We start from the raw sequence: 280,313 nt of genomic DNA on the forward strand, positions 1-280,313 counted from the left end.
ACTGGGCATATACTCTGAGAAAACCATAATTCTAAAAGAGTCATGTACCACAATGTTCACTGCAGCTCTATTCACAATAGCCAGGACATGGAAGCAACCTAAGTGTCCATCGACAGATGAATGGATAAAGAAGATGTTGCACATATATACAATGGAATATTACTCAGCCATAAAAAGAAATGAAACTGAGTTATTTGTAATGAGGTGTATGGACATAGAGTGTGTCATACAGAGTGAAATAAGTCAGAAAGAGAAAAACAAATACCGTATGCTAACACATATATATGGAATCTAAAAAAAAAAAAAAATGGTCATGAAGAAACTAGGCGCAGGACAGGAATAAATACCCAGACCTACTGGAGAATGGACTTGAGGACATGGGGAGGGGGAAGGGTAAGCTGGGACAAAGTGAGAGAGTGGCATGGACATATATACACTACCAAATATAAAACTCATAGCTAGTGGGAACCAGCCGCATAGCACAGGGAGATCAGCTCGGTGCTTTGTGACCACTTAGAGGGGTGGGATAGGGAGGGTAGGAGGGAGGGAGATGCAAGAGGGAAGAGATATGGGGCTATATGTATATGTATAGCTGATTCACTTTGTTATAAAGCAGAAACTAACACACCATTGTAAAGCAATAATACTTCAATAAAGATGTTAAAAAAAAGTGGAAAGAAAAGTAATATAAATACAGACTGTCCTTCACCTCATGAGTTTTATAAATCATATCTGTTGATTGAAACAAAAATTGCAACACCAACTGATACTCAAGACAATGGTATTTAAATGTGGGGAAGGTGAGGGACCTATGGAGGTAAGGTTTCCATACTTCACTTGAAGTGGTGGTAAGGTGATGTGGTAACAAGGAGGTGAAAAGTGGTGTAAAAAGACAACAGGAAGAATCCTTGTGGTGTAACTGTTCTGTATCTTGACTGTGATGGTTGATACATGAACCTATGCATGGGATTAAATTGCACACACAAACAAATGAGTAGAAGACAGATGCAGGAATCTGAATAAGATTTGTGAATTGTATAAATACCACTATACTGGTTGTGATTTTATACTATAGTTTTGCAGGATGTTATCACTGGGGTAAAGGATACATGGGATCTCTGTGTTATCTCTTACAACTTTATGCTAATCTATAATTATCTCAAAATAAAAACTTAAATTTAAAAAATTAAATTAAACCAGACCTTACCCTAAAAATCCTATAAATACCGTTCCATAGCTTCCTCCTTTTTAGACACCACTAAAGCTCTCAACATAGAGTTCTCCTTGCTGCATTAAGTTTAAGAAACTCAGTTTTGCCCAATTAAAAAGAAAAGAGGGTGTCAGTGATATGTACATACATTTCCAAGTTTCCAGAACATGCTCAAATTCTTACTAAATTATTTCCGTATTTTCTACTAGTCACCAGCCACAGGAAGACTTTACATGTTCAACTCAGTAAACATTCTTTTGGAATAGTTGTATCACAAGCATTCTGGAACCTTGATTCGATCTCGGGGCTTTTACATCTGATTTGTTTTGACTGGTCTCTTTAAAAGTAGGTGCTTCTTGATCATCAAAGGAGTGCTTTCTTGAACCTCCTCATATAACAAAGTCTTTGGCTCTGCATCTACATGTAGAGTCACAAGAATGTAAAGGATACAGTGGATAATAAAAGAGTATGTAGCTTTAACAATTAAGCCAACAAATAGTCCTGAACATATACAAAACTTTTCATTCAGTTCTGCTTATTTTCCAAACCAAATGCAATCTGTTGGGTAGGAGAAGGATAGAGAAAGTCTGAAATTTCTCTTTGTTCTTTTAAACTTATGGTCCATTTTCTTAACATGTGAAGGTTCTTCAGTTTAGACTTGTTGACTGTACTGCGAGGCCATCTCTCTCATTAGAGTCACTGGAGAGCAGCCACTTCCCTTTTGGAACCTCTTTCTCTTCTATTTTCCTCCTGTGGTCTGTGTTTCTTTACCACCTTTGTGCCTCTCTATTTGGAAACACAGTTTTTATAGTAGGCCACCATCATAGGGAGGCTCTGACTTCCATGAGTAATGTGTCTATACACAGGTATTTTATATTGTGAAGGGGGGATCCTCCCTGTCTATCTCTTTTTATTAGCCTGCTAAATACATCTAACTCCTTCTTTGTCTTGACAAGGACATGATATTGCCATTGCCTTGGAATGTGCCTTCCTTAGGAAGGCAGGAGGAAACAGAGGAAAATTGTCACTCCCTAACTACATAAGTTGGCTTATTCATTGAATAGTCTACATTTGTCTGAAGAAAGTTTCATGATCAGATGAAACATCGAGTACATCTCACAGTCTTAATAGAAATTTACAAGATTATAATTATGAATTTTTAAGCAAATTCATAAACTTTGGATTTTACAACAAAAAAAAGAAAGACAAGTAATGATGAATTCTACTATTTATAACCTTGAGTTTGGGCACTAAATATAAATACAGCTCCATGAATTTCATGCTACAAATATAATGGAAAAGAAGCAAAACCTAACATGTTTATATTAAACTTACATACTTTTAACAATTTATATAGATAAAGACAATGAAACTTTGTGATACAAGAACTAGAATTGAGTGTTGCTCTAAGATATTAACTTAATTAAACAAGGAGACCATTAGATTGAGGTGCTTTCAATGCCTTAGTAACCTCCTTAAAGCAAACCAAAACCTAAGCCTGCAATGCCTCAAAGATAAGAAATCGAAGTCAAAGTACAGCCCATCACAAACTGCCAAATCAGCTTTCCCAAATAAGGCAACCCCCTAAGCAACAGCCAATCAAATAATTTCCTTACTTTACTTCCATCGCTTCCATATAAAAGTCTTTCTCTTAGCTCCCCTTGGTGGAATGCTCCCAAACTTTCAATTTGATACTGCCTGATTCCAATAGATTTTTGCACAAGTAAACTTAAAAAAAATTTTAATGTGCCTCAGTTTATCTTTTAACAGAGAGAACTGTTTGTAATCCTTTAAGTCCCTGAGAAATGTGACTAGCCTTTTTAGTGGCAACAGTGATAACTGCACACAGTAAACAAATTATAAAAATAGAATAAGGGCTTCCCTGGTGGCGCAGTGGTTGAGAGTCCACCTGCCGATGCAGGGGAAACGGGTTCGTGCCCCGGTCTGGGAAGATCCCACATGCCGCGGAGCGGCTGGGCCCGTGAGTCATGGCCGCTGAACCTGTGCGTCCGGAGCCTGTGCTCCACAACGGGAGAGGCCACAGCAGTGAGAGGCCCACATACCGCAAAAAATAAAAAATAAAAAATAGAATGAGCTCCAGTAATACTCAAATTCAAAGCAAGTTCTGTTCAACAGCTCAGTTTTGGAGTCAGGCAGGCCTGAATTTGAATCTAGCTTGGCCAGAGGCTCTGTGACCTTGGCCAAATTATATAACTTCTCAGAACCCCAGGTTCCTTATCTGTAAAATGGCATGATTATAGTATTCCCCCCAATAGGGTTGTGAACAATAAATGATTTAGTACATGCAGAGTACTTAATAAATTCCTAGCAGATAGTATTTTAAGTGTTAGGTCTTATATTGTTATGATTTTTAGTTTAACTTCCCTACTCCTATTTCTTCCCTTTCTTTCCGATAGAGTTACTAACACTTTACATATGGCTTTCATCCTTTCTACTGTCTCCATAAACCCTGATCTTCCACCTCTGTTACTGACACTAGTGCAGACCTGAGTGGGAGACACATCCCACTTTGTGCATGTCACAAGGTAGGTGGAGGCTGTCAGCCCCAGATAATCGACACATTCCCAGTAGACCACCGCCAACCAGCCCAGTGCTTACATGGCTGACTAACCTGGTCCTGCAGCCAAAACACATTACTCAGTGATGTCCCTTTCATAATATGGGGCAGTAACAGCTCATCGAACTTTGCCTTTAAAATCCTACCCCATTCTTCTACCTTGAATTTCATGCCAACAGCCTACCCGGACTTTGTGCTGGATCGAATTCGCTGCTTGGCAGGAAAAATTTTCACTCAGTGCTCAATGTTTAGTCTCTAATAGTTTTTATTTTTTCTTTAACAGTATGTGCAATAATAACAGATTCTTGATGTATTTATTTTTCTCCTTGAAAGCTGTATTAGATTGGTATTGCTACTACAACAAATTTCCACAAACTCAGTGGCTTAAAAAACACGAACATATCCTTACAGTTCTGGAGGTCAGAAGTCAGAAATCAGTTTCACTGGTCAAGATGTCTACAGGGCTGGCTCCTTCATGAGTCTCTGAGGGGAGAGTCCATTTTTTTGCATTTTTCAGCTTTTAGTGACTGCCTCTATTCCTTGTCTTGTGGCCCCTTCCTCCAACTTCAAAGTGCATCTCTCTGCTTCCATCATCACATTGTCTTCTCCTCTAACTCTGACTCCTGTGTGCCTCTTATAAGGACCATTATGATTACAATGTGCTAACTGGATAATCCAGGGTTATCTCTCCATCTCAAGAACCTTTATTCAATCACATCTGTAAAGTCTCTTTTACCACATAAGGAAATACTCACAGGTTCCAGGGATTATGAGATGGACATATTTAGGTGGTTATTATTCAACTTACCATAAAAGTATTTCACCTAAGAGAATAAAATAAAAAAGGAAAGGAAAGAGAGGGAAGGGAGGGAAGGAAAAGTGAGAGACAAGGGAATAATAAGGGAGATTTTGCATCATAGTATAAAATCAAATCATACACAGCTCTTCTTTGATGAAACATAGAAAGAAGCAACCTATCATCATAACCAGATGGATTTCATGTTTTAAAAAGGAGATGTGATTTGCTGACATAAAAGAATAAAAGGGGGGAAAGTAATACAGGTAACACAAAAGCTGTCCAATTTGAGAAGTGCCATGATCAAGAAGAGTGTGAATTGCTTAGGGAAGAATTTTGAAAAAGCCCCACTGCAGAGATTCAGAATGAAGGCAAAACTTTTTTAAAACCCTTGTTTTATTATAACTCAGGTGAAACCCTGAATGGCAACAGCCCTTCAAGTAATCCTTTTCCTGTCCATTCCTGCAGCTCACAAACATCCATCTGGTGTAAACCTGATTGATTCTATTGAGAGAGTTTAGTGGAGGAGAGTGCCACCATCTGCTTGATTTCAGTAATAACAAATCCAGCAGGATGCTACAGGGGAGGATCCTGTTGTGTTGTGTTCCAGCTCCGTCAACGCTGGATTGCTTGATAACAGCCAATTTTAAGAGATATAAAGGAGTATAAAAGCAGTGGGTAGATTCACATTCTGGGGATCATTTTCTTATAAAAGATTCATTCTTTCCTGTATTGTCAGGCAGAGAAAAACTTAAAGTTCAAAAAAAGTAATTACAGCATATTAATTTACTCATTGTAAATCCTGACTAGAAAATTTTTTTAATTAAACTTGTGCTTTTAATAGAGAACCAGTGTTAATTATTCATAATAAATAGGTATCTGATTGGAGCTATCTTGTCATGTTTTTAAAGTAATCATGAATATGTATTTGTGAAACATTTTCATCATATCTTATGATTTACAGATGCTTCTGCAAATGCCTATAATGCAGTCTTTCATTAACATTGCTGAGCTAAATGCATTTTCAAGAAAGATGTCTTTAAAATCACATGAGATGTAAGCAAAATAAACTGAATTTTAACATGGAAATTTGTTTAATAAGGATTATGAGAAAAATATTCATGAAGCACAAAATGAGAAGACTATTATTCAAATAAAACAGAAAGAGCTTCTATTTTTGAATGCAGGCAAATGCCAAAAAAGGAAAAATAAAACATTTGAAAAAGGAAATAAAGATGCTTCAGGTTTTTCCTCTCAATATAAGCAATAGTATAACTTCTAGAAAGTTAGGAGAGTTTTTCCCATTTAATTCAAGTGATAGTCACATTTGTTAATAGAATAAAAGTAGGAATTGGGTGACTATAATTCACACACACACGTACATACACACAGTGCTACAAATTTCAGTTAATACAATTTGAAAAATGGACAAGAATGAATTAGACTATATACTAATCTAACTCATTCTAGTTTTATTTATTTATTTGTTTGTTTATTTATTTTGCAAATGTGAGCTGTTACCATGAAGCAAGAGCCATGTGTGTGTGTGTGTGTGTGTGTGTGTGTGTGTGTGTATTGGGGGTGCGGATGTACTGGGTATGTGATGTATGTGTATGGGGTGGAGAGGTGAGGCTCTGAGAGAAAAGAACAGAGGTCAGGACACATTTGCTGATTTTTTTTTTTTATATAGCAGGTTCTTATCTACTTTATACACATCAGTGTATACATGTCAGTCCCAGTCTCCCAGTTCATCCCACCACCACCCCACCACCCCCACTTCCCCCCCTTGGTACTCACTCTACTTTAAAGCATTTGGTTTAGATAACATATCATTCATGTAAATCAATTTATTTCCAAGAACCAAAAAGAAAGGAAGGGGACAAAATAGAGATGACATTTTCCAAAATATTTTACTAATGAAAATCCAAAAGTATATGAGTTATATACCATTGCTTTCTTTATTCCTCAGTCAAGTACTTATCAAGAACCCATTCTATGAATAATGACTAGGTGAGATATTTTGTTAGGTCCTGCTTGGTGTAGTCTTACAGTGCACCAGGGGGAAACCATCTCCTCTGGAGTATTTTTAGGCAAAACTATAAAATACATTAAACTGAAATTCTACAAATAACTCTCACTACACAGTTACCTAAACCCTGGGGTTTCTTCAACCTTTCCCACACTCAGGTCAGGCCATAGTCTCAGGAACTTTCCTGAAGGTCTTTCCCAAGTCTAGCATTTGTAAATTTGTCCCATTTTCTCAGGGTGGGGGAGGCTTCCTATGTCACTGGCTAGTTAACTGAGATTAATTCCAGCCATGACAGATAATACTATGCTTGTTACATTACATTCTGGGCTGGGAAGGCAGCTAAAGCCACAGGACAAATATGGAACATTAACATTGATTTTAAGCAATTTCAAAATACTTTCATATACATAATCCCAATTTTTGCCCCATAAAAATCTGTTAAAAACTCTGATATCACTCCTTCTTGAAAACCTGAATTCAATTGTATTACCTTAAATATAATGCATTGATATTTGTCTTTGAAATATTCAGGTATTACAAGCTGAGAGCCAAAATTGTTTCAAGCAATTATAGAATTATTATTTAGTGTAAATTTCCTGTTTTTTAAAAAAATAAGAGGTTATGTGATAAGCTACCTATGAAATATGAGAAAAAGTTTTGTTTCTTCTAACAATATCTGCTTAGAAATAACTAAGAAATAACTCAGGAATAACTGCTGAATTTTATCCTATATTAAGCCATCAGTTGAGTGGTTAATCAAAATCCCAGTCAGAACAGCAACAAAAAAATACCAGAAAAGAATGTTCAATGAAGATTGATAAGTAATTGTAAAATAGAATAATTTCTATTTCATAAATATATTTGGAAGAAGTATTGTGCTCCAAGAGTACACATATTTTAAAGTTTTGCAAGAAAAAATAGATAACTAATTTTCCCCACATTTCAATGAGAAAAGACTTGAGATCCAAATTTGAACAACTTGGGGCTCTCTTAATGGCCATTCAATCACAGCATAGTCCATTAAGTAGATTGTGCCACGTTAAGATGGACTTAGAAGCTAAATCAACTGAAAAACAGCTGATTTGTTGGTATGACCAGGCATAGCTTTTGAATGTGTAGTAATTTCCCCAGACTTTTATAGGACTATTTCATCTAATAGAACTTTGCTAATCCACATATATGAAAATTTTACCAAAGCTCAGATTGTGCATTTTCTATGAAGAAAGGACAGACTAAGCAAATTCTTCACAGATGAAGAAGATCCTAGGACTGTTTAATCTATTTGCAACTGTCTTCAAATACTATGGTAGTAACCATTTGTACTACTAAATCAACTAACGTGCTAATTACAGATAGATGTGTCTTTATTCTATTCCTTAGAGTCAGCAAGCCCTCTGTTTGGCAGGACTTTTCACTTAGTTTGAGGAACTGAATGTACTCAGAAATAAGGTTGAGTTTTTTTTTTTTTAACAAACAAGAAAAACTCCAATTTCATATGGCTGGTTATTCCCCAGATCCTAGCATAAAGCTCTGTGGCAGAATAATTAATTTATAAAACAGGTATAACTCCTGCTTCTTCAATTCCTCAGTCCCACTGTTCAAAAAGAGGCTCGTATGCTCTGTAATTCAAATACTATGGCAATTCCCTAAGTGGTTAAATTTTACCAAGCTTTACTATGTGAGGGGGAAACTGGTCTATGGAATGTTTAAAAGTGATAAATTATTGATCTTTAATGTTAAACACACTCCCAAGCAGCATGGAATTGAAAGAAGAGTCCAGGAGGGACAGGAGTTTTTTGTTTGTTTTAATACTGCCTGCCATTTCCCTGTTTACTGTTTTTGGCAGTCTACATGGTTTTCTTCCAGTCATATGAGATTTTATTCTAAAAGTCATATTTGTACTGCCAACTACCATAGAACCCAGGTGCTTAGTAGTAATGGATTTAGATGAGCAAATAACATTACTGTGACTGTGGCATAAGTTTGCAGTATTTTCCTTCTGCCATAATAGTTCTGTACTTCAGTACCTATTCTCCTTTATACTGGCCAAAATTTGTTAAAAGTAATGGAAGAACATGTTTAGTAAACTTGTGGTAGCCAAGAATAAAGGAATACAGGGAGGGAGAAAGGAAAAGAAGAGAAAAAATAGGGAAAGAGGGAGGGAGGAGTAAAAAAAGACAGAGAGATGAAAAATAGAGAAAATAGAATTGGGAATAAACAAATGGGACCTAATTAAACTTAAAACCTTTTGCACAGCAAAGGAAACCGTAAACAAAACAAAAAGACAACCCACAGAATGGGGAGAAAATATTTGTAAATGATGTGACCAACAAGGGACTAATTTCCAAAATATACAAACAGCTCATACAACTCAGTGTCAAAAAAACAAACAATGCAATCAAAAAATAGGCAGAAGATCTAAATAGACATTTCTCCGAAGACATACAGATGGCCAACGGGCACATGAAAAAATTTTCAACGTTGCTAATTATTAGAGAAAGCCAAATCAAAACTACAGTGAGGTATCACCCCACACCAGTCAAAATGGCCATCATCAAAAAGTCTACAAGTAATAAGTCCTGGAGAGGGTGTAGAGAAAAAGGAACCCTCCTACACTGTTGATGGGAATGTAAATTGGAATAGCCACTGTGGAGAATGGTATGGAGGTTCCTAAAAAAACTAAAAACAGAGTTGCCACATGATCCTGCAATCCCACTCCTGGGCATATATCTGGAGAAAATTATAATTCGAAAAGATACATGAACCCCAGCGTTCATAACAGCATTAATTGCCATAGCCAAGACATGGAATCTAAAAAAGCCAAGCCAAGACATGTGGAATCTTAAAAAAAAAAGATACAAATAAACTTATTTACAAAGCAGAAATAGACCCACAGACATAGAAAACAAACCTATGGTTACCAAAGGGGATAGGGGTGAGGGGGTATAAATTAAGAAGACAGGATTAACATATACACACTACTATGTATGAAATAGATAACCAACAAGGACCTACTGTATAGCACAGGGAACTATACTCAATATTTTGTAATAACCTATAAGGGAAAAGACTCTGAAAAAGAATATATGTATTTATATACGTGTGGCTGTATATATATGTGTATAGCTGAATCACTGTGCTGTATACCTGAAACTAATACAACATTGTAAATCAACCACACTTCAATTTTTTTAATGTATAAAAAATAGAATTGGGTATTGTTGGTATTATAAGGGCTCCTGAGAGACACCTGTAGATGATCCAATATGAAAACAGATGTTACACTATGGGGAGAGAAGAGATTCATGACTGGAAGAGACTTTAAGAGGGCTTCTGGTGTGCTGATAATATACTGTTTCTGGATCTGCTTACTGGTTACGTAGGTAGATTCAATTTGTAACAATTCATCAAGCCTGCACATATGATATGTGCACTTTTGAGTGTGTATATTATATTTCACTAAAATACTTTAAAACATGTGCTACAGGGGAACATGTATTACTTTTCATCTGCGTTAAGTTTACCTGGACAAGGTGACGTTGGAAGTGACTTCAGGCCATCTATCAAGTTCATAATTAAATAAGATCTTTTCTTATTGAAGAAAACTGCTAAGCTTAGGTTTCAGTTAACTGGCTCTAGCTCTTTAATAGCTTAGTGGTCTTAGACAAGTGACCTTACCTCTCCCAAGTCTCAGTTTTCTATTTTGAAAAATCTTATAGGATCATTTAAAGAGATATTAATTCCAACATTGATTTTCCTGAGGTAGGATGGACAGTCAGTCTACCATGTTCTAGCCTTTCTAACCACCTTCTTTGGGTTTCAAGATCCATTCTTAAGAAACTTTAAGAACTGGTCCTTGTTTGAAAGAACCAAACAGGTATTTTTTGAAAGGAACCTGCAATTTCATCATAGTTGGGAGGAAGGAGAGAAGCTAGAGAATTTTGAGGGAGGAGGAAGATGTAGTTGGAACTCTGCATCTAAATTGGGTGGAGTCCTAGCGGGTTATGTGATCAATTGAGTTCTGGTCATACTCATTAGTTCTCAGTAAACAGCAAAATTCCCATGGTTCTGTCTACATTATCATTGGTAACCCTGAGAGCAGTTTCTCAACCTTGGCCCTATTTATATATTCGACTGGATAATTCTTTGTAGTCGGGAGCTGTCCTGGCATTGCAGGATGTTTAACAGCATCCTTGGTGTCTACCCACTAGATGCCATTAGCACCTCCCCTCTAAGTTGTGACAACCAAAAATGTCTCCTATCCTTGACAAATATTTCCTGGAGGGCCAAATCCCCCTCACCCCTATTGAGAACTACTGCCTTACAGCAGTGTTAGAGGCTGAATTTGGCATGGAAAGAATGGAGGGAGTTCATTCAGCTGCAAAGGCACCTGCCTTTAAATTGACCTCTAAAACTGAATAATAAGCATATAAAATGATATACATACAAAGTCCAACTTCTCTAAACTAAACCTAAAGCTCATATCAATTCCAAGGGTTGTGGGTGAGGACTAGTCAGATGATTTTTCAAAACCCTGACAGGTGGTGATTAAGCTAGATTTGATTTGATTTAGAAAACTAAAGAAATATAACAATTATTTTATGTAAGTGTCATGGTGCCGATTTGTACCTGTTACGTGTTTTTAAAAGAAAAAAAAGCCGTGTTCCCGGCATATTGCAAAAGGCCAAAAAATTAAATGTGTTATTATCATCCCTACTTTGTAAATGATGAAAATGAGTAACAAAGAAGGCAAACAACCCTTCAAAGAAACAGAGCTAATAAAATGGATACTGAAATGAATTACTTCCTGTGAACTTACTCTTTGTACTGTTGCCCATATTAATGGCTAATTTTTTTGGAGTGCCTAGAAAGTACCACTTTATTTCCTCTTAGTTCAACTTAGAACATACAGGCATCCATTATGATCCTAACACCCATTTTAGTGATTTTTACGATACATGACAAATATATAACCCAATTTATTTTTTTTTTGGATGGTCAAGACACCTAAAACAATATAAGAACCTGCCAGAAGGAAGGCACTTAAGTATTAAAATGATGTATATAGACTATAGGCACTAAAAACATTCTGAAAAACTCAAAATAGATTGAGGTAGATGGGGAAGGCATCATAGGATTTGGGCTAGAAACTTAATAGGTAGAACAAGTAGAAAATTTGGGGAAAGTCTTAGAGATCAAGAAAACAACATACGTATTTCTGCTGCAGAAAGGCCCCACAATCTGGCACCGATTTTTAATCTCCAGCCTCTGTTCTCTTTACAGCTCCCATGACCTTTCCCTCTGAATACACAGTCAAGCCAGCAAACGCTATCCTTCAAGCATGTCAGACCCTGTCTAGACTCACGTCTTTGGTACGGGCTGCTCCCCTGGCCTGCAATCACTCTGCTCACTCTGACTTCCTTCACTTAAAATTCTTCTTTTCCCTTCAAATTCAAAACTCAAATTTACCTCCTCGTATTTCCTAAGAGAATACCAGCAACTTCTTCTTCTCTATTCCCAACTCTCTCATAGCACTTACTACATGATTTGGTTGATTTATGCCTATAGGTGCCCCCAACCTTGTGTCAAAGGCAAATCTCTGTTAAGTATACCTGTATTAATTCAGCATGATGCAAAATTTTGTTCTACCTTTAACTGGGCACCATCAAAATGCACTTATACAATATTCACCAGACCATTTAAATTCATTTTTAATTGCACAACTAAGATATAATTCCAATTTCCTTTTACATTTTCAAAAAAGTTATATCTAAATCTAAAATCCTCTTTGACCTCCTCAATCCTAGTATCCTTTCCCATTCCTCTAGGTAATCAATATTATATCTTTGGTGCATATCTCCATTTTTTCTTTACCTTTAGCTAGTGTATATGTGTGCTGTTTCAAATTATTTTATCTATTTGTTTTTATTTAAGTGTTGTCATATTCCATGTATTGTACAATATATAACTTTTAGAGTAATGTGTGTTGATATCTATGGATTGTGTATTTTAATTCATAGACAGTATTCCATAAAATGTACATTCCATGTTTTACTTGAACTTCTTTTGGAAAGACATGATGTTTGTTTTCAATATTTTGATAATTCAAATAATGCTACAGCAAACATTCTTTTGCCCTCAGGCAGATATCTAGAAATAGAATTGCAAGGTCACAGGGTCAGAAAATTTATTTTTAATTTTACTTCCAAATTTCTGCCTAAAGTGGGTAAATCAATGTATTCATCCTCTAAGAATAACTTAGGAATGAACCTGTTTCCTACACTTTTACTGACACTTTTTATTACCAGACTTTTTTTTTTTAACTTTTGCATAAAATAATCTCATTTTGTTTTTATGTACATTTCTATGGCTAGACTAATTTGGGGAGGACTGATATTTTCATAATATTGAATATTTCCATTTATGAACATAGCATACTTCTCTGTTTATTTAAATCTATATGTATCATTGAATAGTTTTATTATTTTCTCCACAAACATCTTGCATTTTTTTTAGTTATTTTTTTTAAACCAGGCATCTTAGATTTCTTTTACTGTTGTACATAGCTTCTTATTCTACATTTTGATTTTTAATTTTTTACTGATGAAAAATAGGAAAAATTGATTTTTGCATGGGAAATTTTATCCAACCAACTTGCTAAGTTCTTTTATCAGTTCCACTGTTTATTAGTTGATTTTCTTAAATGTTCTAGGTAGACCATTATCTTTTTAATCTTTGAGCCATATTTTTGTTTTACTGTTTTAGTTTCACTCTCCAGCATAATGATCAATAATAGTAATGATAATGGCTATTCTGTTCTTATTTCTGACATTACTGAGCATGTTTTTAATATTTCATTATTAAATGTGACTTTGCATCAGTTTTTACCAGATAGCTTTAATGCATTAAGAAAGTTCATACTTCTCATTTTTTGAGTTGTTACCATGAATGCATGTTAGATTTTATAAAATTTTTAATCAGCATCCATTAAAATAATCATATAATTTTCTCCTTGAGTCTGTTAACAAAGAGATTTACCTTGATAGAATTTCTCACTTTGATCCATCTTTACAATACATGGCTAAACCTTCTTGGTCACTGTATCAGTTAGGGATTTCATTCAGCTGCTAGTAAGAGAGACCTGGCTATGGCGGTTTAAACACACGAAGGCCCATATTTCTGAAATAATCAGGTCTAGACTAAAGCAGTTGCTGGCATTGGTTCAGTAGTATAAGGATATAAGGGAGGAAGTCTTTGTCTTCTCTTGGTTTTTCCTCGTTGTCCCAAGATGACCACTAGAGATGTAGGCATCATGTCCTCATTAGAGGCAGGAAAAATGAAAAAAAAGAGATTTGGATAACAGTAGTTTCCAGAAGTCCTAACCCACAATTTCTCCTTGCATTTTGTTAGCCATCCAACCTCCAAAAGATTGAGAGGGAGAGGAGTATAATTTGTAATCTGGTTATATTAGTGACTGGATTAAAATTAAGGGTTACTAGGGAAGAAGGAATCTGAGTATTTAGTAGATAACTAATTATCCTCACCACAGTTGTGATACATTGTCCTTTTAACACGTTGCTTGATTTGAATGTGGTATTTTATTGGTAATTCTGCACTGTCATCATTGGTACAACCCATCGAGCTTTTTCAGATTTCACCAGTTATACATGCACTCATTTATGCATGGTGGGAAAGGGATATAGCTCTATGCAGTTCTATCACATGCATAGCTTTAAGTAACCACTACAACAATCAAGATACTTAATTGAACCATCATCACAAGACTCCTCTATTCTACTTCTTTACAGCCACACTCACTCCTGCCTCCTCATCTTAACCTTCAACAATCACTAACCTGTTTTGCATCTCTGTGGTTTTTATTTCACAAGTGTTGCATGAATGGAATCATGCAGTATATATCCCTTTGATATTAGCTTTTTCTCTCAACCTACTTTCTTTTACGTTCATGCAAGTTATTGCAGTTTTCAATAACAAGTTATTCCTGGGTAGTATTCTATGGCACAGATGAATCTTACTTCATTAACCATACAGTCACTGAAGGACATTTGGATAGTTTCTGGTTTGGGGCTACTTTATTAAAGCTGCTAAGAATATTCATGCACAAGTTTCTGCATGAAAAAAAGTTTTCATTACTTTGGCATATATACACCATAGTGCAATTTCTAGGTTGCATGGTAGTCCATTTTTAATTTTAAAGGGAACTACCAGACTCTTTTCCAGGGTGCCCACAACATTTAATGGTTTTCTACATCCTCACCAACATTTGGTATTATCACTATTTTTAACTTGGCTCTTCTGATAGTTGTTTAATGATACCCCACTATGGTTTTAATTTGCATTTATCTACTGGCTAATGATGTTGAACATATTTTTATATGCTTATTTTCCATTTTCATATTCTCTTTTGAAAAATGTCAGTTCAAGTCTTTCAGCCACTTTCTAATTTGATTGATGGTTTTTAAATATTGAAGTTTGAGAGTTCTTTATATATTCTAGATACAAGTCCTTTATCATACATGTGCTTTGCAAATATTTCTCTCACTATCTGATGTGTTTTATTATCCTTTTTTAAAAATAGATTTATTTATTTTTGGCTGCGTTGCGTCTTCATTGCTGTGTGTGGGCTTTCTCTAGTTGCGGCGAGCAGGGGCTACTCTTTGTTGGGGTGTGTGGGCTTCTCATTACCGTGGCTTCTTTTGTTGCGGAGCATGGGCTCTAGTTGCGCAGGCTTCAGTAGTTGTGGCTCACCGGCTGTAGAGCGCAGGCTCAGTAGTTGTTGCACACGGGCTTAGTTTCTCCGCAACATGTGAGATCTTCCCAGACAAAGGCTCGAACCCACGTCCCTTGCATTGGCAGGTGGATTCTTAACCACTGCACAACCAGGGAAGTCCCTATTATCCTTTTAACAGAGTCTTCCACAGAGAAAAGATTTAATTTTCACAAGGTTCAATTTATCAATTTTTTAAATTTTATGGATCATGCTTTTTGGTGTCAAATCTAAGAACTCGTTGGTGGATGTCAGCAAGAATGGTGCAGTAAGGACCTCCAACAATCCTTTCCTCCATAAAAGCAGTGATAACACTCAAAATTGTCATAATTAACATTTTCAGAAGTGTGGAAATTAGCCAAAGATATTCAGCAACCTGGAGACTGTTTATTTAAGAAAATTGGCTGAATCTTGGTAAGAACATGAGCTTTGTGTTACTTTTACTTTTCCTAGCCTTCATGACTCTTCATCAACCCCACAGTAGCCTTGAAAACCAATACTTCCACAAGCATGCTGAAAGCAGCAGCCTAACAGCCTAAGAGGTGAAATAACAGGGTGGGATTGCCTTTAAAGCCCAGTTCCCAGATAGGTGTCATTATCTGACCTGTCTGGCAGTTTCCTGGGCAATCCCACCAGCAAGGCTTGTCTTTTCTTTGGCCTGACACCGAGCTGGTCCAATGCAGACAGCCTTTTCTCTGGGGGTGTTTTTCAGAATCAATCAACCACAATCATTTAATATCCCAACCTCTTGAGGTAGCAATAACAATTGAGAGAAACATCAAACAGATTGAAATTCTTAAAATAGAAAGCTTTTGAATGAGATATGTGTAGGTGACTTTGAAAAGCTCTGAAATATTCCTAGAAATCTGGAAGGCCATGTGCATACACAAGGCTGTGGGCACAGCTATGAAAGAACTGAAAGAAATCTCTGCCCAATCATTAGCTAATCATTAAGCTAACTGAGCACAGACATCAGTGGCCACATTAAAAAGAATACAGACCGTAAAAGAATTTATCCAGGAAAGCTGCTAAACAAGAAAACAACAAAAAAAGACAATAACAACAACAAACAGCAATGACAAATTTTAATGTTTAATGTCCCATTTTCAAAAGAAATTAATTATAAAAACTGTAGATAAATGAGAAAATATGGCTCATACTTGGAGGAAAAAATCAATTGATAAAAATTTTCACTGAGGATACCCAGATATTGGATTTACTAGACAAAGACTTTAAATGAACTGTTTTAAATATGTTCAAAGAATAAAAGGAAACCATACCTGAAGAATTAAAGGAAAATATGCACCTGTGCTTGTCTCATAAATTTTTATTTTACTACAGATATTATACATTATGTAATGTATATTATATTATTATATATATAATATTATTTATATAATTTTATATATTATTTATATAAATATATAATCTTATGTATTATAAATAATATATAATATTTATATATTATAAATAATATATAAATATAATAATAATGTATTATTATATTATTTTCTTTTCCTTTTATGGAAAAGAAATGCCTCTCTTTGATCCTTTTAATGCTTTGTGCCTTGAATTCTGAATGTTGTTGATAGAGTTAAACTGTTTTCTCTTTGTTAGTATTTGCTAGAATCTTTTTTCTTATTTATTTATTTTCCATCATCCTGTGTCACTTTGTATTAGACATGTGTCTAGAAAATAAATTATAGCTTTATTTTTATTTATTTATTTATTTATTTATTTATTTATTTATTTATTTATTTTTTGTGGTACGCGGGCCTCTCCCGTTGCAGAGCACAGGCTCCGGATGCGCAGGCTCAGCAGCCATGGCTCACAGGCCCAGCCGCTCCGCGGCATATGGGATCCTCCTGGACCGGGGCACGAACCCGTATCCCCTGCATCGGCAGGCGGACTCTCAACCACTGCGCCACCAGGGAGGCCCTATAGCTTTATTTTTAATACAAAGAACTAATATTCTTTAAACAAACTCTATTTATTGTTATTGTTAATTTATTTGAACTTATTTCTGCCATCTTATTTCATGTTTCATATTTACAATACTCTCTTTTTCTTTCTCATTTTTAACATTTCTGTCTGTTATTGGCCTGATTACATTTTCTTTGTTCCATTTAATCCTCTATACATATAGAAGTTTTACAGTCTATTTCTAGAATGGTGGTTTGCTTTAAATTTTTAATACACATACAGGATTGGAATTTTTAATACATCAAGATTTAATCTGTTTTCAGTCTTCCTCTTATACTTAGCCTGCCATCTTGAAGCCAGATGTCTTTCCCAGATATGATACACTTCGCTGAACTTTTTGGGGAGATACATTTTATTCATATGTCAGCAATCATTTATGCCTTTAAAATCCTCTTCTTCAAATCTGCATTTCAGTTCCCAGTGCTTTGCTAAGTTTGTACTTTGGTTCCTGACCTAGTAAAAGTGGCAGTGAGATAAGAGGGAAATTTCTCCTCATCCTAATGAGATAGGTACTCAGAGCCAAAATTGTGGCAATTAATAAAAAGGAAAGAAAATGAGTAAGTAGGTTGTTTGACACACAAGTTTTTGGGTTAAGATAATTGCTTGCTACATACTTAAAATTCAGCAGGAAGATGTTTCAAGGAAAATATATCTTTCCTGCAGGTTGTATATAAGGATGAAAGTGAAACACCCCTAAAATTCTAGGAAGTAACCCAAAACTCAGAGATTCAATATACATTTACCAAGGACCTTTTATAGTTCAAGGACTGTGCTATGGCTGGTTGTATGAAGTAAACAAAGCAGGCATGGTCTAAAGACTTTAAACAATAATACAGAAACAAATACATTTGTAACAGGATGCCCCAGCATACATGAAATGTTTAGGGTTTTCTACTCTTTTCTGTAAAGAGAGATGCCAAAAACCACAATAGAATCATGGAAGAAAGCATTTTCTTTTCCTAAAGAATAAGTTTTGGGACCTTGTAAGCAATGAACTATCCAATTCAGTTTCCTGGGGAAAGTTAAAGTAATTTAACCTTTTGGTTCTAAGGCTTGAGAAAAAATAGTTGTCTTACCTCTAAAGAGAGAATTCCCCAGGGAGAATGTTAAAATATATATAATTCCACATTCTCCACTCCCCTCCCATAGCAAATGCATGTTCATCTGAGTTACTGAAGGTACTTCTTTTCAATAGTGGAATTGATGCCTGTGCGTACCTAGGCAGAACTTGCTAGATGTTAGTCCTTTGGAAATGTTTAGACTGAATAAAAGGCTGAGAACAGAAATGAATATAGCACTGTTTAGAGAGTATCAAATTAGCAAATCAGTGCAACATGAAATGGTGACAGGTGGGCCATGCCTTGCATTGATAAAAGATTTGCTTTCTGGGTGGGATTATGAAAAGCTGTGAAAACAGGAATCATGTATTTGTCGACATGAACAATTAATTAAACTAGTGTGGTTAGCAAATAATTAAACCAGGAAAACTAAAGCCAATTTCATTAATCATTTTAAATTAATTATGACAATGATGTTAATAACAATTTGTCATTCGCATTTGTATGAACATTTTAGAAAAGAAATATGTGTATATCAGAGACTTAGAAGTGGTGGCTCACAAGATGTAACATGGATCATAATCTCCTTGGGAGAGGAGACTTGTTAAAATGTAAATTATTGGGTCCCAAATCCAGAAATTTAAATTCATTAGTTGTGAAAAAGGCCCATGAACATGGATTTAACAACCTCTCCCCTCCCTGTACACACACACATACAGACACTCACACACAGAAATGATCATTCTGATGCAATTTGCTGGGTAGATGACACTTGGAAAACATTGCTCAAGAAGTAAAACATTGATAAAAATAAGAATTGTTATATTATCTATTGTGAGTTAGCGTTTGTTTGAATATTTACTTTATATATATTTTATTTTAAAATGGTTATTTCAGTGTTAGATAATGAGCTTTAATTATCTATAGATGGTAGTATGAGTAAATCAATAAACAACATTATTAAAAAAATAAACTAATATAATTAAGTTAAAGAGAGCTCTAGATCTGTTTTCTAGTAAGACATTAAAATGGCATCATAGTTGATTCCCTTCTCCCAAAGTAACCACAGAGAAACTAGACAGGGAAAATACCAAGAAAAGAAGAAAAGTATAAAGTTCCTCTAGGGTAATAGGGAGATTGTTGTAAAATGGTGGGTTTGGGGGGGTCAATTCTAGACTTTAACCAGGACAGGGTGGACAGCCTGGGGTTATTGTGAGAGGGAAAGTAGCAGTGGTAGAGCTAGAGTTCTGCTATTGCTTCCTCCCCACCATTGCCGTGGTAAAAAGAATGCCTGTCCACAACAGGGGTGATACAGAATTCTGGTGCAGGCGTCTGCAGGAGGCAGTTCCCATAAGGGAAATAGCAGGACTTTGGGTCATCAGATTAGCTGGAGTGCCAAAAGTGGAGACTAGAGGAGCCTCAATACATGGCACATTTGCTGAATTTTGAAGCTATGTGGGGTGGGAAGCAAACGAGCTGGAATGGAAACCAGAGACGAATTGTACACGATCTCAGGAAACAAAGACCTTTCAGAGGAAGTGACTCCAGTGAATATACCAAAACCACAGTAAACTGATGATCTGAAGCCAATTTTACCATGATGGTATTTTACTGATTTGGGGGAATTGGTGCTATAGATTGAGACTTCTGGCTTGGCAGGACAGAGGACCTCTGCAGAGGAAGCTGAGTTTTCAGCCAGCACACAGGATAGAGAGAAAGGTAGAAAACTCTGAAGTCACAAATGAAGACATTTTTTAAAAAAACATTTACATAATTCTAAAACACTTCAGTGTAGAAAACTAAAAAGGGAAGCCAAAAATCTATCAAAAGATCACAGTACTCATGTCATTCTGCTGAGAGGACAAAGACTAACTACAGGAAGGGCCCCAATTAACATAAGCATACTCTCATTGAAAAGCTTCAGGGCTTCCCTGGTGGCGCAGTGGTTGAGAGTCCGCCTGCCGATGCAGGGGATGCGGGTTTGTGCCCCGATCTGAGAAGATCCCACATGCCGCGGAGCAGCTAGGCCCATGAACCATGGCCACTGAACCTGTGCGTCCAGAGCCTGTGCTCTGCAATGGGAGAGGCCACAACAGTGAGAGGCCCATGTACAGCAAAAAAAAAAAAAGCTTCAGAAGGCTAAGCCCTAATGACAGAACAAACCAGCGGTAGACTAAGCCTTATTAAAATGTCAACCAAGCACTCAACTCCATCTGCCTAGCATAAAAAAGGGAAAATATTCTCAGGATGTGATAACATTATCAGAAAGATTCAATAAAATAGTAATTGTTATGCCAAGAAACAAGAGAATATGAGCAGGCTAAGGAGGAATAAATAGACAATAATAAAAGAATAAAATGCAGTCCAGATACTGAGGTTATCAAAAACTTTAAAACAATTATAATTAATCCATTCAGGAGAATAGAGAAAAAGTTATAGAAAACACATGAAAATATTGACTTTCACCAGACACTTGGACTACACAAGGAAAACATATATAACGGAGATTCTAGAATTTAAAATATAATATCTGAAACTAGAAATTTATCTAATAGGTTTAACAGCAAATCAGATGTAGCAGATGACAGGATTAGTAAACTGAAGGACAATGGAGACCCAAACATAAGCACAAAGAAAGCCTATCAAATATGTAATAAGAATCCCAGAAGAAGAAGAAAAAAAAAAGAATGGACCAGAAGAATCACTTGAAAAAGTCATAGCTGAGTATCTTCAAAAATCTTTAGGAATTCCTGGAAGGATCTATGAAAAGATAACCTATCCCAGGCATGTCACAGTAAAACTGCTGGACAGCAATGACAAAGAGAAAGTCCTAAAAGCAGTAAGAGGTGAGAAAAGACACATTACCTTCTAAGGAGGGATAATAAGACTAATGATGGAAGCTGGAACACAGTGCAATGATGCACAATTAAGGAACTGAAAAGAAAAACTGCCAACCTAGAATTCTTTACCCAGTAAAAATATTCCTTACCTCCATGAAGGTAAAATAAAGAGGTTTTTAGACAAGCAGAAACTGCAAGAATATGTTGCCTGTAAACCTGCACTAAAAATATAAAGCAATTAAAATTTTAGAGCTCTGCTATGTAAAAAGCTTGTAAGTCATCAGTCCTGTCCTTACAACAAGACAAAAGCTAAACATACTGAAAACCAAGAATTTTTCTTAGACTCATCAGAGAAATGGGGTCACAGAGTAAACTGCCACCCTGAAATCTGGAGAGAGTCACAGCTGAGACTGGTTTATCTGGAGCAGAAGCTGCTACAGCCACAATGTAATGGAAACACTTAAATGACAATTTTGATGAATTGTTGGAGGCTGAGAGTGCACTAGCTTCAGAGTGAGAAACACTTTGGGACCCCACATTTTCCTGGGTTCTCCCTCTAGGAACCCTGCCAAGTTCTAATGGTAAAGCAGAAAAATTCCCACTTGTTTCTGGCAGGAGATGAAGAAAAGTATCCATTTTAAAATATATCCAGAGCATTCTGCTTAAAAAAGAACTACTCTCTAAGAGAAAATATTTTACCAGAGCTTTATCTCACCTTAGGAAACAGAAATTATCCAATTCCAACCCCCTCTGGTTGTCCTGTCTCATGTCAGGGGTAGGTGGAGAGGGACTGAGAAACATTTTGAACATCATAGCCCCAAAACTCAGTCCCATAAAAAAACCAATTTTAATAAAAAGATTATAACAGACTTCCTCTCCTCACTTTACCACTACATCAACAAGCCTACAGTATAAGAACAACGAATTGCAGCTGAAAGAGCTGCAAGACTCAAATCTGATCCAGAAAGAGTTCTTAGAGAAATCCAAAGACAACAGGGAAGAAAAGGACACTAGAGAAAACTGAAGCCTCTTCACCTACCTGTACAACAAACATTAAACACAGCCCAATTTTGAGCCAAATTAACATAAATCCTCACCCTTAAGGCCTATTTATCTCAGATCCTATTATCCAATATACCACATACAGTTTTTAACAAAAAGTTACATGTATGCCAAAGAGAGGAAAAATAGTCTGAAAATGTAAAGCAAGCATCCAAACCAGACCCAAATATTACACAGATTTTGGAAATATTAGACATGGAATTTAAAATATCTATGATTAATATGTTAAGGGCTTTATGGAAAAAGTAGACAACATGCAAGAATAGATGGGTAATTTATGCAGAAAGATGGGAACACTGAGTCAAAAGGATATTCTAGAAATTAAAAATGCTGGAAAGAATGAAGAATGCCTTTCATGGGCTCATCAGTAGACTGAATAAGGAGGAAACCAGCAGTGACTTTGAAGATACATCACTAGAAACTTCCCAAAGTGAAATGCATAGAGAAGAAATGATTTAAAAAAGAATATCCAAGAATTATGAGATTGTGGGGTGTTTACAAAAGGTGTAACATATGTGTAAGTGGAATACCAGAAGAAAAAAACGAGACAGAAGAAATATTTGAAGTAATAATGGCTGTGAATTTTTCAAAATTAATGACAGACACCAAACTACACATCCAGGAATCTCAGAGAACACCAAGCAGGATGACTACCAAAAGATATAAAACTTATGCATATCATATTCAAACTTCAGAAAACCAAAGACAAAGAAAATCTTGAAAGCTGGGAGGAATGGGGGTACACCTTACCTACTGAGGAAAAAGGATAAGAATTACATCAGATTTTCTCATCAGAAACAATGAAAGGAGGAAGAGAATGGAGTGATATATTTAAAATGATTGGAAGAAAAAAAGAAATACCAAACTAAAATTCTATATCCTTCTGCAATGAAGAGAAATAATGACTTTCTCAGATAAATGAAAATAAGTGAATTCATTGCAGTAAAACTTCCTTGCAAGAAAGGTTAAAAGAAGTTTCTCTGAGAGAAGGGAAATTATGTAGGTCAAAAACCCAGATCTACATAAAGAAAGGAAATGTGTCACAGAAAGAATAAGTGAAAGTAAAATAAAGCCTTTTATTTCTCCTATTTTTGAATTATCTATTAAATAACTGTTCAAAGTAATAATATTTATGGTAACAATATACTAGGTGATTATAGTTTCTGGATAAGTGAAATGAATGGCAGAAATCTTACAAGGGACGGGAGGGAGGAATTGGGACTACTCTGTTATAGTAGAGTAGTGTATATATATATAGTATTATAGTATTCAAATGTCCTGGGATCTATTATAAAGTACCTGCACTACTCATGAAGTATTATGGTGTTATTTGAAAGTGGAATTAGATTAGTTTAAAATATATATTACAAAGCTTAGGGCATCATCTAAAAATTTTTTTGAAGTATAATTGATGTACTAAGAGAGGATAGAAAATGGAAACATGTAAAATACTCAGTTAAAACCAGAGAAGGAAGAAAATGACAGAAAGATTTTTAAAAGAACAGTTATAATGAATAGGAAATGCTTACAAACATGCTACTTATCAATCTAACTATATCAGTGATAACTTTAAATGTGAGTGGCCTAAATTTGCCATTATGGGGAGTGGAAAAAGAAACAAGACCCAACTATGTTGTCTACAAGCAAAAAAAAAAAAAACAAACCTGCTTTAACATAAAGACACAGGTTAAAGGTAAAGGAATGGAGAAAGATATTACATGCTAACACAATCAAATCAAAGTTGGAGTAGCTATGTTAATTACACAATGCAGACTTCCAGAACAAGGAAAAATTATTAAGGGTAATGAGAGGTATTGCACAATGATAAAGGGGTCAATTCTCCAAGAACACGTAAAAATCTTTAAAGTGTATGCACCTAACAACAGAATGTCAAAATACATAATTAAAAAACTGATAGAACTGCCAGGAGAAATAGAAAAATCCACTATTACAGTTGGAGACTTCAACACCTCTTTATCAGTACTTCCAACAGTGAAAAAAATCAGTAAGGATGTAGTTGAATTGAACAGCACCATCAATCACTTTATTCTAATTGACATTTATAGAATATTCCATCTGACAACAGCAGAGTACACATTCTCCTCAATCTCAAATGGAATAGACCACATTTCTGGGTTACAAAACACAGCTTGACAAATTTAATACAATAGTAATCACTCAAAGAATGTTCATAGACAACAATGGAATTAAACTGGAGATCAAGAACAGAAAAATAGCTGAAAAACAAACAGAAAAATAATGGAGAGTAAATAATACTCTTCTAAATAATGTGGGGGTCAAAGAAGTCTCAAGCAAAATTTTAAAATATTTTTAACTAAATGAAAGTGAAAATACACCTTATTAGAATTTGTGTCATGCAGCAAAAACAAAGCTTATAGGGAAGCTTATAGCATTGAATATATATATTAGAGAAGAAAAATATCTAAAATTTAAAAATCTAAGCTTCTATCTTAGGAAATTAGAGAAAGGAAAACAATTTAAGCCAAAAGAAAGCAGAAGAAAAGAAAAATTAGGCAAGAAATCAATGAAATTGAAAACAGGAAATCAATAGAATCAATAAACCAAAAGCTGGTTCTTTGAAAATATCAATAAAATATATTAACCTCTAGCCAGACTAACCAAGAAAAAATTATTCAGCAGAAGGAAAAGATTCCAAACAACTACTTGGAAACAGAGGAAGCAGTGAAAAGCAATGAATGGTAAATAGGTGGGTCCTTATAAAAGTATATTAACTGCATGAGATGATAATAATGTGTTGCAGAATACAAAATACATGCAGAATTGACATGCATGACAATAGTAGGGCAAAAAAGGAAAGGTAGGTAAATAGGATTCAACCATTCTAGGATCTAAGCATTATCAAGGAAATGATAAAGTTAATAATTTTATTAGATTCATTAAGCTATATATCTGTTCTCTAAAGTAGAGATCTTTAAAATGACCATTAAATAATAATGAAAGAATGTATAACCAATTAAAGATGGAAAATAAAATAATTTAACATATTAATTCAAAGAAAGACAAGAAGGGATAGAAAAGTGAACATAAGGAGATCAGTCACATATAAAGCAAATTGCAAGATGGTAGATATTGACCCAAGTATACCAATAATTAAATTTAAATGGAACAAATATTTCAATAAAAGAGTAAAATTATCAGACTCAGTATTAAGAAATAGCATGGTAATTAGAAGTAAATTCTATGACACAGAACGTTTGAGCCTAAAGGAATGAGAAGCATTACCAGAATTACGTGGAGACGTTTGGTAATGTTGTCTAATCCATCGGTTAGAAATAAAAACCCTAAGTCTATGTGTGCACAATTACATATTTGAAAATGTATCAGACAAAACCTGGCAAAAGTAAATAGTGACCTAAACAAATCTACAATCATATTGGGGATTTTATTTCATCTCTTTTAATAGCTAATAGGACAAGATAAGGAGTCATCCCTCTTAATTCAACTTATACCCAAAAGACAAAACTTGAAACTCTAGTGAGAAAAGTTTTCCCAAATGAAGAATGATTATTTGTGGTTTTTCTGGTCTCTAGACCTCTGTAATCAAAGACTGTATCCATTCTCCTCCCCTGGAACGTACAGGGCTTTATAATCTGAGATCTGACCTCCCATACTCATTATCTGACAGGATATCTGATACCCCCAGAGGAAATGTCCTCAAAGAATAAAATAACAATCTAGTTGAAGAGAATTATTTGCAAAGAAAAAGAACACACTGCATAAAAGTCCTTCAGAAATAGAATCATCAGAACAAAAAAAATCAAAAATTTTAAATTAATCTAATAAAGTATATTAAAATGTAAAAACATATTTTTAATGTGAAGTAGAGTAAGACAACATTAAAAGAACAAAAAATGATTTGAAAAATAAGATAGTCAACATAAAGAGCACAATGGTTATACAGATTTGAACTGATACAACTGTGGGAAAAAATTAGTAATTGGATGACCCACTTGAGTAACTATCCAGAAGGAAGAATTAAAAGATAAAGAATAAGAAAACATTAAATGTTAAGCTATCTGGAAAGTAGAATTAAAGTAGAATTAAAAAACACAGATAATAGGGCTTCCCTGGTGGTGCAGTAGTTGAGAGTCCGCCTGCCGATGCAGGGGACATGGGTTCGTGCCCCGGTCCGAGAAGATCGCACATGCCACGGAGTGGCTAGGCCCGTGAGACATGGCCGCTGAGCCTGCGCGTCCGGAGCCTGTGCCCCGCAACGGGAGAGGCCACAACAGTGAGAGGCCAGCTTACCGCAAAAAAAAAAAAAAATACAGATAATAGAACCTCAAGGAGACCATAATAGAAATTGAAAGAAGGAAATGTTTTCTTAAAATAATAGAGAAGTATTTCCTGGAATTAAAAAATAAATGAAAAAAGTCATATTGCAGGCATTCATAGATTGTTAAAAGTGACAAATTAGTGGGGAGAAACACCTGGGAATTAAAGAATGTATCAAAGACAACAAGAAACTTCTAAAACTTCAGAAAGAAGGAGCAGATCAAGGAAATCATCAGATCAGCAACACATTTTTCAACAACATTCCTGGAAGCAGTATGAAGATGGAACAATATTTTCAAGCTATTGAAAGAAAAAAATTTGGACATAGATGCTTAGACCCAACCAAACTAATTCACGTATTACAGCATGATAAAAAATATTCACATGAATTCAAAACTGTAGCTTTTTCCAAAAAACACTTGCACTGAAAATTGTTTTGGATAATATTTTTAAATAGCATTTTATATATTTTCTTTAAAGATTTTTTTGATGTGAACCATTTTTAAAGTCTTTATTGAATTTGTTACACTATTGCTTCTGTTTTATGTTTTGGTTTTTTGGCTAAGAGGCATGTGGGATCTTAGCTCCCCAACCAGGGATTGAACCCGCACCCCCTGCATTGGAAGGCAATATCTTAATCACTGGATGGCCAGGGAAGTCCCTAAATAGCATTTTAAATAATAACATTTTTATTTTTCAATAAATCTATGAGATGCTACAAGAAATATGAAGAAGAAATTAAATATGTCAGTAAAGTTTATTTTCTTTAAAATCACAGTGAGCATAATAGAAAGAAAATATATACATATTACCCCAGAATTAAAATCTAGATCACATCAAACTAAAAAGGAAAGAGGGAGGGTGTGGCAAAGGGATGAGAAAGTTAGTAAGTATACCATCCTGTTTTAAATGAGAGATAAGAGTTAAAGACAATAAGTAAAAATAAGTTTTTAATTAGACACAGAAAACATGGAAAGAGAATAAACCAAAATATTAGAATTACATACAAATATACGAAGAATTAATCTGAATGTAAATTTTCTAAACTCACTATTCAAGACACATTTTCAGATTGGATTTAAAAAAAGAACAAAATCAAGATATATGTTGTTTACAAGAAAAAGATCTAAAGCATAAAGACATATGAACACCTGAAACTTTTTAGTAAGTGAAAACATTCTATCAGACACATAGTAACCAAAACCGGTTTAGGTAAATAACTATTAGAAAAGTGTACTTAAAATCTACTACTGCATACAAACAAGGTATAATCTGTCTTGGTATGTGCTACCATCTTCCAGCTTTTTGCCTGGAAACATTTTTGACCTGTGACACAGGGAAGTGGAACCAAAACAGTGGAGAGCAGTCTTACTGAGAGGAGGAGAGAGAGCTCAGAGTTCTGGGAGGCAGAAGTAGCTGGAAATCTCCAAGGCATTGTAATGAAGAAGAGAGATCCATGCAGAAAAATGGCTCCAGAAATCTTCAAGTCTCTTCAAAGAATAACCAAGACGGTGTAAACTGCATACATCACAGAGCTCACACAGAGCTCACACAGAGCTGGACACGCGTGCATTCCAATCAGTCAAAATAGAGACTCCTTGGAGAACACCCTAGGAATTCAAAAGAGACCCTTGAAGGGTCATGTATTAGTAAACGGCTGAAATCCAGAGAAAAGCACTATAAATGCACCATAAGTCTGAGAAACAAGCTTTCAATGAAAAAATGGAAAATCTGAATAGCCCAATGTCTCCTTACAAAAATGGAATTTATACGTAAAAAGACTTTCACAAGGAGATTCCATCCCAGATGGCTTCAATAGTAAATTCTATGAAATGTTACATAAGGAATAATACCATTCTTATACGAAGTCTTTCAGAAAGTAGAGGAAAGGGGGACACATGCCAGCTCACCTAATGAGAAAGCGTTGCACTGATACCAAAACCAGAAAGCTATATTACAAAAAAAAATTTTAAGGGAGAAAGTTATAGTGCCCACTTCAGTAACACATATGCTAAAATTGGAAAGATACAGAGAAGATTAGCGTAGACCCTGCCCAAGGATGACACACAAATTCGTAAAGCGGTCCATAATTTTTCAACTCTACTTCAATAAATTTTTTTTTAAATAAAAAAAGTTACAAGCCAGTTGCATTCATTTATATTTAAAGGACACTTCCCTGAAACGCTATTTTATAATTGCCTCTTCGTTAAATATCCAGATTTGATGTCCTCAGGGCAATGCACCGTGTAAAATTATGGATGAGAAAAGAAGAATCAATGATTTTAGGAAACGGTATATACGGAAGTTTGTGGCCACGAAATTGATATCTTTAAAATTCTTGTTACCTCTGATGTCCTAATCTTGTAATCCTAAATTAGATTGCTAAGTAATGTACAGGTGTCTGCCCTGTTGCCTGAACAGTGTTCAAAGATTCTTTAGAAAGGAGATCTCGTCTCCAAGGACTCTCTTCTGCTCTGCCTTTTACTTAGCTTGCGATTGTGCTTTATTTACCTTTCATTTCAACTATATTGTTTTTATTCACCAACTTAATAAGCATAGAGATCAGTTCATTTTAAAAATCTCCATTATAATTTTATCTTGAAATATTTATTATAGTTGTTATTGTTAGTTCATTTAGGCATGAGAATTCTGTTCCCCATATGATTAAATGATTATCTGATCTTGTTGTTAGAACACTGGAGCATCTGCCTCCAATGAAAGTTCTGTGCAAAGTACTTATCACAGTTCCTTAAGGATAAAGTGGAATTTAAGCAAGTCGGAAAGAATAGGTTGTTTAGTATTTTTACGCTTGCCTGCTAATAAGTATTTAATTATGTCAAAATTTGTCTGAAAATTGCTTCTATTATAATATACAACCTAGTTTAATATTTGTGTGAGAAGTCCCTAAAGCTCTCACCTACCTCGGATTATTGAAGAATGCCATAACTATAGACGGACAGCTCAGGTGACAGCAATACCTCCTTAAAATCAGAAGTAAGAAATCTGATTGTTTTTTTTACTCCTTTCTTTCCTCTTCTTTGTATTCCTTCTCCTTTCTTCCAACAAGACAGATATTTCAAAGTATGCATAGAGATATTCCCATGTATGTAATCCCTACTAAATAGCTTCTTAATGACTTTTCTGGCTCTGAACAACCTCCTAAAAAATACAGCATTTTGGTCATTCATAGCTGGGCCATCTCTGCAGTGTTATAGTAGTCTAAAAATATGCCAATATTTTTATTAATTTAATTTAATTTTTAAAATATTTAAGCATTAGTAAAATCAGTTTTTATTTATTTATTTTTTTTTTTTTTTTTTTTTTTTTTTTTTTTTTTTTTCCGTACGCGGGCCTCTCACTGCTGTGGCCTCTCCCGTTGCGGAGCACAGGCTCCGGACGCGCAGGCTCAGCGGCCATGGCTCACGGGCCCAGCCGCTCCGCGGCACATGGGATCCTCCCAGACCGGGGCACGAACCCGTATCCCCTGCATCGACAGACGGACTCTCAACCACTGCGCCACCAGGGAGGCCCTAAAATCAGTTTTTAAATGTTGATTAGTTGCACTGATTTTTCAGTACCTCATGTGCAGTGATACTGCTCCTTCAAGTAGAAATCAAGAATATTTCTTTACATAAGAACACATGCCACATCTATTTCTTCTTTGAAAATGCACCCTTAGCTGCCAGCAGATGTTCCTCAGGGGTTTTAAAAACATCAATCAGTTTCACAGCTGGAGAGAAAGTACTTTCTTAGAGAAGTTTTACCTATAAGAAGAATAGGCTTTGTCATTTTCGAAGGCACACAATGAGTTAAATTTAAGAAATGCCAAGAAATAGCTTTTCCCTTCAACTGACTTTATTTGAAGAGAAAAAGAATAGAGTAGGCATAGTGACTAAACACTTTACATCCCAGGTACTCTCAGGAAGCACACAGTGAACTGTGGTGATAGCCACTGGACAGGCTGTCTCGGGGGGACACTGCTCCTCCAATCCTGCAGAAAAGCCCTGATATACCAGTGCTTAGACAAAAGCACTTTATGACTCCTTCTTCTCCCTGAGTAAAAAGGTATTTCAGTCTCAGGTCTGAGTCTTGACAGAAAAAGAAATCTAAAATCTCAAGTGAAGCATTGCCCTTTACTTATTTTATAACTTGTGTTTTATTTACCTTTCACTTAAACTAGATTGTTTTTACTCACAAATGTAATAAACACAGAGATAATTTTATAAAGAGACCTAGATTATAATTTTACCTTCAAATATTTGTTATAGTTATTACTAGTTTAAGCAGAACATGTAGTGAATTAATTATATCTTCTTGGAATTTAAAGGAAAATACAGTTTTTAAAAAATGGATGATTATTTGACATATCTAATAAAGCTTGGTTCAGAGTAACTTTGTTTTTACCAGTATTTTAAATAGGATAATTTCCTTCTCTATGTCATCGTCACAATATTTTGATCAATATGCAGAAGAATCAAGGGATACTTTTAGTCAATTAAGATAAATGTAAGAATGTACTGATGAATAAAGCTTGTTCATTTTATATTGGTTCATACTTATGAAAGACAACTATTGTGCCGTATAACAGTCGAGCTATTGCCTTTTTAGAAGTTTATAAATCTGTGTGCAAAAGTGCATTCATCTCTGTGGCTAAAACATGAAATAATAATTTGGTAATTAACATTTAATTTCACTCAAAGAATTGTTTTAAATAAACCCCAGAGATTTCCCTGAAAAAAAAATCTATCAAACTTGGAAGCCAAAAGAATGCTTTATTTCTTTTGTAACTTTAAATACCTTCTATGTCTGAAAATGGGATAAAATAGCACCAATTGTGAAGATGGATTAATGCTAATAAAATCTTTTGAAATCCTCATTTATGTTGATTGTATAAATATAAAGTTATGACTACTAAGAACTCAAGTGTACTCTGAAAGAACAACTTGAGACTTTCAGTTCCCTTATTGCAAATAATTGCTCATATTATTTGTCTTGTGTTATTTGTTCTGACTGGCTTTAGTCTTTGAAATGATCCATTTTATCCAGAATTTATTTGCCAGGATTCTCTTTAAAATTCAAATGTGCTATAATTGTCATCATTTATTTAAATAGTTTACTTTTCCCATTAACAAAGAAAATATGGACTGAATTGGAAATAAAATTGGCTGATGATGAGTGAGCAGCCAGTGGGGAAGGGCAGGAAGAACAGCGAGTGCTGTAAAGAAAGAGAAAGGCTTCATTAAGCATCTATATGAAATGATTCTGGCCACTTCATTTTTAACCCTCACAGACATGTTGTCAGATAATCATCAGCTTCCATTTTCAAAAATAATGGGGCTGGGGATGAAGATTAGGTAACTTGCCCCAGAGCTATGACATGTAAAGCCAGGTCCAGCTGACTCCAAGGCCTATGAGATGAGTAAACACAAGATTTTGACTTCTCTACAGAGTCCTACAGAGATGAGCAAGGACCATCTCCAATAAAATATGTGAAGTGGACAGCATTTTGATTCAGTATCTCAAGGCTTTTTAATACTTTATTTCCTGTACCATGCCCCAAATGTAAACATATCCGTTCTGACATTCACTCCAAGAGCCAGCAGAAATGCCTTCCCAGTCTTCCTATTTCTTCCTGCCCTGTCCTCCACTATTCATTCATCTAATTGTTCATTCATTTATGTGTTCATTCATTCACCAAATATTGAGTGTTTACGATGTGCTAAGGACTGTTTTGGCACTGAGGCTACAGATGTGAACTAAAAGAACCCCATCCTTGCCTTCATGGAATTACCTCCTAATAGGATCTGAGAACAACTTTATGGAGATACTCTAATTACACAAATAATAAATATTTAAATTACAATCACCCCATTCTCCCCATCTCCATCTTCAACCCAGTCAGTGTCATCTCTCAGGAAACAATCTGAAAACTCAAGTCAGATGTAAATCTCTAAATTTTATCCAACCACATTTTCATAAGAGTCTAGATACCACTTGAAAGTGCCAAGGGTAAGGGGCGGGGTGGGGAGTAGGGGAAGGAGAAGCACAGATGAGGAGGAGCCTCTAGAGTAGGGCAAGAAAGGCAGTACTAATCAAAGGAGCAAAAAGTGATAGAAAATGCACGGATAATTGGCCAGGGATGAAAGAGAAAGGCAGAAATAGAGATCACCTAGAGAAATGGATTAAGGAAGAGTCCTGATTGGCAAAGTGAGCTATGTAACATCTGTCTCTCTGCAAGACTCTAAGCCCCTTGAGGAAGGAACTAGGCCTTTTTACCATTTCCATGTGCATCATCGCCGTGTCACCTAGCATTCTGTCTTGCACACAGTCTGCATTCCATAATATTTGCTGAAATGAAGGAAGAAAGGAAGGGAGAAATCCAACATATTGGCCTAATCTGACTTATTAATTTTAAATACTACATGGTGATAACTGATAGGCAAGTTGTTAAGTGCATATAGCTCCATGCCTTCTGACCATGCCACAGCAGCAGTGACATGAGGGATCTGCTTGTGGCTTTTAGCTCTTTGGCCTATTTTCTGTGATAATGACAAAGTCCCTGAATTAGCCAGTGCTAAGATTTTTTAGCCATGGACTCAGCAGAGGAACATGAATGTCTATCATATGTAAATTTCATAAAGCCCATGTCGGACACAGGTACCTCTTGACTCTCTACACTGATTTCTCAGAACTTTCATATGCCCAGCTGGATACAGTGCATTTAAATCAGGCTGACCCACTCAAAGGCACACTAGCCTTGCTGGAAGTAATCCCTTTGGTACTCTGCCCTTTCCAACAACCTCTACTTCCCTGTGCCAGTCCAGTACACCCCTGAGTTTTGACCTTTTTACTTGGCCTCTTGTCTCAAGCCCCATGCTCAAGCATTGCACAGCACATAATTCAACTCTCATCCTTGGACTGTAGTACTCTCCTGAACTTGCCCTTCCATTCTTCCTGCTCTTGGTTGCTCTGGATAATCCAATAATGTATAACCCAGGGCCTATTCCTGGAACTGCATTTCAGCCATTGTGACCTGATATCCTGCTCAGACCTACTCTAACTCCTCAGGAAGAGGAAGTAAACTCTCACATGCCTAGGCCTCTTTGAATTTCCTGCCTATGTGGATGAATAGCTTGAATCTTGAATGTTGTTTGGATTCTACTGTTGGATTCTCTCACCATGTATTAAGCTCATCCTTGCCTTTGTGGTCAAACACTCACTTTTTCATCTTGCTCCCTTTATCTCCTCAGGTTTGGCTTAACTGTTAGGTCAGCTTGAGAACAGGTGTCTGGCTTTTCTCAGTCAGAATTTTTTGCCACCCTGGAGTCCCTCTGCTTCTTAAACTTTCTGCCTTCACACCTTATGAAAATATCTGGAAAACCAATTGACTCTCAAGTTGAGTAGAGTTGGCCAATAGGATTTCTTGTACCTAAGAATTTCAGACTTCCCTCATCTATCCAGAAGTATTTAAGAAAACTTCAAATCAACCAAAGCAACATCTTTAGAAAATCTCTTAGATCTTGAGGATTCAACCTAATCCTCCCAGGAAAAATTTAGCAAAATATACAGAGTAGTTTCTACTATTTTAGAAGAATATGAATATGAGGCTTTAGCCTTAGAAAAGTGCTTGATAACTAGAGGAAGAAAGAGAAGCCCTGTGCTGTCTCTTCTCTCAGATGGTATCTTGTGATCCTCAGATTAAAAAAAGATATAAGAGAAATACCAGAACTTACCTCTTTCATGACTTTCAGTGTTAGTGAGTCGAATGTTGGCCTGAATGTCTCTAACATCATTGTTGTCACTTCTCTCTCCGGGGATGCAGGAAATGGAAAAGAATTGACTCAGTGCAGCTGTTACTTATTTCAGTGAGGCTGGTACAAATTTATCAAGGTGCAAAAATGTCTTCTTGTCCTAACTGGCATCAGAATTAAGATGTCTAAATACTTACCTGATGGACTTTATCAATTAAGACATATTTGCTTTAAAAAAGAAAAAGAGGGCTTCCCTGGTGGCGCAGTGGTTGAGAGTCTGCCTGCCGATGCAGGGGACACGGGTTCGTGCCCCAGTCCGGGAAGATCCCACATGCCGCGGAGCGGCTGGGCCCGTGATCCATGGCTGCTGAGCTTGCGCGTCTGGAGCCTGTGCTCTGCAACGGGAGAGGCCACAACAGTGAGAGGCCCGCGTACCAGAAAAAAAAAAAGAAAGAAATGCAAATTTATCCAAAAAATCTTTTATTTTGAATTCCAGAGTATCATCATGCCAGTGGACAAGTTACCATTTCTTCAATATATATCCATATATATTTATATTTCTTTATTGCCTAAGGGGAATGTTATGTCTCCTTTTCCATTGAATAAATGCATATTTGGTTGTGTTTATATAAGAACAGAAGAACTTTGGGGCAGAAAAAAAGGAGGGACTCAAGGACAAGTGTGACTTTCTGACCTAAGATTTACAGTCTCTCCTTGATGTGGAGACAGTCATGCACGTAAATCTTTGAGCACTAAGAAGTGAATCTATTCCCTATGCTCTGTGTTGGGGAGGCGGGTAAGAGAGCTCAGCAAGAACAGATGTGGCCATTCGCTCAGTTACCCAGTGAAAACAAGTAATTGCCATGGCAACTGGAGGATATCATGGGGTACACAAACTGACCTCTAAGACTCAGCGTGCTTTATGCTATAGGAATTGCATATGTATACTTGCTTGTGATATAGATTTCCTTCCTACGTGAGAGTACTACATCGTTAAAATACTAATTTTTTCCTGCCTCTAATACCCTCTCGTTTTATTTTGATCTGAACCTAAACACACTGGAAAGAACATATAGTCCTTGATGTCGGAACTACAAAATATACTATTAAAAGATGTAAATAAATGGTGAACTACCATAAAAAGATGAAAGGACGCCTACTTACAAAGAACTCAGGGAATAAAAAGCTCAGGTTATGCTTGAGAGCATTTCAGCTCCCCTTTAAAATAGGTACACACCGATCCAAAGCTGTACTCTTAGTTATATTTGTTTAATCCCTGTACCAACCACAGGTTATTTCAGCTAGAAAAGCAACAACAAAACTGAATGGATAAATTGATTCCTGTAGCAAATGGATGTGTATGTATGGTGTAGATGCACTAAAGGTAAAAGTAAGTAGTTAAGCATATGCAATGTTTACTGCTCTTCCTTTTCTGGGAATTTGTTGTAAACATACGACAAACATAATTACACTGTAATTACTCTGTGGTCAACATGCTCCATATTATGAACAATATTTAAAACTTAACTTTTGCACATGGAAACCTGGGATTAGTTCAGCCTTACTAGAGAATTTCTCTAAATGACAGAACAATTTTCTAGGCGCTGAAATTGGTAACACTTCTGCCAGTTAGATTTATTTCCAGTCCCTGCCACCTGCTGAGTGGAGTTGCCAGGAAGAGCAATGATGTGGTGTGTGTGCCCTTCTCACTTGTTTAAAGAGCCTAATTGAATCACGTTCTTACCTTCCCCCATTACAAAGAAAGTTGATATTATCGAAAATCTGAGAACTGACTGTCCAATGTTACTCATTTCTGGAAGGAAAGGAAATATGCTAGTTAGGAATACCATTAACTTTAACTCTGAAAAGTGAAATTCATCTATTTGCTCTTGGAGCTGCTTTGACTGTGGTTCAGTGGAAACTACCCCAAACTAGTAATAAATAGGCATTTATTCTGGCTGCATGTCCCCATGGATACTGGGGTTTTGGTCACTACATTCTCTGGATTTTTTTCCAGCCTGTGTAAAGCAAGAAAAAGATGATCTCTAAGGGTCCTTTCAGTGCCAAAACATAGAAACTTTGGGAAACTAGTCCTTAATCAGTACCATATATAGTTCCATATCTTTTAAGAATTCAAAGCTCATTGATGTCATTGATCAAAGAAGCATAATAATTACAATTATTCCCAATAAGGTCAGTTTTCCAAATACATTTTTCCTAAAAGTTAAATATTACTTCTCAACTTAAATATTAAATTAGAGTTATAAGTCAAGGAGAATTGGAACACAAATTATTGATATTATACTTCTTGGTAAATCAGAAGAGACATTATAATTAACATTTTTAATAATTAACAAGTTATATATATATAATCAAAGTTAAAAGATAAACAACATACTAAAAGATATTTGCAACATATTAAATAATGATACTATTTAAATCTATAATACTTAAAGAACTCATGCAGATAAACAAGGAAAAGACAAAAGATGCCATAAAACATAAACAAAATATGAATAGGGAAGTCACAAAAGAGAAAATCTGAGTATCAGAAACAGTGCAACTAATACCATAAGAAAATCTCTCACTCATTATGCCGATAAATGTTATATGTCTACCATCATTATATATTGACTAATAAATAAGGAAACTGAAACTTCATTCAGAGCTTGTGGAAGTGTGCATTGGTATAACCACGTTGTTCTACACTTTAAGGGAATCTAGTCACGTTGGAAATATCCATACCCTACAACACAACAAGTGTCATGATGTCTATCCTATTAGAAAAATACCTCCAACAGGGTTATAAAGAGACATATACAAAGTTGTTCACTGAAAAATTGTCTATAACAGCAAAAAAAATGGCTGTCAATACAGAAATGGGTTTAAAAATGTAGAAGATTAGCAGAATGGAATAGTGTACAGTAGTCAATTAAATAAAACAAGTCTATACTTTGGCGATTAAATAATAGCCATTTTTATAAAATTTTTGAAACAGCTACAAATTGTATTTTATTCATTGATGCACGTATATATATGTTGAAATATAAAATAAGAACTGATAGAACATATATCAAATTTATAATAGTGAAGAGTGGAAGGAATGGGCATGGTGGACAATGGAAATTTTTTTGACAATGGAAATTTTAACTGTACTTATAATTTTTCTTTATTAAAATTTATGAAGCAAATAACACAAAATGCTAGTATTTATTAATTTCTATATGTAATTGTCTATGATATTTCTGTGTACTTTTCTCTATTTTTAATTTTTCAAAAATAATTTTGGAAATATGTGGTGTATAAGAACATCTAAGTACTTATATACTTTGAAGTAAGTATGAATATTTAGGAATTTAAAAATATACTTGATTGAATCAGTCATAGAATCTATGCTAAATTCTTATGTATTTGTTGACACTGTTAGTTTTTGACCATACAAGTGACAACAAAAACTAAATGAACACACTGCCCCTTTACTTAATTTAATGCAGGATAGAATGAGTTCATTCAACAAAATTAATGAGAATTAAGCATTAGCATGAGATACAAAATCTAAAGAGTGCCAGGATAGTGTCAGAATTCTCAACTGCACTGAGATGGCAGAGGAGGTATAGGATAATCTTCCACATATTTGCACATTAAAAAGAGCACCTACAACCTGAGGGACCAAAGAATTAGTGTTCTGATAAATGAATATTTCAGATTTTTATAGTATTTCAAACTTAAAGAAGTGATAGATGTGTGACATTTACATTGTCTAAGAAAATGTAGAGAGAAACATTGCGATCCTTTGTAGGGTATTCGGATATTAAAACAGCAAATGTTAAAGTTGTAATTTATATATTAAAACAGTGAAAATTACAGCATTTCTTGGATGTTATGCACGTCAAAATAATCTGAATAATGTACCTTTAAAAAGCAAGGAAACAATTACCTGTACTTTGTGAAGAATGATAAACAAAATGACAAGAGGTGGGTGGAAGCCCAGAAGATAGCTTTAAACCTTTCTGGCTTTAAGAACTTACCTTCAAAAAGTTATAAACCACTAAGTAAGCAAGGGTGGGGGGGAAGTCCAGCAGATCCTGTCAATAGGGCAAGGTTTTTACTTTCCTGATTATCTGAAACCAGAACCAATAATCTTATTTATAATGTCAGTAAGAGTTTCTCTGAATAAGAGGAAAGAATGTCAAGAAATAAAATTGCCTATATCTCCTTCTAGAATTTTATTCATTAAACCAGTAGGGGGAAAAAGTCCTTCCACGTTAAAGTTACTTGTTCTAAGACAGTGATTTTCTAACTTGAGCCTGCATCAACATCAACTGGAGAGCTTATTAAAACATAGATTCCTGGGTTCCACCCCTAGAATTTCTAATTCAGTAGATGCCGGGTGAGGTGGAGAATCTATTCCTATGTGCTGCTGCTTCTGCTCCAGGGATCTCACTTTGAAAACCATTGATGTATGAAATGCACATAGTTAAACATGGTCAATTTTGTAATGGAAATTCTAAGAATTTTACCTAGATATATTAACAGAATTTTGTTTTTTCTGTTTCTAGCCTTCTACTTTTTGGTGGTGATAGTGCAGGGAACCAGAGGGACACCTAGACAGAATATCTGAAGAGTAAGGTAATTCTCCTCATTGAAGGTTATTTCTCAATAATTTAACACAAAACATTTTACATTTCCCTGGTCTTAAACTGGTTATGGATTAGGTGAAAAATATCAGGTGATCCAGGTAAAATACAAAATCTAAATCCAAAAGTATATTCTCCACTACCCCTTCTCCAAATGCTACCCTTCAGACCCTTGGAAATTAATGGCGACTTTCAACCAGTAATGTGCTGGGGCTGAATCACATCGGCCCATGAGAGCTGATTGTGCACATCTCTTCCCAACTCTGAGTTCAGTGATAACCATGTCAGAAGTTTGAAACTGGCCATGGTGAGAATATCTACAAAACAGAGATGGCAAACCCTACAAATCAGGATTTCTGGTTTCCTAGAGAGCCAATTGTTAAACAGTTGCCAGCACAGGACTTCTTCCAACTCAACACAATAGTACAGCATGTGTTTGTGGCAAGTCAACAAGTTTCTGGACTGATTGTCCAGAGGGTGTCCCTGTTCCTTATCTGTGTTCAAAAGAGTTCATAATATTTGGCGAAAGTACATATGCACTCCAACTAATGCACTGCTGAGCCCTGCCCAGCGGTGCTAGAAATATCAGGAAAACTCTCCCCTGCAGCATTTGTCGATTCAGCAAAGGTATGGTAGACTATCTAAATTAAAGAAGCCAATGTCAGATGTTTGTTTTATGTGTGTAGCAACAATTTATCCCCAGACTATTTAATGAATCAATTTTATTTTATACAGAAGCACTTTAGTTTATAGGAAAAGCTCAGCAATATGATCTTATGTACTTAACCTCTTTTAGATCCTTTGTTTTCCTATCTTTAAAACAGAAAAGAAAATCCATTCTTTGTTTATCTTGAAGATTTGTTGTAGGAATCAAGTAATAATATACGTAAAATGTTATGTAAACTTTAAATCAATATGCAGATATTTAGTGTGAGAGGTATTTCTTAAAAGTAGGAAAGATAGCCATGCAATTCCTCTTAATTCTAATTGACATTTTGAAAACAACACAAGTATTCCTGTAGGTAATATAAGTAAAAAATATTGCTTTTTCTACTTTACTATTTGGATACATCCATTATTAAAGTTACATAGTAACATCAGGTACTAATTATATATGGTTTACGTGAAATCATCCTAGATCAAAATAGAAATAGATAAAATAAATTTATCAATCCAATATTCATGGAGATAAGACATAGAAGGAAGGGATTAATGACAGGAGTGACATTTTCAACTTGAAGGATTTCAAAATACTTTGTACAGAAAATACAGAAAATTACTCACACCTTACAGTATTTATTGTGTTTATTCTCTTCCAACTTGCCTCATTCAATGAAATAAGCCACTTACTTAACTTCCTAGTGCACTTCATTAAATTAACTCTAAAATATCTTGTTAGAGGTATTTTAGCCAACAAAAAAGCTCAATATTGTATTTATTAACAACCATTTAGTCAAAGAGACTGTGGTGGATTTACCCATAGGCTCGTCCAGAATGTGTAGCAAAACTTCAAAGACAGAGCAGTAAATTGATTAGGGCATGAGGGAAAGAAATTAGTTTTTAAAACCTGAATCACCTAGCCAATTAGCATAAAGTCAGGCTGTGGATATGACTTTTGCAGTCAAACGATTCTTAATTCAATTTGCCAAAAGACAATTTTGCCTAAGGCTCTGAATTTACAGCTATACTCTGTATTCTGAATTTACAGCTACACTCAAATATAATTCAAATAGTGGAAATGTATGTTTTCTTTTAAACTACCACATGAATGGCACAATTATGACAAGGAAGTTTCAGAAATAAAGTGAATAATTGCTCTGATACTTCTAGACACTCACTACGATGCTATCGACGGTTCTTTATATATTAGGGATACTAGTCTTTAGCTATGCTGTACATTTAAATTTTTCTCCAGTTTGTCGTTTTTTCTTTTTCTTTCTTTTTTTTTTTTTTTTACATTTGCTTTATTGTGTTTCCACCATCCAAAAGTTGGGCTTTTTCTAGTATAGTAGAATTCAACAATTTTTCAATATCACATCTGGATTTTGAGTCATATTTAGAAAGCCTTATCTACACCCAGGTTTTTGAGGAACTTACACATCTTGTCTTTTTCTATTTGTATGCATTTTTTATATGTAAGTTCCTGACCCATTTGGAGTTTTTTCTTACATATGGTGTCTGACATAGATCATCCATCCTTTTTTTTTTTTTTTTTTTTATTGTGGTACGCGGGCCTCTTACTGTTGTGGCCTTTCCCATTGCGGCGCACAGGCTCCGGACACGCAGGCTCAGTGGCCATGGCTCACGGGCCTAGCCGCTCCGTGGCATGTGGGATCTTCCCGGACCAGGGCACGAACCCGCGTCCCCCGCATTGGCAGGCAGACTCTCAACCACTGTGCCACCAGGGAAGCCCATCTCCATCCTTTTTAAAATGGCTAGCCAATGATCTCAGCACCATTTAAGAAAAAGCCTATCTTTGCCCAGTGATTTGTGATGCCGTCTTTATTATGTACTTAATTTCCATATGTAACTTGGTCTGTTTCTGAAATTCCTGTTATCCACTGATCTATATTTATGGGCCAATACTATACTGCTTTCATTATAGAGGCTGTTTTATGTTTTAATATTTTGTGAGTCTGTTATAGTTACTCTTTTTCTATTTTTTCCTAGTTATTCTTGCATGATTATTTTTTTGCATGAAATTTAATATCAAGTTTTCTAGCTGCGTAAACCTAGTTTATTGGTACTTTATTGAACTGTGTAAGATTTACAAATGACTTTTGGGAGAAATGAAATCTTTATAATGTTGACTTCTGTTGAAGAACAGGAATGTGTTTTCTTTGTACAAATCTACATTTGTGTTTTTTAGGAATATTTCAAGCTTTTCTTCATGTTGGTTTTGCTCATTTCCTAAGTTCATTTCCAAATATTTTAATTTTCTTTAATGATTGAAAATGAGGTAAATGAGGTGTTTGCTAACATTTTATTTTCTAATTGGTTATTAACATGTATGAAAATTACTGATTTTTGAATATCATTTGTATACCCTGCTACCTTACTTATTTTTTTTTGTTTGACAGTATTATAATTGATTCTCTCATGTTTTCTAGGTGTACTATTGTATCTTTTACTAATAGAGAATTATTACTTCTTTTCTAATTCAGATGTCTCTAACTGATTTATTTTATCAAATTGCCTTAGGTAATCCCTCCAGTACAGTGCTAAATAACTAAATAATAGAGAGGCAATAGAGGGGAGAGTGGGACTATTTCTCTTCTCCTAACATATATCTATATCTATATTTATATCTATATTTATATAAATAACCAATCTTGCATTCCTGAAATAAATATCACTTACTTTTCATTATATAGTGGATAATTAATATTCTATTTACTGGTTTGTAACTTTTTGTGCTATCTTTATTTGGTTTAATTATTGATTTTAAACTAGCTTCAAAAAAAAGTTGGGGCATTTTTCTTCATTTACTCCACTCAAAACATTTTATTTTGCATTGTGATTATCTGTTCTTTAGAGGTTTGTAGGTTTCTTTTGGCAAACTAACTGGGCCTGGTGCTTTATTGTAGAGTAGTTCCTTAGTAACTTTTAAGATTCCTTCTACAGAAATTAATGTTCTAAGCTTTTTGTCTCTAAAAGATCAGTTTTGGTAAAAGTTATTTTCCTAAATGTATTAACTTACACTGGGCTTTTAAATTTATTTGCATAGAGGTTTTTAAAATAGCCTCTTCAATTTTTTTTAAATAGTTCTTCTGTTTCAATGCTATTACCTTTATGCCATTTCTTACTTTGTATGTCTGTGTTTTCTTCACTTTCTTTATTAATTAGGTAGAAGTCTAGCACCATTAGGTAGAAGTTCATTAAATTAGGTAAATATTCTGTTGTTTTTTCAAAGAACCACTATATTTATTATAGTTAAAGCTATCACTTTTTGTGCTTTATCACATTAAGTTCTTTTTTAAAAATACACTTTATTAAGGTATGATTGACATACAAAAGGTGTACATATGGGCTTCCCCATATGTATATACGGACTTCCCCATATGTACCAAAAAAATAAAAGGTGTACATATTTAATACATACAAGTTAATGATTTGGAGATGCATATACACAATGAAACCATCACAATCTTTGTCATAACTGTATCCATCACCTGTATAAAGTTCCTCTTGCCCTCTTTATTTGTTGTTATTATTATTTTTGTGATAAAAGCACTTAACGTAAGGTATACCCTTTCAGCAAATTTTTAAGTTGTAAAAAATTAATAGAAACCTCAGTTAAATAGAGTTCAGATCAGAAGAGATCTGAAAGGGGAGATCAGAAAGGGGAGCTCTCACATCCTGTGCTGATAACAGAGCCCCACAGGAAGAAGAAAGACTCCTCCTCCTTCCTGGCAAGGATTCGGCCAATGAAAAGCCATGGACTCTTTATTTACTATTGTCATCCCAACTTCCTTTTACCCTCTGTAAAAGTGTTCTCCTTCTCTTGCTGTGTGGCAACTAACATGTAGCTTGTCATCATTGCAGATCCCAAACTGTATTCAATAATTCTCTGCTGATCCCAGATAAACTCATCTTTGCTAGAGAAATATCTGGCAGGCTATTTGTTTTAGGTCAACATTTGGTGGCCCCTGCAAGGATGGGAGAAGACCCCCAAGAACTCTGAGACCAGTGAGCAAACAGGTGTGGTACTCAAAATTGAGCCCACTGTTGCTCACCACTTTTCTCTTTGACCCTGGATTTTGAAGGTAGCTCTTTCTTTTGGATCCAAGCTCCACCCTCTTTGCTTCTGGAGCTCTCCAAGTTTTATTTGAGATCTATTTTAAGGTTTTATCTTTCTAGTTAAGGCCTTGTTCCATATGCAAGTATTCATTTGGCACTTTAGTCTGATTTTGAGATCAAACTGTTTCAACCAAAGCTGGCTGAAAATGCCTTTTTTGCTCTTTGCTTCTGGATCAGGGGCTGCTTCTCTGAATCTGTGCCAGTTTTTCAGCCTTTGGCCTATTCTTTTGGAAGGGGCTGTTCTCTGGAAACTGGCTAAAAAAGCCTTTGGCCTGACTTCTCCCCGACTAAGCTGTCTCTTTAGAACTGGCTGGGATTAGCTTGTTTGAATTGAGCTGTTTGAGCTGTAAACTGTTTGAGCTATTTGAAAATTGTTCTTTACTCTAGAGGAAAAACCTCTGAGAAAAGAGATCACAATTATATAAATATTTTAAGGGTGCCCCCCTACAGGGACTTGGCCGATATTCTTTTTAAAAGCCACAGTCCTTCCTGATGTGCATTTCTAACAAAATGGACCAAGGAGACCAAAGGCAATTTAGAATATCAATGGCCGTTATGGGAAACTTTTGAAATACCCAAACTTAATTTCCTTAAAACCAAATTGGACTACAGTAGCTCAAAAATTTCCAGAACTGAGTAGGATGCTTATTTCAATTGATATTTTGAGGCTTTCCAATCAGGAATCTAAAATTGCCTTGCTTCAAGAGAAGATTTTAAGGTTAACTGAGGCAAACATACTATTAGAGGAAGATAAAATGGATCCTGTAGGCACGGGCTCTTCTTCCTCAGCCTCTTGGTCTCAAGCTCTGCCTCCCCTGCTGTCTTGTCTCTCTTCCTCAGCTCCGTGACGTCAGAGTCACCTCTGGCACCATCTTTCTCCTTCCCTCTACGCTATCTACACCTTCTCTTTGCCCTCAGTTTCCCTAAACTATTTTCCTATAAACTTCCCCTTTTCTCTGAAACTCTTTCCACTCCCTTTTCCTCTGACCTTGTCAGAACCTGTCCCTTTAAAATTAAGCCTTATGAGAATCCAGGGGGGAAACCCTTAATGTCTTATATTCCCTGGACTAAAGTTGAACTGTGAGCCATAGTCAAAGATTTTCCCAAAGTAACTGAAGATCCTCACAGATTTGATGAGGATTTTCATATAGTCGTTCAAATTTATCAATCTTGTTTCTCTGACTTATATCAGCTAGTTCATATACTTGTGGATGAATGTCAGGCCCAACATTGGATGACAACTGCTAATTGGGAAAATCCTGAAAGGCCTCTAAAATTACTACCGGGAGACCAGCCCACAAATTATTATATGATCACACCAATATTGCTAGGCAACTTCATTGAGCAATTCCCAGGGCTTTTCAAAAGCCTGTTGATTGGAACAAAATTCAGGCTTGCATGCAAAAATCTGATGAACCTGTTCATGAATATTACAATCCACTTCAGACTGTTTTTAAAGAAAATTTTGGTCTTTCTGCAGATGTTGATTCCACCTGGGTAGCTTTTAATTCTTATGTTTATTAATGGGCTGAATCATGACCTTTCCCTTCTAGTAAAAAAGACCAGGATGAAATTGGAAACGGTGTGTACTCCAGATTTAGTTAATCTGGTGAGCTCTTGACCACTCTAGATGATTTATCTCAAAGGAAGACCACTAGAATACTTAATCAGCAACTCCAGCAAATGAAGGCTCCTAAACGAAATCAAAACCCTCCTAGTTTCTGCTATCATTGCAAAGAGCCAGGACATTGGAAAAGAGATTGTTACAAATTTAAGCACTTCAGTCACATTTAGCCCCCTAACCAGCCTTTCCAGCGTCCTCCCTATTCTCAATGATATGGCTCTGAAAAACTACAGGAGCTTTTCCCAACCTTCCTTCTTTTTTTTTTTTTTTTTTTTTTTTTTTGGTACGCAGGCCTCTCACTGTTGGGGCCTCGCCCGTTGAGGAGCACAGGCTTCGGTCGCGCAGGCTCAGTGACCATGGTTCACGGGCCCAGCCGCTCCGCGGCATGTGGGATCTTCCCAGACCCGGGCACGAACCCGTGTCCCCTGCATTGGCAGGCGGACTCTCAACCACTGCGCCACCAGGGAAGCCCTCAACCTTCCTTCTTAATACGTTTAGAGAAACATTCCTCCAGATTAGGGATGAATCTCTTTCAGTCCTAATGGACATCAGAACCACACTCTCGGTGCTCAACCCCACTGCTATAATGCAGCCCCTACCTCAGAGTACTGAAACAGTTCAAATAGTTCAAATGAACTTCAAGATCTTCCTGTCTCTGATCCTATTCCTATTTTTTTAGGCCCTTTGAGAGATACACATTCTTTTCTCCTTAGTTTCTCCACCCTTATCCATTTACTAGGCCAAGAATTCTTAGAGAATTATCATACTGGAATTTATCCCAAAAGGGGACAGTAATTCTAGAAATTGACAGTAGTCATCAAAGTAAGCAACCAAGTGAATGAAATGAACCTTTGACATATTTTATTTGTTCCATCTCTGATGATACTAGAACAGTTTCTGGAAACACTGATCATTTGTCCCTATTAAATTAGCTACCATTTTTCTTATGGGCAAAATATCTAACTGGTACTAGTGAAATTCACAGAGCATCTCACATCAAGATTCAAGTAGATCCCTCAAAACCTCTTCCCCAAATTAATCAATACCCTGTAAGTAAAGAAGCCCATTACAGAAGATTACAAGGGTCAAGGCCTCATTATCCCTTGTACTGGTCCTTGTAATTATCCTCTTTTACTGGTGAGAAAACCTAAAGGCTGAGGGTGGAGGTTTGTCCAGGACTTCTGAGCAATAACATTATTATCTTTCAACACCCTATCTTTCCTAAACCTCATACATTACTAACATCCATGGGAATTACCGGAAGTAAATTCTTTACTGTAATTGATTATGCAATGCATTCTTTAGTGTTCCAGTTGAGAAAGCTAACCGATACCTTTTTGCCTTCACTTAGGAAGAAAAACAATTCATCTAAACAGTAATGCTTCAAGGTTTCACCAAGAGTCCTTTTTATTTCCTGCAAATCCTGAAGGCTGATATGGATGATGTAAAGTTCCCTAGTATCTCTGCTTTCTTGCAACATGAGGATGATTTGGTTCTTTGCTTTCCTTCTCAAGGCTCCTCACAGGAAGACAGCATCCACTTGCTAAAGCTTTTAGCCTTAAAGGGACCTAAGGTCATCAAAGAAAAATTGCAGTTTGACCAAACCCAGTTTCGATATTTAGAGCACCTGTTATCAGAACAAGGGCTACACCTGGATCCAGGTAGACTTCATGGTGTCCTAAGTTTCCTAAAACTTAAAGCTAAGCACCAAGTGTGAGGTTTTCTCAGACTAGTTGGTTATTGCTGAAATTAGATTTCAAATTTTTCCCTTATGGCCAAACCTCTGTATGTGCTATTAAATAAAAACAACCCCGACCCAATTTTATGGGTTACTGTGTCTAACACCCTCAATCCTCTGGTTTAGTTGAATTCACCAAAAGCATTATTAAGACTCATTTGGCAAAATTTTTAGAGGCCCTCCAAATACCTCCAAAGCATTGTCACTGGTCCTTCTAAATCTCAAATCCACCCCTTTGGGAACTCCTAATCTCTCACCCTTTGAGACAGTCACAGGATGCCCAATGCACTTGGCTCCTGCCTCTTTTGAAATACAACCAACAGAAGGAGAGATAACTCCAATATTGCAAAGGCCTAATTGCTTCTACTAAAAATGACCACATTTTGGTAGAAAAATCTTTTCATAGTTTGCTCTCAGGAGATGAAGACCCTAAGCATCACACCTTTCAAATTAGAGATTTCATTTATTGGAAAAGCTACCTCCAGAAGAACACTACTCAACCTCACTGAAAATGTCCTTATTAGGTATTCCTAACCAACTATTGTGCCTCCAAACTCCAAAGTATAGGCTCTTGGATTCACGTGACATACCTAAAGAAGATGCTGAAGGCTGTCTGGACCTGCACATCATTGGGTGACCTGAAAATAAAGATTTCCCAGAATTAAAGCAGAGGACATCTGATGAGAAAGCTCTCTCAAGACAATCGGACCAGGCCTGTTGGAATTTTGTTGCCAAACCTTTGATGATGCCATAACACTTCAGGGGATATCCATTGTTTATGATCTTGATGACATGTAGAGTTTAGACCAAAAAATGCCTGAGTATTCTCCTTCCCACCCCTCCTTGTTACTCAAATGTGACATCACTAGGTTTCCAATCTGTGCACTTTCCCTCCAATGTGAGACACAACACGCAGGAAAGGTCTTTCCTGGTATTGGGATTAAAAAGTCACTGAAAATAGAAAACCTGACACTCTTGATGCTTTCAGGAAAAAGATCTTGATCAAAGGGGGGAAGAGGAAAAAATTAATAAACAGAAACTTCAATTAAATAGAGTTGGGAGACCAGAAGAGGGAGCTTTCATGCCCTGTAAAGATAACAGACCCCAACAGGAAGATAAAAAGTATTCTTACCTGACAAGGACTTAACCAATAAAAAGCCATGGATTAGAGGAGACCTTCAAGATGGCGAAGGAGTAAGACGCGGAGATCACCTTCCTCCCAACAAATACATCAGAAATACATCCACAGGTGGAACAACTCCTACAGAACACCTACTGAATGTTGGCAGAATACCTCAGACTTCCCAAAAGATTTTTTTCCTTTTTCTCTTTTTGTGAGTGTGTATGTGTATGCTTCTTTATGTGATTTTGTATAGCTTTGATTTTACAATTTGTCCTAGTGTTCTGTGTGTGTGTGTGTGTGTGTGTGTATAATTTTTAGCACTTGCTATCATTGGTGGATTTCTTTTTTGGTTTGGTTGCTCTCTTCTTTCTTTTTTATTACTTTTTAATTTTTAATAATTTTTTTTATTTTTTATTTTAATAACTTTTATTTTATTGTACTTTTTCCTTCTTTCTTTCTTTCTTTCTCCCTTGTTTTCTGAGCCATGTGGCTGACAGGACCTTGGTATTCTGGCCGCTTGAGTCCTGTGCCTCTGAGGAGGGAGAGCCAAGTTCAGGACATTGGTCCACTGGAAACATCCCAGCTCCACATAATATCAAATGGCGAAGGCTCTCCCAGAGATCACCATCTCAACTCTAAGACCCAGCTCCACTCAATGACCAGTGAGCTACACTGCTGGACACCCTATGCCAAACAACTAGCAAGACAGGAGCACAGCCCCACCCATTAGCAGAGAGGCTGCCTAAAATCATAATAAGGTCAGAGACACACCAAAACAAACCACTGGAGGTGGTCCTGCCCACCAGAAAGAAAAGATCCAGGCTCATCCACCAGAACACAGGCACCAGTCCCCTACACCAAGAAGCATACACAACCCACTGAACCAACCTTAACCACAGGGAGCAGATGCCAAAAACAAGGGGAACTATGAACCTGCAGCCTATGAAAAGGAGTCCCCAAACACAGTAAGTTAAGCAAAATGAGAAGACAAAGAAACACACAGCAGATGAAGGAGCCAGATAAAAACCCACCAGACCAAACAAATGAAGAGCAAATAGGCAGTCTACCTGAAAAAGAATTCAGAGTAATGATAGTAAAGATGATCAAAAGTCTTGGAAACTGAATGGAGAAAATAAAATAAACTTTGAACAAGTACCTAGAAGAACTAAAGAGCAAACAAAGAACGATGAACAACACAATAAATGAAATTAAAAATTCTCTAGAAGGAATCAATAGCAGAATAACTGAGGCAGAAGAACGGATAAGTGACCTGGAAGATTAAAAAGTGGAAATAACTACCACAGAGCAGAATAAAGAAAAAAGAATAAAAAAGAATTGAGGATGGTCTCAGAGACATCTGGAACAACATTCAATGTGCCAACATTTGAATTATAGGGGTCCCAGAAGAAGAAGAGAAAAAAAAGGGACTGAGAAAATATTTGAAGAGATTATGGTTGAAAACTTCCTTAATATGGGAAAGGAAATAGTTAATCAAGTCCATGAAGTGCAGAGAGTCCCATACAGGATAAATCCAAGGAGAAACATGCCAAGACACATATTAGTCAAACTACCAAAAACTAAATACAAAGAAAAAATATTAAAAGCAGCAAGGAAAAAACAACAATTAACATACAAGGGAATCCCCATAAGGTTAACAGCTGATCTTTCAGCAGAAACTCTGCAAGCCAGAAGGGAGCGGTATGACATATTTAAAGTGATGAAAGTGAAAAACCTACAACCAAGATTACTCTACCCAGCAAGGATCTCATTCAGATTTGATGGGGAAATTGACACCTTTACAGACAAGCAAAAGTTAAGAGAGTTCAGCACCACCAAACCAGCTTTACAACAAATGTTAAAGGAACTTCTCTAGACAGGAAACATAAGAGAAGGAAAAGGCCTACAATAACAAACCCAAAACGATAAAGAAAATGGTAATAGGAACATACATATCGGTAATTACCTTAAATGTAAATGGAATAAATGCTCCAACCAAAAGACATAGACTGGCTGAATGGATACAAAAACAAGACCCATATATATGCTGTCTACAAGAGACCCACTTCAGACCTAGGGAAACATACAGACTGAAAGTGAGGGGATGGAAAAAGATACTCCATGCAAATGGAAATCAAAAGAAAGCTGGAGTAGCAATTCTCATATCAGACAAAATAGACTTTAAAAACTGCTACAGGAGACAAAGAAGGACACTACATAATGATCAACAGATCAATCCAAGAAGAAGATATAACAATTGTAAATATTTATGCAGTCAACATAGGAGCACCTCAATACATAAGGCAAATGCTAATGGCCATAAAAGGGAAAATTGACAGTAACACAATCACAGTAGGGGACTTTAAGACCCCACTTTCACCAATGGACAGATCATCCAAAATGAAATAAGAAAACAAAAGCTTTAAATGATACATTAAACAAGATGGACTTAACTGAAATTTATCGGACATTCCATCCAAAAACAACAGAACACACTTTCTTCTCAAGTACTCATAGAACATTCTCCGGGATAGATCATATCTTGGGTCACAAATCAAGCCTTGGAAAGTTTAAGAAAATTGAAATCATACCAAGTATCTTTTCCGATCACAATGCTATGAGACTAGATATCAACTACAGGAAAAAAATCTGTAAAAAATGCAAACACATGGAGGCTAATCAATACACTACTAAGTAACCAAGAGACCAGTGAAGAAATCAAAGAGGAAATCAAAAAATACCTAGAAACAAATGACAATGAAAACATGATGACCCAAAACCTATGGGATGCAGCAAAAGCAGTTCTAAGAGGAAAGTTTATAGCATTACAATCCTACCTCAAGAAACAAGAAAGATCACAAATAAAAAACCTAACCTTATACCTAAAGCAATTAGAGAAAGGAGAACAAAAAAACCCCAAAGTTAGCTGAAGGAAGGAAATCATAAAGATCAGATCAGAAATAAATGAAAAACACATGAAGTAAACAAGAGCAAAGATCAATAAAACTAAAAGCTGTTTTTTTGAGAAGATAAAGCTGATAAACCATTAGCCAGACTCATCAAGAAAAAAAGGGAGTAGACTCAAATCAATAGAATTAGAAATGAAAAAGAAGAAGTAACAGCAGACATTGCAGAAATACAAAGGATCATGAGAGGTTACTACAAGCAACTCTATGCCAGTAAAATGGACAACCTGGAAGAAGTGGACAAATTCTTAGAAAAGCACAACCTTCTGAGACTGAACTAGCAAGAAATAGAAAATATAAACAGACCAATCACAAGCACTGAAATTGAGACTGTGATTAAAAATCTTCCAACAAACAAAAGCCCAGGACCAGATGGCTTCACAGGCAAATTCTATCAAACATTTAGAGAAGAGCTAACACCTATCCTTCTCAAACTCTTCCAAAATATAGCAGAGGGAGGAATACTCCAAAATTCGTTCTACAAGGCCACCAGCAGCCTGATATCAAAACCAGACAAAGATGTTACAAAGAAAGAAAACTACAGGCCAATGTCAATGATGAACATAGATGCAAAAATCCTCAACAAAATACTAGCAAACAGAATCCAACAGCACATTAAAAGGATCCTACACATGGTCAAGTGGGGTTTATCCCAGGAATGCAAAGATTCTGCAATATACACAACTCAATCAATGTGATAAACCATATTAACAAATTGAAGGATAAAAACCGTATGATAATCTCAAGAGATGCAGAAAAAGCTTTTGACAAAATTCAACACACATTTATGAAAAAAACCCTGCAGAGAGTAGGCATAGAGGGAACTTCCTCAACATAATAAAGGCCATATACGACAAACCCACAGCCAGCATCATTTTCAATGGTGAAAAACTGAAACCATTTCCTCTAAGATTGGGAACAAGACAAGGTTGTCCACACTCACCACTATTATTCAACATAGTTTTGGAAGTTTTAGCCACAGCAATTAGAGAAGAAAAAGGAATAAAAGCAATCCAAATCGGAAAAGAAGAAGTAAAACTGTCACTGTTTACAGATGACATGTTACTATACATAGAGAATCCTAAAGACTCTACCAGTAAACTACTAGAGCTAATCAATGAATTTGGTAAAGTAACAGGATACAAAATTAATTCACAGAAATCTCTTGCATTCCTATACACTAATGGTGAAAAATCTGCAAGAGAAATTAAGGAAGCACTCCCACTTACCATTGCAACAAAAAGAATGAAATACCTAGGAATAAACCTACCTAAGGAGACAAAAGACCTGTATGCAGAAAACTATAAGACACTGATGAAAGAAATTAGAGATGATACCAACAGATGGAGAGATATACCATGTTCTTTGATTGGAAGAATCAACATTGTGAAAATGACTCTACTACCCAAAGCAATCTACAGATTCAATGCAATCCCTATCAAACTACCAATGGCATTTTTCACAGGACGAGAACAAAAAATTTCACAATTTGTATGGAAACGCAAAAGACCCCAAATAGCCAAAGCAATCTTGAGAAAGAAAAACAGAGCTGGAGCAATCAGGCTCCCTGACTTCAGACTATACTACAAAGCTACAGTAATCAAGACAGTATGGTACTGGCACAAAAACAGAAATATAGATCAATGGAACAGGATAGAAAGCCCAGAGATAAACCCACGAACATATGGTCACCTTGTCTTTGATAAAGGAGGCAAGAATATACAATGGAGAAAAGACAGCCTCTTCAATAAGTGGTTCTGGGAAAACTGGACAGCTACATGTAAAAGAATGAAATTAGAACACTCCCTAATACCATACACAAAAATAAACTCAAAATGGATTAAATACCTAAATGTAAGGCCAGACAGTATCAAACTCTTAGAGGAAAACATAGGCAGAACACTCTATGACATAAATCACAGCAAGATCCTTTTTTTTTTTTTTTTTGCTGTATGCGGGCCTCTCACTGTTGTGGCCTCTCCCGTTGCGGAACACAGGCTCCCGATGCGCAGGCTCAGCGGCCATGGCTCACGGGCCCAGCCGCTCCACGGCATATGGGATCTTCCCAGACTGGGGCACGAACCCGCGTCCCCTGCATCGGCAGGCGGACTCTCAACCACTGTGCCACCAGGGAAGCCCACAGCAAGATCCTTTTTGACTCCCCTTCTAGAGAAATGGAAATCAAAACAAAAATAAAGAAATGGGACCTGATGAAACTTAAAAGCTTTTGCACAGCAAAGGAAAACATAAACAAGACTAAAAGACAGCCCTCAGAATAGGAGAAAATATTTGCAAATGAAGCAACTGACAAAAGATTAATCTGATTCCAGTTCTTTTGCCTTTCCATGTAAATTTTAGAAAAATTCTGTCTATGTCTACCAAAAATCTTATGTTTTTCATGCCTTCCTGTGCATATATGAAGAACTTTTAGTATTCTATTTTGATTTATTCATAGTGTTTTTTAGTGTCTCTGTATACCTTTTTTTGTAGTTGCTCTAGCTATTACATTAATATACATAACTTGTCACATAGTACTAGTGTTGAAATTTTGCCAATTCAAGTGAAGCTAGAAACTTCACCTCCCTTTATTTATAATACATTCACCTTCCCTCATTTATAATAAATTGTCTCTAATATATCTACATACTATGAGAATCACATTAGACATTGTTAAAATTTTTGCTTATAATGTAAACATAATTTAGAAAACTCAAGAGAAGGAAAATCTACTGTATTTATCCCTATTTTTGCTTATTATGTTCATCCTTCCTGCCTGATATTCAAAGACTCCATCTTTTATTATTTCCTTTTTGTCTAGAGAGTTTTTATTAGGTGTTCATTTTGGGTAGGTCTGTTGGCAACAAATTCTCTTACATCTCCTCTATCTGAAAATTGTCTTCATATGGATTTTTACCTGATATGGGATTCTGGGTTAACTGTCTTTTTCTTTCAGCACTTTAGAAATATGTGTCACTTCTCTCTGGCCTCCCTGGTTCTTAAGGAACTTTGCTGTTTATTCAAATTGGTGTTACATTATAAGTAATGCATTACTTCTCTGGCTACTTTCTAAAAAAAATTTTTTTGTCTTCAGTTTTCAGAAGTTTGACTATGGTGTATTTTAGCATGGACTTCTTTGGGTTTGGTGTTTACACACCTTCTTTAATTTGTAGATTTTTTTCTTTTGCCAAGTTTAGGAAATTTTCAACCATTATTTCATTGAGTACTTTTTGAGCTCCACCATATTTCTTCTCTCCTTCTGGAATTCCAATACTAAATGTTAGATCTTTTGTTAAAATCTTACAAACCCTGAGTCTCTGTTCATCTCATTTTAGTCTGTTCTTTCTGTTTTTAGATTGCATAATGTCTGTTGTTCTACCCTTGAATTCTGCTATTGAGCACATCCACTGAATTTTTTATTTCAGTTATTATATATTTTAGATGTAACATTTTCATTTGGTTATTATTTATATATTGTATTTCTTGCTTAGACTTTTTAGTTTTTCATTTGTTCCAAGTGTGTTTATAATTACTACTTGAAGCATTTTTATGATGACTGCTTTAAAATCTTTGCCAGATTATCCTGACACATGTGTCATCTCAGTGTTAGCATCTATTGATTGCATTTTCTTACTCAATTAAAATGTCCTTAGTCTTGGTATGAGTGATTTTTTATGCATATCTAAAAATTTTGGCTATTATGTTAGGAGACTCTGGATCTTATTTAACTCAGATCTCTCTGACTCCAGAGCAGCTTTTACTCAGTAGTTTGCTTACTTACTGAGTTTTTGGATCTTATTTAAATTTCATGTTTTAGCAGGTCTCTTCTGTCACAGCTTTCAAGGGGTAAATGAGGACTCAGCCTTCTCACTGCCAAATAGTAGTGGAAGGTATAGGTTCTCCACTTAGCCTCTTTAACACCTTGTGGAAGGAGGGGTTCCTTGTTACTTCTGGACAGGGTGGGGGTTCAGGCTTTCTCTCCATGTAGCCTCCATCACAAGAGTATGGCTATTATCCCTGAGCTCTGGCAAAAGTCCTGACTCTTTCTTAGGCCTCCTCTGACACCATCCCAGCAGGGGAGGAAAGGGATACCTTGGGAGTAAAGGTTCAGGCTCCCCAAGAGGTCTCCACTAACACCACAGAAATAGAAAATTTTTAACACCTGGCATGGATGAAAGTTCCAGATCTGCACTCAGTCTTTTCCGAAACAACACTGGCTTGAGGCACGGGAGGTAGGGGACAGGAGAACGTGGGGTATCTCATTATAATTAGGTGATAGGGGAAGTATAGGTTCCCCACATGGCCTTTTCTGGAATGGGTGGGGATGCAGTCACAGTTTTTTCCTGGTGGTATTTGGTTGCAATAGCATAATGATTGTCTAAAAGTGTTCTGTCTTACTAGAGTACCCCTTTCCTGTCCCTTTGGTGCGAGAGAGCAGGCCTTTGGTGGGGGGGTTTTCCTGCACTCTTTGGCATTTCTGGGTAGTCTACTTCTCCAATACCCTGTTTGGGATATGTGAGAAAAAAACAAACCCAGGGAATTCATCACTTTGGGACTTGTGTCCCAAAGTTTCTAGCCAATCTTCCTCCTTCTCTCCACATTTCAGAGTCTTCTTATGTTTGTTTATATATAATGTCCAAGGTTTTTAAACTGTACTTAGCATGAGGAATAGGAGAAAGTATGAATAATGTACTCTATCTTCCTTAAGTCTGCTGTCCTCAGAAAAAACCTCTTTATTTTATAAATAGTTTCAGTATAAGTCTAGATAGTTGGTTTTAAAAATATAAACATTTGAAATTAGATATACTTCTTCCTTTATTTACCAAATATTGAGACCTTAAAAGTAATAATGATAACTACCAGTTACTAAGTACTTAGAGTATGTTAAACACTGTGGTAAGAACTTTAAAAATAATCTATTTAATCCTCAGAGCAAATCTATGAGGTAAGGATTCAGGAAACTAAGACTCAAACTTGTTATACAACTTTCTTAGTTCACACAGGTTGTAAATGATGGAATTTGGTCAGAATCTGAAGTCTTGTTTATTCAGTAGCCCCTGTAATTCCTTTAGGAATCATAACTTAGTAGATAAAGATAAGCATGTAAAACAACTTGATAGTTACACTGAATATGAAGCTTGACTGAGTTGGTAGCTTTCATCATACTACCAATGGCTCACATTTATAATAATATCTTACAAAAGGTTAGTGCATTTATTTTCCATATTTTAATCGGCCTCTTGTTTCTTCTCTCACATGCTGCAGGCATAGTAATCTCCTTCAAATTTGGAACCAGTCTTGAGTGAGGAAACAAGTATATAGTACAGCCACTACTGCATCCTCCAATGGGTGTTGGAATAGTCACACTCATACTTGGGATATAATGGCCCGTCATGGCTACTGTGTTCCTTCATTCCCTCCCACTCCTCTCCCATCAGACTTCTCCATTATGAACTAAAACCTGATTAGGTATGCCAGGGCAAGCCCCACATGCACACTTGCCTCCTGGTTTTCAGCGTGGTCTATCTGATTGCGCTCATCTTGATTTCCAATCCATGAGTTTCGTGGTGCAATACTCTGTTGTAATATGAATGACAATTTCTTTGAATTGACTGTTCTTGATCTTTCTTGCCCAGTTCTCTTTCCAAAGGGCTGGATCTGCTGGGTTACTCTTAATCCTGGCAGATCTCCTGGAAAGATGCCTTCCTGAGCCCTGACCCAAAGTAAGACCTCCTGAGATAGATGTTCTTCTGGGCATATTGTATCCTGTTACTGAAGACTGCCTGAATCACACCCAAGTTTGAAAAGTCCTTTATATTTGTGGTCTCCAAAAAAAGGATGCACATGTCTCAAGGAGCATGTAAAATCACGTATTGAGGACCTGGAAACACAAATTAAATTGTCCATGTTTATAACTTTTTCTGATAAAAGAAAGAAAAAGAAATAATAAATGCATTCCTATTTCTAATACTTAGAGTGATAAGGTCATGAAGAGAATGTCAGGTATCCTGAGGGAAGAGAATAAATGAAATTATATGACATGAAGAGCCTGATAGTGGCCTTCTAAATCATTGATTCAGTTTCGAGTCATTCAGTCTACTGTGAAGTAAAAGACTGATGTAATAGAGTCATCCCTTGGTATCTGCAGGGGGATTGGTTCCAGGACCTCCACAGATACCAAATTCTGCAGATGCTCAAGTCCCTTATATAAAATGGCAAAGTACCATAGCTTACTGTATCCACATGGATGCAGAAGCCGTGGAGCAGAGGGCCAAGTGTACATGATTTTAAATAGCGGAATCTTGAGAACACCTTGTAAAGAAATCAGGAGTGACCATGAAAACCTTTTGTACGATACAGGAGTTTGAAGGTTATCCTAAAACAGACATTGAGCTTAAAGATGAGTTACACATTTCTTTTTTTTTTTTTACATCTTTATTGGAGTATAATTGCTTTACAATGGTGTGCTAGTTTCTGCTTTATAACAAAGTGAATCAGTTATACATATACATATGTTCCCATATCTCTTCCCTCTTGCATCTCCCTCCCTCCCACCCTCCCTATCCCACCCCTCTAGGTGGTCACAAAGCACTGAGCTGATCTCCCTGTGCTATGCGGCTGCTTCCCACTAGCTATCTATTTTATGTTTGGTAGTGTGTATATGTCCATGCCACTCTCTCGCTTTGTCACAGCTTACCCTTCCCCCTCCCCATATCCTCAAGTCCATTCTCTAGTAGGTCTGTGTCTTTATTCCTGTTTTACCCCTAGGTTCTTCATGACATTTTTTTCTTAAATTCCATATATATGTGTTAGCATACGGTATTTGTCTTTCTCTTTCTGACTTACTTCACTCTGTATGACAGACTCTAGGTCCATCCACCTCATTACAAATAGCTCAATTTCGTTTCTTTTTATGGCTGAGTAATATTCCATTGTATATATGTGCCACATCTTCTTTATCCATTCATCCGATGATGGCCACTTAGGTTGTTTCCATGTCCTGGCTATTGTAAATAGAGCTGCAATGAACATTTTGGTACATGACTCTTTTTGAATTAGGGTTTTCTCAGGGTATATGCTCAGTAGTGGGATTGCATTTGCTCTACTTTTGCAGGTCTTTTATGTGATATACATGGCTATGAACAGCTATAACTATATGTATATAGTTTATACATATATACATATAGTTATAGTTATTGTTTTAAGGGAGAGATATTTTTTAAAAAATAATTGAAAAAATAGCTGCTTTTCCAAAAGAATCTCATAGAATAAAAAAGATGTTGAAAATAGATGTTTGAAAATGTTCCTGTCATGAGGTGAATTTTGTTGCTGACATGATATTACGTATTTCGACTCTAAATAAAAGATTTTCATCCTTGGTCAAATTTTTAAAAAAAGAAACTTGGAAACATAATTTTCTAACCTGTTAATCTTCCAAATGAAGAATTTCAGGAATTTATTTTTAACCAATTTGCTAAAATGATTAAAATCCAGCATCTTCCAATTAGTTGGCTAAAGCAAATCATTGGCATTATATGGAAATACATTAGTTGAACTAACACAAAACTTTGCATTCATTATTGATGAATGTGGTTGAAAATGTGCATTATCTTGGGATTGACATGTACACACTGCTATACTTAAAATAGATAACCAACAAGGACCTACTGTATAGCACAGGGAATTGTGCTCAATGTTTTGTAATAACCTAAATGGGAAAAATATTTGAAAAAGAATGGATACATGTATATGTATAACTGAATCACTTTGCTCTACACCTGAAACTAACACAACATTGTTAATCAACTATACTCCAATATAAAATAAAAATTTAAAAAAACAAAATAAATAACAAAATGTACATTATCATTTAATAAGTGCAGCCAGTGAAACTCTTCTTCCATTAGTTTTATGTGTATTTGTGAAATACCTTTTTCAGTTCTATAGCCATTAGAAACAGGACTTGAAGTAAAGCTAATTTAGAACTCAATTAGCTTTATTTCTAATTTAGTTAATTCATAAATTTAATTCAGATTTAAACTATATTTTAAAAAATAATAAAATATTTTTAATTACATGCTGTCACTAAATCTAATACTGATTAGTTGATATTTCAATGAGAACAAAAATGTTTAGTATCCTTAATAAATTAACTAAATGAAAAAAGGACAAATATCTTATTTAATCTTTAGAACTTTCTTTTTATTTTGTGACTTGTGTATGTTTGATAATACATAAATCTGCTACTGTGCTGATATTCTAGACAGTACTATAGTATCACATGTAGTGAATTTCAAGATTTTTAAAAATTCTTTGGGGTGTGCACTTGGGAAAATATATTGTAAAACCACTGCATTTGAACTTGTAGATGCCCTCTAGGTGTCCCCTGAGGCTAACTGTACCTAGGACTCCACACCAATGTGAACAGGAGACCAAAAAATGCTCTTCCTCACAAACTCACAAATTTATAGCTAAAGCTATTTATACATAAAGACATAAACACACACACACAGAGCAAGTGCAAAAGTAACAATATAGCAACAATAATTATTAAATATAAGTGAACAATATTATGTGTTCATTCTTTCAACGTTTAGCTTTATTTAAACGTTTTAAGGTAAAAAGTTTGAAGAATAAAGCTCTCTATGTATACTTTATGAAAAATTAATTTTTCAATATTAAGTTATTTCCTAAATATCACTTCTAGTCAACAAGTAATTATTCGGCTCCTGTGATATGAAGACATACACTTGAAAGGAAATTTTTCTATTTGCCTTAATTTCTCACTTTAATCTGCATACATATATATACACGCATAGATATATATACATATGTGTATGTATATATATATTTCTAAGTTTCAACTACAGCTGGAGTGGAATCTTCACTGAGTAAGAAATGTCATAAAAAGAATTTTTCCCTATAAAATAGTTCTAATACATTAGCAATTCTAACAGGGATTTATTCTTGGCAGAATACATTCTACAGCTGCTATTTATATTCGTTCCATTTTAATATTTTCTTTATCAATTTGTAAACAGGAGGCCAGATAAAAAAGATGAAAAATTCAAGAGGGTTGATGTTGGCCGAAAAAAGGTGCTGAATACTCTTCACCATGGGAACCATCCAGAAAAGAAAAATGTACCCAGATTTCCAAAATAGCTTTCCAAACCTTCAATGGAATTAAAGTTGAATTTTATTGGTTTTCTTCCTTCTGCATATGTATAAACTGAGAATAGAAACTATTCCCTGTAAGGAAGCTTCTATACATATAGCAAAGGATCTTGATGACATTATAATAACCAGTAGAGTGAAGCTGGGGCAGTTTGTGATGATTTTGGAATCTCAAGACATTTACTTTCTGTTATAAAATATTAATGAAACAGCTGACAAGCCAACAAAATCCTAAAGGAGCACATCTCACAGGAGAGAAATTTGTTGACATTGATTTGGACTGTGAAGTGGGTTTTATGAACTCACTTATGGACGTGCCTATTACCTTTGTGTTAATTGTGTATTCAACGAAGAGATGCAGTGCTTTCAGAGGTAGACATCATCATAACCTCTTTCATTATTCAGTGCATTTCAAAGCTGTGAGGCAGGACGGTGCTTGGGCTGGTATTATTTTTATTTGCTTTTATATAGAAGTGACTTATCCTGCAAAATGAATGTGGATAGGTTATTGTTGTTTTAGTATTAAGCATTCGTGGTTTAATTTTTTTTTTTTTTTTTTTTTTTGCTGCAAGAATTGCAAGGCATGTGTTTTTTATTAGGAAGGAAAAACTAACCGATGATGATCAGAAATACTTTCATCTAGTAGTAGTATAAGTTGCTGTAACAACAAAGTTTAGGGCAAGAGGATGACTCCTAACTGCTGGGAAAAGTGCTGGCAAAAAAAGCAGAATATATATATATATATATATATATATATATATATATATATATATACACACATACATACATACATACACATATTTCTTATTCAGTTCTTCATGGCACCCTTTCCTCTAGCTCTAAGAGCTAGGATGGTGAGCTGAAGTATCAAAAGTAGCCTACAATTCTACTGAATACTGAGAAATAACAAGATGTCCAGAGTATTTAATATTTATTTGGCTACTAATCCAGCACATGTTTACGTATCTCCCAGGTATTTTTTGTTATGTTTTGTTTTCTATCAACAGGGCAATAAAGACTCACTATTTTATAATATTTTCTTTGTGGTGTTAGGTTTTACCTGAGTAAGCTATATAGAATATTTTATCACGTTATAAGCAAGTATGTGCATCTGCACATCAGCAGGCAGAGTTAGAGTAGAAAACTGGAGAACTCCCAGCATACAGAGGCACATGTACCCAAACATTTAGTTTGTATGAATCCAAATTATTTGTCTAAGATTTAACTTCAATATTGACCTCATTAGCACCATCTTTTCAACAATCGAGTTAACTACATACACATATTAAATAATTGTGTCTCAAATGATCTTTGACAAAGTTTCAAAGATATTTCAATGGAGAAGGAATAGTCTTTTCAACAATTGGGCATCCATATGCAAAAAAATGAACCTAGACATATTGATAGATCTTACACCTTTCACAAAAATTTCACAAAAATTAAGTCAAAATGGATCATAGATTGAAATGTAAAAGGCAATACTATAAAACTTCAGAAAAAAATAAGAGAAAAAGTCTATGTGACCTTGGATTTGGTGGTGAATTTTTAGCTACACACACACACACACACACACACACAACCTACAATACATGAAAGAACAAATTGGTTTGGATTTAATTAAAAATTTACAACTTATGTCCTGAGAAATACTCTATTAAGAGAGTAAAAAGACATGACACACACTGGGAAAAAATACCTGCAATTCATATCTGATAAAGGACATGCATCCAAAATAAACAAAGAACTCTTAAAACTCAACAATAAAATAATCAACAAAAATTGGGCAAAAGATATGCACAGACAATTCACCAAAGAAGGTATACAGATGCCAAATAAAAGCACTTAAAAGGATGCTGAATCATTTGTCATTAGAGGAATGCAAATGTAAACAACAATGAGATACCACTACATTCCTATTAGAATATCTAAAATCCAGGGGAAAAAATGACAACTGGTGAGGATGCAGAGCAACAAGGAACTCTCATTCATTGCTGGAGGGAATGAAAAATCTTACAGCCACTTTGTAGGAGAGTTTGGCTGTTTCTTACAAAATGAAATAGTAGTCTTACTGTATGATCCATCAGTTGCATTCCTAGGTGTTTACCCAAACGTGTTGACAACTTATGTCCGCACAAAACCTAAGTTTTTATGGATGTGTTCATAATTACTAAAAACTAGCAGCCACCAAGATTCCCTTTGATAATCAAACTATGGAACATCTGTATAATGGAATATTATTCAGCAATGAAAAAGGAATTAGTTATCAAACCAATAAAAGAGTTGGATGAAACTTAAACACACATTGCTAAGTGAAAAAAGCCAGTCTAAATAGGGCATATACTGTATGATTCCCCTTACATGACATTCTAGCAAAGGCAAAACTGTAGAGACAGTAAACTAATCAGTGTTTGCCAGTGGTTCAGAGGGGTTGGGTAAGAGAGGTTGGAATACATGAGGCACAGGGTATTTTTTTTAAGGCAGTGAAAATATTCAGTATGATACATAATGGTGGATACATGACATAGCATGACAAAACGGAATGTGAAATATGACAAAAGAATCTAACTTTATTACAAATGTGTGAAAGAATATCATTGAAGAGGCTGGATGGAAACATTGTTAACCTAACTAACTTTGGAGATGTGTGGAGTCTGTAAGAGTAAAGGAAAAAAGAATTGTACATGAGGATTGTAGTCTACTTGTTGAAGTTTTTTTTCGCCTGGGGGTGCTGGTTAACAATTCTAATATAGCTATGAATGTATACTGGAATTGAACAATTAAATAGATGGCAGATGGTGGGAGCTAGGTTTCTAACTGTTGCGCTGGAAGGTTATAAATAAGCAAGGAGAGGAGGCTAGAATTATTGATGTGGTAATGAATTAGTTGAAGACTAAGTGTATGAACTCGTGTTTAACTTAAATAGGTACAGATGAGTACATTTAGAAATATAGATAGTATTTATAAATAGTATATAGGTTAGTATTCACACATATATTTCCTTGCTCTTTCAGCTGAGAAGGGCTAGAAAAAAAGACCTCAGGAGCAACAAACACAGATAACACTCAGATCTTCGTTTTGGATACCCTTTTCCAATAAAAGAACCAGAGCTTCTTGGAGGAATGGCTGATTCCAAGGTTGGAGCAGGAAACATACAAGGTGAGCCTGGAGTATCTTGTAGTGTCAGAAGGAAGGGATGTAATTAAAAAAAAATAACCAACAAGAAAAAACAAAAAATACAGTAATAGGGACAAAAGGACACATAGGCCAACTGAAAGACTTCCCAGTGGCCAAAAGTGGAACAATTTGAGCACCAAAATAAACAAAATAAACAAATTTGTATTGATTTGTAACCCAAAGTATAAAATATCCATGACTCCATAATGATATTAATAATGATTGAATAAATAAAACATAAAGAATGTTTTGGAGAATGAAACAAACATTTCATGCAGAAGAATCCAGTAATGTATGCCCACCTTTCCTTAAGTGTGGGTTGCACATAGTAAAGACTTTCCAAAAAGTGCGATATGGAAAGGAGTGGGGAGAAAAGGAACTTTGCAGTAGAGAAATCTGACAAAAACTACCTCAGCCGGGTGATCAATCACGTTGATAGTGTATACTCTGGATACAGTGTGATGAAAATGGCAGTTTACCTCTGTGGTCTTAATCACAAAAACCATAACTCCAGTCTAGTCATGAGAAAAACATCAGACAAATTCCAATAGAGGGGCATCCTACAAAATACCTGAAAATATGTGTGACCGGAAGTCCTCAAGACTGTCAAGCTCATCAAAACCAAGGAAAGTCTGAGGAACTGTCACAGCCAAGAGGAGCCAAAGGAAATATGATGACTATGTGTGATATGCTATCCTTGATGGGATCCTGGAACAGAAAAAGAACATTAGGTAAAAACAATGGAAACATTTAAAAAGTATTTAGTTAATAACAATGTATCAATATTAATTCATCGATTGTCACAAATGTACCATAATGATAAAAGATACTAATAATATGGGAAACTGGGTGTGGGCTTAGGAGAACTCTTTGTAGATCTTTGCGATTTTTTTTTAAGTATAAAACTGTTCCAAAATACAAGGTTTATAAACAGGAACTTCTCAAAGGTGCTCAAGAAGTTAAGCACATGTTAGGTGTGCTTTTCTAAATAAACAGAGATATTCACACACAAACATGAAGAAAACAGGGAGCCACATGCTTCTTTTACAAATATACATGGAAAATTATGTCAATAATTTAACTGATTCTGTATCTTTATTTGTGGGATATATATTTCAGTGGAATCCTAGATACAATAAGGCATGTAGTCTTAGTTTCAGTTTTTAACAAAAGAAGGAATATTTTATACTAGAAAAAAAATGTACACCGTTGTGCTGAGGTGTGTTTAGTTGGAGTAGGTAAAAGTTAAGAAATTTTGACTCACATTGCCTCAAGTTTCATCTCAGCTCTGTTACTTGCAAGTTGTATGAACTTTTGCAATTTACTGGATCTCTCTGCAATCAAGCTCCCTCATCTGTAAAACAGGTATGATAATTGTACATAACTCATAATGTTCTTGAAGATAGTAAGACAAATTCTTATAACAAGCCCCTATGGCATAAGCAGTGCTCAATCTATGCTGCTGTTGTTATAATTGGCATAATGCCAAGAACCATCCATTTCCATATATGTATTGTCCTTAACATGGGCAACTATTTGACTATATTGATACATAAAAATAAGTCAATAAAATTTCTCTAAATATAGCCTTGTAGATGTGACAGTCAGACAATTCCATATTGATCATTAAGAGTTTGAAAGTGAGAATCCAAGTGGATCTCCTCTCTTCTCCCCCTCCACTCCTTTCTCTCTCACTCTTTTTTCTTTTCTTTTACTTGCTTCTTTCAAGGGTGCGAGTGACAGTGATTACAAAAGAAATATAAGGAAAAATGAAGAGGTCATAGTAGAGTGTCCTGGCCTGAGATGGTTGGACTTAATTGCACAAGCTTGAGAATTATATTTAATCCAAACTGGTGGATATAATCGCTTAATTATTCATAACTAATGCAGTGATATTTAGGGACACACTGCTTAATCAAAATGAGTCCAACATATGCTGTCTTTGTTGCTTGGAAGTTCATGCAATTAGTTCATTCATATGTTAGCTAACAACTAATATGTACTAAACCCTCGGCTAGTCATGGTGCTACAGTGCTGGCAAAAAAGCCATCGTTCCTTTCCTTGTAAAGAATCCAGTTAGACGGGAGAATGGCGAGGGTTAAATACTGAACAAAAAAGCCATTTGAATATATGGTTGAATTATTTCCAACTTTGGTGAAAACTATACATTCAGATGCAAGAAGTTCAATGAACATCACATACAAGAAATATGAAGCAAACTCCACCCAAAAAAATTTATAATAAAATTGCTTAAAACCCACTAATAGATTTATAAAAATTTTAAAACAGTCAAGGGAAAAAAGACTCCTTATGAACAGAAGAACAAGGATGAGGATTACTGCAGATTCCTCATCAAAAAATAATGCAAGTGAAAAGACAATGGAGGGATTTGATAGGGGTGGTGTACCAGTAGCTTCTTCCCAATCCTTTCTTGGCAGAAATTGACAAACTGATTCTAACATTTAGGTGAAATCTGAGGAATCTTGAATAGATTAAACAGCTTTTAAAAGGGGGAAGAAAATTGAAAATCTTACACTACCTGATTTCAAAATTTATAATACTGCAATAATTAAATCACTGTGATATTGGTATAAGGATATTGGTATGTGTCCTATTGGTATGTATGTGTGTTTATAAAATACCTACATAACTATGGTCAATTGATGTTCAACAAATGTGCCAAAATACTTCAGTGGGGGAAAGGACTTTTTTTTCAACAAATGGTACTAGAAAAATTGGGTATCCATATGCCAAAAATAATAAACAGATACCTTTACCTTATGCCATACCCAAAATCCACACCATAACTCAAAATTAATCATATACAAATATTTACAAGCTGCAACTAGAAAACTTCTAGAAGAAAACATGAGAAAAATATTTGTGATCTTAGGTAAGGCAGAATTCTTAGCCATGACACCATTAAGGATACCACCTTAAAAAATTGATATATTGGATTTTATCAAAATTGAAATATTTTGCTCTTCAAAATATACCAACAAGAAAATAAGAAGATAAGTCATAGACTGGGAGAAAATATCTGTGAATCATATATCCGATAAAGAACTCATATACAGATTATATGAAGAACTCTTAAAACTCAATAATAAGAGCTTAAGTGACATGATTTTTAAAATGGGTAAAATATTTGAATACACATTTCATCAAATATAGTTTCACTTTGGAAACCAGTCTGGCAATTTCTTAAAAATGTAGACATGTACTTAAAATAAGGTGCAGCAATTTGCAAACTCAAACATATACTCAAGATGAGACAGTAATTCCACTTATAAAGCAAAATGAAAACATTTGTCTACCCAAAGATTTGTATACAAATAGTCATACAATATTATTTATAATAATCAAAAGCTGGAAACATTCCAGATGTCCTTTAACTGGTGAATGGATAAACAAAATGTTGTATAGCCATACAGTGTGGAATACTACTTAGCAATAAAAAGAAACAAAATACTGATACATGCAACAAAATTGACAAATGTAAAACAGACTATGTCTAAGTGAAAGAAACCAGATATAAAAGACTACACACTGTGTAATTCCATGTCCTGGAGGTAGGACTGATGTTTGACTTCAACTGGGCATGAGGTTAATTTTGGGGGATGATCAAAACTTTCTAAAATTAGATTAGGTGATGATTGCACAACTGTCTAAATTTTCAAAAATAAAAACATCAGACTGTACAGTTACATTGGATAAATTTGTGGTATGTAAATTATACCTCAGTAAAACTGATAAAACTTCAATAAAATAGAATTCAAAGGAACAGTGGAGTGAATTAATAAACAGCTTTTCATATATTACAGAAATAGAATTTGCTCTCAAAAACATTTACACACACAATTATAACTCTAGTTCCAGGTGATTTTACCAGTGAATTCTACCAAATGTTTAAAGAAGAAATAACACTAATCAAAAGAAAAGAAAAATTCTCTCAGTATTTTGGCATACAAAGGAGGAAGAAACTTTCAATTCATTTTATGAGTTCATCAATACCATGATAGCAAGATATCTCAAAAAAGCTCAAAAAATAAAATTAAAGAGCAATATTCCTCATGAACATAAAGACAAAAATAATTAACAAAATACTAGAAAAATGAATCCAGCAACATATAAAAGTATAATAAAAAAGACCAAGTGGAATTTAATGTAGAAATGCAAGCTTGATTTAACAGTAGAAAATCAGTGTAACACAGTATAACAGAATGATAAAAAATCTTATGATCATCTCAATAGATGCAGAAAAGATCTTGATAAAATTTAAAACTCACTCATAATGGGGAAGGGCAGAATTCTTAGCTTTCTAGGAAAAGGAGAAAACTTTCTCAATCAGATAAAGGGCATCTACAAAAATCACACAGCTAGGATGATGCTTAAGTGAAACATGAATCTCTTTACTCCAAAGTTTGGGAACAGAGTAAGTGTGTTTACTCTCACCACTTCTATTCAGAATTGCTGCAGAGGTCCTAGCCAGTACAATAAAGCAAGAAAAAGAAATAAAATATATTAAATCAGAAAAGAAGTAGAAGTTCTATTATTTGTAAGCAACATAATTATAGACACAAGGACTCTACTTGAATCTGTAACACCAGTAAATGAATTTAGCGAGGTGACAGTACACAAGATCAATATTCAAAAACCAATTTTATTTCTATATATCATCAGCCAATAATCCAAAAATAAAATTAACATATTATTTCCCAAAACATAAAAAATATCAAAACTGGGAATAAAAGATAGGAGAATATCTACTTGAAGTTAGGATAAGCAAAGATTTCTTAGACAATACTCAAAAGCCCTAATCATAAAAGAAAAAAAATCATAAAATAGATCTCATTAAATAGACCATTACAAAAATGAATAGACAAGCTACAGCCAGGGAAAAATATTAACAGTCCATTAACAGGCCAAACTCTTCTTTGGTGATTGAATTCTGAAAGTGGTTATTTTTGTGAGGGGTGTGGAATGACTGGAAATGACGTAAGGAAACATTCTGAGGGTGATAGAAATGTTCTATACCTTGTTGTAGATGATAATTACTGAGAAGTATACAATTATCAAAAGTCATCAGACAGAACACTTGAGACCTATGCATTTTATTTTATGATAATTATACCTCAAGTAAAAATAAAAAAGAATACAAATTTTTAAAAATATTTAAATTTTACAAAGCAAACCCTCCTTGCCTGGAAAGAGAAATCAGCAATAAGCCCACAAATAGAAAGGAAGAAGGAATTAGATTTATGAAATGGAAATTAAATAAATGATTATGGGTTAGGCAGAAGAGTTGTGATCTAGACATTTTGGATCTACTACAGAGTTAATCACCTCTGGGTGATTAAGGGGGAGAGTCTCTAGAGAAAAGAATTTTCTACTAAAAAATGCGCATTGATCAAAATTCTTAAAGCAACTCAATCCAGGTATTGTGGAAAATGCATGAATCATTATTTTGACACCTAAATGTCATAACTATCTTTGATCCTTTTCCTTGGGGATACCTTACCTAAATGTGATAGAGTGGAAGAAAATCAGGGGGAGTGGGTGAGTAAGAATCTCTTTTTCTGCATCTCTCTATTCTCACACAAAAGGTAAATATGCTTAGCTCCACCACCACCACAAGCCTCAGGGAGGTTTGAAAATCCTGGACAGATTTCAGACATTTCAGGGTCATTGTTCTCTGAAATGCAGTCCTGCTGCTTTTCCTCACTCCTAGGTGGGTCTCTGAGTGGAGGTGGCAATTCCTGAAAACACACACACACACACACACACACACACACACACTTCTTTTCTGTCGTCACATAAACCAGTAGACAATTAGATGGCATTTCCCTGGCTACAATGGGGCTCCTAAGAGATCTTCCAGTTATTCCTGCTATTTAGCTAATCAATCATGTCACCCCATGGTTACTGGAAGTGTGTTGGCTAAGATGATCAGCCATGTCCCCCTGCAATAAACTCAACGGGAAAGCAATAAGAATTCTTCAGTTACAAAAGGAGCCCTATCTCCCCATCACTTCAGTCCATCCTTGTAAAAGTTTCAGAATGGCCTTATATCTTCCTTTGAGCTTTTAGTGCTGTGAATGGAATACAGGGGAAGTCCTACTACTAGATTAATATCCACAGTGTATACTTTATATACCTTACTGTACAACTTAAAATAGCAGCTAGGTGAAAAATTACTGGAATAAATTACTTGTTAGTGATTCCTCAGAAGCACTTTTTCTGGGAGTCTCAATTACAAAAGTTACTCTTCTGGTAAACATGGAAACTGAGGCAAGCAGAATATCAGAAACATGGCCAATATTCCTTTGAATTAGAGTCTGAGGTAGTAGTTGTAATCAGAATTCTAGTCTTCTCCCTTGTGAACTAAGAACATTCTTTCCACACAAAGATGAATTTAGCAGCATGTAATTTTCCTTCTTATCCACTAAATGTGGGATTGAATTAGAGTTTACCTAGAGAAATCTAATTTGCAGTTTTGAAAATAAGCAAAAAGCTGTTAGACTGCAATGTTGATATTCTGATCACATTACATATGCATAAGAAGACAGTATCAAGCAAAGCTTTATTTACATTTCCTAAGTGTTTTTTTTTTTTTTTTTTTCATTTTGTATAAACTAATGAGTGGTGCTGTTAGGGAATATGTGTATCCCTCTTTGTGTAATGGATTAAGTGTGAGTCCTGTTAAACACTAGGCCATAAATCAGACTGTGTTCTCTATGCCTAATTAAGGGTTTACAGGGGGAAAAGGTAAATTCTTGAATGCAGGGCTCTACTCAGAAGCAGAGTTTGTTATTTCACAAAGGAAGTAGAGAGAGAAAGCAGAAAAAGGAGCAATTTAAGAGAATGAAAGAGAGGAAAACTATGAAAATGTTTTAGCCATTTTATTCTACTTCTCCTCAGATTTAAGAATGCATTAGTTGCTAAAGGGGCTGGATATAAGGTGAAAATTTTTATTTTTTAATTAGTGACTGAAATGCAATAATACTATTAATTGACCAGAGAATTTAAAATGAGTGTCAAAATAGTTCTAATCAATTAAAAAAGGAAAACTATATGCATTGACAGGGCAAATAAAACCAGTTACAGAAAAGTTTTGAAGAAAATTTACAATTTTTTTCTTTTTAGCTACATATATTTCTATAATTAGAGTGCATTAAAATCTTAAAATATTAAACTGTTGTAGATTTCAAAAACAAAAACAAAATAATCAGTTAATCCGCTTATTTCCTAGTGGAAGAATTGTCAATATTTTAGATAAAATTAGTCTCATAATATTATTAAAACACTTCTGTATGTTCCTGGAGTGTGGCTAATGTTTATCAGCATTCTGACTGTACTTGAGTAATAATGCTGATATTTGGCATTATTTCACTTTGCTTTGTATTACTCCTGAACTACTCAGTGAAAAATTGGTGGAGGTGGCATTTTGCTATTAAGAGAAAAAAAGGAAGTATATCTTGATTGGCTGGACTTTTATTGTATTTACAATAAAAGGAATTGATTTCCTAAATTTCCGATCATTTATTTTTTACTCAGTAAATATTTACTGTGGCTTGGATTATGACAAGTAATTTGCTTAGTGCTGGAAATTCAGTCAGTTGGGCAGGGGAGAAAGAAGATAAGGTAACCACCTTCATGGAATTTCCAGACTAGTTAGATCTTAATTGATCATTAACAAAAGATGTTTAGGAAAAACAGAACTATTAGATGTTCTTATCTGTAGAATTCAGAGATTCTCAGCGTAGGCATAATACATATATTTCAGAAATAAATATTGCATGGTCATCAAGACCACCTAAAACTTCTCCCATTTCCCCTGCAACCCTTGACTCTATTCTCTCCCTTCAACTTTTATTACTCCTTCCCCACCCCACCTTCTGTTCTGTGTTGTGCCTGCTGGTGGGCATGTATGGGGGAGGGGTATAAGAGATTTTCTTTCATTCCAGACTTCCACAGGCAATGGGCATGTGGAATGGCAATGGAAGCAATCTCAGTCCCTTATTCCTGCCTGAAACACCTAAACTCCAATCTATGGTCAACACTTTAATTAGGATCCAAGGTGAAACCTTGTATTTCCTAAGAGATCGGTCATGACACAACAACTTCTGTCCCCAGATTCTGCAGTCTCTCTTCTCTTATTATTGGAGTCTCATAGGAAGGTGAACCCTTTCCCAGTACAGCATCACCTCTATTTTGTTTTATACAAGCTGATATTGATTACTGTTTGGATTTGGTCTGTACTGAACGTTTATGAATGGTTAAATATCTTACAATATAAAATAACATTCCAGGAGACAGAAAGATCTGCTGGAAATGATGAGGAGAGACATGCACACCAGGAGGTTGAATTGTTGAATTCTGAACCTAAAAGCAGGAATGGAAATTAAAAAAGCAGGGGAATGCAGATAAGGTGCCATTACATGCCAAATGAATTTTTGAGCTACCCCTATTGCTATATAATTGGGATGGAGATCTTAGAAAAGGAAGAATTTATAGGGCAGTTCTAACTGGAGCCTGCGCTCTTTGAGTTACCTTTCTCTCCTCGTTTAAAGGAACAGTTCTTGAAATACATGTGATCTTATATGAAATTTAAATGAATGCTAGCAGTGCTTGGTGGATGTCATCTATCTGTTTGAACATTTTCCTAGTTCTAAACTGTCCTGACTATTGCTTCACTTATATTTGGAAAAGCTTCTCTTCATTCCTACAAATTTGAATGTTCAAATCCTACCCATCCTTCAAATCCCATTTCAAAGGACATTTCTTTCTTAAAGCCTTCTTTAATCTCCCCAGTAGAGAGTTATTTCTCTTATTAATTTTCACAAAATTTTACTTGCACATTTCTTGTGACATTCATCACTCTCTACCTCTGTTAAAAAAAGATATACATGGAATTTAGCAAACTATAAAGGATCTATAATTGATCCATATGTTTCTTCTTCTCACCACATTTATCTAGAGACTGAGTTAGTCCTAAGGAAAAGTATGGTTGAATGTAGATAGATATACATAGAAGAAAAGAATGTAACAATAGCAACAGCATCTCTGGAATGGTGACCCATTTCTATTCTAGTGCTATATGAAATATATGTTATTTGGGCATAGAATATTGATCAAGTCTTTAACCACACTTACTTACTATGGACTATTTATACTCAAATATCCAAAAGTAGAGGTAGAATCCAAAGAGTCAGTTCATAATACTTGTCTCACTGTCCAATGGATATATAAACAACAACTAGTTTTTTAAAATATAATCAATTTATACCTGCTTTAAGTGGGATGATATATTTTCTCTTCTTTAATCATCAGAATTGGTTAATAAAGAATAATAATTTACTGCAAAGCCACTGAACATGTATGTTTTCCTAAAGTTCTTAAGCACTATTTCACAAAAATAACAAATTATATGTTCATATATATATATACATATATATACATATATATGTATGTTATGGGCTGATTGCTTAAAATAGGTATTCCTTAATAGAAGAGAAAACATTGGAATGAGAATACAGATGTGAACATAATTCAAAAATTTTTTTTTTTGCTTTATCATAATTCAAATTTAATGTATTTGAAATGTAAAGTAAAAATATAATACTCTGGAATAGAGTTATGCAAATTGCATGGGTACATTTTTGACCTAGGGATAACTTCAGTGTGTCCTCTAAATCCATTTTAAAAAAGAAAGAAAAAATGGAGATAATCTTTTGATATTTTTTAAAAGATGCATAGATTTTTCTTATTCTAATGAATTAATAAGTTACATATTTTTTTAAGAATTAGCATAATCCGCTCTTTATGATTACATACTGCCTCTGCTTAATTTCAAACATTTTTATTACTTCAGTCATTTGACATTGTTCTCAAAGGAATCACCTTACTATAATTGTTTTGTTCTTAGACATGTCTTTTCATTAGATATAAATGTTCGAGTTAGGATTATTTATTTTTAAGCATTGCAGTTTAGAATAATAGAAACTATGGGATTAGGGTCAAAAGACTTGGGTTTGACTGATTTAGCAAGAGATCTTGAATGTAATGTAATGTTTTTAAGCTTCATTTCCTCTTTTGTGCAGTAGAGGGAAAACTGTATGTTTAACTGCGTTGTTTCGAGGATCAAATGATATAATGTATATGAAAAAACACGAAGTACTATTTACATACTTTATTATTACAGCCAGGAAATAACCTTACATAAATCATCCAGAATGAGTGTTCTTTTTGTTTTTTAGATACTCAAGATAAATACACACATAATTATTGTGTGGGTCATAGAGCCATTTTTTTCTTTGCCTAACAATAACTTTATTGACCTAAACACTTCACCAGCGATCTAAGAAGTTGGAAAGGTTACAGTAAACTTTCAAGGCTTAACACTTTTTTTTTTTTGTAGTTCGCTAACAAGGTTAACAGTCCAACTCTTCGTGCACACCAAACCTGACAATTACAAATAATTTTTAAAATACATAAGCGTTAGTTGTGCCGTTGTTTACATATTCATCATGTTTTAGAAAATGATGACGCTATCAAAAAATAACCAGTGCTAAGACACTGCATGGCATTGATCCACGGCTACGGAGCTTCGGTCTTGCATTGTTTAAGATGATGTAGGTGGCTCAACATTGTGTCAAGTTGCACCTTTAACGTTAGTTGTGCATCAGAAGAGGCTTTTTTTTCCCCACAGTTTCAACAAGGCTTTAGGAATCTACTCAACCCAGCCGAAAAGGGTTAAAGGAGTCCAGCAGAGGGGAGTAGTGCAGAGTGAGTGTGTGTGTGTGAGCGCACAGGACAGAGGCATCGAGTTGCGGAGCAGACTCGTACACAAGTTCCAAAGGCCACCGTGTCCGCGGTAGTCGGCCCTAGGGGGGCCGGAAAGGCACGGCCTTCGCGGAGCTGGCAGAGCCCTGAGGGTCTAGGGGGCTGGGTTGGAAGGAGAGGGTTTTCGTGAGGGTTTCAGGGCGTGGCTGGAGTGGGGGGCGCGCGGCGAGTGTGCGCGGGTGTGCGCGCTCGAGAGGGCTAGTGTGAGCGCGGCGAGTGTGAGCGCGGCGAGTGTGCGGCCGCGTCGCCATTCCCCGTGACGTCAGAGTGTATTGTTGTGAGCGGGGCCGAGCGTAGCATCCCCGGAGCTGTCACCGCGGCGGCCGCGGCGGCGGCGCAGCGCGAGCCCCCAGCGAGCGAGCCAGGCCGGCGCCGCCCCCGCCCCTGTCCCCGGCTCCACCGCCCCCGCCCCCGGCCCGCCCGCCGCGCGCCGCCGTCGCCGCCGCCCGCGCGCCCCCACCCACCCCACCCCCTCGCTCCATCCCTCCCACCCGCTGCCGCCGCCCGCGCGCCTCCCCCCGCGGAGCGAGTGCGGGTCACCGGGTCACTGGGTCATTGTCTCCGCTCCCGAACCCCGAGCACCCCGTGGAATCCCCCACGTCATCATCAGAACCATCAATGAGATGCAAACATGAAAGACAAGAGGAAGAAGAAGGACCGCACCTGGGCCGAGGCTGCCCGCCTGGTACGTACCGCTCCCCGCCCGCCGCCCGCCGCCCGCGCGTCCCGCCGGCCCCGCCGCACGCCCCGCGCCGGCCTGCGGCGGCGGAGACGGCCACTTCCAGCCCGAGCCGCCGCCCGCTCGCCTGGCTCTTGCTCTTTGTTATTCTGCGGGAGTGGGCTCGCCCGGGGGCCCCTGTGTGTGTGTGTGTGTGTGTATGTGTGTGTGTGTGTGTGTGCGTGCGTGCGCGCGCGGAGGGGCGCAGCGATTATCTCGGGGAGCCCGGCGCCCGCCGCGCCCGGGACACTTCTCCCGGTACTTCGCTCTCGGGGCTCGGCTGTACCTCCTCCACGGGTGAATTTACGAGCGCTCGGCCCCGCTCGACTTCCCTCTCTGCTGCTCCGGAGACCTTTGTGTGGCAATTACTCCCTCCCGGCCCCTCCACCCCCCGGAATTTCATCAATAACTCTCTGTGCACGGTCTGTGTGTAGGTTCGGCGTTTGTGAGTTCATACATTTTACACGTGCATGCACGGTGTGTGTCCGACCCGGACTTGTGGGGCGTGTGCATGTAGCCTAGGTCGTTGCGTGTCTGTGTGCCGTGTCGTGTGCATTATATATGCACACTGATACGTGCATGTTTTGTGTGGATCAAGTTCGTTGGTGTTTGTAGGTATTGTGCTCTGCCCGATGTTTGTGTGTACATTCCATGCACGTGTGTACAATTTTGTGAGTGTGTGTGTCCGGGTGTGTGTGTTTAGTGAAGTTGGGTCAGTGTCATTTGTAGCGGGAGGTTATTAAGAGTGTACAGCTAGGTGTGTTTCACTGCTGGCTTCCTGGGCGGTGTTACTTGGCTGCTTTTCCTTTTCTTTAACCTTTCGGAGCTTACGTTTTAATCAGCGAAAGAATGTCTCTATAGAAATGCTGGTTGGCAGAGGGGCGTCGGCGACTTTGGTTTGATGCATGTGTATGTGTGGGTTTTTCTTTTTTTTCCTTCATCTTCTTCTTTTAACGGACAGCTGTAAACGGTTGTTTTTTTTTTTTAAAGGATATTTCTGTACAGTGTGTCTCACGGGAATGCAAGGCATTACATTTGAAGCTCAGCCTTTCAGGGTTTCGGCTGCATAAATTAAATATTTATTCACCAACTTACTATCAGTTATAAATTGACCAAAAGAAAGCAGACTGCATGCAGCGGGGGTGCGGGGCGGGGATGGGGGGTAAGACCCCAGGATACGTTACTGGGTTGACTTTGTAAGGGTTGTTTTACTTTAACTGTGGTCGGGGTTTTTGTTTGTTTGTTTTTGCTATTTTTTTTAAAGCTTTTGAGTAACTACATCATGTTCAAGGAGAACATTTGTCAAAAGTAATTATCTGAGTTCGGTTGAAGGGCCTTGCTGGTATGTCTCTGGATTCTGGCAAAGGGTTTTAGATAATTGACCCTATTGCCCTGCGAAGAAGTGGCAAAAGTCCTTTTTAATTGAGGTCTAGTTATTGGTAGCTGAAGTGGCCAGGCCCCTTTACTTCATCTTTTAATTTGTAACAGTGTATGTTATTATTTCTCCCCTTAATCTGTGATCGTGTTAATCGCTAAATCACTCACTGTCTATGGATGAATGGGCAGGTGATAGTCATTCTCTAACGAACTACATCTGGGAGAGGAAACTTATTTGTGAGGAATACGTGAAAAGTAAGCAGGAAGCGTTAAGTAGATGCCAGATTGATGTTATCACTGAATTTTTGCTAAAGCAGAGTACATTACTTATTGTTTGCTGAGCCATTAATTCAGAATTGTGTGAGGGTGTGCAAGGCTTCTGAAAACGCCTTCTTCAGTTTCCTTGGAGTGACAATCGAGTATTATTATAGAGCTTCAGTGTATGTGTTTTAAACAAGTGAACAATGAGTTGATTTATAAATATTTTAAAATAATGATTGATGAATTAGCTGTATCTGCCTACAGAGAGTTCTTTAATAAGTAACAGTATTCTGATGGAATTTAAAGCTAACCATTTGTATTCAATCAGTGTATGTTGCTATTCTTGAAAGTCCTGTGCTTTATTTGATCTAATTATATTGTATTGATAAATCTTGAAATAGGTTTCCGTGTTACAATTTTTTTGTTAAAAGTTGCGTTTTCCTCTTGCAAAGTTCATTGGTGGGAAAAGACACACTAGGAGTCATCAACACAAAAGAATTAATGATAGACCAGATGTCTGTATTTTAACCAGACATATTGAACTAGTAGTTATGGTAATTTTTCAATTTGGTTCAAGTTATTTTTCCCCTGGTAGTTGTACAAATGTGTATGTATTCAAAATGTGACAGTTGAAATAAAATACTGAATAAAATAGCAAGTAATTGTTACTGGAAATATCTTTTTCAGAAATTTGCCGTTTGTAGTAGTGACTTATGAGCATTCTTAACTTATTTTGTGAAAAAGGAGAAATGGTTCCATTTGGGTAATAGTGACAGTTTTTCACATTTTCTTTATGGTTACATGAATGCATATAGACTTAAACTCTCTTCCAAACTTGCATGAAAAACGTTTTACTCTTATAATTGATAGTATTAATTTATACTCAATGAAAAAGGGATGCCCTTTTTTTTAGCATTTCTGTCTTAGAAATACTATTATGTATTTTTACACTGCCACTGCTGATTTTGCTGTCGTTGTTGTTAAGGATTTTTAGCCTTTTCTCCATCAAATGTTAAACCAGATGTCTGATTTTAAAACTAAAGACTAAAGATGGATGGAAAATATGCAACTCAGTATGTGGTTCTTGCAATATATGAACTAAAGAGAGAGTATCCAAATTAATGTTAAGAATAACCTTCCAAATCATCCAGTGTACACTATGTATTATATATCTATATCTATATACATATGTGTGTGTGTGTGTGTGTGTGTATATATATATCCTACTGGTGTGTGTGTTTGCATGTGATTATCTTGAACGAGAGGATATCAAAGCAGAGGAAATGCAAAATAGATTTTTTGAACTGAGACCAAAAGCTTATGCTTAAATGTAGCTTGGTATTCACTTTTAAGAAAAATGTATATGGAAGAACAATTCTTTCTAGAGTAACTGAGAACTTCCATTTGACAACAGAATTTTGGTTTTCTTTGTGAGAAGAGTATCCAGCCTCCAAATCTGTAAACTCTGAGTGTCAGCTCCAGGGATTTTATTTTAGATGGAGATGCAGCTATCAAGCTCTACCAATTTTCTCATAGAAGTATGTCCTGTTTGGATGTGGTGGGCTTGTTTATCTTAGGAAAGGAGGGATGGTGGCATAATTCCCCTGTATTTTCAAGAATGCGGTGATTATTAACAGGCTGCCATTTTAAAATAGTAATATGACATCTTTTATTTTCTTTCTGCCCTGCATCAGTTGCAGAAATTTCAGCCTTCAGCCTCCCCCCATCCCCCTCGGCCTTCTGCAGTTGTGGTTGTTACTTAGCGCAGGGCCATTTAATATGGAGTCTGCTCCCAAACCAGATGCATTTTCATCTGTTTTATCTGCTCTTCTGAGGTTGTAGAGTCTCAGAGGATCCCACAATCACATGGAAGTATCTTCTGTCTTAATATATGTAGCCCACAATAAGAATAAAAATCAAAACCATAACTCATGTCGAGCTGGGGCTTTGACTTTAATCCTTTTGACTTTTATCTCAAGTCTTCACTCTGTTACTATAAATACAGTTTAAACCATTGTGAAAGCATCTTCATGCTTCTTTGTAAAAAATGAGGATTTGACAGGACTTTGTTTCACTGCACTGAGGGGTTTCTTTGTTACTGGCTTACCACAGAACATACTGTTATTTATACGTTTATTCTAGGTTAATTCTTTTTTTTTTTGACATGCAAAAATGTTGTTGCTTTGAGAAGTGCTTTTTTATAGTTTAATCAGTTTGTTCTATAGGGAATGCTGCTGTTAAGATAATGGTTCAATGTATTAATTTGTTCCCTGAGTTTCCTTCTATTTGTTTCATTCCTTACAATCTTTGTTTAGTCTCACTGGCACCTGAAAATAAATCTTAATCTTCAATAGCTTTGTGCTTGGTAACATGGCTGATTTATTTGCTCATAGTTTAGATACATTCACACAGATAATGAATATCAGTGGGTTTTTTTGTTGTTTTTTTTTTTGGTAGTTCAAGGTGACCTTTGGAAAAATTTTTAGTGGCAAATTTGACTCATTGTTGGGAGAAAACAGGCACATACCCCTTTATGCCACAGCAGAGTTACTGAAGATTTTAAGTAAATTGAAGTTTTGTAAATCATAATCTATTAAAAATTAAGTAGGGGTTGATTGATTAAAGGAAATCTGTGCGAATCTTTTGCACAGTGAAGATTCTTTTGCATAATGCATTATATTCTAAACAAACTGTTAGGGTTTCTGTCAAATAAAGCTGAATGGTAATGGCAGCTGTTAAACTAGAAAACAATTCATAATTGTTAATGTACTGCTTGCCTTGCCTTTTATCTTTGTATTTCAGAAATAAATATAATTTTTCGGGGGCGGTGAACATAGGGATGGAGGGGAGAGCGTTGGTCTTGCTTTTGGCATTTTCTCACTGTTCTAGTGGTGCTTAGATTTTAGGTTATGACCAGGCCTTCATAACAGTTGAGAACATTTTGACTTGTGATTTGGGGTAAGCCCCAAAGGTGCACATGAGCCATAACTGTGACAGTGCTTACTGGTTTAGGAACCTGGCTAATGAGTTTGGCAAACGGAGTTTTATTTTCCAAAGCTTACATTTTGGTTGGTTTGATTCAGCTGTTTTCTGTGATTCACACATAGCATCATCTCTTTACGTATATATCTCATCATCTTTCTTTCAGATATGGAACCTAAATTTTCATTTTGCAATTTGAAAGATGGAAAAGAGTTGAGCAAGCTGTATGCCTCTCGAGAAAAAAGAAGGAGTTTCAAGTTGGAAAAAAAAATGTGTTTGAAATAATGAGGAATGTGAACTTGGGCCCAGTGTATAGGTTGTTAATTTTTTATTTCCTGCCGACATGAAAGAGAATTTTAAGAATTCTTTCTAAAGTTTTTCTCTCTTTGACAAATTCTTTAGTAGCAGATGAGCATATGGTAGCTTTTAGACTTGGAATTTCACTACAGAAAAACTAACTGATAAAGTAATTAAATTTAATTTTTAATAATGTAATCATTTCAACACTTCACTGAACTGCATTGGAAATGTGAAGTATGGTCCCTAAATATTTTGAGGGCCCCTACATAGCATATGGTTCAAATGCCAGGGACGATACAAAGGTATATCCTTAAGGAGTGTAGAGTTCAGTGGTGGAGACTAGAGAACTTGGAGGGTGACTGAGCAGACACCAACCGTGGGCATCGCATGAATGATCAAGAGGCACTAGTTAACAGATTTACAGAAGGGAGAGGTGATTGTAGAAGGCTTACTGGATTAGGCAAAGCTTGGTTTCTCCTTGAAATCTGAATAGGATTAAACAGGTGACGAGAAAGCATTCTAGGAAAAGAGAGCTGCACGCGCAAAAGGTGTAGTGTCAGGTGAGAGGAAGGGTTCAGGGGACAATGAACAGGCCAGTCTAGAAATCTCAGAAGGCTTGAGGGTGTGGGCACTGAAATAAAGTTGAAAATTAAATTGTGACCCAATTGGGGAGGGTTTTGAAAGTAGTATTAAGACAGTTGGACCTCGTAAATTGCAGCATGGATCTGGTGGGGTGGGGGTGGGGTAGTAGAAACACACAGCACACACACACATACCCCAAAATGACTCTTCCTTACAGAGGGGGAGCCCCGGTGGTCTGAGAGTGTCTCTGAATGCTTCCATTACTTAGAAATAGAGTCTAAAAGCAAAATTGATGTTAGAAATATTTTATTTTAAATAACACAACTTTGTTCTGTCCCATAGCCTTTGCCAAATGAGGGAAAGTAAACATTAGTAAGTACTATACATTACAGTTGTAGAAAATGTATACAGATCACTCATTTGCCAAAAATACTCTCTTGAGATCAGTAGATAGCTAGGGTTATCTCAGTAACTCATTCTCCTAGTGTGGGGTTTAATGACGTGCCCAGTATCTTCACCTTGTTTGTAAGGAGCAGGGCTGGCATAGATCTTTTTTAAAAATTCTGTGCTGTCTTTCTGATTTTTTAAAAATAATACAAGCATTTTAATGGATGTGAATTTAACAGATTTGTTGCATGGAGGCATGGGGAGGATCCAAGCCTACATCACACTTACTGCCTGCCTTTCATTTCTCTCTCTTTCTCTCTTTTTCTAAGCATCAAAACTTTGCGTGGTGGTGGTGGTGGTTTATTTATAATTTAAAATCCCTTCTCCCCCACCCTTGAGGTCCTCAGTTGCAGATCCTGGCTCCTTCCTGCCGGGCTGGGAGGAGGGGCATCTGTACAGAAGGACTTTCCGCTATTTGCCAGCACTGAGTGCCTTGATTGTGCTGCCTTTGTCCCGGCACAGTAGGTAGCTGTGGAAATCTAGCCCTGACTGAAACTTTCCCTGAAGAGCCCTTGGGGAACAAATAGAAACATTATATGATTAGCCACATTGTTTTCATTATTAAACAAATCTACATAAAAGGATAGCAATTAACAGCTTTATCTGCCTGAACTTAGATACCTACCTTTCCTCTTGCCTCCATATTCCCGCTTGAATTGGTAACAGTTAACTGTTGCTGGTTTTAATGTCAGCAACTGACAAAACTAAATTGGGAATAGGCACTTCTCCTGGTTGATTGACATATAGCCCTCTGACACATTCTTCTGTAGTTTTAAGGCAAATTCATGCCCTGGGGTTAGAGCCAAAGGGCTTGTCAGAACATTGACTTTAATAGCTGAAATATATAACTTAAATGACATCCAAGACCTTAGCTTTGGTGGAACTTTTAGAACCTGAGGAATTCTCCAAGGCAGTGCAATTTATACTTAATGGACAAGCTTAGAACTTGTAAGATTTTTGTCTAAGTATAGAGATGTATAATTTACTTTATGATGCAGTTATTTACCATGGGTTTATTTTGCTTATATTTAGCATAAATTAGTCCATGAACAACTTAGATAATGATTTTTAAAATAATTCCACAACTGATTTTTTTGGCAAGTGCTCCATTCTTCTTTACTAATCCAATAGTTGATTTCGGAATATATTATTTATGACTTAAAGAAGGGAATAGGAAGGACCCTCTTCATCTTATTCAGAAGACAGATGGCATTTTCAAGATTTTGTTAACTATCATGTTTTGAAACCTGTCTTAATAAATTCAGGGAATTAGAAATTGAGATTGGATCTTTGCGCTTGTTTTTCAGCTCAGTCATAGAGAAGACATGATATAGTGAGGCTGCTGGTTATTCTTAGGGTTTTCTTTTTTAATGTCAAAAATAAATGGCTACACATGTAATTTGTGCATGTATGGAAACCTTGTTGACATAGCTGCAGGACTAAGTCGCTGTCTGGACCATCAGGACTCTGTATGACCCTCCCTGCTTCCTCTCCCTACCATGCACAAGCAACAGACACTCTTATTTGAAAATGTGTTTAATAAGAAAATCTCCTTCCTTTAAAATATGTGTTATCATATCTTCAAAATATCGCAGTCAGAAATTGTCATTCCTAAATTCTCTGTTTAGTCTAATTTCTTATTTCTTTTAAGTCAATCCTAGAAATCAATTAAACTTTTTGAATTAAACTTCTTTGATATTTTCCTTGTTCCCTTTCCATCACTCTTGCTCTTTCCTGCTTGCTTGAGTGTCTCCTTTCAGTTTCCCTCTTAATGCTGGTATATCTCAGAATTCTGTCTCCCCCGTCCTTTTTATTCTCCTCTCCATGGGCAGTCTCATCCACCTCAATGGAAGTGTCCCAGGATAAGGACTCTAGCTTTGATCCTTTCCTTAAACTTTGGACTTACACTAACAATTTCTATTGTTTATCTCTATGTACTATGCATATTTCAAATGAAATTTATGCAGTTCAGTTAAATATTCATTAGAGACCTCCCACAAATGTACCATGCATTGGGTCCACAAAGAGGAAAGGACAGCACTCCTGTCTGGAGACTTATCTGTATGCACGTAAACACATGGTGTCTGTGGAGAGTGGTAAATTCTGCCTTCTAAATATAGCTCACATTTAGCTCCTCCTCTTTTTATTCTCTATATTTTACTGAGTTCTGACCTTCCAACTAATTTCATCACTAATTTATTTTACAAATCTTACTTACTGAAGCTGTATTTATCTTTCTAGAACAGACCTGATCTTACTGAATCATCCCTCTGCTTACACTCTTGTGATTACCTGTAAGTTAAAGTCCAGCAGGTCATGGGAAGCCCGTTTCAATATCAGAAATCCTTTTGTTAAGTGATGTATGATTGCTTTCCCTAATAATATGCAGAATTTAGCATGTTCTGCTAAACCTTCCCATTGTGTAATAATCTCTGCAACCTTAGATTTATTTTAAATTCTTTGAAACATAACAAAGTAGTTATTTTTAATATGAGATAGTTAAATTCATCAACGTATTTTATCAACTTCTGTGTTCAACTTTATTTCTTGTATTACACTCACTCTCCAAGTTGCCTCCTTTAACAGCTTTTTTTTTTTTAATTGAGGGTCTCCAGGTTCATAAACAGTCTTTGTATTTCTGAAATGTTTTTGTTTTGCCCACCCCTTAAAAATTTTTCTTATTAAGATTTTGTATTTTGAGTTACTTACAGATTCACATGAAGTTATAAGAATTAAAAAAGAGTGAACAAATGGCCAAATCCTCTCCCTATCATCCATACCTTTTCCCCAAACCCTCCATATTCTCATAATTTTAATCTGAATACAGTCAAGATTGGGTATACAAAAGTGGTCAACATCAGCCTTTAGGAAGCATTATCACCCAAATTTGTGGATTATAATTCAAAAAGAGATTTTTTTTTCACAAAGCTCAGCACATCTTCCATTAAAAAAAAATTGGAGAAACTTGGTAGGAAAAAACTAAGAGATCCTATGTTGCTCTCACCTCTGAGTGATAATTTAACTAGTTGTAAAAGTCTTAGTTGACAATTTTTTTTACCCTTAGTACTTCAGAAATGTTTCTTCATTATGTTCTTGCATCAGTGGTTGTAATACCTTGTCTGTGGTGAGTTTCATTGTTTATTTTTTAAGAGGTAATATGCTTTTTGTATATGAGAGTTGTTACATGTTCTCTTTATCCTTGAAGTTCTGAAGTTTTAATGCTGTGTCTTAAATGTTTGTGTTTATTCTACCTGGTACCTAGAGTATACTTTTTTTTTTTAGAGTGTACTTAATTGTTGCCTTTTTATGCTTTAAAATTTTAATCATGTTTTGGTATAGAACTTACTTATTGTATTGTGTCCCCAGAAGGCCATGAATTCTTTAAAGTCTTCTAAGAATTCCCACAGCATCTCATAGTTTAGCTTATGGGTTAGCATTAAAAACAATGTGGAAAGGACTCCCCTAGTACGGAACAGGAGACAACAATGAATGTGCTGGCTTTGTCGGTCAGAATTATGGATTGCAAGCAACAAAAAACAATTCTTGCTAACAAGCAGAAAATGAGTTTTTTTTGGAGGCCATAAAGTAGTTTGTATAATCATCAGGAAGGATCTGGAAAAAAAAAAAAGGCTGGTAAAATAGGCAGGGATTGGTAGAGGCTGGGCAGCAAAAACACACACAGTCATGCTATAAGAACATTCTACTTGGGCTATGGCTGTGGTACCACTACCACCACTCGTGTCACCACTGTGACTTAGTGCTGATATAGGACACTGCTATTGCTCCCAGTGTATCATACGGATGTATCATAATCCACTCTGTCTTTGCATCCCAGACTCAAGATTCAAATTCACAGGCAGATGCATCTAATTGTCAGACTGTGGTTCCCAAATCTATACCTTAGCTGCTAGGGACTGATGAGAAGGTGTACATGGCCTCTTCACTACTGTAGTGGAAACATCTCCATTCACGTTTTCATAGTGACAATAAAGTCAACAAGGTTAAAACTGAATGCCACATCTCTTCCCACCTCCTGTTCCCAGCAAGTCTGCTCCCCTTTTCTTTCTTCTCTATGAAAGCCGTCACCATCTTCATAGTTCTTCAAAGCAGGAATCTTCTTGTCATCATTAATGCCTTTTTGTATCTTTTTCCTTTTTATCCAGTAATCACTGAGTTCTGCCAGTTTTACCTCCTTTTCTTCAAGTATTCAAATTCTCAAATATATGTTACACTTATATCCATTTCCACTGTAATCTACCCTGACTCAGGCAGTATGTGGGTTTGGGAAAGAATATAGATTAATGACAGGCCTAAAAGTCAGGCAGATGTATGTTTGAGTCTCAGTTCTGCTACTTACTATGTGTTTGACTTTAGGCAAATTATTTAACATCTCTCAATTTTAGTTCAATTGTCTATTAAAGGGAATAATGGCATTACAGAGTGGTTGGAATATTTAAATAAGATAATATGCATAATGTACTTAAGTACAGTGTCTGACAAAAGAAGGTGCCAGTTAATGTTAGTGTCTGGTAGTTCCTATCTTCTTGTTAAGTTGATACAAGCACCTTGTAAGTGGTTTCACTGACTCCAGACTTGCCTCCACTGAGAATCATTCTCCTTATTACATCCACAGCTGCTTCTTCAAAGGTAGAACTGGTTCATGGTATCCCCTTGAGTCTGACTTAGTTCCTGTGGGAAACAGATGGCATTATCTTAAAATGGGTGATTGAAGAAAGTTAGGGCACAATAAAAGAAAAGAACAAGGGATAGTGAGACAAATCGGGGATATCACCAGCAGGAAGATGTAACTATCCTTAGACTGGAAGGGCCAAGAAGAGCAGGGGGTGGTTATTGCAGTGATGTGGGCTCTGATTATAGGAGAAGGGTGACTGACAGACACTGTGACCGTAGGTGGTGGAACATAGCCGCTGCCAGCCCTCACCCCTGCAAGAGGGGAAAACATGCACATTGACACTCGCTCCGCTCTTCTTCCATCCACTGATCTCCAGTTGGTGCCTCCTATTGGCTGAACCCACCCATTAGTCAGAGGACAGAGGACCTCCATTGAGGAAACTCAGTTGTCAGCCTACTGGGTCACAAAGCTGGGTGGAGAAGGGTAAAAAGTGAATCTGGAGTTGCTAATGGGGAATATACAAAGTACCTCTTTTTCAAAAACCCTTTAATAGCTTCCCATTATTCTAAGAGTATTGTGCCACTTGCTTCAAGATCCTTCAGGTTTGTCTTTTGCTTATATCTCCAGTTTCATTGCTTGATTCTCTTACCATTGGCATTCTAAATGACAGTCATATAAAAGTACTGTTAGATCTTTGAATTTATCATATTGTCCCATATTTTGTCTTGACTTTGTACATGTTATTCCTTTTCTTTGTAAAATCCTCCCTCCCTACCCTTCTGTTTCTTTTCATTTGGTAAATTCCCACACTTTCTTCAGATTTCAGCTTCCTTTGATAAGTTTTTATACGTTCCCAAAGCACTTCATAGTTGGGACAGTATATTATAATTAGTTGTTTACTTTCTTGTTTATAATTTTTCCCGAGTGCCTGATACACTACCTCATGTTAAGATGGTGCTTATTATAGTTAAATAAAGTGAATGAGTCAAAGAAGATTTTTCAGAGGAGCTGTTAGAGCTAAGTTTTTAAAAGTTTTCAAAAGATCTGTAGAACTGCAACACTTCTGTCTTGATTTATTTCCATGTCATTGCTGAATTGTCATTGTACAATCTAGAGAAGGGATCAAATTTCCTGAGACTCAGTTGGAAAACTGATAGATTTTGAAAATCTGTGTCTACTGTCAATTCACTAGCCTCTTTTATTACTCTGAGATAATAATTTAATGAAATCAATGGCAATGAAAAATATTCAGTTCCTGCCATTACTATGTTAGGAGGTACCATGTGAATGCAATAAGATATGAACCTTGACCTTTGGGAAATTATCATTAAAAAAACAAAAAACCCTTAGGGCCCAAGAAATACTTTTTTTGTAAATTTAAAGTTGCAAGGTGTAGTAGAAATTCAGTAACCTAAAAGTAATCTTCTTTTATGTTTGATTTTAATAAGGTACAGTGATGATCTATGAAGGCTTTCTATGACTCGCAAACCAAAAAGAGAATTATCTAGTGTATTGATTTACAACACAGATTGGAAATGTTTGCAAGGTAAATAATCTCCTTTATACACATAAGTAAAATATTTATAAGCTTAATGTCATAGCCTCCTTTTGAGAGTGTAGAAATCTGATATAATGATGGAATAGACTTCGTATATCAGTTATCATAAAACATTACTATTACTAAATTAACTAATAATTAACATAACAATTACTAAAGTAATGACTAATAATGGCTAATAACAGCTAATACTTATTGGGTACTTGTATACCTGATACTACACTAACTTGTTATATGCATTATATTGTTTAATCCTAAGAGCAAACTTAGGAGACACATTGTAGTATTATCTACCTTTTTAAATAAAGAGATTGAGATTTAGAGTGTCAGTTGAGTTTCTCTCAGTTGCAAGTGAAATGAATTTAGTGAAAACTAGTTTAAGCAAAAAGGCTCACAAAACTGAGAAGTCCAAGGGTGGACTTAGGTTGTAAGTGGGTGTAGAGATATAGAGAATGTCATCAAAGTATTTGCTTTCTCTCCATCTTTTGTCTTTGTTTTTTCTTGGCCTCATACTGCAGACAGGGTCCGATAGAAGTCTTGGTCAAGATAAGATGGTTACTGCACCCCAAACCTGCATCCTCCAAGCTTAGCACACCAGCCTAAAAAGAATCTCTTTCCCTCCTCCTCATTATTATTATTGTTTTTGTTGTTGTTATTTTATTCAGTAAATGCCCTCCCAGGGAAGTCTTTACTTTGTCCTACTTGGCTGATATAACCATCCCTCACCGACAGCAATGGCCAGGATGAGGTGACATGATTGATTACCATACAGGGATCACACGCAGCAGAAGAAAATTACACAAAAGCACCAATAAAGTTGGAAAGTATACTGGGAAAACATTATAAATGCCATTGTCTGGGCTTTTGGAGAGGGTGAGTTAATTTGCTGAGCTAGTAAGTAGTGGAGCAATGATTAAAACCCATGTCTGCCCAACTTAAGAGCTCTAGATTAAGCATATTAAAGTTAGATACTTTCTTATTCACTTTCTGGTATTGTTTTTATGATATTTCTTTCACATTTTCAAGATGTTAAAGCCTAGGCAGCCATTGCGAAGATTCCGAAGATTTCTTTGGGGTGTTTGCTCTGGAACTAACTTTCCTGATTTAGAGGCTAGAAGTTACAATGGATGGTTTCTGTTCTGTTTTCCCTCACAGACAAGTTTCTTTAAATAGAGTTATATTCTAATGGTCTTTATATAATATTTATAACGTAGTTTAACACAATTCACAATCTGAATTCACAAAATACATAATTCTGGATGAAGCTTCCAGGTACTTTCTGGCGGCAAGTAAACATATTTATTCGCTGACTAAATGCCAAGTTTTCTTCACAGGGATGATCATGACCCTTAGAGGATGTTAGTTTAGCGAAATAGAGCAAACTGTTCTTTTCCATAATGTAAATCCTCACTCATTTCTCTGAATATTGAGATAAGATCAGCATAAGATAATGACTCCTTATTTCATATAGAATTCTGTGGACATCACAATCTTATTGCTGTCACTTCTTATTTATTCATTTAATGTGTCTTAGCCTTGTGGAAATTTAACCATATCTTTTCATTTTCTTTTTCTTTTTTTTTTTTTTTTTTTTTTTGCCTCACCACACGGCATGTGGGATCTTAGTTCCCCGACCAGGGATCGAGCCCATGCCCCCTGCATTGGAAGCATGGAGTCTTAATCTCTGGACCAACAGGGAAATCCCCATACCTTTTCATTTTGGATGAAGGTGGATGGCACTGAGTGTTGATGTTTATTCATGGTCTGCTCTAAGCAGAGATGCTACTGTGTATAAAGAGAAAAACACATTTAACCCACCAGGATCTTTAATGAGGAAATGAGAAAAATAAATAAAGACTGTTAAATATAAACAAAAATATTATCTATCTCCTGTTCTCATCCTTTCTCCAGTTTTTATATGTCTGTTTTACCACTTTTAGCTAATGCTATCTTCACAAACCAAGTTCTAATAACTAAATGGGCATAGAGGGACTGTCAGTAGGAAAAACAAAAATCAATGAGCAAATATGGATACTGTATTACCTTTTAATCTTCTAATGACTTTTCCCCCCCGTTTTCCAGAACTCACTATTAAATGAGCTCAGCTTCATGGCAGGAAATGCAAGATTCATGAAAGTTATTTTCATTTGTTAAAAGCTTTAGTGGAGAATGAGGCCCTTTTAAAATTAGTCCAGTCTTCCTGGTCCATCTTTTCAAGAATTGTCTCTTATTCTCCTGGTACTAGGTGATAGTCATAGGCAGCTTTCAACAAATGAAAGAAGCAACTTGGAGCACATTAAAGGTGTCATCCAGAAAAATGAATGATGAAGAAACAAGCAGTAGGACTTTAATAAACCTTAGTGTTTCGTCATAATTTTCTTTTTCTTTGTGTTTCCGCATATACCCTTGATCTTAAACACCACAGAGGTTAGGGGCACAGACCAACCGCAGATTCGAAAATCTGTTTAACTTATAGTTGGTGCTCCCTACCTGCAGTTCCTCTGCGTCTGTGGTTCCATATCGCTGGATTCAGCCAGCTGTGGATTGTGTCGTACTTACTGAAAAAGATCTATAAGTGGTCCTGCACAGTTCCAACCCATGCTGCTCAAGCGTCAGCTATTTTCAGTTGTGTTAGAGAGACCCTACAGAGAGAAAAAGATTGTTTTCTACTAAATTATTATTATTTTTTAATCTCTTCCTCTGTCTTTAATGAATGGTTGGCTATTTTGTTATAGGCAGTAGGTTGGCGCAGGGTGGAACTTCTTTGCCCCTTGAAGTCAGGTGTTACCAGGTGCATGGTCTTATTCCCTCTAGTCAGGGTTTGATTCACCTTTTTCTTTCCCGGCTGTGTTGATCCCAGAAGCTGCTGACAAGGTGAAATTTCCGTCATCCTGTGTCTTGATTGGACATGTAGATGTGAATGAGGAATCAACATCTGTTTTAATCCACTAAGATTTGGGGGTTGGTTTTTACTGTTTCCTATCCCTGCCTGTCCTGACAGATACAGTCCTGATAGCAAAACAGATGTTTTTGTTCCAGGCCACCTTTTCCCTTTGTTTATGAGTCACTAAATGCTTCATTACATGCTTAAGAGGTAAGGAAAGCAAACAAGGTTAAGTCCCTGTTTTCTTCTTCATTGCATTAAATTGCTTTGTAAAATCATCCTCTCCAGTAAAAATCTTTGATATTTTTAAACCAGAAAACAATAGAGAATTTTCATTCACAGAAAATTCTTTTATATTCTCTCTTAAGATAATTCTGTTTATTTTTTTCCTGATAAAATAAGTGCTTTTCCTTCCATCTGTCTACTGAGGAGGACAGTTTTCTAACCAGAAAGAGTGGAACAATTATTGTTAACAGGGAATTGAATTCTTAAATAGTTGAAGAGATAGAAAAAGGGCACCTGGACATTTTCAACAAGTTCAGGTTCCCAAGTCCAGACAAAGTCTGTTTCACATTGAAAAGGTATGGCCAGATTTCCACACCACTGAGAAAAGGAAAGCAGATACTGTAATAGTACCTCCTTTCTTTCTTTTTCTTTCTCTTTCTCTTTCTTTCTTTCTTTCTTTCTCTCTTTCTCTTTCTCTCTCTTTTTTTTTTTTTTTTTTTTTTGCCTAGAGGAGTGCTGGTAGAAAGGAACACCCCCACTAAGGGATTATATTTCCCAGTCTGTCGCAGAGAGTTCTGTCTCCATTTCCCTTCCATGGAGGGCTTGGTCACCCTCGGGCTATTTCCCACCAGTTTCCACTCTTCTCTAGATACAGCACACAGAAACTCCTGACAGCTGACAGACTCCCCATTGAGCCCTACCTTTTCATGTAGGAAAAGGGGGAAAAAATGAAGAAAACTTGTCTTGAAAGCCTGCAGACTTTCATACCACAAGGAATGTGTTGACCATATGCATCTTAAACCAGGTGAACAATGTTTGTCCAGCCCTTGAACTCACCAGTATGCAGCCCTATCCGTTCCATGCTCAGAAGCAAAAACTCAAAACCAGATTTCCTAGAATTTTCTACCAGTCTTTTGCTCAAATGGCAGTGGAGTTGTTGATGCACAGTCCCTTAACGTGTTAAACTGTAATTTTCAATACGGCATAATTTATCTGTAGGAGACATTGATTTTCACGATAAATTCCTTATCTTCAAAGTTTTTTGGCCTTTGTATGGGGGTGTACCTACTTCATTATAATTATTATAAGCAAAGCCACCACTGAATTGCTAGGGTCACAAAGCAGACTTTCATCTTCTCATTTTAATTCCCAATAATATGGAGATGATACATTTTGTTTTTATCTTCCCGTTGTACCAGGTAACCTACAGAATATTCCAGTATTTGTTCTCCTATAGGTTCTCTATACCTGATGGCAGGTGTAATTAGCTCTTAAAACCTGCACGTCAAGGTGGTTAACAGAACTCTCAAAGCTTTTTCTACAGATAGTTTCTACAGGGAGGATTTGATTCCTTGTGGGCTTAGTGCCTACTGCCTTTAGTTGAGTGAATCTAGGAGAAAAACATCTGGCCTAATTTATCTGCAGGAGTAATTCAATAATGCTGAATGGCAACCTCTAGGAAAAATCTAAGTAAGAGTTTCTGTAAGCACTAATTTAGAGTTGGTTAATAGGTAACTCTTATTTGTATTTCTTTCAAAGGGATAGATATTTTGATCACATTGGAGCTAATCATTTTTCTCATTCTGACATAAACGTGGCATTATGGTATAATGAGCTCCCAGCCTGGTTGTATGCAAAACTCAACTGGTAACATCAGGACTGAGGATGGCTAAAAAGCAATAGGGACTATCTGATTTCATAAAGAATCTTTTGTTGGCAAAGGTAAGTTTTAATGTTCCATTGCCCCCTTAAAGAGACTCAGCCCATACTTCATATCAACAAATATGGGCTGATTGAAACCAGTTCTGTTGCTTTGTGCCCTGATAAATATGGCCTTCATTTCTCTAGCACCTAGTTTAAGAAACAGGACCAGAAAGGAGGGTTGGACGCAAACCTGGAAAATTTGGCTAATATTAAGGTGGGTAATACATCAAGTAGAATATCAAAGTAATTGCCCCAAGAATGTATTTAGTATAAATTGTGATGCAGATACTTTAATTATATCTTAATTACTTGAGTCCAGTAAATCTGGTGGCAGATCTTTGACTTGGCTTTTAGTATAAATAGTTACAGTAGATTTTTATGTATGATTCCAATTAGAGACAGGAAAGCACATGTCACATAAACCTTTTGGTCTATAGAAAGCCTATAGATCGTACTGTTAAAATATTAGGATACCTGCTTCATATTTTTTAAATGTTGGCCCTCTTTCTGAAGCCTGGGATTCAGAAGTTCTTTTAACTATTATTCATCAGAGTTGAGTTCTAGGTAAAGACTTCTTACTGCTAGAATTATTCATAGCTTTGCCTGGTGAGTTCCTAATTTTATATAATTGTTTAATTTTTTAACTGTTGTCTCTGGATGTTCAAAGTGCATGCTTGACAAAAGACTAACTCTGCATTTATGATTTTTATTTGGTTAAGAATTTTTAGTAATAGCTACTCTTCTATTCATCTTCTAAAGGAATCAAAAATTAACATCAGGTTTAGAAACAATCTATTTTGTACATTTTTTTTAGGTCCTGTGAAAGGAACTGACTGAGGGCTTAATAATTGGTATAACAGACACCTTGGTCATGAACATTTGGTCACAAACAGTGACTAAAATCCAATTCTTACCAATTTAGTGAGAAGGAGAGTTTATTAGAAGACTTGTATAAACATAACCAGTATAGGTGAATGACGGTCCTCAGTAACACCTGGAAAGAAGGAATGAGTCTTTCAGGGCTCTCTGATCTTTGCTTCTGTCTGTATAGATGCCGTATTTTCTGTGTCTGGCTTCTTCTACATGACTAGGAACATGGCTTCCAGCAAGTCTCATGGTTTCATCACATGGCGTTATTGCCAGAAAGCAACCGATATTTGTTTTCTTGAGTTTTAGGCTAATGTATCCTGGGGAAGATCAATGGTTAACCCTCCCTGTGTCCCCCTCCCCTTGCCATCACACCACCCCATCATTAGTAGGCAACTCTTCAGTATCTACAGGAATAGAATGGCTCCCATTCAAATAAAAGTATAAAAGGGTATTTTTCAGAAGAAGAGAATAATGTGTCCACAAAACAAGATATTCAGTACATCACTTTTTCCTTGCCATTTATTTATCTTGTTTTCATTCATTAGGCAAGTTTTATTAAGTGCCTACCATGTGCCAGGTAATCAGAAATATAGCAATGACCAAAAAGAAAAAATACCATGGTGATCATCACTTCTTCCATAGAATCTGACATATAATACCATCCATCACTGGAATATGGTAGGAAAGGGTCATTTCTGTGTAGACTAAACCAGCATTTTGAATGGATATGGAAGAAGACATGGCTTAGTCTCCTTCTTTTTAAGTCATTTGTAAGTAAATTAGATGTTTCTCACCCTTCCCTCTTCAACTATAGTAAACCAGAGGTTAAGTGTCTCCAGAGATGGTGATGGCATGTTTTATTGTATTTCATTTTGGGGTGTGTGTATGTGTGTGCGTGCGTGTGTGTGTGTTTGGTAAATATTTGTTAAATCAATGAATTATCAAGGAGGTGATGCTATTGTCTAACTACAGTCAGGAGAAGAGTTACTATTAACTGTAACAAAGCAACCATCATTGTTTTTGTCATTCTTCAACATTTAAGTGGTCAGAGTCAAATAATCCCATATAACAAAGTCATTTTCTACAATTATCTCAAGATATATTTTGCAACTAATTCCTTCTGGCAGCTACATCTGGATGCTGTGTCATTTCAGGCTAGTCTTTGAGAATAACACTGAAGAATTCCCCTGACTCAGATTGAATGATGAGTAATCTTTGCTTTGGAAAAAATTCAGTATACCTGCATTTTATTTTCTCCATTGTGCTTTAGAGTATAGGGCATATAACTCTTTCTTTGGTGTTTGAATATTTATTTATATTTTGTTTTGGAACTGATTTTAAGTTAGTTATTAATATTATATGATAGATGTATCTATTATATAAGTTGCATAATATAGAGATTATCTTCATATACAGTTTAAAGATTATGAAAGTAATTTGTGCTTCTAAATACACAGATATTTTAAAAGTATAAAATTTCCTCCTTCTGCTTTTGCTTTTCTGCCACTCTCCAGGGTAACAATTGTTAAGTGTTTGAATATTTTTATCTGGTGTGAATGTGTGTGTGGGGGGGTTTGTGGGTGTATTTGTATGTATACCACATGTGCTTGAATATATACCTCCTCTATACATATTGTTCTTTTTAAAAAAAAAAATTATTTCTTTGGCTGAGTCGGGTCTTAGTTGCAGCATGCGGGATCTGTCGTTGCAGCGCACGGGCTTCTCTCTAGTTGCAGCACCCGGGCTCCAGAGCACGTGGGCTCAGGAGTTGCAGTGTGTGGGCTCTCTAGTTGTGGTACACAGGCTCTAGAGCGCATGGGCTCGGTAGTTGCGGTGTGCAAGCTTAGTTGCCCTACGGCATGTGGGATCTTAGTTCCCTGACCAGGGATCGAACCCGCGTCCCCTGTGTTGGAAGGTGGATTCTTTTTTTTTTTTTTTTTTTTTTTTTTTTTGCGGTACGCTGGCCTCTCACTGTTGTGGCCTCTCCTGTTGAGGAGCACAGGCTCTGGACGCGCAGGCTCAGCGGCCATGGCTCACGTGCCCAGCTGCTCCGTGGCATGTGGGATCTTCCCGGACCGGGACACGAACCCGTGTCCCCTGCATCGGCAGGCGGACTCTCATCTCAACCACTGCGCCACCAGGGAAGCCCCAGAAGGTGGATTCTTAACCACTGGACCACCAGGGAAGTTCCTATTGTTCTTCAGCTTGCTTATTTTTAGTCATCACTTTCTTGTGGATATCCTCCTGTATCAGTCAGTACATATTTTCTTTCTAATGGCTGTGTAATATTTTGTGGTATGTATGTGCCTTCATTTATTTAACCGTCTCTCTCTTACATTATGTCTTTCAAAAAAGTGTTTTGAATGATGCTGTATTGAACATGCAGGAAGAGCTGAGGATTTCTGTAAGAAAAATACCTAAAGACAGACTAGGTTCAACAAATGGGACCACCTACCTTTTACATTTTAATAGTACTGCTAAATTACCCTCCAAGTAAGTTTGGACTGTTTGCTACAAGGTATATTGTGGTAGCATATTGTGGTGGTGAAACACTTGGAGTTCAAGGGTGTGAGTTTGAATCTCCGCTCTGCTTGTTACTTGGGACTAGCCTGGAATAAGTGAATTAAAATATCTGCATCTTAATTTTCTCATCTACAGAAAAATAATACCTACCTTGATAGGTGATTTTGAGAACTAAATATGTTAACATAAGTCAAGTTCTTAGAAAAGTGCCTCGCCTATTTTTATTACAGAATGCTTTCTGGCGTTATGTAAGTACTACTTGCTATTATTAAGGTATTACTGAGCACCTTGTAAGGATTTCCAAGATAAGGAAATTTGGGGTCTCAACTGATTGCTTCTTCAGAATGTTATCCTGAGGAGAATGCTGGCTTTGACCAGAGACTTCCATATGGACAGGTGTTTAGTCTCCCACATGTGGACAAATATACACATTAAACTTCTTAATTTTTGTAATATCTTATTCTACCATCTGCAAATCTGCTTTTCAGAGTTGTCATATCTACCTATAGTAGTAAAATATAAATAAACTCCAAGTCGTCATTAGGGTATATACTCTTAATTTAATCATATTGGACCTTGGGAATACTACCTAACTGCATTATTTCACCTAATTAGTCTCAATTATTATATTGTTATGTTATGTTTAGATTTTATGAGAGGTTCAACAATAGAATTTATATGTGTTCTGTGTTTGCCTTTGAAGGTCCTGTCTATTACCACCCAGTGTCTCTGTATGAATTTCCATATGAGATGATTCTCTTAGTTTAGGAATAGGAAAACCTTATCTACTCTGATAAACCAGTGTCTCTATGCTAACAGGAGTTAACTCATTGTCTGCCTCTGCATTTTAGCTGCCTTGGAATTGGTACCATGTTCTAGTTCACAGTCACTGCAACTTGATCATCAGGCATGATTTCTCATTTTTGAAATATTTCACTGTACTTTTCTTCTTTAAACTAATGCATAGTTTTAAAAGAAGGTGTGATAAGGAAAGTAATATAAAAGTTATATCCACTATGTTTTAGATGGGATAAGAAACGATGAAATATGAGCTTGATGACAAACAAGACACTGAAAAAATCTGCATATGTGATCAGGAGTGCTGCTGATAATCATGGGGAAAATCACAGAGAACAGGGGATCAGTTGTCCAAGAATTGAACCACTTTGTAGCTGTGTGACTTTGGGAGAGTCAAATTTAACACTTCTGCGTCTTAGTTACCTCATCTGTCATCTGTAAAATGAGGGTGATAATGGTGTCACCTAAGTATGATAAGGTGGTTGTTAGGAGGATTAAGTAAGCTTGTATGTTAGAATAAAGTTTGATGCAGAGTAACTGTTGTGTATTTTCTATTGTTATTATTATAAAAAGAAGGAAAGGAAATATTTTGAAATTACAGACTGTAGATCTTTATCTCAACTCACAGTAAAATTCTAGAGTGCATTATTAAACAGAAATGGGAGTAGTGATCCCTGGAAGGCATTATGGATTCTCTAAGTTAATTCATGTCCAATTAAATTTATTTATTTTTGATAGGATTGTTAGACGTACAGCAGGAGGATGCGCCTGTTGGAGCTAAATTTCAGCCAGTCATTTGATGTGGTCTCTTGTGGGACTCTTTTAAAAGTGATGGGCAAATATGAACTGGGCGATAGTATAATTAAATGAATTTTTAGCAGATTGAACTTCTGTAGATGAATTATACCGATTGGCTAATGAGTATCATTCTGAAAGGAGATCCCAGTGGCAGCCACATGGTTTGTCGCTTTGTTTTTCATTGCATTATTCACCTGTCATGAATAACTTGGAGGAATCCATCAAATCATGCTTGTCAAATGTGTGGATATCAGAAAATAAAAAGGGAAACTGAACAGTTGGACAAGGGAATAATGGTTCCAAAAGAAGTTTATAATCTTGGATGAACAGCCTGCACCTAAAAAGATGAAATTTAACTGGGATAAATATTTCTCAAATTTGTGGATAACACAAAATTTACCTGTTACCTTAAATAATCAGGTATTAGGGAATAATAGGATTTCAGAGCCTGCAAAAATGGATTGAAACAAACACTAGTGCATTAGAGATACATTTATGTCTGGCAAGTTTGGAAAATACACCACAGAATTATGCATGTGGTTTCAGAAGCAAATGTTGAACGATCTGGAAGTTTTAGTTGATTGACAGTGTGAAGACTGCTGAAAAAGAGCAAGTGTTGTGTTAGGTTGTATTAACGTAATTATACGAGTTAGAAAAAGAGAAGTAATAGTTTTACCCTACAGATTGTTTCAATCAGACTACATTTAGAATATTTATCAATGGTATTTAGCTTATTTATCTCAATGAGTATAATTCTTAAAGATGTGATTTACAGGTGACGTTGGCAAACTCAAGAATATTCAAAGAAGGGTGATTGGGAAGGTAGTCTGCAAGCTAATTTATATGAGGACTGATGAAAGAAACCAAGGATCCATTAGCCTGGGGATAAAGGGAGGCTGGGCCCCTAATAGTGTTTTCAAATAGGTGGCAATATATCCTGTGAATAAATTATTGGATCCCATTTTAGAAATTCGTGTAACACAATTACCTTACTTTAAGCTTTTATGATAGCAAAGTGCTTGTAATTGAATATTAAATATATGTCACATTCAAAGGCAAAAACTAGGACTACATAGTAGAAGTAATAGGAAAGCAGAATTTTTACTTGACACACAGAAGAAACTTTTTTAACAATTAGTAGGTTCTGAATAGACTATTTGCATATTTTTGTGGTATAAGTATTTCTTCTTCATTAAAGGGCTGTCTGACTTTTTAAAACAGGTTTTGTATGTATCATCATTTAAATAATTATTAATATTGTTCTTTTACCTGTTTTAGAACATTGTAGAAATTCTAGGTGTCTTTCACTTTCCTTTTCTTTCTGTGTGTAAAAGGAATATAAACTGTTTGGAAAGCTTAGAAACTTACTGAGGTAGAACAGGGTTGCCAAAATCCCATAGGAAATTAGAAGTCAACTCTCAATTGCATAGAATTTTATCTTCAAATTCAGGTAGTGATCACGCTCTGAACTGTTCCAGGCCTCAGAAAGCCATCTCTCTACTCTCAGCTCTCCTCGGGTTTTACAAAGCTGGGCAACCAAAATAATTTAACTGTAAGACAGAATTTCCTTCTGATGAATATTCTATGATACTATGTGTCATAGTTGCAGGAAAGTTTGTCTGTACGTATATATTGTTGGAAGTAAGTTGTTGCTGCTGATATTCTCTATTTTTACTTGATTTGTAATACATGCATAACAGGATAATTTGTCCCCGCAGGGTGCTTGTCTTCCTAGGTAACAGAGCAGTGTCCAAAAGAGTGCCGTGGTGTATAATCCCTCTTGTTAAACACAGGGAGGAAGACTGTGGGGTGATGAAACCAGGCACCACATGGTGCAGGTTTACGTCTGAATCCAGAGGGAATAAATTTGGCTGTGATCAGGTGACAGGGGGTGGCGATATGTGTCTAACCTGATTTGTAGAAACCCTAGTGCAGTTTACGCAGGAAATCTCAGAGACACCCCAGGTAATGCCCATCGTATTTTTTTTATAGCTCTCTTCTTTGTGTTGAAAAGATTCCTGTTTCTAAGCCGTGCTCAAAGGGGGCTTTTTCCCCCCCAGCCAGTAGTATTAGCCAGTGTTTACTAACACATGTTGCTGTAGGCAGTCAGTTGGCATACGGAAATAATCAGTGCTTTTACACTTACAATCGCATTTAGTCCTCACAACAATTTTATAAATGAGGAAATGAAGAAACTGAGTTCAGGAATGTTAAATATCTAAGATCAGACAGCTAGTGAGTAGGTGTTCCTGCTTCATCTGACTCCAAAGCTCATAACCTTCTTTATTATTCTATAAAAATTCCTAATATATGGCAACTCCAAACTAACTTGGTCTTCATGGAAGCCTACTTAGTGGTGCTATAATCTGATGCTGCAGACATGAATGAGGACCAAGGACTTCGATCTCATGAGGCTTGCAGTGTAACTGGAAGAATATCCTTAAACAGATAATGTTAATTTACGACAGGTGCTACCACGGGAAAGTACCGTTTAAACCATTATCTGAGAGTTCAAGGAAATATCTGATTGTTCTTAAGTGTGAGATTGCTGAAATGGGGATTGTGAGGTCGATATTGCATATAATATTTTGACTGTAGGCCCACAGTTTCTGTAAAAGCCTTGTGCTCAAGACAATAAGTAACTTAACTTAGTAAAAGGAGCAGACTTCAGTGTTGGCTAGACCCATCACTTCCTAGGTGCCAGGTCTCAGAGGCACTCTATCTTCTTGGACATCTCTTTTTTCTGGGTGAAATAGGCCTGATTCTCAAGGCTATTATAACAAAAATCTTTTAAGTCACACATTCACATATATTACTATAGCATGTGATTTCCCCATAAAAGGCATGCAAGTAGAATAGAAAAACAGTAAACATCACCCTTAAACCCTTAACTAGTAACCACATATGTTAGGAGCAGACAGCAACCTAATTGAGGTACAGATATTAGGTGGTGGGCAAGGTGCTGTTACTTTCTATGTGTTTAATTTTCTCGTCTGAATACTACCAGCCATTCAAATTCATGTCTCATCAAAATGACATGGACCTTTGAGGTATCTCAAGAACAGTGGAAATAGGGAATGTTAAATATATGAATCCAGGGGTCTGTTGTAATACAAGCAAAACCTCTGGAGACTTAGCACGGAAGAGTTGTCTAATACGTATTAACTGCTTTTATTGTATTTAAACATTGTCATCATCAATATCATAATGTGTACAAGTCCTGTCCTTCCACTTGGTAGCTTTATGACCTTGGACCAATTATTTCAATTTAGTGCATCTCAGAGGAGGTTAACCCTGCCTCTTATATGCATCTCACTGAGTTGTTGTCAGGGTCAAAAAAAAAAAAAAATATATATATATATATACATACATATGTATATATATATATGTTGTACATAAGCAAATGAAATAATATATGTTGTGTGTAAACACTCTGTAATTGTAGAGAGCTATATAATGGTTTATTGTTATAACCTCCAAATCCTTTACCTAATACATGAGACCTTAAGTAGCTAAACATTTTAATGAACTGCGAATATGGATTAAGGGAAGACACTTTAATGTTAGAGAAAGAGCTAAACATGTATCATTGCTGTGATTTTAAGTTGTAGAAATCTTTTTATTTTGCAGTCAAGTAAGTAAGCTCAGAAAATTTTCTTCAGGGCCTGAAGGACCAAGACTTCAACCATTAGATGAACACTGGTCTAATGTGTTTATCTTAGGGATACTGGAAATGACTTTTCTGAGCCAGCTTGAGTAAGCTTTAAAATGTTTGATACATAGTATTCCTGGACCAGAAAAATGCTGAAAGGATGAACCTAAAACAGAAAAATACATTCTTAGCATGGCCTGTGTCCTCAGTGATTTAGCAAATATCTCTTTCCTTCTCTTAACTATGTTGCTATCCTTGTCTGCAGGTTTCTTTTTCTCCTCCTACTGGGGCATGTAGAAGTCTGGGAGAAGAGGTTTCTGGGACAAAGAGTCTGTCTTGCCTCAAAGTTCTATGAATCTAAATGTCTTTGAGATAGGCTCTGATATAGTTAGTCACATTAGTAAAGAAGATGACATCCAGTGGTGTGTTTGCCAGTTCTGCACATGTGTTCATATCCTCTGAAATGTACAAGCGAATCCATTGCTAGGGAGGCCACTGATTGTGTGTGTGCTTTGTGTCCTTAGCCATGGAAATTCCACTTTTGGGAGAGCAGTGCTGAATTTGCAACCTGTTGGGAGTAAAAATGCGGAAGAAAGAAGATAGTTGAGAATTGCGAGGCCTTTAGTGCATGAGAACGAAGCATGAGAGATATATAAGACACAACTCAGGGAGACAGAGTCAAGTGGAATCACAAATATAGCTCTAACACGGCGGAACAATTTGTTTCACAAAGAAAGAAAGGGCATTTTCTGTAAAGATTGAACACTGTGACAGACTCTGATTTGTATAGAAGAGACAGTGATATCTGGCCAATGGTTTCTGATTACAGCCTTTTCTTGGCAGTGCGAGCTCTAATAATTCTAGCTACAGATTTTCTTAGGGAAACAGCAGTTTTAAGAGACTGTTTTTGAGGAAATAAATTATAAAGCATTTCCATTTTCAGCAAAAAATTTTTTGAAAGGGACTAAAAAAGATCACTTTTTTAGCCAAAGTAAATAATGTATGAGAAAGAAAACATAGAGCTATTAGAAAGGAGAAACAATTCACGGTATTTGTGGAAAATGTGATCCTGTACTTCTATACTATTAGAACTATTATGAATTCAATTAGCTGTTCATATAGATAATAATTATCACAGTTCAATGGCTTTTGTATGTATTAGCGATAAAATGTGAGGATAATTTATAAAAAAAGTGTATTCATAGTTGCAACCCAAAATATAAAACACTTAATAAAAAGCTTATTACAGCTTATAAAAGAAAACTTTAACACATGGAACAATGTGTGTACATTTCCTAAAAATTTAATTAGATGTCTCGTTTAATTCCTATCTAAATTTCATCTGGAAATATAAAGAAGTGAACAATGAAAAATTTAAGAAGGAGTAATGAGAGCTGTGTCCTATCCAGATAGTGAAGTGTATTGTAATATTACAGCAATTTAAACAGGGTGGTGCTGGCACAGGAATTGATTGAAAATCAGGGGAGCATAGCAGGACCCCTGGATGAGCCCCAAGGATAGTGGTTTGCAGTTTATTTCAGAGGCCCTGAAAATTCCCAGAAGTGCCTTCAGCCATTAGAGGAAGTAAGTTCTGGGGGCTCTGAGCCCTCTCATCTCTACCTCAGCAGCAGCTCTGCTTTTATGCATTTTATATACTGGGTTCCCACATTTATATATTGGTTTCACATCCAAAAGAGTTTTCATTGCCCTAATATTAATGTATGCCAGAGGATGCCTCACTAACCATGACCGGCTTATGAAACAAATTATGTTGGGGAATCTTGACTTAACATTAATAGGAGGTGAGAGCTTAAGTTAGTTCTTCACCTGGGTACAAAAAGATACATTCCAGATGAATTAAAAAATGAAAACATAGAATACCGGCAAGAAACATTTGCAGATATTTACATGCTCTTTGGATAAAAGGAACTTCTAAATATGAGAGCAGGTGAAGTCATAATAGAAAAGTCTGAGGAGTAGTTCATGTGAAAATAGAAAACTTTATGTATCTCCCTAAATATCCAAAAAATAACCAACAAAAGGAATAAAAATCTGTTATTAACATGCACAACAGTGAATATGTCTTACTATATAAATAGTTTTTTACACATTAATGAGAAAGACAGAAATATCCCATGTCATATCCCATATGATATTCATTTGAAATAAAGTTTTTGTTCTCCTTAGTATTTACAAAAATATAATTAGAGTAACAATGAATTGCAACTTCTTTGTCCTACTAGGTTTGCAAATATTGCTAAAAAGATAAGATTTAATACTGGCATATTTGTGGAGAGAGAGGCAGATTCATTTCTGCTTGGTGAGAGTATAAATTGTTAAAATATTTCTGGACACAGTTGACAGTGTATCAAGAGACATGACAGAGCTCACATCCTTTTGACCCAATAATATTCTAAGAACTTTACATTCAATATATTCTTTGGAAATTTATTTTTATTAATGAAGTTTTAAAACAACGTAAATGCCTATCTTCAGTTAAGTGTTAATTATGATGCCCATTTTGAAGAATTTAAATTACATGAAGAAAAGCAAGACAGCTAACTATGCATACATGTACTTTATATAATTATAATTATATTTTAAAAGTATGTATGAATAGAAAAAACCTAGAAGGAAAACACAAATATTAGCAGGGGTTAATATTCTTGGTTGTAAGCTTATGAGTGCATTTTGTTTTCTATAATAGAGGTATGAGTTTGCATTTTTCCAGTTCTTACAACCAGAAAACAAGATGATTTTATTAATAAATAATTATTATCCATGGCAGACTTTGAAATTGGATTTCCTGTTTTGTTACAATTGAATCATTATTGACCAAGTCAGTTTGAACCTGTTTTGATTATCCGAAATATTAATTGACCCTCTTTCTAGAAAAAGCTTATTATGATACATGACCTTAAAAATTGTGGATAACCCTACTCCCTTCCCTGCTCTATTGCATCCTTGACCCCTGTTTCTAAAGAGGTAGGTACAAGGTGGAAAACAATTGGAAGAACACGTTAAATTCAAAATAAGTGTTACATAACCAGGAAGACATATTCAAATACTGGTTGTATTCGAAAATGTCAAGAAAGATAATCCAGGGAGTATGATTTTGCAGGACGTATGAAACCGTTAACACCTCATAGCCAAGACATCAATCGTTGGGGCGTGGGCAGTTCCTCAGTTTAACATTTGGGGCTGTAGTTTCACTCTGACTGTGGCTTCTTCCCACTGTCCTGTTGGAGTATGGCTGCCTGCGAGTCTGATCCATGTCTCTGCCATGTGTCATATTATTTTGATGCTATCCATGTTTTGTTCTGTGAAAGTAATCTCTCTATCTTTTGTTCTCTAAATGTTCCCACAGCTAGTTCAGTGAAGCTTGTTCACATCCAGGACCCTCTTCTTCTCTGTCCCCTTTCTCTGTCTTGCAGGAACTGAGGGTAGCTTCTGGTGTTTGTGTGGCTTCATCATTTCCTTCCTGCCTCTCATCCACTTCACGATGTAATTCTTGGCACTTTTACTTCTTTGTAGAGTAGGATGTGATGTCATAGAGAAGGGGACAGGGCTATCCAAATTCTCTCAATTGCTGGGAGGAGCTGCCCAGGTGTGCTGAGGGGCCTGTACTCAGGAAGAGAAAGAGGGAATCCTCCACAGTGAGTAACCCCACTTTCGAGTGTGCCCAACTTTCCATTAAAACGTTACCCAGTACACTGGAGTTTCCTCTTCGGCCCTTTCTAGATTTAATCAGTTTGCCTTTTGGACATTCCCAGTTCAGCTCAATTTTCCTCCTTTCTCTCCCTTCTCCTCTGTCCCCCTCTTTCTGCCATCCCGTGCCTCTCCCCGCCAGTTTCCCTCTTCCTTGCTTGCTTACTTGTGTATGTCTGTGTCTGTTGACCTTCTGCCCATATCTTCTGTGAGAGACCATTAGTGTCCCCAGCGTTGCCTATCATTTGGGGTGATGCCCACCCTGTATATAGTCCATGTGACCACAGCATCTCCTTTCAGTAATTCATAAGTATGCACTGTTCTACTTACAGTTCTTCTTATTTTAAAAATTCTGTCGGCTATTTCATTTTCATGTCTGTATCTTTCCTGCCTTTCTTTGTGACCTAATCTTTTCCCCTTTACAGCTCTATTATGCAGTTTCCTTCTTGCCTTTTTTTTAACCAATATTTTTACACTTTAGTCCTCTTCCTATACAGCTATGCCTATGTGTCTTCCCCCCTTGACCGTTCAGCTCTCTAAAGCGTTCTCTGTGAGGACAGTTTTCCTTCTTTCCTACTGACATACTTGTTGCTACACTCTCTTTCCAGTGTAGCTCATATTTCGCTATTCTTTAAAGAATTACCAACTGCAACTAAGAGACTGATCCAGACTAGGAAAAATGGGGAAATTTCCTGGGAACTAGAAAGGGGAGAACAGGAAAGTGGCCCTAATGGTGAGGTAGGGCAGGCTGTGTATGTAACTCACTGGAGAGCCTTGAGGAGCAGGACCTTTGCTAGTGACCTAGCTGAAATTTAGCCATTGATCGTAGAAGAGATCACAGAGCTCTTTTGAACATATTTGGAAGCCTTTTTAATTTTTAGTTTTTAGAGTGACCCTGTTAATTCTTAATAATTATGAGAATTCTGGTCTAATATTCATAATAATCATAAATTAGGACTCTAGAATTATTAAGTTGCATGGGGCCATGACTTGTGCAGAAGCTCCTGTACAGAAAATTTAAGTAGGTGTCATCTACCCTTGGAGGAAGTCATTGTGAAGATGTGTGTGCACTTGTTTCTTGTACCCAGAGGTGGTTCTGTAGACCTTGTTGGTGAGCAGTGTGGGCACCGTTGTTTACGGATTTCACTACATGTAAAGTCCCTGGGTAAATAAAAGAGTCTTGCTTTCCAGGGCTGATGGTCTAATGCCTGTGGAAATAATTAACTATGTCCCATATATTCCCCATACTTTGTTTTAAAAAGTTCACTTCCACTCAAAAATAAGTAGGACAGAATGGGAGAGAAAGAGAATAGGACTCAGTTCATAAAGCTGAGATGGGCTGAATGGGAAGAGGAAGGGATTTACTTGAAATGAATTGGAAAAGGCAAAAGAAAGGAAACTGAGCTGAACTGGAAAAAACACTGTAATGAGATACTTGGGTTTCTGTATGCTTTTTTCCCATTTTGGCCATGAAGGGTTTTTATTTATTCTATTAATATAAGAGAAGTTGATCAAAATATGAATCCAGTGAGGTTATTTCTGACCAGCACTTTGTTCTCTGCTCTTGGTGGTATTCAGGCTCATGTTTCCAAGGTCTTAGAAATTTAAGAAACATTTTAACAGCCTGAAAACATGACTTTAACCATAAAATGTCAGCAATTTTTAATAAAGGAAATTATATACATTTATTAACTTGGTGTTTTTAGGTTTCACATTTCTTTTTTTGGTGTGTATGCGTTTGTGACATTTTTGCAGAATGACCCCTATATGTTGCAGAAATTGCCATAGATGTCCAGAAAAAAAATTATGTTCTCACTTCGGACACCTGGTCTGTGTGATGGAACCTAATTTTGGCATAACAGCCTTTTTAAAATTTTAAGGAAACATTGCATGATTCACACACATTTTCATCTTGTATGTTTCTATGCAGTAATCTAGGAATCTTATGTTTATTTTTATTTTTTTAGGCACTAGAAAAACACCCCAACTCACCAATGACAGCAAAGCAGATATTGGAAGTCATTCAGAAAGAAGGGTTAAAAGAAACAAGGTCAGTATTCATATTTACATTTTTTGTTTTCATTGATTAATAATTGCTACTGATTGCAAAGTAATAGGGGTATCTAGATTTTGATGTTGTAGATGATTGTGAATTAAGTAACTACCTGCAGATTCTTTTGTGACTACCAAATATTTGGGTGACCCAAGATTTCTTTGGAACTACCTGTTTGCTTAATAAATTAGACAGATTGATACAGAGTGTACTTCATGAACAAAGAGCAGCACTGTGTGAATTAGCCTCTAATTGGAGTTACTCATCTTTCTCTTTCTTGTAAGAGGAGACTTTCGTTTCTGAAAGTGAGTAGTGAAAGAGAAACTTTTTTACAATCTTAATAGATAGATCCCAAGATATAAGATGAGCTCACTCTGATAAAATTCAAAGTGCCAACGAATATGGTTGAAAATTTAGTCCTCGTATTTAGAATTACTCTACTTGGAGCATCATTAATCAATGATTGAGTCTTTAAAAAATAACAATTTTTTTGAGATAGTCATATACCATAAAATTTGCCCTTTGAAAATGTACAATTCGTTGGTTTTCAGTATATTCACAAAGCTGTGCAGTCATTACTGCTATCTAATTTTAGAACATTTTCATCACCCTGAGATGGAACCCCATACCCCTTAGCAGTCACTCCCAATTCCCTATTCCCTCCAGCCCCTGGCAACCAGTAATGTACTTTTTATGTCTGTGGTTTTGCCTATTCTGGACATTTCATATAATTGGAGTTATACGCTATGTAGCCTTTTGTGACTGGCTTCTTTCATTTAGCATCATGTTTTCAAGGTCCATCCATGTGGTAGCATGAATCAGTACTTCATTTCTTTTTGTTGCCAAATAATATTTTATTGTATGGATATACTATATTTTATCTATGAGGATTATTTTTATTTAGTGATGAATTTTACAGTTTTGGCTTTATCCAGCAGTTTAGGGTCATATAAATGATATTACTCAAGGAGGAAAAAAAGTTTGTTACAGGGTAAAATAACCATAGGGCTGTCACATGTGTATCTACTCATCCTTGTTACATAGAGTGAATTTTTTTAATTGTATGAAGTTGTCTACCTGTAAGCCATTGAGAAGGCAGTGGTCTCAGCTTGGTGAAAATTAAATCTGCTGAGTTACCTTTTGAATCTGATCTTGAGATAGAACCTGCTGAGAGAAATCAATGTCCTCCCGAGGCCAACTTTTCCTAAAAAATTGGTATTACCTGTAACTCCCATTACTGTAACATGTGAATCACATCAGCTTCTAGCTGTTTAAAATGCATCTCTTGCAAGTTTAATCCATGAACATCACAATTTAGTGGGGTAGAGGATACCTAGGCTCAATTTTTCATCTCTGTTTTGGAGGCTTTTTCTGCCTGTTCTGAAGAAAGAGCCTGAGCTAATGTAACTACCCTGTTTGCAATAATTGTTCCTCCACAACATGGAGGTAACACTGCGGAGGGAAGTTGCTGACAGAGCCTAAGCGCTATTCAAGGGGATCCTTGCTTCTAAGCCAGACGTCAGTGTGAGGAGTTAGGGAACAAAATGGGGACACCTGGAAATTAATTTTCCCCTTACTGCCTGTCAGAAACCCTGAAAATATTTATGCCATTTAGAAAGCACTGGACATGTTTGTGCTACAGCCAAAAGAAAAAAATGGGGTAAAAATCTAGAGATCTCAGCTCCTGTCAGATGTGGGCTCTGAGCCAGAGGAACCCAAGAATGCAGGCATAAAAAGCTTCTCCTATAAGCAGACATTTGAAATTTGTTCATCATGATATTCTTCTCCAGAGGAGTGACTAGGCCACTATCAGCTATTATGTACCTTGAGATATAAAACCCCTGTACCATGGCCATGAACAGCATCTTAATTACACTTATCATTGTAACAACATTTTTCGTATTTTTTTCAAGATGCTGGTCTTCCCAGAATGGTATATTAAAGGACTCTAAGTATATGTTAACAAACAAAACACAAAGCAGCTTCTTTAAAGAGTAAGAACATTGAAAAGGAAAACATACCCTATTCCTCTAAATACAACCCTCCCTCTTCATCCCCTCCCCCATTATTGTGTCCTTCTGTGAATAAAAAAAAAAAAATTTGTTGTTACAAGTACTGATGAACCCGTATAGGACTATTGAAAGTACCTGCAAGGAATTCACAAGTTGAATAGGAAAGGGACCAGGCAAAGAAAGAGACCATAGTTCTATTTTAAGTTCTACTCTGTAAAATCAGCTCTGTGCAAAGGGCTCCAGAATATGCATTTTATGTTCTCATTTCTTTCTGTTTCTTTGAATTCTCCCTCCTGTCAGTTGTGACAGTTACTTATGGCTGGTATATCTGTGACTACTCTCCCCTTGTTGTCTAGTTTGCTTATTAGACTCATCTCTAAAATGAAAATAGTGGGAGGGTGGGATAAATTGGGAGATTGGGATTGACGTATATACACTAGTATGTATAAAATAGATAACTAATAAGAACCTGCTGTATAGCACAGGGAATTCCACTTCGCTGTACAGTAGAAACTAACACAACATTGTAACATAACTGTACCCCAATAAAAAAATAAGTAAAAAAATAAAAGTAGTATGTAGATTCTGAATGAGTTTCAGCTTTCCTACCTGTTGTGTATATTGCTTTAGGGAGCAGATTCTGACATTTATTTTGCCTACTTAATGTACTCTTTTGCTACCTTCCAAATTCTTAAATGTTTTCCAAGTATTTATGGTAGCTGAGTAAATTAAGTGTAACTGTATCTATTTTTCTTAAGTAAAGTTACATTTAGAAAGTCCATCATCATAAGGTCAAACATAGCTGTTTCATTTCTAGATGTTTATTAATGATGTGTTTTTCAAGATGTGCAGGCTTTCAGATATGCCTGATTAACTGTAGGGGAGTGACGTGTGAAAGTTACTGATGTGCCCATAACCTTCCAGTGGCCTCTATGAACGAGAGGTCACGTTAGTGGCCCTCCCCCAAACAGTCCGCCACTGCGCCTGGCATTTCTGGAAAAGAGAAGATTGGCCCCTTATCCATCATCATTCCAATGCCATTTGTTTTAAAATAACACCATTTGTTTCAGATACTGGGTTGGGGGGGGGTTGGTGGCCCTTCATTCTGTTGTCAGGCAGATCTCCTTTAACACTGACCTCACTGGACTGTACATTTGTCCTTGTTTGTCTTCCCGCTGGTCTGTGAGCTCCTTAAGGGCAGGGTACCCAACACTCCTGGCACTCAGAAGATGCTCAGTAAATATTTGTTGAGTAAATAATCTTCCTCAAGATGTTAACTTGCTGGTCCTTAGTGATGATTTTGTCTTGCATTTAGAGTTAGAAGCTTCTTTTTAACATTACAAGTTGTATTTTTCATCCTATTTTTAATTGTTTGTTTTAATCAAAAGGAATCTACCAGCTTTGTGGGAATTCCATTAAATAGATGCATGCCGATAGCCTCTGGCAGATTAGCTGTGAACTTGAGGAAGGTTATTGTGCTGTTGCCTGTTTTCATACACTGTAGGTGCCTCTGGCTTAAACTTGTAACTTACAATAAAAAATAAACCAATAATTTTGGCAAAGCTGATATGAGTATTTGAATGTGTTCAGTATATGTGATATTGTTAATTTGTTTGACTGAGATGAAATTCTTGACATTTTATGGTACCTTTTCCTCTTTTCCAGTGACACTTTAAATTGCATAATTTTCATGTAGACAGGATAAAACGAGGACAGCTTTTTATATCATGTTCTGTGTATCTTCTTCAAGTTATTGATGAAATGTATAGTATATGATTAAACTCTATTTGGAAAAGCCAGACTGAAATAAGTACTCTCTGTGTGGTTTACAAAAAGGTATATAGATAAAATAAATTGTCAGAAGGACATATCGTTTTTGTTGGGAAAAAATTAATAATATGAGCATGGCATGATTTCCTAGAAATTGTTTTAATAAAAATATATTTGGTAAGTTTTAATTCCCTTCTGTATAATAAGATAGAAGATATTTGTCAATATAATTTTATTCTGGTCCATCTATATTGTACTTGCTTTACTGATTCTTAGTATTTCCAGGCTTCTGTTACTTTGTGTTTATGAGTTGTCAATGACTGATAAGACACTGCTATTTGGAATGCTTTTCAGATGATCAGAATCTTATAATCAATCAAAGAACCGTGTTGCTTGCATAGAGAGGATAGAAATGTGCATATTCCAGACTGCGGCTTTTATGGATGGATATTTGATATGCCTGTTTGGACTGCTTGGCTAAACATTCCCACTTCCTCAGGGAGAGAGGGTGCTACTGTAGACTATAGCCTTGTCTGCAGTAATTAAACATATGTCCATAGCAAAGGAGAAGGACTCTGGGGGTTGTCCTAATTCTGCCTTTCTGTTTTTGGTTTGCTTATTCAGAAGTTATAGTTCCTTTACAAAGAGGACTGAGGGAGTTTTGATGCCTGAGGATATGTTTTTCTCTGCTCATGTAATTTTTAAAGTGATGCTTTCAAAGAAATATGCGCTCTGTTTTAGTGACACACCCGGGGCAGCAAGGTCAAGGAGTGAGGTCTGTAACACTTACCTAGCAAGAGCAGAGCAGCCATTTATCAGTGGGGATAATTTCTTATGTGCCAGGCATTATTATCACAGGATACCTGTTATTAATGTAGCAAGAACTGTGATATAGTTGTCATATTACTTGATAATAGGTAAATTGCTTTCTAATGGAGGTGAGGCAGTCACGAAATAAAGGCCAAAAAATCACAGAGCAATTAAAAAACCCTCTGTTGGGTTGGGGGCAGGGCAATATTTATAAGGTACACTTTTACAATACTATAGATGCCTTACTTTAAAAATAATATATGTTAGATCTCATTGACCATTTATAGAGCAGCAACCTATAATTACATATCACAGTAGGGACATTTGAAAAGACTTATAAACAATCTCTCTCGTGCTTGGTATTATTCATTGACATATTTTTGATTTTGCAATGTGGAGCATGCACTTGACAACCCAAGATTTTGTAATTATGCCGGTATCAATGAGAACTTTTTATTCCCCCTGTAATTCGTAGAATAAATTTGTTTTAAGCTACTTGTCTTAAGGTCTTTCATGATTTCTGTTTTGCAGTCTCTGTCATGATATGCTGAAATTAGGATCTCCACTTTGTACTGTGGTTTATTAAAGATTTTTCTAGGGGGATAAAATGTCAGAAAATTCCATTACCATGTATAGTGACAAACAATAAAATTTCTTGGCATTTCTCTCGGTGAGATTTACGTTTCTAATTAGCACTTTAGGAGATGATTCTTTCTGGCTGCTGAAATGTTTTGTCTAAAGATAAGAAAGAAACACAAATAATTTCAACTGCAAAATCAATTCTTATCTCCAGACTCCATGTTGGCATCGCTTCTTTCATACTGAAACGGTGGTCTCGTTTGTTTGTGTTGGGGCATTTTAGAATTACAGTGTTAACTCATGGTGTCATCCTTGCCATTTGCCAACGTCTAATTTTCTGATTGTGTAAATGGTGTGAGGGATTCATCCTTAGAGAAGGATGAATGAAACGGTGTTGTTAACCAGAATCATAGGGGAATCTGCATGTATTTATGTGTGTATATTAGGTGTGTATACATGAGTGTGTGTAAGCAAGTCTGCATGTACTTATGTGTGTATATTAGGTGTGTATACATGAGTGTGTGTAAGCAAGCCTTTAGAATAATTTATCTCTTAGTTGACATAAACTTTTACTTGTCATTACTCAGATTAGAAATCTCAATCAGGGTCATTCCTAACTCACTTCTCCCATCCCCCCCCACCCCCATGACCAGTTGGCTCTTGTGTAGTGTTAGTTCTGTGTCCTAACTACATCTTTCTCTGTATCCCTACTCTTTGCCATTTATTCTTCGCACTTAAAAATTTTCAACTAGATTAATGCAGTATCTTCTTATCTGGTCTCTTTAAACCTGGTCTCCCGTTTTTTAAATCTATTTTTTTCTCAAACAAACACTACCCCATTTATAGTAGCATTTTTTAACTGATAGTCCAAAATATCCCAGAGAATATATTGTGCCTAGTAAGCTATGAATCAAAAGCTATTGTCAGTTGTATGTTTGGATATAATTAGAGGAAATCAAGCATGATACTTTTTTCCTAATCACATGGTATCTGAATAAATGCATGATATTCTGATTATGTAGGGTTTATGATGTGAATGGTGAATGCATACATTATACCTTACATTTAGATGAGATTTGGAATTTCTAATCTGGTCATTTTTATATACATTTGGTTCTTCCCAAAATATGTCACTTAAAACGTTGTTTGTTAGTATTATATGCTTTGTTTGTGCATAATTAATTAGTTTTAAATTAAATGGTATAAAACTGATAAAATAAGTATTCATAACTTATACATGGGTATCACTAATTGTTTAAAAAGCAACTGATGTATCATAATTAAACTTTTTTTAAACTTAAAGTTACTTTTTTTTATAGTGACATAGTGATTGAGGTAATTCTTCAGGGGATGATAAGGTGATATATTACTGTGAAAGCATTCTCTGAGTTAGAAAATAATTGTGTGAAATATTACCCTACAAGGTCAGATTTCAGCCCCTCAGCACAACCCTAATCAACCTGGACTTGGGCAACTTGAAAGCCTTTGTAGTCAAGCATCTGATGTTGGGGCCACAGTTGACTACAGCTGACCCTTGAACAACTTGGGATTTTGAAATTTGTGGGTCCACTTATACACGAATATTTTTCAATAGTAAATCCTACAGTACTACACAGTCTGTGGTTGGATGAATCCGCAGACATGGAGGAACCACAAATATGAAAGGCTGACAATAAATTATATGCAAATTAACTCCCATGTTGCTCAGGGGTCAACTATACTTGCCTTTTGCTGTGAACTCTCCCCCATAATCTTTTCATAATATGGAAAGTAGAAGTAGAGCCCACGAGTCATTCATGGAACTGTGTTTTGTGTATGTGTGTGTGTGTGTTGCGCGCTCAGCTGGCAGTTTTCACTTTGTTCCATAAAAGGACTGCCGAATGGGGAGGGAGCACTTTTCAGGTAGAATGCCTCAAACTAATGTATGAAATTTGCAACAGGACTCCTCTTGGTTCCCAGGTTGAAGTTATAATAACAGCGATTGGTTAGTCTGCTCAGGCTGCCATAACAAATCATCATACACTGGGCGGCTTAAACACCAGAAGTGTATGTTCTCACATTTCTCTCTAGTTCTGGAGGCTAGAAATCCTAGATCAGTGTCCGGCAGGATAGGTTTCTGCTGTGGCCTCTCTTCCTGGCTTGCAGACAGCCACCTTCTCACTGTGTCCTCGCATGGGCTTTCCTGGGTGTTTATGTGCAGAGAGAGAGAGAAAGCTCTTCAGTGTCTCTTTTTGTGAGGATACTGCACCTATCAGATCAAGCCTCCATCCTAGGGACTTCTTTCAACCTTAATACCTTCCTTAGAGATCCCATCTCCTAATATAGCCACACTAGGGCTTCAACATAAGACTTGGGGTGGGGGAGACACAAAAATTCAGTCTACAACAGTGATTCAGAATTTGGAACTTTATTTTTTTTAAAAAGAATTCGGAACTTTACATTTCCAGAGTTCGTGGCATACCATAGAATTTTTCTAGAATTTTGAGTATCTGATTCAACTTAGAAGGTATTCATAACAATATGCTTAACACTGTACTGTGCTTCTGTTTTTACGTACTCCTCATATGTGTTTTCATATGTTATTCCTAACATATAAACCAATAGAATACTTGGCTTATGTTTCGTGTCCAAATATAATGTGTAGAGTCATATAACATAAATTGATTTGGATTTTATTTGAAGGCTTTGGTAAAAATAGCTGTGGTGACTGCGTATAACCCTCAAGGCATCAATATTCACTAAGGTATGCAATAATAGCTGTGAAATGGCCATTTCTTAATACAACTTTTTATTCTGTCAAGCTTCCTTTCTCCATGCTTCCAAATAATTGAACAAAAAAGGTAATTTAGGTGATTTCAGCTTTATTGAGATCTAGGTATAATTTACTCCAGAAATACTGAGCACTCTATAAATATTTCAGTGCAGGAATAGGAGCAGAAATGGATATAATATTACATTGTATGTGAGTCTTTCTCAGTATCCTATGCAGGTTAAGATCTTTGGGGAGAAATAGGCATTTAACTGGGGTGGTATTATTTAATTTTTTTTTCTAGGTGGTGTTTTTCTCCTTATCTCCTCATTTCATTGCTTGTGCTCTTAATTGCCACATGCCTAAATGATTTTAAGTTTCACTTCATTGTTTTGAACTTGACAACATAATTCAAATGCAAAACTGTTGATATGCTGACATGGGGACTTCTTTTTATAGTTGATTTGTTCTCAGAGGAATAAAAATGATGACATTTTGTTAAGCCAGGTTTTCTAAAAGCTACAAGTGCATAATTCCTAAGAATAAGTCCTAGCTCTTTCAGGACAATTAAGGACTATTTATCCTACACCTCCCGAGATGCCTTATGCAGAATCAAATAGATAATTCTGCCTGAAATTCAGATGATTTTTATGAACAGTTTTTTAAAAAGTTAAGTCCTGTTTTAGGTGCTGCATAAGGCTTGTGTTTGGGCTCTGCTCTCTCTTCAGTTTGTTGGTAACCATCTTCTGGCCAGGTTCAGGGTACTCAGGTGTGTGGGTAGAGCTTTTCCCAGGTGCTTACTAGTCAAATGAGAGAACATCAGAGAAAGGAAAACAATTGTGGACATGTAGAAGTTAATCAATTAAATACCGACTAAGTGCCTCCTTTTTGCTCACTGTGTAAAGTCCTGGGGGTTTTGTGGAAGCTTTAAGGCATGTCTTCATTCCATTAACATTTATTAAGTACATGCTATGTTCTTGAGACTGGAAGCTGCTGGATTAATAGATGAGTGAAGTTCCTTCTTTTGAAGGTTTAACAGCGTAGTTCCAGACCCTTCTCTGAGTCATTCATTTACGTCATATAACCTCTCCTCTGTGGAGTATGTCTTCAGCCTAGTAAATGGCTTTTTATTTTTATTAAAAAAATTAAACTTAGGACTTTCTAAATTCTCTCTTGAATTCTTAATAGAATATATGATATTCTAACATAACAGGAAGTGTTGTCTTTGCATCACAAATACAAGCTCATTAAGATTAGGGACACAGATCTTTGTATTCAGTCATTTATCTTGCCTGGTGCTGAGATACCATGCTTTATGCAGTATGTCAAGCAGATTAATGAGTGGGGGCTTGATGATTAAAAGAATACCTATTTTTTTTATCATTTACTTACACTGGACCCAATACTAAGGACTTTACATGAATTATCTTTTTTAAAAAGTGATATCATATTTACCATTTTACAGATAGGGAAACTGAGGCAGATGAGATTAAGTAACTTGGGATAGTTCATTCAGCTAGCAAGTGACATATCTGGGATTTGATGTCTGATTCAGAATCAATTGCATTTAACCTTTTGAAATATTTGTAGACTGAACCTAATAATATTTTGATTTTAAAAGTATTGGTTATATGATTCTATCGAGTAAATACTCCCCCACCCCCTTAGCAGCTTTTCTGGCTAACTGTTGATTGTCTATATATATATTACTCACTGGTATTAAAGTCTAGCCTGTAGATAGGTGTGTTGAGACTGTCGATTTATAGCCTATTTGTAAATAGGGTTGAAATTTTTTTAAAAATTCCATTTCCATAACCCAGATTTGGAAGATACAAAGCCTTTCCCGAACTTTCACTGTTACACTTGTCCAACATGAGGAGGATGATCTTTAGTGAAGACTTGGGCTTATGGATAGCAGCAAGATATATTTGAATTGTAACTTCTTACTGTTTTATTTAGAAGGTGATGCTGTAAGGGTGGGAAACATACTTTAGGTAATGGTAGAACCAAGGACTTTGTAGGATTCTCACTGTTTTGTTGTTGATATTGGACTTATAGATTGTTTCTGGGGAATGCGCTAACTGTGACCAGTCAAAGCATTAATTGGTAACAAAAGGCAGTTTTCGGGAGTGGCAGTTAACTACCTTTATGAAATAACTGAATGAAAATAGATGAGACTGATTAAATGATGCTTAGGTGGGGGGTAGAGGAGGCTAAGTTATTAACATTGTCCTGTTTTTAAGATATGCATCTAGGGAAAGGAAAAAAGGTACAAATGAACAGATAAGTAGCGTCCGAACCAACATTACTGCATTCTTTAGGACATTTTCTTAAGCGGAGAATAATCAGATAAACTTTACTGTTATTGGTAATCTGTATCCTGACCAATTATCCATCCTTCCTCATCTCATCCATCCATTGTATTTCCACTGGGAGATAGAAGAACACCACTCTTTCCTTTTTATTTTTATTTCTTATTTTTACAAAAGACAGATGTAAAATGTCTGGGTAGATCACTTTCTCCATCAGACCACTGCAGATAGCCTGAATCCATGACTTCATTCCTCTCTAACCAGTCTGAGTGAAATACAACATTTGTACAATGATTAGTTTTCAATTTGTTGCTTAATTTGCGTTTGTTGAAGGTGTCCTACTGGTTGCTAGATGTAGAAAAATGGCATTCACGAATATTTTTTGGAATAAGTTGTTGCTAGTGGGATAGTCTAAAGAATGGCTAGTAAATATGTGACTCATCTTTAACTTAGAAGAGGGTGATCATTTCAGAATTTGAGAAGTGCAAAAGAATGTGCAAAAGCTCAGTAGTAAGTGAAGGACAGACCATAAAAAGAGAAGAAAAGTAGATAAATCTTCTATTCTAAGGTACTATTTGAAGGGACATGTCTTTCAATTGATTTTCCTGAAGTGCTGGGTTTTCATTGATCCAGTCACCCTTTATTATCTGGTTTTATTTGCCTCCCATAGTACTTATTTTGGCAGGAGTTAGGGGGTGCAAGAGAGATTGTACTGTAATTTGTACTTCTGATGGTTATCCAGTGTTCTTGATTCTGGCCTCGTTGGCTTTTGGTTGCCATCAAGACCTTGCCCAAAGGAGGACTATGAGAAGAACAAGGGGAGGGGTCGTGGCTGCCTTTCATTCCTGCCTCTGTGGGCTGATGTAGAGAGCCAGTGAGCTCAGTAAGACACAGTGCCATGGATCACTTTATTGAATATGCTTAATCCAGTTATTCTTTAGAATGTCTGTAATATGCGTAATTTGTGAAGCAAGGGCGAATAGATTTGCCTGCAGACAATTTGATGCACACAGTCCATCCAGCCCCCATTTTCTCTTTTCAGATTTTCCCTCTGGACTCTTGCAGCCTGCTCTGTTTCTTCATTCACACCATGATAATATATTTAATTTATGTTTACTTATTAAATGTTCCTCTGTTCTCTGTAAAAAAATGAATAGCAATATTTAAATGTAATCACAATAAAATTGAGTGGCCTGAGAAGTCCAATGGGTAAATGAAAACATTGTCAACTAGTGTGAACTTACAGTAAAAATCTAGTATTCATTTACTGATTCTTTTTTCTGGCATTAATAACTCATTTGACTTTTCTTTATAAGTGGATCTTCAGTATATCAATATAGTATGAAATATATGTAATGAATATTTTATAGATTAAATAAAGTGAAACCCAATACAATTTGGAGCTGTCAAAGATTTTTTGTAATGAATTCCTGATCTGCTGTTTTATTCTTCACCTTTAATATGATAATATTGATCTCTGACCTTTCCACTGTTTAGGGTTTTCATATAGATTAAAATTTAAAAATAGATTTGAAAACCTATTACAACAACTGCATATTGCTGATTATAATACATCCTTTGCAATGAAATATTTTCAGATTTTTTTCTCAAGTTTTGAGAATTGAGGTCCAAGAATATCCTTTGAATTTGTATTTATTTTATAGCATAGGTGTTTATATAAGCTAGTGTATAGGTTTGCATGGGTGTCATGGAGTCCCAGAATAGGTGGTTAAATTAAATAAAAGTTCATTTCTCACATTACAGTCTGAAGGTGGGGAGTCCCAGGAATGATAAGATAGCTTTGTTATATCAGGATATCCAAGGAGCCAGGGTCCTTTTGTCGTGTTGCTCTGTTGTCCCTAGTATTTTGTCCTCATCCCATGGTCTAACGTGACTTGCCACCAAATCCATGTTCCAAGCAGCAGGTGGAAGAAGAGGCAGACACAGTCCCTCTTTAGATATGTTCTGTTCTAAGCGTTGAGTGCATCTGTTTTTCTCATGTCCCATTGACCAGATACATAGTTGCACTTAGCTGAGCTGGAAGATGGAGAGAGTATAGTCTGTTGCAGGAGGCTGGTTCCCAGCTAAAAAGTGGGAGGTAGGGAAAGGTAGTTACTGGGGAATAACTACCAGCCTCTGCTGTATCTATTTTTAAGTTAATTCTCATGATTAGGCTTGATTTAGGTTAAATATGTATTATAATTTTGTGACATTTGAGAAAATACCTATATATTTAACTTTATGCAAATATTAACATATATTTCCAAGTCTCTCTGACTCTACTCAGCCTGTTAACGGCCTTCACTATTTCTTGTCCTCTACCCACCCACTCCAAAGCCAATTCAAATGTCATATACCACCTCCTCAGTGAAGGGTTCTTTAACTCTAGCTTTAGTTCATCATTTTATCCTTGCTATTCCTTTATAACATAATATGTGTGTTCCTTTGTTGTATCTAATAAACTGTTTCAAATTTTCTCTTGTTATAATAAGACTGCACTTTCCTTAATGGTAGAGTTTATGTCTCATTGATCTTCTCTTCCCCATGGTGCCCTTTATGTAATAGGCTCATGATATTTTCTGAATGGAAATTTGAATTCCAGCTCTGTTTCTACTTCCAACATAGTATGTTATCCTGGATAAGTCACTCAGTCTTTTCTTTTCTTTCTTTCTTTTTTTTTTTTTTTTTTGTCTTTTCTCTCCAGTGAAATAGGGAAAATTATAGCTCTTTATCTGCATGGTAGGGCTGAAATGAGGATAAAATAATTTTTAAAATGTACCATCAACTGTATATTTGATTTGTGAGATTTCACACTTGTTGCATTAGTAGGACTTTGGAAAAATTAATCAAGATTGAATGGCTTATCAAGTCAAATTTGTATTCTAAGATATTTCACAGTAGTATTTTGGCACACTGATGCCAAAAGAGTCACGTTTCAATAAGAAGTATATGATATAATTTAATACATAATTTTTAATCTAAAATTTTATGAGAAGTTAGGAAAGGGATTCTAATTAGTTTGTGTTCTTAACTCAGATTCAGTGGTTAGATTTAAAACCATTGTTACTTGATGAAGCAGAGACTGAATTGTTTTTAATATGATATCTGCCAATGACTAATTTTGGGATTCTAAGATCAGGGATTTTCCCGATTTACAATGTACCAGTGGGTAAATTGTTTTTCATTACATGAAATGCTTTGAGGACAATCTTATTTGTAACTTGGAAGGTGCATTTCTCTAGCTAGCTCTCATACTTGGGCTACTTTAGCCTTTTGAATGTACAGTATAGGTGTAGTATTTCTTCTGCTTTTCCACTCTCCAAACTTATATGTGTTAAAATGTCATATCCTGACAGTGCCTCCTATTAATTATCTAATTTGTATGTTTGAGGGAAAACGATGTGTCTCAGAGTCCTGTGTATTTGTACTCTCATCCAAATTTTGTTTCAAATTTGATTGAGAAGCTTCACATATACAAAATGAAATTTTGGAGAAGAGACTTTGGTAAACAAAACCACTTTGCTGTCTCTGAGGAGGTCTGCATTTAAATATGTAGGAAATGATTAATTTCTGGGAAAATCTACATCATTATTTGTGTGCTTCTTTCATTAAGGTTCTCACAGTTTTGACTTTAGTATTTATTGAATGTTCATATTATACTGGGATTTTTCCATTATACTGAAATAGTTTTGCTATCTGTAAACTAAATACTATAGGATAGAATATATTTTACTTTTGAGTAGTGATCCGATTTCCCAGATTTTGTAAATTACATATATGCTAATGCCTTAGCTTCTGTTGGTTATTACTATCACTGCCACCATAATAGCTATTCATTATTTAAGATGCAGATTTTCTCCCCTGGATACTTTCCCCTCAATTCCCAGGCAGAAATATGGTCCCTTCTTTTATAAGGGTGGTTTTTAATGTACCTTTATCACAGTTCTTTTAGTTTATATGTTTTTCTCCCAACTAAAATATGGATTCCAAGACAGCTAGTGACATATCTTACTCATGTTTGTATATCCTGTATAGTTCCTAGATCATGGCAGACATCTCAGCAGGTATTTATTTGACTGAACATACATTACTCATAGACATTGTTAGCTGATATCTGTAAAAGGGATGGTTTGAGAAGACTCTTATACTCATGGCACTTGGCCAGACCCACAGGTTATGCAACAGAGAGTCTATATGTCAAACATGAGGACTTAAAATGTTAGGAGGAAAAGCATTGTATGTTACTAAGCACCAACAGGACTGTAAGTTTGAGCTAAGCAATCAAGTGATCTATTCCTTTCAGTGTAGTGTTTTCTGAGTCCTTAGCCTAGGTGACCCATTCAGCATTTTCCTTATGAGAGACGTGTCATTTTTTATGAGATGCAGTGAAGTTAGTGGAGAGTGTCCAGAAAAGCATAATGAGTATTATGTTTGGTATAAATCTCAGGTCCAAATCTATCTACACAGTTTCTGGATATTTGACATCAATGGAATAATTGACTTGAGAAGCAAAGTATATAATGAGTGGGTAGAGGAAATAGTACCCCCGAAGGACATCACCAAACTTTTTCATTTTAGTAACTGGCAAGGATGGGATGAGTTTGGCCAGTAGAGTAAATGAAATGGAGATTAGAAGACAATTCTATTAATTTTAAATGGAATTAATTTTAAATGGAATTATATGTGATGAACACTCATATAGATAGCCATTTGCTTGATGAAGATAATATTTTAGGGTAAGCACATAGAAAATATTGCTGCAGTGATTTAACCCAATTAATTTTATTTTAGACACACTCTGGAAATTGAGAAACTTAGTAACATTTTGCGCTGGGATTGAAAGTTTTAGCTTTCAGTATTACATTAGTTCGGAGAAAGGGGCAAGCAAAAAGGGAATATATAGTCTTAAATCTTCTAACAGAAGTCTCAAGAAGATAAAAATAGTGAATTCCCTGGTTAAACTTTGAAAACTCTATATAATGTCACTTTGTTTCTAAGAAGCCTATTCATTAAGAAGTGAGAAGGAAAACTGGTATTTTTAAAGTTGGTTTGTTCTTGTTCTTTAACATATAATAGCTGTTGGGGCCCATTGATCATTTTTTTTTTATTATTCCTATCATTCGAAGTTGTTATTCATTTAAAGGTTGCTGCCTGTGTCTGCACAGTGAGCAAGGGCAGTCAGCACAGAGCTCCTGCATCAGTAGAGTCTAGTAATGCAGTCAAGGCAATGGTAGTTAGGATTAGGAAAGTGGTGACCCCCAGTGGGATTCAGGAGGTAGAAGGCACTTTGGTAATACCAAACAAAGCTTCAGTGGTTAATCTGGCATTGCTTTCCCATCTCCTGAAAAAGCCAAGGTTTTTCTGCTTTGTTTTGTTTTTTGTTTTGTAAATATCGGAAGAGTTTGATCCTATATACCAAGTTTCAAAGACTAGCCTTGGAAACCAATATCGTGTTTTCTCTTTTCCCTTCAGGCCAAAGTATGTTCCATTTGGGACCACCTCAACTACCTTACCAGGCAGCCCCAGGTCTTCATATACTTTCAGTTTCCCTTCTACTATGGAAAGGATCTTTCCTTGAATGTTCATATTTTCACCTTGAGAAGGCTATATATATTTAGGAGGGGTTAAGCAGCTGTAAATAAATGTGACATAGTAGAAGAGTGGGTTGTGGGAGTTTTACTATATATACACATATATAATATTTTCCAGTCTGGTTTCAGACCCCGGCATGGCTTGGAGACAGCGTTGGTGTGTATGAAGGATCTTCCTCGAATGAAGGATTTGGGACAACTTTCCATGATGATTATATTAGAGCCTCAGCTGCTTTCGTGTTGGTCATGAGGTGATGCTGAACCGAATGCTTGAACTAGCAGGAGTGGCTGGGATTGCATTGGAGTGGTTCCGTTCATTCCTTCCGGGTAGGTACCAGCTAGTGATGTTGGGTGCAAAGGGACGTCGAGGGTCCCCCCGTATGGAGGAACCCCGTCGTTGTCACTCATTCCCCGGTTCATGTTTAGTGGGTTTGAGGAGACAACTGGCCACCTGGAGGCCAGGCAGTGATTTGAATGACTGTGAAGAAGGTTATGAGGGTGGCTCTCAGATTGGTGTCGCTCACATACGTTATTTTTGTTTTGTCCGTGTGATAGTGCAGATTAGAATCGAAACTGAGAAAGTGTGACTTGTTGGAAAGTGTAAAGTTGGGAGGCCCTGCTGTGCTTTCTGATTTCTCTATCTGAATTACAGTTTGTGTAAACTATGGCCATATTTTGACTCCAAATTCGTCTACACACAAAAATCCTATGGCAACATTAGATAGAAAAGTTTTATTTTCCTTTCTGGTATATATCCGGAGCCTTCTTCCCTGTGAACACTGACTGCATCTCCATGATCTTTCTTGCTGAAGTTGTAGTCTGCTTGTTCACCCTTTTGCTTGGGGCTCTTTTAAGCAGTCTGACTACATTAATAAATATTCTTGCTGGTGATGGCTGATTTTCCCCAGTGAATGTTTTGCTTTATCTTCACTGAGAGCACTTCGATATTCTAATCCTGTTTTACTGAGAATCAAATTGAGTTGCACTTTTTAGTAAATGCTGCCTCTCCTTCTCCTTAAACTGCTCAGGCATTTTAAGTTTTTATAGAGACTGTGCCAGATTTTCTTCAATTTCGAACATGTTCTTTAGAAATGTGGTTCCTCCTCTTTGCTGTTATTTATTCATGTAATATTATTTCAGTTATTTTCCTTTACGGTAATGAAAAGCTTGCTGAGTGTTGAATGTGGGGGAAGTTTATTAGGATTAGGAGTAGAATACAGGTAAAGAACGGAAAAGAACAAACAGATGTGTGTGTCTGTAAATATCATCAGAACTGTCTGTTGACTGTCATTTTGGCAAAAGGGCAGGAAACTAACATTTATGCAGTAACTGATCATGTCAGGCACTGAGCCAAGCAGTTTCTATTTTTTAGCTCATTTAATCCACAGGGTAACATTGAGAAGTGGGTGTTATTTCTTCATTTTACAGATGAGGAAATTGATGCTGAGAGAAGTTAGGTATCTTGCCTAACTTCACACAATTATAAGTGGAAGCTCTGGTATTTGAGCCTGGATCTGGCTGGTTCCAAAGCTCAGTCTTTCCATCCAGTCAAATGTTAAGCCCCAGGCAAATGTTAGACTTGAAGAGGGGGTCCCAAAGGAATAAAAAAGAAGAAGAAAAACCATGCCTATTAGAAGGCATGAACAAATCAAGGAGGAAATGAGAGACATAGGAATGTACTAGCATAACATTTATTTTGAAAATTTCCAGAGTTTTCTTAAAACTCAGTTTAACAAGCCAAGTGACAAAAGGAACAATTTTATGATCATCAAATGTTTAGCATTTATGGGATGAAGAGATTTAGAATTTCAAATCTTATCTCTATGTTTGGACATTTGTTCATTCTCTGCTTGGAAATTGAAGTAATGATACCCCACACTGGGCCCTAGGAAACTAGAAGGACCAGTGCATGGAAGCCAATCAGGTAGTTAGTAGTTATCTGAGGAGGGACAGCAGTCGAAGACCAATACCAGGTGTTTACTGTTTATAAAAGCTTTTTATTCTTTTAAATGTGTCTACAAGCTTTTCTATGTGGAACCTCAGTTTACCATTGCCTTTCATGTATAACATAGTGCTTGTGACTGAAGACATGGTGAATTTTTGTGTTCTGCTTAACTAGTAATATATGTGGATTTTACTAAATTCTTATTTACATCTTTAGATGAAGTTTAGATCAATATTATCAATTTTCCTTTTTATATGGATAGACAGCTGTCTCGCACCATCCCAATATATTTATTTTAGGCATAGCCAGGGAGAATGTTGTTTCTGTGCTTATAAACTAACATTTGGCAATAGAAAGGTATTATATTATATATTAAAGTTGTTACTGTTATCCTAACATGATATGCTCTTATCAATTATGTTAATGGTACCTTAGAAAATGCCCCACTTCCCCAAAGAAGTAAAGCTTTTTAACTGTAATGATTTTCAACTTCAGTGCTGTGTTTTATCTACTAGCAGCTCATGAAGTAATGGTCATAATTGAATTCAGCACTTTAAGATTTCCTGACTTAGCTTAAACGAAATATTGATTTCATGAAATGAGGTGGCAGGTGCATCGAGGAACTATTTCCTGAAAGTTTTAAGTGGCTATTTAAACCCTCAAGAATATTAAAGCAGATTAAATGAGTGGTTTGGAGTTGTGCTTACTTAAATAAGATGTCTGCCAACTGGACAGAAGCCATGATACCTAAAGTTTTGTTTTTTGAAACATTGAAGAATGAAGGCAGAAGACCGTTTCCTCTTATTGTTACATAAGCGTAGATAGTTCTCTATAATTTTAGTAACTGTTTAATCAGTTGCCATTTAGTTAGTTGAGTAAATAGGGCCCCAGGTTTAAAATAATTTTTCTTGAATTATTACCTTGGGTCACAAAGTCTCTTCCTTTCCACCCCGATTATATTCACATATTGTTCTCTCGTTTTGTTGCTGGAGTTGTTGTTTGGAGGGTCTCTGTGCGCCTAGTTGGAACATTGATATTGCTGTTAAATAATGTACAGGAAATCTTGTTTTGTCTAAAGATAGATTTCTCCCCATGGGTCATCAAAATGCGCATTTTTTCCTAAGGAAGATGTTTATTTCTGTGAAACAGAGGTAATACATATATAACATACTAGTAGCATTACTTCTGGAATTTATTAATATGTATATGTGTATAATTTTATAGTTTTCAAAGAAAATTAGCCTGAAACAGTATTATTTATTCTCTTTTTACATTTGCATTGGTCCTAGCCATTCTTACCTTTATTTTACTGTTTTTCTCTGTACAGAAGAGTATTAATTTAGGTTGCTTTTCTGCAATCCCTACTCCCAACTATGTCTCTAATGAATCATATTTCCCAGAGGGTGAAATTAAAACAAGAACTAGGTGTATTAAATTTCTTTTAAGCCTACTGCCAGATTCTTAGATGTATTTTTAGGTGTCGAATACTAAGTTTGGGGAAGGGAAGGATGCTTAAATTCACTGGCCTTTGTATTTATTCTTCCTTTTTCAAGTTTGTTTTTACTTTATAATTCTGTCTGAATTTTGTGGATGTATTTCATGCCATCTCAAGTAATTATGGTGTTTGAATTTCACAGTACTTCTATTTCATAACAAAAGGCTATGTTTATTAAATATCTTTTTATGGGAATCCTTTTAATCAAAGCAGACAACTACCACTGAACAAACTGTCTTGAGAATGCAAGTGGTCAAAGAAGATGAGGAGGAGGGAGGAAGGAAGAAGAAAGCTAAATTAAATGGATATTTGTCCTGTGGTATGAATGCCAATCTTAACAGTAGTAGTTGGTGTAGTTATTTTTAAACATTTCCTTTATCAAACATTTAAAGGTAAAAATTTTCCCATAGCCAGCAAAACTCTGAGTTGAATTCTTTTGACATTCTGCTGATCAAGGAATTTCCTAGGAGTAGTACTGGAGTCTTCTGCAGAGAAGCAGTAGGAGGATGAATTAGAGATGAAGTAATGGACAAGGAAATATTTATAAACATTTTAAGTGTTTATGGAACATGTAATGGCTAGTTGTATTTTATATTAAGGAAGTACAGACATGATTGAAAATTTAAATATGAAAAGTCATAGCATTGGAAAAACTTAGAAAAATTCAAATCTAACTTTTGAATTCACCTTTGAGAGGGAATGACGTTTTACAGAAGCTGTAAAATAAACTACAAAGGAAAAGATGAATGTAATTGTCTACATAAGATTTTATGTATTTGCAGATCAAAAACAAAACATTAAGTGACAATGGAGAAAATATTCGTAGTTAATATTTTTAGCTAATATAAGCTAGAAGTATTATATAAAAAGATTATTAAAACAAAAAGAAATGTTGACCTTAGAACATTGTGGTCAAAGGTCATGAACAGAGGACTTTCAATGCATAAAACTAGGGAATAAACAAGTATGTGGATAAGATTTGATCTTACGAATAATCACAGAAATGCAAAGTAAAGAGCCACTGGAGATTGTCTTTTGGTTTACCTAATAAATTAATCATTGCAAGCACTTCACCCTGACTCCAAATGATGCTTTCTGCTAATATACTCCTAGTGACAGTGTAAGCCAAAACAACTCACTTGAAAAGCCAGTTGGCATTATTTGCAAAAGGTCATTACATAATTTATATCTCCTGAATTAATAATGCCACTTCTGCAAGCCTATCTTAAAATATCTTTGAATGTAAGGAAAAAAGTGTCATATACCCTAAAATATTCACATCAATCCTATTTCAATTATGAATAAAGAATATAAATGCTCACCAGTAATATCAGTGATTCTCAAACTTGACAGTGCAGTAAAATCATTTGGAAAAACATAAGAAAATGCTGAAGGCTTGGCTCCACCAGAGATGTTTATTTAATAAGTTTGGGGTTGCCTCAAAATTTGCATTTCAAAAAATTCCCCTAAAAATTCTAATGCACAGCCAGATTGAAATCCACTGGCTTGAAACAAGTTGATAGAATATTTTTAACAATTTGATATATTTATTATGGCTGTGTAGTAGTTTCAACAGGGTGTAATATAAAATAAAATATTGTGATTCAATATTTAGGTAAATTATAACTTTAAAATAGAAACCTGCTAGAAACACAGGCTAGAAGAAAGTTTGTAAAATGCTCAGAGTTGTTTTAAGGAGTTGAGATTTTTTTTAGTTATTTTTTCATTTTTTCTTCAATGGACAGATATTTTAGTAATGTTCTTATATTACTTTTTATTTTATTTATTTATTATTTTTTTAAGTTTAATACAAATTTTTTATTCTGGGTGCTTTTTAACATTTCAAACAAAAACATTGCAAAAAAAGCATTGCAAAAACAATACAAAAAGATTTAAAATATATAATTTACATATAACCATCATGTAAGTATATGTCTTCATTATATATATTTTATTCATAATTTTGCCTGTAGCTTTATTTTAGTATCTTTTATGTTTCTTGTAATATAAGTTATATCCTTTATAAAAACCTTGCAGTGTTCTTACTAGAAGTCAAGATAAAAGAATACCAAATCAAACTAGCCAAGGATCTAAGTTATCCATCTCCTGATTTTTGGTCAAAATACAGGATTAGGATTATTTTCCTGTGGAGATTCAAACCTGAGGCACTTGCCATCAGGCTGATATTTATTTTATTTTATTTATTTTTTTATGTGCATTCTTATTTATTTATTTATTTTTAACATCTTTATTGTATTGGAGTATAATTGCTTTACCATGCTGTGTTAGTTTCTGCTGTATAACAAAGTGAATCAGCTATATGTATACATATATCCCCATATCCCCTCCCTCTTGCATCTCCCTCCCACCCTCCCTATCCCACCCCTTTAGGTGGTCACAAAGCACCAAGCTGTTCTCCCCATGCGATGCAGCTGCTCCCCACCAGCTATCTATTTTACATTTGGTAGTGTGTATTATATTACTCTTTAAAAGAAAAACTATGTTTAAAAGAAGGGTTCCTGCTGGCTAGATCCTCTAGGTAATTTCCTACTTATGGGTTGTTTCTACCTATGAATACAGAGATTTATTCTGACTTCTAAAATAGTCATATCCTGAAGTTAGAGTTACACCTCATATTATTATAATGAAATTCTTCATGGGATTCTTTTTTTCCTTTTTTCACCTCAGAAATATTTTCTCATGTAGTTTTCTGACTTTGGAATGTAATAAGCTCAAGTCAGTCACTTTCTCTTTTTTTATTAGTCTACATCTGTGCCTTTCAATTTTCACCTTTCCAAATACCATCTATATGCTGATGGCTCCCCAGTGTTTGTCCCTAACCCTAGCATTAACTCTGTGATGCATGTGTATATCTGAATTTAGGATGCATACCTTTAAATTAGTAAGTCCAGAACTAAATTCACCATATTTTTCCCAAACCATCTCTTCTGTGTTGCCAATTTTAATTCATTATACCACCGTTTACCCCGAGCCCCTGAAGCAATCCTAAATTCCTTCTGCTACCTCATCATACACATCTTGTCAGTTTCTGTATCCTACTGGTTTTTGTCCCCCATATTTCTTCTCATGTATTTCTTGACTCTTTCTCCACATCTCTTCCTTACCATTATTTCTCTGGCGAGGTTCTTGTTATCTTCCCTGCAGTCTAGTACCACAGGCTCCTAATTGATCTGTCTTCTTCTAGACCTGTCTCATTCTGGATCTATCCTCATGCGTACAGCAGGACAAGGGTATTTCCTTCCTTAAAATCTTCTGGGGCTCTCCATCATCTCCTGCATGGAGTCTAAGCTCCTCACCAGGGAGTTTAAACTGAGGTATAACTGCCATGTACGTGGCATGGTGCGTACCTTCCCTTTGGAATCTGATCCCAACCCTGTTCTCCCTCCCACTCACTGCTCTGGAAATATCAAATAATCATGTTTCTGCAGACTGTGTTCACTTCTGTCCCTGTATGCCCTCTTCATGCTGCTCTCTCTGCCTGGAGTGACCTCTTTACGTTCATTTGATTAGATCAGCAAAATTTAAAGATGAATACTGTCCACCATGGACTAGGGTGGGGAAAATAGTTACTCTCAGTGAAGGTAATTCAGAAGTAACTATCAACATTTTGAAAGCGCCCTTTTATATAAAAATTCTACTTTTTGGAATCTATCCTAGAGAAATAGTTATACCTACTGTCTTAGTCTGTTGGGGCTGCTGTAACAGAATACCGTAGACTGGGTGGCTTATACACAACAGAAATGTGTTTCTCTCTGTTCTGGAGGCTGCAGAGTCCAAGGTCAAGGCACCTGTGGATTTGGAGTCTGGTGAGGGCCTGCTTTCTGGTTCATAGATGTTTGACTTCACACTGAGTCCTTACATGGGAATGGGGGGAGAGAGCTCTCCAGGGTCTCTTTTAGAAGAACAGTAATCCCATGCAAGACGGCTCCATCCTCATGACCTAATCACCTCCCAGAGGCCTCCACTTTCCAATAGTACCACGTTGGGGGTTAGGTTTCAACATATGAATTTTGGGGAGAACGCAAACATTCAGTCTATAGCATACTTACAAGGAGACATATATACCAGATTCTTCATTGCAGTACCATTTGAATGGGTAAAATTAGGTGCAAGCCACATGTTAAATAATAAGGAAATAGTTTTAAAATTACAGTACAGCATATCTACTCTATCAGATAGTAAGACCATTATATGAATATTAAGAGCATTTAATATTCTATAGAACATTACGAGCAAACAATATTCTATGGGAAATTTTCTCATTCATATTATTAAGTAAAAAAGTATGCATCTACTGGTATGCACTAACAGATCTCATTTCTGTTGAAAAGAGATTTAAAATACAAAACCATAGAGTTGAATATATGCATATGTATGAATGAAAATAGGAAAAGCTCTGGGAAAAAAACATGGCACATCTTTAATAGTCATTACTTCAGAAGCAATGAGTGTGGTTGGGGGAAGTTGAGAGGGATTTATTACTTTTAACTCTGTATAATGATGTACCTTTACACTTTCATATAATTTCCATGTGTTTATTTATTTGCTTGCATAAAAGTGTTTAAACCTTAATATAAGTTGACACAGGGGAGAAGGCTCTGATAGAATCAGAGAGAAGCCAAATTATGGGTAAAAGAACAAAATCATCAACAATCTTTTTTTTTCTTTTTTGAAAATACAGCAAAATATCAGACCAGCAACCACCAGCTGGAATTAACAGATGTGGACATGTTGTCATAGTTGCTTTGGATTTCTTTTAAATAAAGTGTGGCAGAAAAAGCTGGAGTTCCTTTGATTTCCTTCTTTTCTCAGAGGCAATCAGTGCCATAGATTTGCTGTGTACTATTGTGGTTCAGAATTTTATAGTTTCGCTATGTATATACAAAGTATATCTATATCTATAGTTATAACCTACTGGTGAACACTTAATTTATTGGCAGTTTTTTTCCTGAACAAATAATGACTCTTTGTGAATATGCATTGAGTTTATCTAGGGACTGTACCAAAAAGTGGAATTGCTGATCTGTAAAACATGCACACCTGTTTTTTTTTTCTTTTTTTCCACTAGATATTGCCAGATGCCTTTCCAAACTGGTTGTATCAGTTTATATTCTCACTAGAGTATTTCATAGTTCCTGTTTCTGGACATCCTCAGCCAATGTTTGGTATTGCCAAGCTTCAAATTTTGTTCTCTTCTGTAAATCATGAAATGTTAGCTTATCACCAGCCACTGAATGTTTTCTGAGCATCTGAGTCTGACAGGGCCCTATGAGGGGAACAAGTCCTAAGGAGCTGATTACCACTGAGCCAAGAGGTATTAGATAGCACAGAACTAAATGCTGCAGTCACAGGACAGGCTGTGATGCCTACAGAGGTTCAGAAACCATCATTATGGACGGGAGAGTTAATTAGGAGTTTTTAGGAGGTAAAGGCGAGGCATCCTTGACAAATGAGTAGGAAGAGAGGAGAACAGACGATTTTGAAGATGAAGGGAATATAAAGGCAGGCGGCATGGCTAGAATCAACAGTATGCCAATTGTCCAACCATTATGAATTGTCCTTAAAGCCTTAACCAGAAAGATATTAGTAGAGCTTTAATGCATACCTGTTTTGAATTCATCATTTTACAGATGAGAACATCGAGGCCTAGAAAAATGAGATAAGCTTGTATAAATCACTAAGCCTATTAGACAAGTGTCAAAAATAAAATAAGCAGGGGATTTTTTGGCTTATTTAACTTGTACATCCAATAGGCTGAACTTTAACGTGACTAGATAATGCAGGAGTCCAAGTGATGTCATCTTTCCCTGCCATGTTTTTTCTTCCTATGTTTCGCTCTGCTTGCCTGTGGTTAGCTGTGTTCGCAGCAGGCTCCATCCTTGTGGAAGCAGAGGTAGTCACTGGCTAATATTTTTTGTACCTTTACAGTAAGCTTATGTTTTTACTGAAAATAATGTATGCTCATCCCCTTTATTTCTATATCAGTTTCCCCAAAGATACTCAGACTCCCACAATTTGGCCAGATAGTTTAACGTGGCTAGCCTTTCTGGTGGGGAAATCAGGACCATTTCACTGATGGCTGAACTGGAATAAGGTAAAATTCCTAAGAGAAAGGAATGCAGGGCGTGCCAATATAAGATGGCCATGTAGCCTGTGTAGTAGGTAGGGTGTTTGAGACACATAATTGTAGTCAGGAGTTTAAATAGAATATAGATGATATTCACTGTGAGTGCTTTATGTCTACAAATCCGTGATTGTAACAGTTTTTATAACAGTGATTAAGTTCATTTCAACAAACACCTTTTGAGTACATTGGGATTGTTTGTCAGATAATACAAATAAATAAATATGTGTCTATCCCCTGTGGAGTTCCCAAACTGGTTGGAAGTTGTAAGGGCAGGAGAGTTAGAAGTGTAAACAATTTTGATGGAAGGAAACCCTGAGGGATGCAGAGTGTTGAGATTGTAATACAGTGAGGGAGATACCCTGGTATCACAGAAGGCTATGTATATACAAAGTATATCTATATCTATAGTTACGACCTACTGGTGAACATTTAATTTATTGGCACCATACAGGTGGTAGTTAAGCACTTTATTTTGAATGGTAAATGGAGCAAGGAATGGGATGAAATTCCAGGGAGAGGGTTTCACAGGAGCCAAAATAGAGAGATGGGAAACCACAGAAGCACATGGTTTACTGAGCTGGATCAGACCAGAGGAGAGTAGTCTGGGAATCGGGGAGTAATCTGAGAGTTGGGGAAGATGAAGATGAAGGAGGTGCCAAGTGTACTGTAGAGGATCCTAATGTCAGCCAAGGGCTTTGTGCTTCCTTTGGTGGGCAGTGAAAAGCACTGATTTAAAAAAAAGCAGTCAATGAATCTAGTGTATAGCATGGCCTGAAGCCTGAGCAGTGTTTCATTTGTTTGTTTTTGTTTTTTTAATAGGAAAATTGCTCTGGCACCAGTGGGTAGACCAAATTGCAGCAGGGAGATATTGAAAGCAGGGGTAGGGGTAGGAGCTATAGAACTGTCTTCTTGTGATGTAAAGATTGTTTGAATTAGGATGTGAGGTAGTAAAAAATGTATATTGAAAGGTGAATGTTGTTGAGGCAGAATAATTCAAATAGTCTGAGAAATGCTCCATTCCTGGGTGATGAAAAGGAGGGTACCCGTCACTGAGTGAGAGACATAGAGAATCAGGAGAAAGATCTCCACTGGGAGAGATGAGTAAGATGACTTTTATGTTGGGTAATATAATATTGCAAATATATAGTAGTTTCATTTATATGTGGATACTGTTTGATACTGTTTGTAAATTTTTCAATGCTATTTAAAGTGTCTGGGTGTTTTTCAATTTTATAAATCTACACAGGGAAAAATAATCATCACACTGCTTTATTTTTTCACAGAGAAACAAATTTTTATATACCTTTAAAATAATTTTTAAGCATTTTTCTAATAAAATATTCCTGGGAATATCCAAGCTAGGTACTTTTTCCTAATGACCCTAACCATAAATAAAGTTTAGCATTTCCCCACATATATTTCTTGGCATTCTGTAATAGGGGATGTTGCTACATATTATTGTGGGGAGGATTTGAAAATTATATATGCTTAGGAAACACTGAGTTAAGTAGGTTTCTGGAGTTATGTAAGATTTTTCAGAGACTTTAGTGTATACTGTTAATGTATTTGGTGAGTTTGCAAAGGGAGAATGCAGCTTTTCCGAAACTCCTTTGACAGTTTTTTGAGCGTCACTTGGGACTAATATCCCATAGAACACATTCAGAAACACTGTAATATTAGCCATTGCTAACAAAATGGGAGAGTATGAGTAACTACAAGTAGAACATAGAAATTAACATTTTTATATGGATCTATTTTATCATATTAAATATATTTACAATGTCTGTTCTTTAATATATGAAATCCACTGTTTTGTTTTATTTTGGAAGATATGTGGGTGTTTTGGCATAAATGAAAATATTCTCTTTGAGATTATAGTTGTGGGGAGATAGTATAAAGTCCTGAAGAGCCATCAATGGCCATGGGTTGGCTGCCTCTACATTGGAGTTAGTGATAGAAGAAATCCACACATGATCCCATTTCAGTCATCTCCTTAGAATAAACTAGGGGTAACATCTAAATTCCAAATGATTTTCTTCTTTTTGTGGCACATGCCTCAAGGCTCCTTTCTCCTGAATCCCTTGTCATTTCATATGTATTCAGAGAATTCAGTTCAGCTCAGCCTGCATTTCTGTTCTGTACAAAGCACTGTCAGAATGCAAATTTATTTCAAGATTAGTTTGGCATATATAATGTGCTCAATAAGTATTTATTCAACTAATGGATTGTGTTATTCTTTAATGATCTAGTTCTACAAAGAGGCATCTCAATTACGGATCTGAATTCTCTACCATATTCTCTCAAAGGTCCTTCTTCCTTAGTGTTCATAGGGTAGCAGTACCTGAACAAGACAACCAACAGTGTCATCTTCTGCTATCTAGTTCTTTCTTTTTATTGTTTGAAATTTACCCTGGGGGAGTCATTGTTATAGGCAATGTTGCGTGAAGATGGAGCCAACATCTTACCATTTTCCAGCATCTGGCTTTTCTTTGTGTGTTTCCTTCAAGTGCTAAATATTCTTCTGTAGTATCCAAGGATAGTTAAGTGGAAGAAACAACTCTATGGACAGGGAATGTGGGGCGGTGGAAAGAGCACGGACATTGGAATCAGTAGAATTTGGTTCCAGCTGTGTCACTTAGTTCTTATTTGACTACACTATGATTCTTAACCTCTCAGCCTCAGTTACATCTTTAAAACTAGGAATCATGTTTACATTTTATGGTAACTGTAAGGAATATAGATAATAGTTGTGAAAGCCCGGTTGCATTAGGGATGCTCAATAAATGGCAACTATAATAAGCGATATTTATTATTATCATTCTGTTCTCTCTACCTTTACTGAATAAGTTATTTTCAATATTTATCACATGTGAAAGGCTGTGGGATAGGGGGTGTGCACACTTGCATATCTTCACTTATTTTTACTAATGAAACAAAAATGAAACCAGACAAAATATTACCTGAACCAATTCTTTAAACAAGCTACAGAATATTTAATTTCTTTCCATTTGCCATCCTTTGTACCTCTAGATGTTGGTTACTTTGAGCCATAATAGTAATAAATAATAATACTAATAATAATAACTCACAATTTTTGAACACGTACAATATGCCAGACATAATTCTAGGTGTTTTACATGTTTTAACTCATTAAATCTTCAGAATGATCCCCTAGGCAGTAGTGACTTTTGTTATCCACATTTTGTAGTTGAGAAACCTGAGACCCAGAGAGGTGAAGTCCAAAGTCCTAGAGCTAGTAAATGGTCTAGCCTCAGCTGAACTCAGGCTGACTGGCTCCAGACGTCACAGTCTTATTCATTGTATTCCACTGCCTTTCTTAGTATAGCAGTGGTAATATGGCATGTCACGACATGCATGGTTGTAGAGATACAATCGCCAATATTCAGCTATACATGTGGTGTGTTCTTTCCTTAATGTCTATAATCAAAGATAACCATCTCACCTCATATTTTAGTTGGAGGTCTTTAAAAATTATAATTTAGATTATATGCTTTAGCTTATATGTTTTTAGGGCCAATTTCTTAATTTTCTTATAGATCCTATTCTAAAATAATACTGAGGAAACTTTTGTCCTTGTATTGATGTTTTGAAATTCTTGTCTCCTAAAACAAAAGGTCTGTTTAGTGAATATGGCTGTATGAATCACTGTAGTCTATCTAGTGGTAGCTTGGTAATGTCCATAAAGTAGATACAGAGTCTAAGTTCAAATGCCTGTTTATATTCCCCAAATAATATATTTTTCTACTGTTCAAGCCAATCAGAGATACATGTCTAGGTTTAGAGTCTGAAACTGTTTCTCTAAATTTAAAAATTAAATTGTACAACATATGTCACTTGGTAATTTTATTTCTTGCCTCAATATCCCCACCTCAAAAAAGAGTACTTCGGACTGTCTCTAATTTTACCCTACACACATGTTGAATATTGAAAATCATGTAGGTATTCTTTACATAGAAAAATGCAAACTATCTTCTTTTTAAATATGACCCATCTCTTGAGGTAACTGGTTGTTCCTATTTATTTTTATATGTTTATATGGGCTTTGAAATCAGAGTAGAATTTGGATTTCAGCTGTATCAGTTAGCTGTTTAACTGCAGAAAGATTCTTAATCTCTCAGTCTCAGTTATATCTGCAAAACTGGAAATCTTACTTAACATATTATAACTCTAATATTTATTATTTGTTATAAGTCAGTGCCCATTAAAAACTTTCACTAGTGATCCTCTTAGAGGGACTATGAAGTTTGGGACACTGTTTTTGTCTTCAAAATCAAATTTCAGAATTGCTGTAGGTCATTTTTTGGCTAATATTTTATGTGCTGGGATTCTTCAGATAACATATATATAAAGGATTCTAACTTTTACGTTTTTATTTTTCAATCGTTTTGGGGGGTTCCAGACTAGCAGTAATATTTCTCAAGAGTAAGAAGTTTGTTTGGCTTGACGTTCTAGGGTAGTTTTTAATCATCTAGGTTACTGATTTATCAATAGATATAAACCTTGTGTATGTGTGTTTAAGAGTCATCCACATGCAATGGTAGAAATAGTTTATTCTTCTATTAGTAGTAGTGACCTGCCCATTAAATATGTAAGTACGTAAGTAAATCCAAAGGTGCATTATTGGGTTTTTTTTAACATTTTAAAAACATTTTTTTGTGAAATGTGACATATATAAAGTGAAATGCACAAATCCTAAGTAAATAATTTAATTTTCACATAGTGAACACTAAGATTCTGTATAAAGAACTGAAACGTTCCCTCCACCCCAGAGGCCCACATAATTTCCCCTTAAAAATATATCCTTTAAAATTAAGACATTTTCTCTAGTCTATCAACACTGGAAATACTTGAAAGGAACTATTACTAATTTTTTTGAAAGAGTAACATAAAATTGTTTCAATTAATTCATATTAATAAGACAGCACAATAACAGACTAATAATGCTGCTTAATAATTGCTCCTTAAATTTGTTGAATTTTTAGACTTCAGTTGTTCAGGATTACTTTTTTGATGTTCCCATAATTTCAAAATGAGATTTTAGAATGTTTGCAGGAAATAGCTTTCATCTAAAATTATTATTAAGAGATACTTAGTCAAGTAGTTTAAGATTTGGATTATTTAAGTACTGTCTTGTAAAGCATTATTATGTTATATGGAAAGGAACAGAGGACCACAATGATGATATTTTCTTTGTCATGTGTAAATATTCTTTCAATTGCATTCCCCAGATATTTGTTCTGGTTTTTAAAATTATTAAAATAGACAGGCCATCCATTCTCTTCACCAAGTGTGCACTATTAGTAAAATTTTATGTGTTCTGTCAACAATTTGATGTGATAAAGCAATGGTTTTTCTGTAGTTCACACAGCACTGGGGCTCTGCAAAGCATCTCTGGGGGTTCTTTGATGTCTAGACAGTTTAAATTATGCCAGCTCCCCTGCCTCCAAATTCCACCCCGTTCTGCTTCAGGGGTTGTGGGAAATGAAAACAAACCAGAAGGGTTCCACAACCCTACAGTCTAAGGAGGAAAACAAACAAATAGAATAAGGTGTATATCTACCCTGGCAGGTGTATAGGGAAGGGCTCAATTACAGGGAATGGGAGAAAGAAAAGAATTGGGGGCAAATAGTGTCCTGCTTATTTACTCCTAATTATATCCCTAGTATGGAACTATATGAGGCTTGTGGACAAAATGAAAACATTATGGAAGTGTTAGGGAAGAAAGTAGAATTCACCTTTTACCCCAGTCCTCCAGTGTTTTCCTCCCTGCCAACAGCCAAAGCTAAGAGTTTGGTGTGTTTCCTGTACACTGTCTTATTTATTGAAATGGTAAGATGTAGAATTGCATTTTAAGTTTGAAAACTAACTCTTTTTTCCTTCCTTTCTTTTTTGTTTTCTTTTTATAAATTGGGATATCGCAATTCTTCGAATTCATCATTTTAGAAAGTAAGTAACTTTTGAAATTTTAGAGTTTTTTTGGTTAAAATGTTGTTTTCTTATTTCATATATTGTGTACACATGCACGTATTCTATTGCAGAAATTTTAGCTTTTAAATTCTGACTGAGGTGATTAACTCTTGCGTTAAGTGTGAACAGATTTTTTTAATTAAAAATAAGAAATATTGCGTAGAAGGTGTCCATGCTCTCTAACAATACAGACTTTTAGCACATACTTGCCTCATCTTCTTTCATACCCACAGTATGTGCTTTTTTAATATACACAGATGTATAAATGTATGTTTGTATCTTTTTTAGAGCTGGCCTAGGTATACTTGCTAGTTCTATTTTTTCTGGATATTAAAATAATAAAAATACATAAATGAGACTTTTATTTGCTCCTGTTCAATGACAGTTAATTAAGACATTCATGTTTTCAGGGAAAGCAGTCCAATATTTCTAGACCTTATGGAAATGTTGAGAATAATAGCCATAAGTAAAGGGTATGAAAGATTTTTAAAATTCACTTTCCTATGGATATGCAGTGGATAAAACAGTTACCTTTTTAGTAAACACTTCACTCTTTCGATGCTAATGTTTTATTGTTTTAAATAAAATGGACTATATAATTCGGGTTTTTTTCTATGAAGAAATGCAAGTGATATGTTTAAACCTAAGTGACTATATCAAGCACTGACTTGAGTAGTAAAATTTGCATTTGATTGCAAAGTATTTTTTAATTCTTCTGAAATGCAAATGTTATATAGTTTTGAAATAAAATGAATTTCATATGTTTGTTTAGGGAAAGATTTGGGAAAATTACAGTATTCATTGAGACTTTTGGAGATCTATTGTCATGTGATTGTAAATTACATATTTTAAAAAATATTTCTGCAGTAAATCTTGAGTTTATTGAGTTAATAAACAGTATAATTTAATAATATGTTCAACAGAGCTTATTATTTATATGAAACTGGGTGTTTATCACTTATGTTTGCAGCAGGCATAGCATTAAACTGCTATTTAATAGTCAGTTTATCTTCTACAATTATCTTTGGTTTACTGTACCTTAGAAAGAAAATATAAATTATAGTGATAGTAAATTATATTCGTTCCTTACTTTTTAGTTGTCTTTAAATCTGTATTATTCTCTAATATTCTAAATCTGAGTTCATGGAATTGTGTGTATTAAGACCTTAGGAATAAAGAACAGGAAGCGTGTGTGTGAGGTTTGATAGGTGCACAGTTGTATTAAGTTATATTTTTAAAACATCGACATTGTTTCATTTTTATGTATAGGATTCTATTTTACTTGCAGTGTTAACATTTTCTTGCCAAGTCCCTCCAGAAAAATCTGTGTTTCTGACAGCTTCACCAAATTAAACTCCACAAATCTGGCATAATAATTCCCAGCTTCAAATTGTCTGTGCTTTTTCTGAAGAGAATGATGATAAAAAAATATATATTTTGCAGTCTTCAGTATACCATGTATAGCATTATTTATCTGGAATTTATTCATGGACAGCTATTTCTGGGAGATGAATATATTTTACTTTATAAGGTATGCCTGGCCCACTTTACATACGAGCAGAACATCTTTTATGAGGAAAAATAATGAAATGAGGTCTGTAAGCTTGTAGAAGCTTCGAGAGGAAAGATATTACATAAACGTCCAGCATTGTTTCTATGTGTACTTCAGTGTTCTAACTGCATTGTTCTATGACCAAATTTATATTAGGGCTCTGGCTTCCTGTCAAACCCAATGGAATCATATTGATGTGTTGGCACAGAGAAGCTGTTTCCTAAAATAATAAAGAGTGTTCTTCTTATTACAATACTTATAAACCTTTATGACCATGATGTGTATATATGCTGCCTTGCTATTGTGTGTTGTGTCAACTCAGCAAATTTGGCTTTTTCATTTTATTGGTGAGTATTCATAGTAAGTAAGAGATTGGATAATCTTGGGTTTTAGAAAACTTTTAATTTAGTTAGTGACATAAAAATATGTTTCTATCACAGAAATTCAAACTTTAAAGCCTTAATATCCTAAAGGTTCTCTTGTCCCAGGATATCTTGGATTACATACCCAGAACCCCTACTAGGTAAATGGGGTGGAGTAAGGCTTCTAATCTTTATTGGTTCACACAAATATTGATCTTTTAGCATATTAGGAAGTAAAATGTATATGGAAACATAAGTAAATGAAAGTAACAATTCTACCTCTAAATTCTAGTGTACAAAAATATCAGTTTCCAAACAAAACACAAAAAAAGTTCTGAAGCCTACCCCAGGAAATACATACATATTATACATTTCATAAACATCTTTTTAAGTATATGAATACATTTCAATAATGTTTGTAGGTATGTGTTTTGATATTTGAATCAATAGTGTAATGCTGTTTGGTTTCTTAAAAAAATCTGTCTTCATAATTTAGTCACTTGCATCTTTACTACCGAACATAATTATTAGCTGGGTAGAATTCCCAAACACATATTTCTTTATCTGACAAATAAAGAACTGAGGAAAGGATGTCATTGAAGAAGTTGTATCAGTGATGTAAACACAGATATAGATTTTTATTTGACCTTGTGAGAAATGCAATCCCGTGAGTAACTTAAATACTTGTAATTTCAAATCAGTTCTTCCGTGGTTTATTATTCTTTTGTTGCTTTTCAACCTATAGGATGGAGCTGTCCTTGAACTTGGTTTATTTGATCATTCAAGTGCAACCATCAAGTTGTCTGTAATATTTAAAACCTGAGGCTTCATGGTATTATTTGCAAAATAACACCACATAAACGCTTGGGCCTTGGTTTCTTTGAAATATAGTGTTGGTTGCTTTATGAATAAAAACATAATTTCAATTCAGGAGACTTTTTGCCTGAAGCCTATAAGACAGATGCATCTGATTAACTTTGGCGAAACTGGACTGGCCTGTTATTGTAATGTAGATGTTTTCGGGGTTGGGAGGATATTTTTAAAAGGCATGTGAGGGGTCTTTTTTTTTTTTCTTAAGAGACTGAGAACAGTTTTGCCACAGAAACTGCGTCTCAGACTGCTTCATTTTTTGCACACTTTTATTTTCTAGTGGAACTTCTCCATTAGCCTGTCTGAATGCAATGCTTCACACTAACACTCGAATAGGGGATGGAACATTCTTCAAAATCCCTGGAAAGTCAGGCCTCTATGCTCTCAAAGTAAGTTGGACTGTTCTGCATATTATGTCTGTTATTACTATGTATCATGCATTTACATGTGAAGGTAAACAAAATTAGACTTGGGTGAAGGGTAGAATGACTCCTTTGCCTTTTAAATGTTTTCAGATGTCTTAAAAGTGATTTCATATTAAGAATAAACAATGACATTTTCTTTAAAGAAAACATATCTGTGGTTTCACTCTAACATATGGTAATGGAAAATAGTTGTGGCTTCCTTAAAATTCTTGATTCTTAAAAATTTACATGGAGGAGTGCCATGGTTGATCAGCCAAGTTTTAAGATGATCACAGTTGCCAAATACTATTTGACTTAATGACCGTCAGTTGATATACGGGCTTCACACCTGTATGCCTTTCTGTCTTTTACAAAAAATAAGAAATGTACCCATTCTTCTTGAAAATTTGCTGATTTAAATCAATTATTCAAATCTAAAACAACCACTGATCTCCGGGAAGTTTTTACTAATAACGCATACTTGTTATATGAGAAGAATAGAGAAATAAAAAGCTTCAGATAACTGAGTCTTAATTATTTTAGTGTAATTCCCATTTCCATCTAGAATGGAAATGCCATGTAAGATGCAAAATTCCAGAGAACAAAAGCTGCTGATCTGCAAATGGTTGCATAACTTGCATCAAGCAAAATCAATGTATTATTTCTTATAAATTAAAAAAAGTCTGCTTTAATAAATGATGGGTTACATTTAAAATTCATTAATTTCCTTTGAGAAGTTTCGTTTTGTTTTGTTTTGGGGTTTTTTTAATGCTAAAAGCTATACCTGGCAAAGAAGTAGGGGTTCTTTCCCAGCTACTTAGCGTCAGGCTCTTAAACTGTGTGTGTTTCAGAAAACAATACAGGTTAATCAAAGGACTTGTATTATTTCAGTTGATTTTTGTAGCTACTTGGGTATTTAATTTATAATTAAAATTCTGAGTCGTTAAGCCATTTTCTAAAGTAAGGAAAATTGAGAAAAATGGAAACAACATATGTTAAAAAAAAAAACTTGTTTTTTGTATGGATTTTAAAGGTTATCCAAAAAAATCAACTATGGCAATGTGCTTCCCCACCCCCACCAAGGAGTAGTTTTACATTAAAAAGTAAATCAGTACTGAAATTCCAAATCACAAGCAACTGTGATAATTCCTTAGGACTGTGGAAGTATTTTGAATGTTTTCAGTTGCTAATACATCTCCATAAATCATTATTTTTAAAATAATATAGAAAGAGGAGTCATCATGCTCAGCTGATGGAACATTGGATTTAGGCTGTGAGTCTGAATTGGAAGGCACAGAGATGGCGGAGGTCAGTGCCAATGGGGAAGGAAATGGAGGTAAGTGTGACAAATTTCAGGACACAAACCCTGTTCTCTTAAAGGTTATGTAGAATTCCAATAACTTACTAATTGAGTTCCCTACCATTACAGATACAGTTTTCTTCTAAGCTACTACCTCTTAAATTTATCATCAAACAATGCTGGTTCAAAAGGTTAGCACCTAAGAAAAGTAAACAGCTCTTTGCTTTTTGTTTTATTTTGTATTTTAGCAGTATGGATTTCCCTGGGTAGTATTCTTGAGTGTTATCAGTATATTTCTCCTGCAAGCTGAGAGGGTTACTGGGGTATGTCGTGGTTTTATTCTTATATCAGTGAGGCCTGAGAATGCCAGTGTTTTATTTCTGATCGTGCTGATTTTTTCTGTGATCACAAGTAGTTTTATAATAGCTTTGTTCCTAGGTTTGTCCTTAATAAATTAAGCTTAATGTTAACATTCCTGACAGCAACACAATGACCAAATAAGTTATATTCTTCTGAAATGCTTTTGAAAAGTGAGAAACCCTTCTAGAATCCTAAGGGGGCATTTTCCACCTCTGAATTCTGTCCATGTGGATTCATTTTTATCTTTCTCAAAACATTTGCATTGTGATTCTGTTGATGTATGTAATTTCTGTACTGCAGTTTTGGCAATTCTTTGTTCCACAAAAGCTGCTGTACTTTTCTTTAACCCTACTCAGTGGTCCCCCAAGTGGACCCAGATCATGATTTGAGAGGAAGAGTGTGTCATTAAAGTCTCTGTCGGTGGACTCATAGAAATCAGTAAATTATCTTTAAACAAAGAAACCTTAAAGGATCCTTGCAGAAAAATCATATTTCAGTAATAGCCCAAAGCCATTCATTTTATTAATGGTCATAAGAGTCCCTTTGTATTCTGACTGGCCACTCCTACCCTTTAAACTGATGTGCTTTCTGATAGTCCCCAAGGGACTGGTTCTGCTCCAGTGCTATCTGACCTGCAGCCGAGGTGCTGAATTAATGTAGGAAACAGATTCTTGTCTTAGTAAAATGGCTGAAGTCGGCTTTCTAGACTTTTTTTAGCTAACTTTCATTGAATTTGCTGTCCTTATTCCTATACCTTTTGAAAACTCAACTAAGCCCCCCACCATTGTTGTAGTAGTGCTGTGAACTTTGGCAGGTCCTTGTGGTTAGAAAGAGAACAAAGCAGAGATGCATGACATTTTCTGGATTTCTGGAAGGGGCACACCCTTCTCCTTCAGTAGGATGAAGGGGAACCTTATTGGGTCACCCTTTTTGCTGTACTGCCTGCTTGCATGAGCACTTACGTGTTCCCTCTCCCTCCTCCACCACCTCTCTGTTAACGTATATCAACGTTATGTATTGAGTTTCTGCTATGTGCCAAGTACTGTTCTTGACATTATAGTTACAGCAGTGAAAAAGAAGAACAGAAAGAGACCTCTCATGGATTTTATATTGGTAGAGAGACAGACAATAAGCAAAATAAACATGTAAAATTTACAGCTTATTCAGTGCCAACAAGAGATATGGGGCAAAATAAATTAAATAAGGAGATAAGAGTGAGAGAGGGGTATTTGAGAAAAGACCCGAGGCAGTGAGGGAGCAGGCATTTGATGGGAGAGAGTTCTAGGTAAAAGAAGGAGCAATTACAAAGGTCTTGAGGCAGTAGAGTGCCTGGAATGTTCCAGAAACATCAAGAGGCCAGTGTAGTTGGAGTCCAGAGTGAGCAAGGGAGAAGATGGTAAGATACAGTGTCAGAGAAGTTATGGGGCCTGGTACGGAAGTTCGCTTCTTATTGCTCCATTTTTCTCACTGAAATAGGAAACAAGTTCTTCAGCCAAGGGTGAAGATGGGGAAGTAGCTTTGTAGATCTAAGGGGAAGGTAGAAAATGTTTGTCTCAAGTCCAACAGCATTAAGGACACTCCTGAAGTGGCTAATCCTGAATTTAACATGAGATCAGCCAGCCTAGTTGTACATATTTCTCCAGTCGTGTTCATGATCGCTGTTCGGGTGTGGAGTGGGTACAGAGTTGGATTGGACCAGAACTTGGATTTTGCCAGGTGTGAATGATGAAGCCAGAGTGGGACACAGTTGTGGGTACATGACATAGAATATTGAAATCCATCTCCATTGAATTTCAGCTGGCTGTGGAGGTGAGGGAAGACACGAGTGTGTGTGGGATGCTGTGAAGGAGGAGGTGGACATCTCCCTAGGGTGGACAGATTGTTTTTTGTTTTGTTTTGTTTTGTTTTTGTGGTACGCGGGCCTCTCACTGTTGTGGCCTCTCCCGTTGCGGAGCACAGGCTCCGGACGTGCAGGCTCGGCAGCCATGGCTCATGGGCCCAGCCACTCCGCGGCCTGTGGGATCTTCCCGGACCGGGGCACGAACCCGCGTCCCGCGCATCGGCAGGCGGACTCTCAACCACTGTGCCACCAGGGAAGCCGCAGATTGTTTGATGTGGTGTTCCTGAGGAAATGAGTTGGAAGGATAGGTGATGTAAGAGTGGAGTGTGTGAAATCGAGGTTAGGGTGATATGGGATGCATGTCTGAGATGAAAGAGGGAGGGTAGGTTGAAGGCTGTCATGAATGCTTAGGCAGTGTGTGTACCCTCTTCAGAGTGACCTGGCTGAAGTGACCATCAGCGACTGAAACTCAGCAGGCCTTCCTCTGCCCAGCTTCGTGTCCTGGGATGGAGCAGGGTCTACCTGGAGGAAATGTTGCCTTTTCCTATTTGCACAAAGATGTTGTAAAGGCTGGTGGTGGCCCTGCCATGAAATATTAGAGAATCGTCTCTGTGGATATTGAAACAGACAATTATGACAGAACTAGCATTGAAAGGGTGTGGCACTTAGGAGCTAAAATCTCCCGAAAATGAAAGGGAGTAATCCAGGAGTTGGTAAATATTTAACAAGGAGGAGCAGTCTGTTGATGCTGGAGGCATCTAAGGAGCAGGGAAGGAGAATAGAGTCCCCTCGTCCCATTTCCAGGCCCAGCGGTACAAGATGCGTGGAAAAGAAACAGGCTGCTACCTGAGCGTGTTCCAGGGGAAGTAGTGTCCATGGGAGAGAGCCAGGTTTTGTAGATCAAGACGCAAAGGGAGTGTTCAGGGAAAAAGTTAGAGGTTAATCAGAGATTTTGCTAACAACTAATCCTGAATGTCAGAGGAAAGGGTGGGAGGGTTTTAGTGGCTGGGAAGGGGTCGGGGACAGGGTGAGAGCACTTAGCCAGTAATTAAACCAGAGCAGGGATAAGCAAACTCCCCTAATTTGAAATGTGAATAGGTACTTCACCAAATAACACATACCCCCACATCTCCAGCTAATGTGACCAAAACTAGATTTCCTGGCCTCTCCTTTGAAGTTGTATTAGCGAAATTGCTTTGAGGAATCACTGAAAGAATAGTAAATAGCTTATTTCCCTGAGTATTCCTTGACTTGCCCACTTTTACATCTCATTGCAAACCACAATTGCTTCTTATAGGACAAGTATATTTCCTCTCCGTGTGTATACCGTAGACTTATGTGTATAGTCCATTAACCTTAGGATACATTTTCAAACTTAGATATTGAAAATATGTTGAGTGCTCACAATGCCTAGGTTTTGTGAGCTGTTTACATGTCGATTGTTTAATCCTGACAACATTCCTGTGAGATATTCAGTCTTCCTAGGCTCTGTTATTGTATTTTATTTATTTTTTCTATTTTTAATTTTTATTTTATTTTATTTTTGACGAGTGAGGAAATGGACTTAGACGTTAAATATTTCATCCAAGTGTCAAGCCCAGGTAGATGTGAGTGACACCAAAAGCCAGGCTCTGACCACTGACTCTGCCTGGGACTGTAGGGAACACTCTTAGCCAGGAGTCTTTGATGCAGTTTGGTTTTTCAACATTTGTCCAGCTCTGTACTGACTATAAACTTGAGCTTATCCAAATGAAGGCGTGGGCTACCACATGATTTCTTACGAATCAATAATAAATACTATGAACCTGAACTGGTTTAGGTGATTTCCTTGCTTACTCTATTTCTAATACATATTTGAACCAGCAGTTAGAATGGATATAATTTCCACACTTCGTACAGCTGTACAAATATACTTTGAAAATATAATTAGAGAGGGAAGATGGGGATGTGTGGGGTTGCAGGGGCATGGGAGAAAGGGCAAGGGGAGAGGAGGAGGGGAGGGGAGGGTCCCACCATCTGTTTTTTAAATCTTTATTCCCTTCTCCTTTTCCCATTCCTCCTTTGGGATGAAAGGGTGAAAAGTATCAAGGTGAATAATAACTGTCAATTGGTAGGATATGCTTGTGGCAGTCCAAAGAGTAAGCCTCCGCTAGCATAGAGCTATTTCAAATGAAAAAAGATTAGTTGACATTTGTTGCACCACTAAAGGGGAAACACAGTGAAGTATTTGAAAAGAAAGCACTTTACAAAAACTGATAACCAGAAAGAAATCTTGCAGCCTGATTCCAGTAGTAACATTTGAGTCTTTAGGGAGAGTTAAGATAATAACGGTAATGTTTTTGTCCTTTTCTTTCAATCAGTTGGCCAGCAAAACAGATTCGTTTTTAAATGAGAGGTGCTTTGCCAAGATACCTTGTTTTAACGTTTTGTTGAAAATTTTTAGAGTTCAGGAAAAGTGATACATTATCAATTATAGAATTTACAAGACACAAAACTATAGTTGTGCATTATGTTTCTTTGACTCCTAAACAGTTTTTCAAGTTAATCAGAATTAGAGACTCAAGAAAGTAAACTCTTCACATTTTACAAGCTTAGCTCTAAAGATCGAAGAGTGATTTAGGTGAATCACTTGATATATCTTTGTTGACAACCCATGACCATTTATGCCAATATAAGTATAGATCTGTGTCACCCAAAGAAAATATGTAGAATTTTATGGGCTATTTTAGTCAGAGATTTATGGTTATGTTTGTGTCTGAGTTGTTTTCTGAACATAATACATTGGTATATCATGAGTTTGCTTACACATATTAAGTTAACTTACAGTGCATTGCTGGCTGCAGAAACCACACATATTTTATAAGAAATGACACACTCAGTAGATCGTCTTCACTTTCTTCCCCATCTATTTATAAATTGTTATTAACAGGGCAAAAAATGAGCTTCTCTTTTTGCGGCCCTGATATATTTCATGTTTAAAATCAAAAGCAACCATCCTATTCAATCTTTTAAAATGAGGAAACTGGAGAATGTACAATTTTCATCCATAGAGATCAAAAAAGGTTCTGCTTGTTATTAACCCTAATGGCTTTCAGGGAGGAAGCAGCACTCTAGCTGGAGAATTAGTATTTTCAAAGTCTCTATTTAGGGAAAAAGATTATAGAGAACACATATCCTATGTTTTAGTCCTCAGATCCCAGGGTGAATAATGATTCCAACATTTGAAGAATTTTCTGTGGTCCTTTTCATTATTCCTTATGGCCAGTTTTATAAGCAGGTTTCTGATTGTATGATTCTTGGCAGGAGTCGTGTTAACTTAATGAAACATTATTCTGCTCACTCTTTGTTTGCATTGGCTCAGAGGCCACAGAGGGGTCTTTTTTCAAAAGTGAAAAGTGCTTTAAGATGGCCTGAAGTGTGTGCATAGGATCTCTTTTGAGACATCAATTACACACAGATGAGGAGCTTCCTGGAGGAAGTGAGAAGGGTACTAATAAAGGTTTTGGTGCCCTCAGGGAGTATTCACACTGACAGTTTATCAGTGGCAGTTTTATACGAGGGGAGAGAAAGGAAAATGAGGGGACCCTGGAGCTGTGAAGGGAGTGTTCAACTAACTTTCGAAAATGTCGCCCAACTATTTGGTGTGTCTCTGCTCTCAGTGTTATATGTCTGGTCTTGCTGGAGGCTTTTCAGGAGCTTGTCTGCGACTGCTCCTGTGTGATTTTACATCAGATGACACATGAGCCTTCTTTGTGTTCACCATCCATTTCCACCTGACAGCCATTCCTGAGAATCTTGTAGGAGGGAAGGGAATTGTTTCAGTGACTGCGTCAGGCCCCCTGATTTTCTTAGGTTAGGCTACTTTGTCAAAGTAGGTTAGGCTACTTTGTCTTTTATCCAACGTCTGAATTTTCGTTAACAGCTTTGTTGGCTCGTACAGACACCTGTTCTACATTGGTGGGCCAGGGAAACTTAAGTATGTGAAAATGTTGTTTAAGTTACACATGGAAGAAAATACAGAGGAAAAAGAATACTCTTCACAGTCAGAAATGATCATTGGCAGGATGTAAAACTTCCTCTGCCCACTCTTTCTCATTCTCCTTTCTTTCATTCCAGCCCACAGCTTTCCCAGTTCAGAAGTATGAGGGACTTCAGAAGTTCATGCAGGCCTGGATCCTCTCTCATGCCAGCATTTTACTTAAGCCAGTCAATTAAAGTAGACATCATTCTAATAGTAAATGCCCAGAGGGATGGGAATCTCACAGACTCATTTATATTTGTCTCTCTGTGTTTTTGATAACTTTTATAGTCAAGAAATTTTTCCTTATGCTGAAATCTCTTGAGCTTTTAATTAAACCAATTTTCGCTTGTATTTCCCTCTGATGATGGAGAACAGCTGGGCATCATCTAGATATCACCCCCTTCATCTTAACTTCTCCAAATAACTTGTCCCAGCCCTTTCAAACATTACTTATAGATACTATTTTCCATTTCTTTTACCCATTAGGGACCTCTTGTTCTTACATATTTCTCCATGAACTATGAACTTTATTCTTGTGTAAGTGGATTTTGGTCAATTTTAACAGCCCAGAGTCATGAAAGAAAAAAAAGTTTTCTTTTTAAGTGCAGATAAAGTGACCCATTTAAATGTACTTTCCCCCTCTTTTCTTGTGCTAGGAGGGAAATATTTCATAATATAAAGACTGGAAATAGGGTATGGTCTCATGATAAAAGCAAACTCCCTCTCAAATAAAACCAAAATTAAAGGTACTCCCCCAATTACCTATCCTGACAAGCCAGATTTCTTTTTGATTGATATAGTTTGTGATTGGTATAGAGGAACAAAAGCATCCATGCTCTTAAAATGAAGTACTTTTTTCCATGATGCCAGATAATCCATTCTTTCGTTTTCTCTAAAGTGACGGTGTGTAACCATTTCTCAAACAGTTAACCATGTGTTTATCTAACTCTAACCCTAACCCTAACTGTTTGCGGCGTATGGATACATTACATGGTGTCCTAATCATTTTTATTCTTGAATTTTTTCCCTTTAAAATAAGTTTTAGATCCAAAGGAACATTCATACATTTTATTTTCTATTACATTTACTTTCTTTAAAGTTCTATAATTATTTTATCAGAAATAAATAATTAGGGAGAATGGTTTCTTCTCCCTTTCTTGTACACTGGAGTTCTCTCTCTTTTTTTTTTTTTGCTGTACGCGGGCCTCTCACTGTTGTGGCCTCTCCCGTTGCGGAGCACAGGCTCCGGACGCACAGGCTCAGCAGCCATGGCTCACGGGCCCAGCCGCTCCGCGGCATATGGGATCCTCCCAGACCGGGGCACGAACCCGTATCCCCTGCATCAGCAGGCAGACTCTCAACCACTGCGCCACCAGGGAGGCCCTGGAGTTCTCTTTTATATGTTGAGGAATGAAGTAGTAGTGCCCATGAATGAAGCACTTATCCTTGACCTGTACCAACCTTTTAATGATATTCTTCCTGCATGCTTTTTTCTATTTCTCATTTTCTAGGTGGGTTCCTGTATTTCTGTGTAGATGTTTCAGGAACTTGCTGCAGTGTAGAAGATCACAGGTGTTGTGCGATACAAGATAATAGCTTCTAATGTTTCCCCCCTCACAGCAGCTTACTGGGTTATTATTCTCCATAATTCTGAGAGGAATCTGTGTTCGTTCTCTGGTAGGAGCAGTTAGGTGGTTAGAGGCTGGTACCTATCATATATGCTTTTCCTATTAAATATTTTCATCTCTGGTTTGAGTTTCTCTTGTCTGAGTTTAAAGGAATATTTTTATGGATATCCAGAGGTACTAGTATAACTAAATTGCCCTGATGATAAATTGAGTGCTTGTTAAGAGGGATTCCTATACCTTCAGTTCCTCCTAGTCACCTGTAGAGATTCAGTGTCCTGTCCGGTGCAAACCAAAGTGTTTGTGAACCATTTGTGGACATTGCAATTAAATCGTGATACATCTAGTTCCGGGATATCAGATGAGCATCATTTGTAGCATATGATATCAGCCACCCAAATCTTTAAGGTGTCCGGCATGATTACATCTTATGGAGCACATTCTTACTGATACACATGGCTGGTATAATTATCATCTGATTCTTTATTCCTCCTGGTTTATTTTGCTCCCTTTTCTGTAGACCTCTTCTGAGTAAGAAGAGGACTTCATTGGCCTAGTGAAGCAGGCTGTAAAGTATAGTAATATTTTTAGTTATATTAGATATATTTTATTCATAGAGAATGTTCAAATATTATCTAATATCAATACTTAAAATGTTTAAACACTGTCTCCCTTGAAAGTCTTCAGGGAAAATTGCTGTTTCCATTATTTTATTGCTATTGTTTCTCTATTTAAATGCTTGCCTCTCATATCCTTTGAATGTTTTCTTTTAATGAAGTAAGGAAAATTGTTTAAATCTATTTACCTAAACCTATCTTGGAATAAGGACTGCTTTGAGAGAAGTGGTTCTCCTTAGTCTGGATCCAGAAAGGATTAAGGAATTGTCTTTTCTCTGAAAGAAATTGAATCCTGGAAATATTTAGTTGGGGTCAAATGGGTTTGTCTGGTTGTCGTTAAGTTACCTTTAACAGTTTTGGGCATGTATTTCGTTGCTGTGTATATCCACAATATCTGATATGCACAATTTCAAATGTAAGTATGATACATAAGACATATTACAATACAAACATAAGCTTTTTTGATTATTTGCCAATCTTGGGATACTTTTGAATTTCCTGCTTATTGATTTTTTAAAACAAATTTTAGTTGTCACCACCAGGTCTTTGTAGACTTGGTTTTTCTCAGGCAGAATTAATAGTTCTGTACCATTGTTTTTTGAAAAAAAAGTATTTTTAAGAAACCTGTGGTCTCAAAGTCAGGTCTTAGGTTTTAATCAGTGTTTTCCTATGCATTTTATACAGTACTTGGCACGAAGGTGCTCAATAAAAGTTTTACAATTGAATGAATGATTAATAAATAAACAATTAAGCCCCCTCTAAGACCCAGCCCTCTTTTAAAATGTGATTGAATTCTCACAGTGTGCCACGGTATTATCCCTAATATACTGTGTGCTCTTCGATTTCAATTTTATTTATAAAAACTCTATTAAGCCTATAGTGTATGTCAAGATCATTTTGATAGAAAACTGTTTTTTGATTTGAGTGCATCTAGTTTGATTGTTCAGAAAATCGAAAGGAAGTGGTCAGAGGAAGAACTGATAGAAGTGAAGTTCTCCCTGCCTTCATTAGCCGTTTGAACCCCGGTTACCTTGGATAGCCAGTTACTTAGTGTGTAGTTTAATTGACATATAAAGATTAATATCTTTGTTGCAGTGACTCTCATATACCCAGATCCTGGGCTTTTGTGGTTCTGCACCCACCCAACTCCTGCCATTTCAAGTAAACATTGTGATTTCTAATTTTGACTTTTAAATGATACTTATTTCACCATGCAAAACCTCCAGACTCTTAAAATAAGGCAACGAGTAAGGATGGCAGAAGGAAGCGTATCCACGTTTAGTGGCAGGTCATACAACTTTCCAACTGCATAGGATGTTTTGCATAGGATGTTTTGTAGTTTGGTTTTCGTACTTTCCCTAATTGACTGTAGAATAATTTTAAAAATTTTAATGAAGTTTCTGTTTTCAAATTTTAAAAATTCATATTTTATATATACTTTAGCACAGTAAAAAACTATGCATTGCTGACCTCCCCATTCATGAATTCTTGTTAAAAATGGTAATTGAAAGTTAACTTCAGAAACAGATATTTTAGATAAATTTAATGAAAATCAAATTGGACAGTTTAGTTTAATAAACATTTATAGACCAATGGCTCTGTGCCTGTCTTTGCACAGAAGTAAGTCCCTGAGTTTCTGGGCCTGTGGGTGGCAAGGCAGACGCAAGCACCAGTATGGCAGGGACTGTCATGGATTCATACACTAAGTTCCAAGGAAAGGGTGGGGAAGATTAAGTCTACCTCGGAGACTGGGATAGTCAGGAAAGCTTTGGGGAAGCTGTTTGAGTTTGGTCTGTCGAGTTTGCTAGGCAGAAAGGTGGAAGAGGGACGGTCAGAGCAAGTGAGACATACAGCAAGTATCTGTGTTCAGGAAATGGCACAAGTTCTCGACTGACTGGATCAGAGAGGGTGGCAGTTGGGAAGGCAACCAGATGTGAGACTAGAAATAAAGAGAGAGTCAAGATTGCATTCTGCTTTCTCCCTTCTTTGTGTCTTGGGCTAAAGGTAAGAGCCCTCTTGTATACCTGTCAGTGGATTAGTACTTAGATTGGGGGGAATGTCATCCATACCCTCTCTAGCACTCAACTTAAAAAATATGAGCTCTAAGCCATATTTTCCAGTTCAGTCACATTGTCAAGTTGAATGGTGAATGAAAAAGAAGGGAGAGCGGGACAACTTGGGACTCTAAGAAAAGAGGCTGAAATCCAGTCTTCTTGGAACACAGTCGGCAGTTTCTCTAGCCTTCTAGGCTGTCTCATGATTACCTGTAATCCTCCGTCTCCCTTTGGTCCCAGCCTTCTAAGTAGAATATTTTGGAGGAGGGGTTTGGGAATCTGAGGGTGAATGAGGGTAGAGGTAGATGAGCAACAGCTACTGAAAATCCCATTAACTCTTTGAATTAAAAACTAGCAGATTAGCTTTTAACTATGCCTTTGTCTTGCCTGGTTTGGGCAGGCAAGCAAAAACGTAAACAGAAATAATATTTCTATACCTTTTAGCACATGTTTTCTCGTCTTCGGCTTGTCCAGCTATGAAAAGGGCAGGCAGTCTTGTGGGGTTTCCAGGTATAAAATCCTGGCATGCGTTTTGTGATGGTGCCAGTGTACAGTTAGGAAAAAAAAGAAAAAAAGCTTCTATTCTACCCTGAATGCCAAGAAGATATCACTTTCTAAGCTTCATGTCAGTGTTAGATATTTATCAGATAAAACATCTGTCCTAATTCTTCACTCTCCTGGCTCCTGTTGTAATTTCACATACAGGGGATTTCCCCTGGTCCTTTCTCGAACATTAATTTTTCTTTGGCTTGTATATTAGAGGCCAAACTCAGCCCCTTAGATAAATATTCAGGCAACTGTTTAAAATAAGCCCTGTATTATTTATTTATCACATCTGTTAAGAAAGCTGCAAGGATAAAGTAAAAACTGTGTGTTTCGTCAGAATATGAATATGCAAGAATATGTTCAACTACCTCTCTAACTATGGCAGTTTTGAGAATCAGCCACCCTCATCAGATACATGGCAGAAGAATGAATAAAGTCACTTCGATGCTCATGTTTGGGGTCTATATTGTCAATGGACGTGCACACACACACACACACATATGCAGGCACACTGTTTGGGGCCTATGGATGCATTACATTGTGTCCTAATCATTTTTATTCTTGAATTTTTTCCCTTTAAAATAAGTTTTAGATCCAAAGGAACATTCATACATTTTATTTTCTATTACATTTACTTTCTTTAAAGTTCTATAATTATTTTATCAGAAATAAATAATTAGGGACAATGGTTTGACCCAGAGAAATAGGACCAACTTCAGAAAGAGGAATCGGGTATCGGGTAGGAAAATGACTCTGTAGTAAAGGAATTCTCATGATGCTTCACTTGGGTCTAGGCTGGAATGTGAATGTAAGATAGAGTAAAACAGAGTTGAGGTAAAGGAAATTGAATCACCTCAAGAAAAAACTTCACAGTATTCCTTGAAGCTTGTTTCAGTTTTATTGTCCTGCCCTCCAAATGAAATTCTGGTAAAGTTGAACAGAATCTTTCTTTTGGAAACACTATATGTAAATATATGTGAATCACTCTTAACACAGTGCAGTAGTGAATTTAAACAACCATTCAGTGTATACTGAAATAGGTATCACAATACCCTGTGGTTTCCTAGGTCAGGAACAAATAGAGCAAGTCATAACTTAGATATCTATTATCCTCAGGAAGTGACAGCTGATTGTATACTGCTTATTGTAGCAGTCACAAAATATAAGACATAAAGCTTTGATTACATCTACGCTGATTCATTATTTGTTGTTTTTTTGATCCTGCTGCATTGAAGTTTACCTTTGAAACACTTACACTTATGAATAAAATCATTTCCTAAGAAAATTAGTAAATTTGTTTCTATGTCCAGTAAGCAGAAGCATTCTCCTGTTTTCCACAAATTTCCTGAAACCCATGTACTGTATTTGGTTATCCTTTTTAACTACCATTAAGTTTGTATTTTTCTAGGTGGCAATACTAATTTAAGAATGTGAAAGTAATGAAATGTATTTGCTAATGCACACTTTACTTCTGGCTGGGCTTACATTCCATCCATTTAGGTCTGTTCATTTGGGATCGTATATCCTATCTGCCACCTTCCTCTCACCTCCCCAGTTTGTCACACTTCTTATCGACTCCAGAACATTGAAAAGGCCATCTATGTAATCAGTACAAAAATAAATTTATCTTTAGAATATAAACCTATGATTATTTCTAATCTTTCTTGATAAGTAAGCTTTGGCAAAGTGTTACAAATTAGTGATGATTCCAAGGAGAGAAGCCTAGAAGCCATAGTTTATGCAAGCAGTGTTATAAAATGTTTCTTTACTAGAACATTTAGACTGTTTTAAGCAAAAAATGTCATATTGTATTGAATAGAAAAAAGTTACCTGGTCTTAAACTCAGGGACTTCTCTCCCTGTATCCCTGGGCAAATCCTTTTGCAGCTTCAACCTTAGTGTTTCCTGGGCCAATCGCTCTCAGTTTTTTCTTGTCAGAGCTCAACGTCTTGTTCCCTGTACCCTCATTAACTTCCTGTTTCAGGTCCTCCAACATGACGCATGTAAATTAAACTTCTTTAGACATTAAATTTTTTGTATCAGTTCTTGGCCTTGAAGCCAAATATTCTAAGCGGAAGATTATGGACCTGGCCTTGGACCCCAGCTCTGCTGTTTCACTTGGCTGTGTGACCATGGGCAAGTTATTGACCCTTTCTGAGCTCTAGTTTTCTCTCTTCAATGTGGAGATGATACTTTTCCATCTCGCAAGGAAGCTGTGAGGATGAAATGAGATCCCATATGTCCAGCACCTGGCATTAATAACTAACAATTATTTTATCTTCCAAAACGTGTTCATTTTGGCTTCCTGATTACTTTCTGTTACTAAAACAAAACTTAACTCTTTTTTCCAAGTATGCTCTTTCATGGACCACATGTTCATTTCTAGGCAACATGAGCTTGAGTCCGTCTAAAGCAGTGCTCTCGACACTAACACGTGCATATGCCTCCATTTTTTTTAACTCTTATGATTTGTACATTTTATTGTATTTATGTTTCATATCAAAATAAAATATTTTAAATAAGCATTGAACTATAGTTAGTAACATGGAAGCTAAAGTATTTGGTGGGAGGTGTATAGATCTTTTTTTCTTTTTAGCATCTTTATTGGAGTATAATTGCTTTACAATGTTGTATCAGTTTCTGCTGTATAACAAAGTGAATCAGATATATGCATACATATACCCCCATAACCCCTCCCTCTTACGTCTCCCTCCCACCCTCCCTATCCCAGCCCTCTAGGTGGTCACAAAGCACGGAGCTGATCTCCCTGTGCTATGCAGCTGCTTCCCACTAGCTATCTGTTTTACATTTGGTAGTGTATATATTCCCATGCCACTCTCTCACTTCGTCCCAGCTTACCCTTCCCAATCCCCGTGTCCTCAAGTCCATTCTCTACATCTGCATCTTTATTCCTGTCCTGCCCCTAGGTTCATCAGAACCATTTTTTTTTAGATTCCATATATATATATATATATATATATATATATATATATATATATATATATATATATATATGTATTAACATACTGTATTTGTTTTTCTCTTTCTGACTTACTTTACTCTGTATGACAGACCCTAGGTCCATCCACCTCACTACAAATAACTCAATTTGTTTCCTTTTATGGCTGAGTAATATTCCATTGCATATATGTGCCACATCTTCTTTATCCACTCATCTGTTGATGGACACTTAGGTTGCTTCCATGTCCTGGCTATTGTAAATAGAGCTGCAATGAACATTGTGGTACATGACTCTTTTTGAATTATGGTTTTCTCAGGGTATATGCCCAGTAGTGGGATTGCATATGCCTCCATTTTTGACTAGAATCATTTTTAACTCCTCCATCTTCCTTTAAAACTCAGGTCAGAATCCTCCCAAGTTACTGTTCCTTGGAAAATTTTCTTGGATTAGCGTAAACCCTGGTGTCCTTAAGAAGTCTTATTTTGAGATTTTACAATATGTTCTCAAGCTGTTTTCTTCCATCTAGCTTCCCCTTGCCTCCTGTATTTGACATATGCCTTCATTCTGCCACTAATCATAGTGCTTCCTCACTTTGATTTTCCAAATAAACTCCTTCTCCCATCAGGTACACAGAGAAGGCCTGTATCTACACTGCTGCCAAAGTGTGAAATCTGGTATCCCAGGCAGAATGTCTGAGGAGGCCAGAAAGAAGCGTTGGAGCTCCAGCACAGGTGTCATAGAGCAGAAAGTGATGGTGGGCTTGACTTCTATAGACTAGGTGCCCGGAAAGCTTGACTCTGGTAAAAAAATAAAAAAAATGAGCAGATTATATTGTAATCTGCAACGGACATGATTTTCTTGAAAGTAATTCTCTTCAGTTGACACCCAGCATCTCAGATTTCATTTTTCCTTCTCCATGCTGTTTGCCTTGACCCATAGAAGAGGATACACACACCCCAGTAGACCATAGATTCTATAGAAGGAGGGCTGTTAAATAAAAGAATCATAGTACCTCTGAGGTTGGTAGATTGAAGACAATTTCATCAATGTAGATTCTTTCTTCAGAATGCTGTGCATTGCCCAGCCTCCCTACTCAGCTCCAGGAAGTACCTACTGACTCCCAACTCTTGAGACAGATATTGTGTTCTTTTTTATGTCTATACAATAGCCCAAAACATAGAAATTATCATCAATTAATGGGTAAGGAAACCGAGGCTTAGAGAGGTTCAGTGTAACCGTGGCCACACAATTATTAAATGATCCCGTCTTTTAAATCGAGGTACTCTTCTTTTTACTGTGCTATTTTGCCTTATTTTACGTATCCATTTTCAACTGGAGAAAAGCTCCAAGTGAGGTAATTACAGTGGCTATAAAAAAAGGAATTCAAATTAGTAATACCATTGTCTCTCTGTTTCTAGTTTGTGCGAAGCAGGTAACTGATGAGGCATCTTCCACTCGAGATTCAAGCCTTCCTAACACAGCAGTGCAGAGCAAGTTAGTGTCTTCCTTTCAGCAACACACCAAAAAGGCTCTCAAGCAGGTAAGGTTGCTGGCATTTCTTCTTTGTCCCTCAGTTCTACCTACTTAAGGTAATGGAAGTAATGCATAGAAAGTAAAATAAATAAGAACATAGTAATCAGAAAGCAACAGAGATGTCCTAGATTCAACTAATCCCTTAATATTCAATATGCTGATTTGAATCTATGCTAAAAACTAGGAGAGGCTTGGCTGAGACCTTTGATGTAAAATAGAAGAGGGAAAATGTGTTTGGAATCATATAGAACTAAGATTTTGTGTGTGTGTGTTTTATAGCAAGTATATTGGGTTCATACATGCGTTGCATATTTTAAAAATAATGTCTCCCTTTATGGTCTTGTGTTTATCTGATAGTCGACGTCAAAATAAATGTAATGTCTTTCTTATTACTGAAATGCATTGTTATAAATAAGAAAAATAGCAATCGTGCCTTGCTTGTATGTAGGCTATCCATTAGTGCGTTTGGTGCTGAATAGAGGTCAACTTTGCAGTATCATCCCAACATTACGTAAGCAGTCTTGAGTCGTGTGTCCTTGTCCAGAGACGGTGCTGGGAAGTGTGGTTATAATGTTGGGCTCTGGGCTCAGACATAAGCTGCTTACAACCCTTGCTACTGTGTGACTCTGGGTAAGCTACTTCTCTCCTCTGAATCTTAAACTCCTTCTCTAGAAGATGTAGAAAATAAAAGTACCCTTCACATGGGTATGATCCAAGAATTAAGTGAGGTGATACACTGAAAGCATGTGGTAGAATGAGTGGTCCATAATAATGACTCAATAAATGTTAGCTTCTGCTACCCAGCCCAGAAATGCTGAATGTGCCCAGAAGAAAAGAAAGAGATGCTATGGTTAGAGGGGAACATTGCATGATTGTAATAGTAATAAGGTCAATAAATATAAAGCTTACATATTTAGTCCTGAATTCATGGTTTTCCCTTGTTTAACTGCTTTCTTCATTTTTTATTTTCATCCTACTGAGACAGCCACCTCCACTTCACCCCTTGCTGACCCTTACCAAGTCTAGGAATAGAGGTGTCATTCTAACTGATATATTTATAGCAAGAAGGAGAAGCCGTGTATTTAAATAAAGTTTAAAATGTTTTTAAAGTCCCACCAGCCTTTAAAGCTACTTAATATTCAATCCAATCCCCTAGACTTAGAAAGTCTCCACCTACTCCTCTATTACAAACAAGGAAACTTAGGAAAGAAACTTAACATTTTTGTAGTTAATTCTGTTACTTTTAAATTCTGTGTTAACTACTGAAATTGCAGTATTTCCTTTCATTGGTATTATATTTAGGGTAGTAACAGTGTTTCATCCTACAGAGGTCAAATACTCTTTACTGAGCTTGCCATTTGTATCATTGCTCTTGAGAAATGTTATAGATGCCAAAGAACAAAATTGAATTCAGTGTTGAGATCCCTTTTTAATTGGTGAAATAAAGAATGTATGATGGTAGGGAAGCCTGGAAAAAGGCTGATTCAGGTGGCAAATAGGATGCAGGTACTAAAACACTAACCAGGATGGAACGAAAGATACAAAACTGGATACTGGTAACTGGAGCATTTAAGAAACACAGATGCAATCATAAATGAAACTCATACTTCTGAAAAGCAGTGATTTAGAAAATGTGTATACACTGTGAAATCTTCCTCCATGTGAGTGTACAGATTAACATTCACATCTCTGTATTGCCATGCCTCATTATTTTTTACTTTCTTCATTTTGGTTTCATATCCTTTGAACTTTTTTTTTTTTTTTTTTTTTTTACAATTACTAAAACATTACACAGCTTTGAGTTAGTGGGGATTTTTGTTTGTTTATTTTGTTTGTTGTAGAGCACATGTTCGTGGGAAGTGCCACTTGCTTGATTACGGTCTAAGCCTTGTTTTAAAAACCCTGCCCTGTAAGCTTCTCAGTGTCCTCAAAGAGCTATTTATTAATGTCTTAAAACTTCTTGTTGTATAACCAAGTAACAAATTAGTTACCCATACAATATGGCACAATATAGAGCAGATATGCTGATGTTTGATTAATAATCAAATTCATACTGGAAATACATTTAGAAGGAAAGCTGTTCTTGCAGAATTTTGCCCAGATTCCCTGTAATTGCTGAGTTTCTTCAGACAGCATTTCAAAAATTGACTGAACATGCGGCATTTTAAATTGTAGCAGCCTCAGCAAATCTGCAGCTTTCTTTTTGATAGTTGAATGGCTGTGACCATGTAGAATTCTTTGTAAGTGTATGTGCCATTATATATCCATATATATTTTTTTCCATGGTTGTGAATATGTTTTGTGTGTACACATACAGGAACAAATCATAATCTCACCAATGTAGGGCCAGCCAAATAACCTAATAATAATTACATTAGCTGTCATTTATTTTTATGAATTCTAGACATTATTCTCTGCATTAATAGGCCCTATGCTGTTTAATCCTCATACAAATCCTTTAAAATAATCCTTTAAAATATTTTTCAAATGAGGAAGCTACCACCCAGAGAAACTTACACAAGATTGTCCAGTGAGTATATCTTGGAGATGACATTTGAACCCAGAATCACAGTTTCAGGTTCTGCCTTCTTAACTAGTAGTTCCTTTTAGCATATGCTATATAATAGGATAGATGGATTTTTGACATTATCCAAGGAAATCTACATTCTTGAGTATTTGTATAATGCAAGGGAAACATAGTCATTAAGAATATTATTTCCTGACACAGACTGCTTATGTTCAGTATCGGCACATATTAAAGGGAGGTACTTGGGTGTGTTAGCTTTTACCATTTTATTAGAAGTATATTCTGAGTCAGTGGGGTTTTAGTAGTTCAACTATAGCTTGTCCAGCATAGATTCTTAGAAAGAAGTAGGTGAAAAAAACAAAACAAAACAAAACCTAGTAGCTTTATATGCATAAGTATAGTGAAGAAAAATAATTTAAAACAAACCTCATGCAAAATAAACCAGACATAATTTCCCAGCTCTGAAGCCCTCACCCCCACCCAAAGCATGATGCTGCAGAGAGTGGGTGCTTTAACTTTGCACTGCTGTTGATTGCAGTGTAATTACAGGCTGGACAATATGGAGGCAATAATGCCCCTTGGCTATTGATGTAGAGTACTTTCATTGCTCCTAATATTTGGGTCCTTTTAACTTTCTAATCATCAAAACATTAGTTAATATCATATGTTGGGTGTAATTGCATGAATAGCATGTTGTTATTTCAGTAGTTATATTTCTGAATAGGATCTTCACGATAAGCATGTTCAGAAGCCCCTGGAGAATAACAGATTGCTGATTATTACCTTGTTCCTTGTCTTCTTTCTGCCTTGGTATTTTAGCTTTAATGATCCTAAAAGGTGTGAAATGATTAGATTTTGAATTTCAAGGAAGCATAATTAAGAAAGATTAAATTTGGGAAGTTTCTAAACAGCAGAATCAAATACAAGGTTAAAAAAGGATGGGTTGAGGTCTGTTATGATGGGAGGTAACATGATGGAGAGCAGAACCTTTCTGTGTTGTTCCTGTTGGTTTCTTTGACTTCCTGCATTATTTATTTAGGGTGGTAGAGTTTATTCATAAAGTTGGAGATCCTTTTCCTTCTTCATATCGCAAAACAGACATATTCCTGGTATTTTGCTTTCGCTTTATATGTTTGACCAGTACTGTGAAATTCCAAAGGTTATGTTGCATGATAGCAGTTTCTGGACGTGGGTGTTGACATTTAGCATTCTAGCAACAATGCACATTGTTGGTGCCTGACACAGCCAGCTGTTTCATATGTGTGTATTTCTCATTATTTTAGCATTCACGGCATGTGCTATTTTCCGATTTCTCAGTGAAGGGCTTACCGCATCCAGTGCATTCTTAAGTTACATTGTTGGTATTCTTTCTCTATGAAAACAAAGAAGGTATTACTTGTTTATGCAAATTCCAAGTTAACATGAAGGCCTCTGGCTTTAGATTTTACTTTATTTTTCATTGGGGTGGAAATGAGAATTCTTCCAGGTTTTTAGAGTTATCCCACGCTTTCTGTTTAAAAAATAAAATGTTTATCTAAAGGTTTTCTGTCTCTTTTTACAAGAGAATGTTCTGATACCTCTCTAGAGGAAAGCATGCTCACTCAGCATCTTTTGATTTTCACTTGAAACCAGAATTGTAATTGAGTGATATGATCTTTACTTTCCTAGACTGGTTTAGCTCTGTTATGTTGGTTTCCTTAAATAAGTAAGTTTATTTCCAAGTACAAGCCTGTAAATTTCCTTCATATTGAATGATACCTGCAAGTACTAAACTTGGCAAGTCCAATGTACTCTGTGTAGTTTGGGCATGAGGACATTATATGTCTGGGCAGTTTGAAAGACAAGCCTTTTAGTAGACTGCATTTACACTTGCCATCTGCTTGTTTATTTAGGTTTCGGTATCGCTTCTTTCTAGAATTGAAATTAGGATTTAAAGTTGTTCAGTAAGATATTCCGTTAGCATTCCATTGTATACCTAAGGGTTGAGTAGTTGGAGGTACTTCATTGATATCATCTTCCTAAAATGAATCTAGACTAATATAGTAAGACTTATTGTATAATATTAGTGTCAAAATAAAACCATGCTATAGATTGATCAACAGGGCCACCACTAGCTAATTAAAACCTTTGGTGTAGAATAGAGAAAGTCATCACATCCCCAAGTTGTCACAACAACAAAGAATTCTCCCCTTTCAGGGTATCTTTGTGCGGAGCAAATCTTCCATGACCATCAAAAGTGGCCTTCCTAATTGTATTTTCTTAAGCTATTACATGGATGTATATTTTCCAGGCTGGGGTACCCAAACTTAGATAATTACAAGGTAAATTGCATTTAACCTCTGTTATATTTGTAGCATAAAATAGGAAGTTGTCTTGTTCTCTTGGAATGTTAGCTACAGCTCAGAATTAAGGATAATGGGATACAGGAGTACCCTGTTGTGAAGCAGGGTGCTAGACACAGCCTCAAAGGACTTACTGAGTGGAGGCCAGGTGGCCATCGACCATCCCCCAAAAGCCTATATGAAACATAGCTCTGTAGAGTTCCTATTTAAAAAGCCTTACCAACATTGCTGTCTCTGTTTTACAGAGACATTTACCCTAGTAATTTACTCAGCATTACTCAGCCAGTTAGTTCTCTTGATTCTACAGCCTCATACCGCACAGTCGTTAAGACAGCTCTGCATCAGCCCCTGTTCTGCTGCAAGTCAGCACAGTAGAAGAGGGAGCTTTTAATACCTCTCTTGGGCAGTAGTCAGACTCATTTTTGGGGGGAGGTGAGGAACTTTGGGAAAGGTGTTTATTAACAGGTATCCAAAATTGATGCCCTCAGGCTGAATTTGGCTCAGAGACCTCTGTTTTGTCTGGCACATTGTTTAAAACAGGAAAACTCACCTACAAATCCAGTTGTATTGCTTCTCTTGAGTCATTACTACCACCTCCAATGGGGTATATGTGTCCCAGTCCTCAGCCTCCCCCTTGTCATGGTCTTACCCCAGCTAGTGTGGTCCAAAAATAATTGCACATTTTTCAGGGGATTGGGAGGAGGAAACACGCAGCATGTGTGAGTGGCCCATGGGCACGTAGTTACAGAAATATAGGTATCTAACCAAAGCAAACAAACACACAGACCATGAGCAGCTAGCCTCTTTATTTGCAGAAGGCGTGCCCTGGAGTGAGGAACTGGGAATCACTATACTACTACCTGCCTTGTGGACATAACAGGTGCTAGAGTTCTCTTGTTTGGAGCCAGCCCAAACTATCTCAGACATCTCAGTTGAGTCAACATTGGTTTTTTCCCCTCCATCCACATTCTGATCTGCTCGGAGGGTATCCCCAGGGTCCACAGTCAAATAAATCCTGCTTTCTAGAAAGTGAATTGGAATCCTCAAGGTAGCCTAAAATGGCTCTAGAACGTGAATTCGAATCCTCAAGGTAGCCTAAAATGGCTACGGATCTAGTAAATGCTATCAAGTTGCCCCTTCTCATAGCTGAACTCTGATACTCCTGAGTTTGTTTACTAGCCTGCGGGCTTTACTACTGTGACTGGCGTCATATTAAAAAAGGCTTCCCAAGTTTTGCTTATTTTACCCTAGAAATGTTATTTGGGATAAAAAAATAATGCTTGTTTTTCAGAGGTAAAGCAAAAAAAAAAAAAGTGTATTTTTAATACACTTAAAACAATCATTGAAATGATAGGCATAGTTTTTTATCACTTACAGGCACATAGTGTTGCATTTCAGTATTTAAGAAAACGTTGTACCAGGAAATATTGTTCAAATTTCTGAGCAGGAAATACATATTCAGTAAAAAATCATTGAGACTATAGAAATGGGCTCAATATTGACTAGCATTCCTTATCCCTACCTTGGCTCCAGCTTGGCTGTTTAAAATTCAGAATAGCCTTGGGTTTTTCTTCTTATTACATTATGTATATCATGGTTTATTTCTGTCCAACTGCTAATTTTTCTATAATAGAGTCTTCTCCGCTCTAAAAATTGAGGACAAAAGTTTTGTTACTTTAATAATTATTTACTACAAACACTGTAAAAAGACATGTCATCTTTGACTTTATGATTCCAGCTTCTAAGCCTCTTGTTATATCATCTCTTTTTTTCTTAATCAACATTTTCCAAAATACACCTCCCCACCATGCCATAAAATGAGTATTTTTAAAATGCCTATTTGGATTGCCAAGGGAAAAGTTTGAAATCTATGATGTAAAGACTCCTAAAAACTAATCACTCTTTATACAGGTTTTAATTGTTTTGTGACGTCTTACATAGTGGGTAAAGATGGGCCTAATTGTAATTTCAGGTACTGCGTTGCCTCATTCTGTTTTATCATTGGATTGATAGGTTAATGTCTACAAAGTGCTCGGAGTTCTCACACAAGGCTAGAGAGATTTATGCAATTATGTACACACCTTAATGAAAGAGTAAATATCATAAATATTTTATAGCATACATGCTCTCATTCAGAATATTATTGCCAGCAAGCTAGTGAGGAGGATGGCCTCTTATTCATTTTTGTATCTCCTGTCCGCCCACAGTGCCTAGTACTTTATAAAAGGTCAATAAATGTAAGAATTGAAGGGAAGATGTATCCTGTTATTATTAGCAACAGTATCATTTGTAAGCGATTTCCCAAGCCATTCACTTTCCCACGTGGTTTTAAATCTCATCTGAATATGTCTTTTATCATTTAAGTGATACTTAATTTTTCACATCTGCAGTTATTTGATAGTTAAATCTTATGGTCAACGAAATTTTTCACATCTGCAGTTATTTGATTGCTAAATCTTATGGTCAACGAGTTGGACATTCAGGTAAAACCCTTTGCAAATGGTATTGTTTCTGTCAGCAAGGGGATAGACAGTCAATGCAGTATTTCTGGAGACTGTGACAACTATTGGTCAAAGGACATTAGTCAAGTAACTGAAATGTTATAAAATTGGTAGAAATTACACAGAAACAAGGAATTAAAAGGTTGGAGACTGTGGTCAGCCTTTTAACCTTTTGAGGAGTTTTAGTATTCCTGGAATCGTGAATTTATCTTCTCTTCAATTGTGTCTTCTTAAGACCCTTTTTATTACAGGTAATTTTCTGCATAAAACGATCAGCTAGATAAGCTGTATTTCAAAACTTTCCAGTGTCTTTTCAGTACATTATCATCACCATGGTTGATTCATTTATGAAACACAAAGCACTCCCATTTGGAGCAATTTATTCTCGTATCGGTCTTCTTTTCCCTGGTTTTGCCAGAATGCCGTAATGTTCATGTTCTGAAGGTTAATGCCCAAAGTCAAGCAGACAGAAGCCAAGTGCTGCAAGGTTTCCAAGATTAGGACTGATTCCCTTCACAGAAATAAATGATTCCTGCCATGTTCAGTGATTTTGTGCAGCGCTCCCCGCGGCTGAGTGAGTGCATCAATACTGTAGTCCTTACCTGCTGTACATACTGATGACACTCGGTGTTAACTTGATTGACTGAGCAGCCCACTGGCGAGGACGCACCTGCAAGAGAAGTGCAGACATATATTTTTATCCTGGTCTCGAAACATTTATTTTACATTTCTTTTCCTTGGGAGTCATGGTTTCAAATTCCATGGGCTCTCAAGCCACACTGCTCAGGTAGAGCAAACCTTTATGTGCTGCTTTGTTTTCAGAATTCTACCGAAAATGGTCTCAGGTTTATACCCTTTGCCAAAGCCTGATTTTATGCTTTTGAGGGAAAATGACAGGAAGGTGACGCTTAAGAGTTCTGACAAATGAGTGACTCTGTGGAATTTAAGTTTCTTAAGAGGTTCTATCTAATGATGGGCAAGTGGATCATTTAATTCAATTATGAGAAATCATTTTGACTATATTTTTATGTTCTATTTTATTATCATGTTTTGTAGGCTTTGAGGCAACAGCAGAAGAGAAGAAATGGAGTCTCAATGATGGTAAACAAGACTGTTCCTCGTGTTGTTTTGACACCATTAAAGGTGTCTGATGAGCAGTCGGATTCGCCTTCAGGTAAAGAGCTAAAATATTGTATGCTTGGCCAGTTTCTTCCCGGAGGAGGCTTTCTCACCAAGAGAGATGTCATGAATTTTCTCTGGAACTGAATAATATTTCCACTTGAGGTTTCATTTAATTTTTTTATACCTTAGACTCTTGCAGTGATTCAAAAATAATAGGGTATTTCGCTCTTAAAAACAAAACAAAACAAAAGCTTGCTCATCATCAAAGGACTTCATTTGCTAATGTCAATAGATGCAAGAAAATGTGTAGTACTGCTAGGTGGATTTTTTTGTTGTTGCTTTGGCTTTTGTTTGAATGTTGAACTTTAATGGTGGACCCCATGCTGATGTGTAATGCCATCAAAAGCCGTCCTTCCGTGAGTGTGAATTTGTTTTTCCATCCTCTGCTGCAAAATCAGGAATCCTTTATTAGTTTTTGTGTTCTGGCAGCATTCTTCTCACCTCAGTGCAGCCCTGACCGTTTCTTCTAATTTACCTCTGTCACTTTATCAGCTATGTACCATTCTGTATATTATAGAGTGGTATTTGCGTTTTCTCTTCCTGCTTCAAAATAAAGTTATTAATAAAGGCATGATCTCTCCCTCTCTCCAAGCCTCCCTTCATCCTTCATCCTTCTGTCTCGGTCTTGCATCGTCTCCAAGTGGCATAGTATTGTTGAAGCTTATTCGTGTATTTTCACAAAAGATCTGAGTGCTTCTTTGAAAAGCTATCAGATCAGTGAACGTGTCTTTGACTCCACTATCAGGCCATCTGTTCATGCTTTTTGTTCTGTTTGATTGATTTATTGGGCTTTTCTCTTTATATACAGTAGAGGAATCAGATTGTGGCCAAAGGTAGTGTATTAACTCTTAGCAAAGGAGATAATATCTATGGTTTGTAAAACAATTTGAGATTTTTCTTTTCAAGGACAGCAAGAGGAAGATAATGACATAATAACTATTTCCTTTTTTTAGGATCCGAATCTAAAAATGGTGAAGCAGACAGTTCAGATAAAGAAATGAAACATGGGCAAAAATCCCCCACTGGAAAACAAACGAGTCAGCACTTAAAACGATTAAAAAAGTCTGGTTTAGGTGAGTGTTCAATATACTATAACATTTCACATTTTAGATATTTAAATCTTGTTGAATGAAGTTATGGGGACTTTTTTCTTTAATAGTTAAGGATATTTTAAAATCTTCCCAATTTATCTAAACCAAAAAGGGTGCTAAAGAAGGCAACATATTACAATGGAATGATTTTCAGCATGTTGCTAAATTTGTGAATGATACTATTGGGTGAAGCAGGGGCTAAAGATAAGAGGTTTAAAACGATCTATGTATTCAAGTAATTATCTGCCAAGTCATAATTCTGTCTAACATGCAGTGTTTTTTTCCTGCAACTGGGTTTCACTTTATCAGAATACATTGTATTGGGGGGAAAATGCAACTTTTATAAAGTGTTCATTGAACTGAAGAGTACACTGTCATTGGGGTCTGCTGCAGTAAAACTGCTCTGCCTTGCTTTTCATCTTATGCTGTTTGAAATATTCAATAGTGCTTGTCTGAAAAACAGTGTACAATTGCCGAGAAGTGTGGCAGACAGTTACTGGGTCTCGCAAGTCAGTACCAGGTTTTCTTTTGAAGATTTCCTTCCTGATAACTTTTCATCAGGAGCTCAATAGCAGCATTTGGGGGGAAAAGGAATATGGGAACTAAAAAGAGGAAAATAAACGTATCCTAGGCTGAACATTAAAATTCTAGACCAAACCTGCCTTGTTGGATGTCTGGACCTAATGGCTTCATTTCTGTCTCTCAGTTATTTCATCTCTGAGTTAGGGTAATGATAATGACGTAGATCATTGTAACATTTTGTAAAATGGTGGGTAGAAAGTAAAGATTTATTGACCTGAACTTTATTATTGGTTCTACCACTTACTTTCTTGGCAACTTAGGGTAATTCTTATTTGAAGATTTTATCTGTTTGTAAAATTCAAGCAAGATTTTTAAACCATTTATTTATTTATTGAGTAAAGATTTATTTGAGTGCCTACTATATACCAGGATTTTGTTAAATTCTGAGAACATATTTTCAGTAAAGTCTTTGAATGGGGTTTAGATAGCCTTATGTAAGAGATCTTTGGGAAAGCAGAATTTATGTTTGTTTTAAATTCTTTAAACACAGCATAATTATCTTTTTCATTGTTTCCAAGGCTAAATCATTTTATAGTTATTGTCTAGCCCAAAACATATGTGTTAGTTTATAAACACCTACGTATATACTGACATGTTTTTTTCCTAGTCTTTTTGAGTTTTCTAAATTAAGTACTTTGAGTAGCTTCTGAAGCTGGAAACTGTAATGGGAGAGTGATATGTAAAGAATGTACTAAAAAAAGAAGCCGCCCCCCCAAATATCATGTTATGTTACCCTAAGTAATTTAAAAGTCAGTGACCTTCAGTTAAAAACAGTCTGCTACCAACCTCAGGAAAGTCAATGCCATATCATGAGTTTAAGAAAATTCAAGGCTAAATTCTTAGCTGCCTTCAGGGCTGGGGTTCAACAAGGCTCGTACTCTTGTCAGGATCCTGTCAGATGCTCAGGTCTTCAATCAGGATCTCTTGTTCTAATTGTTGTTACCTAGGAATCCTGCACGCAGCTTAACATCTTACATGTTAACAATCATACAGTAAAGGTTAACAATCATACAGTAAAGGTGTTTCAGCTAATTTGTTAGCAAATTTAAAAGATGATAAAGGAGACCACCATGTTCTTTTTAACCTGCTTTTTTCTTTTAGACTATTAAGTAGTAGAACTAATGAAGCTACTTTAATGAAGGAATGGAAAACTACCCGAATTTAATGCAGTGGTCTTGGTACTTTGACATATTATCTCATTTACTTCAATTATGTACAGTTGAATTATTTTTACTTTACAGCTGAGGAAACGGAGGCCCAGAGGGTTAAGAGGGTTGTCCATAATGACACAACTATTACAAGCCAAGGCACAGCTAGCTCCAAAGTCCAAACCATTATTTCGGAATATGTTTTGAATGTCTATAATCATCCAGCCTATGTTGTAGACCTGTGGGCACCACTGAGGAGTAGCATAGCATCTATGACGTGTTGAGCCTGCCATGGGTGTTAAAATGCAGGTACACTAGTTACACATAGAAGGAGAGCTAGCAACTAAAAGATTTCCTGTAAAATCAGAGGAAGAAGGTGGGATTTAAGGTCAAAAGTAACCTGAAGGTGATTACTAGGAAGGAACGCTGACTGACTGAGTAACCCAACAAGCAGCTGAGTACAATGGCTTATTTTGTGCAAATGAAGTTGGTAGTACTTAAGCCTCTAATATATGCCCAGCACCATACAATGAAAAGTGAAAACATGCAAAAGGAAAGAAAGGTCCTTAAAGGTGACCATCTCCAGATAGAATCCCATGTGTCTTCTAGAAAGTAATGTTTCTAATGTCCTGTGACCTTAGGAATCTTACAGAGTAAAGGATTCTCTGTTCTGTGCAGCGTTTTAGAATCATAACTAAAATGTAAGTTCCTTGAATTAGGGGTCATTGACTTACACCAGTTTTTAATTATGCTTCTTCCTACCCAATCACACAGTAGGAGTTTAAAAATTACTTACTAAACAAATCCAAGCTTCTAATGGATATCTCTGAGGGGTTTTTAATAAATGTCCTCGCTGAGCTCAACTTCTGGGATTCATTCCAATATATTTTATTTGGTTTAATCTTTTTGTAGTGAATAATTACAACTTTGCTGGTTTCATAAAATGTTACATACTTTTGAAATAAATTAATGCAGGAAAATAAAAATAAATTTGAATAGTAACCCTAAATACTATCATCAAAAATAACTTTCCCCGGGCTTCCCTGGTGGCGCAGTGGTTGAGAGTCCGCCTGCCGATGTAGGGGACTGGGGTTCGTGCCCCGGTCTGGGAGGATCCCACATGCTGTGGAGTGGCTGGGCCCGTGAGCCGTGGCCGCTGAGCCTGCGTGTCCGGAGCCTGTGCTCTGCAACGGGAGAGGCCACAGCAGTGAGAGGCCCACGTACCGCAAAACAAAAAAACAAAAAACAAAAAAATAACTTCCCCCAGTGTTTTATAAATAATATTTGACATCTCCTAATGTGTAGCCATAGTCAGGGGTCATCTTAGAAAAATTGAATTATATCATTTTAATTAAAAGTACTAAATTTAATTAAGTTTAGCCTGAATAATAAAAAAGAATGGAAGTAAAACCAAAAACAAAATTGCTAAACATCACCACGAGATATATTCATATCTAAAAGTTCTCTCCAAAGATATGAAAAATATGAAAAACTGAAATGGGAGTGATGATCTTTTTAACTACTCAAGCTTTGGACAATATATTATAAAGGATAGGGAGGTAATTATACTTATAGTCCCTCTTAACTTCATGTTTTTGTTATATTATTTTGTAAACATCAAGGTTGTTAACATTTAATAATCTTTTTTTTTTTTTTTTTTTACCATAATCCCCATAGTTCACTAACCCCCTGGTACTATATGGTAATGGATTCAGTACTCCCTGGTAGACTGTTTACACAATTTCTTAATTTGTAAAGGGCACTTGGATTTATGTTGTAGATTATTAGATTTTGCCCTCTGATAATTTTTTTTCCTTAGACATTACTCTTTGAAAGCCTATTTTTCTTCTCTGAGCTCTTTCAGAATCCATTCGTCTCTAATTTCTTTGAGACAACGAAGAACTCTCATTTTGAACTCTTTCTGTATTTCTTTGGGCAGTTCCTCTTGCAACCAAAGGCCTTGGTCTGCCTCTTTCATGTGCTCCTTCCCTCTGTGTGAGTGTATGTGAGTGCATCTTGTGTGCACATTTTATGCACAAATACTGTGTGGCTTCCCTTCTGGGAAATAGGAGGCTTTAAGCCAGCAAGGTCTCCAAAGTCTGCAGCCTCTACTCAGATTGGTGCTCTTCAACTCCCATTGGTCAAAATAATAATTTCCCTGATCCTGATCAGACACTTTCCTATGATTTTTATTATGACTACAAAGTGTCGTCTTCTATAGCACAGACACTTATTGTGGCAATTTGGCAATTGTTGCTTCTCTGGACCTCAGCTACTTTATACTCTCTAGTGTCCAGGAATTAGACACTAAACTGCCTACCTCTTTTCTTCCTCTGCTTAGTATAGAGAGATGAGATACCAGCTTTAATGAGATAAGACAATCAGATATAATGAGCTTGTTCTTAAGCCAATTAAGAGTAAGTATGTAAGGATAATTAAAATGGAATTAAACATCCTGTGTGGCAACAAATTTAGCAGTAAGTTCATCTGCTCTGTCTTTGTTCCAAAATTATAAAACATAATTTTGCTTAGATGGACATCTTTGAAATAGATCTTCTTTTGACTTTGTCATAAAACATTTGGAGAGGCACATAGTCTTTTTTTTTCCCTGATACCCTTAAATATTTTGAACCATACCAAATAGTAACCAACAGCATAAGTTCTACTTCTCACATTGTCCATAATACATGTTTCTAAAATTTTATGATTTTCTCATTTCCCCAATACTCCTTCCCAAAGTTACTCTTGGTAAATGACCTCAACTCCCTCATTTGGAGAGTATTTCGGCCATACATAAGCATTAAGCAAATTCCTTTCCTGTATTTTCAACATTTCTGTCTCTAGGTTTTGCCTTTGCCTTCTCTGCTGAGAAAATAAGCTTCTTCCTAATTCTTCTCTTCTTGTAAACTATTTTATTTCCCTGTGAAATACTTGAAACATATAGAAAAATACAGATGCTAATAAAACATACATCTATATACCTGTCACCTTGACTTGATTCCTAACATGTTAGGAGTTTGTTGGGCAAAAAAAATAGATAAAATTTTTGTACTTTTTTGTGTTTATAAGTGAGATTGGCCAACAGACTTTCTCTCTCATATTGTCTTTGTTTGTCCTTATTTTGGAATAAAAGTTATATTAACTTCATAAAGTGAACTGAAGAGCTTTCTTTACGTATTCACTGGAATAAGTATAAAATGAGTGGTGGGAAATTTCCTTGATGTATTGGTAAAATTCGTCTTTAGAGCTATTTGTAATATGTGCTGCACATGTATGTGGGGAAGGAGAGGTCTATTTATTTTACAAAAGTTTTCACAAATGTATTGAGGTTTGCTATTTTTAATATAACTTGAAAATTTGCAAACTTGAAATACTTTATGTCTTCAAAGATACTGGCTAAAGTCATAGTAGTATGATTTTTATGCATATTATACTATTTAAAATCAAATTTTAATTATAATTTTATTTGCCTTGTATATCTATACTGTATCTCAAATTATGTGCCTATCTTTCATTCCTATTCATGTTTATTTATGTCGTCTCTCACTAGATTTATACCTATTTTATTAGTTTTTAAAAAATCCTTTTTCTATTCTTGATGGTCTTCATTGTTCTTTTCTATTTCATGAATATCTACTCTTATTCTTTACAATCTTTCTCCTTTCTTCTTTCTCCAGTTTTTATTCTATAGTTCAGTCATTAACTTCTTGATTTGCACACTTAACTCTTGAATTTTCAATATTTTTTCTACCCTCGAATATATACAATTTATTTTTAAAACAAATTCAGCTGCATTTTACAAATTTTGGTGTTATCATTTAGAATGTAAATATTTTGTAATTTCCATTACAAAACATTTCTTTAACTTATGAGTTACTTAGAAGTGTACTTCCAAATGTCCAAATATATAATGAGTGTGGGAAGATTGGAGAGTTGCTTTGTGTCTGTTATTGATATCTAATTTTACTTCTTTGTGGATAGAGAGATGAGGTTTTATATTATTCTTCAGTATTGTTGAGACTCCGTGGTCAGTTTTTGGGTTTTTTTGTTGGGTTTTGTTTGGGTTTTTTTGTTTTCTTTACTGTTTCCTGAGTGCTGACCAAAAAATTGCTTTCTCTTAAGGGCTCAGTGCAGTGTCCTATGTTAAATTCATTGGTTTAAGATTGATTATTGAGTTTTTAAAGTCCTTGGTATTCATAAGACAAGTTTTTTGCTTGTTATCTCAATGTGGCATTACGTAGTGCCAATTTCTCTTTTTAATTCTCTCAATTTTAAATTTTGAATGCTATGCTGTTGAAATGGATGCAGGCTCTAAGTCATTGTATCTTTCCAGTGAATTATTCCTTTTATACTCAAGGAATTACTTTCTTATCCCCAATAAGGTTTTTTTTACCTTTGTTTATCTTTGATGTTAATATTGTAGTATTGCTTTTTTTGTTGTTTTGAATGTCTGCCTGGCATTTCTTAAGTTAATCTCCTCATTTTCTTCTGTTCCATGTGATTTTTATTTCAAGTATATCTCTTGTAAAGCAGCATATAATCAGATTGTGTTACTTTTAAAATCTAATATGAAATCCATTTGTATTTTTTTACTGTGTTGGGACTTAATCAAAAATTTTTTTTCTCCTTTTATGCCTTCATGTGATTGAGTTTTCCTTCCATGAATTTATTTGGAAGTTTTAAGTCTTTTCCATTTCTCCCATTGACTACCTATAGAGTTTTTGGATGGAATGTCCTATAAATATCAATTAAGTCCATCTTGTTTAATGTATCATTTAAAGCTTGTGTTTCCTTAATTATTTTCATTTTGGATGATCTGTCCATTGGTGAAAGTGGGGTGTTAAAGTCCCCTACTATGATTATGTTACTGTTGATTTCCCCTTTTATGGCAGTTAGCATTTGCCTTATGTATCGAGGTGCTCCTATGTTGGGTGTATAAATATTTATAATTGTTAAATCTTCTTCTTGGGTTGATCCCTTGCATGCAAATGGAAATCAGCTGGAGTAGCAATTCTCATATCAGACAAAATAGACTTTAAAATAAAGACTCTTACAAGAAACAAAGAAGGACACTACCTATAGAGTTTTAACAAACTAACAGTATCCCTCCTGTTTCCAAACAGTGCCTGGGTTATATGGTGTTCTCATTTCAGTCACACCTTCCCATCTCTCATGCAGTTGCTGTCTCCTGGTTTTTTTGGGGTTTTTTTTTCCATTTTGTTTTAATTCTTATTAGTTGTTAGTATTATTTTTCACTGTTAATGTTTATTTGGAGTTACTCATGTCTGTTAATCTTTTAGTTTGTCATTGCTTCTGCAACCCACTCATTCCTTCTTTGAGTTAATTTCTTTATTTGTTAAGAACATCCACTAGTACTTTTTCAGCAAGATTTTCTAAGGGATAGTTTCCATTTTGGATACTGAAAATATTCTTATATCATTAATATCATTGCCATTTAAAGGGACTTTATTATTAACGAAATTCTAGATCGATGCTTCTTTTCTTTTGGCCCTTTGAAGATATTTCATTGTCATCTGTAATTTATTGATGATAAGGTTCCTGTGTCTTATTGTGATCCCTTTAGAGGTAATCTATTTTTGTTCAAAACTGTTTTAAGGTATTCTTTTTATTTTTGATGTTTTGCTATTTCAACACATCGGATGGAAGAATGGGTATTTATCCTTTTTGAGATTTGGTATGTTGCTTTATCTGAGGACTCTTGTCATTTTTTCAGTTCTAAAACTTTCAGACATTAGCTCTTCAAATATTGCCTCTCTGCCATTTGCTGTGTTTTTTTCATTCTCAAACTCCTGTAAATGTGCATCCTGACTGCTTATTCCATTCCCTTTATTTTTTCGCTATCCTGCTTTTTTGACTCATCATTTTTAATGCTACATTCTAGATATTTTCATCAATTCTATATTTATTCAATAGTTATTTCACTGTATCCATGGAATATTTTTTTAAAATTTTAAACTAAATTTTCATTTCTAGAAGTTCTATGTGTTTCTGTTTCAAATCTGCCTATTTTTAAAATTACAGTGTCCTGTTTCTTCATAATGAGTTTATTTCCTTTTTTGTTTCTATTGTTTAAAACAAGGGACAGCAAGTTTTTCTGTTAGGGGCCAGAGAGTAAATGCTGTAGGCTTTGTGAGTCATGCAATTTCTGTCACAACTATTCAACTCAGCATTGTAGTGTGAAGGCACATCTAGACAGTAGCTAAACAATTGGGCATGCCTATGTTCCAGTAAAAGTTTATTTACGAGCAGTGACTGGACTGGATATAGTTCATGGGCAATAATTTGCTGACCCTTGATTTAAATCACACTCTATTAAAATCACATTCAAGTGATTCTCTTAACTCAAGCAACTGAGAGTGGTAATTCTTCTGTTTGATGCATCAGCTGACTGTCCCTTATGGTGGATTGTTCCCTTGTGTGTCATAATCTCGAATTGTGGGCTCTATATACAGCCGTCTGTTGTAGGTCATTGTACCTGAGTTGTAGAATTATCCTACAAAGCATACTGGCATTTCAGGCTTCACAGCTAATATTTTTATAAAGGATTGCTGTTTTAAAGTATTACCCTTAAATTACCCTGAATAGTAATCTTCTGAAATACTCCAGTGCTTAGTGCTGTGCATGACACTTGGGGAGCACACAGCTATCAGCTCTAATGCTGTCATTATCTCTATTAAAATTAACAGCACTCTTATTGTTATCATTGATCCTAGGTCTCATAGGATCTACAAAAACTGTAGTTGTTACCATTTATGCTCCTAAAGTTTTTGAGGATTCTGATTAATTGGAAGACCATAATTAAAATACTTTTTTATCTAGACCTAGAGCTACTTTGAGTTAAAAATACAGATGGTATTGAGTGATGTAGACATTATGAAAATTAAAGACAACTAAGGCAAGATAGAAACCCAAAGAAACTTTGGAGATTTCATTCTGAAATATCATTCTTAAAAGAGATAGAATTAAATACATTATCAAATATATATATATATATATATATATATATATATATATATATATAGTCAGTATACATATGTGTGTGTACAGGTGTATGTTTTTCCCAATCTATAGTGAATTCATACCTCTTGCTTATTTATCACAGGACACTTGAAATGGACCAAAGCTGAGGATATTGACATAGAAACCCCGGGATCTATTCTTGTCAACACTAACTTGAGGGCATTAATAAATAAACATACGTTTGCTTCCTTACCTCAGCATTTTCAACAATACCTCCTGCTTTTGCTCCCAGAAGTGGATAGGCAGGTAAGTAGAAGTTTCAGACATTTGGTATTAGTCACCAGTTATATTATTATGAACTGGCAGGTCTGTTATCGAAGATGACTGATACATGGATGGATAGTTTTCTAATAATCTAGTATATTTATGTAATTTATATACTTAAATTCTAGCATTGGTGTGTTTGCTTAATCTGCCTAAACAGACTCATTTTTCATTATCACTAGTGAGCAAATTCAAATTTTAAAATACAGCACATTGCCATAGAGTGAAAACAACAGACCTACCCACATTGGGAAGGAAAAACAAAGAAATCAAACGTTCCATTATCAAATAAATCTTTGAAGTAGCTTCCCCTTTGCCTTGAGGGAATATTGAAGTGCAGCAATAAAAAGCCAGGGTTTCTAAGAAATTATGTAAATATTTTCATTCTCAATTCTTTCCAAAAACCATTTAAAATTTATGTTTGGATTTGGCTTCTGAGAGTCTATCATCGTGAATATGATTGCCTATAAATAATCACCTTTTATCTTTTTTTTAGTATAACTAAAAATGCTTTAAGTGTATTTTTGTATTTTTAAAAAGCCTTTAAAATAAGGAAATACAAATATAGACTCATAATAGCAGACATCAATCATTTTCTAAAGCTGTTTCCTTTGAAAAGAAAAAAAATATTTCATCACATAAACTTTTATTAAATTTCACAAAACTATTACATTTCCTTGTGATTCTCATTTCAATAAATTTTGACACTGTATATAGTTTCCAGTTGATGGACATAATGTGCATGTGTTTATGAATTTGTATCTCAAAATGATAGGTATATCCATAAATTGAAATGGGCAAGATTGATTCAATATTTCCATATTATTTTGAATAAATTTTCTTAGCTTTTTATTTGATTCTGTTTTCTCCTAACTTACCCACCCTTTCATACATACTTAAAATTTGAAAAGCTGCTGTCTTCTATCATTCTTATGTATCTCTTTGGTGGAGATTATTATTGTTCATATTTAGAAAAATACTATTTTGATTTTGAGTACATTTTTGTTTGAAAATGTGTTCAGTATTTACTATGAATATAATACATGTTTGGTGTTTTGGAATAATGGAAATATCTATTAGTAAGTGCCTATTGCATGTTTATTGAATCAATGATTAAATACACTCTAGTTGGATACAGAAGCTGTATTCCTGAATAATGAAAATATGAGGTAGAAACAGGTAAGCTTAGGGGGGAGAGCACAAAGTAAATTGAGCTTTTATATGTAGAAGGGAAAAAAATCAGAGACAAATATAAGATCCTTGAATTGGGCCTAGAGGTATAGGCAGAATTTGAATAAAATAGATGGAGATGTATTTTATGTGAAAGATTCAAAGATACAAAATCAAAAGCTAATTTTGTGGGAGTCTGGATTATAGGAACAACAGTGCAAATGAGTCTGGAAAGACAAATTAGAAGTCAATTTTGGAAGATGCCTTGAGTATGAGGCTAAAGAGTCTAAACAGTGTTCACGCTGTGTTTGCAGTGCAAAGACACTGAGGGCTTTTGAACAGAGCTATAATGTAATAAGATCACTGCTTTTTAAGAAAATGATTCTGGCAATACTGAAAAGGGAATGTTAGAGATGGGAAGCATGAAAGTGTTGTTAGAAAGCAATTTTAGTTATTCCAAAAGGCAGAATGAGGGCTTGAATTTGGAGAATAGCATTGAACTTGAAGAGGAGTAGGACCATGCAGTCACCTTCATCATCACCACCATCATCATTAGCACCATCATCCAGTGGTGGCAATTTTACATTTTGTCAAATAACACTTGAAGCAAGGTATAGGGAGAAGCCACTGATCATTCTTGGGTTTCAAGCTGGTATGACTGAGGATGGAGTTCAGGTGTTTAGAAAACCTTTATTTTTTGGCAGGGGGAGGTGGATTTATTAGCTACGTGACTATTGCCTGCACTTCAACATATGTGTGGTTTGTCTTGTTTGCAGTTGTACCTCCAGATCCTGGCATAAGATTTGGCATGTATAAAGTACTCAAATCTTTTTGGAAAGAAGAAATGACAAATTGTCCTTGGATTAACCAAATATTTCAGTAACCCAGGAGGCAGTCTCAATAAGCCTAATATTGAATTCAACTTGTAGCAGTTTCTGTTACTCAGTTTTTTCCAGTCACTGTGAGAAATATAAATGAATAAGGCACAATACCTGTTCTCAAAGAACATGTAGTCCATTGGGAAATCATTTATTCAAGAAATACTTACTGAGCGTTTATTATGTGCTGCAGATACTGTGCTAAATACAGAGGCTTCAGGAATGAATCTTCCAGAGGAATAACAGACGGAGGAGAAAGACAACCTCATGCTGAAATACAGTTTCCTCTTTACTAGAAAAGAAGTCTGATAACTGGATAGATCTATACCAAATTTAGTATAAGACCAGGCAGAGTAATATAAATGTCAAATAGAAATATAAAGTCCTCAGAAGGCACGAAGTTTAAAGAACTTTAATCTGAAAGTAGTATTGGAGAAGATTTTATGGTGGAACAGATACTTATCTTGAACCTTGAAGGACTAATAGGTGTTTTGTAAGTAGAGCCAAGGGAAAGTGAATTTTACAGAGGGAGAGCTTGTCATTTACAAAGACTTGCTGTGTGTGTGGTAGGATGCTGTGCTAAAGGGTAATATGGTCTAAACCTCGATGACCCTGGTTGCAGATTAAGCTCTTTTAACTTTTTCTGAAACCAGTGGGCACCATCAGAGATTTCTCAAATGAGAAACAGCATACATAAAATAATTTAAATAAATACTTTAGTCCCTGGACATAGGGCAGGAGAAGAAGATCCAAAGGATAAATAAAATATTGTCATCATTTTCTCTTAGGAGCCAGTAGCCCTGTAAAAAAATGTATTGGAGAGGCAGAAAGATAAGACCCAGGGAGACTGGGTAAGAGACAGTCACAGTAGTTGAAATAAGAGATACGAGTCTGACCTTAGACATTGGCCTTGGAAAAGAAAAGAAAGGACTGGATTCCCGGCATATTTTCAACCCAGAAGAGTGGGAATAAATGACACTGCCTATGGGATGGTCTGGAAGAAGAAGGTCTGTAGAAGGTCTGGAAGGCAAATGGAGATTTTATTTAGGGTGACTTGGGAGGACAGGAAGGCTCTATGGGCCTATCAGCATTTGACATCAAGAAGTTTAGAGCTCTTTCTCCAGGCCCTGCTAGAGTTGAGCTCAACCCTATCTCCCAGCAGAAAGGAACAGGCAACTTGATAAAACAACCTTCCAAAACTGGTCTATTTCACTTCAGTTTATAAAAACCCAAAAATCGGTGAACATCACCATTTTCTAGGCCACAATGAGTAGGAAAGGCTTGGAAATGTGAATCTGGTTACATAGATTTATTTGAGCAAGTGGAAGGTACTGTAATTATGTGAAATACCTATGAATTTCACTTGTACAAAAGCTTGTTCTCATGTATTTTTACAAAATTTGACATTCCCAGTTTTTTCGTTTCCCTCCTTTGACTACCCCAGGTTTCTGCCTGATTTCTCCCCTGAAGCAGTCCTACAGGCTGTCCTATTCTGGGCCAAATGAAGCCAAGGTTTATTTCATTATTACATCTTTAAAATAAGGGAAGCTAGGTTTCCCTTTACCTTGCCAGCACCAACTATCATTAAGCCAACCTGTAATTTTTTCTATATTTGTACTTTTCTTTCTTTTTCTAGAGGTCTGTTTATCTTAGATTACATTTTTTACATACTTCTAGTTGTTTTATAACATTGTCACAACTAGTTTTATATTTAAGTTTGCTTTCCACACATTATACTGCAAGTAACAGAAAACTGAACTCAAACTGACTTAAATATAAAGGGGATTTATTGGCTCAGGTAATTATAAGATGGAGGTTAGAGTGGGCTTCTGGTTGCTGGTCCTGGAATTCAGTTATTATCAAGGACCCATTTAATTGTGTTTAATGAATTCATTTAAAAAAATCTCTCCCTTGTTGGCACTATTCTAAACCTGAATCCCTTTGTAGTAGGATGGCTGCCTGAATCAAAAAATGGGTATTTCGGGGCTTCCCTGGTGGCGCAGTGGTTGAGAGTCTGCCTGCCGATGCAGGGGACACGGGTTCGTGCCCTGGTCTGGGAAGATCCCACATGCCGCGGAGCGGCTGGGCCCGTGAGCCATGGCCGCTGAGCCTGCGGGTCCAGAGCCTGTGCTCCGCAATGGGAGAGGCCACAACAGTGAGAGGCCCACGTACCGCAAAAAAAAAAAAAAAAAAAAAAAGGGTATTTGCCTATTATTTCACATTCATGGGGAAAATACTTCTGTCCCAGTATTTCAAAGATAAACCTGAGTCACATGAATGATACTATGTATCAACAGATCACAGTGACTACTTCTTAAACAATGACTCTAGCTGAGGAATTGGAATATGCAAGTTGGTTTAAAGCAACCAGGCCTACCCCTGAATTTTAGAGTGCTCACCAACTCCTGAAGTAGAATGGTACACTGTGGAGATGTCAGGAAAACTTTAGAAATCTGGTTTTTAGGAAGTTCTATTAGAGGCTATGCAATGGAGTGTGGGAGAGAAGTCAACTATCATGTCCACTGTAGTAGGGTAGGTATTGAGTTTGGTTTTTAACACGTTGGGTTGAGATGCTTCTATAAACTATATGAAATGCCCAAATATGGCTATATATATTCAGGTTTTGTGACTGGAGAAGATGGAATTGGTGATTAAAATTTACATAGATTATACTGTCAGCTATGGGATTTGATGAGACTGTGAGATATCATGGCCATCCCAAAGGAATACATATATTTGTAAGAAAGTATTAGAAAGGGTATGGGAGGAGCCAGGGAATAGATAGAAAATAGCAAATCTATGAGAGACCATCAATGGGGAGGTTATGTACAGGCAAGTGTCTCAGATGGACATTAGGAAGTCACTGGGGAGTAAGTGGGACATCTTTTCTTTGTTCCTTTAGATCCACCCTCCACCTTCTTTACTCTGCTTTGCTCCAGGAGGCTGTATGTGGAGACTAATCCACGTATGGACTACTGCATCAAGAGAAAGGATGCCTCTGTCTTCCTTTCTTTTTTTTTTTTTTAATTTTGAAATAATCATAAACTTTCACAAGATTTAAACATATATTAGAGAAGTTTCAAGCCTCGTTATCCATCCCACCCCCCGCCCCCCAGTATATCATGCCTTTAAGCCTGTTTTTTTCTGCAAACAAGGGCGTCCTCTTGCATAAGCACAGTGCAGCCAATCAAGATCAGGAAGCTAGCATTGATCATTCTTCCCGTGTGATTCTTAGACTCTACTCAAGTTTAGCCACCTGTCCCAGTAATGTCACTTTTAGCAGCAAGATTCAGTATGGGATCTGTCATTTTATTTAGTTGTCATATCTTTTTAGTCTCCTTCCTTCTAGAATAGTTCTTTAGTCATCTCTTGACTTTCATGATTTTGACACTTTGGAAGATTATAAGCTAATGTTAGTTTGTGTCATACTTCCTAGTGATCAGATTCAGATTGTGTACCATTGGGAGGAATACGATAAATGATGCTGTATTCTCCTTGCACCTATGAGGTAGCACACAATTTTGAGTTCTCCCAATCATTTGATAAAAATGTATCCGCCGAGTTTCTTCAGTGTAAAGTTACTTCTTCCCTCTTTGTAATTAAATAGTATTTTGTGAGGATGTTCTTTTAAACTGTGCAAATATCCTGTTCTTCAGACTCTCAATTTATCCACTTATTCCTATCTGTATGGTTTCCTTGTTTCCTAGTTTTTCAGTAGGTTATTATGCTCAGTTGTCCACATTTGGTCACTAGGAGCCTGTTCAAGCTGGCTCCTGTGTCTTCTGACGTGTCTCCATCACTCTTCGAGCACTTCATTACTTTAAAATACGTGGAATTGTTTCAGTCTCATCTTGTACTTTCCCTGTCTCAGCCCTGGAATCAACCCTTTCTCCAAGGAGCCATGGTTCCCTTTAGTGGAAGATGGTATTTAGAAGTCAATGTCTCATGAAACATATGCTCTTTGCTATTGGGGTGTTGCTTCTCCCAGATCTATGACAGACCTAGGAAATATACGTATGTGTATATAGGAATGCATACATCCATACATGTGTGTTCATGTATGTGTGTGTGAACACCTCCTTCTGTGTCTTGGAGATAAGGAACATCTTATAGAAGAAAGAGTATGAGCCTATATATAAACATAGCACAATTTCTATCTACATTTATTTCTATGTGTTCCTCTATATCTTGTAAACCATGAATTCACACTAATACCTTCAATGCTAATCTAATACCCCATAGTTCATTCTAGTTTTCTCCCTTTCCAAAGCTGTTTGACAGTGACAGTGAGAAACTCAGTTTCTATTACCCTTAATATATCTAAGTAGTCCATTAATCCCCTTGTAGGTAACCAGTCTTCCATGTTGGCCAGCATATCTCCCCATGGGGATGGTCTCCTTACTGCCCTGAGGCTCTGACTTTCCATGACGGCCCACGTACCCACCCACCTTCCTACTTGACCCCTGACCCTGTACAGGCCTGTCCTGTACAGGTGCCCATCCCCAACCATGCTCTGTCTCTGCAGCTCCTCCCCAGGCCTCCCCTCTACCTCACCCCGCTGGGTGCTGTGATCCCACTCTGAGCCATCATGAGCCCCTCACGCAGGGGCCTATGTTAATTTTAGCTTCAGGCCTGAATTCCTCAGGAGGGGGACGAGAAGGCCTTCTGGATTCTAATAGGTTTCAGCTCTTGGGAAGCCCCAACAGGGGATTGGGTGGAGGAAGAAAAATGAGGCTGAGCCCCTCACCTGCCCTGTGTGGTCAGCACGGGCCACATCCACTGACCAGCTTCTGTCAGAAGGCCCTTGCCACACAGCTCTCTCTGTCCAAATTCCAATCACCCCCTTCTCCCCTTACCGTTCATGTCAAATACTAGCCCCCATCATTAGCTCTGGTTTACTGCACTGCCCTCTGTGGTTTTGCTGCATCCTCCCCACACCTTTATAAATAGTCACTTTAATCTACTTTCTTTGAATGATGATGACTTGAATGAGCCACCTGTACCTGCCAGGCTCCTGAATGACAGACCTTTTGAGGAAGTAGAATGGTGTGGATGTAAGCAGACTCGGGTGGTTTGGGGGAGGACTAGGATATATAGTTCATTCATTGAACCAGTGTTTATTTAACACGTATTATGTGCCAGATAAGCATTGATGATATAAACATTAATAAGTTCCACTTCCTACCTTGAGGGAAGTCATGGTTAGAGAAGAGTGGGGGTGGGCGTGAGGTGAAGGCCTGTAGGTCCAGAACTCTGCCATGGTGTTAGTATATGCATTGTATTAAGGTGACATAGAGGAGGTGATTATGTTCCGTCTGTGGGAGTTGGAGAAGGTTTCAAGAGAAGGTATTACTGAACTAGGTCCAAAACAATGGAGGAAGTTTCCCAAGTTAAGAAGTGTGTCAGGCATTCCTAGTAGAGAAAACAGATGTGCCAATAATAATACTGATTACGTACAGTGCTAGGCCTCCTACAGAGATGAGCACTAATGCTCACAGTAACTCTCCAAAGAGTCTGCATTATTAACCCCACCTCATATGTGGAAACTGCGGATCAGGGAGAGAAAAGGACTTAACCTAACTTCTTCCAAGTAAAAACGCAGGAGCCAGAATTTGATCACAGGTTTGTCAGTGCCAAGTTGATGCTCTTTCCCTACATGATGCTCCCTGGCACCCAAGAGAGGCAGAGAAGTATACGATGTCTATCCACGCATAATTTTAGATGACTGGGGTATAGGGTGAGAAACTTGAGGCTAGAAAGGTAGGCTGGAGCAAGCCTGTAAAAAAGGCCATGTAGAACATAGCAAGATTTTACATTTGGAGCATGACATTATTAGATTTATATTATAGAAAAAGAGCTCTATTGGAGGAATGAAGCGTGGAATAGAGAAGAGATTCCCCCATTCTCCACCTGGCTGTGGTGTAGCCACACTGTCTTCCTTCCTGCCCCTCAGACCTCAGCCTGTGTTCTCTCTCAGCCTCTGTGCTTGCTCACAGCTCCGCCAGGAATGTTTTCTCGGCATCATTTGCCAAGGCCAGCTCGTTCTTCTCCACCAAGTCTCAATGTCAGCTCCTCATAAAGGCTTTTCTTTCCTCCCCTCCCATCTAAAGTAGCCTCTCTGGATGTTTTCTGTCTTAGTTATCTATTTATTTCCTTTCCTGCACTTGTCATAGTCTATGATTAACTTGTTTAGGTATTTGTTCATTTGTCTTTCCTCATGAAAATAAACAGCCCCAGGACAGTGGCTCTGTTTCTCCCATTCACTGTGCCTGGCATATAGTAAGTGCTCAGTAAGTGTTTTCCTAGTGAATGAATATAGCCTGGGAAGCCACTTATAAAGCTAGTTTAACATATCTGATAAACATAAGAACTTTTGCCAAAGCCAAAGAGTGAAAAGGAAAGGCCTCATTCATGAGACATTGTATTAGTTTGCTAGGGCTACCATAACAAAATACCACAGACTGGGTGACTTAGAAACAGCAATTTATTTTCTCACAGTTCTGGAGGCTGCAAATCCAAGTTCAAGATGCTAGCATATTTCGATTCTCCTGAGGCCTCTCTACTCGGCTTTTAGACAGCCTCCTTCTCTGTGTGTCCTCACGTGACCATTTTCTGCATGCCTGCATCACTAGTGTCCCTTTCTCTTCTTATAAAGACACCCCTCATATTGGGTTGGGGCCCACCTATACGACCTCATTTAATCTTAATTACCTCTTTGAAGGCCATGTCTCCAAATATAGTCACATGGTTAGGGCTTCAACCTATGAACTTGTGCAGGGGGGCAATTCTATCCAATACAGGCATTTTAGAAATAAAATCATCATGATTTGGTAATTAGATTTGAGGGGGAGGGAAGAATTGAATACCCCTTTTAGGCAGTAAGTATTTATTACGCATTTGAGAGTAGCAAAAGATTGGTATGTTTTTAAAGCTAGGATGGGCTTAAACATGTTTTTGTCCTAAAAATTGAGGCAGTTGATAGAAGAAATTGAAGATAGAAGATAGAGGATTTGATTTATGGATGAGAGTCTTTGAAGAGATGGAAAAGAATGGACTCTATTGATAAAGAAGCTGGTTTAAGAAAAAAATGTTGATTTCTGAGATCAGAGAGGAGAGAAGCAGGAAAGGAGTGAAGAAATAACTAAGTGTGAAGAGTATGGTGCAGAGTGAGGGGTTTTCAGCTGGGTGGTGGTGTCTTTGTCTTCTCAGAGGCTAGAGAATTAGGGGTTTCACAAGAGTTAAAGGCTTTGGAAAGCAGCTTGATGGATTGTACTGTGGATTCATCCTGGGGAAGAAGTGGCTGCTGAACAGCATTGAGGCCCCATCTGAGTTCAGATGCCAGCAGACACACTTGGTCTACTTCTGTGTTTTCCACCCCGCAGTGCTAAGTATTGGTACACTTAGCTTGGTGCCAGGAGTTGGATTTTGCCAGGGTGTTGGAGATTTACAAAGGAGCCGAAAGGTTGTAGGGGACTTGTGAGATGCTTGTGGGGGTGGTTGATTATGGGGTCCAGGCTGGATAGGAAGAAAAGTTAGGTCAGAGGAGCTAGAGTGAGTGGAGGTCTCAGGGAAAGGAAAATGTAGATTAAAGGAAGAAAGCTACATTTTGAATGAAGAGTCTCAGAATAACACACTTTGAATATGATCAGGTTTGGGTAAACGCATGAGTCAAGTGTCATCTCCTTGGCCACAGCATTTTGGTTCAGAGATCAAATACAAAGAAACAAGAGGCCAGAGCAACATTGGTCAGTGCCAGTGAACAGGCAGAATTGTAGCTAGTTCTTCCTTCAGTCCCCACGTAGGAATACTGGCTTAATAAATTCAGGGCTTGGGTTTATTTCAGATGTGCCTTTTCTGCTTAGCTCTCTGCAAGATGTGCTTGCAGAATTCTTAGAACCTTCTAGATTATACATAACAGATGCCTTCTTTCTTTAAGAATTTGTACTTTATAAACGATGTCTACGTAGAACAATTTTGAGACCTTTTTAAAATATATGGCAGCTGGTGGAATAAATGTCAACTCAAGTGGAGTCTTATTTAGGTTTTTGTTACACTTTCAGGTTGAACGTCACTGATGAATAGGTTATTGTCATTTCTGTTGTCTGTATCATTTTTAAGTGATGTTCATCTCTTTCTCCATTCAGTGGCGTCGGCCTATCAGGGCTATCTCTCCAAATACTTATAGGACCATCCCCCAGCTGCTTCTAAATAAATTATGCCTATTATTTTTTTGTCCAAATGGTAATTGCAGCATTTCAATCCATTCTTACTAATCTCCCAATTTGGTTCTGCATTCATATGTGTGTGTCTGTGGTCTGTTAAATGACCGGCCACTGAAGGATATGTACTATGAAGGATATGTACTATGTAGTCTCTTTAAATCCCTATCTAGCTTTGTGCTCTTCAGGTTTTTGAGCTCACTGGTAATAATGCACATCATTTTAACTGTGGAGAATGTCATTAAACTAAAATGGAACATTTACACAGTCCCTTTTGCAGAGAATTTCGGACCAGGAAAATGAATGTGTGTGTCAGACATTTTACAGCACATGAGAATGTGATTTATTGATTTCTGATGGCTCTGTTGGCATCAGTGTATATATTTAAAGAGTCACGCAGCCTTTATAAATACAAATGGGAAAGGGCTTTCCATCTTTTTCTTCCATGGAAATAGCTCATACATTTGCAATAACTCAGGCTCCTCTTAGAGATTGCTCTATGTACTGTATATGTTGATTTTAAAATTATACCGTTATTTTATTCTACAAATAGCATATACAATGAAATGTCAGTTTACCAAACAGATTATAAAAATTCAAAACTATTAAAGATGTGAAAAAATACTCATATCTTAAGCCTTTAGGTAAAAGTAAGCACATACCTGAGATGTAATTATTTTAATGCAACTGACATCTTGGCTTTTTCCCTGCTTCTGAAAGCGAATCTTAAAGTACTTAGGAAATCCAATATTCCTTCCAGACTAAGTCACTTACTGGTGATAGTAAATCATACATGACCAAAGATATCCTTGCAGACCACGCCTTGGTATTTCCATTCTCGCCATTTGAGCTTTATGCTCATGCAGGGAAGTGATTTCATCTGGATATTATTCATTTCTTAGCTAACTGGATAGTTAACATCAACTTATGTTTATCAGAATCTGCTTCAGTGTATATCAAATAATGTTTAGACTGGATTGAATTACAGATGTGCAAGTAATTGCACATAATAGGCAATCCAACAAATGGAGCCCACTCTGTCCCGTGCATAAGGTAGTTAATTGAAGAGCACAAACTTATTTAACATGGACAACATCCCATTCTGTGCATTAACCCCCTTTTTTTCTCCTTTATATTGAATACTAAGTGGCCACCCCATGGCCTGTGGGAGTGTCTTTGGCCCTGTATGATCACCAGCCATTGGCATATCAGATTAATAAATATTTACTATTGTCATCTAATATTTGCATAATCACCTTTTGTTATATAAATTATTTAGTAATATGTGTATGCTTAATTCTTAACTACCAGTTTATACAGGAATGGAGAATAAGGAATTTTAACCTTGCTTTATCATACAAATGACTAGAGTTTGAGAAAGGGAGTCATGCATATGGCAGATTATGTATCAGTGCCTCTCCTTTTTATAGGGGCGTTGTAATGCCAAGGTCACCGTGGACCATTAGGGACGGGTGTCCTACAATGACTTACCCTTAAACTAGGCTCGAGAGTAGAAAGAAGAGAACAGATTTCACTTATTAAATCACCTTTAAACTCATAGTAGTTATCAAACCCTATTCAAAAAATAAAGTTGCCTGAGAAAATATTTTGATTCCATTTGTAAAATTTATTAAAGACCAGTGTAAAGGAATAAAGAATCAATTGTAGGCAGGAAGTAAACAGTCTAATAACGTTTGAACCTCTGGATTAAGGTGGCAGTATAAGTCTGCATATTGAATTGCTTCTCTGCTTCTAGATTCCCATTAAAATGATACTGGCTTTTTCCCATCAATATATTTCTTTATCAGTTCTGGAACCTGGGGGAAGAATGCCATCCAGATTCCAGAAACTGGGAGGAGTTTCTGCTGGAGGCGATGAAGGTGAGACTAGACGGAGGTGAGAGGTGTCCAAAGTACAAGTGGCTGCCTATAGAGAGCTGCCTGTGGGATTTCACTGAAAGGGACTGTAGAAACTACCTTAGGCAAAACCAGCTGAGTTGTCAGGGCCGGAGGCAAGAGTGGAGCCTTCGGGAGAAACAAATCTCTATCTGGCTCCTGCTCTCTGGAAACGTTCCCTAGGATTTAGTCTCTCAACTGCGGACGTTTACAACACTGCAGAAAATGTTTCCAGTCTATGCTTGCCTAAGGGGTTGGCTGGTTTTCTATGTCCAAAGGCTGGCTGTTTTGCCAGCTAAAGGGAGGCCTAGCCTCACTGATGTATCCTTAAACAAGTGGTTAATACGTTTTTTATTACAGAATGAATCGCTACTCCCCACAAGTGCAAACCTCTACTTGGGGAAGCATCAGTGGGGTAAACATGCACTTTTTCCTTATCTGAGCCTGAAAGACTTCTACAGTGCCCAACAGAGTTTCTGAAGAGACCATCTCAATATCCAGTAATGATCCAGCACCTACTGACCTCCCTGTCTTATGTTGAAAAGACAGATCAATAATGCAACATAAGAAAGATGTGGCAGTTCAAAAAATAGACCCAGTGTGACAGTTCAGAGAACAAGACCCTCTGTGTGTTACTGAAACAGAATAAAAATGATTTCAACAATATCTATTAGTAAGCTGAAGACGACTGAGGAAAAAGTAGTTGTATTTAAAATAGTAATTGAAGTTTTACAGTGGGCTATGCAATGTGCTAGACATTGGGGATACTATGTTACATGAGATTGTCCTGCGTCTGCTTTCACGGAGCTTATAGTCTAACAGGAGAAACAACATTGAAGGAGGGAGTGTACAGGAAGCCCCTGGCAATATAATTTTCAGGAAGAGAGAGGAAGCTTGTGAGCAGGCATGGAAGTGAGCTTGATATAGTTAAGGTATAGGCAGACCTCAAAGATATTTTGGATTCGGTTCCAGACCACTGCTATAAAATAAATGTTGCAGTAAAGGAAGTCACGTGAACTTGTTAGTTTCCCAGTGCATATAAAAGTATGTTTATACTTAGTATCTTAAGTGCACAACAGCATTATATCCAAAATAACAATATACATATCTTAATTAAAAAATACTTTATTGCTAAAAATTGCTAACCCTCATCTGAGCCTTCAGAGGGAGCAGTCAGAACCCACACATTTATTAAGTTTACCTTCTTATATGGGTGTGGTTTGTGGTGCCCTGAAACAATTATAATAATGCCATCAAAGATCACTGGTCACAGATCACCGTAACAGATATAATAATAATGGAAGTTTGAAATATTGTGAGAATTCCCAAAATAGGACACAGAGACACAAAGTGAGCAAATACTGTCAGAAAAATGGCGCTGATAGACTTGCTTGATGCATGATTGCCATAAACTTTCAATTTGTAAAAAAACGCAATATCTGCGAAGTGGAGTAACACAACAAAATGAGATATGCCTGTATCTGTAAATAGCTCAATACTTTGGAACCTTAAGCTGTCTTAGGCAGAACCAGAAGTGTTCAGTCCGTGGCAGATTCTTCCCCATCACTGAGGCCTGTGTTTTTCCAGTCTGCCTGGTGAGAACAGACTTTGTGAGTAGTTCTTGCCCAGCCCCTGATAGTTTCCTCCAAGGAGAAGTCCTCTCTCTGTGGTGCTCTGGTTCTCTTCTTTGGTCCTATGATTCTCTTCCTGTGAACTATAACTGCCTTGGTTTCCTCTGATACTCAGCTTCAGTGTCTTGTTAGGCCAATAGATGAACGGATTGGTGTCATTTACTGGGGTAGGTAAAACTGGAAAAAAAGCATGATTTTAGTTTTGGCCATGTCGCATCTGAGGTGCCTTTGAGAAGTCTGTATGGAAATTTTGAATAAGAAATTGGCTCTATAGGTCTGAAGTTTAGAGTTCTAAGCAGGAGTTTAAAAAAAAATGGGAACCACCAACATATAGATGTTAATTAAGACCATGGATATAAATGACATGTACTATAGAATAGAATGAGAAGAGGGCCCAAGACTTAGCCTTGAGATTTCCATATCTTAATGGCTGAATAAAAGGGATTAAGCTTGCAAATAAAACTGAAAAGTAATAGCCAATGAAGTGAGGTAGAGGAAAACCAAGTGTTTGTATCACTGAAATCAAGGGAGTAAATATTTAAGGAGTGAGTGGTTTATATTATTAAGGCTTAAGTATTGAATAGATGACGATGGAGAGGTCACCATCAGATTTCACATGTGTAGTTCACTGGTGGTCTTGACAAGAGCAATTTTGGAGGCATGGTAGGGAGGAAAAACCAGTTAGAAGTGGCTTCAAAAGAGAATGGAAGGAGACAATTTGGATAGACTGCTTCATTTTTTCCCCTGCATGTAAATCTTAGAATTTCTTAGATCTTAGAATTCCTTGTTGAGAAAGTTCTTAGATCTAAGAATTTCTTGTTGAGTACCTTGAGGCCAATGTTCTCTTTTAAAATTTTCTATTGTAAATGGGGTCTTTCCTTCTGTAATAGAATTGTTGTGTATGTGAAAGCTATTTTTTTTCTTAGCCATCTTACTCAATTTTTGATAATTTTTCATTGTTTTTCATTTTATGCCCTTGAGTTTTCCAGAAAATCATATCACTTACAAATAATGATCATTTTAATTCCTTGTTTCTCATTAGTGTACTTTTTAGAACCATTTCATTTATTTGATAGTGAGGAAAGCCAGATTGGAATAGGATCAGGGTTGAGTTAAAGAAGAAAGGAAGGAAAAAATAGAGACAGGCATATCTTGTAAGAAATTTGTTATGAAGTGTAAATACTCATAAGGGTAACTGGAACAGCATGATTGAAGAAGAGAGGTGGGGTTTTGTTTGATTTATTTTTTCATGTGGGGGAGGATTTAGTATGTTTATTGTCAAAGGAATAGAGGACCCATTGAGAGGGAGCAGTTAAATAGTCAAAGTAAAAATGGAAATTGGTTGCCTATTATAATGATCTCTTAAAAGGCAGGGGTGGAGAAGGCAGTGATCAGAGCACTGGTGGAGAGGTGTTCCTGAGAAAGGAAGCAGAGCACCATTTCCAAGAAAACTGGAAGGAAGGAAGAAAGCCGGTGAAGAAGATGGGTGTGGCACTTGGTAATAGAAAGTCTAGGGGTTTCCCATCTGATCACCACAGTTTCGTCCCCCTAGAGAAGGTAGAAGTCAAAATCATGGACTGGTAGTGATGGGTATGTTGAGATAGGGAGGAAGGTAAAGAGCTTGAGGTGAATGGAGTTTGAAATAGTCACTGAAGAGTGAGAGATTGAGTTCACTGAAAGCAGCAGAATAAGCTAGCTTGAGAGTGAGTGATACATGGCCTGGAGTTGAAGACTTCATTATCAAACCTGTCTGCTTTAAAGAGTGGATTTTTCCAAAAGTACTGGCTGTAGAATGTCAAGGTCCACCATGGATTGGGCTTTTGTCATATGGGCGTATCCAGATGATGAGAAGGGCAAGAATCATAGGAACATGATGAGCCAGAAAATCTAAACTTGACAAGGAAGGGAATGATGAAAAGAGAGGAACGATGGACCGGGTAAAAGTAAAGTGATGAATGGACAGCAGGTCATAATGAGTCCAAGAATGGTCATAGTAGGAATAGGTGAACAAGCAAACTGGAGGGAGGGAGCAGGGTCAGAATAATATATGATTAAATGCTATTGTGATAGAGAAGTTTTGGGGATTTTTCTGTTTTTCCTCAAACATATATAGTCTCTTTTTAAATTATCCATAGCTCTATAGAAAATTTGATTTTTCATGTATGATGTGGAGTTTCGTGTCTAGTTTAAGAATATATTCTCTGTGTCAATACCTAAACTGTTCTAATCTTTTTTTTTATATTTAAAAAAATTTCCTTTAGATTTTTAGAAGTGTGAGTCCTGCAATTTTTTTTTTTTTTTTTTCATTTTCAAGGTGGTTTTGTCTGTTCTGGGACCCTGAATTTCCAAATGAATTTAGGATCAGCCTGTCAATTTCTGTAAAGAAGACAGTTGTAATTTTGATAGGAATTGTCTTAAATCTGTAGATCACTTTTGAGAATATTACCATCTTAACAATATTAAGTCTTCTGATCCATAACTTGGGATGTCTTTCCATTTATTTATACCTTCTTTGATTTCTTTCAATTATTTTTTTTTTTAGTTTTCAGAGTATGTTTTTCATTTCTTCTGTTAAATTTATCCCTTACTATTTTATTATTTTTAATGTTATTGTAAACGGATTTTTTTCCTTCATTTTATTTTTGGATTGATGTTAATGTTATTGTGGTTCCCTTGCACATAATAAGTCTTTTTTCTCTTGTTTATTTCAAACTTTTCTCTTTGGCTTGCAACATTTTTACTATGATGTGTCTGGGTGTGGATCTCTTCATATTTATCCTACTTAAAGTATGTTGAGCTTCTTCAATTTTTTAGGTCATTTTTCATTAAGTTTGGGACGTTTTGGCCATTATTCCTTTGACTATTTTTCTGCTTCCTTCTCTCTGTCCTCTCTTTATGTTACTCCTGTTACGTATTCATTGATACACTTAATTGTTTCCCATGTTTCTCTGAGGCTCTGTTCATTTTTTTCATCCTTTTTCCTCTGTTGACTTCAGAATGCATAATTTCTATTGCCATATCTTCAAGTTTGCTGATTCTTTCTTCTGCCAATTCAAATTTACTGTTGAGCCCCTCTAGTGAAATTTTCATTTTAGTTATTTTACTTTTCAATCCAGAATTTTCAGTCAGTTTATTTTCATAGTCATTATCTCTTTATTGATATTCTCTATTTGATGAAACATTGTCATCATACCTTCCTCAACTTATTTAAGAATGGTTTTGTTTAATTATTTAAAGGTAGTTATAACGACTGCTTTGAAGCCTTTTTGTGTTAAATCTAACATCAGGGCCTCTTACAAGGAGTTTTCTTGCCTGATTGTTTTCCAGCCTATGGGTCACTCTTTCCTATTTCTTTATGCTCCTCTCCCTTCCTTCCCACAACTGCCCCCCCACCTGTACATTTTACGTTATCTGCATCTGTATACTGATTCCACTCCAAACCCTTCTCCAGGGATTGTTTTTGTTGTTGTTTTCCTGTTAATTTGATTAGAGAATTGGCTGGATTATTTTAGTGAAATTGATTTTTCCTGCACTATGAAGCCTCTGATGATTCTTCTCAAAGAGCACAACCTTGGCCATGATCACAGTCATGCTTGAGTTCTATATTCCTTTCCCTGATCTCTCTATTAAACCATTATAAATGCCTATGCTGAATCTAGTTGGTATTTAAAGTATTTTTTTCCTTAAAGAAGGAGAATATTTCTTTTGATTGTAATTTTATCATTATTTATCATAATCTTGATGTATTTGTTTATATTTGCTTTGGGGGATGGGATAATCAATTTACATTAGGTTTTCAGTGCTCACAATAAAATTACATTTTGCCGTTCACAAACATTGTTAGCCTCTTTCTAAGTATTCTGTTTCCTTGGTAAGCAAGGGGGATAAAATTAATGGGTAGATATAATGACTGTGTTAAAGAATTTTACAATCTCATTTGGTATCACACTCAGCCCTTAGGCTCTGTTAATTGCTGCCTAATTGCTTTATTGTTTTTAACAATGCCCTGGGGCATAAATTTGTCCACAGTCTGATCCAATTAAATTAGGCCACTTTGCAAGGATGGTTTTGAGGCTAGTTTTTGAGATTTGTTTGAACTCTAGGAGGGCACCTCTTACCTGTATCTTTCCCCTGGTTCTCTCTGATAAATTAGTTTATAAAAAATTAGTTTATAAAAAAAGACCTATGGTTTAGCTTGTTGCTCTTATAGAGCTACCAGTCTCCCCTTAATTGCTCACCAGCAAAATCTCCCTTTGTATCAAGAGCATCCTTCAGCTTAAGCTTCCCTGCACTCTGTTTTAAGTAAAATCAGCTTTTGGGGGGGAACCTTAGAAGGTCTCTGTTCTTATCAACTCCCTCTTGGCCTGGGAAAAATCTAGAGCCACTGTTCCAGAGCGACACTCCTGCTTTAGTAGCAGAGATTGGTGGGGGTGGTAGCCTCTGGTCTTCACATCTTGCCTCTGCTGGAATGGAACCTCCACCCCTACAGGTGGCTTAGGTGAGGACATTCAAGGTCCCAGTATTCCTGGCTTGCTTCCCCTGGTGTAAAGCTACCATCATAGGGTGATCACTGGTAGAGGAAAGGTGCCACTGAACTCTTGGCTACACTTGCCAGGAATTTAACCTCTGCATGTCAGGGAAAGAAGGGGATGAGGAAAGCTGTTGACCTGCCCCTCCCATTGAGTTACTGCATTCCTTTACTGGGAGCTGAGGAAAAGGAAGCCGCTTTTCCTTCAGAAGAGGGGGCTCTCTCTGGGGAGGAGCTTCCATCACAGAAATCTGTTGGATGGAGGCATTGCTTTGGGGCTTAATTGACACACTCTTTCTGTGGTTACCAAGATTTAGTAGATTTTTTGGATAATACTTTCTTCACATGCTCTATTCCCTTAGGACAGATTCCAGAAACATTAAATTTTTGTTTTGTTTTGTTTTGATTTTTATAACATCTTTATTGGAGTATAATTGCTTTACAATGGTGTGTTAGTTTCTGCTGTATAACAAAGTGAATCAACTATAAGTACACGTATATCCCCATATCTGCTCCCTCTTGCATCTCCCTCCTACCCTCCCTATCCCACCCCTCTAGGTGGACACAAAGCACCAAGCTGATCGCCCTGTGCTATGCAGCTGCTTCCCACTAGCTATCTATTTTACATTTGGTAGTGTATATATGTCCATGGAGTTCTCTCACTTCATCCCAGCTTACCCTCTCCCTCCCTGTGTTCCCAAGTCCATTCTCTATGTCTGTGTCTTTATTTCTTTCCTGCCCCTAGGGTCTTCAGAATCTTTTTTTTTTTTTTTTTTTAGATTCCATATATATGTGTTAGCATACGATATTTGTTTTTCTCTTTCTGACTTACTTCACTCTGTATGACAGACTCTAGGTCCATCCACCTCACTACAAATAATTCAATTTCATTTCTTTTTATGGCTGAGTAATATTCCATTGTATATATGTGCCACATCTTCTTTATCCCTTTATCTGTCGATGGACAATTAGGTTGTTTCCATGTCCTGGCTATTGTAAATAGAGCTGCAGTGAACATTGTGGTACATGACTCTTTTCGAATTATGGTTTTCTCAGGGCATATGCCCAGTAGTGGGATTGCTGGGTCATATGGTAGTTCTATATTTAGTTTTTGAAGGAACCTCCATACTATTCTCCAAAGTGGCTGTATCAATTTACATTTCCACCAACAGTGCAAGAGGGTTCCCTTTTTTGCCACACCCTCTCCAGGATTTATTGTTTGTAGATTTTTTGATGATGGCCATGCTGACTGGTGTAAGGTGAGACCTCATAGTAGTTTTGATTTGCATTTCTCTAATGATTAGTGATGTTGAGCATCCTTTCATGTGTTTGTTGGCAATCTGTATATCTTCTTTGAAGAAATGTCTGTTTAGGTCTTCTGTCCATTTTTGGATTGGGTTGTTTGTATTTTTGATATTGAGCTGCATGAGCTGCTTCTATATTTTGGAGATTAATCCTTTGTCAGTTGCTTCGTTTGCAAGTATTTTCTTCCATACTGGGGGTTGTCTTTTCATCTTGTTTATGGTTTCCTTTGCTGTGCAAAACCTTTTAAGATTCATTACATCCCATTTGTTCATTTTTGTTTTTATTTCCCTTTCTCTAGGATGTAGGTCAAGAAGGATCTTGCTGTGATTTATGCCATGGAGTGTTCTGCCTATGTTTTCCTCTAAGAGTTTTATAGTGTCTGGCCTTACATTTAGGTCTTTAATCCATTTTGAGTTTATTTTTGTGTATAGTGTTAGGGAGTGTTCTACTTTCATTCTTTTCCACGTAGCTGTGCAGTTTTCCCAGTGCCACTTATTGAAGAGGCTGTCTTTTCTCCACTGTATATTCTTCCCTCCTTTATCAAAGATAAAGTGACCATATGTGCATGGGTTTATTCTGGGCTTTCTATCCTGTTCCATTGATCTGTATTTCTGTTTTTGTGCCAGTACCATACTGTCTTGATTACTGTAGCTTTGTAGTATAGTCTGAAGTCAGGAAGCCTGATTCCTCCAGCTCCATTTTTCCTTCTCAAGATTGCTTTCGCTATTCGTGGTCTTTTGCGTTTCCATTCAAACTGTGAAATTTTTTGTTCTAGTTCTGTAAAAAATGCCATTGGTAGTGTGATAGGGATTGCATTGTAGATACAGATTGCAACTGTAGATTGCTTTGGGTAGTATAGTCATTTTCACAGTGTTGATTCTTACAATCCAAGAACATGGTGTATCTCTCCATCTGTTTGTATCATCTTTCATTTCTTTCATCAGTGTCTTATAGTTTTCTGCATACAGGTCATTTGTCTCCTTAGGTAGGTTTATCCGTAGGTATTTTATTAATTTTGTTGCAGTGGTAAATGGGAGTGTTTCCTTAATTGCTCTTTCAGATTTTTCATCATTAGTGTATAGGAATGCAAGAGATTTCTGTGCATTAATTTTGTATCCTGCTACTTTGCCAAATTCACTGATTAGCTCTAGTAGTTTTCTGGTAGCATCTTTAGGATTCTCTATGTATAGTATCCTGTCATCTGCAAACGGTGACAGTTTTACTTCTTTTCTGATTTGGATTCCTTTTATTTCTTTTTCTACTCTGATTGCTGTGGCTAAAACTTCCAAAACTATGTTGAATAATAGTAGTGAGAGTGGGCAACCTTGTCTTGTTCCTGATCTTAGTGGAAATGGTTTCAGTGTTTCACCATTGAGAACGATGTTAGCTGTGAGTTTGTCATATATGGCCTTTATTATGTTAAGATAGGTTCCCTCTATGCCCACTTTCTGGAGAGTTTTTATCATAAATGGGTGTTCAATTTTATCAAAAACTTTTTCTCCATCTATTGAGATGATCATATGGTTTTTCTCCTTCAGTTTGTTAATATGGTGTTTCACATTGATTGACTTGCATATACTGAAGAATCCTTGCATTCCGGGGGTAAACCCCATTGAACATGGTATATTATCCTTTCAGTGTGCTGTTGGATTCTATTTGCTAGTATTTTGTTGAGGATTTTTGCCTCTGTGTTCATCAGTGATATTGGCCTGTAGTTTTCTTTTTTTGTGACATCTTTGTCTGGTTTTGGTATCAGGGTGATGGTGGCCTCATAGAATGAGTTTGGGAGTGTTCCTCCCTCTGCTGTATTTTGGAAGAGTTTGAGAAGGATAGGTGTTAGCTCTTCTGTAAATGTTTGATAAAGTTCACCTGTGAAGCCATCTGGTGCTGGGCTTTTGTTTGTTGGAATGTTTTAAATCACAGTCTCAATTTCAGGGCTTGTGATTGTTCTGTTTATATTTTCTATTTTTTCCTGATTCAGTCTTGGAAGGTTGTGCTTTTCTAAGAATTTGTCCATTTCTTCCAGGTTTTCCATTTTTTTGGCATGTAGTTGCTTGTAGTAACCTCTCATGATCCTTTGTATTTCTGCTGTGTCAGCTTTTACTTCTCCTTTTGATTTCTAATTCTATTGATTTGAGTCTTCTCCCTTTTTTTCTTGATGAGTCTGGCTAATGGTTTATCAGCTTTCTTTATCTTTCCAAAGAACCAGCTTATAGTTTTATTGATCTTTGCTATCGTTCCCTTCATTTCTTTTTCATTTGTTTCTGTTCTGATCTTTATGATTTCTTTCTTTCTGCTAACTTTTGCATTTCTTTGTTCTTCTTCCTCTAATTGCTTTAGGTGAAAGGTAAGGTTGTTTATTTGAGATGTTTCATGTTTCCTGAGGTAGGATTGTATTGCTATAAACTTCCCTCTTAGAACTGCTTTTGCTGCATCCAATAGGTTTTGGGTCGTGTTTTCATTGTCATTTGTTTCTAAGTATTTTTTGATTTCCTCTTTGACTTCTTCAGTGATCTCTTGGTTATTAACTAGTGTAGTGTTTAGTCTCCATGTGTTTATAGTTTTTACAGATTTTTTCCTGTAATTGATGTCTGGTCTCATAGTGTTGTGGTTGGAAAACATACTTGATATGATCTCAGTTTTCTTAAATTTACCAAGTCTTTATTTGTGACCCAAGATATGATCTCTCCTGGCGAATATTCCATGAGCACTTGAGAAGAAAGTGTATTCTGTTGTTTTTGGATGGAATGTCCTGTAAATATCAATTAAGTCCATCTTGTTTAATGTATCATTTAAAGCTTGTATTTCCTTATTTATTTTCATTTTGGATGATCTGTCCATTGCTGAAAGTGGGGTTTTAAAGTCCCCTCCTATGTTTGTGTTACTGTCAATTTCCCCTTTAATGGCTGTTAGCATTTGCCTTATGTATTGAGGTGCTTCTATGTTGGGTGCATAAATATTTACAGTTTTTATATCTTCTTCTTGGATTGATCCCTTGATCATTATGTAGTGTCCTTCTTTGTCTCTTCTAATAGTCTTTATTTTAAAGTCTATTTTGTCTGATATAAGAGTTGCTACTCCAGCTTTCTTTTGATTTCCATTTTCATGAAATATCTTTTTCTATCACCTTACTTTCAGTGTATATGTGTCCCTAGGTCTGAAGTGGGTGTCTTGTAGACAGCATACGTATGGGTCTTGTTTTTGTTTCCATTAAGCCAGTGTATGTCTTTTGGTTAGAGCATTTAATCCATTTATATTTAAGGTAGTTATCAATATATATGTTCCTATTACCATTTTCTTCATTGTTTTGGTTTTGTTATTGTAAGTCTTTTCCTTCTGTTCTGTTTTCTGCCTAGAGAAGTTCCTTTAGCATTTGTTGTAAAGCTGGTTTGGTGGTGCTGAGTTCCCTTAGCTTTTGTTTGTCTGTAAAGTTTTTAATTTCTCTGTTGAATCTCAATGAGATCCTTTTTGGGTAGAGGAATCTTGGTTGTAGGTTTTTCCCTTTCATCACTTTAAATATGTCCTGCCACTCCCTTCTGGCTTGCAGAGTTTCTGCTGAAAGATCAGCTGTTAACCTTATGGGGATTCCCTTGTATATTAATTGTTGCTTCTCCCTTGCTGCTTTTAATATTTTTTCTTTGTATTTAATTTTTCATATTTTGATTAATGTGTTTCTTGGCATGTTTCTCTTTGGATTTATTCTGTATGGGACTCTCTGCACTTCCTGGACTTGACTGATTATTTCCTTTCCCATATTAGGGAAGTTCTCAACTATAATCTTTTCAAATATTTTCTCAGTCCCTTTTGTTTTTCTCTTCTTCTTCTGGGACCCTTATAATTCCTATGTTGTTGCATTTAGTGTTGTTCCAGAGGGCACTGAGAGTGTCCTCAATTCTTTTCATTCTTTTTTCTTTATTCCGCTCTGCGGTAGTTATTTCCACTATTTTATCTTCCAGGTCACTTAGCCATTCTTCTGCCTCAGTTATTCTGCTATTGATTCCTTCTAGAGAATTTTAAATTTCATTTATTGTGTTGTTCATCAGCGTTTGTTTGCTCTTTAGTTCTTCTATGTCCTTGTTAAATGTTTCTTGTATTTTATCCATTCGGTTTCCAAGATTTTGGATCATCTTTACTATCATTACTCTGAATTCTTTTTCAGGTAGACTGCCTATTTCCTCTTCCTTTGTTTGGTCTGGTGGGTTTTTACCTTGATCCTTCATGTGCTGTGTGTTTCTCTGTCTTCTTATTTTGCTTAACTTACTGTGTTTGGGGTCTCCTTTTCACAGGCTGCATGTTCATAGTTGCTGTTGTTTTTGGTGTGTGCTCCCAGTGTGTAAGGTTGGTTCAGTGGGTTATTTAGGCTTCCTGTTGGAGGGGACTGGTACCTGTGTTCTGGTGGATGAGGCTGGATCTTGTCTTTCTGGTGGGCAGGACCACTTCTGCTGGTGTGTTTCAGGGTGTCTGTGAACTTATTGTGATTTTAGGCAGCCTCTCTGCTAATGGGTGGGTTTGTGTTCCTATGTTGCTAGTTGTTTGGCATGGGGTGTCCAGCAGTGTAGCTTGTAGGTCGTTGCATGGAGCTGGGTCTTAGTGTTGAGATGCAGATCTCTGGGAGAGCTTTCTCCATTTGTTATTACATGGAGCCAGGAGGTCTCTGGTGGACCAGTGTCCTAAACTCGGCTCTCCCACCTCAGGCTCAGCCCTGACACCCGGGCCGAGCACCAAGACCCTGCCAGCCACATGGCTCAGAAGAAAAGGGAGAAAAAAAGGAAGGAAAGAGGAGCTTCCCTGGTGGCACAGTGGTTGGGAATCCGCCTGCTGATGCGGGGGACGCGGGTTCATGCCCCGGTCCGGGAGGGTCCCCCGTGCCGCGGAGCGGCTGGGCCCGTGGGCCATGGCCACTGGGCCTGCGCGTCCGGAGCCTGTGCTCTGCAGCGAGAGAGGCCTCAGCGGTGGGAGGCCCGCATACTGCAAAAAAAAAAAAAAAAAGGAAGGAAAGAAAGAAAAGGAAAGAAATAAAGTTATTAAAATACAAAATTATTAAATGTAATAAAAAAAGAGAGGAAGAAAAAAGAGAGCAACCAAACCAATAAACAAATCCACTAATGATAACAAGCACTAAAATCTATACTAAACAAAACAAAAACAGACAAGACCCTAGGACAGATGGCAAAAACAAAGCTATACAGACAGGCACAAAGAAGGCATATACATACACACTCACAAAAAGAGAAAAAGGAAAAAAAAAAAAATATATATATATATATATATATATTAAATAAAGGAAGAGAGCAACCAAATCAATAACCAAATCTACGAATGATAATAAGCTCTAAATACTAAACTAAGATAAACATAAAAGCAGAAACAAATTGGATGCATAAAGCAAACCCCAAGTCTACAGTACCTCCCAAATCCACCGCCTCAGTTTGGGATGATTCGTTGTCTATTCAGGTATTCCACAGATGTTGGGTACATCAAGTTGATTGTGGAGATTTAATCTGTTGCTCCTGAGGTTGCTGGGACAGATTTCCCTTTCTCTTATTTGTTCACACAGCTCCTGGGGTTTAGCTTTGGGTTTGGCCCCGTCTTTGCATGTAGGTCACCTGAGGGCATCTTTTGGGAAGTCTGAGGTTTTTTGCCAGCATTTGTTTCGTGTTCTGTAGGAGTTGTTCCACATGTAAATGTAGTTTTGATGTATTTGTGGGGAGGAAGGTGATCTCCATGTCTTATTCCTCGACCATCTTGAAGGCACCGCTGTTTTTTTGTTTTTTTTTAAAAATAATTTTCACCATTATAGTTGTATCACTGGGGACAGGTTCACAGACTTCCTCATACCGACATTCTGCAGAGGGAACTCCATTACCATTAGATTTTAATGTAACTTTTATAGGTGGTAATAAATATTGGTTCAAATTGTTTTTCTCTGCTGGATTATGAAGGATGCCAGAATCATTTATTGAATAAGCCATCCTTTATCTAAAAGTGACATACTAATAATGCATGGATATTTTGATATGTGTTATAAGGTAGTAGGTACTCAATAGATACTTTTTAAATGAAATTTAAATTAACATTTCTGTGAGTAAAAATACCTCAGAAAAACTGCTTTACATTCTTCCTGGCACCTTAGATTATATTTCACATTCAGACTTCAAAGAGAAAAATTGCAGTTGTGCTAAGCTCTTTTATTTTACAGAAGCTTATAAAGAGAGGGTTGTATTAAAGTATAGATTTAAAAAACAACAACCTAAAAAACAACACAGAGAACCTGACAGTATTATTAATACCTATATTATTTACCTGTAGTAATTGTTTAAAGTATTTTTTCCTCAAAGAAGCAGAATATTTCTTTTGATTGTACCTTTATTTTATCATTATTTTCCATAATTTTGAGGTGTTTGTTTATATTTGCTTTGGAGAATAGGATAGTTAATTTCTGTTAGATTTTCACTGGTCACAGTAAAATTGCATTTTGCAACTCATAAATATTGAGACTGTTTCTAAGTATGTATCCTGTTTGGTAAGCAGTGGGGATAAAATTAATGAGTAGAGGCCTGCACTCAAGGGCTTTACCAGCTAGAAGAATCTTCAAAAATAGTGTGCTAAGTTCTAAAATACAAGTGTGCTATTGAAATGTGGGAGTTCAGAGGTGATAAAGATCCATAGAATATATGTTTCATTTGTTTTCCTTGCCTAGAGTAATTTTGCATCAAGCCTTTATAAATTTGTTTTTATTAATTGATGTTTTAGTGCCAAATTTTTGGTTATTTAAATCTGGTGTTTTGAGCATAAGATATCATTAAATAAATGGTGAGTGAAAGAATGAATGCCTTCATGGAGGGTTGAGGAAATGCTTCAGGTGGTTCAGTTTCCCCATTTTCTTTAACTGGCTCTTGGGATTGTTTCCAGAATGTTACTTTTTGTGCTCTGTGTTCTCATTTAAATTATTCATCTGATATTTTATCTACTCAAAGATTCTATTGAAAGAAAAAGAAGGAAGCTAGGAAAAAACCTATTAAACAGGATTGACTAAGCTCTTACTGATGCACAGGTATTGTTTGATATGTTTAATAGCTTAGAGATATTTATTATATTAATATATTTCAATATATTGATATACATTTGGTTCTTAAGAAATAAGGAATATTTTTGCCTCTGAATATCTTAAAATACACATGCATACACTTAATGTTACAAAAGGCAAAATAATTTTATAGCAATAATGAAGCTAACATTTATTGTGTTCTTAATATCAATTAAGAGTATTTCATTAGGGAAGAAAAAGTATTGGAAAATACCATCAACCAGCTTTACACAGATACATTTTCAAAACTTGAAGATATACTGCAATTTTCTTTTTTTTAATTTAACTGAAAATACTTTCCTTATACCAAATGTTTGACAATTTTATTTAAATTTAATGTGGTCAGTGGACTACTATAAGCTTTCACTTTATATAAAAGGAACCATATTCAGCAGCAGCATCAAGTTTTAACTCTAGCTTTTTTTAAACATATGCCAAGCTACAGATAATTGCGGAAAATGTTAAACCTGCATTATTTTAAGCAAGCCCCCAAATTTACCTTGGCCATTTCTGATTTTATCAGTGCTAGGTCTTTCTCAGAAACCACATTTCTCTTACTTGTCCTATAGGTCAGCTATTTCTTAAAATGAGGGAGTAATGGAAGGAAAACGTAATTACTTCATTTTTATGTAAACATTTTATTTGAAGTACAACATGCAGACAACTAAGTGTCCATCTGATATTTGTATATTTTATGAATTTTTGAAAAGTGAGCATATCCTTAAAACTGGCATACAGATTTTTTACAAAGATGGAGCATATCCTAGCATTTCAGAACTCTGCTTTGCCCCCTTTAATTAACACTCACTCAGAGGAACCCGCTATCCTGACTTTTGTCACCATCAACTAGTTTTGTCTGTTTCTGAACTTTATGTAAATGAAATCATTCCGTGTGTACTCTGTTTTATTAAGCTAAATATTATGTATGTGTGTGAGATTCATTTTGTTGTGTGAGGCAGTAATTAATTTATTCTCATTGCTGTGTAGTATTCCTTTGAGTGACTACATCATTATTTCCTTATTGAATCTTTTGATGGACATTTGGATTGTTTTCAGTTTGCACTATTTTTAGTGGTACTGCTCTGAACACTATTGTATCTATTTTGGTTTGCCTAAGTACAAAAGTCTTTGGAGTATATGCCTATGGGTCTACTTGCTGGATAATAGAATTTGCACATATTCAGCTTTTTAAAATATTATTAAACAGCTTTCCAAAATGGTTACCCCAATTCTACCAGGAGTATGTGAACATTCAGCTATTCCACATCCTTAACAATACTGGAAATTGTCAGTGTTTATAATTTTATATTGTGGGTTTTTTTTTATTAGTTTCTGCTTTATAACAAAGTGAATCAGTCATACATATACATCTGTTCCCCCATCCCTTCCCTCTTGCGTCTCCCTCCCTCCCACCCTCCCTATCCCACCCCTCCAGGCGGTCACAAAGCACCGAGCTGATCTCCCTGTGCTATGCGGCTGCTTCCCACTATCTAAATACCTTACATTTGGTACTGTATATATGTCCATGCCTCTCTTTCGCTTTGTCACAGCTTACCCTTCCCCCTCCCCATATCCTCAAGTCCATTCTCAAGTAGGTCTGTGTCTTTATTCCTGTTTTACCCCTAGGTTCTTCATGACATTTTTTTCCCTTAAATTCCATATATATGTGTTAGCATACGGTATTTCTCTTTCTCTTTCTGAGTTACTTCACTCTGTAAGACAGACTCTAGGTCTATCCACCTCATTACAAATAGCTCAGTTTCATTTCTTTTTATGGCTGAGTAATATTCCATTGTATGTATGTGCCATATCTTCTTTATCCATTCATCCGATGATGGACACTTAGGTTGTTTCCATCTCTGGGCTATTGTGAATAGAGCTGCAATGAACATTTTGGTACATGTCTCTTTTTGAATTATGGTTTTCTCAGGGTATATGCCTAGTAGTGGGATTGCTGGGTCATATGGTAGTTCTATTTTTAGTTTTTTAAGGAACCTCCATACCGTTCTCCATAGTGGCTGTACCAATTCACATTCCCACCAGCAGTGCAAGAGTGTTCCCTTTTCTCCACACCCTCTCCAGCATTTATTGTTTCTAGATTTCTTGATGATGGCCATTCTGACTGGTGTGAGATGATATCTCATTGTAGTTTTGATTTGCATTTCTCTAATGATTAATGATGTTGAGCATTCTTTCATGTGTTTGTTGGCAGTCTGTATATCTTCTTTGGAGAAATGCCTATTTAAGTCTTCTGCCCATTTTTGGATTGGGTTGTTTGTTTTTTTTGCTATTGAGCTGCATGAGCTGCTTATAAATTTTGGAGATTAATCCTTTGTCAGTTGCTTCATTTGCAAATATTTTCTCCCATTCTGAGGGTTGTCTTTTGGTCTTGTTTATGGTTTCCTTTGCTGTGCAAAAGCTTTGAAGTTTCATTAGGTCCCATTTGTTTATCTTTGTTTTTATTTCCATTTCTCTAGGAGGTGGGTCCAAAAGGATCTTGCTGTGATTTATGTCATAGAGTGTCCTGCCTATGTTTTCCTCTAAGAGTTTGATAGTTTCTGGCCTTACATTTAGGTCTTTAATCCATTTTGAGCTTATTTTTGTGTATGGTGTTAGGGAATGATCTAATCTCATACTTTTACATGTCCCTGTCCAGTTTTCCCAGCACCACTTATTGAAGAGGCTGTCCTTTCTCCACTGTACATTCCTGCCTCCTTTATCAAAGATAAGTTGACCATATGTGCGTGGGTTTATCTATGGGCTTTCTATCCTGTTCCATTGATCTATCTTTCTGTTTTTGTGCCAGTACCACACTGTCTTGATTACTGTAGCTTTGTAGTATAATCTGAAGCCAGAGAGCCTGATTCCTCCAGCTCCGTTTTGCGTTCTCAAGATTGCTTTGGCTATTCGGGGTCTTTTGTTTTTCCAAAGAAATTTTGAAATTTTTTGTTCTAGTTCTGTGAAAAATGCCAGTGGTAGTTTGATAGGGATTGCATTGAATCTGTAGATTGCTTTGGGTAGTAGTCATTTTCACAATATTGATTCTTCCAGTCCAGTAGCATGGTATATCTCTCCATCTATTTGTATCATCTTTAATTTCTTTCATCAGTGTCTTATAATTTTCTGCATACAGGTCTTTTGTCTCCTTAGGTAGGTTTATTCCTAGATATTTTATTCTTTTTGTTGCAGTGGTAAATGGGAGTGTTTTCTTGATTTCACTTTCAGATTTTTCATCATTAGTGTACAGGAATGCCAGAGGTTTCTGTGCATTAATTTTGTATCCTGCTACTTTACCAAATTCATTGATTAGCTCTAGTAGTTTTCTAGTAGCATCTTTAGGATTCTCTATGTATAGTATCATGTCATCTGCAAACAGTGACAGCTTTACTTCTTCTTTTCCAATTTGGATTCCTTTTATTTCCTTTTCTTCTCTGATTATATTGTGGTTTTAGTTTGCATTACTATGATGACTAATGAGGCTGAACAATATTTTGTTTTTTTGTATATTTGGGATAGCCCCTTTGGTGAATTACTAGTTCAAAGTCTTTAGTCCACTTAGTCATCTTTTCTTGTTGATTTTTGGCAGTTCTTGCTGGTTTCTTCTCTCACATTGTGGCTTGTCTTTTGATTCTCTAAATGGTGTTCTTTGATGAAGAGAGGTTCTTAACTTTAATGTAACCCAATTTGTTGATTTTTATTACTAGATTAAGCTTTTTTGTGTGATGATGAGAAATGTCCTTATGGTACCTTTAGATTTACATCTACAAATCATCTGGGGTTGAATAAGAGTGTTATATGAGATACAGACTGTTTGATTTATTTAAATGGTATCCAATTTGCCAAACATAGTTTATTGAATGGAGCATTCTGTAATGTCACCTTTGTCAAAAACCACTTGACCAGAAATGTTTGTTTCTGTTATAGACACTATTCTTTTGCATTGGTCTTTTTGTCTGTTTTTGCACCCAAATCATTTTAGTTTGATTATTGGTAGCTTAATATCTGGCAGAGGCAATCCACCAACTTTATTTTTTTTTCCTTACTTATCAGAGGCCGTTTGTATTTTCATAGAGCTTCTGGAATAACAGTATCAATTTTCATAAAAGTACATGGATTTTGATTAGAGAATGCATCTAATATATAGACTAATTTAGGTAAGAATTAAAACTTTGCACACTGAATCTTCTAATCAGTGAATAATAGCTTGTCCTTCCATTGATTTAGGTCTTCTCTAACTTCTCTCAATGATTTGACAGTTTCCTTAGGAAAGATCTTATACATCTTTCAGTAGATTAGTTCCTCCATATTTGCTGAGTTTTCACTGTAAATATTTGTATGTTGATTTTTCCTAGTCAATGTACTAAGTCACTTATTAATTCTAAAAACTGTATATGGTTTCTTTTGGATTCTCTGAATATGCAATTATATTTTCTATACTACTTACAGTTTTACTTATTCTTTTAAAATTCTTTATTACATTATTGCACTGGATAATATTGATATCTTCACTGCAGTTTCAAATAGAAGTGGTGTTAGCTGCCTTCTGTATCTTGTTTTCAGTCTCCGGGATAAAGGTTTTATGGTTTCACCTTTATGCAAGAAGCTTAATGCAGATTTTTTTTAAAAGAAGGTTTTCATCATATTAGGGAAGTTTCGTTCTTTTCCTAGTTTTCTGAGTTTTAATCACAAATGGTATTTTCTGCATCTATTAATATGATTTTCCCTTTATTATATTAATGTGATAAATGGCAAATTGCTTTTCAGACATTAAACTTTGTATTCCTAGAATAAACAAAACCCACACATACATACATATAAATGCAATTTGCTTATATTTTGCTTAGGATTTTTACATTTATGATTGAGGGAAAATTTCGCTTTTAGTAATTCCTTTCTGGTAATGTCTTTGTCAGGTTTTGCTAGTAGAAGTAATGCTGGCCTCTTAAAATTAGTTGGTAAATACCCCATTTGATGGGAAAGTTTGTATAGTATTTTTTTCCCAAAATGCTTAGAAAAATTCACTTACAAAGTTTCTAGGCATGGAAATCTCTTTGTGGGAAACTTTTAATTACAGATTCAATTTTTTTGTAGATGTAGAACTTCTCTTAAATTCAGTCAGTTTTTGTAAATTATGGTGTTTTGTTTTGAGAATTATGAAAATTTTAACAGTTCTATTGAAGTATAGTTGACATAGAAAAAACTGCACACATTGAAGGTGTACAAGCTGATATAGGTATTCATGTATATTCATCCATGGAACCAGTACTACAGTTCAGATCATGAACATACTTGTCACCCCAGAGAATTTCCTCATGGCTTTCTGACCTGTCTACCTAGGTAAAGTTTTCTAATCCATAAGACATTGTATACCCCACTTCCCTATTTATTTAGATATTCTTTAATTTTTTTAATGTTTTGTAGTTTTCAGTGTACAGCAGGGTTTGTCTCCCTTGGCACTAATGATATGTTGTATTGGATCGTCTTCTGGTGGGAGGTGGGCTTGGGGGAGGGCTGCCCTGTGCATTGGAGGCTGTTTGCCAGCACACCAGGTCTCTACCCACTAGATGTCAGTAGGATGCCACACCTCTAGTCCTAACAGTGAAAAATATTCTCTAGGTATTGCAAAATGTCCCCAGAAGGACAAATATCCTAAGGCTAAGAGGTTGAGAACAACTGGTACAGAGGATCTGTCTCACATCTTTCATTTGGATTTATTTATTCCAAAGTAGTGTTCATGCAATTGTATCATTTTAAAATTTCATTTTCTATTTGATGCTGGCATTTAGCAATAACATTGATTTCTATGGATTGTGATCCAACAATTTTGCTGAATTTACTTGTTAATGCTAATAATTTTTTTTTTTTTTTTTTGCTGTACGCGGGCCTCTCACTGTTGTGGCCTCTCCCGTTGCAGAGCACAGGCTCCGGATGCACAGGCTCAGCGGCCATGGCTCACGGGCCCAGCCGCTCTGCAGCATGTGGGATCTTCCCAGACCGGGGCACGAACCCGCGTCCCCTGCATCGGCAGGCGGACTCTCAACCACTTCGCTACCAGGGAAACCCAATGCCAATAATTTTTATAAATTTAGGGAAAAAAACCTTGAGATGGCACTTCAAAAAGTACGTTATAAAAATGGCCAATAAACATATGAAAAGGTTCTCAGCTTCATTAGTCATGAAGTAAACACAAATGAAACCACAAAGAAATACACTGCACACCCAGGAAGATGGCTAGTATTTCAAGCAAATAAACATTAATTTTTTTAAAAAAAATCATATATAGACAATAACAAATATTGGTGAGGAAGTGAAACACATAGAACTCTTGCTTTGGTAGGAGTTTTCAACCACTTTGAAGAATGGTCAGACAATATTTATTAAAGTTCATCCAGCATTTAAATTCCTCTATACCCAATGGAATTAAATATATGTTTACCAAAAGACATGAGCAAAAATGTTTATAGCCATACTGTTTCAAAACCAAGAAAGATTCAAAACCTGGAAACTACTGAGGTACCCATGAGCAGCAGAATGTATAAATAAATGGCTGTGTAGTATTCCAGTGTTTGTATTTACCGCAATGAAAATGGATGAACTACCTCTACTCATAAGTGTGGATGAATCTCACAAGCATATTGAGAATAACTGCCCAATACAAAAGTATATGTACTGTGTAGTCGATCTCCAAGGTCAAAACGGACACAACTAATCTGTCGTGTTATATTATCCTTAGGGATTAGTACTTGGGAGGTAGCACTATTCTATTTCTTAAAGTGGATGCTGATAACGTGAAAGTGTTCAGTTTGTGAAAATGGATCAAACTATGTACTTGTAATTTGTTCGTTTTCTGTATATGTTACACTTCAATGAGAAGTTGTACAAATTAAAAAACAAACAGTTGGGGCTTCCCTGGTGGTGCAGTGGTTGAGAGTCCGCCTGCCAAAGCAGGGGACGCGGGTTTGTGCCCCGGTCCGGGAGGATCCCACATGCTGCGGAGCGGCTGGGCCCGTGAGCCATGGCCGCTGAGCCTGCGCATCCGGAGCCTGTGCTCCACAACGGGAGAGGCCACAACAGTGAGAGGCCCGCGTACCGCAAAAAAAAAAAAACAGAAAAAAACAAACAGTTGTTTTTCTTTCCATAATTTGGCTCTGCAATAGCCAGTCTGTTCTGTCACACATGCAAGGAGAATTCTCTTGCTCTCCTTCTCACCACCACTTCCTGGTCACTCCACTCCCACCACAACCCCCAGCTACAATATCATGAAGTTTGTAGTCTGTCTTAGAAGGTGAGCCATGGCTTTTGATCTAGACAAAGTGTGTTATTTTTCCCCTTCTTGTTGTACCTTGTTTCATTGGTAACTCATTAAGGTTAGCTAGGAAACTGTAATTAGCATTAGTGTCAGAATAAAAAATTGGGTCCACATGGGTCCACAATTGGAATGTCTTGACTGGAGAGAGTTGTTCATAATTAACTTTTTTTTTTCGTAATTTGAGTTTTCTCTTTCACTTGATCATATTCACTCGGGGAGGGATGCCTATGAACGTCTGAAAACATACTGTATTCAAAGACACAAAAAGCAGGCTCTCCCTATTCATCTTACTAAAGACATATATCTCTATAGTTAGGAAACTGTATAAAGGGTACAGGGGATCTCTGTGTAATTTCTTATAACTGAATCTCCAGTTATCTCAAAATACAAAATTTCATTTTTAAAAAGGCAAATAATAAATGTATAGAGTCAGATCCACATTTACTATTTAAAAAAATCTGTTTAAAATAGTATTCATTCCAACCAATATAAAACTTTCCTTAAATTTTTGTACTTGATTAGAATATCTAATTTACAGTTCCCTGCTTATTAAGATATGGATCTATTGGTGAAAAATGCAACAATTTTTTTCATTCAAACATGAGAGGTTTATGCATTAAATTATTGCCTTTAAGCATATAATGAAATATATAGATTTTCAGTTTACCTGACCATATGATACTTTTGATTCTATTTTTTTTTTACTGAATATTTGGGAAGTTTTGTTTGATTGTTTTTGGAAAAAAATTTACCAAGACTTTGTTTTATAAAATGTCTACAAAAATTTATGATAACCTAAATTTATATATAAAACACTACCTTATACATATCATTGTATTCTTTTCTCTAATGTTGTTTAAAGATGTTCTTCCCTTTTTCATTTTTCCAGATTTATTATTTCATTTTGATTATCTATTTGGTTTCCTGTATTATAGCCCAAGAGAGCAATTTTGTTATTTTAGAATCAAGGTAGAGATCTTTTTTTCCCCTGATTTCTCAATTAACTAAATAACATATTATTTTGTAAACAGATGTTTGAATTTATTTTATTTCCATAATTTATTTACTCCTTTTGGGGAAACAGATTTTTAAAAAAATTCTAATGTTGATGGCATTCACATTTGCTCCTTTTTTTGCTTTTATATGTAAATCTGGTGAATATTCTTCCCACTTAATTTTTGATTTGATTTTGTGCCATATGCCTCAAACTGGCTTTCAAAATACACATGATTTTCTTCCAAAATTTAGTTTGGCTCCCCTGCCCTAATTGTGTAGAATATTTATATAACTGCACTTGATTCCTGTTTATGAGGTAAGAACCATATCCTGGGCTATCCGAACTCCCAAATGACTGATTGTTCACTTACTAGTATATGGTTATTATTTATTTAGATGGAAACATTTTTCAGTTATTACAATAATGAACTGTGTCACCGGTAACTGATTTTTAAACAGCTTGGAATTTTAAAAGCCACTCTTCCTTTTTATCATTTTAATACAGTTCGGTGGTTGAGTTGATTGTTTGCATGTAGGTCATACGTGTCCCATGGGTGAGAGCATATGGTGTGACTAGATCACTCTGCGTTTGTGGTGGGGTGGAGGTCTGTGGGTATCCCTCACAGAGGCAGTGCTGCATTTTTACAGTACTGCTTCCCTAAAAATTCCTCTCTGGGCTCCCATATTTTCACATTTTTGGTCTAGTCACTTGTATATTGTTCAGCAATACAGAATTTCTATCAAAAAGATTAAAATTCTATCCATTCCTGTAGTTGCTGGAAAAACAGTGATACAGTCATAAAATTTACAATCCTTATTGTCTTACATTTTCATACTATATGAAATTAATTAGTTTTGCATATTCCTGCAATTTCTAATTTATGAACAAGAGATTATTCTTTAGGCATTATTATTATTTGCTTGCTAAGATGAGATAGAGAATTAAAGGGAAAATAGATAGTGTTGTTTTGGAAAAAATTGAGAACTATTGTTGATCCTACAGTTGCTGTAATTTTGCTAAACTTCTCGTATTCCTTTTTAAAGTGTATTTGTTCATAGTAGTTAGTCATAAAGTATGATTTTGGCTCTTTGTTTTCCACTTTACATACTTATTGCAAGATGCTCACTTTAGTAATTCACCCTTTATTAATGACAGGAAGAGAATATGGATTATGATATGTTAGCGATTTCTCTCATTTAAAGAAAAGCTGTATTTTAGTTTTAAAGTCTAAATGATTGTTGCTCCTGATATTTACATTGGCACACCCAAGTAAGCTTGACATTCATTGAGAGTACTGGCTTGCAATCCTGAGCATAGAGAGGAGAGATATGGAAGAATTTAGGTTACTGAGGAAAGAGTCAATCATTTACCATGCTTTCATATTTCAGAATGCTTTCCCATTTCACCTGTTGATTGCAATACTAGGTAACAAAATGAGTTTCCTTGTGACCACTCCACAGCAAATGCTCATCTGATGTTCTCTAAGTTAGTTTTCCTAGGAGACTTTCTACCAAAACTGCTACAAAATTACTACAAAAACTACTACAAAATTTTTGGTTCAGAGCACCACGGAAGGCTTTAGGAGTCTATGAAATTCCTGAAATTGTGTGCATTATGTTGCACATGTGTGTGCATGCACACACCTGCTTTTGTCTCTTTATTTCCAAGATGTGTTAGTCAAGGTAGAGACTATGTTGCTGTAACAAAGAGTTCCAGAAAAGGGCAACCCAAACATAATAGCAGTTTTTTCTCTCACATAATAGTGCACAAGTAGCGTTGGTCCGTGGGGATTGGGCAGTTCTCCCCTTTAGAGTTGTTCTTTCCCAGTGGTTGAAGCCAGCACATCTCAAGGATTATGGAGGGCAAGCTTACAGAAGTAACATACAAGATACACACATCATGTTTGCTTACATTCCTTTGTTGAGAACTTAGTCTCATGGCCACATCTAACTACAAGAGAGTCTGGGAAATATCCTCTCTAATGCTGCTCCAACTCAGAGGAAGTGTGTGTAACTATGCAAAGGTAAACGACAGAATGGATGCTGAGAGATTAGCAGCCTGCCACACAAGAGGTTTCATCTGTAGTTTCATCCATAGTTTTCATCAAATATAGAAAAGGTACCGTGAACCCCAAACATTTAAAACCACTGATGTAAAGTCCTCAGAAATAGTGACCCTATTTTAAAATGCATATTCTGTAAAGCTCTTTTACTGTCTTAAAACAAAAATTACAGAAAAATAACTTTCCTACACACATATTTTTTAAAAATATAAATTATGTATTGTAATTATAGTATGCAAGAGAAATAAACAGAAATTGTTATTAATGAAATGTTATGTGTTCCAGTATGTAAATGGCCAGACATAAGCATCTGGGAAGACTTGCTGGGGAGTAGAATAATGCACATATATGTGGAGTGACTGTGATTGCCATGGCTGCAGTTGGAGACTGAGACACATACAGCAGACTGTCGATAGAGGTTTGGAGTTAACTTTAGTGATGCAGTTTTCCATGAACAACTTTCATAGAAGTTCTGAACACAGCAAGTTTCAGTTTTCTCTCAAAATACACATTAGATGCATTTGATATCTACTGAGTTTTCCAAGAAAAAAACTCAGTAGGTGTCAAAACTCATGCGAAAAGATGGTGTTATATTCTAGCCTTGGACCAGCATAGCAGGCGTTTTCCTTGCATGCATGTCCTTTGAGTCATTTCTAAGGCATATGGGGTGCAGGGCATTTCTCTGTCGTGTGAATGTGGGCCCATTGCTGGGCCTCTGTATCTTTCCACTCTGCCCTCTAAAGGCTGGGAATATTCCCATAAATGTGAAAATACCTCACCACCCCACTCTCCCCAACAGACACACTTCAATTGGCAATTCTTATTTCTAGAAACTTTTCTCCTAGACATCATCCTTGTCTCCCACTCTTTGCGGTTCTTCAGGGATACCCCTATACTCACATATACACGGTGGTCCTTGCATCTCAGTGGTGTCTATTCACAGGCTTTAGGACAGACACCTTCAAGGATTCAGATCGCCTTAAGTGGCCACAAGTGCATGGAATCACGCCACTCCTTCAGCTTGTCAGCACCTACTTTCTTCCTTACTTCGTTTCACCCTATTTTCATTAACAGGTGCTCCTTTGGGCTGGATCTCAGGGATCACAGTCGTTCTTTTTTCCTTCCCTCTACCAATGTCGTAGAACCTTGGGCCTGGAAGAAACATTCGAGGCCTTCTATTTTAATCACTCCATTTTACAGACCTTGTAAATGAGTTTCATATGGTTACAGTAACTTTCCTAAGGACATATGGTTAGTTCTAACTCTAAAGCAGGCCAATTATTGCTCCCATATTTCCCTTGAGAAGCGAGCATCCTTTTTTATACTGTCCAAGTTTCCCTTCGCTCAGCTTTAGACCACAACTCATCTCCTGAGTTGATGGTATCCTCTAGACTCATGGTGTGTGCGTCTCCCCGCCACCCCTCTCTCCAAGTGTCCCCCAGCCTCCTCATACTGGTCCTTCTTTCTGTGTGGCCCATGGTGAATTTACACGAGGAGGACCCATGGCAACTCTACTCTATTTCTTTTTGCTTAAATTTGCTTGTTAGTGCTGAATTCATTTCTTGGAAGGGATCTTTCCAAGCCCCTTGTCCATTTTGTGGTGACAAGTTTAGTTAAAATTTACAGTTGGTAAAGTACCTTACCTGGAAACCAGTTGAGTGCACAGTTTGAAGTGCAGTGAGCTCGAATGAAGGTGAAGATGTTCGTCCGCTTGGCAGACGGTCCGTCTCTCCCTCCTGTCAGCACACCCCTCAACAGCAAGTGACTCAGGATGGTGGACATGAAGCTCAAGTGAGGTCTCGGTGTTTCACTTTATTTTATTTTATTCCTGCTTCCCAATGAAGCAGTTCATGGTTTCCATACTCTGGGGTCAAGTACAAACACAGAAAGTCACATAGACCTCATTTTTAAAAAGAGAATAATAGGTGTACATGTAGGAGAAACCCAACAGCATTTGAATTATGTTTCAATGGCAATTTTGTAAGAGTGACCAGGACATGGTTCAGAAAGGCCATTTTTTATTCTGGCCTTTGACAACAGTTTGAGAGTTCATTGAATTGGAGTTTTAAAGACATGTCTGTTGAGGGGTAGAGTAATAGAGTCTCATTCTGTGATTCTCGAATGCTCTGACTTGCTCTACTTTAGATACCAGGTAACCATTCCTATAGTGAACACAGTGTGCACAATATCATTCCCACAGAATATTCTATGGGGAGCAATGCTCTGAGCTTTCAGGAGTTTGAGAAAGACCACTCTCCTTGGCATAGTAAAGGCTCCAAAGTTCTGTAGTGAAGAAAATTGTTGAACTTTGTGTAAACAAAGTTAATTGAACATAAAATTATTTCCCTAGGAATATCTCAAGGATTCCTATCATAGAATGTATTGGGGAAATGAGGAAGTAAAGGAATGAAGGTTAGGTGTGTCATGTCTGTGACAGAAGTAATTCAAGTATCAGGGATGGGCAGGCATTCTCTGTTACTAACAAAAAGAGAGTTGTGTGTCTTAGGATTTTCATTTAGGTGCTTGGTGTCAGTTTGATTTAGGTGGCATGCTTGGCATTTTGTTATAAAAGTTTACAAGCTGATTTAGAGTCTTATCTTTATGAAACTCTACCCTTATAATGTGCTATAAGTTGAACTGCTGGCTTGTTATTAATTTGCATTGCAGTCCAACTTTTTTCATGGTCTTTGGCCCTCCTTGCAAATGTAATTTCTTTCTCCAATGAACTGCACGCTCTCTTCAAAGTGGAAAATGTTTAATAGATTACTCAGTGTAATACTTTTTCAGCTGTATTTGTCCAGCCTTGCTCAGGTGGCAAGAAATGGAGATCTGATGAGTTGAGAGTTGGGGGACTTTAAGTAATTACGGGGGAGGAGGAAGGAGTTAAATGCATAGACCTCTCTCTTCTTTTGCTATGTGATCTGGGATATCTTGGTTCTTCTCAGGACATCTCTTATGGTATTTCAGACCTTATCTCTTTCCCTGAAACAGAGAGGAGGTGATTAATTGGTTATCCTAATTCATAGAATGTCTCTCTGTGACAGCTTTGTCTTTGACACTGATCTCTGGGCCAACGAGCTTTGGCCTGGGTAGCAGGACTGATATTGCTCAAGGCTGAGGGGCTGATTTCTCAGAAGGGAACAGTAGTGTTCAGGTGACCAGCCAGCACTAAGGCAGCAATGCCTACCTGGTACACAGGCTCTCCAGCTGTGATACCTAGTTTCAAAAGCAGATAATTCCTTCCAAATGTTGCTTCTTGGATATCATGGTGTCTGTGTTCAAGTGATGTAAACTTAATAAAGGACATACTTAAGAATTCCCAGATATAAAAGATCAGAGACTGAGCACTCAGTAAATGATGGCTAGTATTATTATATATTGATCTTTTGAAACTTCACTCTTTGTAAATAGTATCTTTTAAAATTTCACTCACTAGGTAGTGATTGGGTTCTTTACATTTGTTATTTCTAATTCATGTAACAGCGTTGCAAGTATGTTTTGCTTTTTCCATTTGAATAATGAGACAAACAGAGACTAGGAAGCTTTTATTAAGCAACTGGAGCATCTTCAGACAGATATGAAAATGCAAAACTGGGATCAGCAGCCCGATTTTCTAACTTTAAATCCAGCCCTATTTCCACTGTGACCTGCTGGGAGAATGCCAGGGACATCTTTGCACATATCAGAAGTTTGTTTTATTGTTTTTTGTTTTAATTTATTTGCGCAACCTCTACATCCTACTCTGGTAGGATTTAAATTTTTTGCATATATGTAAAATTTAAATCCTACCAGAGTATTCCTTCCATTTTTTGTTTTGCTGCAGAACTGCTTGATTTAATTTGAAAATATACATTGTGCACACTTTGGGACATTGTATTACAGTAACATAACCCTGGTGTTGATAACCCCCTAGGTGAAGGCTAAAATCCGTTGTCTGCTTTTTTTCCTCTTTTCTACTTTACATCAAAAACAATAACTAAAAGTAACTCCTGCTCTGTGTACATTCCTTATAAAATCAATTGATTATTTACCCTAACAAAAGTATCTTTGGGGTACCATCATCAAAAGACTGGATAAGGTTACATAGATGCATCAAATAGTGATCAGCTAAACCACAACAAAATTATTTTATTCAACAATATTTATTAAGTACCTACTCTATCATGGAGTGCAAATCACTGTCCCCATGGAGATTACAGTCTGTTCTTTCTTTATAATCCATCTTCTTTGATAATGCTGCTTGGAGTCTTGTATTCTCTCTTTTAATCCCCTGTACACAGATACATACACATAAACACACATACACACACACAAACACAGACACATTGGGGGTACTCTGGGGTGTGTCTGTCACACCTACTACCCAATAATAATTATTATTATAGCTAAACTTCTTGATATCTTTCCCTGAACAACCACTAGTCAAAACATTTTACATATATTTATTGATTTAATCCTCACAAAAACTCTATGAAGTGAATAGTTTGTCATCCGTAGTTTACAAGTAATGCAACTGAAGCATGTAGAGGTGGATCCTTCTCAGCTAAGAATATCCATTTTTAAAACAAAGTTAAGGGGGCTTCCCTGGTGGCGCAGTGGTTGAGAGTCCGCCTGCCGATGCAGGGGACACGGGTTCGTGCCCGGTCCGGGAAGATCCCACATGCCGCAGAGCGGCTGGGCCCGTGAGCCATGGCTGCTGAGCCTGCGCATCCGGAGCCTGTGCTCCGCAATGGGAGAGGCCGCAACAGTGAGAGGCCCGCGTACCGCAAAAAAAAACCCAAAAAACAAACAAACAAATAAAACAAAGTTAACATGCACAAACAACAACAACAATTCTAGATGCTACATAACCTTTCAGCTACCACAGTGTCACTGCATTTCTCTTCATAACAGTATTCTTTACCTCCCTTTTTGGAGTTTTGGTACCTTCACCTTTACTCACCCCAGGGCTTACTCCTTCCCATCCTTCACATACATCTTTGCCTAGAAATTAATACCTCTGAGAATCCTTCCTACGTACACATGCACTTAGAGCATTCTCTCATTGTACATGTTGCTTTCCCTCCCGGGACCTCAACACAATTTGTCGTTAGAACTTTATAGAACAGGGACCTATCTTTTTGTTTATTTTTTTTTCCCAACACCTGGCACATAAAGGTTTTTGCTTTGTTTTGTTTTTGTTTTGTTTTGTTTTTGCAGTACGCAAGCCTCTCACTGCTGTGGCCTCTCCCGTTGCGGAGCACAGGCTCCGGACGCGCAGGCTCAGCGGCCAAGGCTCATGGGCCCAGCCGCTCTGCGGCATGTGGGATCTTCCCGGACCGGGGCATGAACCCGTTTCCCCTGCATCAGCAGGCGGACTCTCAACCACTGCACCACCAGGGAAGCCCACATAAGGTTTTGAGTAGAAGAATGAATGCCTGCATGTTAATTAAAGGAAACCCCATGATATAATAGAAAAGGTATTATTTTGAGGGGTCAAATCCTGTTTCACCACTTACCTACCTCCCTGGTCATAGCTACTAAATTAATTAGAGTCATTATTATAGTTATAAATACAACTGTAACTGAACAATAGTAGATTGGGCCATTGTTTAACTGGGGAGAGGAGTAAACTTCAGGTATAGATATTAACAGACTATAAACGGGGAATTAAAAGCATACTGGTACCCAGGCCTGGGAGTTCTTATGGCATCTTTTCCTTCTCTAGGTACTTACCCTTACTTACTATTATAGCGAACATTACTTTTTTTCGGTCCCATCCTAGATACTAAGCTCTTGCGGCAGCAGAAGCCGTATGTCCGTTTCACAGTTCTTGGCAAGTAGTTATTGGCTGCTTATGAAATGTTTGTTAAAGAAATGAGTGACTAATAGTCACTTAAACACAGCTGTTCAGTGTATTAAAGTGGAAACAGTGATTCATTGACTCCCACAACCTTATAACAGAACCTTATTTTATCTCTACAAGGACATGAGCTTTTTTTCAATAAATAAAGCCCTAGTATTCTGTGGTTGCATTGGAAGTTTGCTTTTTCATTTTCCCCCCACAGAGGGAACATTGATGAAAATACAATTATGAGAGAATGTCTTTTAAGATACACACATTCTCATATTTGCTAAAATGTGTTTAAATTTTATTTATATTCATTTGGATCCAAAAAAATAAGTCAATTCTCATTAAGGCCTATCAGATTGTCCCAGTGTGTGGCCAGGGGTAGTCCACAAAGTTTAATGAAAGAGATGAACCATAAACATCAAAACACACTTCTCTAATTTTGAGAGGTTGATGAAAGCTTGATCTGTCCATGACTTGACTTCTCTCTTTAGATGTCTTTATTTCGTTATTTTTACCTATTTCACCACAGGCTACATCTCTTCTGAGCAGGATGCTGACACATTAGAGACATTATTGAATAGAGATTCCTCCCTTTGCAGTTTAAAGCAGAGTGATTCTTAGCAAAAGTGGCAGAATGTAGATGTGTAAAACAATGTCATTAGAAAATGATTTTTGTTTTTAATCCAGAAGATTAAGGGAAATCCCATGTAAGTAAAGTAATTGAAACTCAATAATTAAAGTCTTTTAAGAATCAATATCAGGATTCTTTTTTCATGTGTTTTTAATACCATATACATCCCTCAAGTGTGGATCTTCTGATTGTATATGCTGAAATTCATAGCACCAATTATGAGAATATCTTTTTCTCTTATTTCTAGGGAATTCCTTTTCCCTGTTAATTGGGTCCTGAGAAATTGCTTACCAGCAGGTCTTACCCTAGGGGATGGCCTTCCCAACCTCTAATTGAAGACCTCCCCTGCCAACCTGGAGGCTTGGGCAGGTGTCTGGTGGAAGGGAGAACAGTTCTCTTGGGAGGTGCAAGAGATTCCATTCCAAAGGCAATGGTTATCTTAGCTAAGTGGTTGGGTTGTTTACAGATTGTGTTTCTAGAGGAAGAAAACTTTATTACACACCTATAGATGTACATGAATGTATAGATATAGATATATAGATACATGCACATATATGTGTTTATATGTATTTTTTAATGAGGTGATCATCTGTTCCCACAAGACCAGCTGTTATTTTGTCATTTTATAATCTTCTTCTGTTTTCAAAGCCCTTTGCAATTTACATACTTGAACATCTCATTTAGTAATTAGATGTTGCCCACTCCTCTGCCTCAAGGACTTTATTCTAGTTAACAATTACACTGCCATCATCCTAAATACAGTGGATCTTCCACCTCCCAAATTCTTCCCTGCTGAACTTCATACCTTGTGGTTTCTGTCCCAGTGCTCAGCAGTGATTCCCAGAGCAGCAAGTAGTAGGAAGAAAAGGAACCAGCTCGACTCAGAAGAGAGGCTTTTATTATAAAATCAACTTTAATGGCCTGTCATAACAGTGATGACAAAAGCCTTCTACTTTTCCATCTAAATGTTGATTTGGGGAGGTAATATTTTCTGAGATTTCTCTTTTGTTCACATTAGCTTAATTCCATGGACACCTAAAAAAAATGAGGTGGAGGGAAGGTGAAAGTTGTGTCGTGGTGTTTTTTCTTTAACCTCCATATAATTCCAGATAGTCTTGATTACAACTTTATAATGATAGTCTCTATGTATTTAAAGAAAAGTTGTTATATGTATTTATAGTGTGATATAATTTTTAAAAGTAATGTCGAATAATTGTTTTCTGCAGTGGGCTTTGAAATTGAGGTTGTTTAGGCTTATAGCATCATCCTTTACTAGTTTTCACATTTTATTTATTTATTTTTAATATTTGATTTTTGGGGTATACTGAAAATTATCCCATGTCCAGATCTTAGAAATTTGCATTCATGTTGCTTAACAAGGATTTAGTACCTAGTGTATGCAGATTCATTGTGCTAGGTTTATCTCATTTGACTGCTTCTGACAATAATACTTTCACAACTTTTAATGCATCATTTCCCAGACTGTATTCTGGAGAACACTTGTACTTGTTCTATGAGATATTGATAATTGTTCTGGAAGAGGATTACAGGGTTTAAAAGTTTGGGAAATACTGCATGATACATATATTCTTAAGGATTTAAAGTAAATTCTAACATATTTGAGAATACTTATAGTAAAGAAAACCATTTAACCATATTTAGTAGATATAGGCTATAGTTATTGGATGGTAGAATCAATTTCCTTCTAGATAGATTACCCATTAAAATTATAATTACCCCTTAAAATTCCTATTTTGCAAAGCACAGTTTGGGAAATATTGTCTTAATGCAGTTTTAGAAATAGCAATAAAAAATTATTGGCCAAACTGTCTTTAGTAAACCGTTGATCCTCTCTCCCTTACTGATACTGTCTTTCTCAGAAGGCCTCTTTCATTTTTTATGCCTAACTTTATGCTTAAAGAATTACATTTTCTCTTATGGATAAAACTTGAGCCGTACTTATATAGAGTCTTCTGAGCCGTCTGAATCATACTTAATGGTAAGGTAAAAAATGAAAAATTACCCTTTAGAAAGAATGAATATACTGACTTTAATTCCTACTGGGGTATAGAATACAAGGGCACTGATGCTTGATCAGGGTATAAGAGGGTCAGTAATAACAGCTTATAGTCTCTCTGCTCATTACTCCTTTGCTTTTGCATTAGACTCCTGGTTGGCCTCTCACTGACTAGGTTGTCTTTGCTCTAAAGACCCTATTGATTGTTTTATTGGACACAACAGCTAGTATAGTGTACTGTACATGGTGTTGACCTAAGTAATTGCACATGGCTTGATAGATATTAGCACATACACAGTACAGATCTTCTTGAAACTCTTTCTTTCCTTTCAGCTACGATGCCGTCTGCTTTGACTTTCTTCCTACCTCTGGCTGCTCTTTCTCAGTCTTCCTAACAGGGTTTACTTCTTCTGCCCATTCCTCCAACGTTGGTGTTCCTCAGGGCCCTGCTTTAAGCCATCTTCTCTTTTGGTAAATCCTTTCTGGGTGTTCTCATCCATATCCATGTTTGCAGTTACACTTTCTTTGCTACTAATGACTAATTTTCTGTGTTTGATTCCTTCCTCACCATTGAGCTTCTTCCCCGAGTTTCAGCTCTTGATTAGATCATCTTTACTTGGATGCCTTCATGATGTCCTTATATTAGCATATCCAAAGAAAGGCCCATCATTTCTCTGTCCAAGACACTGCCCCTCCTGTGCCTTTTCCTGTCCTGACGGCTGTTTCCAGCATCTACCAAATTATCCAAGCCTTATTCTTGGCCATCATCTTTCATGCCTTTATCTCATTCACCACCCACACACACGCTCACTCAGCCCCATCATTTCTGGTTCCCTTATTCCTCCTGGAGGACATGCATCTTTACTCCCACTGCCTGAACAGTCTTAAGACTTTTCATCATTTGTTCCATGGCCTTCTCTTGGTACTTCTTGACAGAAGTCCCTGTTTCTTGTCCTGTCTTTATCCAGGGCATTCTTTACACTGCATGCAGAATGATATATCTAAGACATCAATTTGGAATTATAATCAGCATCTCAACCTTAATTGTTTCAAAACTAAACCTCATACTCCCATAGTGTTTTCCGTTGTAATAAATAGCAATTTCATAATTTCAATTGCCAAGGCCAGAAGTCTTTGGTGTCACCCTTTCCTGCTTGCTTTCTCTCATACCACACATCCAATCCATCATCAAGTCCTGCTGGCTGAACCTTCAGAATATAATCAGAACCCAACCATTTCTCACCACCTCTACAGCTGTCAACCTAGTCAAGCTACTATTTGGATTATCTCAATAACTATATACTCAAGTCCCTGGTGAGTCTTTATCTTCTAAAACTATGCTCTCCAATACAGTAGCTGCTAGCCAGCAGTGACTACTGAGCTTTAGAACTATGGGTGATCTGAATTGAGATGTGTTATAAAAATATATACTGGATATGAAAAGATTAGTATACAAAGAGAATGAGAAATATCTCATTAATAATATTTCATGTTGATTATATATTGAAACAATAACATTTTGGATAGGTTGGATTAAATAAAATGTGTTATTAGAATTAATTTCATGTTTCTTTTTGCTACTTTAATGTGATCATTAGAATAATTAAAATCACAGATGTGGCCCAATGTTTATATTGCTGTTGGACAGCTCTAAAGTCTTTTTTAAATGCAGCAGTCAGAGCTATCCTTTTGAAATGTCAGATCTTTTCATTTGTCAGGCCAAAATCCCAGAGGCTTTCCAGCTCGCTTGAGGGAAAAGCCAGTCTTTACAGTGGGCTCCGAGGCCCAGTGTGATCCTGGCCCCTCAGCCCCTGTTTCTCCTGCTTCTAAAGTCTTTCCATCTCTTAGGGCCTCCTCGCAAGCCCCACCTGAGGGCCTCTGCATTTACATCCCTCTACCAAGCACGCTCTCCCAACCATGGCTGCGTGGCTGCTTCTTCACTCATTTAGGTTTCAGCTCCGGTGTCCTGATCAACAGTGAGCATTAGAGAGGCTCATCCTGGACACACCATCTACATCAGCGGTCCACTTCCCTGCACACACTCAGCATGAACCTTTTCGTCTTGTTCTGGCTTCGCTTTGAATCGCTCCCCATTACCTGTAGGATGAAGTCCAAATTGCTGAGTATATCTAGGTGCCCCGTTATGATTTAGCCACTTTCTGACTCTCCAGCACATTTCTCACGCTTCCTCTAAGCAACCCACGTGCCACGCATTCCAAATCACTTGCAAGAAACCCCAAATTAGAAAAAAAGAGATAAAGAATCTTTTAGAGGTGCAAAGGATTATTATTAAATGTAAATATATTCTCATACAGAATTAACATTCCTCAAACTTCAAACATTGGATGGTTTGAAAGTAGCAATTACATCTTAATCCTTTGAATTCCACCGATATCCATCCCATAAAATGTACGTTAATATAATCAACCCCAAAGGCAAATGATATACTCACCAACAGAGACTTAAATCTTTGTGAAAGGATCTCTCCACAAATAAGTTTTCCTTTAACCATACTTATTTTCTTCCACGACAGCACAGAGTTTTTCTCCTTCTAATTAAAAAAGAAGCATAGCTTATCAACAGCTTATTTGGATACTTCACTGTAAGAGAGTTAGGGGAGTTTTTAGAATGAATGTTTCTATTGTGGGTAATCAGAAAAACAAGAATTTATAGCTCCGCGATAAATAAATAAATAAAACTTTCAGAAACGTTTATTGTTCCGGCTCATTAAAATGCCATGTCTTTTGGACAGTATTTCTTAAACGCCATAAAATTAATAGTGTATTTTAAAAGTTTTATTGGCACATATTTGATTTAGCCCTAGTGTTTAATTGTGCTGTCTCAGACAGGCTGGAAGCCTGGCAGTTAATATTATTTTTCAGTTTTAAAAGAAAAACATTTTCCTCCCGGGCTAGCTTCCATACTCTTGAATATGTTCATTTCACACTGCCTTGCATTTTCATGTGCTGAAATCTTGAGACTCTGTCAGAGCTAATCTGGATCTGGTATTTCTTTGTGTTTTAAAATTATGCTGAAATTTCAATTAATAGCTAATCATTCCCCTGGCCTGGCAGAACACACCAAACTAAAATCCTATTTGTCAGCTACCGGAGTTAAATTTTAAATCTTTCTCTTACACGAAGCAAGGACAGGCCAATAAACATTTATTGAGTACCTGCAATATAATAGGCATTGTGCATGGACTCCAAATTATAAAGCACCATGCATGTTCTCAGATGTAGAAAATCTAACCTTTTCCATTGTGCCTTCCATAACTGTACTTCATAGTAAACCAATTCCTTTTTCTCTTCAGGGCGCTTGCCTTCCACCTACTAGTCCTAACTGTTGGGGACACAGCACCAAATGGCATCCCTTGACTCAGTTCATATACTGTGTGCCAGCAGATAGTGTCCTAGGAGTGTCCAATTAAAAGGTGGGAAGGCGAGGACATTTAGCCACTCACGTCTTGGGGCTGTGGTAAGACCTTGAGGTGGGACACGTGCATGGCGATGTCACTGTACGTCACAGCTGTGCTGAGCTCAGGTGGGTGGGAGAGATGCACAGGGACCAGAACCATCTGCTGTATGGGGAATATGTTCAGAATATAAGGGCAGAGCCTTTTTCTTTACTGCCACCGTATTGCCTGCCCCCCAAAAGCGCCCGGTACACAGGTTCGTATGAGTGGCTTAATAAGTATCTATTGAATGAAGATGAAATAATTGTGAGTAAACAGTGAATCCATGAATGAACAAAGTCTTGCCTGAAATTTTCCAAGTGTATTGAATATTTTAGTATGGTTATCAGTGTCTTCTTAGATGAGGAAACTCAAGATCTCAAATCTGTGGCTGTCATGATGGCAGCATCCAGGATGTCTCACATCTGTTCAGTGTCTCTCTTTTCTGGATTTGTTGACCATTATCCGGCTTTGAGTTGCTAGTATAATATTTACTTTTAGACTCAGTATTCTCCTTTGCTCCCGGATGATGGTTTAGCTGACATATTCATGAAGGCATGATTTGAATTAAATTTTAAAAGAGGGACAGTATTTCAGTGGGTGAAAATGGGGTGTAGAGAAGACTGCAAATGAACAAAAACATGGGGCTAAGACATGTCTGAGTGTGTTTTCAGATAGCAGTGACTTATTAGTGCTTAGGACACATGGGGTGTCTATGAGAGTAAGAGGAAATCTTTGAAATTGTAACTGGAGCTACAGTTTGCCAAACTGACTCAATAGCAGGCTAAAACATCTTCACGCCTTCATGAACGGTCCAGTTACTGATTGTTTGTGATGTTCCGCCTCTACAACAAAGCTCCCACTCTGTATTGTATGCTTTATATAAAACCATTCTGCCCCAGTCCTGTTACTTGCCCAAGACCCTAACCCATTTCACCTCTGGCATCAAGTTCTTCCTAACCACTCACGTCCACCTAGATACCCTCCCCTAGCTTCCCCCCCCTTCTTAATTCCCACTCACCTCATGCTTGGCATTGTTTAACTTTTTATGTGTTCTGTCTTCACTCCTCAACTACATGAGAAGCCAGCCAAAGACAGCACTAATTATTTTTATCCCCTGTGTCAGCAAGCAGAATACATTCACAGGGCAGATGTAGTAAATAGTTGGAAAGTTAAAAGCATCCAGTTCGATGATGCTTATCCAAATCTCTTCTATACGTACATGAATTTGAAAAATAATAAATTTGAGGAAAAAGGTTAGTAGCATATAGTTGCACAGATTTTAAACTTTGTATACCTGTTTTCTCTGTGCACCCAAAGAGGTGAGAAGAATAGAGTGAAGGGTATGTATGACAGTGTGGGTGTATTTGTTTTAATGTTTCAGAACTTTGTCATCTGAACCTCAGACAGTGGAAGAATCCAAGTGATCAGACTAGATTTATTTAGCTTCCACAAACTTTAGAGAATTTAATTTAAAAAATAATCTAAAAGTGTACACATATGTAGATTTTTAATTTGGTATCATTTAAGGCATATAAAAATGACAAAGATATAAATTTTTTTATTAAATCACATACATTTGTTATACTAACCACTAATAATGGAAATGCCTAATACAGATTTCCTTTAAGTTGATGTATTTAGTCATTATAATAGTCACTGTAAGCAGTACAGTTTTCCTACTAGGAAATTCATCTTTTGTTAGATTCCTTTCCTCCCTGCCTTTTACCCTGCTCTTTCTCTCTCTCGCTCTTTCTCTCTCTCTCACACACACACACACTCACACCCTCAGTTTTTGCTTCTTCCCTGCATACTTTTGCTTTGAATTATTCTTAATGGAATCTTGTTTTTGTCGGCTTATTTCCTAGATGGGAAGTGATGGAATTTTACGCCTCAGTACTTCAGCTCTAAATAATGAATTCTTTGCATATGCAGCACAAGGCTGGAAACAGCGACTGGCAGAAGGTAAATTTCTATTTTCCATTACTATTTGACATATTTAAGTCAACAGACTGTACTGAGATTTGCACCTTTCTCTGCTTCCCAAGTCGTTTCCCCCCCCCGAAGTATACTTGAGTAAAAACTCACATCCTATTTCAAATGACTTCATTAATTCTTTTGTTATACTTTGCATTTTTGATGTCCAGTATTTTTATTAATTTATTTATTTATTTATTTTTGCTGTATTGGGTCTTCGTTTCTGTGCGAGGGCTCAACTAGAGAAAGTCCAGTATTTTTGAAGAAAGCATGACGTTATCTGGAACATAATAAAAACTTTTGATATAGCAAGATTTTCTTTGGAATAATCATTTTAACTATGTGTTTGATGCATTGTGTATTCTCTAATGTCCGAGAGCCTGGAAGAATCTTCTTTTAATACAGTCTTCCCCTGAAGCCACCACTTCATCTTATCATTCCTTTAGTCACCAAGCTTCATGAAAGACTAAAAAATACCCAGTGTTACCACATTTTTACTCCCTTACCCACTCACATTTTTATGGTTAGGTGTGACCCCACCATACACAATGGGAACAGTCCCTTCTAGAGAATATGAATGGCTTTCTCATTGCAAAGTTCACTTTCCTCTTCTCAGTCCTTGGCATTTCATCTTCCTTCTCCTATGTCTCACTTGTTATCTACCCCATCTAATTTGAAACCATCTGCCTTTGACATTCATAATATATTTTAAATTGTGTCTGACAGCCTTTTCTCACCTTCCTTCAGGAGCTCCTGTTCTTTCACCTGATGGTAAATGGTGATGTCTCCACCATTCTCTTCCCTGCTATTTGCTTTTGCAACTATTCCCATGCTCTAAGAGCCTCATTCAGCCGGTTTCAGCTATATAGCCCACATGCTGAGAATGTCCAAATCTGACTGGAAGTCCTCTTTCCCAATCCTTTGCTGCTCCATTCCACAAACCTGCTGGATCTTTCCAGTATCAGGCACCTTAAAACCAAAATGCCAGTATTAAACTCTCTTCCCTTTTTTTTTTTTTTTTTTTTTTGCGGTACGCGGGCCCCCCCACTGCCGTGGCCTCTCCCGTTGCAGAGCACAGGCTCCAGACGTGTAGGTTCAGCGGCCATGGCTCACGAGCCCAGCCGCTCCGCGACATGTGGGATCCTCCCGGACGGGGGCACGAACCCGTGTCCCCTGCATCGGCAGGTGGACTCTCAACCACTGCGCCACCAGGGAAGCCCTCTCCTCCCTTTTAATGTCTACTGTTTCTTGTGCCTTCTGTCTACTAAGGCCACCCCCTTTTCTCACAGCTCCTCACTTTGAAACCTTGATGATGTCTTTGTTCCTCTTCCTTCTCCCCAGGTCCATCTGGTTATGAACTGTTACTTGTGTCTTTGAATCTTCTTCAACATTCTCAAGATGCTGGCCTGACTGTAATCTCCATCTCTCATCTATGCTACTCAGTAGCCTCCCAGCCAGTTTCTAAGTTGCTTATTTGGCCACATTCCTCCCACACTCAACACCGCCAGGACCTCCCTCTGTCTCTTACAGGAATAATTCAGGGCTCTCTTTAAAACATTTGTTGGGTAATTGGCCACCGCCTACCTTTCCTATTTCACTTCGTCCTGTGTTCTACTCATAATTGGCCACTCAAAAGCATATAACTATACATATTCATATCTCTGTGCCTTGTGAACGAATTACTTTATGAAAGCTTGATCATCTTTCAAAAGCTAACTCAAGAATCAGGTTCTATGTATGGTCTTCCCTAATCAACTTAGGGAGGATTAAGTACTTTGCCTACACTTATTCTTATGACCTATACAGGGCTTTCCACATTGTGTTATTATACTCAACTGTGTGCTTTTTCTTTTACCAGACTGGTTTCATCAAGGACACTGAATATACACTTTCATTTAGAACCCCTAGCACAGTACATTTGCTAAATGCTTTAGAGTCTGTCTAAGAATAAATGACTGAGTGATCATAAAAAAGAAGCTGTAGAAATATTATCAGTACTCAGCTTTTTTACCTTTTGGCATCCATAGAAGTTTATTCAAATTAGTTACATGATTTCTTTATTAACTGGCAAAACATATGACAACTTTTACTCAATATCTAAGCATTTTCTTTCTAGGAGAGTTTACTCCAGAAATGCAATTGCGGATAAGACAAGAAATTGAAAAGGAAAAGAAAACAGAACCCTGGAAAGAAAAATTCTTCGAAAGGTTTTATGGAGAAAAGTAAGTACTAGAGCATTTTCTTCTCATTTCTCTTAGAAGGAAATTAAAATGTAATTCTCTGTTTCACTTAGCACAATCATATGCTATAAAACTTTATAAACGTGTGATAAAAGGCAATAGTCTCTCAGTGTAAGAAGTTGCAGGTAAAATTATAGTGTCATATCAGCACTTAAATTTTAAAAATGCATTTCAAGGGTTTATAAATTGTCCATGAAAATTCATTCTGGACTGAAAGTAGCACATGAAATTCTATAGAAATCAATTTTGGCTTTCCTAACTGGATTTTAGTAAAAATCTCCTGTTTTTTTTCTTTTTAATCTAAGCATTTTCATTAATAAATGCGTTAGAGATAAGTAGTCTTGGACACATATTTAATTCTCACATTTTTTTCCAAAAATTTTGACTCTCCATATACATTTGTTTAGTCCTTATTTGGGGGAGAGCCTGAGGTAATACCCTTTCCTCTATCCATTTTCCTCTTTATGTATAACCACTTTTTTTTTTTTTTTTTTTTGCGGTACGCGGACCTCTCACTGTTGTGGCCTCTCCCGTTGCGGAGCACAGGCTCCGGATGCGCAGGCTCAGTGGCCATGGCTCATGGGCCCAGCCGCTCCACAGCATGTGGGATCTTCCCGGACCGGGGCATGAACCCGTGTCCCCTGCATCGGCAGGCGGACTCTCAACCACTGCGCCACCAGGGAAGCCCTGTAAAACCACTTTTTAAAAAACGTATTTTATTCAAGTAGTTGATTTGCAATGAGTTAATTTCTGCTGTACAGCAAAGTGATTCAGTTATACATGTATATACATTATTTTTTATATTCTTTTCCATTATGGTTTATCATAGGATATTGAATATAGTTCCCTGTGCTATACAGTAGGACCTTGTTTATCCATTCTACATATATATAATAGTTTGCATATGCTAATCCCAAACTCCCAGTCCATCCTGCCCCCAGCCCCACTTGGCAACCAAAAGTCTGTTCTCTGTGTCTATGAATCTGTTTCATAGATAAGTTCATTTGTGTCATATTTTAGATTCCACATATAAGTGATATCATACAGTATTTGTCTTTCTCTGTGTGACTTAACTTCACTTAGTATGATAATCTCTAGGTACATCTGTGTTGCTGTAAATGACATTATTTCGTTATTTTTTTATGGCTAGGTAATATTCCATTGTGTATATATACATACCACATCTTCTTTATCCATTCATCTTTTGATGGATGTTTAGGTTGTTTCCATGTCTTGGCTATTATGAATAGTGCTGCTATAAACATATGGGTGCATATATCTTTTTGAATTATAGTTTTGTCTGGATATATGCCCATGAGTGGGATTGCTGGATCATACGGCAACTCTATTTTTAGCTTTTTGAGGAAGCTCCGTACTGTTCTCCATAGTGACTGCACCAATTTACATGCCCACCAATAGTATAGGAGGCTATAACCGCTTTTTAATTTATTATTTTTATTTGTGTATGTGTGTGTTTTAAAAATAATACCAGTCACACCTAAGTATGGTACTGACTGAGCTAATTTGAAAGTAGTTTCTCCTTTGCCTCATGGTTAACAGGAACATATTCTCCTTGGGCAGAATTTGAATCTCACAGACATTCAGATCCCTAAGAAAGAAAGGGATTTAAGAGCTGACAATTGACAGCAACTTTAGATCATCATGGGTAGAAGAACTTGTGCTTTAATTCCCACATACACAATTAATGCTTGAAAGTTGTTGTTTTGTGTAAAAGACACTGAGGTGGATGCAGGCAACACAGCCTGTACCATTTGATCTAATTTCACAAAACTCTCCCTGTAAATGAGGAAGACCGTCGGGGAGCCTCACATGAGCGCTCGTCATAAAAAGACATCACGTGATGAGCAGCCTGCTTACTCTGAGCAGCCTTGCCTCTGGTGAGTCGTCCTAAGTAGCCCTCCTCTTGAGTTTGAGTAGGAAGGCTCCTTTTCAGTTGCTGCCCTAGGACTTTGGATGCATATACATATTTCAGCAAAGCTAAAAGGAGATAATTAATGTCCTTTCTCAAAAATTAACATTGTGGCAGGCTAGTTACAGGCTAGTTACCAGCAGTATTACTCAAGCCTGGCGGCGTCACAATCTTCATTGGAGCTTTTAAAAATAGGTACAGATTTCCGACACCCACCCCAGATGTACTGATGGGTGATCTCCAGGAGTTGAGCCCAGGAATCTGTATTTTTAGATGCTTTCCCATCGTGCTCATGTACAGCAGGATTAAGAACCCTGCCTTCCTTACCTTTTCTGACAAAGGGGATGTTGGGAACACTCTTGTCAGTAATGGCAGAAGCATAACCAAGTTAGTTACCTCCAAAAAACTGGTCCTTAATTTTTGTTGAGTGTTGGGCCTGTGCTTTTATCAATTCAGTATTCATGCAGCATCGCCTCCATGCCACACATTATCCTAGATGCCAGAGAGCCTGCACTGTAGAGACCATACAGAGAGTTTTTCCTCAGTCAGCAAATAATCATTGAACATACTCCGGCTCTGATAGGTTTCTAAGAGCTTTGCAAATATTGTTTCACTTAACCCTCCCAACCATCCTATAAGGTGGGTACCATTATTATTCTTATTTTAAAAAGGGTTTAGGAAACTGAGAGGCAGTGAAACTAAGTAATTTCCCCAGTTTTACATGGTGTGGTTAAGTAATTGGCTCACCTGCAAATCCTTCTCAGAAAAATTCACACACCTACAATTTTTTACATGAAATTTGGGGGCTCCGTAGACTCTCATGGATATCAAGTTAAAGAATCCTGTCCTGGAAGGTGACAGCTACAATACTGTGAGTAAACATGACTCCCCATCAGCATCATTGAGTTCTGAATACAAACAGCTCTTTTACTTGGTTGACCCTTTTCTTGCTGTAGTTTATCCATAGAGTTTCTGTCCCCTTACATCCCTGGACTTCTTGCTTGTCTTTTCCTATCTTTGATTACATATTGGATGACTGATGTATTTTGGACATTTCATTGACTGCCCTTCTAGTTTTGTTACTTCTAGATTACCTACATTCCCTCAATATGTGAGGGATATTTTCCTAGCATCAGATAATTTTCAGTTGACTGACACCATGTGCCTTCTCATTATTCTAAGTTTTCCCAAGAATGTTAGCACTGAAATTCAGCTTTAGTTAAGATCTGTCTGATTTAGTTTTCTGCTCTTTGAGATCCTTATTTTGGTTCTTATTGGCTTATTCTGCCTATAATACAGTACTGTCCTATATTCATTTTAATTACTTGTAGGGATCCCATGTATATGCTAACTCAAAATTATAGGAGTTGGTCTGTTGATTTGCGGTCTAGATTTCAGGCGGTCAGAGTTTTCCTTTGTGTGGTTATGTGGTGTGCTATGAACGTCTTCCTTCTATGCCTTATGCCACCTTAAGTCTATTTTCCCATGAAAATAATAAAATGTTTACACGTATGTTTTATACAGTGCTGTTTTCCATATGAGATATATATATTATATACATATATGATATTTAATAATATTAAATATATTTAATAATATTCTTATTAATCAACTAGCTGAAATTTGGCTGCCGGTGGGTAGATTCTGTGTGTTCTCCATCTAACCTAGTATCAGTGGTATATCTGCTTGATCTGGCCCCAGGAGACCTTATTCCTAGCTGATTATTCTGCTCTAAATTCATCTGTAGTGTAGTTATATTATTCTGTTCCTCTCACTATAATATAAATTGTGGTTTAATTTGAACCCATCTTAGGGAAAGTTGAAAGAAAAGAGACTAATATTATTCTGTTCCTCTCACTATAATATAAATTGTGGTTTAATTTGAACCCATCTTAGGGAAAGTTGAAAGAAAAGAGACTAATTATGAAGGAAGTGTCCTCTATCTTCCTTTCTTAGCCTTCTGAATTTTAGTGAAGAACGCAATGATCAAATACCCAAAAAGTGTATTCAATTTTATTTCCCTTTCATTTTGAGGATTTAATTTAACTAAAAGGTTGAAGAAGATTTTACTGAGGTATTTTCCTGTTATAGCTGTATTTCCTCACTCAAATATGTTTCTTCCTCTGGGAATGTTCTCTCTTCTGCTCATCTTTGTAATTGCCTGTACTCTAATTTAACTTCATTTAGAACAGCATATTTCCCTACCATCTGATGCTGACATTGTAACTTAGTATGACAGGAAATAGTGATTTACAATATTGTTGATTGCAAATTCTGATAAACTTTACCTTATGACCTGAACATTAGACTGGGCTATTTCTTGATATTCTACATTAACTTTTTATGGAATATCTTTACAGTAAGAGTTCTACATGAAAGAATTTTTAAAAGCCTTGCCTCACATGAATGTCATCTAGTAGAATCAACTTTGATGACCCCAAATATGTTTATTATTCTTTAGTGAAATTTCCATCTTGTCTTAGGTTAGACACTTAGATATTGTACTAAAATATGGTGATGGACACCTTTTACATTGGGTTAAGAGAACTTAATCTTTGGAAGTCATTTCCATTTCAAGATTTTACAACATACCCATCTTCCATTGATCTTAATTATTTGGTTATGTTGCATCCTTTAAGGAGTATGTAATTTTCTATTATAAGGACATATTTCTACTTTCTGACTTTAAAAAATGTAGGTCTTATACATTCTTTTGCTTTTCAGCCCATATTTTTTTTAATCATTTTAGTATGCAATCTCCCTTGCTTACAGAATAAAAATCAATACTTTTTAAACAGAAGTAGAGTTTATTTTAGTTATGATTATAAAAGCAGTAGCAAAACTAATCCATCATAAACTGGTTTACATAAGCTAAACATGTTACTTAGTGATTATAAAATTAGTTTTATGCATTTACTTCTATGAATACTATATTTGGTAAGAGATCCAAGTTGTACCTTTCATGTTTTGTGGTTGAACAATAATTTAATATTTCTAATTTCTGTTCAGGTTGGGCATGTCAAGAGAGGACTCTATAAAGCTCACATCTGGACCAAATAATGATGGAGCTGAAAGTAGTTCTTCATGTGGGACCTCTGGCCTTCCTGGTCTATCTTCACAGACTCCCTTGAAAGAACAACAGCCAAAAAGCATGAAAAGTCCAACTTCTCCAGAGCCTGATTTCTGTGCTACACTTTGTCCCATGGTAGACGTAGGTAAAGATGTAATGACAGAGTCAGAATCAGAGGACATCTTAATCCCCGAAGAATCTGTGATTCAGGAAGAAATTGAGGAAGAGGTAGAGACTAGCATCTGTGAGTGCCAGGATGAGAATCACAAGACAATACCTGAATTTTCTGAGGAGTCAGAAAGTCCAGCCAACTCTCATGAGGAGCCCCAAATAGCACCTCCTGAAAATAACTTGGAATCCTGTGTTATAATGAATGATGTTTTAGAAACTTTGCCTCTTATGGAAGTTAAAGTGGAAGAGAAATCAGAATCTCCCCAGGAAGAGATGTCAGTTGTCATTGATCAGCTAGAAGTCTGTGACTCTCTTGTTCCTTCCACTTCATCTGGGACTCATGTCAATGACACAGAACATAAGGAGCCAGAAACTGCACTAGAGACCAACGCTCCAAAAATGAAAACAGGGTCATCGTCTTTAGAAGGCCAATTTCGAAGTGAAGGAATCGCTGTAGATATGGAGCTGCAGAGTGATCCTGATGAACAGCTTTCTGAAAATGCTTGCATCTCTGAAACGTCCTTCTCTTCTGAGAGCCCAGAGGGAGCCTGTACCAGCCTGACATCCCCAGGAGGGGAAACCCAATCCACTTCAGAAGAATCATGTACCCCAGCCTCCCTTGAGACAACATTTTGTTCTGAGGTGTCCAGCACTGAAAATGTGAACAAATATAATCAGCAAAATGCCACTGATGAAAATCTTCATGCATCTTTGATGTCAGAAATCTCTCCAATATCCACTTCACCTGAAATATCAGAAGCGTCTTTGATGTCCAATTTACCGTTAACATCTGAAGCATCCCCAGTATCGAATTTACCTTTAACATCAGAAACCTCGCCCATGTCTGATTTACCTTTGACATCAGAAACTTCTTCAGTGTCTTCCATGCTTCTCACATCTGAGACCACTTTTATATCCAGTTTGCCACTTCCTTCAGAAACATCTCCAATTTCCAGTTCTTCCATGAATGAAAGAATGGTGCATCAACAAAGAAAACCAACTTCCATATCTGAAGAACCACTCTCCCCCCAGAAAGATGAAGGTTCTGCCGCTGCCAAGCCCCTGGGAGAGAGCCTTACCTCTCAGCAGAAGACTCTATCAAATACTCCTGAACCTATCAAAATGGGTTCTTCTTCCATTGCTCCTGAAGCATATTCATCAGAAGAATTGCACAATAAGACCCTGAATCAGCAGCCTTGTAAATCACATGTTGAAACTGAGAAGCCCTATCCCGCTTCGATTCCAGAACTCCCTTCTACAGAAATGATAAAAGTTAAAAGTCATAATGTCCTGCAAAGAACAGAAAAGAAAGCGATGTCTTCACCATTGGAATTACCTGTCTTTTCTGAAGAGACAGAGAGTAAGGGAAATGAGCTCCCATCAGCAAAATTACAGGACAAGCAATACATCTCATCGGTGGATAAGGCTTCATTTTCAGAAGGCTCTAGAAATAAAATGCATAAGCCAGGGAGCTCACAGAATCGGTTGGAGACCTCTCATACTTCCAAGTTGTCAGAGCCCTCCAAGTCCCCAGATGGGGTAAGAAATGAAAGTAGAGAATCTGAGATATCGAAGAGGAAAACCGCAGAGCATCACAGCTTTGGGATCTGTAAAGAGAAGAGGGCTAGGATAGAAGATGACCAGTCAAGCCGGAACATCTCATCCAGCAGTCCATCTGAGAAAGAACAGCCTCCAAGAGAGGAACCAAGGGTTCCACCTCTCAAGGTATCGTATTTTTTTTAAAAAAAGGAAATTCCATAGATAGGCTTTTTCTATTTAGATACTTAATTTTTCAAAAATAAATGTAGCAGTTTATAATCTAATACTCCCAGCACCAGTCTAATATTAAATGATCCTTTTCAGACTGCGTTGAGCTCATACAGTAAGTTTAGATAGATGTACATATTTAGACCTTGGCATTTAAGGAAAAAGAAGGAGGGAGGGAGAACAGGGCCTGGAGGAGCCCACAGGCCACTGAGATACAGGGTCTCTGGGGGACTCCACAGTGTAGGACAGAGACCTGTATAAACTTGGAAAAATTTGAAAGATAATTCAGCATCCTATAAAAGTTCAGTAGGACTAGAGAAAGCAGTAGTCAAAAGTCAGAGGCTTGCACTCAAGAAATGAAGGTACGTGTTATCTCTTCATTCATTTTCCAACAAATGTTGAACACCCCCTCTGCCTAGCAGAGAGGAGCTAGCTTCTGAAAGAGCCTCATTAAATATTTCTTGAAAAATCAATGAAATCACTTCACAAACCCTGAGGAAAATGCTATAGATACATAGGTATACAAATCCTACTATTTTATTTCCAAAATAATAAAGAAGTATTTAACTTCACACAATAATAAAGCCTGTAGACAAACGTTCCTATTTATATATTTTATTTTGATCCCAGGTAGATTTTAACTCTCAGAAAACAACTCTTGTATATAAATTGACTCTGCCTAACTAAACTAAAAATTAAGGTTAACTCAAAGAATTACAAATATACTCAAGATTTGTTTTTCTTAATCTTTCTCTTTATTTTGCTCTGCTCTGACACCTACTTTTAATATGTGACTCATGATCTCCCTCAGGTTGACTTTTAGGGGTGTGATTGTAATTATTCTATTTAATAAAGCAGTCCCTATTAAATAAGATTCTAGAGCTATAAAAGATGAATATTAAGCTCCCATTAAAACCCCGCTGTGCATTTTAATTTCTGAAGCAATGAAAAGAAAAATATAAGCATGCTTTCCATAGGAAATATTTTTAAACATTTCAGTCTAATTTTTTTGTCAGAAGCTTATTTTCAAAGTGATATATACTTTATGTAAAGACAGATGGATAGAGAGATACAATAAATATATTTAATGTTTGTTAGGCTTAATGTTTTTAATTTTTTAAACTAAGGGAGATATTTAAAAGGTAAAACTGAATTCCTTTTCTAAATTCATCTATCTTTGGAACCTTTGGATTAGAAGAGAGCCATCAGAAATTTGAAAATGAGAAACGAGATAGCTCAGGAAGATAATCCATCTACCAAAGTACTAAAGCATAATTCCAAATTGACACGATCTTGTAGTATGTGTCAGGTATTTATAATGTCAATATATGTAAATGCACATATGTTAAGAAAAGAGGTGTAAGTTTTCTGGGAAGATTTTTTCTAGAGGAAAAAATATAAGGAAATCTAGTATGTGTCAACAGTACAGAATGGGGAGCCCAAAGGCTCTGTCACTCCCTAGTTATATGAACCCAAGGCGGCCCATCTCCAGGGGCTCGGTTTTTTCAACTGTAAATGAAGGGCTTTAACTAGATCCCTGCCAGCTCTACAAATCTGTGACTCTGGGAATATTCTTAGTGACTAAAGCATCATAGGCATTGCTTTGGGATGTTTGTTGTTAGGTCTTGTGCCTCATGAATTTGGTGATGACTGAGTCTCTTAATTAGATGAGTGGGTGAACAGTGTGGGTTGAGACATTTACTAAATTCAGCAGACTGTAGATTTCCAATATCAAATAAGCTGCCCAACCCATACTCTCTTTTGGAGGCAGAAAACTAGAGTTGCCCTTGCTTTCAAGAAAACGTAATAATAAGAATAAAATCCCTTTGGAAAGCAAAGCACTTTCATAAGTATAGTCTCATTCCATCTTTATAACACCTCTGTGAAAGAAATAGACCAGAAATAACTAGTCTTACTGTTTACAGTTTACAACAGTCATATTGTACGCTTATTTTATATATATATATATATATATATATATATATATATATATATATATATATATATATAGCGGCATGCTAGGTGGTATGGGACCACATAAAACCTACAGAGTCTCTGACTCGGGGAGATTATTGGAGAAACTGAAGTACACAGTGATTTGCCTAGGTTCACAGCATTCCTTTGTGTGAAGCCAGGCTGAGAATTCTAGTCTTCTGACCCTTGGCTAGGGCTTTTTCCTTTTTCCTTTGTGTCAAATTAAGACAGATAAATTAAGGCAGATAAATTCAAATAGAGTTTTGAATATCTCTATTCTTCCTGGCTGGCCTGAGTATCTTCATGCCAGCCAGGAAGATAAGTTGAAAGCTTACTATTTCTAACTCTTTTTAGCTCACCTCATTTTAAGAAGCCTGGGCTTTGTTTCCATTTATATGAGGCTTTAAAAGACGTTTCATTTCCATGCCAAATGAAGTCACCGGTTAATATTTTATGGATTAAAAACAGAGGTTAAAAATTTTAATTTTCACATTCGTGCTGCGTTTATTGCTGCTTTATACCCCAGAGGCCCATTCAGGGTATTAGGTGCCGTCCTTGCCCCCTCAGGAGAGGATGCGGCTACTCCCCGCCCTCGCGTGCCTGTGTCCCCACGTCCTTCTGTGATCATGTACACATGCGCCTTGTCTGTGATCGTGTACACGCACTTTATCTTTCCATTTTCCCCCTTCCTGTAGATACAGCTTTCCAAAATCGGGCCACCCTTTATTATCAAGAGCCAACCAGTCTCCAAACCAGAGGCTCGCGCGTCATCTGGCACATCGGTCAGTGGCGGGAGGAACACGGGAGCCAGGACCCTGGCGGACATCAAGGCCCGAGCCCAGCAAGCAAGGGCCCAGCGAGAGGCGGCAGCAGCGGCAGCCGTGGCGGCTGCCGCAAGCATCGTTTCGGGAGCTATGGGGAGCCCAGGAGAGGGCGGAAAGGCCAGAACTCTGGCGCATATCAAAGAGCAGACGAAGGTGAAGCTCTTCGCAAAGCATCAAGCCCGAGCCCACCTCTTCCAGAACACTAAAGAGCCTCGGTTGCCTCCCCTCGGCTCAAAGGAAGGGCCTCCAAGCTTAGAAGTCTCTTCTGCCCCGGAAACAAAAATCGAAGGCTCGCCTGGTGTCATCATTGTCAATCCAAACTGCCGATCTCCCAGCAACAAGGCTGCGCACCTCCGGGAGCCCACCACTGTACTACAGCAGTCTCTCAACCCGACCAAACTTCCAGAAATTGCCACGGACTTATCTGTGCATAGTTCTGATGAAAACACACCCGTGACACACTTGTCTGAGAAAGTTGTTTCATCTACCTCTTCTGAAAATAGCAGCGTGCCCGTGCTTTTTAACAAAAATCCCGTCCCCGTGTCTGTCTGCAGCACTGCTATGTCGGGAGCAATTAAAGAACATCCCTTTGTGAGTTCTGTTGATAAATCCTCTGTCCTAATGTCTGTTGACAGTGCAAACACTACAATTTCTGCTTGTAACATAAGCATGTTAAAAACCATCCAGGGAACGGACACTCCATGCATAGCCATTATACCAAAATGTATTGAGAGCACCCCTCTTCCGGCCACCACGGAGGGCTCCAGCGCAGCGAGCCCCCGGGATGACACACAGTTACTGGCACCCAGCAGCAGCGCGGGCAGCCTGGTCCCCAGTCAGTACACCTCTGTGCCAACTTCCTCCATTGGAAGCAACTTGCCAAACCATCTCTCCACTAGCTCTGTCTTGATTCCCCCAACGGGAATGAACAGCAGATTTCCTTCTGAGAAGATAGCCATGCCTGGGAGCGAAGAACAGGCCACCATGTCCATGGGCACCACTGTGAGAGCCGCCCTCGGCTGCAGGGACCCTGTCGCAGTCACTGACGCCCTGGTGGCACGCCCACCTGTCACAGCGTTTACCGCAAGCATGCTGACTGTAAACTCTTATGACAGTCCTCCCACGTTAAGTGCTGAAAGCTTGGACAAAACTTCAGGGACTCGGAACAGGGCAGACACTTCTGGGAGACCTCAGCCACCGCCGGGGGGCTTCACGCCAGCAGCCATAAACCGCTCGATTCCGTGTAAAGTCATCGTCGACCACAGCACCACGCTGACCTCCACGTCATCTCTGACTGTCCCTCTTGAGAGCACAGAAGCCGGCGTGGACCTCCAGAGCAGGTCTGGGAGGACGGAAGCAGCCATCCAGCCCGTGGCGTGTCCGCAGGTGTCTGTCATCAGCAGGCCCGAGCCGGTTGCAAGCGAAGGCGGAGATCACGGTCCCAGTTTCATTGCTGCTTCCGCGGCAAAACAAGACAGTCAAACGATGCAGGCCACCTGCCCGGGTCTCCGTGAAGGACCCCTCGTCGTTCCAGATAACTTAAAGGGGGGGACTCCTCTGAGTCTCAGCTTTGCTGAGCAGGCGCATGGCATAACCGCGTTCAAAAGTGAAGCCGACACAACCTGTAGCCATCAGTATAACCCGGGCAGCCGGATCTGCTGGGGCGAGGACGGGGTGAGGAGTGCAGGACAGCCTCTGCTCAGTCACCCTGGTTCCAGTAAACAGAAGGAGTATCTGGAGCAGGGCTGTCCGAAGGCCATCAAGACCGAGCATGCCAGCTCCTCGCATGTGGCGGAACTTCACCCCAGGAATCTCATCACAAGCGTCCCTCTCCCCGTGAAGTCCGAACCTCACGACGTGGACAGGGGCTTTAGGATGGACGCCGATGACTTCCCTGGCCCTGAGCTGCATCCTCCAGCTGCAGGGGCAGCCCCGAGTGTGCAACAGACGCAGACCGTGCAGGCCCCCGCCTCTGGTCCCATGGAAGAGGCCATCTCTCTGGCTACGGACACCCTGAAAAGAGTTCCCAGCGCAGGGAGCTCCAGCTGCCGTCTGTCATCGGTGGAGGCGAACAATCCCCTCGTCACACAGTTACTCCAGGGCAACTTGCCTTTGGAGAAAGTGTTGCCCCAGCCCAGACTGGGAGCCAAGCTCGAAATCAACAGGCTTCCTCTGCCTCTTCAAACTACCTCAGTGGGTAAAACAGCCCCCGAGAGGAGCGTGGTTGAAATGCCCCCTAGCTCTCCCAATCCAGACGGGAAAGGCTACCTGGCAGGAGCTCTCGCACCACTACAAATGAGGAAGCGGGAGAACCACCCCAAGAAGAGAGTCGCCAGGACGGGGGGGGAACACACTCAAGTGAAATGTGAGCCAGGGAAGTTGTTGGCAGACGCAGATGTGAAAGCGGTGCCGTGTGTCATCAGCTCCGGCATGAATCAGCTGGGACTCAGCCAGCCGCTGAAGCAGGAGTGGCTGAACAAGCACCCTGTGCAGAGCAAGATGGCTCACAGCCCTGAGGTCAAACAGCAGAAGCGGCTGCTCCCCTCGTGTAGCTTCCAGCAGAACCTGTTTCACGTCGACAAGAAGGACGGCTTCCACCCCGACGCTGGAACCTCCCACAGACAGCAGTTTTACCAAATGCCTCTGGCTGCCAGGGGCCCCATTCCTACCGCGGCTCTGTTACCAGCCTCTGCCAAAGCCCCCGTGGGCTGTAACACGTTTTCCTTCAACAGGCATCTTGAGCAAAAGGGACTGGGAGAGGTTGGCCTCTCCTCAGCACCTCACCAGCTAAGGTTAGCCAATATGGTGCCCCCCAACATGCCCATGAAAGAAGGCGATGACATGGGGGGGACCCCGCACGGGGTGCCGCACAAAGCACTAGTGCATCCCCCGCCCCCTCCCCCCTTGGCTTTGCCCCCACCCCCGCCGCCGCCACCGCCACTACCTCCACCTCTTCCTAATCCAGAAGTCCCCTCCGATCAAAAACAACCGCCAGTTACCATGGAAACCACTAAGAGACTTAGTTGGCCACAGTCCACGGGCATATGTAGCAATATAAAATCGGAACCTCTTTCTTTTGAGGAAGGTTTAAGCAGCAGCTGTGAACTGGGCATGAAACAAGTTTCCTATGACCAGAATGAAATGAAAGAACAGTTGAAGGCGTTTGCGCTGAAAAATGCAGATTTCTCTTCCTATTTGCTTTCTGAGCCACAGAAGCCTTTTACCCAATTAGCTGCTCAGAAAATGCAGGTGCAGCAACAACAGCAGCTCTGTGGAAATTATCCAACAATACACTTCGGTAGCACGAGCTTCAAAAGGGCAGCATCTGCAATTGAAAAGTCCATTGGGATTTTGGGAAGTGGCTCCAATCCCACCACGGGTCTGCCTGGTCAGAACGCTCAGATGCCCGTTCAGAACTTTGCCGACAGCAGCAACGCGGATGAGTTGGAACTGAAATGCTCTTGCCGGCTGAAAGCCATGATTGTGTGCAAAGGCTGTGGGGCCTTCTGCCACGACGACTGCATAGGGCCTTCTAAACTCTGTGTAGCTTGCCTGGTTGTGCGATAAGAGCTGAGTGAAAGATGCAGTATCCCTTTTCACCACGGAAAAGCCAAACGGCGTCAGCAACAACAAATTGAACAGCTCAGTGGTTTATAGCGTGCTAATTTATTTTACTTTGGAACAGATGATCTTTTCTCTAGATGATTATTTTCTTGCATTTCTGGGAAAGGAGAGATCACATTCCAGCCGAGGGGCTCAACAGCATGTCTTTTACATATTTAGTTGCCATTTGCAGCTTTGGAAAGTTTCTATTCATGTGTATACAGGTCACTCCCAATTTGTTTCTTTCTTTTTTTAATCCAGGTGTAGATAGGAAAAGGACATTTTAAACTACTTAATGGTAACCAGAAATGGAGATGTGGAGAGAGATCGGTAACAGCAATTTAAGGTGGTGATGCATTCTTCTGTAGATTAACCATTACAGCGAGGGTGCCAACAGTTGACTCCTTTGGACCTACCTTTACCATAGTGATTACATCATATTTGGAAAAGGGAATCTGATTTAAGTGTATGATTCCTTGTATTTACTCATATCACAAAAGATATTAAAGGAGGTATGCCATTAATGAACTCCACTGTCCTTATTCTCTTTCCTCCCTTTTGACTCTTTTCAGAGACTGGCAGATTCTCTGGCTCTGCCTTGGACATGGTACACATATTGTAGTGAAATGTCTTTTCCACCTGAAATTGCAGTGTGGGCCTCATGCCCAGCAATCTGGTTCAAGCCCTTTGACACCCGAGACTGTAAGATCAGTTGGACAACAGAGAGCCATAGGCCCAGAGGATTTCAGAGCTTCATGTGTGGCTTCTAAGAGCAAGTATGAAAAAAAAATGCCCTAAAATTCAAAGCAAACAAGTAAAATGCTGTGTATGCAAACACACCTAAATGCGTTGGCGATGTAAATATCGGTCCTTTCTATTCACTCTAATACAATTACTAGATATTAAAATTGGGGGGAAATAATCGTAACCCTTTATTGACGACACCAGTGCATTCTGGCTTCCGACTTTGCAGAGGTTGGCCACCTCTTTTTTTAAAGTGTCATTGATGATGAGAGGGACTGTAGAAGGCTGAAGTGTCAACATTTTTCTGAACAGTTTTTTCCTCATGAGTCACGATCTATGTAATTATATTTGACTCTCAACTAACCCTTATTTTTAAAAATTGTTCTGGGTGTTGCATGTTTTGTTTCCCCCCCCCACCCCCCCTCAGGTGAATTCAGTGCATTCTTCATATTTGGGGGAGTGGAACTGCTTTTGAAAAAGGGATACTGCATCTTACAACTATTGTCAGTGTTTATCCAGTAGTCTGGGTGTTGAGTATTTGAGCTCCATTCCATGTACTGTGGCCACCCTCATGCCAGAGAACAGCTGTAGTTCAGCAGGCTCTGTTCCCTAAAGCAAGTTCAAAAGCACATGCACACTGTGGGAAGGTGTAAGAACAGAGACCATGTCCATTTAACTTCAGATTACAGAGCACAAAATGTGGAGTACCATTAACCCACTGGTTGATTGTGGCTGTCGAATTTTTAAAAATATGGGGGGAAAATCTTCTGTATCCAGGGTAAGAATTTGACAGATATTTTCACAAGGGATCATCCTAATCAATGTTAACTTTTGACATTCCCTTAAAATATGTCTTAAAAATTAACTGGAATGAGCAGAAATTTCATTCCTGGGGAAGAAAAAAACTTGTGATTTTTTTTTTATAGTAATCAACCATGGTATATTTTTTTCCTCCATATTTATTATTGTGATGTTGCAAATATCATTAGGTGATAGAGATGTCATTTTTACTAACAAATTGCTGATAGTGAAAGATAATTGATCTTAGAAAGAAAGCAAAGCAAAGAAGGCCTACCTCCGCGGCTGAGATTCGGTGCTTCAGTTGCTGTCACTTCTGTTTTTCACGTTAAAATTAACAGAATTAATGATTGAGAATATTAGCAATGCACTTAACCAGCCCTTCCCAAGGAAGGCTGCGTTAGTTCCAGCAGATCCCTAGTTCCCTGTGCACCAGGTGGTTTGGGTGGTGTCCTCATCAGCGGTGTCTCTGTGGTCTGCTTGGCTCTGATGTCATCTTGGTCCAGAAGGGCATGCTCTAGTCTCACAGAGGGGCACCCCTATACTATAGACACTTGCATGCCAGCTCCTTCTGCCGAATTCAGTTGCCGCTCTACCAGTGTCAGATACTGTCTACACCAGCAGATTCAACACTACCACATCAGTAACTGACACCGAGTTGAAACTGTGGTCTTCACAACCTTTGCACTCTGCATATGAGGCAAAATTGAGGTTGATGTGATACCGAGCTCATTATCAGTTCCATCATTGTGGGATACTGCATGCAAATTACTTACTGGGAATACAGAAAAGTATCCTTCTCTATGTTCTGATTTTTCTCATAATAAGTTTGGAAAATCAATTGCTGATCACACGTGGATTGTACCACCCTGGTCCAAAGAGCGTAATATTTCTCTGCCCTTGCTCTTTTTTGCCCCGGTTTAAATTCTTAGTGTTTGCATATGGTTTATATTACTGAAAAATTAATATCTTTGGGCTAGAAGAATGGAAAGAAAAATTCAGTAGTAAAAAGTGGGTCAGATATGTTACAAGTGGCCATTTAATATATATACAAAACCCAGTATATTTGGATTAGGCGAGCAGGTTCTTAGTTTCCTGATATCCACAGATATCTGCCTATGTGCAAATGGAGTATGTTATTTACTACATGGTTATTGTGGTGTAATGTGCAAATTTTAGTGTGTGCATTATCCTGATGATTGGACACTGTGATATCCCTATCAGGAATAGAGCTTGCACATCTAACATGTAATTTTTAATTATTATTTTCACAAAGGATGTATTTCCCTAAGTAGCACTTTTGGAACAGGGGAAGGAAGAAAACTGCTATTCCCTGATCCCCCTCCTATACAGTATGCATATGCCTGAGATTGTATAAAGACATTTAGGTAGTTAATGGGCATGTTAATACAAACGTTCTGATGCAAATTAATTTTCAGAATGAAAATATTTTTCCTTCCCCAGAGTGAGAATAGCAGAAATGTCAGTGACCTGAGCAACGTAGTTATATGGACTATTTCCCTGCTAAGGTCTAGTTTGAAGAAAAAACTTGAAAACAAACCTTTGAGGTTGAGCCTGGTTGCTATAAAGACTTTGTGGTGGTATGTGTTTCTGGGATGAGCTATGGAAGGTTTAGCTGACTTCTAGAGCTTGGATATTCTTATTCATCCAAAATAAACAGATACAAACAAGCTGGTGTGTACAGTGCTTCATAAAGAAGCCAAGAGTAAGAATACATGATGCTACAGCCCCATGCCCTTTACAAACACTTGCACAGTTTCAAAAGGGGAAGTTACTGTGGCCTTGGTTTCCCAGTTCCTCCTGGGTCTGGTCCAGTCCCAGGTGACAGAAGCTGAAGCGCCGTTAAGGGTTGCATCCTCTCAGTGGTGTGGAAGTCAGCACCGCGCTAGCCGCCTGGAGAGAGTGAGCCCGCTGAACACGCAAAGCCCAGAGTCACTGTCCATGTTTCTAGAGAACAATGTGAAGAGTCCTAGGAAAGGAACTCATCAGACTGTCAGGGGCCTATGTAGCCAAAATGTCACTGAGTATAAAAATCTTGTCTTCAGTCCTCATGCTTTGTCACTGTAAAGCAAACAAAAAGCGTTTTTACTATAATTTAAAGGAGCTGCTTTTTTATAGCACATACTATTTCGCTTTGTACCCTATTTGATAGTTGCAGAATAATTTAGACTGTAGAAAAACTTTGTTGTATTTGTACTGTTCATGAATGTTTCCAAAAAAAAGTGCTTTACTTGCTTGCCATAATTTTTCTTGTACTGCTGTATTTTTCCCCCTGGCTTCGTGGAAACCTAATCTGATTCCTCTTTTCAGTACAGTTTTTTGTTTGTTGTTGTTGTTTTTTAATGTGTGTTTGTGAGTATTTTTTTCCTTTGGTCAGTATTCTGAATGTTTACATCTGTTTAACATTAGCCATTTAATGCCTTTTTTAAAAAGGCAGTATTACTCTTACAGTGTAACAGCAAAATGTGAATCAACCCAAACATAACATGCATGACAAACACAGATGGGGGGGCAAAGGCCCTGAACGTACAAAGACATTTTATATCAGCATACAGAAAAGTCAAACCCTTCTTCAGTCCTCTACCAAAGAATATATTATTCCCACAGGAAAAACTCAGAAAAGGTGTGTAAAATCCTCAGAAGGGGAGCAGTTGAATCAGTAAGACTGCTACAATTTAATAACTGTTATGCTTGCTTTGATACCTGACTAAATGTGACGGAGTGCAACAAGCATTGAAACGATTTTTAGACAGTGTTTTGTTTAGAATTCAGGGATCATGCATTCTTTAATGGTGCTGTTTGTTTTTTATTTCTTTTCTACAAAGAAAAAAAAAGTGTTGCCTACAAAAGTGACTGCTCACGATACCATAAGTTAAATGAAATGAAATGTTTGTCTCTTCATGTTTCTCTGTTTTTCCCTTTCTCTAAAGTAACAATTTGGGTTTCAATATTAAAATATTCTGGGAGAAAATAAAGAAATTAAACCTTCAATTATTGTCATCTTTAATTTTTTATGAAATGAGGTAGTTATATACACATAAAAGATACTAATAAATACATTCAAAATTTTACTTAACAAAAAGTTTATAAGGAGAACAAACCATATGCTCTTAAACTTTCTACCCTTCTTGGTATGGTGAATTGTCAACATACAATTATAACTATTGTTGAAACCTCTTTGCAATTAATCATGTCTATTGTACTATGCTTATTTAAAATTATATTTGAACCTTTTTGTTTTGTAAAGTGTTGTTAATTCTTTATACCAAAAGACAGGTAAGTCAAGCAAATTGTTACTACCATATTTAATTTTAACTTTAAAATGAATTACCCCTCAAAATTCTTTTTTAAAAGAATTGCTCTGGTTAGTTTTTCTTATCTTGCATTAAATGTTACAGCTAGAGTGATTTGAATAAAATGCTGTGAACCATTAGAACAAAGCTGCCTCAGTTATATTTACATTGGTTAAGAAAATATGCATATCTTTACAGTGAGATGAATCTGAAAGCATTAAACATAACTGGCTGTTAAATCGTGAGTTCAGCTGTTTTTATCTACACGGAAAATGCTATCTTTAGCCACCAGATGGCAAAAGAGGGTGTTTACTTTGCAGGAAAAAAAGAACTAAAAACATGCTTCTTCCTCCTCATAAATTATTATAATGATGAAAGTACAACTTATTCAGGTAAGACAATGGAAGATAGGTACTTCTAAGTTTCATTAAATTATTTTCACTGTAGTACTGGCATTCCTTTTTTTGTCCTATTTTTTCTATTAAAATATTTAGAGAATGCATTCTTAATTTTATTTAGCATTGTGGAATTTTTTTATTGTTTTCATTACATTACTCCCCAGGCATAATCTATTCCAAAATTCATTACAGACAATTGTACAGTCAAGCATTCTTTAAGCTGACATTTCTTGAAATTTATCTGAGTACTTTATATGTTTAAATTCATTTAGTCTCATAATAGGTACAACATTAAACAATTTTTATATAAATATTTCATTATTCTTAATACACTAATGTGACCCAATTTGAATAACAATTGCTCTTAGGATCTAGAGTATGTATTTGTATCTATCATAGACTTTATCTGAGAACAGGTGATTTACCGGGTGATTCAACAAACTTATGTACGTTATTTAGAAAGAGCCTAGCCAGGAGAGTAGTTGGACTTCTTTCTGCAGAAGACAGTTGAACATAAATCCTAGACGGTGTGTCTCCTTAAAATTATTTGAAGACTTTGGTTGTAGCTTGACTAGACTTAATATTTCAAGTTCAGAGCACACACAGTTATCCACAGTGATACGCAGAAATCAGAAGTTGGAGTCCTCCAATGTCACAGCTAATCTGGAAGTCTAAATTGGGCAATGAACCCAGTATTTTTACCTGCAGAAACTTTTCTCCAGTTGCCAGTGCAATAAATTACATACATTCTCACTAACTGGAGGAAGGTCCCCTGATTTACAAAGCAAAGGCTGATTTTTTTTTGCCATTTTATTTAAAATAGTTTTATCGTTTTTCAGCTATATTAATATCCCATTGTGATACCTGACTACCAGTAAAGCTGATATTGAATATATTTAGCAATCCTGCAAAGCACAGACCAATCCAAACAGATGCAGACAGATCAAAAGAGATGGCCCTATTACGACAAATCAGTGAAGAGTGGCTGAATATCAGTTTTGTGAACAAAGGAGCTCCCTGAATCTGCTTTTATCAATAGTTAGGATTTATACTTAGTATATCCATTGCACTTAGGGGAAAGTTTGTTTCTGAGGTACCTTTCTTAAGCTAAAATTTCCATCTACAATCTCTCTCTCTTTTTTTAAGGAAATCACTTAGAGGTGGTTCAAAGGTGAGCTTTAACCCAAACACAACGAAATGTCCAGGCATTTCCCCCTTTTGCTGTTTCCAAATACCTTGTTCGGTGGACACGCCCCATAAATAGCAACTTGGCTAAAGGGTGGGAACATCCAGCTGCTTCAACAGAAGGTCCTGGACACTTGAGATCAAGTAAGATTCGTCTCGTTTTCTGGGTACTCATCACAACGTCTTCGTTTATCATAAGCTGGTAAGTGGAAAATAGGTTTCACCTTTTATCCAAACTTATATCTATAGTTTCAAATTATGGTTTTATTTCAGGAAAACGCTGTGTTCCAAATCCTCATTCTTTTAATGACGAGGGAACGTGGAGGGATTTCAGAGGAGTGCAGAAATATGGTTCTATTTTCCTTGATTCATTTGGCTTTCAGTGTCCAATTCTGGGATGCTGGAACATCTTCCAGACACAGAGAGATAGGAGAGTGTGGTTGGCCTCAATGACTGTACATTGAGTTTCTCCTGGATGTTCTTTTCCTATATATAAGTGGCAACATTTATGCATGTCCATTTGTATAGAAATTTTAAAAACATGATGTCTTACTGTAATATAAAATTCACTTGCCAATAAGTTTAAATTTCATAATGTGGAATTGAAAGGCTTGAGTGGGAACAGTTCTCCATGATGGCTTCTAAGTGGAAGCCACTGACACATTTTATACCTCTTCTTCCTTTAACCTATGAGCTCAGTGTAGACTTTTTTTGTACCACATAGGTTTGTTTGGTTTTATTTTTATTTTTTTGGTAAAATAATTTATATTTTCAGGGGAATAAGCTGTGAGAAATGAGTTGGCATCTTAAAAAATTCAATAATTCAAAAAGAATTTTTAAACTATATTTAGAGTAGGAATCTATGGATAATTCACTATCTCTAATCTTCAAATATGTAATTTCCTTACTGTTAGTGGGCCAGTCCAGAGCATCAGACATCTTTTTACCAAGAGAAGGACAATGTGAGATTGGTAGCAGACAGTTTCTTTTTTTCTTTTTTTTCTTTTTTCATATTTTGACATTGAAATGGTTCTCTGTTTTTGTTTTTGAGGTATAATTGGCATAAAATTATATTAGTTTCAGGTAGACAACACAATGATTTGATATTTGAATATATTTTAAAACCATCACAGTAAGTGTAGTTAACGTCCATCATAATACACAGTTACAAAATTTTTTTTTTCTTGTGGTGAGGATTTTGAAGATCTACTCTCTTAGCAACTTTCAACTATGCAATTCAGTGTTATTAACTATGGTCACATGTTATACATTATATCCCCAAGACTTATTTATTTTATAACTGGAAGTTTGTGCCTTTTGTCTCCCTTCACCCATTTCACCCACCTCACTCCCCCGACTTCTGACAACCACCTGACCATCTGTTCTCTGTATCTGTGAGCTTGGAAACGTTCTTCTGTGGAATCTTTTTTGTCCAAAATGCTTTCCTTGGCAAAAACTGGGAGTAATCAAAGACACCACACTCTGCAATCTCAGTTTTCTAACTGTGATTCTCTTAGTAATAAATAATTCCTTTCCAAGTCTTTAGCCTTCATGATCTGAATGTGAAGGAGATTTTATAAATTCTCTTCATATAAATAAACTTTTAGAGATTTAGCTATGTACTACCCTGAATATGGCAATTTCCCAGAGTTCCCAAAATACAGACTTTCTTTATTAAAAAATAATAATAGATAATACTTGTGAAATGCTGTGTACTAAGTGCTGCAAAGCATTTCATAGGTGTTAATTATCTCATTTATCCTGAGAAAAATCCCATAAGGGAGACACTGCTATTATATCTATGGAACACACAAAGAACCTGAGGCTTAGAAAGTTTAAAGAAAAGAATACACAGATCTGGAATATGAGAAAAGGTTTTTCAGAGACCAAAGCCCATCCTCTTATTTGCCATAAGACACATGGCTGCTACACATACTGCTAAATACTGGGGATGCTGAGAAAAATCAGAGGGTCCCAAAATCTTAAAAAATTATAGGCCAATGGGAAAGATGATCAATAATTTTATTATGATAAGAGTGTAACCAAAACAGGTACAAAGTGCAGTGGGAAAAGTAACTGAGTGGATGAAGCCATTTAAGATTGCAGCTGGACAAGAATGAAACCTCCAGAGGGGTATCCGTTGCCACATCTGACATAGATTCAGGGCAGTCCCACCAGGAGGGAGGGCACACTTCCCTGTCAGTTTCCCTTGAACAATGCTCATCAGTATCAGTCCTCCTGCTAATGATCTCTGCAGGGTGTATAATCCTTTACACATCTCAGAAGCCCCGTCACCAAGCCCTTCTTACATGACTCTAGGAATTTGTTTGGATGTTGGTAATATTGACAATTGATTTTGTAAAAGTTAACAGCATATTAAAACAATGTGGTACCCAGTGTTGATGATACTCTTTAATACTTTTTAAAAATCAATGTAATACATATTCCAATATTAAAAAGTCAAATCATATTACAGAGACTATAGCAAAAAATAGCAGTGCCCTGATATACATTGCAAAGTGGGCTATTTTTTTTTTAAGGAGTTGACATTTCTTCTGAGTATTCATGTTATTCAATAGGGTTCTGATAAGAAAACAAAGAGCAAGTCCTGCACCTGCAAGTTTCAGGTTTTGATTGAAGTCAGGGAACTCACAGTGTGTTGTCCAGTACTTCTGAGAAATAAAAGCTTCCCGATTTGCTGGTAATCACAAGAGGGAAACATTTTGACCATTGGGGGAAATGAAAAAACACAGAAGAGGCAGTCAACAGGTAACCCCGGGACATACAGTACCAGAGATAAACATCACCAGTATCAATATTTTTCCAAGCAAATGTTGACTGGTTAAGTGAGTCCTACTGATCCATTTATTCCCGCCCGGGGAACTGGGAACGTGAGTGATAAGCTGCCACCATCCAGAGAAAAATATTTGGGAGCCCCAGTAGCCTCTGCCCCCCTGTCTGTTATGCCACTGCTGTAAGAACATGACTTGGAATTATTCTCCTATTCAGTGTCTGACTCACCATCTTACCCCCAGGACAAAGCCATCTTTTATCACCTCTTACTTGTAAATGTTTCTTAAAGCACTCTGGCAAGCTAATATTTTAAGTATTTAATAAGCAAATATTTGAAGACATGTCAAAGTAACAATCAATTTATTTGTAAGGTTAGATTGTGTGAAAATTTTCATTTAGCTATTTCCAAAAATAGATGCTTTAACTTCCCTTTCTACTTGAGAGTGTGTCGTCTCACTGACGGTAAGCAGAGCTTACTCCTTGACCCATAATGCTTGTAAAGGGATTCTAACAATTGGGGCGCTTCTAGTGCCAAGATTCATCCAACACTCAATGAGCAAACATTTTACTGATCCATATTGCTATGTTGGGTGCTGAATTATATAAGACAAATGTTCTTATTGATGACTCGATTCTTCAAGAAATATAAAAGTTACCTTTTTTTAGTGTTTTGTGCTTCAGCATTGTGCCACGAAGCATTTTCATAAGATAGAAGGAATTTTCTTTAAAAATGTCATTCAAATATACATTTCCAGGAAGCATCCTATTTCCCAGAGCAGCGTGGGTGTGGATGGGAGGAATAATGAGAGAATCGAAGTTTCAGAGAGAGAAATCTCCTTTGAAGTCATAATTTAATTTATTGCCTACTTTAGGTTCAGAGTCAAAACATTTAGGCAATATAGTATGAGAGGCAAAATACTTTTCTGCAACTTCTACTGGAGGAATTACACTTTCTCACTTAAAATAGAAAAATGAAAAGAAAGAACTCCTTTGTGTGGAGAATGATTTGTCACCAAATTCGACTCATCTGGAGAAAACAGCACAGATGGTCTGGTTTGCTTCAGAATTGTGGTTTCATGTCCTGCGTGACTCACCAGAGAAGGTAAATCAGTGTCTCATTTCATTTTGGGTTCACTGTTGTACTAATAGATAGCAATGTCAATAACATTCTTTAGACTTTAGCAGAAAAATGAAATAAGAGATTATTTTTCCTATAGTTAACATTCAAGTGAATGGGGCAATGCTTTAAAAATACCTTTGCAAGCTTAATAAAATTTAGGATGACTTGACTTAAAAAGCCCTCTGGCTGAGGTCGAGCAAATCATTCCTCTTTTTTTTAGTGAATATCATGCTAATTTATCAGAAAGGAAAACCTGGGCTGGGCAATTGGCTATTCTTATACATGGTCATTTCTTAAAATATTGTCACAGGGGCTATTTCTGTGTATAATTTGCCTGTGAGAATGGATATTTAAAACATACTTCAGCATATAGATTTGATATAAATATTACCAAGAATGAATGATACATTTAATAACAGGAAATCTGATTTCCTAACCCCTAGTTCAGCAAATAGATTTATGCAACTCTGAAGAGGTAAGCTCCTATGTGAGAAGCAGATGTCTCTCTGGACTGTGCACAGCACAGATTTCTACTTTCCTTCTGGTCATTTCCTGCATTACAGTTTATAGTTAGGAAGCTTCATTCATTTACAGCAAACCCCATATATGTCACTGGACTGAAACTTACTGAAGAGCAGGTTGTGGCATCTCATCTGTTTTGGTATCTCTAGAAGGTTCCATTGTGCACCAAAGAGAATAGTCCATCCATGGGCACAGCAAGCATTGTTTACATTGTTGGCTTCCTCTGTGCCACGCTCTGTCATGGCTGTTACAAGTACCAAAATGAACGAACAGCCCCAAATCCCTGAGTTTTATTTGCATGTGAGGAAACAGGTAGCAAAGAGTTGAACATATAATATACACAGTATGTTTGAAAATGGAAAGTGCTATGAAGGAAAATAAAGTCTAGTAAGGGCATAAGTAGGATTATGGTGTAGAGGTCGTAAATGTAGATAGGTTTCCAGGAAAGGTCTCACTGAGAAAGTGCTATGGACTGAATTGTGTCCCCCCAAATTCATATGTTGAAACCCTAATCCTGATTGTGACTATATTTGGAGGAGGTCCTATAAAGAGATAATTAGGATTTAATGAGGCCCTAAAGGTTGGACCCAATACTATAGGATTAGTGTTCTTGTAAGAAAAGATTACAGAGTTTCTCTCTCTCTCTCTCTCTCTCTCTCTCTGCCATGTAAGGACAAGCAAGAAGGAGGTCTCTCCAGAAACCAAGTCAGCCAACACCTTGATTTTGGACTTCCCAGCCTCCTGAACTGTAAGAAATTAATTTTTGTTGTTTAAGCCACCCAGTCCATGATCTATTGTTGTGATTTCCTGAGCTAATATAAAAGCCATATTTGAGTAGAGAACTGAAGAAAGTATGAGGGTGCAGAGGTGTGCCAAGTGGGCATCTATCTGATGGAGAGCCTTCAGGGTGTAGGCAAAAGCAAATGTAACATCCTAGGTCTCTATGCTGTGGTAGATAATTTACATATAATTATCCTAATTCTCAGAATAGCCCTTAAAGAAGGGGAGGCTCTCACACAAGGCAAAATAATGAACTTCTAGGTCTTCCATTTACCAAGACTCTTGTGTGACTGATGGGATCAGCTATTTCCAAAGGCCCAACTTGAGAATAAAGTGTAACTTTCCCAGGAAATAATTAAAATCAATTATGTTTCCTTTGCCCATGTTATTAGCTTCTAATAAAAAGTTGGATTATTTATTTATTCACCAAGCAAGATATTAAAAGTGTATCATATATCATATCATCTACTGCCTTGCTAGCTCTAAAGCCATCTCTAAGAGCTAAGAAAGTGTATGATCCGCATTTTCAGATAAGAAAAGTAAGATTCAAACACATTAAGTCAACTGAAAAGGACCCTCTGTCTCCAAAGGCCATGCCCTTTGTAAAGCACGCAGTCCTGGGTACATGTCAACATGCGTGAACTACTCCAGAATTAGCTTCTCTGTCATAGCCCTCTTCTGGTTATGAGTAGCTGTAAATTTTAAAGAAACTGTCAGCTGGGATATGTTTTTGTCTCATAGAGCATTTTATTACATCTTTTATTCAAAACCTCTGAACAATATATACACCACTTTTTGACCTGTTGTTGATAATTGCACCATCTAAAATGCAGAAGCTTACAAAAAATCAAAAGAACAATTTTGCCTCTCAGTCATCAGCTCTGAAGTATTCCCTTGACATTTGTGAACAGCATGGGGGAGGAGACAAAGCAATAACCATGCAATAACTCTTTACTGAACCAGGAAGAAACTTCATCTGCCTACCTATATGTGCACCTTTCTGCGTATAGCCTTACAGAGTTCTAGAGATGAATGAATATAGGTCATAGCACCAGAAAGACTTCATTGAATTCAGACTTTGGTGTTGACAAAGAATGTAATCTAGGTTAATTTACTTAATCAGTCTGAACCTCGGAGCTTATCCATGTAACCTGGCAAGTTTGTTATGAGAAATAACGATACACGTAAACAGCTTAGCATAATGTTTGTTGCATGTTTCACTCAAGATACATGACCTCTTGTATTCAAAGAGACATGTTCTTCCCCACAGTGTCTCCAATGCCTGCATTTTAGTTGGAAATGAACTCTTTATAAATATCAGTATTCCAGTGACCTTACCCTAACCTTAGGATTTATCATCATTTCCATTTCATATAGGAAGAAATGGAAGCAAGTGAAATGTAAATGTTTTTCCAAGTTTGTGTATTTCCTGTTAACAGTATTACTGAGGCCTCTGACCATATCGTTTTATTTAGAGTGTGAATGGTTCTGAAACTTCAGTATGCATTTAAATAGCTCAGGTAGCTTGTTAAAAACTGCAGAAGTCTGGGCCTCAAACCTGGAGTTCTGATTCAGAATCAATCCAAGTAATTCTGATCGAAAATTCTGATCAGAAAGCTAAAAAACACATTGCACCAGGATCTCTCACTATATGAAATACTAATTTACCACCTCATGTTGGAAGGCTGAAAACCATCAGCTATCTAGCCTTCAAAATTGGCAACAGTTATCTATAAGAGTAAATACTAGAAAAATTGGTAAATAATTGACAAATGCTTAACAAGAAGAAACTGGTTATAAATTGTTCTAGCCATATGAGGGAATATTATTGAATAACTGAATATAGTATTGCAAAAGGATATTGAATGACATGGGGAAACAATTCACATTATGTTAATAGAAAAAAAGAGCAGTTTAAAGTGTTATATAGATTAAATTTGTTATAAAGCAAAAAATAAAAAATAAAATAAATAAATAAAAGAAATAGACATTATTATTGTTGAAAAAGACAAGATAAATAATAACAAGTGACTATCAATGGTTAAGTTAGGTTTAGAGATTCTGAGTAATTTTATTCTTTCTCCTTTCTGAATCCTTCAACATTTTTTCTTTGAATAAGTAAAACTTCTGTTAGTAGATTTTTAAAGCTATTAAAAGTAATGGCAACTTTTAATTATTAGGAAAACAATGTATGTCCATCTACAAAGTTATCCTGAGTAATGTTAAAATTTCATATTATGTTCATAGACTAATGGGTCATAAGGTTTAATGTTTTGAAGTTTTCTCATAGTCGAATATGCTAGTTTACGTTAGAGAGAAAAGTTAGATGACTATAATCTATCAAAAGATATTTTGTTGAGAAAATGTTGTCTTTTAGTATGCTAAACTGAAAGAGATAAGATAAAACAATAAGAAAGTATATTCATGCAGTATATTTATCAAATTTCTGCTGCCACCCAGTGGCTGCCCAATCTGTTTTACATATTTTGTTCACCTAGCTAATTGACCAGTAAAGTTATACTCTACATCTGTAGGTAAAATCAGCCTTCCAGGAAGAAGCCGTGATTTTCCAGCTCTGAGAATGACCAATTAAACCTTATCAAGTAATAGAAAAAAATTTCAATAGATCAGCGCTAAGATGTTTTGGATCCACATAAGTAACATTCCAACAACCCTGCTTGTTCCACAAATTCTAGAATCTCTTTCTTGTTATAATAGATTCCTTCTTAAGGTAATATTCATGAGTCCCATGCAAGGGACAGTTGCCACACAGTCGCAATTAACACCTGCTTGCTGAATTGGACCCAGTCACTTTTAACTCTCAGAGAAGAGAAAAGCTGAGGATGAGGCCAAACTACACTTGGACATCTCCAGAGGGCAGCCACCTGCTGTTCAATAAGGGCATAGCTAGACAAAACGGGACTGGCAGTTCTGCTAAGAGCTGAAGCAATGTCCCCAGAGTATGATATAAATGAAAATATGTAAAAAATTATGAAGGAAAAATAAGAAAATAATACCTGAACAAGTTCCAGTTCCAGTGCAAAGAAGTTTTAGAAAAACAGCCACATCTAGAGAGCCAAATGAAAAATGTAAAGGTCAGATATGTAAATCAGTGTTTACATAGGTTTGCAAAAGCCTTGGGAGAAGAATGGAGAGATAAACACTAAAATATTATCATTGGTTACATGATGTCGGTGGAATAAAAGGAGAAAACTACCTTTCTCCTCTCTCTCCTTTTTTTGATTGTTACAGTGAACGTACATAACAGTAAATGTAATTTTTGGAAAAACCCTATGAAATATTTATTGTGAAATGAAGGAGAATGTCATAAGTATTGGTCTAGTGACTCCTTATATTTCTTTGAGTAGGAAGAGAAAAAAGCAAACTGAAATTGTCTTCAGGGCTGTAAAAGGGTCATTTTGCCGAAAAAAGACATGAATGTAAGAAAGGGGAATGGTAGAGATGCTCCCACACGAAGCCGGGCAACTTGGGGCCCAAATAGAACCAGGTCAACAAACGTAAGACAGAGATATCATCTGACTGAAAGGTATCTCACGAAACTGAAGCTATTACTAAATTGAACTTATGAAAGGGCAATGTCAAAAGTAATTTAGGAGCTAAAGGAAAATGAATAAAAAAGTGTTTGTATGGAATAATGGCACATTTCAAATTCTAATTGAACCACAATGTACAACAATCGTTGCTCTGAACAGGGGCAGACTGGAAAACCCTTCAGTAATTGTGAAAATCACACTCATGACTGATGCCTATGTGTCATTAATTCTAAATCAGGGAAGTGGCTTTGGAGGTTTTGAAGGGTAAAACAGGGATTGGTCAGTTGTAAAGATTTGCATCTCAAAGTCTTTCATTCATGAATAGATCTTTGTTGGCCCAGGCTGCCATTTTAAGCTCAGAGGGATAGGCATGATTTTTACTTGATTGTGTGTGTGTGTGTTTAGTGTGTGTGCCCCAGGACTCTTGTCTTTAAAGCACCTTTTTGGTTTGGCTTGTTCCTGACAGATTTTTGACTTTGGATGGCTGTGACATCAAAGACATAATGGAGATCTGTTGTTTATTTCTGTCTTCTTGGAGAATTAGCTTCTTACAAACCTAAAAAAGGTAGGATTTTGATTGCCTTCTTTTGACCAATTTAAACACATAAGTGATTTTTGTTATTAAATTAAGAATATGTAAAATGACCACATTTTTGTTTAAATTATGTTTCTGAACTGTTCGAAAATCAACTATACAAAATTTATCTTCTTAGTTTCAGGACAGTAACAGTTGGTATACATTTATATTACTGATGAAACTACCAATGTTGAGTAAACAATACAGGAAATACATTAAGACCAATTAAAGTGTTAGTTTCTATGTCTTTATAAAATTGAATACTTGCTGACCACCTGTATACAGTAGCCTTCCCCAGTCACCTCTCTCTCTCTTCCCCTTACCTGCTCTATTCTCCTCTGTATAATTATCATTACCAAAGACAAAGCTTGAAGAATGGGGGATAAGAATAAAAGCTCAGTAATCAGTTATATAACATAGATATGATGCTTTTATCTTTTTCTGATCTTAAAGTTAGCTCAGTGTGAGATTGGTTCACTTAAGCAAGAAAAAAAAGAAAGAAGAAGGAAAAAAGGTCTCTTTTTCAACCACAAACTGTCTTCAACCAGTACTGAAATCCATCCGGGATTTGATTCAGATTACTAGTACTTAATTTATATTTTGATATTATTAGGCATATTCTCATTTAACTTTGTAAACAAGCAAATCCAGCTGTTAGCTCATTAAACCTTTATATCTTATTTGTTTCCACTTTTACTTCCTATTTGGTAGTTATATATCTTACGCTGTAATCAATTATATTAGCTTGAAGCGAAGTTCTTAAGTATTAGTGTGGCAACAATCAACTTGGATGCTCGTTGAAAAGGTAGATTCTGGGTCTCAGCCATCAGAATTGGTATATCAGCAATAGAACCCAAGAATCTGTATATGCAGTAGGCAACTCAGGTAATTATACACATAGTCTAGAGATTTAGAGTATGTGATTGTTATCTGCTTTTATTATATCCAGACATGTAGTGTAACTCTAATAATCCCTTTAGAAGTCAGTAATTCTTGGAGAAAAGTGGACAATGCAAGCTGTAATATAAATACCTCTGAGAGGTAAGCTTACCATTGAGGAAGGTTTGTTGGATTTTTGGGAAAAAACATATGAGACTTTCCAAACATATGAAATGAGGTCATTTCACAGTTTTACACATTGGCAAATGATTTTTTTTTTCCTATCCTTTGCTTTTTCAATTTAGTTTCAGCTCCAGGGTTCTGTCTCTTCCATTTTACCTTTTTAATTTATTTGACTGTTCACGCCATAGGCTATTTGAGTACAGGGATAAAAGTAAGTTTTTGACAAGTTTTCATGTACTTAATATTATTTTCTATTAGCCTTTTCATTCAAGAACATTTCACTTGAAAAGCAAATGTGTCCTGCTGGTTAAAAGTGAAGTCTCTTAGCTTTAATTTATTTTCCAACTTGTAATCAGCCCTTATGCTGAATCAACTAGAGTTATGTCATTTATCTCCCTGTGTAGAAACCAGAAGTACATATTTTTTTGAAAGGAAATTTATATAATTGAATAAGTGTGTTATTCTAAGTATCTTGTATCATCTTTGTTTACATATACATGGACTCATATATTACAAATTTAATATGGAGTTAACTTTACTGCACTCAATTCATAGAATTGATATTATTATATTTATAATATCCTCCAGCTAACTTTTGAATTTGCTCACAAAATCATTAAACAAGATTTTGGCAAACATTTGCCTTCATAAATACTAATACACAATTTAACAATTCAAAGTTTTGTCTTCTCAACTTTTCTAAATCATGCTGTGGGAATAAGTACAGATAGACATTTCTCCAAAGAAGATATACAGATTGCCAACAAACACATGAAAGGATGTTCAACATCACTTATCATTAGCAAAAAGCAAATCAAAACTACAATGAGGTATCACCTCACACCAGTCAGAATGGCCATCATGAAAAAATCTACAAACAATAAATGCTGAAGAGGGTGTGAAAAAAAGGGAACCCTCTTGCACTGTTGGTGGGAATGTAAATTGATACAGCCACTATCAAGAACAGTATGGAGATTCCTTAAAAAACTAAAAATAGAACTACCATAGGACCCAGCAATCCCACTACTGGGCATATACCCTGAGAAAACCATAATTCAAAAAGAGTCATGTACCACAATGTTCATTGCAGCACTATTTACAATAGCCAGGACATGGAAGCAACCTAAGTGTCCATCGACAGATGAATGGATAAAGAAGATGTGGCACATATATACAATGGAATATTACTCAGCTATAAAAAGAAACGAAATTGAGTTATTTGTAGTGAGGTGGATGGACCTAGAGTCCGTCATACAGAGTGAAGTAAGTCAGAAAGAGAAAAACAAATACCGTATGCTAACATATATATGGAATCTAAAAAAAAAAACGTTCTGAAGAATCTAGGGGCAGGACAGAAATAAAGACGCAGACATAGAGAATGGACTTGAGGTCACGACGAGGGGAAGGGTAAGCTGGGATGAAGTGAGAGAGTGGCATGGGAATATATACACTACCAAATGTAAAATAGATAGCTAGTGGGAAGCAGCCGCATAGCACAGGGAGATCAGCTCTGCTTTTGACCACCTAGAGGGGTGGGATAGGGAGGGTGGGAGGGAGACGCAAGAGGGAGGGGATATGGGGATATATGTATATGTATAGCTGATTCACTTTGTTATACAGCAGCAACTAACACAACAATGTAAAGCAATTATACTCCAATAAAGATATTAAAAAAACATAAAGTACTGATGATCAGAATTTGAAAAGAAGAGGATATTTCAGATATTGGAAAATTAACTGCTGCAATGTTAAAAAATTGAATGTTGTAAAGTGAACTAATTGCATTTTTCTCATCCTTTAGATAATAAAATAGTAACAAACCATAACAAATTAGATTACAGGTGAAGCCTTTAAGCTTTTTTTTTTTTTGCGGTACGCGGGCCTCTCACTGTTGTGGCCTCTCCCGTTGCGGAGCACAGGCTCTGGACGCGCAGGCCCAGTGGCCGTGCCTCACGGGCCCAGCCGCTCCGCGGCATGTGGGATCCTCCCGGACCGGGGCACGAACCCGTGTCCCCTGCATCAGCAGGCGGACTCCCAACCACTGCGCCACCAGGGAAGCCCGCCTTTAAGCTTTTGATCCATAGAAACCAGAAGACCCAGACAAAGCTCATAAAAAACACAGCAAGAAAGATTCTTTTGATGTGAATGATTGAATTCATTTTGTTCTCATTCCATTCCTAAGTATGGTTCTTTGAACCATACAGATATGAATTTGACTTATTATCTTCAATATATATCTTACATGTTCTGTGTCCACACTGTGGCTCTCTTTGTACCATCCTCCTGAAATATATTTCCTGGCTTTCTCAGACTGTCTGAATTTTACTATTTCTCACATTCAAGTGTGTTTTTCATAAGCATGATGTAGCTTGTTTGAAAGAAAAGAGTGTTTTTATTTTTGGTTAACTTCCCAGAGAGCTTTTTTACATGTAAAGTGGAAAGAACTTGGAGTCTAGAGTCTGAAATCAGGGGTTTGAGTCACAGCTCTGCCATTAGGAGCTACGTGATTTTTAATTCTCTGACTCTTAATTTCTTTGCCTAATTTACATACATTACATTCAGGAGTGCAAAGAAAACTTATCATCTTTACATTCCAGCTGAAGACAGCATGAGGGAAATTTAGAAATTAAATTTAGTCAAATCTGGTAACCTCTGTCTGATCCAATTATTATAAATTATGTATTTAAGTAATGCCCTCTTTTAGAAAAGTACTTGATTTTATTTTTTAGAACAGTTTTACATTTACATAAAAATAGAGGAGACAGTAGAAAGAGTTTGCATATATCCTGTGTTCAGTTTTGCCTATTATTAACATCTTATATTGCTATGGTATATTTATTATAATTAATAAAACAATATTGATACATGATTACTAACTAAAGTCCCTGGTTTATTCATATTTCTTTAGCTTTAACTAATGTCTTTTTCTGTTCTAGGATCCCATCTAGTATATCACATTACATTTAGTCAATATGTCTTCATAGGCTCCTATTGGCTGTGATAGTTTCCTGGCTTTTTTCAGTTTGAGAAGTACTGGTAAGGTATTTTATAGAATCCCCCATGCAGGAATTTCTCTTATGTATCTGTTCAGATCATTTGTCCATTTTTTAATTGAGTTGTTTGTTTATTGTTGAGGTTTAAGAGTTGTTTGTATATTTTAATACAGGTACATTATCAAATTTGTTTTGAAGATATTTTCTCAGAAACCATGGCTGTCTTAGTTTTCTTACAATGTTTTGTGTGGAGTAGAAATGTTTAATTTTGATAAATCTAACTTTGTTCCTTTCATTAATCATTGCTTTAGTGTTATACATGAAAATTCATCTGCAAACCAAAGGTCATATAGATATTCTTCTATGTTTCTTCTAGATCTTTCATAGTTTTGCTTTTTGCATTTAAGTATTTGATTGATTTTGAGGTTTTTTCTTTTTTCTGAAAGGTATAAGTTCTATGTCTAGTTTTACTTTTTGAACATGAACATACAATTCCAGCATAATATGTTGAAAAGAGTGTCCTTTCTCTACTTTCCCTTACTCCTTTGCCAAAGATCAGATGACTATATTTGTGTGGGTCTGTTTCTGGGCTCTTTATTCTGTTGCATTGATCAATGTGCCTATTCTTTCATGAACCCCATGTTGACTTGATTACTGTAGTTTTAGTATTGGTCTATGACTATGTTCTTCTTCCTCAGCGATGTGTTGGTGCTTCTGGATCTTTTGCCTTTCAGTATAAACCTTAGAATTAGTTTATAAATATCAACAAAATACCATTTTGGGATCATGAATGAGCTTACATTGAATCTATAAATCAGGTTGAGAAGAATTGGCAATAATATTAAAACTTCCAATACATGAACATGCAACATCTCTCCATTTATTCAAATGTTTTTTTTTTCCATTTACTCTTTTGTTTTAACATCTTTATTGGAGTATAATTGCTTTACAGTGTTGTATTAGTTGCTGCTCTATAACAAAGTGAATCAGCTATATGCATACATATATCCCCATATCTCCTCCCTCTTGCACCTCCCTCCCACCCTCCCTATCCCACCACTCTAGGTGGGAACAAAGCACCGAGCTGTTCTCCCCGTGCTATGCAGCTGCCCCTCAGTAGCTATCTATTTTACATTTGGTAGTGTGTATATGTCAATGCTACTCTCTCACTTCGTCCCAGCTTACCCTTCCTTCCCCCTCTCTGGGTCTTCAAGTCCACTCTTTACGTCTGCATCTTTATTCCTGTCCTGACCCTAGGTTCATCAAAACCATTTTTTTTACTCCACATATATGTGTTAGCATACGGTATTTGTGTTTCTCTTTCTGACTTACTTCACTCTGTATGACAGACTCTAGGTCCATCCACCTCACTACAAATAACTCAATTTCACTTCCTTTTATGGTTGAGTAATATTCCATTATATATATGTACCACATCTTCTTTCTCCATTCATCTGCTGTTGGGCACTTACGTTGCTTCCATGTCTTGGCTATTGTAATAGTGCTGCAGTGAACATTGTGGTACATGACTTTTTTTGAATTATGGTTTTTTCAGGGTGTATTCCCAGTAGGGGGATTGCTGGGTCATATGGTAGTTCTATTTTTATTTTTTTAAGAAACACCATTACTCATCTCCATAGTGGCTGTATCAATTTACATTCCCACCAACAATGCAAGAGGCTTCCCTCTTCTCCACATTCTCTTCAGCATTTGTTTGTAGATATTTTTATGACGGCCATGCTGACCAGTGTGAGGTGATATCTCATTAAAGTTTTCATTTGCATTGCTCTAGTGATTAGTGATGTTGAGCATCCTTTCATGTGTTTGTTGGCATTCTGTATATCTTCTTTGGAGAAATGTCTATTTAAGTCGTCTGCCCATTTTTGGATTGAGTTGTTTGTTTTTCTGATATTGAGTTGCATGAGCTGACTGTATATTTTGGAGATTAATCCTTTGTCAGTTGCTTCGTTTGCAAATATTTTCTCCTATTCTGAAGGTTGTCTTTTTGTCTTCTTTATGGTTTCCTTTGCTGTGCAAAAGGTTTTAAGTTTCACTAGGTCCCATTTCTTTATTTTTGTTTTTATTTCCATTTCTCTAGGAGGTGGGTCAAAAAGGATCTTGCTGTGATTTATGTCATAGAGTGTTCTGCCTATGTTATCCTCTAAGAGTTTGATAGTGTCTGGCCTTACATTTAGGTCTTTAATCCATTTTGAGTTTATTTTTGTGCATGGTGTTAGGGAGTGTTCTAATTTATTCTTTTACATGTAGCTGTCTAGTTTTCCCAGCACTACTTATTGAAGAAGCTGTCTTTTCTCCATTGTATACTCTTGCTTCCTTTACCAAAAATAAGGTGACCATATGTGCATGGGTTTATTCTGGGCTTTCTATCCTGTTCCATTGATCTGTATTTCTGTTTTTGTGCCAGTAATATACTGTCTTGATTATTGTAGCTTTGTTGTATAGTCTGAAGTCAGGGAGTCTGATACCTCCAGCTTCATTTTTCTTTCTCAAGATTGCTTTGGCTATTCGGGTTCTTTTGTGTTTCCATACAAATTGTGAAATTTTTGGGGTCTCTGAGAGTGTCCTCAGTCCTTTGCATTCTTTTTTCTTTATTCTGCTCCATGGTAGTTATTTCCACTATTTCCACTATTTTATCTTCCAGGTCACTTATCTGTTCTTCTGCCTCAGTTATTCTGCTATTGATTCCTTCTAGAGAATTTTTAATTTCATTTATTGTGTTGTTCATCACTATTTATTTGCTCTTTAGTTCTTCTACATCCTTATTAAACGTTTCCTGTATTTTCTCCATTCCGTTTCCAAGATTTTGCATCATGTTTACTATCATTATTCTGAATTCTGTTTTCAGGTAGACTGTCTATTTCCTCTTCATTTGTTTGGTCTGGTGGGTTTTTACTTTGCTTGCTCATCTGCTATGTATTTCTCTGTCTTCTCATTTTGCTTAACTTACTCTGTTTGGGGTTTCACAGGCTGCAGGTTCGTACTTCCCATTATTTTTGGTGTCTGCCCCCAGAGGCTAAGGTTGGTTCAGTGGGTTGTGTAGAATTCCTGGTGGAGGGGACTGGTGCCTGTGTTCTGGTGGATGAGGCTGGATGTTTTCTTTCTGGTGGGCCAGACTGCATCCAGTGGTGTGTTTTGGGTGTCTGTGAACTGATTATCATTTTAGGCAGCCTCTCAGCTATTGGGTGGGGTTGTGTTCCTGTCTTGCTAGTTGTTTGGCATGGGGTTTCCAGAACTGTAGCTTGCTGTTCCTTGAGTGGAGCTGGACCTTAGCGTTGAAATGGAGATCTCTGGGAGAGCTTTCACCATTTGATATTACAGGGGGCTGGGAGGTACCTGGTGGACCAATGTCCTGAACTCAGCCCTCCCACCTGGAGGCTGAGGCCTCATACCAGGCTGGAACACCAGATCCTGTCAGCCACACGGCTCAGAAGAAAAGGGAGGAAAAATAAAATAAAATAAAGTTATTAAAATTAAAAATAAAAAAATTATTAAAAATTAAAAAGTTATAGAAAGAAAGAAAGAAGAGAGTAACCAAACCAATAAACAAATCCAACGATGATAACAAGTGCTAAAAACTATACAAAAAAAAAAAAGAGACAGACAGAACCCTTGGACAAATGGTCAAAGCAAAGTTATACAGACAAAATCACACAAAGAAGCATGCACATACTCACTCACAAAAAGAGAAAAAGGAAAATATATATATATATAAAAGGAAGAGAGCAACCAAATCAATAAAGAAATCTACCAATGATAATAAGCTCTAAATAACTAAAGTAAGATAAACATAAAACTAGAAACAAATTAGATGTAGAAAGCAAACCCCAAGTCTACAGTTGCTCCAAAAGTCCTCTATACTGCCTCTATTTTGGGATGATTCATTTTCTATTCAGGTATTCCACAGATGCAGGGTACATCAAGTTGATTGTGGAGATTTAATCCACTGCTCCTGAGGCTCCTGGGAGAGATTTCCCTTTCTTTTCTTTGTTCGCACAGCTACTGGGGTTCAGCTTTGGATTTGACCCCAGCTTTGTTTGTCGGTCACCTGAGGGTGTCTGTTCCCGCCCAGACAGGGCGGGGTTAAAGTAGCAGCTGATTCAGGGGCTCTGGCTCACTCAGGCCAGGGAGAGGGAGGGGTACGTAATGTGGGGTGAGCCTGTGGCGGTAGAGGCCAGCGTGACATTGCAACAGCCTGAGGTGCACTGTGTGTTCTCCCAGGGCAGTTGTCCCTGGATCACGGGACCCTGGCAGTAGCAGGCTGCACAGGCTCCCGGGAGGGGAGGTGTGGATCATGAACTGTGCTTGCACACAGGCTTCTTGGTGGCTGCAGCAGCAGCCTTAGTGTCTCATGCCCATCTCTGGTGTCCGTGCTGATAGCCGTTGCTTGCGCACGTCTCTGGATCTCTTTCAGGTGGTGCTCCAAATCCCCTCTCCTTGCACACCCTGAAACAAATGGTCTCTTGCTTCTTAGGCAGGTCCAGACTTTTTCTGGACTCCCTCTGGGATAGCCGTGGCACACTAGCCCCCTTCAGACTGTCTTCACGCAGCCAACCCCAGCCCTCTCCCTGGGATCTGACCTCCAAAGCCCGAGGCTCAGTTCCCAACCCCCACCCACCCTGGTGGGTGAACAGACAAGCCTCTCGGGTTGGTGAGTGCTGGTCAGCAGTGATCCTCTGTGCGGGAATCTCTCCACTTTGCCCTCTGCTCCCCTATTGCTGTGCTCTCCTCCATGGCTCCGAAGCTTCCCCCCTCCACCCCCCGTGTCCCCAGTGAAGGGCCTTCCTAGTGTGTGGAAACTTTTCCTCCTTCACAGCTCCCTCCCAGAGGTGCAGGTCCCGTCCCTATTCTTTTGTCTCTGTTTTTTCATTTTTCTTTTGCCCTACCCAGGTATGTGGGGATTTTCTTGCCTTTTGGGAAGTTTGAAGTCTTCTGCCAGGGTTCAGTAGGTGTTCTGTAGGAGTTGTTCCACATGTAGATGTATTTTTGATATATCTGTGGGGAGGAAGATGATCTCCACGTCTTACTCTTCAGCCATCTTGAAGGTCAACCTATTCCTAGGTTCTTGTTCTGCTTGGTGACTTCTTGGGTCTTCCCTGAGGTGTGGCTTGCATACCTGGTTACTGCTTGCTCAGAAGGTGTCAGGAGTTGTGGTCTGTGACTAGTGAGTCAATGACCTTTTCTCTCCTGGCTCTGATAGTCAACTCTGCTGACCCAGCCCCACCTTAACCTTGCTGAAACTGCTAACCTCCACAGTTATGGCAATGCAGCCTATTTAATCTGCATCTGAACATCCTTCATTTAGCTCTTCAGTAGGGTAGGGACCAATCTGAGAGACAGGTCTCTCTCTGAGTCCCGAATAGTCAATGTTAAAAGCCTCTCTGCTTCTGACTCTGCTCTCAACGTATCTACCTGGAATTTTAGCTCAAAGGGAGCTAAACAACCTTGTGACAACCTCATCTCTCCAGCAGCCTCTGCACTTTATCTCCTTTTTCATCTCAGGAACCACTCAGGGCCAAGAAGAATGGCCTAGTTTTCCCCTTGTTCTTTTTCTTTTGCATGACTCCATTCTACAACATGACCTCTTCCTTACCACTGTGTCATTTATTCTATTTCTTTTTCAGAAATTATAATGGCAGAAATGCCACCTAGAAACATGACTAAATGGAAGGAATAAAACACATTTGGGAGTAGCTTCAAGATGGCGGAAGAGTAAGACGCGGAGATCATCTTCCTCTCCACAAATACATCAGAAATACATCTACATGTGGAACAACGCCTACAGAACACCTACTAAACGCTGGCAGAAGACTTCAGACCTCCCAAAAGGCAAGAAACTCCCCACGTACCTGGGTAAGGCAAAAGAAAAAATAAAAAACAGAGACAAAAGAATAGGGGCCGTACCTGCACCTCTGGGAGGGAGCCGTGAAGGAGGAAAGGTTTCCACACACCAGAAGCCCCTTCATGGGCGGAGACTGTGGGTGGCGGAGGGGGGAAGCTTCGGAGCCGCGGATGAGAGCGCAGCAACAGGGCTGCGGAGGGCAAAGCAGAGAGATTCCCGCACAGAGGATCGAGGCCGACCAGCACTCACCAGCCCGAGAGGCTTGTCTACTCACCTGCCGGGACGGGTGGGGGCTGGGAGCTGAGGCTCGGGCTTCAGTCGGATCCCAGGGAGAGGACTGGCGGTGTGAACACAGGCTGAAGGGGGCTGATGCGCCACGGCTAGCCGGGAGGGAGTCTGGGAGAAAGTCTGGAGGTGCCAAAGAGACAAGAGACTTTTTCTTGCCTCTTTGTTTCCTGGTGCGCGAGGAGAGGGGATTAAGAGCGCTGCTTAAAGGAGCTCCAGAGAGGGGCGCGAGCCGCAGCTATCAGCACGGACCCCAGAGACAGGCATGAGATGCTAAGGCTGCTGTTGCAGCCACCAAGAAGCCTGTGTGCGAGCACAGGTCACTATCCACAATGCCCTTCCTGGGAGCCTGTGCAGCCTGCCACTGCCAGGGTCCCGGGATCCAGGGACGACTTCCCCAGGAGAACGCACGGCGTGGCTCAGGCTGCTGCAACATCATGCCGGCCTCTGCCGCCCCAGGCTCACCCCGCATTCGCACCCCTCCTTCCCACCGGCCTGAGTGAGCCAGAGCCCCCGAATCAGCTGCTCCTTTAACCTTGTCCTATCTGAGCAAAGAACAGATGCCTCAGGTGACCTACATGCAGAGGCGGGTCCAAATCTAAAGCTGAAACCCAGGAGCTGTGCGAACAAAGAAGGGAAAGGGAAATCTCTCCCAGCAGCCTCAGGAGCAGTGGATTAAATCTCCACAATAACTTGATGTACCCTGTATCTGTGGAATACCTGAATAGACAACGAATCATCCCAAATTGGGGAGGTGGACTTTGGGAGCAACGATATATATTTCCCCCCTGCCTTTTTTCTCGTTTTGTGAGTGTGTATATGTATGCTCTGTGTGTGATTTTGTCTGTATAGCTTTGCTTTTACCATTTGCCCTAGGGTTCTGTCCTTTTTTGTTTTGTTTTGTTTTACTTAAAACATTTTTTTCTTAATAATTATTTTTTATTTTAATAACATTTATTTTATTTTACTTTATTTTATTTTGTCTTCTGCTTTCTTTCTTTTATCCCTTTTTTTCTGAGCCATGGTGGGGGGACATGCTCTTGGTGCTCCAGCCAGGCATCTGGGCTCTGCCACTGAGGTGAGAGAGCCAAGTTCTAGACACTGGTCCTCAAGAGAGCTCCCAGTTCCACGTAATATCAAAAGGTGAAAATCTCCCAGAGATCTCCATCTCAAGGCCAAGACCCAGCTCTACTCATCAACCAACAAGCAACAGTGCTGGACACCCTATGCCAAACAACGAGCAAGACAGGAACACAATCCCATTCATTAGCACAGAGGCCGCCTAAAATCATAATAAGGCCACAGACACCCCAAAACACACCACCAGACGTGGACCTGCCCACCACAAAGACAAGATCCAGCCTCATCCACCAGAACACAGGCACTAGTCCCATCCAACAGGAAGCCTACACAACCCACTGAACCAATCTTAGCCACTGGGGACAGACACCAAAAACAACGGAAACTACGAACCTGCACCCTACGAAATGGAGACCCCAAACACAGTATGTTAAGCAAAATGAGAAGACAGAGAAACACACAGCAGATGAAGCATCAAGGCAAAAACCCACCAGACCTAACAGATGGGAGGAAATGCGCAGTCTACCTGAAAAAGAATTCAGAATAATGATAGTAAACATGATCCAAAATCTTGGAAATAGAATGGAGAAAATACAAGAAACGTTTAACAAGGACCTAGAAGAACTAAACAGCAAAAAAACAGAGATGAACAACACAATAAATGAAATTAAAAATTCTCTGACAAAGGATTAATCTCCAAAACATACAAGCAACTCATTCAGCTCAATATCAAAAAAACATCGCAATCCAAAAATGGGCAGATGATCTAAATAGACATTTCTCCAAAGAAGATATACAGATTGCCAACAAACACATGAAAGAATGCTCAATGTCATTAATCATTAGAGGAATGGAAATCAAAACTACAATGAGATATCATCTCACACCGGTCAGAATGGCCATCATCAAAAATTCTACAAACAATAAATGCTGGAGAGGGTTTGGATAAAAGGGAACCCTCTTACACTGTTGGTGGGAGTGTAAATTGATACAGCCACTATGGAGAAGAGTATGGAGGTTCCTTAAAAAACTAAAAATAGAACTACCATACATCCCAGCAATCCCACAACGGGGCATATACCCTGAGAAAAACCATAATTCAAAAAGTGTCATGTACCAAAATGTTCATTGCAGCTCTATTTACAATAGCCAGGACTTGGAAGCAACCTAAATGTCCATCAACAGATGAATGGATAAAGAAGTTGTGGCACATATATACAATGGAATATTACTCAGCCATAAATAGGAACAAAGCTGAGTTATTTGTAGTGAAGTGGATGGATCTAGAGACTGTCATACAGAGTGAAGTAAGTCAGAAAGAGAAAAACAAATACCGTATGCTAACACATATATATGGAATCTAAAAAAAAAAAAAAAAAAAAAAAAGGTCAGAAGAACCTAGGGGCAAGACGGGAATAAAGATGCAGACCTACTAGAGAATGGACTTGAGGATACGGGGAGGGGAAAGGGTAAGCTGGGACAAAGTGAGAGAGTGGCATGGACATATATACACTACCAAATGTAAATTAGATATCTAGTGGGAAGCAGCCACACAGCACAGGGAGATCAGCTTGGTGATTTGTGACTACCTAGAGGGATGTGGGGGGGATGCTGGGAGGGAGGGAGATACAAGAGGGAAGAGATATGGGGACACATATATATGTATAACTGATTCACTTTGTTATAAAGCAGAAACTGACACACCATTGTAAAGCAGTTATACTCTAATAAAGATGTCAAAAAACACACACACATTTGGTTAATATTCTCAGTGGATTCACATCTTTACAGCTATAAAATAGGTATATTGATAATCTATTTAAGGGCTCTCTTAAAGATTGGGATAATGTATTTGCAAACTATTTGGGAAATTCTAGTCATACAAATGTGAGTTTTTATTATTCAATACTCTAAAGATAATCGCTAATCACTGTCATATAAAATAATACAAGTACTATAATTCAGGGGTATATGTGTATTTGGGGCATCAAATGGGAAACTTTCAGCAAAGAAATAGCCACCCTGTGGATTTTTAGAGATTCCTAAACTGGTTAGTTTAACTATGAAGGAAAAGGAGTGTAGCAAATATTAGAGAGTTGTTTAATATTTTAGCCTATTACTCACCATAAAGTTCTTTGTTTTCCCTGAAAGCATTAATAATAGATAAGTTCTGTGGTTGTTTTTTTTTGGAGAAGTATGCCTTAAGCATCTTTGTGAGGATCTCAAAATAAGCCTAAGGAAGAGAGAGAATAGAGATTCCCAACAGGAAACTCATAGCAAACTACCCATGATGTGTTTGATGACTCTAAAAGTAATCAAATGAACGGTAAGCTGTTTTGGGAATGTTGTGACTCTTCCCTGTGGTTCAGCTGGACTGTAGAATTAGACTTCGTTTTAACCAACAAGCACACAAAGAACAAATTCCTCAGCACTGAAGCAGTAATGGTCATTTCAGCAAAATTTCACACTGTTCCTATCATAAGCAAGGCCTGGAGGTAGGCAATGGAGATAAACACTCAGATGAGAATGGTCAGTGTACTCAAGCTCTATATGGGAAGATGACATCTAAACAGAAATTTCAAAATAACGTGACAGATACTATGATATAGGTAGCTATGGCTGTACAGAGAATCATCACTTAAGTCAGAGCTGGGATTGGAAAGTGGCTTTTGGATGAAACAACACTAAATCTGAATCCTGACTATTGAGTAGGGCTTATCCAGGCAAAGAAAATGGAGATAAATATTTCAAGCAAAGGAAGACTAGGAAGATATATGGGAGTTTGGCATAGACAGGCAATTTTAAGCAATTTATTGTCACTGGAACCTAAAGTGTAAGTAGGGAGTAGTGGGGGATAGAGGCTGGAGAGGGATACAGGAGTCAGGTCGTGGAGGGCCCCTGTGCCACACTAAGGAGTTAGTGCTTTATCCCATGGGTGAGAGCCAGCCAGTGAGGGATTTTCAGCAGGGCTGATTCACAGTTGGTTTTATGTTTTGGATGAACAACTCTGATGTCACTGTGGAGAAAAAGAGTGAGACAATGGACAGAGGCACTCACGAACTGTTACAGTCACTCAGGAAAGAGATAATGAGAATCTGGTCTCTACCAGCAGAGATAACACGGTATAGATTTGGAAGATGTGTAGAGTCTAGAACAAACAGGATTCTGGAACCCCCTTAACCTGTGTGTAGTGGGGAGGGAATGAATAAGTGTATGAGGGATGGGATGAGACTGGGATAACCTTTAGTTTTCAGGGTTAAGTACAAAACACACTGATATCTGTGTTATCCCACAAAGGAGGAGAGTCCATTTAGGGGAATGGTGTAAAAGTCAATTTGATACATATTGACTTGGATGTGTTTGTGAGGCATCAAAATTGTAGTAGGCAATTGATTAAATGATTCTGAAGCTTTGGAAAAAGATGCGGGCCAAAGCTAAATATTAACATGTCCTCAGCTTATAAATAAATATTCATATCATTAGAATTAATGAGAATGTTCCAGGATAGTGTGTAGAGAGAAGAAACCATTGGCCTGAGGACGTAACTCTGGGAAACCCCTGTATAAATGGGGCAGGATGCGCAAGCACTCCCAAAAAAGTAATGGCTTGAGTAAAAAAAGAACAAGAAGAAACGTCATAGAAGGCAAGTGTCAGCAATATCACCTGCAGCTGAAAATACCAGCAAAAGTCAGGATGTAAAGATATCCTGTGTATTTGGAATCACGGATTTAAGGTTTTCCAAAGCATTTTGGGATATGTATATTAAATGACTGAATGAGTACAAAATAAAATCCTCCAATAATTCAAGGTATTTTTTGAAGAGCCAGAGGTCACAACATAGCAGTTGAGGAATGAATAAAAAGTGATAAACTAACACATATATATGGAATCTAAAAAAAAAAAAAAAAAAGGTTCTGAAGAACCTAGGGGCAGGACAGGAATAAAGACAGAGACATCGAGAATGGACCTGAGGACACGAGGAGGGAGAAGGGTAAGCTGGGACAAAGTGAGAGAGTGGCATGGACATATATACACTACCAAACGTAAAACAGATAGCTAGTGGGAAAGAGTTGCATAGCCCAGGGAGATCAGCTCAGTGCTTTGTGACCACCTAGAGGGGTGGTGTAGGGAGGGTGGGAGGGAGACGCAAGAGGGAGGGAATATGGGGATATGTGTATACGTATAGCTGATTCACTTTGTTATACAGAAGAAACTAACACACCATTGTAAAGCAATTATACTCTAATACAGATGTTTAAAAAAATAAATAAATAAAATAAAAGGAGAAACTGAATACAGCAAATACAGACAAAAACTTCCCAGAAAACTGAGGAAAATGGGAAGATAGGACCAATAGAAAAAGAGTGATGCAAAGTTAAGAGGGTTTTCTTTGGTTTCTGTTTGCTTTATTTCTTACTTTTAAATAGAAGAGACTTTAGCATGTTTATGGTTTGAATTTCCTTCAGTCAGGGGAGAGAGACTTTGAACCTACAGGAGGGAGAAAGTGCTGGAATACAAAGAACCAGAGAAAGTGGTGTGGAAGCGAGATGAAGATATTGGACTTTGAAGGGACAAGATCAGAGAGAAAGAAGTTAGGATGGCTGCAAATATAGACAGAATTCTGGGCTGGGGAAAATTCCAGTCCATTTACTCTTGGAGGAAACATGATATGCTGAGCATAATGGGGGCTGGGTATGGAATGCATATGTAAATTTTTCATGAATCTAACTAAGTAAGGATTGACTATTAAACCATTTAATTAGAAGTGCTTATTGACGCAATGCTTCAGAGCTCCGAGGCTTTGTGTTCTCAAAGATACCCAGAATTAAAGCCTTTTATCTGGACTGTCAGGCAGAAATATAAAAACAAGCAGTCATAATATTGACTTTCCTTCTGATTAACCTGCCCATACCATTTTAGAGAGAGGAAGAAAAAAATCACATCATGCTGGAGAGTTCCTTATGTCCATCACCCTCTGGGTTGTGTTGTGCCATGTTTGCTTTCCTGTCTTTCCCACTAGAGGTAGTGTGGTAGAGTGGGAAGAACCCGAGGTTTGGAGCCACAGAGACTGGGTTGCATCTTTCTCTTTCTGTTTAGAAGCTGAAACGTCCTGGGGTAAATTACTTCACGTCTCTGAGCCTCAGTGTCCTCATTTATTAAATACATACATCTCATAAACCTACTGTGTGGGTTTGGTACAAGACACAAACTTTGAATGTTGCTCAGTGCTTGGGACTCACTAGGGCTACCAGTCTCAGTTTCTTTCCTAGGCTGTGAACCCCTAAAGGGCAGGGAGTGTCTTAGTCCTGGATTCCCAGTTCTTAGCACAGTACTGGATACACACATGTGCACACACACACATACACACTCTTAGAAAATATTGGTTGATTGGTTGAATGAACAAATAAATCAACTAAGGAAGTTCTACAGCTGTTAATATTTTATAATTAAAAAGAAAAACTTAATGAGAACAATATACATTGATTTGTTTGAATGTCTTTAAGCAGAGACTTTGCAGGATCCTAACCTCCCCCCCACCACCCCGTGCCTAGTACAATGATATATAGTAATTTTTTTTATTATGGTAACTTTTTGCTAAGGTTGCCTTTGACACCTAATGAAAAATAACTCTTCCCCTTTAAATCATTTTTTAATTTTGGTATAGACAAGTGGGCAAGTGTATCCCACAATAACAAAGACATTGACTGTGCATGTGTCTCTCTTTTTTCTGTGTAATTGTTCTCATTATGGGGTTTCCTCCCCAGCCTACTTGTTAGACATAAAAACTTAACATATATAAAGGTAATGTGCAGTTCTCTGCTTTGTTTTAAAAGTTTCTTAGATGCTGTAAGACAGGGAACCCAAAGAAATCTCCTTAAAGTCTAGCTTGGTTAAAAGCTCCTGTTCCTGGGTTATCAAAAACCTGGGGGAAAAGGGTACAAAATAAAGAGGGAATATGAGCACTAAACCTCACAGAAAGCAAATTTTAAAAAAAGTATTGGCCCATATTTCCATGGTCACAGCTGATTTACTTATTCTTTATGTACAGAGAAATTTGGTAATGGCATCATTAGTCACTGAGCGGTGGTTACTGAGTTTTCCAGACACAGAACAAGGCTGAGTGGGAGGCATCATGACATTTGCTCATTAGTGGATCCTTTCATTCGCTGTTCTCTGTTTCTTTCTATCTGGACATGCAAGGGGAAATCTGACTCAGACTCTCGATTCTGATACCCATCTTCTGCTCCCACTAAAGGCAGCTGAGTGGAATTGCCACCCATATCTTTTTTTTTCTCCACAGCTCAGTTTGTTGGCTCAGTGTGCAATTAATTAGCCTGTTCATGAAATGCAATCATAGCTGACACTTTGTGTGCAACACAGAGGATAGTGGAAGGGGCCTGTCAGTCTTTGCTCAGGACTCAGTGGATTTCTGTCCCTCGAGGCTTGGCAGGGACATTTGAGGAGCACAGGCTCCAAGGGGCAGGAGTGGAGAGCTGAAAGTCTAAGGAGATGTTTTACCTGCAATGGGTTATTTAGGCTTCCTCCTGTCTGTCTGTCCTTGTCATATTGTATCCAGGGGAGTGTTACCACATGGCCTTATTTTAGGAAACTGTATGTCTCTAGTCATTATAACTCTGCTCTGTTCAGGAAAAGAGTTGCAGTGCAATCAGTGAGCAGTAATGACTTTGGCAGAAAATTTCTTTGAATGGATTTAAAGATGGATTCATACTACATCATCAAAAGGGGAAAATGCAATTTGTTTTGTTTGTTTGGTTTTGTTTTCTGTGGCTTAATTGACCAGTAGAATATGAAACTGAGATCTTCCTTTTTTTTTTTTTTGGCATTTAGAGAACAAAATTATCCCTGTATATAAGGACATCATCTTTTTTTTTTTTTTTGCGGTATGCGGGCCTCTCACTGCTGTGGCCTCTCCCGCTGTGGAGCACAGGCTCCGGGCACGCAGGCTCAGCGGCCATGGCACACGGGCCTAGCCGCTCCGCGGCATGTGAGATCTTTCCAGACTGGGGCACGAACCCGTGTCCCCTCCATCGGCAGGCGGACTCTCAACCACTGCGCCACCAGGGAAGCCCTCATCATTTATTTTAAAATGGCCTACTATTTTGCCAGTCATCAGCTTTTTCTACCTATGAGACAAAAAGCTTTTCTTTCCTCTTTTGAACATTCTCCCCTACCCTCCCCACCCTGCAAACTTACATTTTAGATTCTAGAAATCCTTTTTTTAGGAATGTTTAAAAGATATAATTTTAAGAATAGTAAATGTAGTGAAAATGGAAAGGACATGAATGGCTATCAATAGAGTGCTGTTAATATAAGTTGTGGTTTGTGCAATGTTGTTCCCTGTAGCAGTTAAATAAAACAAAAACCTATATGTTTTGATCTGGAAGGGTGACAGAAGCAGGTTATAGGGTAATACATGTTGTATATCAATTTTTATAAAAATATAGATGTGATTATATGTACATGTGGCAATGTCTGTATAAGGGCGGCAAAGAAAAAAGAAAGAAAAATTCCCAGTGGGAAAATATCTTAAACTATATTCACCAAAACATTAATAATGATTGCCTTTGAGGTCTGAAATCAGTGAAAATTTTACTTCATTGTATAAATACTTAAAAAGAAGTGGGTGATTTTAAGGGTGACTTTTGTAGCTTTTGATCTTTAAAAATTAATTTTTATTATTGTTAGTATCTGACCTTTACCTTATAAAGGTATTTTTCTGTGCTTCGGCATGGACACTCTATATATCTATAGGCCATATATAATCTTTAGATGGAATATTTACTCCCACTGAAACTAAAAGAAATCACCAGACAACAAAAATCATACATTTCTTTAAAGTTAATGAAGATCTATAGATACAAAAATATCTAAAAAACAAGCAAACAAACAAAAAAATAGTACACTCCAGAGAGATGAGCCCTCTGAGACCAATTGCTGGAGGTGGTGGCAGGGCTCGTAGTGGTTCAAGCCTGCAGTATTTTGTTTAGACAAGGAGAAACCAGCTACCTTTGAACAAGCCCATGCACTGGCATGCTGGATGCCGGATTTGAAACTGTAGGAGTCTCAAAAGCAGAAAACAAATGTCTTCTATCAATAAATTATCTTACATAGGAATTTTAATAAGTTAAGGAAAAGCTGTGGGTGGGACTGGAGAACAGAAAGAGATCTCTGCAGGTTTCTGTTCTGCAATCCTAAATCCTGAAGTCTTATGGTCTCACAATCTCATGGCTTCACAGATGTGCAGTCTTGAGGTTCTCCTGTTTTGTGATTTGATCCCAGGGTCCTACTGTAGAGAGACAGTTAACTCAAAGTCAAAGCAGTTGAAGCCAGAGATGAACTTAGTCTAATCAAAGTCATAACTAAACTCCCACTCAACTCAACTTGTGATGAGATAATGTATATCAGGGCTGCATCCATATAAGAAGTGGGGTTGAAGAGCAAAGAGGGATCTAGTAAACTCCTGGTGTTCTAATTCCAGTGATCTGTTAGAGGAATTAAAGCCACGACCCGACCTCACTCCAAACCAACTCAACCTTTGATCAAATCAAGCTGAAGTCAGGTCTAGAAACTGAACTCAGCAGAACAGTAAATCAAGTCAGATTTCTGCCTACCTTACCTAAAGTATCTTTCTGAAGACAATTATCTATCAATCAAGGTTCAAGCAGAAGACAGAAACCACAGAGAAATTTGAACAGGGAAAGTTTAATGTACAGTTTTATCACCTTTAACAGGGGATTGGAGTAATGAGGGATGGACCAGGGAGAAGTAAGAACTATTTTGACTTATTTCACTGGAGTACATACCTTGGACATGTAAACACTAGTTCATCCACAAAAAAACAAACAGGCACACAAACCAACCAAAGTATAGCTAATGAGCTGAGAGAGAGAGAGAGAGAGAGAGAGAGAGAGAGAGAGAATGAAATCATAATAGTGCTTCATTAAAACAAAGAAGAAAAACAGAAAATAGGGAATATTATGAATATTATAAATAAATTTATACTAATATACTTAATGCCTTAAATGAAAATGCTGTCCACAGATATCTGTATTTAAATATTTATAGCATGCTATTCATTGTAGCCAAAAATTGGGAGCAATCCAAATATCTGTTAATAGGTGAATAAATAAACAATTTATGGCATATTAATACAATGGGATGCTAGGCAGCAATGACAGTGAATGAACTTGTGATACACACAGTCACATGGATGAATATCACAACCACGTTGGGCAAAGCAGCCTGATAAAAGAATACACACTGTATACTTCCATTTACATGAACTTCTATAACCGGTGAAATTAAGTGTAGTTGCAGAATTTAGGTGTGGTTGCCTGTTGACAGTGAGAGAGGAAACAGGAATTATTGACATGAGAGAACTTTTTTGGGTGATTGATAGAAATATTCTATATCTGGTTTATAAGGAACTGGTTAGAGAAGTGTATACATTTGTTAAAACTCACATAACTGTATATTTAAAACTTGTGTGTTTTGTAGATAAATTATAATTCATTAAAACTGATAAAATATTTAATTGAATAATTACTTAGTTTCTACTGTGTGTAAGGCAAAATTCTGGGTATGAAATCTTAGCATACAATTTCACATTACTTACAAAAGACGGTCTTTCTCTTCTATGTAGATGTTAGTCTCCCCTAAAACTATGTTTATTGATCCCTCTTTCCTGCCCTCCACCTTTCTCACCCACAGGCAGTATCAGTTATCTCGTTTTTTTATTCTTGAGACTGGTTTGATTAAAGTAAGAATAATGATCTTAAGATGTTTTATTTGCTTGTTTTGTTAGTTTTGAGGAGACGTAGCCACATCTATGTTTTTAAAAATCGGCACAATAGAGAGATGAACAGATAAGCATCCAACTTTCCTTGTCATCCCTATCAGTTATTTCTTACAAGAAATCATTGAATATCAGTTTGTTATTGCCTTTGTACAGATGAAGACTGATGGTCAGGCC

General features: G+C 37.0%; 1 protein-coding gene across 2 annotated transcripts; it reads left to right on the forward strand.

The window, feature by feature from the left end:
• Positions 1-75,118: 75,118 nt before the first annotated feature.
• ASXL3 (ASXL transcriptional regulator 3) lies at positions 75,119-243,218 on the forward strand (the record flags this gene model as incomplete). 2 transcript variants are annotated; one of them, XM_082640776.1, is made up of 12 exons in its annotated part: positions 75,119-75,172; positions 106,475-106,561; positions 141,025-141,132; positions 142,375-142,483; positions 157,890-158,011; positions 166,431-166,548; positions 167,510-167,629; positions 176,501-176,664; positions 227,567-227,663; positions 229,792-229,897; positions 234,855-236,811; positions 239,523-243,218. In XM_082640776.1, the coding sequence occupies 12 exons, from the start codon at positions 75,119-75,121 to the stop codon at positions 243,216-243,218; spliced, it is 6,738 nt and encodes a 2,245-aa protein (XP_082496902.1). The 2 variants fall into 2 exon arrangements, with proteins under 2 accessions (XP_082496902.1, XP_082496903.1); XM_082640777.1 differs by having other exon boundaries at positions 106,475-106,557; positions 141,024-141,132.
• Between the last annotated feature and the right edge of the window lie 37,095 nt (positions 243,219-280,313).

Source organism: Mesoplodon mirus (assembly GCF_964341445.2).
Source record: "Mesoplodon mirus genome assembly, chromosome: 13".
NCBI classification, from domain to species: domain Eukaryota; kingdom Metazoa; phylum Chordata; class Mammalia; order Artiodactyla; family Ziphiidae; genus Mesoplodon; species Mesoplodon mirus.